The 288,358-nt window shown below is 44.4% G+C and overlaps 3 protein-coding genes across 4 annotated transcripts; 1 reads left to right on the top strand and 2 right to left on the bottom strand.

Annotated features, from left to right (window-relative positions):
- Positions 1 to 68,021: 68,021 nt before the first annotated feature.
- Positions 68,022 to 71,938, bottom strand: AGTR2 (angiotensin II receptor type 2). Its single transcript, XM_043974748.1, has 2 exons — positions 71,844 to 71,938; positions 68,022 to 69,815 (listed from the first exon to the last, which is right to left on the bottom strand). Exon 2 carries the CDS (start codon positions 69,803 to 69,805, stop codon positions 68,654 to 68,656), a length of 1,152 nt encoding a protein of 383 aa, XP_043830683.1. The 5' UTR covers positions 69,806 to 69,815; positions 71,844 to 71,938; the 3' UTR covers positions 68,022 to 68,653.
- Positions 71,939 to 154,903: 82,965 nt separating this feature from the next.
- PLS3 (plastin 3) lies at positions 154,904 to 270,977 on the bottom strand. Of its 2 annotated transcripts, XM_043974260.1 has the most exons (18): positions 270,873 to 270,977; positions 203,345 to 203,404; positions 200,478 to 200,568; positions 184,683 to 184,846; positions 174,424 to 174,553; positions 173,868 to 174,000; positions 169,174 to 169,255; positions 167,971 to 168,136; positions 166,858 to 167,000; positions 165,277 to 165,303; positions 164,832 to 164,927; positions 162,793 to 162,988; positions 160,079 to 160,157; positions 159,599 to 159,713; positions 159,320 to 159,453; positions 158,300 to 158,423; positions 158,080 to 158,204; positions 154,904 to 155,993 (listed from the first exon to the last, which is right to left on the bottom strand). In XM_043974260.1, exons 3-18 carry the CDS (start codon positions 200,545 to 200,547, stop codon positions 155,861 to 155,863), a joined length of 1,917 nt encoding a protein of 638 aa, XP_043830195.1. In that variant the 5' UTR covers positions 200,548 to 200,568; positions 203,345 to 203,404; positions 270,873 to 270,977; the 3' UTR covers positions 154,904 to 155,860. The 2 variants fall into 2 exon arrangements, with proteins under 2 accessions (XP_043830195.1, XP_043830196.1); XM_043974261.1 differs by lacking the exon at positions 165,277 to 165,303.
- On the top strand, positions 228,159 to 228,933 carry LOC122733864 (octapeptide-repeat protein T2-like). Its single transcript, XM_043974592.1, has 2 exons — positions 228,159 to 228,214; positions 228,450 to 228,933. Exons 1-2 carry the CDS (start codon positions 228,159 to 228,161, stop codon positions 228,931 to 228,933), a joined length of 540 nt encoding a protein of 179 aa, XP_043830527.1.
- Positions 270,978 to 288,358: the final 17,381 nt, after the last annotated feature.

Below are 288,358 nucleotides of genomic sequence, written 5' to 3'. Positions count from 1 at the left end.
ATAGAGAGGGGTTGGCCTTGGCAAGGAAAAGGGTCACATCTTCATGTTGGAGGAGATAGTGGCGAAAGGCCTCTGACCAATGAGAGATGGAGAGAAAAGAGAACTCTTGGCGAATGGCCTTAATTTTTCTGTAAAATGTGCTACAAGTTTCTTAGCCAAGAAAGTGGAAGGAGAGGGGCATCTGTGGGAAGTTTGAAGGGGAATGAAGAGGTTTAGAAAATCTGATGTTAGGGGTCAGCTAGGTGGCTCAGTGGATAAAGCACTGGCCCTGGATTCAGGAGGACCCAAGTTCAAATTCGGCCTCAGATACTTGACACTTACTAGCTGTGTGGCCCTGGGCAAGTCACTTAACCCTCATTGCCCTGAAAAAAAAAATCTAATGTTATTCCTGAAAAGATGTGGTGAAACAAGGAGCTGAAATTAGCTGTTCAAATTAGATTCAAGGATCATTTGCTTTCTATTAGAAAACAAATCTTTGGCCCCCTATAACCAAGTTTTGATTTGGTTTGTTGACAATTTAATCTCTCAAAAAAGAGGTGGGGGCAGCTAGGTGGTACAGTGGATAAAGCACCAGCCCTGGATTCAGGAGGACCTGAGTTCAAATCCGGTCTTAGACACTTGACACTTACTAGCTGTGTGACCCTGGGCAAGTCACATAACCCCAACTGCCTCACCAAAAACAAACAAACAAATAATTATCTTACCTGAGGACCTGAGTTCGAATCTGGCCTCAGACACTTGCTGGGCAAGTCCCTTGCTCCCCACAAAACAAAACAAAAAAATTATAGGAAACAATTTGTCATTCTATTATTCAAATCCTTCAATATCTCTCCATTGCTTAATTAATAAAATTTTTTTTTTAAAAAGAGGGGACCTGCTACTTGGGTCCTAATTCTAAGTCAAATACAAAGTGTCTCCAAAGTCTTTATACAATGTTAAATTTTAATAGCTTTTAAAACTTAACACTGCACTGAGGATTTGTAAATATGATGTATAAGCTCATCCATTTGAGGACAGTGGCTGCTTAATTTTTGTCCTTGCCTAGCTAGGACCTAACACAGTCTTTTACAAAGTAGGCACTTAATAAATGTTTGTTAGATTAGACCAAACCAATGAGGAGAAACCAAATGGGAAAATAGAAGTTACTTCAATCTCGGGAAAATGTGATTGTTTCATGTTAGAGTTTGTGACAGTCAAGTTGGATATGGCTGTAGACGTCAAGAAAGCAGAATTCAAAAATCTGGAGAAAAGGGAGTTATGATCTCATAGTTTAAGACTCCCCTTCTTGCTTTTTTACTCTCTTGCTCACTTTTTTTTTTTTTTTACCAATTTATATTTTTCTTGGAAGCTTTGGATGTAGGGGACCTGACTTTGCTATCCTCTTCTGAGGGTGCACCTTGATCTTCCTTGTCGCTAAAGAAACTTTCTATGGTTCTCAACTTTCTCTGCTTGCTCATCTTGCCAGTCTTGTACTTGATTTTTAACTCCCTCTTACAGTGGGCCCTACTTCCAAGCTGCACTGTCCCAAGCTTCAGAGGGTCCCAGGTGTTTCAGTTTAAGGAAGGGCAGGTTCTCTGGTCCGTAGATAACCTCGGGCCAACTTGCTTGCTAACCAGGCAGCAAAACTTTGTGTGCTGTGGTTGTTAGCTTCAACGAGCCTGAACCCTCCCCCACCTGGGCCTCCCACCACTCATTATTTCTTCCTGTTTCCCTGCTGGGGTAAGACTACCGAATTTTTCCTTAGGTCTCACAGACACCCCTGTATCCCCACCCCCAACCATTCAGCACTCTCACCTGAATGTAAGCTTAGTTCCGGAAGACGCTGGCGCTGCAGCTGATTTGTAGGCTCCGGGGTAAGTTTCTCTGGCGCAGCCAACCTGGGGCTGGATCTGTGTCAGTGCAATTTCAGAGTTGGCCTGCAGTCCTAGCCCAACACAAGGGCCCCCTCCTGTTGAGCTTCTAAACTGTCTTTGGCTGGAAAATAATCTCAGCCCGTCTTTTTGTGGGTTCTACTGCTCCAGGGGTTGTCTTATGGGTGTGTTTGGAGCTTTTTGGAGTAATTGTGTCAGGAGCTCTTCTTGCTCACTTCTTGGAGTAAGAAAATCTCATAAGTTTACAGGCTGTCTTCTAGCCAGTGCTTCTCAATGAGAAGGAGATGATTTCAGGAGCTATCCACTGGAGAATACCTTGTGAGCTGTGGACCTGGAAACATTTTAGATATATACAGTTTTGGAGGGGACTTGGAAGTATTTAGGGCTTGAGAAAAAATAAAACCAAGATATCTTGAAGTTCTTCAGAACTGGGCCTTTTTCATTCTCTTAGTACATCCCCCCCCCACCCTTGAAAAAGAGGATTTCTTTATTTTCCCACCCTAGAATTTTTTTAAATGGATTCTATTTGACCTAAATCTTTGAATTAGTTAGTTTAAAGGCAGACAGAGACTAGGAGAAACCCAGTCTCCACAGATTTTTCAGCAATTGTCTTCTGTCACTATAACTTCAGAGCCACTAGCTTTTAATTTCTGTATTTAGGTGGAAAATAATATATTTGATCATAAGAAAATAGAGGAGGGTGTAGCCCTTCCTAGTACAGAGCTCATCTCTAAGCTTTGGCCCTGATCAGCATGGAAATGAATCACCACCATATTTTAACCCAGATATGGATTCCTGACATTACTAAGCTCTGCATAAAATCTGCTGAATGTGTTTAGTAAATAGGCACAACATTTCCTTTTGAAGGCCAAGGAATGACAGCGATCCATGAGAGTTTTCCCAACCAGGCCTGGCTTCAATTTAGAAATCTCAATGTTGGAAGCAAACTTAGAGGTCATTTGGTCTATCCTACATCTGGCCCCATAATCCCTTGTACAAGTGGGCCTCCAGCCTCCACTTGAAGACATCTGCTGACAGGAAATTCGTTAAACTGATTCTCCCTATGATGTAGTCAGTGACATCCTACTTTTGATTCACTTTAAGATTATTTTGGGGGTCAAAATCTACATTTTTTCATTTCCCTTTACATGTCACATGAAGGACACTTGTTTATTAAGAAAGTAATAGAAGGAAAGGTAACATGGTCTTGTCAAAGTGGGAGGATCTCAAGAGTTGTTCCCCAATTATGAAGAGTCAGTGCCAGTTAATGATTGTCATCTCTCTGACTGTTAAGGAAAGAAACTGGCATTTTTCTGGCCTTTTCTATGTTTCTTCTGTTACGGGACTTGCCCAATATTATCAACTTAGGTAAACCTCAAGTGATTGTTACCAGAGCAAATGTGGTGGCCCATCCCTTTTGTGGGAGATATAGCTTTGTCAGTCAGTCTCACACACCCACATTCCATATTGGCTACTTGTTTCCAGGAAGAGCTAGTGTCTTCAGGTTTAAAGCGCACATCCCCATTTGTCCTAATGTCCCCATGTCAACTTGATCCCTGTCTGAGTTGTAGTAATCAGGTCTGGCTAATAATAATAGTAACAGTAAGAATAATAATGGCTGGCATTTCTATAATGCTTTAAGGTTTTCAACGTGTTTACAAATATTTTATTTGATCAATTCTGTGAGGTAAGAGCTTTTATTATCCTCATTTATAGATGAGGAAACTGAGGCAGACGGGTTAAATGACTTGTGCAGGTTCACAAAGCTATTAAGTGGGGGGGCAGCTAGATGGTGCAGTGGATAAAGCACCAGCCCTGGATTCAGGAGGACCCGAGTTTAAATCCGGCCTCAGACACTTGACACTTACTAGCTGTGTGACCCTGGGCAAGTCACTTAACCCCCATTGACCCACTCAAAAATAAAAACAAACAAAAGAAAAAAACAAAAACAAAAAAACAAACCCCAAAGCTATTAAGTGTTTAAAGCAGGATTTGAACTCAGGTTTTTCTGACTTGAGTTCTAATACCCAATTTACTACAACACTTAGTGACCTCTACTATCTGAGCTATTCTGCCTAATATCATTTATATTTAGAAGTAGGCAAGAAAGTAACCCAGACTCAGGGGTTCTAACCTCCAGCTGTCTCCTTGACAAATAAAATATAAGATCCTTGATGGCAAGAATTGTTTTGTTTTTGGCTTTGTACCCCCAATTCTTAATAAATGTTTGCCAAAATGCTTTGAAAGGAGATAGATGCAAGAGATATCGCAGAGATATAATTGACAAGACTAGATTGGATGGCAGTGTGAATGGGGAAGGGGTTGAGCGAGAGAGTCAAGGATGACTCTTAGTTGTCACCTTGCGTGACTAGAAGAATGATGCTTGGGGCAGCTAGGTGGCACAGTGGATGAAGCACTGGCCCTGGATTCAGGAGGACCTGAGTTCAAATCCAGCCTCAGACACTTGACACTTACTAACTGTGTGACCCTGGGCAAGTCACTTATCTTTCATTGCCCCAAAGAAGAAGAAGGAAAAGGAGAAGAAGAATGATACTGCTGTTCTGGAAAGAAATAGGGGAGTTAGGAAGATGGATGTTTTTAGGGGGAGAAATAATAAGCTCTTTTTTTGAACTCCTCTCAAAAGAAAAATGTTACTAGATAAGAGATGAGGAAATGCACATTCTTCCTTTGGTTAGAGAAGCAGGTGACCATGAGTGTAGAATGTCAAATATGGTTGCTGTTGTTAGTTTTAGATTGGCTTTCTGTGTCTAAATGGTTTTCTGTGTCACAAGGGAAGGGAGAGAAGGGAAGAATGGGGGATCAAGGATAGAGGAATGTGACTTTGATATCAAAATGAAAGACATTGATAAACTTTTTTAAAAGAGAGAGTGGGAGGGATCATCAGATTGTTGTTCTATGCTGTGTAATCAAGGTAGATCATTGGTTGAGAGTAGTTTGAGTCACTATGGAGAGAAAAAGGAATATGTCCTGCATGCTGATTTAAGCCACTTGGTAAAAGATGTTCATTTCCTTGGTGTAAGATGCTCTTCCCCTCAGCATGAGATAACCTTTCATCCTTTTTGGTGCCACATGTGGTTCTCAATCAGTCTACAAGCATTTGTTAAGCACTTCATTTGATCCAGGCACAGGGATGAAAAGAAAAGGAAAAAGAGTCCCTGCCCTCAAGAAGCTTACATTCTAACAAGAGAAATAACATGCAAGAATCCAACCTATTTCAGTAGTAACAGTGTGATTAAAAAATACGAGCTAGGGGCAGCTAGATGGCGAAGTGGATAGAGCACCGGCCCTGGAGTCAGGAGTACCTGAGTTCAAATCCGGCCTCAGACACTTAACACTTACTGGCTGTGTGACCCTGGGCAAGTCACTTAACCCCAATTGCCTCACCAAAAAAAAAATACGAGCTAGAATTTTGTTAGTATGGACACTTTGTCCACACAGAAGACCACCCTTCCACACCTTAGCAGATGGTCATCAAAAGAATAAGTAAAGTCATGACCCTGTCATGACCCTTTATGTCTGGACAACAGACATAAAGGCTCTCACCGGGCCATCTTTCTAGTTTGGACCTCTCATAGAATATGCTTGAGCTTTACTGAAATAGCCAATAACAGGGGCCAAGGTCACTTTAATATCACAATAGGGTCTTTCCATCCCCGCCACCTTGCACATGTTAGATGCTTAATAAATGTTTCTATATTACCTGTAGCTCCTATTACTCCTTAGAAAAGACTAAGTGTGCCACTCATACCCTGCTGCCTGCATGATTAGAATTTCAAGGAGTAGCAGAAGGAAGAAGAGACAAGCAACTTGGAATGTGCCAAACTTGTGCCCCTCTATACAATCATGCAGCTTTCTGCCCTTTATAGCTACACCTTCCCTGAGACTCCCAATGAGGAGTGAAGCCCAATATTCCTCTCCTATAGGCCAGACTTGTCAGAAACCACTTTGCCCATCTCTCTATCCAAATCATCACACTGTACCCCCAAGGAAATAGTAAGTTAAAAAGACAAGAAGACAAAGCATAGGTATAGGTTACATGCACTGAATTAAACTAAATAAATTAATAAATTTTAAAATAAGTAGATATTTAGTGGAGATAGACATAATAGATTTCAATAAAATTTTATTGTTATTATCTTTTTATCACCTAAATTTTCCAATGTATTCCTTCCTTTCCTCTTCCCTCCCCCAAAACCCATCCCTTATATCAAAGAATAAAGGAGGAAAAAAACTTCAACAAAACTAACACAAAGAAAAAAGTTTGATATTATATATATATATATATTTATAATTCAATCCTTTAATGAAAAATATAAGCATATGCAAAGATGTATGCATATATTTGTAAACATACCTATATTTATGATTTTCTTTTTTTCTGATGAAAGTATTTTATTATTTTCCAGTTACATGTAGAGATAGTTTTCAACATTTGTTTATATAAGATTTCCAATTTCCAATTTTTCTCCCTCCCTCCCCTCCCTCCCCCCCCAGACAGCAGGTAATCTTACATAGGTTATATATATATATATATGTGTGTGTGTGTGTGTGTGTGTGTGTGTTTATTTTATTTTATTTTTTGCGGGACAATTGGGGTAAGCGACTTGCCCAGGGTCACACAGCTAGTCCTCCTGAACTCAGGTCCTCCTGAATCCAGGGCCAGTGCTCTATCCACTGTGCCACCTAGCTGCCCCTGTATATATAACATTAAACATATTTCTGCATTAGTCATGTTATAAGAGAAGAATTAGAGCAAAAAAGGAAAAACCTCAAAAAAGAAAAATAACAGCACCAAAAACAAAAGAAATCATATGCTTCAATCTGCATCCATATTTCAGTTTTTTTTCTGGATTTGGAGAGCATTTTCCATCTTGAGTCCTTTGGAACTATCTTGTACCGTTGTATTGGTGAGAAGAATCTAGTCTGTTACAGTTGATCAACATATAATGTTGGTGATACTATATATAATGTTCTTCTGGTTCTGCTCATCTCACTCATCATCAGTTCATGCAGGTCCTTCCAGGTCTCTCTGAACTCCTCCTGCTCATCATTTCTTACAGCACAATAGAATTCCATTATATTCATATACCACAACTTGTTCAGCCATTCCCCAATTGATGGGCATCCCCTCAATTTCCAATTCCTTGCCACCACAAAAAGAGCAGCTATAAATATTTTTGTACATGTGGGTCCTTTTCCCTTTTTTTATGATCTCTTTGGAAAAAACCCGTGATATATTTAATGTTATACATCCATAGTCACCCTCCTCTGCAAACAAAGGGATGAGTGGACAAGGCATCTCCTGACTCCAGGCATTCTCACTGGTTGTCTCCCATGCCTAGGATGCTCTCTCCTAATCGCCCCCTCCTGGACCTCCTGGCTTCCCTAGTTTCTTTCAAGTTCCTGCTTAAATTTCCCCTACAGAATGTCTTTCCCAATTTCTCTTAATTCCGGTATCTCCCCTCTGTTATTTCCTATTTATTCTGTATAGAGCTTATTTGCATATATTTGTTTGCTTGTCGTCTCCCCTGTTAGATTGTGAACTCCTTAAAGGAAGGGTCTGACTTTTCCTTCTTTTTGTTTCCTGAGCACTTAACACAGTGCCTGGCACATAGTAGGACCATAGCAAGTTTATTGACTGAATGCCAAGCTTGGTCATTATAATTTCACCCAGTCAATTTTGGTTATTTTGTTCTGGTTGTCTTTTCCATTTACATCACTTTAATTATTGTGTATATTGTTTCTTGGTTAAGCACATCTTTCCATTCTTCCCTGTAATCATTCTTGTTATTTCTTACAGCACAATAATATTCTATTACATTCATGTACTATCATTTTTTTTTAGCAATTCCCCAATTGATGTGCATCTACTTTGTTCCCATTTCTTTGCTACTACAAAAAGTAGTGTTACGAATATTTAGAGATATATGGGCCCTTTCTTTTTTATCATTAACTTCCTTAGGGGTAGCAGCAGGATATCTGAATCACAGAGTATAGACATTTAAGTCACTTCTCTCTACCAATCTAGAATCACACATAGGCAGCAGCAGGCAAAACATCTCTGGGCTACCTGGGTTACAGTGATTTGGAACATTCTTTCACGGAGTTATTTTAATAATTTCCAATTCTTCTTTTGCAAATCATTTGTTCATATCCTTCCACTAATTACCGATTAGGGAATGGCTTTTGGTCATATACATTTTGGTTAGTCTTAGATATAAGATCCTTATCAGAAATATTTGATGCAAAGATTTTTTTCCTAGTCAACCATTTCCCTTCTTATCCTTGTAGTATTGATTTTGTTTGTGCTAAAGCTTTCAATTTCACAATTGAAATCTTTTTTATCTTTTGTGATCACTTCTATCCTTTGGTTAAGGATTTACTCTTTAGTCATAACTGTGTCTGATCTGATTCTTTTCTAATGTTTTTTAATGGAATGATCTTTAACAACCAGGTCATCTATCCATTAGAAGTATTTGGAGAGGGGCAGCTAGGTGGTGCAGTGGATAGAGCACCAGCCCTGGATTCAGAAAGATCTGACTTCACATCTGGCCTCAGACACTTGACACTTACTAGCTGTGTGACCCTGGGCAAGTCACTTAACCTTCATTGCCTCACAAAAAAATTTTTAAAAAGAAGTATTCGGAGAATATGGTCTAAAATATTGGTCTAAAATGGGAGTTCTTCAGTTTTTTGTAGGAAGGACCCCTTTGGCAATCTGGTGAAATCTATGGATCCATTTTCAGAATAAAGTTTTTAAATGCATAAAATAAAACACATGGGATTACAAAGTATGATAGGACCAACGTTTACCAGGGCTTCTCCCTCTAAACGCACGATATGAGTTAGGCTTGATTTTCCCTGAAAAATGACAAAGCCAGGACTTGATTGATTTGAAGGTGGGAAAAGGTCACGTTATACCTTCAGTGATGCAACTTCCTGATAGCTTCTGGTGGTATTTAGGTAGTTTCCTGGTTATCTAAGGGAATTAACAGCCCCACTCTCTGAGTCTTTCAGACTTAATGATGTCTGGAGATCATGAGAATAAGCATATCCTGACTAGAAAGTTCCATATGGAGGCAAGGAAGGCCAGGTCTACCAAAGCTCAAGTGCTGCTAGATACTTGCTCAATATCCTTGCTAAGTTAGGGCTAACAGTTGTTAATGGCCCATGAGTGCCTCATTTTATCCCAACATCAAACCTGAAGTAATGAGGTGCCTGCTTTAGAACTATTCCTAGCATGAAGAAAACCAACACAGCTAACCAAAAAGAAATTTAGATAAGCTCATGGACCTGAGGTTAAGAACTACTGGTCTAAAACAATTTATAAGTTCACCAATAGTGTATTGATGTGCCTGTTTTCCCACAGGCTTTGCAACATTTGTCATTTTTCTTTTTTTGTCAGCTTTGTCAATCTGAGACAGACAAAAGGGTAAAGGCTGACTAAGCTTTGAAAGCTATCACTGTAGGCACCTATCTGGATTTCTTATCATCTACCTTGAAGAAAAATAGTATACACAGAAAAAGCTTCTCAAAGCTATGGCAAGAAAGAGAGACTTTTTCTGCTAGCAATTGTATTTATGTTTGGAAGGAACCTTGGTAGGTAGTCTAATCCATTCTTCAGTCTCTAGGAAGGACCATACCTAAACCATCCTAGACACAGACTAGTTGAACAAGAGGTTGTTTTACTCTGCCCCTGAGGTTCACCCCATTTCACATGAGCCCATTGGGTTAGGGTCAAGAACAATCCAGAGTGGTGCTCTACCCAGAGGACTCTGTTCCCATTGGAAGTGGCTCCTGAGAGTGCAGTTTAGTCATCCACAGACTACATTGGATCTGCCTTCACCATCCATCACAGAACATCCAGGATTCCATCACTTTTCTAGTCTTACCAAGTAGAACCATGAGCTACCCTACTACAACCTCTTGGAACAAAAGTCTAGGGAGCTCTAACCTCTTGAAGACTGGCAAAGGATCTAGAGGCATATTCTATGTTATTGGCCCCTACCAGAAGGAATTAAGCCTTACTAGATGCAGTACAGAGTGAAAAGTGCCCTGAACTAGGAGTCAGGACCTGAATTCTCATCCTCACCCTACCACTGTCTTGCTGTGTGACTTTGGCTAAGTTATTCAGCTACTCAGCGCCTGAATTTCCTTATTGGACAAATTGGATGGATCACAGATCCCTCATTTGAAGAAATCAGCCAATAACCCCTGCCTTGAGAATCCCACAAAGAATCAGTGAGGTAGTGTAAAAAGTGACTTACCACCAAACAAAGAGCTATGCATACAAACTCAAGACATTAAAGTGGGAAATCTGTAGGCAAATGAATCACCAGGATAAGTTCTAGCAATTGCTAGAAAGCCCTAGTTTCTCAGAAGACTATGCAAATCATTTGGAACTATGCCCAAAGGGCTATAAAACTGTGCATACCCTTTGACCCAGCAATACCACTATTAGGTCTTTATCCCAAAGAGATCATAAAAAAGGGAAAAGGACCCACATGTACAAAAATATTTATAGCTCCACTTTTTGTGGTGGCAAAGAATTGGAAATTGAAGGGATGCCCATCAGTTGGGAAATGGATGAACAAGCTGTGGTATATGAATGTCATGGAATACTATTGTGCTGTAAGAAATGATGAGCAGGAGGAGTTCAGAGAAACCTGGAAGGACTTACACGAACTGATGCTGAGTGAAATGAGCAGAACCAGGAGAGCATTGTACACAGTATCAACAACATTCTGTGTTGATCAACTGTGATAGACTTAACTCTTCTCAGCAATACAATGGTCCAAGATAATTCCAAAGGGCTCATGGTGGAAAATGCTCTCCACATCCAGAAAAAAAGAACTGTGGAATCTGAATGCAGATTGAACCATACTGTTTCTACATTTTTTTTGATGTTTTCCCTTTTGTTCTTATTCTTCTTTCACAACATGACTAATACGGGGAAAAAGAAGATTATGCAAATCACATGTCTTTTATCTTTCTGTGAGTAAATACAAAGGTTTAGCAGCTGAGGGCCTAGCTTTGGGGTTTATCAAGATGATTCATATTATATTTCTATCCTAAGATGTGTGTTCCAGAATTTTTTAAAAAACACACTGCAAAGTGAATGCAAAACCAAAGGAATGAAGTAACTCTTCTTGTTTCTCATCAGTTTTTTGACATTATGAATTCCATCCCACCCCATTTTCCACAGGAGAATGATGCCGGGGTAGAAATGTTTCACATTCATTCCCTATACTTTTCTCCATTCATAACTGAAAGCTGCATGGAGGGAGTTACTTAAATAAGGGTCTACTGAGCACCTACTGTGTGTACAGAGTAGCAGACAAAGATATTTGGGAGATGTGAAGAAGCATTATGAAACCTCAAGCCAGAAGAGACTTCCAATATTATCCAAACCAATACCCTTATTCTGGACCAAAATGGATTAAGTGACTTGCCACAAAATGCACTAGGTAGGAAGTGTAAGAAGCAGGATTTGAACCCAACTTCTCTGACTTACTCTTTTTTCAAAAAATAAATTGTGTTATTATCTTTTGCTTTTTTATCACCTTTATTTCCCACTGTATTCCTCCCCAGACCCTGCCATATGGCTATCCTTTATAATAAAGAATGAAGAAAGAAAAAAAGGAGAAAGTTGTACAAAACTAAACAATGCATCACGAAAGTCCAATGTTATATGTAGTATCTCATTTTCATGTTTCTCAATTCCTGCAAAGGAAGTAGGGGAAGGTATCTTTTCATATTTCTCCTTTTGAGCTAAACTTAGTCATTATCTTTCTACAACGTCCTTTCAGTTGTTTTGTTGTTGGTTGGTTTTTACATTGTTATTGTTCTCTTGGCTCTGCTAACTTCACTTTACATCAATTCATGAGTCTTTCCATTTTTCTCCAAATTCATCATGTTTATATTTTTTAGACAGTGATATTCCCATTACCTATACCATTCATATAGCACAAGCTTTAGCCATCTTCCCAAGCGATGACCTTCTACTTTTTCCCCGTTAGCTACTACCATGAAAAGTGCTAGATTTTTGTCACTGAATCTTTCATTTTTTTCTACTATATGAGAATGCTCCCAGTCCTTTCATTTTACAGATGAGAAAACTGAGGCCCATAAAATTAAAATGATTTGTTTAAATTCATGAAGGTACTGTCAGAACCAAATCTGAACCCAAATCTTCCGTCTCTAAATCTGGGATGCTTTTTACTGTACCTTCTTTCCTCCCAGTGGTTTAGGAGAAACAAGGTATGAAACCCACATGAAGCAATTAGCAATGAATGAAGTGCTCCTAGTGAAATGGGAATTCAGGGAAAGGAGTAGGAGTCGAGGGAAGGCTTACTGGAAGAGCTGGGAAGGATGGGTATGGTTTAAATGGGCAAAAGGAAGAAGGCAGAATATTTCAGGTCAGTATAACAAACAGTATGAGCAAAGGCAGTGAAGCAAAAGTGAACGTGGTTTTTGTGAACGTCAGTAAAAATGGCCCGTCTGATGTAGATGTCTTCTGGGAATAGCTGTAAATTAGGTCTGATAGAGAGGGTGGGGCCACATCATAGAGGTTTTGAGTGCTAAGCAGAGGAGTTTGGACTTGATAGTGGCAATCAGTAGAGAGCCATTATAGGGCTTTAGCAGGGGAGTGACAGGAAAATCATGTGTCAGAGACACCAGGATGATAGGATGGACTACAGACAGGGAGACTAGTTAAGAGCCTATTGTAATATTCAAAATTTGAGTTGCCTAGGGCCTGGATTAAGATGGTGGTAGAAGGAATAGAGAGAAACTAGAGATAGTGCAATTCAATTCAATAAACATTTATTAAGTGCCTACTGAGTACCACACTGGAGAAGGAAATGGCAAACCACTTTATTAAGAGAACTCCATGGACTATACTGTCATGAAGAGTCAGACACAACTGTGCCAAGTACTGCGGATCCAAATAAAAAGTATTACTGCGAAGTAAGGACTAAAAAAACTTGTTACAGATTAAGGTAGCAACAAATATTAAGTATCTACTATACACATTAGGCTCAGTTTGGGAACTTGAGGCTGAGTATACATATGGCTAGAATATTGGGAATATTGGGAGAACTGGGAATGGTACTGACTCACCCCAAATTAACCTAGTCTTCCTCACAACACTCTTGGACTCAATTCATATTCTCTTCAGAGCAAGAGAGAGAAATGGGTTCATCAAATGACTTGCAATACATGACATACATCTCTCTATGATATCTACCATTATGACCAGAGATGGATAGTCCTTGGATTTCCTTGATTTCTTGGGTGTGTGGAGTTGAGGACTCAGCTTGGCAACCAATCAGCTCCCCCAGAGTCTCTCAGCTACTCTCAATTTCCTATGTAAATATGATGAGAATGCTGCCAATATTTCTGAAAAGAGGATGATTTTTTACCTGTCATTGTCCACTCCACTGAGAAGGTGTTCAAAATGAGTTCTGGTGAAATTCTTCATCCTTATCAAATACTGCTTTGGAACCAACCCCATGATGCCGACACAAAGCTCGGTGAAAAGCAAACAATTCGGTCGAGCAGAAAAATCCTGTTTTTGCCTGTAGCATGGCAAATGGTCTACTTCTCTCTTTTTCTCCTTTCCACCGAATTGTTGACTAACTTGGCCTTATGTAGACACAACCTAAGGGGATACTGGGGAAGTAATACATTTTCAAAGCCACCAGTAATCCCCACAGCCCTCAGAGCAGCATCTGTGTGCTAGAAGGTGATACATTTGGGCAGCCATCTCACCTAAGTCATGGCTTCCCATGCAGGTTTTCACAGCCCCACAACAGAAAACCTCAATTCACAGGTAGATTTTACAGGCCTAGCCATTTCCTTTTGCTATAATCAATCAACAAGCATTCGTTAAGCTTTTACTATGTACCAAGCAATGTGCTAAAGCCTGGGAATATATAAAAAGCAAAAACAGTCCTTGCCCTCAAAGAATTTACATTCTAATCAGAGAAATAACATACGAGAATCTGAATAAACAAAATCAATGTAGAACAGATGGAAAGTATCCTTAGAAGCGATCACACTAGCAGCTGAGGGGACCGGGAGAGGCCTCCTGGAGGAGATGACAGTAGAGCTGAGTACTGAAGGAAGCCAGAGGTTCCAAGAATTGGAGGTTGGAAGAGAGAACATTCCAGGCAAGGTGAATAGTCATTGCAAAGGGACAAAGATGGGAGATGGTGGATAAGGGCCAGTATGGTTATAATATAGAGTACTGAATGGGAGAGAAGTAAAAGAAAATTAATGAAAAAAGATTGGAAAAGTAGGAAGGGGCTAAATTTGAGGCTTTAGAAAAGACTTTAAATTTGATCCTCAAAGGTCATTGGGAGTCATTGAAGTTTATTGAGTGAGATTTACACTGTAGGAGCTCAGTGGAGGATGTTTAGAATAGGGAGAGATAAAAGCCTAAAAGAGTATAATATCTGTGTGAGTGAAGACAAGTGAAGACAGGTTGTAAAGAAGGGAATTAGAAGATTCAGCAGCTGATTGGATATAGGGTAAACAAGAGAGAGGAGTCAAAGATTACTGCAAGATTTCAAAGCTGATGACTGAAAGGATTGTGAAGGTCTCAGCAGTAATAAGGAAGTTCAGAAGAGGGGAGAGTTGGGGTTAAAATAATGAGGTTTGGTTTTAGTATATTTTGATTGAGATGCCTACAGGACATGGATTTAGAAATGTCTAATAGACATCCTATGGTATTGTAGTGGAACTTAGGAGAGAGATTTGGATTGGATAAATAGCAGAAAAAAAAACATCAGAGATTCGAGTGAAGGAAGAGATAGTGGGGGACAGTGTCAGGATTATCCATCCCTGGGCCTAATGGTAGATATCATGTAAAATAGAAGGAAAGGAAAAGGAACTCTTGGCAAATGGTCCCAATTCTGTCAGTGACATATGAAGGGAGTAATATGAGAGGCTTCAGGAAAGAATAAAAGGCTTGAAAGAGTTGCTGGGGTGAGTGGTACAGGCAATCGGTGAGGAAGAAGATTGCCTTGTAGTGAGGGCCTAGGGAAGACCTAGGCAGCATGGTTTCATGATTTTCTTCAGCTATATTCTGCAGCATAGAAGTAGGAGGGAAGGAAGCAGATGATGAAAATTATCCAGGAATCGGGCTTGGCAAAGTATTGTCAGTAAATGGGACAAGGGAGCAAGGCACTTGAAAATAGAAGATAGTGTAGAGTTTGTGGTTCACCACTTAGGTCAAGATTAGAAAGGGTATTGTGATTGATTCAAAGGTGTTGGCCTGGGATAGTACTATGGTACAGAGGGATTGGGAGGGTCACAGTGAGGACAAAGAGTATATTGTAAAGGAATAAGATATAGGAAAAGAAAGATGTAAAGATATCAAATTATTATCAGATAAAAGAAATTCAGAATTCTTAAACATGATAATAGAAATTTGTGCATGATAGCATGACGGCTTTCTTAGATGATAGTTCTGTATGTGTAGTTGAGATGCAGAATATGTCATTAGAACGGAATCGATTGAGAAACTGGGAAGCTAAAATGTTCAAGGGAGTGTCTATATGTATGTAAAAGTTCTCTAGCATGAAGGTAGGAAATAGGGGGAGAGAGAGTCCATGAGTCCCAAGGTGAATGAATTCCTTGAGGAAGGAGAGAGAATGCCCTGGGAGTTGACAGAAATAATGACCACCAAGATCTGGATTGGGTGATAAATTTACATATTGTAAACCTCAAGGTTGCTGAGTGATGGTGGTATATTTGGAAGTCATAATTGGAAACAAGAATTATTCCAACTCCTCCACCATGACCATCAAGTCGGGAGTATAAGAAAATAGGCAACAAGTGCTGGAAAGAGTAGCCAGAACCGCCAAGTTTTGGTGAATGGTCTTCCCTAGGCCCTCACTACAAGGCAATCTTCTTCCTCACCGATTGCTCGATAACTGTATCCAGAAAGTGACAACTGTCCCTTTCACCAAAACTACAAGGAAAGGATCCTCCTATTGTCATGTAAGCCACAAGGTAGTCATAACTAGCTGGAACTGCACCTAGGGCAAATTTACTTCATGAGGAGAAGAGCAAAAACCAATCCCCACATAAGTGCAGTCACACCTTATCCCCTATAGAGTCTAATGGAGTCTCTGTGAGGAAGAAGTTTGACAGAAGACCTCCTCTGGGGAGGAAGTATGTTTTAGTACCTTGGAACAAAGCCCCATTTGCCCCATACTAGTTTCAGCTCTGCCTTGAGTTTTGCTTTACAACTTACAAAGGTAGAAGCTTCACTGTAGCACCTTTATTCTTTCCAGACTTTCATGTAATAGGCAGAGTGCTTCAGGAAGGGAACCTGAGTCACAAAACACCATCTTTTCAGTTGTGACTTCATATCTTATTTAGGGAAGTACTGGCCTTCTGGTAAGGAGAGACCGAAGGTCAAAGTCGGCTGTTAATAGCTGTATGATAGCCCACTAGTTCTCAGCCTTAGTTTCCTTATCTATAAATTGAGAGTAATCATAACTCTTGGACCTACCTCAGTGGGTTTGTGTCAGGATCAAAAGAGATACTGTATTTGTAAACCCAAAGGCACTACATAAATGCAGTGGGGGAAACAGGTGAGCCTCCCCTCATTTATATGACCTGTGGCACTTGTAGTGGACCATGTGTGTTCTAACTCAGCACTGAAGGCCTTGGGGCTTTTAACTGATGCAGCAAATTCTGATCGTCCCTTGTTTCTCCCCATCCCCTTGGCAACTGAAGGGGAGGGGCGCACTTCATCACTTTAAGTAATAGTACCTAATAATAATAGCTAACATTTACATAGCACCTATTGTGTGTGCCAGGTACCATACTAAGCATTTTGCAAATATCTTATTTAAGATGGTATATATAAATGTAATAATCCTAACACGTATGTGGAGAACAGATTTTATGAGATATTGTCCATAGTAAAAAAAAAAAAAGTTCAGTTATTAAGGATGGTCAAACAGACACAGACTACTGTTCTCAGAATCCCTTTAAACAATGGGAACATCTCTAAAGTGGCTCTTAACTAGTTTCTCTGCATTTCTACATGTTTTAATTTCAGGTTAAATAAGAAACATAAGTAGAATCAGATTTCCCATTAGAGTGACACAAGATAGCCCATAAGTTACTATTATTCAGCAACATAACTGAATGTACTGAAATCCTATTTCTTTTTTGGTAATAAACATTTTTATTTATAGTTTTGGGTTCCAATTTTGATCCCTCTTTCCCTCCCTCCCCATCCCTCTTCCTGAGGTGGCAAACAATCAGATATGGGTTATACATGTATGATTATGTAAAGCATTAGCATATTTGTCATTTTGTACAAGAAAATGATTAAAATAAAAATATGAAAAAAAGTGAAAAATAGCCTGCTTCAGTCTGTTCCATCAATATCAGTTCTTTCTTTGGAGGTGGATAGTATCAGTAGTCCTTTGGGATTGTCTTGGATCATTGTTATTGTTGAGAGTAATTAAGTCATTCACAGTTCTTCATCAAACAGTATTGCTGTCACTGTGCACAACGTTCTCCTGGTTCTGCTCATTTCACTATACATCAGTTCATACAAATCTTTCCAGGCCTTTCTGAAATCATCCTGCTTATCATTTCTTATAGCACAATATTCCATCACCATCATATACCACAGCTTGTTTAAGCCATTCCCCAATTGATGGGAATTCCTTTGATTTCCAATTCTTAGCCACCACAAAAAGAGCTGCTATAAGTATTTTTGTACAAATAGATCTTTTTCTCTTTTTAGGGATGTCTTTGGGATATAAACCTAGCAGTGGTATTGCTGGATCAAAGGGTATGCAAAGTTCTATAGCCCTTTGGGCATAGTTCCAAATTGCTCTCCAGTATGGTTGGATCTTTTGACAACTCCATCAACAGTTGGATTGGCTTCCCAGCTTTTCAAAAGCAAAAGAGGATTATGACTAACCTCACAACAATAATTGATATCTTTGCTTCACAAGGTTGTTTTCTTTTTTTTTTTTGCAAATAGCAAAAATTTTATTTCTTCTTTGCCTGTACTTAAATCTCAACTTCTTTTTCTTCTCTTATTGCTATAGTTAGCATTTCTAGAAGCATAATTTTATTTTATTTTTTATCTTAATTAATTAATTAATTTTAGTTTTCAACATTTGTTTAGATAAGACTTCCAATTTCAAATTTTTCTCCCTCCCTCCCCCCTCCCCTAGACAGCAGGTAATCTGATATAGGTTATATATATATATATATATATATAACATTAGACATATTTCTGCATGTCATGTTATAAGAGAAAAATCAGAGCAAAAAGGAAAAACCTCAAAAAAGAAAAACAGCAGCACCAAAAATAAAAGAAATAGTGTGGTCCACTCAGCATCCATATTCCACATTTCCTTTGTTTTTTCTGGATTTGGAGAGCCTTTTCCACCAAGAGTCCTTTGGAACTTTCTTGTACCATTGGATTGATGAGAAGAATCTAGTCTATCACAGTTGATCAACACATAATGTTGATGATACTATATGTAATGTTCTTCTGCTTCTGCTCATCTCACTCATTATCAGTTCATGCAAGTCCTTCCAGGTTTCTCTGAACTCCTGCTCATCATTTCTTACAGCACAATAGAATTCAATTATATTCATATACCATAACTTGTTCAGCCATTCCCCAATTGATGGGCATCCCCTCAGTTTCCATTTCCTTGCCATCACAAAAAGAGCAGCTATAAATATTTTTGTACATGTGGGTCCTTTTCCCTTTTTTATGATCTCTTTGGGGAAAAGACCCAAAAGTGGTATTGCTGGGTCAAAGGGTATGCACAGCTTTATAGCCCTTTGGGCATAATTCCAAATTGCTCTCCTGAATGGTTGGATCAGTTCACAGCTCCACCAACAATGCATTAGTGTTCCAATTTTCCCACAGCTTCTCCAACATTTATTACTTTACTTTTTTGTCATATTAGCCAATCTGATAGGTGTCAGGTGGTACCTCAGAGTTGTTTTAATTTGCATCTCTCTAATCATTAGAGATTTAGAGCATTTTTTTATATGGCAATAGATAGCTTTTATTTCTTCTTCTCCTCTAAGAATTTGGATGCTATACCACTTGGCACACACATGTTTAATATTGATATTACTTCATTATGTGTAGTACCTTTTAGCAAGATGTAGTTTCCTTCCTTAACTCTTTTAATTAGATCTATTTTTGCCTGCGCTTTGTCTGAGATAAGGATTGCTACCCCTGCTTTTTTTACTTTAGCTGAAGCATAATATATTCTGCTACAGCCCTTTAACTTTAATCTTTGTGTATCTCTCTGCTTCAAATGTGTTTCTTGTAAACAGCATATTGTAGGATTCTGGTTTTTAATCCACTTTGCAATTTGCTTCTGTTTTATGGCAGAGTTCATCCCATTCCCATTCACCGTTATTACTAGCTGTCTATTCTCCATTCTATTTACCCTCTTTGTACTTTCCCCTCCTGTCATCCTATCCCTCCTCACAATCTGCCCTCCCTTTTTATCATCCCCCTCCCTTTTCTTTTTTTTTTTTTGGTGAGTCAATTGGGGTTAAGTGACTTGTCTAGGGTCACACAGCTAGTAAATGTTAAGTGTCTGATGCCAGATTTGAACTCAGGACCTCCTGACTCCAGGGCTGGTGCTCTATCCACTGTGCCATCTAGCTGCCCCTCCCCCTCCCCTTTCTTTACCCTTTACTCCCTTGCCTTTGCCCTCCCCACTGTCAGTCCCCCCCTTTCCCCTTACCCTTTTACTTCCCTAAAGAATAAACTAAATTTCTTTATCCAAATGAACCTATATGTTGTTCACTCTTTGAATCAAATCTAGTGAGAGTAGGGTTGAAAAAATGTTCACCCCTCCCTTGTTTCCCTCTATTGTAATAGGTTTTTTTTCACCTCTTCATATGATTTAATTGACCCCATTCCACCTCCCCTTTCCTCTTCTTCCCATAAACTCCCATTTTAACCTCTTAATTTTCTTGATATCATTACATCACAGGCAGTTTATATTTATATCCTCTGTGTATAATCCTTCTATATGCCCAAATACATATACAGTTCTCAAGAGTTATAAGTATTATCTTCCCATGTAGGGATGTAAATAGTTTAACCTTATTGAGTAACTTTTTCCCCCATGTTTACCTTTTTAAACTTCTCTTGAGTCTTGTATGTTAAGATCGATTTTTCTGTTCAGATCTGGTCTTTTCATCAGGAAACCTTGAAAGTCCCCAATTTCATTGAATGTCCATCTTTTCCCCTGAAAGAGAATGCTCAAATTTGCTGGGTTTCTTCTTGCCTGCAATCCAAGCTCCTTTACCTTCCGGAATATCATATTTCAAGCTTTATGATCCTTTAATGTTGAATCTGCCAGGTCCTGAGCAATCCTGACTGTGGCTCCATGATACTTAAATTACTTCTTTCTAGCTACTTGGAGTATTTTCTCCTTCACCTGATAATTCTGGAATTTGGCTACAATATTCCTTCGAGTTTTCCTTTTGGGCTCTCTTTCAGGAGGTGATCGGTGGATTCTTTCAATAACGATTTTATCCTCAGATTCTATAATATCAGGACAGTTCTCCTTAATAATTTCCTGGAATATGGTGTCTAGACTCTTTTTTTTTTTGGCTGGCAATGAGGGTTAAGTGACTTGCCCAGGGTCACACAGCTAGTAAGTGTTAAGTGTCTGAGGCTGGATTTGAACTCAGGTCCTCCTGAATCCAAGGCCAGTGCTTTATCCACTGCGCCACCTAGCTGCCCCTCTAGACTCTTTTTATGATCATGGCTTTCACGCAGTCCAGTGATTCTCAAATTGTCTCTCCTGGATCTGTTTCCCAGATCAGTTGTCTTTCCAATGAGGTATTTCACATTTTCTTCTATTTTTTAATTCTTTTGATTCTGTTTGACTGATTCCTGGTGTCTCATGGATTCATTATCTTCCAACTGTCCAGTTTTAATTTTAAGGCATTGTTTTCTTCAGTGAGATTATGCACTTTTTTTTTTCCATTTGGCCAGATGGATTTTTTAAGGAATTGTTTTCTTCAGTCAATCTTTGTGCTTCCCTTTCCAAGCTGCCAATACTGTTTTCATAATTTTCTTGTGCTTTCACTTCTCTCCTCATTTCTCTAATTGATTTTTTTTTTTTGCGGGGCAATGGGGGTTAAGTGACTTGCCCAGGGTCACACAGCTAGTAAGTGTCAAGTGTCTGAGGCCGGATTTGAACTCGGGTACTCCTGAATCCAGGGCTGGTGCTTTATCCACTGCGCCACCTAGCCGCCCCTCAATTGATTTTTACAATCTTTTTTGAGTTCTTCCAAGAAGGCTTTTTGTTCTTGAGATCAATTCATCTTCCCTCTTGAGGCTTCACACGTAGGCAGTTTGGGAGTATTGTCTTCATCTGAGTTTGTGTTTGCCTCTTCCCTGTGGATACAGAAGCTCTCAATGGTGAGAGTTCTTTTTTGTTTCTTCCTCATACTGTAGCTTATTATTTTTTTTTAAGTTGAGGTCTGCTCTGGGGGTACCAGGGTCCCTGTTTCAAGCTTCTCGTGCTGGGGTATAGGGGCTGTGTCACTGGCTTTCTACACCGAGGCCTATGGCTTGTGGATTTCTCACTGCCTTGGCCTTGCTGGCTGTGTACTGGGATTGGTAAGCCTGGTCGCGCCTGTCCTATGGGTGGCCATCCAGCTGGCAACCTGAACTCCTGGCTTGTGCAGGTGGGTTTCACCACTGTCCTGCTGCACCACCAGCTTGTTGAGCCAGGATCCAGGACCTCAGTTGGCTTGGCTGTGGCCCACAGCTTCCTGCTCACTTGCCCGACCCCCTCAGCACTGCGCTCCCTTTTGCCCCAGTGAGACCTACCTTTCCTGAAGTCTTCTAAATTATATCTGGTTGGGAGACTGTGCCTCTCTGTCTCGTTGCAGGTTCCATTGTTTCAGAATCCGTCTAGAGGCTTGATTTAATGTCCTTCTTGAGGGAATAGGAGAGCTCCGGCAATTTGCTGGCTAGTCTCCGCCATCTTGGCTCCGCCCACCCCCCCACAAGCTTGTTTTCTTTTGTCTAATTGTACTTATATTATTTTGAAAGAATGAGATACTTCAGGAACCGTATTTTATACATTTGACAAATTCAAGCACCAATTTAGCAATTGCTTAGACCATAGAATGACAGCAAAATCGTATCAAAACAGCAAGATCTTTTCCACTTACCGCTTATTACACTAACTTACATGCTTTCATATTAATTTAGTAAGTAATAGATTCATTATTGCAACAGCAAGCTTTCACTTTATCCTGATACTAGGTGGACAGATATTCTAGTATGGGAATGTCCAGCCTTTCCCAAAGTAACTTCCCTACCTTATTCCCAATGACAGATACGTCAGATATTTACTAGCCCTAGATCTCAGCTATTCCTTCCATTGAGAAGTTGACTCCTGACATCTCTCTTTTTTTGTTTTGTGGGGCAATGAGTGTTAAGTGACTTGCCCAGGGTCACACAGCTAGTAAGTGTCAAGTGTCTGAGGCTGGATTTGAACTCAGGTCCTCCTGAATCCACAGCCAAGTGCTTTATCCACTACAGAGCCCCCTAGCTGCCCCCCCCCCGACATCTCTCTTAAAGAGGACAGTCTAAAGACATGACAAACCTAATATGTGAAACTCATAAAGAACGTTCAGGTTCCCAGAAAAGCTTTCCCCTCAAAAAATAAAGTCTCACTAATCACAGTAGGTTTGGACATAATTGTTATCAACCTAAATTATTGCAATATATTAGCTTGCCAATAAAATTTAGTAGGCCTTCTAAAAATCACAAAAAGATCTTAAACATAAACACAAATTTTTTTCAAAAGATTTGTTAACTTATATGTTTATTCCTAAAAGTATCTTTCTTTAAAAACAGCTTAAAATGTATCCTGATGTTAAAATGAATAACCACTAAGCTTCCATGGTGTAAATTAGTTGGAAACTAGAATGTCATGTATCTTAAACCTTAAAGCAAAAATAAATCTTTAAAATTGAAATTTGTCAAGATTTAGTTGGTATAAAATGTATCAAGTTGGTATAAAGCAGTGGCCCTGGATTCAGTAGGACTTGAGTTCAAATCCAGCCTCAGACACTTGACACTTACTAGCTGTGTGACCCTGGGCAAGTCACTTAACCCTCATTGCCCCAAAACCAAAAGAAATAAGTAACATAAATAAATTCGAAAAGTACTATCACAAAACAAATTCTAAATCCTATCCCCATCTCATCAAAAGGTATTTGCAATGGGGAAGTTTTAGTTTTTCTAAACCCAAAAGGAAAAGTAGCCAATTAAACTAGCCTTATCAAAGTAATAAAGTTTTCCCGGGCCTTTAAAAATTTGCTCAACATCTTTTTCTTTCCTTTGTCGTAAAATATATCACTAAAAATCAAGAAGATAATCGCCTTCTGGAATCCCACATAGATAATCAATCAAAGCCCTAGAAAAACTAAACTGGCCAACTGCTGCAAGCCTCCAGATTCACATACATATACCGCCATTTTGTAAAATTCCTCAGTAGGAATTCTGTAAGCCAGAAAACCCTTGCACAGGGATGATAAGAATTTATGACTACGTGGTTCTAAAAATCCTTGTAGATTTACAAAGGAGGTCTTTTATAATTACCAATTTTCCTTTTTAAAATACCTCCGTAAACAATGGATTAAAACAATAATTCCAAATAGATTAGCTAACAGTCTCATAATTTTCATAAGTGATAACCATATAATTTTAGGTGAGCTTCCTCTTAAATATAGGCAAAACTTGGAAGTTTATAAGTTCTTAATGATGGTACTTCAAGATATTAGCCACATGTGGTCTGCAGGGTTGATAGAATGGCCAAACAGCTTCCTAACCCATTTTCTCTCTGTCTCTTGTCTCTGTCTCTCCCTCAACAGTATAATTCTTAATCTAATAACATCTAGATTATAATGCTTTTCTAAAGGTTAATGTGATTTTCCCAAATGATACACTAGAAGAAAAGTTAGAGATATAGTAATACTCTAAACAATATTATGTATTCAAAACTTGAAACCAAACCAATTAATTGGTGACCTTTATTTACTTGAATATTCTTCCAATTGACCTTAGACAGAAAATCATCAACATTCATATCTAAAAGCCCATAGAAATTTATCAGATATGAAGCAATTATATCTAATTAAATAAATAATAAAAGCAGATATTTACCACTGTGCCAAGCACTTTACAATCATGAGATGCTCACAACAACCCTGGTAAGTAGGCTCTATTATTATCCCCTTACAGAACAGTAAACTGAGGTAAATAGAACTTTCTTGAGGCCATACAGCTAATAAATTTCTTTTTTTGTTTTGGTTTGGTTTGGTTTTTTTGTTGAGGCAGTCGGGGTTAAGTGACTTGCCCAGGGTCACACAGCTACTAAGTGTCAAGTGTCTGAGGTCAGATTTGAACTCAAGTACTCCTGAATCCAAAGCCAGTGCTTTATCCACTGTGCCCTCTAGCCGCCCCTAATAAATTTCTTAATGTCAAATAACAAGCATCTTTTTGTGTTATGTCCTAATTCAACATAATAATCCTGATAGGAGAGCACTCTCTGACCCTGTTTCTCTTTCCTTTAGGACAGTTTGATTTAAATCAAATAGACAGACAAAAACAGACCACAAATAGATGATAGACGGACAGAGAAGCAAAAAAAATGGACAGATGAATGAATGAATGAATAAGTAAATAAATGGATGAATGAATGAATGAATAGATGAATGAATAGATGAATGAATCACTCACTCAATCAAATAAACATCTGTCTCCACCCAAGATTCCTTATGAACTTGAGTTGGGCCTGATCAAGATTAAAGAGATTCAATGTAATCTTATTTTCAGGGAGAACTGAACGTCAGAGTGTTGGGGGGGGATCAGGACTTTGAAATAAGGGGGAACACTGAATCTCCCCAAGATATTGGTTATTAATAATTATTTCTAAGATCTCTAAGATTATACTTGGCTTTGTAGAGTAAATTAATCTTGGGTGTAAGTTAATATCTTTTGCTGACAAATCTCTTATGACCCTGACTGGTTCCTTGGTACTTGAACTCGTTATTTTTGCATGTTTGCAGTATTTTGGGGGATGTGGATTTGGGCTATGGGACTTTTCATTTGGGGGTTTCTTTCAGAATTCTTTCTATCTTCATTTTGCCCTGTGGTTCTAATAGATGTGGGCCGTTGTCATTTATGATTTCCTGAAATATAGTATCCCCACTTTTTTTCTTTGATCATAGTTTTCAAGGAGTCCAGTCATTCTTTTCTGGTGGGGGGGTGTTGGTGAGGCAATTGGGGTTAAGTGACTTGCCCAGGGTCACACAGCTAGTAAGTGTTAAGTGCCTGAGGCTGGATTTGAACTCAGGTCCTACTGATTCCAGGGCTGGGGCTCTATCCACTGCACCACCTAGCTGCCCCATCTAGTGATTCTTAGATTATCTCTCCTTGACTTCTTTTACAGATATTCTATTTCATTTTAATCTCCTAATTTTTTTTTAGGTATTCATGTAAATCTCAAGGAAAACCCATTGCACTTGTTATGAAATTACTCTCTCCTTCCTTGGAGAGACTTCTAGAATTTTATACTGGTCAGAGTCTCCTTTTATTTAATCATCTCTCCAGCTTTGGCTCTTAAACTTTTTTGGGGTGGGGGAAGGGGCAGGTCCAGGTTCTATCCCTTGCTACACTTTTTTTTGATGATCCAATTGGGGTTAAGTGAATTGCCCAGGGCCACACAGCTAGTAAGTGTCAAGTGTCTGAGGCTGGATTTGAACTCAGGTCCTCCTGACTCCAGGGCCTGTGCTCTATCCACTTCACCACCTAGTTGCCCTGCCTTGATGCACTTTTGAATGAGGTAGTTAAGCTTGCTTGTTTTCACCCTGAGTCCCTTAGATCTCCACTTTCCATAGTTAGGCCTCGCTTTATATTTGAGGTTCAGAGTGCTAGATCTTTGAGGCCGTCTGTGACCCCTCCAGACAGATTGCTAGGGACACTGGAGCCTTTCACATCCTGAATTGTCCCAGTCTGAGCAGTCCTATGATGCACTGGTTGCTGCTAATCCGTAATGGATTCTGTGGTCCCTATTATGAGTTTCTATCACTCTAGGGATTTCTTACCACTCTGGGACTTTCTGCACCTGGGTCTTTCTTGGGGAGCTCTCCATTCTTGCTACATCTGGACCCAGAATCTTGTGGACTACATTTGTTTCTGTACCATCTTAGTCATGTTAGGAGAGTGTTAGCTTATCTTCCTACATTGGCACCAGCTTTGCTGTAGGCCCCCTTAACCATTGCTTGTGGGCTTTGTCAAAAACGGAAACACTTCAAAACAAAACTGAAGGAGAGTGAGGTACAGTTCAGCAAGATAAGCACCCATTTTTATTCTTTTTTCCCACGTTTAAATATTTGGATTTTTAAGAAATAAACATTTTTATTTATTTAAAGTTTTGAGTCCCAAATTTTATTCCTCCTTCCCCTGCATGAAGTGGCAAGTAATAAAATACAGGTTATACGTGTGTAATTATGCAAAACGTCACCACATTAGTGATTTCGTACAAGAAAACTTGAATAAAAGAAAAAAATGAAAGGAAGTGAAAAATAGCATGCTTCAGTCTGTTCCATCAATATCAGTTCTTTCTTTGGAGGTGGACAGTATCAGTAGTCCTTTGGCGTTGTCTTGGATCCTTGTTATTGTTGAGGGTAATTAAGTCATTCACAGTTCTTCATCAAACAGTATTGCTGTCACTGTGCACAACGTTCTCCTGGTTCTGCTCACTTCACTATACATCAGTTCATACAAGTCATTCTAGGCCTTTCTGAAGTCATCCTGCTTGTCATTTCTTATAGCACAATAATATTCCATCACCATCATATACCACAGCTTGTTTAGCCATTCCCCAATGGATGGGCATTACTTTGATTTCCAATTCTTTTTTGTGAGGCAATTGGGGTTAAGTGACTTGCCCAGGGTCACACAGCTAATATTAAGTGTCTGAGTCCGGATTTGAACTCAGGTTCTCCTGACTCCAGGGCTGGTGCTCTCTCCACTGTGCCACCTAGCTGCCCATTGATTTCCAATTCTTGGCCACCAGAAAAAGAGGTGCTAGAAATATTTTTGCACAAATAGGGCTTTTTCTCCTTTGGGGGATGCTTTTGGGATATAAACCTAGCAGTGGTATAGCTGAATCAGAGGGTATGCACAGTTCTATAACTTTTTGGGCATAGTCCATTTTTATGATGATCACCAACAGATCACATGGATCGCCTGGAACAAGAGGTTCCACCCAGACATGGGTCAGGAGAGTATTTAATTAGGTGAAAGGGGGCGGGGGTGAAGTCCCTGAACAATTAAGTTTTGTGTCTTTATTGATAGATCAGTTAGGTCCAGATTAACTCCCTATGGTTTGCAACAGGATGCTCTTCACAATGCAAATCAGCCTGATAGCTTACTCCTTGAGCCCAAGTAATGTGAAGCAAGAAGTCCTTGGGAATCTTTGCAGATCAGGAGATCTTGGAAGGTTCATAAAACCCTAAGTGACTCAGGCGTGACAGGGAAGCGAGACAGAAAATGTCCTGGAAGGACCATAAATGTTGTCTCAGGAGGAGCCTGCTTAGTTTGTGCTTTTATTGTGCTCAGGAATTTCTGACTATTTACATATCCAGCCAGGTAGATAACTGTCACCACAAAGGACCTTTGATGTTTTAGGCCAAGGCTTCATACAGGTTCCCTGGAAAAGTAATGCATTTTATACAGCCTCTAGCTGACTTTTTTCAGTTATGGGGTAGGAAAACTTAATGTACTTTCTTATTAGATTTCTTGATTATTATTCAGTCTAGTATGAGTTCTTTGAGTTAGTATGTAGAAGCTAAGCAATCTGCCTCTAGACAGCCATCTTGGCCAAAAGTTACACTTTGAGTAATACTCACCTGGAGTAGTGCCAGCTCTAGCAGCCATGAGTCATAATGATAATAAAAATATAAGCTAACATTTATATAGCACTTACTATGTGCCAGGTGCTTTACAAATATTCTCTCATTTGATTCCCAAAACCACCCTGAGAGGTAGATGCTGCTATGATCCCCAGGTGAGGAAACTGAGACAGAGGTGAAGTGACTTGGTCAGGGTCACATGGCTAGTAATGTCTAAGGCAGAATTTGAACTCTGGCCTTCCTAACCCCAGGTCCAGTGCCCTATCTACTGTGCCACCCTCACCCCTCTTAGGAAGTGCCAGGAAGAATTCTGTGCTACAGATCCCAGAGGAACTTTCAGCGCAGTCAGAAGACATGAGGCCCACAGAAAGAGGCATAGGGTTGAGGTCTCACCTCTTTGCCCTTGTTACAATTATAGTAGCAAAATCCTGTAAGCTTCCTGGGTACAGGGGCTGTGTCATTTTGCTATTTGTATCACTAGAACCTAGCACAGTCTGACACATACCAAGTGCTTTACTAGATGCTCATTGGTTGATGGGCTATGGGATGAAGCATATTCTAGTATAGGAATGACAGAAGAATTGTTAGTATAATGATAAAAAGTTGTTAATGCCAAATGTAATGTTTCTTGCCATGGCCTTAATGATTCCAGTAATTTCAGAATTTCAGTAATGTCCTCACATTCCTACTCTTAGGATATTTACGCTCAGGTTGAGTTGGATCTCAGCTTCTAATGTCTTTGCCCCCTTCCTTTGGGATTCATGGCATAAAGGGCGAAACAGCTGGAATGAAGTAGCTTTCCTTGCTTCAATTTCCAAGGGTGACTGGGGTCTCATGAACAGGCCTCTCTACCTCATCCTGCCTCCTCCCCCTTTCCTCCTAAGAGCATAAGAACATTTTATTGTGAATCTGTTGGTGGACATCCTCCAGGGTGGCAGTTTTGCCAGCCTACTGTCTCAATTAAAGACGATTTATTCCTCAACTTACGATTTTGCTTTATTTCAGGACTTGACAGTACTGACACTACACCTCAGTTTGACTCCTGGCTCCTATGCTTACTAGCTTTGTGACCGGGACCAACAGACTTCATTTCTCTGTTTCCTAATTTACGAAATGTAAATGAGGTCTTCCTTTCCAAGCCAACAAGCATCCAATTCCTTTTGTATTCAAGGCACTGTGCTAGACGCTAACAATACAAAGACAGAACGAAAAAAAGCCAGTCCCTGCTCTCAAGGATCTTCCATTCTCCTACGGGAATATTCCAGGAAGAGAGATGTGGATATGCTTTTGAATTTGAAGAGGACCAAAGAGAGGTCTGTCCGCCTTAGAACAGTATGCCAATGTGAATTGTTCTCATTAGTTATGGTGGATCCTGCTACAAATGCAACCGTTTCCTAGGAAATCATTGCAAAGAATGATTCCTCTGGTCTTCAAGAGAAACACATAACACCCCCCCCAAACACACACACACACAAAATAAGCAGCTCATAGAAGCTCTGAAACAAAGTTCCTTCTGTTGCATCAACCAGGCAATGAATAATGGCAAATTGCCAGAAGGTATCAGAAAAGCCCTAAGACTTACTTACAAACAGGGCTGGTGAGTGGTCCAGAGGCTGGGGAGAAAAAAGGAAGTTCTGCTGGTGATGAGTCGTTCCAGGAAAGTACAAGGAGTAAATGGCAAAGGAAGTCTGAGAACAATTAGCTTATGGTTGATAACAGGAAGATCTTATTAAGAGTTTTCATGGAACTTTGAGCTGAAAAAGTGTAGGAACAAAGCTGTCTGGGTTGACTATTTTCTCTCTCCCAATTGGTCATCCTAAGTCAGGTTGAAAACAGAAACTGAATTTTGCTTATAGGGTTTTTTAGTGAAATATTGGGTTTTTTTTTCAAAATTAATTTAATTGTTAGCATTCTTTTAAGAATTGTGAGTTCCAAGTTCTCCAGCTCCCCTCTGCACGCACACGCATACACCTATTGAGAAGGCAAGCAATATGACACCCATTCTATTTGTGAAGTTAGGCAAAACTTTTTCCATATTGGGCATGTTGTGCACACACACAAAAAAAAAAGCATGAAAAAGAAAGTGGAAAAAGAATGCTTCAATCTTCATTCAGGTTTCATCAATTTTCTCTCTGAATATGGATAGTATAAAATACTGACTTTTAAGTAAATATTTTTTTTTGTTTTTGTTTTTGCAGGGCAATGGGGGTTAAGTGACTTGCCCAGGGTTACACAGCTAGGAAGTGTGAAGTGTCTGAGGCCGGATTTGAACTCAGGTCCTCCTGACTCCAGGGCCAGTGCTTTAGCCACTGAACCACCTAGCTGCCCCCTAAGTAAATATTTAAAATGGAAGGGATAAAAACTATGCTTGATAGGAATGAAATCATTAAACCACGTATGACCATAACCTTAGATTTAAATTGTAGTCTCAGCAACATGGCAGGAGAAGACCTGTCTTGGTATAGTGGTGATGAGAAAGGTGGCTTGGGAGCCAAAGCAGTTTGGTTCCAATCCCAGCTCTGCTACCTCCTACCTGAATGACCTTGGATAAGTCCTTTCTTCTCTCTTTCAGCCTCAGCTTCATTTTTTAAAATGAGGAGCTTGGACTCAGTGATCTCTATCCTTACTTCTAACTCTGTGGCTGATTCTGTGATCTGACGTTTGGAAGGAAATCTGAAATATTAAAAAAAAAAAATCCAAGCTTCTTACAAATGCAAAAAAGTAGAAGCCCTGTGGGGGGGGGGGGCAGGATAGAGGGCATAGTGAGCTGGGAAGGAGCTATTGCCTTCATTTAGGGCCGCTAAGAAGGAAAAAAAAAGAAAGGAAGGAAAACCATTGAAGCATTTTTTTTTTTAATGAACAGGAGGAAGTTCAGAGGGAAATAGACGAGACAGCTTTGAAAGTAACATGTAGGATTGATTATTATTCTGGGGAGGAAAGCAAACTGGACATAAGAGAATCGTGGTTTTCACATATAATCCTCTTTTTCTGTTCTATTTTGCATATGAAAATGTTCTTTTTTGGTGTTCATTAAATTTAGAATTTTAAAAAAATTTAAAGGGTAGGTGTTAAGCAGCATATTTCAAATTTCATCATATATGCTGTAATATTGTACTTCACTATTTTCTCTGCCTTTCTAGGTAGTCTGTTGCTATCTGAGACTTCTAATAATTTCAGAGACGAGAGGCATTTAGAAATCTACTTGGTACATCATGGGACAGAATAAGCTATTAAGAAAAGGTTAGCATACAAGGAAGATGCATAGTATCTGAAATCTGACATACAAAACATACTCCATTTTTATGATTAAGAGAGTGCATTTTTGAACAAGAACAATAAAAACAAATATATTGGTTTTAGATAAGAATCTAAGAATAGTCGTCTTTCCACCACAAATGAGGGGATGAATCACTGTTTTTGCTGTTAAGTTGCCAATAAAAAGAGAAAACTGCTAGGACAATAATGCATATGCCCCTCAGAAATAGTTTGTCTGGGTTTAGTTGAGACTTAGAGCAAGTCATATACATTTGGGCTATAAAATAATGTGACCATTGTGGGATTTTTAAAAACCTTTGTTGAATTAACTTTATAGTAGAAAAAAATACTTATTCATACAAACCTCCATAAAAATTCTACTTTGATGCCTTGTGGTGGTATAGACATGAGCTGGAGTCCTAAAAGGTTACATATGTCTTTGGAACAAAAGCTCTTAAAAATCTGACAATGCTGGGAAAATTGTGTGAATGTGCCCAGAAAGAGACTATATCTGCTTTCTGGGGAACCACCTAAGTACAGAGAGGCTCATCCAAAGTAGGCGAGGAATTCTTTGGCCATGGCAACACTATCCAACCCAACCTAACAGACTTTTGGTAAGCACCTACTATGTGGCCTGACCTATAACATGCTAGGAGCACAGAGACAACATAAAAACCCCTATTCCTTACTAGCTGTGTGACCCTGGGTAAGTCACTTAACCCTGATTGCCTGACCCCCCCCCCAAAAAAACACAACAACCTATTCCCTGCATTCTTCTATTTCTACAGTGATGGTAGCAAGTGATGAAAAAGGCAAATGGTATTAATAACAATGTTTTGAGATCATCTGTAGAAATGCATCTAAATTTTAGATCTCTGTCCAGTAACTGTCCTCTTGAAGGATAGTAACCATGTCAGTATTTATATTCTCCTGAATGAAAGGAAACCAGAAGACCCCAAAAAAGTTCTATAAAAGTTAGTCACCAAGCAGTTAGTAAATGCTTACTTTGTATCAGACACTGTGTTAAGCACTGGAGATTCAGAATAAGGCAAAAAATGTGGTCCCTGCCTTCAAGGAGCACATAGTCTAATTGGGGACACAACATGTAAATAATAAGGTAAATACAAGATATAGACAGAGTAGCTGTGCTTTTTGTTTGCTCATTCTTTCATTCTTTTTTTTTTATTGAACTGGGACTTACTTTAGAGCTAGACCGTGCACTTCTCTATTGAAAGTCTGATCTGAACCTGTTCTATTTCCTTGGGTTATTGAGTATTGTGCTATTTCAGGCTCTCAGACAGAGCTCAAGTTGGAGATGCACAAGCTGTCAGTGCTCCCAAAATAGTCTGATCCAGGGCAGATTCTAATCCCTTTTCCCCTGGTCTGAGCTTTTTAAGTTCCTGACCTGGCTTTGGGTCTGAGCGACAGGATAACATGTCCAGAACTGAACTCAGCCCTATCTTTCAGTTGTAAAGCACTGCTGACTCAGAGTAACATGATGTAGGATTCCCTTTGGTCTGGGATTCCCACCCTAATTATTCCTTTGCAGGCTTCAGATTGGTCTGGAAACTAGAACTGATACCCAACTCTACTCCTGGAATCCAAACAACACATCTACTATTTGCTTCTAAACTTCCTCCTTGCTGAGGACCTTTGACCACTCTACATCCTGGAATGCTATCTCTGGGTAGCCCCTTCTTTATCTATGACCCAGAACTATGGACTGAGCAATAAAACTGCCTGTCGGTAACCCATTTCTATTTGAGGTTGTGGCGACCTATATGCACTTGGGACCTTATCTTAGGCTTGGGCCAAGTCCCTGGGCACTTAAATGATCACCTGATTCTGACCAGACTCCATCCTCAGTATCTACAGACTTCTCTGCTTCCTTATATCAATATAATCTCTAAAAGAAAAAGCTAATGGTTCTCACCCAGATGATGACACATCGCTGAATGGCCAGCGTCCATTGAGATAATCCATCCATATAGATTTGGGATATGAAATACAGATGAGCAATAAACCAGGCCCAGAAGTGAAGAGGGAGGCACTTTGTCATACTTTCAACCATCTCAACGTGCTTCTTGCTACCAAAGACTATCTCTTTTTAATTTGTGTATAGTGGGATTCTCCTTATTTATTATATGTGAAACAGTCTAGCTAGACATGGCTTAGAATATTCCAGCTTTTTTTTCTCTTCCAAAATCCACAAGCTTCATAGTCTGGGTACAGACAGATATAAGTCTTCTCTCCATCCTGCCAGTTCAGTGTGTTGACCTTGGACATAGTGATGTCACATGCCTTCTTTACAGCCTATTTGATTTGATGCTTATTGGCCTTGACACCCATGATGAATCCCAGGATGGTACTGTTCTCAGTCCTCCTCATAATTGACTCAGTGATTAAGGAGAACTTAATGACAGAGTCAACAAGGTGGCTCTTATTCAGGGCATTTTTATTAGGCCATGTGGGCCGCCTGTGAAATCTAAGCATCTTGGGTAGCCTGAAGGTGGCGGGGGGGGGGGGGGGGGGGAGGTGTTCAGATATTCATTTTGTGGCTTCAACACTGCCAAAGACCTACAGATTTTTTAGCCTTTGATTTGGAATCTTCTTTCTTTGTCTTTGATAATATCTTAAGGGAAAAGGTCTCCTATATCAGCTTACACAGACTTATGATTACAATTCTCACTCAAGCCTTGTGAGGCTTTGCTGCCAAAGAGGGCTATGGGATGATGGTAGGGATGAGAAGTGATTGTGATGGTGGACGAAATCTCAAAACCCCAGCTTTTTAACATTAATATTCTCCTATCTGCCAATCGTGGCGTAGCATAATCTTTAAAGATTCAGACTTGAAGATAAACCATTGAGCACTGGTAGGGAGAAATCTTCAAAATATTACCACTGATCATTTGCCTACAAGAAGTGACGTAGGTGGTGCAGTGGATAAAGCACTGGCCCTGGATTCAGGAGGACCTGACTTCCAGTCTGGCCTCAGACAGTTGACACTTACTAGCTGTGTGACTCTGGGCAAGTCACTTAACCCTCACTGCCCCACAAAAAAAAAATAAAAATAACAACAAAACAAAAAAATAAGAAGTGACATGAAAGGTATCATCAAGAGCATATATGACCATAAAAGGTGATTGGCCAATCATGCAAAAAGAGCAAGTACTCAGGGGAAGGCCTAGGGTGTCTCAGATCCTCCAGAACAGATTTATCGAAAGACCTAGACAATGCTTGCACAGGTTATAAAGGCATAAGTAGTGAGCTGCACTGTTAGAAGGAACATCTGTAGCGATGAGATTGGAGATTCATTGGAATGGGAAAGTATTTGTTCGAGAGAACTAGGAAGAGCTGTCCAGTTCACCACTGCACCATTGCATTGTAAAGAAAACGTCCCAACCTTTCTAGTCTAACCCCTTAGTGGCTCTGAGGCCGGCAGTTTCAGACCAATGAGGATGGAAGCTAGACAGGGATCGCCCTTTTGGTGTGCCTGAAATGTCTCCATATGGACAGCCACTGGGTCTAGCATGTTCTGCACATAGGAGTTTGCTGACCCATAGTCAGAGCTGAAGCCATAGCAGGATTGCTGTGTTGGAATATAAAGAAAACCCCTCTGAAAGTTGTTCTCCCCTCCCCCGGTCATTTCCAAGGTCACAAGACTAATGTTAAGCGTAGTCTGAGAACTCAATTCAGTTCAACAAGGCTAGTAAATGTCAGTCATGAGCCAGGCCCTGTGCTAGATCGCTGGAGACAGAAACAAAAGCACAGTGAGAATGTCTACTAGAAGGCTACAACACCGACCCAAAGAAGAAAATACAAAATCATTGGGGAATGTGGAGATGGCACAAAGAGGGCTTTGTGAGAAAGGGGTCATCAGAGCTGAACTTTGAAGGCAGCTATGGTGTCCAACAACAGGTGGGGCAGGCTGGCATTCCAGGCATGGGAGACAGCCTTGTGTAGGGACACCTAGATAGGGCATGGAATGTTGTCTGTGGGTTACAGCAAGTAGGCTCCTTTGGCTAGAGCCCAAGTTAAGTTTGGAGCCAAATTCTGCAGGACTTTTAATGACAGAGAGGTGTGGGATCAATGCCAGGGGCAATAGGAAGAACTTAAAAGGAGTTTTGAGCGAAAATTAGGTATTTTAGAAAGATTCTCCCAGTCACTGTGTGGAGGGTCCATTGGAGAGGGAGGAATAGTGAGGGCGCTTAATGCCCCAGCATTTCCAAAGCAGCAGTTCCCATGTATATCCCCAGATTGGTGCCAGGAACATTTTTGGGTTCTGTCGAATCAGCGGGTTGGGGATGGGGGATGAGGGAAGAAGTTGTGTCCACTCTTTTTTTTTTTTCTCTTCTCTCTTCTCTTCTCTTCTCTTCTCTTCTCTTCTCTTCTCTTCTCTTCTCTTCTCTTCTCTTCTCTTCTCTTCTCTTCTCTTCTCTTCTCTTCTCTTCTCTGAGGCAGTTGGGGTTAAATGACTTGCCCAGGGTCACACAGCTAGTAAGTGTTATTAAGTATCTGAGGCTGGATTTGAACTCAGGTCCTCCTGACTCCAAGGCTGGTGCTCTAGCCACTGCACCATCTAGCTGCCCCTGTGTCCACTCTTCCTGAGTTCCTTATCACTAGATAGCTGAGCTGTCAATCAGTATCATCCTGTTCAGGAATGAACGAGTGAATAGCATTTATTAGTGGTTATTCTGTACCAAGCATGTATGGGCAACTAGATGGCACAGTGGATAGAGTACTGAATCTAGAGTCAGAAAGACCTGAGTTCAAATCTAGCCTCAGACACTAGCTATGTGACCCTGGACAAGTCACTTCACCCTATTTGCCTCAGTTTTCCCATCTGTAAAACTGGAGAAGGAAATGGCAAACTACTCTCGGATCTTTGCCAAGAAAACCCCAAACAGGTCACAAAGAATCAGGCACTACTGAAAAACAACTAAAAAATGTACAGAGTGGGCATCTAGATGGCACAATGGAGAAAGCACCAGCCCTGGATTCAGGAGGACCTGAGCTCAAATCTGGCCTCAGACACTTGACACTTACTAGCTGCGTGACCCTGGGCAAGTCACTTAACCCTCATTGCCCTGCAAAAACCAAAACAAAATGAAAACAAACAAAAACCTGTAGCATTAGGGATGCAAATACAAAAGCAACACACTCCCTACCCTTAAGGAACTTCTGTCTGATGGAGAAGACAGCATAGAGAGAGTAGTAGTGACCAGGGAAGGGTGTTTTGGCCTGAGAAAAAATAGAAATGGTACGTGAAAAATTAGGGCAGTCTACCTACATGTCCTCTCCATAGGAAATGAAAGTATTGGTGAGATTATAATTCTCAGAGAAAGAGGTAAAAAGCAGGTACAGTTCTATAATTAGGGTACCATGGAAAACACGGGTCTGCCAATGAGGGTATGCGGAGCTGCGTGACTCAGCTCCTCCCAGGCATGCTCTCTGGTGGTCCAGTTTGGATATGAAATACTAGAAGAAATGTTAGAAGAACCTCCTAAAATTATTGATGGTTGACCTGCTGCTGACTGAAAACTTGGCTGGTCAGTGATAATGGCCTCACAGCTATTTGGGACAGGCAGCCTTAACATAGATTCTCTGCTGTATGACCCTGTTCATACTATAGGGAATCTATGGCATAGTTATGTACTTTGTAATATAGAAATATAATAGGACCAGAAATTATCCCTCCCTATCAGTTTATTTATTTGTTTGTTTGTTTTCCAGGACAATGAAGGCTAAGTGACTTGCCCAGGGTCACACAGCTACTAAGTGTCAAGTGTCTGAGGCTGGGTTTGAACTCAGATCCTCCTGAATCCAGGGCTGGTGCTTTCTCCACTGTGCCACCTAGCTGCTCCCACAGTTTACTTATAACAAGGAAAATGTTGAGTACCATTCAGCAACAGCACAATGAAATGTTAATGTAGAAATATGTTTCTGACCCTCACTATTTCTTCCCTCACAGAGAAATCGATGTTATCAGAGCATTTCAAAGCTTATCAGAATTCTTTAGAACTATTCACTTCCTGTATTTGAGAGACTAATGAGAGTTTTCTTATTTCATGAGGTCCCATATCCCTGAAAAAGAGTCACTACATAGCTGAAATCACTTGAGGGAAGTGAAATGGTCAGTTAGATTCTCAAAGACATTCCTTTTATCCAGGATTTTGTTCCTTTCAATAGGGGTGGGAGAAAAATTTCACAAAAACAATAGGATCAAACTAAAAACAAAATCCATAGGTAAGACTCACTGATACGCTTTTAAGATTAAATAGTCTCCATCTTATTGGTTCCTTGAGACTAGTAATTGGGAATCTTTTTTAAAAAAACAAACAAAAAAATCTGTAAATAAGGTGGATGAAAAATTGAACTTTTTTCAAGGGTTTAAGGAAAGAATCATGTCCTGGAGAAAATAAGGATTAAAAAGGGTGTGGTCCCGAATAGCATGCTTCAAAGATGTGTGGAGGGGAGTGGAACAGGACATCCCCAATCAATTGACTTCCCTCAGTCTTATTGATAAAATTATGGACAGAGAAGGGTGACAGAGACAATTCTAACCTCTTAAATGAAGGGCAAGAAAGTGTTTCTGTTTTGTCACCCTTTTAAAAGGTATTAAAAGCATTGTGGGTCAAGTAAGAATTGCCTCTGACTATTGAGAGTTGAGCCATGAGCCATGAGCCGTGAGTTAGGGTTAGCTCTGACTATTGAGAATCAAGCACACTCAGGAAGTCTGGCTGACAAATATGCATGCTAGGAGAGATGCTGGGGTTTTTTGTTTGTTTGTTTGTTTGTTTGGGGGGGGTTGTTTGTTTTTGCAGGGCAGTGAGGGTTAAGTGACTTGCCCGGGGTCACACAGCTAGTGTCAAGTGTCTGAGGCTGGATTTGAACTCAGGTCCTCCTGAATCCAGGGCCAGTGCTTTATCCACTGCAGTGCCACCTAGCTGCCCCAAGATGCTGTTTTGTTATTTAATTGTTTCAGTCTTGTCTGACTCTTTGTGATCCCATTTTGGGTTTTCTTAGCAAAGATACTGTAGTGGTTTGCCATTTTCTTCTCCAACTCATTTGACAGATGAGGTAACTGAGGCAAATGGGATGAAGTGACTTGCCCATGGTCACATGACTAGTAAGTGTCTGATCCTGGATTTGAACTCAAGATGAGCAGTCTTTCTGACCCTAGACTCAGTTCTCTATCCACTGCAGCCCCACTTAGCTGCCCCAGAGATGCTGAGACCCCATGGCCTGAGGGTGTGAGCTGCCTTGGCCACATGTGCCTCTCTCCTTATGTGTTCTATGTGTGTGACAGTGCATAGTTGTGGGAGAGTGTACCACAGGTTTGTGGGGGGAATGCTTTATTACTGTTGCTCATGCTGGGCCATCTCAGTCAGTCCCTTTGCTTTGAATGAACTACTTGAGTCTTTTGGCTATTAAAGCACGCCAGTGGGAGCTCGTGAGCTCTAGTTTTAGAGTATTTCACACTTGAGCTAGTCACTTCATGGGGACCCGAGCCATAAGCATGAGTTACATGTGGAAGAGGGATTGTCCCCCCCAGAGGATGGGACCAGGAACATGTGGTGAGGGGAAGTTGCAGATGTCAATTCATCAGGGAAAACTCACCCATGAGAGCTGTCCCAATGGGAGGCAGTAAGGTCTCTCTCACTGAAGGACTTTATGGTGGTTTGTCTTCCATTCTCCAAGAGGACCATGACTTAGTTCTCAAAGAGGACCACAGCATCAGAGTGATGTCATGACTTACCGTGAATTGGATTTAAGTGAGGGAGGGCTGTCCAAGGTCACCAACCTCACTCTCTCCTCCAGAGCCACCTGGGTCCAGTGTCATGATCTACATCAGGACAACTGGAGATGGCTCCAGATGTTAAGGCAATTGGGGTTAAGTGACTTGCCCAGGGTCACACAAGCTAGTAAATGTCTGAGGTGAGATTTGAACTCAAATCCTTCCAACTTCAGGGCCAGTGCTCTAGCCACTGCACCACCTAGCTGCCTTGCTGAAGGGCTTCAAGCAAAGGCCAAATGCCGATTTGATGGTGATGTTGTGGAGGGAATTCTTGGTCAGATAGGGGTTGGACCAGATGGCTTCTGGTATTTTTTTCCTCTTTAGTTTCTGTGATTGCCTAATTATGGCTAGTCGATCAATTCCAAAATATCTGGATGAAAAGCTGGAATTTGAGGCTGTTAGACAGCCTCAATTGTGATAACTATGCAGATTATAGGGGGCAACTAGATGGCACAGTGGATAAAGCACTGGCCCTGGATTCAGGAGTACCTGAGTTCAAATCCAGCCTCAGACACTTGACACTTACTAGCTGTGTGACCCTGGGCCCCCATTGCCTCACAAAAAACAAAAAAACAAAGCAAAACTATGCAGATTATATTTGATAATGAGTTAATTAAATTGTCTGCTATTGGTAACTAAATAAGAGTGTCCTAGGGGCTGATTTGCAAGCATGAGCAGGGGAATGCCAATGGCAGGCTAGACAACAGAGATGTTCCCACATGGTCTTCACATTCAAAAGCCATTGCATTCCACTTCATTCGGATATTATGAATATCGGTTATGGAAACATCTATTTAAAATATGCATCATAGGGGCAGTTAGGTGGCGCAGTGGATAGAGCACTGGCCCTGGATTCAGGAGGACCTGAGTTCAAATCCAGCCCCAAGCACTTGACGCTTAAAGCTGTGTGACCCTGGGCAAGTCACTTAACCCCAATTGCCTCACCAAAAAAAAAAAAAAGAAGAAAATATGCATCGTAAAGAGGTCAGTGTAATAGCCATGCAGTTGTCTACATCACTTCTGTCTGTTATTATGCTCTGATGCCAGTATTTTCTTGTGGTTGTTGCTGCTGTTGCTGCTAGGTGGCTCAGTGTGTAGAGCAGAGGACTTGAAGTCAAAAAGTCCTGAGTTCAGATCTGATCTCAGACATTTGCTAACTGTGGTCCCGGCCAAGTCACACCCCTCTCTGTACTATCTGTAAAATGTTGGATAATAATAGCCTACCTCCCAGGGTTGCTGTAAGGATCAAATGAGATAATATTTGTAAAGTGCTTTGCAAACCTTAAAATGCTATTTAAATGCTAACTGTTACTGTTACTACTTTCAGATTATCAAGTATAGAGTTTTGTATTTGTAGGACATGGACTTGTCATCTGTCAGTTTATGAAAGATAACATGTTTTTGATGCAGAATGCTAGCCACCAGGGCATGTTTTGCTAGATTTCTGGTACATGCTAAATTTTTGCAAATTAGTGTTGCAAATTTCCTACCACTTCCTAGCAAACCTGCATTGATCAATATTTCTAGATTATTTGAGGCCAACCTTTCTATAATATCTGGAGACAGTGGCCTGATCCTGAATTGTTCTAAAATTATCCATTTCTGTAAATAAGTCCATGTGACTCAGCCATTTTGTTTCTTGCTTCTTTGTTGGCATACTCATGGTTGAACTCCTATTTCCCCCAGGTGACCTCGTCTTCTACCTCTTCTTGGTTATTAATTGTTTCATTGGCTTCATTCAGAAGTGAATCACTTTTGGTTATATTCAATAAATATTGTTAGCCTTTGCAATTGCTCGGTGAAGTCACGGCTGCCTTTTGAAGAAGTATTTCTGCAAGTTTTTAGCCTGTTTCTCATGTGCTCTGAGAATATTTATCAGTCTTCCCCCTCCTATTTGATAAAGAAGTGGTCATTTCTATATTATAGCCTTAGGGTTATGGGTCTTGTGTTTTGTTAATATTGTATGAGCTTGGGGCAGCTAGGTGGCACAGTGGATAAAGCACCGGCCCTGGATTCAGGAGGACCTGAGTTCAAATCCAGCCTCAGACACTTGACACTTAGTAGCTGTGTGACCCTGGGCAAGTCACTTAACCCTCATTGCCCCCCGCAAAAAAAAAAAACAACACTGTATCAGATGTGTGTTAATTGTTCTAAACAAGTTTTTCCCATCCAGCTTTGACTTTGGGGTATCAGTATGTTTCTTGACAAATATGGGTACAGATTTTTTAAAAATTAAACTTATACTTTGAATTTAGAAAACATAAACACTTCGATATATAAAGAAGGGGGCAGCTAGGTGGCACAGTGGATAGAGCACTGGCCCTGGATTCAGGAGGACCTGAGTTCAAATCTGGCCTCAGACACTTAACACTTACTAGCTGTGTGACCTTGGGCAAGTCACTTAACCCTCATTGCCTCATAAAAAAAAAATCCACTCAATATATAAGAAAAACATCAAATAGGATTTTCCAGGAAATTAAACTTTATTATGGATAATTTGGGGATTATTTTAAAGTGTTTATTAAATTATCATGATAGGAGCAAAATCACCCTACTTATCTGTTTTGTTCTCTGAACTTCCTTCTGCTATCTTCAGCATATTATTCAATATTTCATTGACACCGATTTCCTTTTTCTTTTTTTGAATTATTATCACTCTTCTCTTCACAACTCTCCTTCTCCCCCAATAGAAACTTTCCATCGTAATTAATATAATTAATATAATTAATTGTAATTAATTGTAATTAACAAATTAATATAATCAGGAGGGAAAAGAAGGACATTGCCCATGACTGAAAAATGTGTGTGTCATTCTGCACCCTAGTTCATCATCACCTCTCTGCCATGGGGGTAGAAGAAATGCTTCATTGATCTTCTAAATTCATTATTTGTTATTGCATTGATCAAAGTTCTTAAATCTTTCATAATTGTTTTCCTTTACATTACTGTACTCATCAGGTTATTTTGCTCACCTCACTCTTCATTTGTTAATACGAGTCTCATTAGATTTCTCTGAATTCATCATATTCATCATTATTAAGGTGTTGAAGCCTGGAGTGAGGAAAACCTGAGTTAAAACATGGCCTTAGACACTTACTAGCTTTATGACCCTAGGTAAGTCACTTAACTTGTTTGTCTCAGTTTTCCTCATCTATAAGAAGAGATAATAATAACAACTACCTCCCAGGGTGTTGTGAGGATCAAATGAAATAATAACTTATTTAACTGTGCTTAGCACAGTGTCTGGCACCTAGTAAGTGCAATATAAATTTTAGCTTTTCTTATTATTAAATATCATACTTTGTTCAACTATTCCCCACATGATGGACACCACCTTTGTTTCCAGTTCTTTGCAAAATTGCTACCGTGGATATTTTTTTACATATTAATCCTTTCCCTCTGTCTTTGACCTTTGGAGTATATATCTAGTCTCAGTATCATTGGATAAAATGGAATGCCTAGTATAATGTTTTTAAGGATAATTCCAAACTGCTTTCCAAAGAGCTTATACCACTTCACAGCTCCATCAACAGCCCAGTAGTATACCTGTTCTCCCACATCCCTTCTAATAATTGCTATTTCCCTTTTTTCATCTTTGCCAATATAACAGATGGTAGGTATGAACTAAGACTTGCTTTCATTTGTATTATTATTAGTAGTAATTTGGAACATTTTTATATACTTATTGATAACTTTCATTTCCTCTTATAACTGCCTACTTATATCCTTTGATGATTTAACTATTGAGGAATGGCTCTTGTTTTCATATATTTGTATCAATTCCCTCTGTATCTGGAATATCAGACCTTTGTCATATAGAGTTGTGGGTTTTTTGGTGTTGTTGTTGTTTGAGGTTTTTTGCGGGGCAATGAGGGTTAAGTGACTTGCCCAGGGTCACACAGCTAGTAAGTGTCAACTTTCTGAGGCCGGATTTGAACTCAGGTCCTCCTGAATCCAGGGCCAGTGTTTTATCCACTGTGCCACCTAGCTGCCCCTGTCATATAGAGTTTTAAAACCGTTTCCCTTCTAAGTCTAGCTGCACTGATTTTGTTTGCACAAATTTTTTTTTTAGTTTTATGTAATCAAAATTGTTTTATTCCCTGTGTTCCTCTCTATCCCTTCTTTCTGTATAGGCAAAAAGTGTCTCCTTCCTTGCTCCTTTCATTTGTTTCCATGATCTTTTACATTTACATCCTGCATCCATTTAGCATTTACAATGTATGGTGTGAAATGTTGATAGAAACTGAACTTCTGCCAGACTGCTTTCGGGTTTTCCCAGAAGTTTTTGTTGAATAATCTGAATATTCCAGTAAATTTTCTTTCTTGTGTTTATCGAACATTATGCTACTATGTTGATAGCTTCTGGATCTTGTGTACCTAATCTGTTCTGCTGATGAAGTTATCTATATTTCGATCATCACCAAATAGTTTTGATAACTACTGCTTTGTAATACAATTTGCAAACTGGTACTCTGGGTCCCCATCTTTTTTCACATTTTTAAACTGAATGTTAAAAATGATTTTTACATATAATTAGAAAAAATAAAATACTATTTATTTTTTAAAAGGCTAGAAGTTGCAGAGAAGAATTGGTAGGAGTTTCCTTATCTGGGAGTTACCTATGTCAATAAAATCACAGGTCTTATCCCTCTCCCTATGGTGTATTATGTTTATAGTTTTCCTAATATTTATTGGTGTATCCTAGATATAAATGCAACATATAATGCATAATTTTAACATGTTGCTGTCATATCTTTGCTACCATATGGCTTCAAGTCCAACCCTCTGATACATACTGATTATGTGACCCCGGCAAAATCACTTATACTCTCAGTGCCCCCAGACAACTGTATATGTCTGTCATTCGAAGAGAAGATGTTGGCTTCCAGTGCTTCCTGGGTGCATCTGCTCTGTCTCCACATCTTTGATTTCCTGAGGACACCCCAATGTCAGAGATCCCTCTGGTTTCAGGACAGCTAGAGGACTCTGATGAGCATACATGTCGCTTTTTCAGTCACCTACCAGGAAATTTGTCCTTCCTCCAGCTTCAGCAGTCCAGGATGAGAACTTGTTGGCCTTAATCCCCATTTAGCAGAGCTTGTAGTAACTGAAACTCCCCAACCCCATCCCCCTGGTCCATCTCCAAGCAAAATACCTAAAGGTTTAGGGTCATCTTTTGGTACAATTCCGGAGTGTATTGACAAGGTTATTGGCATTTCACTTTAGTTTTACTAATAATTGCCTCTAATATCTTTTTTTCATTTCTTCTAGAGAGTTTCTAGTGAAGCTGGGCTCCTGGAGAATTTCTATAAGTTTGCTCACTGAGGAGTTCCCTATGTTAACAAAATCATAGATCTATTCCCTAGCACTAACACTAGCCTCTATAATTGCACAAAATGCTTTCTACTAATTACCATAGTATCTTCTTCATCCTTCAGGATTGATCATTTGTATTTTAGTAATTTGGTTGTGGATTCTTTTTAAAAACCAAACTAGCAGATAAAGCACCATCCCTGGATTTAGGAAGACCTGAGTTCAGATCTGGACTCAGACACTTGACATTTACTAGCTGTGCGACCTTGGGCAAGTCACTTAACCCTCATTGCCCTGCCCCCCCCATAAAATCTAGCTATTAATTCACCTAGTTGGTTAGTATTTTTAAACCTACTACTAAGTAAAATTTCTTATTTTCAATCTGGTTAACATTTTATTTGATTTTTATAATTTCTATATTTGTGTTTGGTTGGGGCTTTTTGTTTTTCTAGTTTTTAGTTTCATATCCCGTTCTTTCTCTCTTTTGTTGATAACAATAGCTAACATTTATATGGTGCTTTAAGGTTTGCAAAGTGTATGTGTGTGTGTGTGTGTGTGTGTGTGTGTGTGTGTGTGTGTGTGTGTGTGTGTGTATATATATATATAAACTTTATTTGATCCTCACATTATCCCAGTTTTACAAATTGGCACACTGAGGTCAAAAGAGATTTAGTGATTTGGCCAGGATGACACAGCCAATAAGGGATTGGAAGGAGTATGGGTTTAAACTCAGGTCTTTAATTCAAGTCCAATACTTTATCTACTACACCATCTAGCAACCTCTAGTGCTTAAATATAACTTTACCACTAATACCTGTTTTGGCTACAGCCCAAAAGCTTTAGTGTATTGTCTTATTGTTGCCATTTTATTTGATGAAATTATCTGTTGTTTTTATAATTTGTTCTTTGATCCACATACTCCTTAACATTATACCATTTAGACTTCATTTAAATTCGAATTCTTTCTCTAAAAGCCCATTATTAACAAGTTTTATTGTAATGTGGTCAGTAACAGATGTATTTAATATTTCTACTTCTCAACATTTGTTTGAGTTTTCATGTCATAGTGCATGATCAACTTTTATAAAGCTGTCATGCAAGGTGTAGAAATTTATATAATACTTTACATTCTCATCCAATACTTGCCAAAAATCTATTATATCTAACTTTAATAAAATTCTATTCAAGTTCTTAACTTCTTTCATGTTGTGTGTGTCTTTTGTTTTGTTTTTTGTTCTTGTTTTTTTGTGGTTTTCGGGTTTTTTTGCAGGGAAATGAGGGTTAAGTGACTTGCCCAGGGTCACACAGCTAGTAAGTGTCAAGTGTCTGAGGCCGGATTTGAACTCAGGTCCTCCTGAATCCAAGGCCAGTGCTTTATCCACTGCACCACCTGGTTGTCCCCGTGTGTGTTTTTTTTTAAAGATTTCTCTACATCTGAAAATGGAACATTGAAGTCCCCACCTATTAGTTTTACTGTATATTTCTCCCTGTTTTTTAAAATATATTTTCATTTAAATATTGAGGTCCTATGCCATTTGGTACATATATTGAGTATTTATATCATTTCATTGTCTTCAATGCCTTTAACATAACTTCCTGCAAATCTCCTCTAACCAGTCATATTTTTATTATTTCCTTGTGTGTAAAATTATGATTCCCTCCTATTTCTTTTCACTCTTAAAACCAACAAAACAAAACAAAACCACACCCATTTCCTTTGTTTGTCTTTGTTACTCTTTGAGGATGATGAGATTCTGAAGAAGGGGAAAGGAGAGGAACAAGCATTTGTATGGTGCCTACTATATGCCAGGTACTTTCCAAAGCATTTTACAAATATTATCTCATTTGATCCTCACAACAACCCTGGGAAGTAGGGACTATTATTATCCCCATTTTACATTTTTGGAAACTGAGGTAAACAAAGATTTACATCTAGTATTTAAGGTCAAATTTGAACTCAGGTCTTCTTGACTCCAAGTTCAACACTCTACTATCCCACCTAGCTAAATGCATATTCTCTATCTCTTTTATCCCCTTCTGAGGATTGAAGGAGGAGACATATTTCTTCTTCTTCTCCTTCTCCTTCTCCTCCTTCTCCTCCTCCTCCTCCTTTTCCTCCTCTTTCTTTTCCTCCTCCTTTTCCTCTTCCTCTTCCTCCTCCCACCTCCCTCCGCCATCCTCCCTTCCCCCTTCTCCCTATGCTCCCCCTCATCCTCAGCAATTAGGCTTAAGTGACTTGCCCAGGGTCAAACAGCTAGTAAGTGTCAAGTGTCTGAAGCTACATTTGAACTCAGGTTCTCCTGAATCCAGGGCTGGTGCTTTATCCACTGTGCCACCTAGCTGCCCCAACATATTTCTTCTCCCTCCATTACAATGCCAGCATTTGATCATTATGTAACCCATTCTAGTTGTTCAAATGTATTTGCTTTTCTCTGTTTCTCTAGTCTCCTGTGTGTGGATTTCAAAGTCTCCAGTCAGCTCTGGCCTTTTATCAGTAATGCTTAAAAGTCCTCTATTCTATTAATGATCTATCTCCCCCTGTAGAATTATATTCAGGGTTTTTTTCAAGGATAAGTTATTCCTGATTGTAACCCTTTTCCTTTTGCCCTTTGAAATATTGTATTCCATGATTTCTGTATCTTTATAGTAGTTGAAACACAGGTTTATATGATCCTGACTGTGGTATTCAAAGTCTTCGCTTTTGTCTTTTTGCAGTATTTATCTTTAATGTAGAAGCTAGTGATTTTGGCTTTGGCATTCCTAAGTGTTTCCAGTTTGGGGGTTCTTCCATGGAATGAGTGGTGGGATTCTTTTTTACTTTCACTTTGCCCTCTGGTTCTAATAGCTCTGAACTGTTTTCTGTTATTATTCTTTAAAATAGGGTGTCCAGACTCTTTGTTTGGTCATGGTTTTTAGGAGGTCTGGTGATTCTTAAAAGTTCTGTCCTGGACCTCTTTTTTAGGCCAAGACTTTTTACATGTTCTTATAATTTTTCACTCTTTTGACTTTGTTCTCATATTTCTTGTTGTCTCATGGAATCATTGAGTTTGTTTTCTTCATTGAACTTTTCAGGAAACACACTATTTGGTTAAAGGTTTGTTTTTTTTTTTTCCTTCTCTTCTAAGGTACTTATTTTCCTTCCTTTTTTTCTGGGTTTACTTATTGGGCTTTTCTTTTTTTTTTCTTTCTTTTTTTTTTTTTGGTGAGGCAATTGGGGTTAAGTGACTTGCCCAGGGTCACACAGCTAGTAAGTGTCAAGTATCTGAGGCCAGATTTGAACTCAGGTACTGCTGACTCCAGGGCCAGTGCTCTATCCACTGCACCACCTAGCTGCCCCTGGGCTTTTCTTAGTCCCATAGTTTTTCTCCATTATATTCCCAGGTTTCTTCTCATGTCTTCAGCCTTGGTTCCTGGATTGGTACTTTATGCCAGGTCCAGGTTCTGCCTTTTCTCTTGGATGGGATAGCTCAGTCCTATTTCCTGTCCCTTCTGCAATTTGGATGCCACTGCTACTGTCCTCCTGAAGTTCTAGTTGGTGTGGCTAATTAAAAGTATCCCTTCCTCCCCTCTTTTTTTAACATGTCCTGGAATTGAGCCTAGGTCTCTTCCTTAACCCCTGGATTCTGCCTTTGTCTCCTGGTAGCTCAATGTGAGTGCTGGTCTTAGCCCTGGCTCCATCTTCTTCTCCTGACACATTCACCCACTGAGTTGGCTTTATCCTCTATTGTGACTTTGATAGGTCTGACCAGATATCACATACTATGCTGTAGGGCTCTATAGTATATAAGTATATGACAGATAATGATAAGTAATAATAATCATAATAAGCACTTTACAGTTATGATCTCATTTAATCTTTATAACAACACTGAACAGAAGGTGTTATTATTTTCCCTATTTTACAGATAAGGAAACTGAGGCAAACAAATGTTAAGTGACTTCCCCAGGGCCACACAACTAGTAAGTATCTGAGGCTAGATTTGAACTCAGGTCTTCCTGACTCCACATGCAGCACTATCCACTGTGCTACCTAGGGGCCAAATGCTATTTTGCCTTTGCCCTATCTCCATCTCCTAGATCCTCTTGTGAGACCACTTCATATCAAAGCTCATGCTAGTTTCAGTCCTCCTTTAGTATTATTGATCATTATTCCATTTGCTGTCCTTTTTTGTCTTTCCTGGGGAGTTCCTATGGGGAGCTAAGCTCATGTGCACTATTTCCTTACAATGAGTTCCCATGAACGTAATACTTATACTGACCTGGAGGAATTTACAACATTTCGTTGTGAATGTCATTCCACTTTACTTTACTTTGATGCTTTGGTCTCATCCTTATAGATACTCCCTCCCACAATGCTCCTTGTAAGCAAGCCACAGTGAGATACTGTGCAGTTCCCATATATGTCCTCCTATAAATTCTCCACACAACATGATAGCAGCCTTCTTCTAGTTCTGCCAGTGGCACTATCCTCGGTTTTACATGAACAGTGCGCCTTCATTTCCAGTTAAACCTTCATACCAGTGCTCTCATGCAATTCATAATCTAGTAAAGAACTGTAGCCTACTCATGCCCAACTTGTGCTTCTCCATTGCCCTTTGGGGGACCATTAATTTTTTTCAGAGCTTGATAATCTCACCAGATTCCTTGCTGCTTAGACCAAAAACCACGCCCCGAGGATTTAACCCTTCCATCCCTCAAACTCTCACTCTACAGTTCTGCTGGTTTTATTAGTGATTCTCTCCTAGAACCCACTATTTCAGACTAGCCCCAGCCATGCTTGCCTTTACTTCCCTACCATCTTCTCCCCAATTCCCTTGCCTCCTGGCCTGACCTGAGCTCTTAGTCCGTTCATCTCTAGAATGTCTGTCCTAGAGCCCCATTGGTCTGATTGGTGAGTGCCCCCAGGAATACGCTATTTCAGATTGGTGTCAACCATGCTTCCTTTTATACCCAGGTCATGTCCTCATTAGTTGCCTTGCTACCATAATACCAATCCCCCCCCCCAACATACACACTTACAAATTATTCTGTACCAATAATCAGATTAGTACTGTCATTACTTATGCTGAGCATACTCTGTTATGGCTCTGCTCACCATCCCCAGAGCTCTCTAAACCTAAATACTCCTACTTGCCCTGTACTCCCACGTATGTGTTGTCTCCCTTAGTCGAATATTTGTACCCTTGACACTTAGCACAGTGCTTTATACAAAATAAGTACTTAACCAGTGCTTTTTTTTCATTCATTTCATGACTCAAAGCCATACAGCATCAAAAAAAAAACTGTTGTTAAATAGATGGGTCTTTGTTTCACAGAGAAGCCTAGGGTCAAAAGAAGGGCTGCAGTGCTCCCCAAATATTTGTAGATTGTTAACAGGCAAATTCGATGGTCGCCGTTTTCCAGACTGAAACATTGCCACAGAAGAGCTATTAAATGAGAAGCCCGAGATCACGTTAAACCAAACCAGAAACAGAAATAATGATATCAAGCCCTAAACTAGGGGTTCATAGCTGCAATGGCAACACCACCATAACTGCGAGAACAGGCAAAACACTTGTGGCTGTGTCCTTGTGATGAACCTTCCCTTGTTGACAGTCAAGCCTTAATACTCTGAAGAGATTGGACTGTCTTAACAGTGCCCCTAAAACGTTGGCTCTCATTGTAACACCTGGAGCAGTCATTCCTTTTGTCAACATTTTTCACTGAAGTGAGCATGAGGGCCTTGCACACGGCCCCACATCGGCTGGTAATGTGAAAAAAAACCAAATGTTTTATTTAGAAAACTCTTGCCAACGTGGATGCAACCACAATCTCTTGTTCTGCCTCTTAGGCCCCACTCCCTCCCTTTTTGACGCCACCGTGTCATGAGTTAGTTAGCAGCAGCCTGGCAATCCTTCCAGATTTGCTTCATTCTCCAGCAGGGCAGGTATATTTATATAACAGCTCTCTGGCATTGGGACAGATTTTCCCCCACTACAAATGCTGGATTCAACAATTGTCTTTCCTGAAGTTGGCCCATGACCGATGTTGAAGGAATCCTCACTGTATCTCCAAGTGCTACAAGTCAGGTTCAGCTCTATCTTTCCTATTATGCCATGGGACGATTGTCTGAAATACTGTCCTTTTTTCCTCCATTCCTGCTTGGCAAGTTTCAAACTGGCTGAGCAATACAAAAATCATAGAACAATACTTAATACTTTTCTTTTACCAATGAAAAGGCTTTTTGCAGGATAGAGAAGAGGCCATGTGGTGAAATTGCCCTTTTTCTGCTGGTGCCCCAAGCACTTCCTTAGCTTATAGGTAGACTTAGAGAGGAGCTGCTGATCTTCAGCCTCCTGGGCTCCATGCTGCTTCCCAAGTAATTGAATTTATAATTAGATGCATGTCCACTGACTCACCCAGATGCCATGCTAATCAAAGTGTTTATAGAGCAGGGACAGTACCCATTTGAGCAACCTAGCCTTGGGAAGTCAGAGCTGGGTGACAATTACAGTAGGTCACACTCATTCCTTTATGGCTTCTTTCTTCTTTCATTTACAAATGGAAAATGTGGCAGCCCCAGATGTCCTGGATAAGATCTCTGCTTAGCCTAAATGTGAAAAACTGAATTGATGAGTATAACATTGGCCAGCATACCATCTGGAACTGCCTGGGGTGTTGACAGAAAGGTCCTCTTCTGAGAGCCAGAGATACTAGTGCAGTGCCAGTCTTGTGGTTCCTGTGAGGTTAGGAGCACATAAGGATGCATTGATCCCCCACAGGTCATAATACTTGGGACGGTAGGCCAACTAGGGCCAAGGCTGTGCCATTCACCATCCATTGCTATCCACCTATATGTGGTAGCCGTGTAGAGATGCATAGATTAGAATGTTAACAAGCCCAACATATAACTACTATTTCTGCCTGCCTCTCTCTCTCTCTCTCTCTCTCTCTCTCTCTCTCTCTCTCTCTCTCCCTCTCCCTCTCCCTCTCCCTCTCCCTCTCCCTCTCCCTCTCCCTCTCCCTCTCCCTCTCCCTCTCCCTCTCCCTCTCCCTCTCCCTCTCCCTCTCTCCCTCTCCCTCTCCCTCTCCCTCTCTCCCTCTCTCCCTCTCTCCCTCTCTCCCTCTCCCTCTCCCTCTCCCTCTCCCTCTCCCTCTCCCTCTCCCTCTCCCTCTCCCTCTCCCTCTCCCTCTCCCTCTCCCTCTCCCTCTCCCTCTCCCTCTCCCTCTCCCTCTCCCTCTCCCTCTCCCTCTCCCTCTCCCTCTCCCTCTCCCTCTCCCTCTCCCTCTCCCTCTCCCTCTCCCTCTCCCTCTCCCTCTCCCTCTCCCTCTCCCTCTCCCTCTCCCTCTCCCTCTCCCTCTCCCTCTCCCTCTCCCTCTCCCTCTCCCTCTCCCTCTCCCCCTCCCCCTCCCCCTCCCCCTCCCCCTCTCCCTCTCCCTCTCCCCCTCTCCCTCTCTCCCTCTCTCTCTCCCCTCCACACACACACACACACACACACACACACACACACACACACACACACACACACACACACACACACACACACTTGGACTGAAGGATTACAACTCCCAGGTCAAGAGGTAACACCATGAACTATAATGAAATGCCCCTATTGCTACCTGTTGAAGTCATGCTCAACTCAAAAGTCTGCCACTCCCCAACACCTCCAGAACACAAACACTCAGGAGACCTGAGTGAAAGGCTGAGCTAGGTGATCATAATAAAGTCACTTCCCCTCTCATCAGTCAAATGAAGTTCACAATACCTACCCTACCTGCCACAGAGCAATGTTGTGAGGAGAGTGAGTGCTCTAGGTATGGGAGCACATTGTGGCATTTACCATGCTATTCTCCTGACTAGATTGTAAGCTACCTGAGAGAATACCCCATGGCCCATTTGTTATTATAGCTCCCCAGCTTGGAACAGGTCTTTGTGTAGAGTAAGCATTTAATGAATGTTGAATTGAATGAGATTTGGGGAGATGGATATTTATGAGTCATAAAGTCACTTTAGTGACACAAGATGAAAGGAAAGAAAGATGGGGTAGGGGAGAGAGAAAACAAGTATTTCCCAGAACAGCAATTGTTCCTAAATGGTGGGAATCAGGTAGCCAGCCCTTTGTTAATGTTCCCATTTCTTATTCCATACTTATTTCACAGTATATGTCCAGAAACCCAGCCCTACCCCCATCCAACCATCAATCCTTCCCTTGTAACAAAAGAAAATATTTAGAAGCAACGAAGAAGCCAAACCTGACATTATGTGTCACATTCTGCACCTGTAGTTCCCCACCTCTCTATCAGAGAAATCTCTTTCACCGTTTTCACTTTGGGACCAAGATTGGTCATTACAATTCATCTAAATTTGGCTGCCTTTTCAGATTGCCTGTGTTTATTTTTTCATAGTAGTAGTCACTGTGTCGATTAATTTCCTGATTCTTCCTGTGTGTTTTCCTTAAAGCCTAAAATGATCCCAAGGTTCCTCCCTTTTCCTTGATAGACATGTGGCCCTCTGAGCAGAGGTAAGTCAGAGAAAGGTGTCTGCCAGAAGCTGGCCTCCCAGCAGCAAGTCTGGGAAGAAGATGCCATCTTCAGTTGAATGTCAGCTAATCTACAGCCTTGTGGTCCTGCCTGTTTCTCAGGTGTCTTGTTTAAGACCAAACTAGGGCAAAGAAATGTTCATGTATGAGGACATCACGTACTAGTATAGCATAGCCCTGGTGACACTCAGAAATGAGCTGGTCCTATTTGTATCACTGCCTGTTTCACTCTACCTACATCTAGCACAAAGATGCTTGTTCCTCCTCCAGGAAGCCACCTCCCTAATACCATAAGCATAATTGAGCTATGGACACAAAAGAAGCTCATTGTTAGCAACTGGCCAGGCCTGGCCACAGGCCAGTATCAGTCATGCCAATTATTAGGTGGAGATAGGAAAGTCAGCCCAAGGAGGAAAGGGAATAGGAGGGAGAGTTAACTCAACATCTGATGTGAGAGAAGATAATGATAATTATTTTGGTTGTTCAGTCATTTTTTCAGTTGGGTCTGACTCTCTGTAATGCCATGTGGGATTTTCTTGGCAAGGACACCAGAGCAGTTTTGCTATTTCCTTCTCCAGCTCATTTTACAGATGAGGAAACTGAGGCAAACAGAGTGAAGTGACTTGTCCAGGGTCACACAGGTAGTTAAGTGTCTGAGGCCAGATTTGAACTCAGGAAGATGAGTCTTCCTGACTTCAATCCCAGCACTCTATGTGCTGTAGTGCCACCTAGCTGCCCAGCTATATAATTCCCTTATTATCTCCTGTGAGCCTCCTGTCCACATAAAGTTCCAAGTATTATTCCCATTTTGAGATGGGGCAACTGAGGCCCAGAGATGCCTTTTCTGCTACCAGGCCAGCATCCTATCCATTATACCTCTCCTTTGTTAGCCCTGAGCACTCTTTCTAACTGAAAACAGCAGATACTCTGCTTGATGGCTCCAGTTGCTGCCTGTGGAGCTGATCTCCTAGCCCTTTCTTGAGTGACAAGTCGAGGAAGCAAGGCTTCCCAAATCTACACCCACATCTACAGCTACCACCCTCACCTCTGGAACTAAAGTAGAAATCAGAATCGAGGTGCCCCTAATAAAAAGCTCTGTGCAATTCAGTCCAACTCAAGAAACACTGATTGAGCACCTACTATGCTCAGACCATTGATTTTGGCTATGCTGAGGGGCATAATCATTCATTTGTTTATTCATTCGATAAATATTTAGACACTTACCAGGGGCTAGCACCAATCTAGGCACCGGGGATAGATGTAAAACACACACACACACACACACACACACACACACACACACACACACACACACACACACACACACACACACCAGGCCCTGCTTTTAGGAACACACATGTTAGTAGGAGATAGAGGCTACAACACGTACACAAATAAAGAATTAGAGCACTTAAAGGTGGGAAGTGGGCCAAGAAGCAGGGAGTCAGACAAAGCCTCCTGCAGGAAGGAATCCAGGGATCTTGAGATTCACTGCTTGGACTGTGATGGCTGCCCCAAGGCTTTGGCTTAAGGAAGGGCCAGGGCCATGGCATCATGACCCCTTGAGATGCTCTTCTCTGACAGGTCTCATTCCTTAAATGTGAGAGCTAATTATGTCTGTGGAATTTTCCTCAAGTCAAATCTTCTCAGAATTTCAGCAGAAGCAAATCTGCTCTGAATACTGCTCAAACTGCAGACAGAGGGGAGGCTAGCATCAATAGAGAGGGGTGGCATCAATGGGGGAAGGTGACATTGATAGGAAAAGTGGCATCAATGGTGGGAGAGGGAGAGGGAAAGGGAGAATGTTGTCCTTAACGTAGCTACTTACTGTAATCATTAAATCTTAGCTAGTCTAAGCGACTCCCAGCACAACAGACCATGTACTAACAGACCATGTACTGACTGGCCCTGCCCTCAATTTCCTGAACATCCTTATATTTGGGGGGAAGAGGACAGAGACATCAGTGTCTTGCTGGATCCGTGAGCTCATTACTCATACTCTTCACTAAAAGAGATCATAACTCATGGATGTCTTCTCAACCCGAGAAACTCTTGTCCGTGTCCTTCCAGAAATCCTCCGTGGAGAATCTGCTTGACACACTGGAGGGCTTCCTCTGGGTCTCCAGCATTATCCCTGTGGATACCCTCTCCAGTGATCCAGGTCACAATCACACCACAACAAAATGTAACGAGTAAGAAAAGGAAAAGACAAAAAAGCAACAACTAAGTTACCATGTCTTTTGCCATGATGTCACAGGGCCAAGGCTGAAGGGAGCCAAAGTTTTTCAAGAGTCACAAACAACTAAAATTGAATCCTTCCTTGAAATAAAGAACATTAGTTAAGCAGAAGTGCTCAATGTACTGACTGCATCTGGCTATGTCCACACCATTTGTTTCCCCGCCTCACTCATAAGAAACAGAAGATCTATTTCATTATCTTGACCGAAATTGTTTTCAATGGGTGAAGTGAGGAAAAATAGCTTAACACTCCCTGAAATTCTGGCAGTTGGAGTATTTAGAGGATGCTAGGCCCTTATCAGCCTAGCCCCCCCTTATCTTCCAGCATGAAAGACTGCACTTGTAGTGAAAAGACCTAGGTTCAAATTTTGGTGCCAGAGCCCAAGCGAGTCAGTTTAACCTCACCAAGACTCAGTTTTCTCATCTGTGAAATGAGGGTGAACTGGATGAATTCCATTTTTTCAGCCTGACTATCCACCCCTCCCTCCCTCCCCCCCCCCCCTCTCTCTCTCTCACACACACACACACACACACACACACACACACACACACACTACTGTCAAATTTTGGGGAGGGTGGCAACATGTAATACAAAAAGACAGAAGCCCGTTATTTTAATTCTGGTTCTGTTTACTGCCTTTGTGATATCAGACAAGTCACTTGACCCCTCTAGCTTTCATTTTTCTCATCTGTGCAATGGGAGCTTGGATCCTATCTAAACCAATAGCCCTCTGATCCTTTACTTGCTATTACCTTCGTCATGGGATATTGTGAGCAAAGTTTTCCAGCACTCTATAAATGTGAGTTATTTTTATGATGGTTACAGATGAATAAACTGAGGCCCAGAAAGTGTCAGAGTCAAGATTCAAACCTGACTGTTCATGAGATTGTAGATTTAGAGCTCCGAGGGATCTGAGACATCATCCAATCCAACCTCCTGAGGCCTTCAGATGAGGACACTGAGGGCCAGAGTAGTTAAGTGACTTACCCAATGTCATACAGGTAGTGATGGACAAATCCAAGATTTACATCCAGGGCTTCTGACTCTAGACTGGTCCACTTTGTCCGGATCATCCCATCCCATTGATTAGAAACTCTGGACAGCCAGAACATTATTATCTTCAGGTAAATTCTAGATAAACCCCATTTCCTGGCATGTGCATTGCTATATTAAACTGGAATTTCTTTCTTTGGATTTTTTTCTCCTGCCCCACTCTTGCTCTGGTAGCGGGAGCTATGCCTGACATCTTGAGGCTCATAATTGTGTCAGAAGCTTTGATATCTGGCCCTGAAGAGCAGCTATTACATTAGCAAGGACTTCAAATGGAGCTTGGAATTATGTTAAGAATAATAAGACCATAAACTACTGCACACAATTAGCTCATTTTGTTCTTTCTCAAAGCCTAGTGTGATGCTGCAATTGAGCTTATCTCTGGGCCCCCAGCAGGATGCCTAATGAAGATTAAAAAATATTTCCTTTCCATCAATGAATGCAGAAATTGATTTTATAATTATCAGTTGAAGGGGGAGCAGTTATGACTCTGAGAGGGATTAACATTTTTTTCTTTTAAAAAATGTCCATTTTACAACATCTTTAGAAGGCATTCCAAAGTTATGTCCCTGTCCTTTCCCCAAAACGCTACTACATATCAAAAAGATTATCTCTCCCCTCAACTTGTGTCTCGAAGTTTGAAACTCCAAGAGCCCTACCAAATGGAGGAGAGAAAAACCTTTTTTGAGCTTCCCATAGTGAGGGTTATTTCATAGACCTCCTTTCCCACAAGCTCGATTCCAGTCAAATTAGCCTGATTCCAGTCAAATTAGCCTGCTAGCTGGGCACTGTGGACAACATTCTATTTACTACCTCCACCCCTTTGCATGCCCATTCACTCTTCAACTCTGCCTTGTAACATCCCTGGCTTACTTGTCCTTCCCTCATCTCCCCAGGTGCCAGTGCATGCATTATCTTGAAATGTCCACTCTACGTGCTTTATATTTTTTCACTTGGGTCTCTCTTGTATCCCCCAGTAGAATGTAAGATCCTTGAAGTCAGGGCTGTTTTTCTATCTCTAGTGTCTAGCATTGTGCTTGGAACGCAGCAGGCACTTAATTGGTGTTCAATTCCATATAATTCAAGTCAGAAAACATTTGGCAAGCAGCCAATATGCAGAAGACACAGCACCGTAAGGACACCACATGGAACTGACTTGACTAAAGCTGTGGTATAGCAAAAAGGCTCCTACTACCATTAGACTATGAGAACCTGGCTCTTCCCTGAGTGACCTTGAACAAGTCTCTCTTTGCCTCAGTTTCTACTTTTATAAAGTGAGGGGGTTGACCTAGATGACCTCCAAATCTATGATCCTATGTCCTTACTTACCAACGGAGAGGGTAAGAGAAAGAAATAGACAAAGTAGTTCCAACTAAACATGGTCAGCCAGACTTTATACCTTTGTAAGCTGAGGTAAAAGAGCAGGGACACTGGGGTTTGAATCATATCTGTTCTTTGTTTCCCTTTCCTTGAGGAAATAGTCACATACTAGACCACGCAAATACACTTTCCATGAGCAAAGCGGAAGCTTGACAGGAATCGTTCTCAGAACAATTCAGATTCCCCCAAATCACTTGAGGACCTAGATTGCTGCTGTGAAGGCCCGTATTGTTCCAAATCATTAGATGATCCCCAAATCTTTTCATTTATTCGCCAAATATTTAGTGAGGGGGCAGCTAGGTGGCGCAGTGGATAGAGTACCGGCCCTGGAGTCAGGAAGACCTGAGTTCAAATCTGACCTCAGACACTTAACACTTACTAGCTGTGTGACCCTGGGCAAGTCACTTAACCCCAATTGCCTCACTTAAAAAAATATTTAGTGAGAAGATATGTGATTAGCATTGTTAGTTATTATAAAGCATGCCCCCCCCAAATTACAAAATCCAGAGGTTTTTATGATGCTTTTATAGTTTATAACTGCGTTGACTTTTGGGGGATGGGGGATGGTCCCTGCTTTGGGGATGTTGTAATTACATTGTAAACTATATTAACTTGATTTGGTAGGCATTGGGGAAGCCATCAAAGGTTTTCGAGCCAAAAATTCACTGGTCCAGAGGGTGGCTGTGGGCATGGTAAGGAGAAAATTACTGGTGTGAAGGTCCAAAGGATGATACCACAGTTTCACACCTACATGGATGTGGTAGAATAGTGGCACCATTAATGGAGGTATAGCAGAGAGGAGGGGACAGAGTTTGGGGAAGAGAAAACGAGTTTGGTTTTGAACATGCCAAATTGAAGGTGCACACAGAGGAAATCTAGGTTGGGATGGCCAGCAGACATATAGAAACGTGGGTCAGCAGCTTAGGGGAAAAGGTGAATAAAGATAGACAGATATAGGGAGCAGCTAGATGGTGCAGTGGATAAAGCACCGGCCTTGGATTCAGGAGGGCCTGAGTTCAAATCCAGCCTCAGACACTTGACACCTACTAGCTGTGTGACCCTGGGCAAGTCACTTAACCCTCATTGCCCTGCCAAAAAAAAAAGATAGATATAGATTTGGGAGTTATAGCCATGGTAATTCAAGCTATGATAATGAATGAAATCACTATGGGACAAAGTGTAAGGAGAATTGAAAAGAATGTCATGACAACCAAGGAAGGAGAGAGATTCAAGAAAAAGGAGGTGGTCCACAGAGTCAATATTTAAAGAGAAGTTAAGGAGGATGAAGCCTGGGGTAAAGGCCATTGGATTTGGTGATTGAGAGATCATTTGATCCTTTGAGAAAGCAGGTATGATAGAAAGCCAGAAAAGGAAGAATAAATGGATGGTGAGGGAATAGAAGTAGAACATGTAGATTACTCTTTCAAAAAGTTTGTCAGTAAAGAGAAGACTTGGAGTCAGGAACATGCATCTTCTTGAATTCAAATCTGGCCTCAGAAATTACTAGCTGTGTGACCCTGGGTGAGTCACTTAATCCTGTTTGCCTCAGTTTCCTCATCTGTAAAAATGAGCTGGAGAAGAAAATGGCCAACCACTCCAATATCTGAGCCCAGAAAACCCCACATGGGGCCATGAAGAGTCAGACATGACTGGAAAAGACTGAACAAGAACTGCTATAAGGGAAGAAGGGGAGGTCAATAGCCCAGGGAAGGTTTGGGGAGACAAGAGATATGTAAATATCATTTGGGATGTCATTGGGACATCTATCGATCCCTGAGGATATGGATGGGTCCTTTTAAAGAGACATTGTAACAAAAAGAAACAATTGTTTGTTATTACATTGCCATTTAACCAAAGCCCCCAGCCCCATTTATTTTTTGTATAAATTCATTTTTCCTTAGTCAATAAACTAAATCAACTTAGTCGATAAACTAATAAATAAACACTTATTAAATGCCCCCAGGGAATACAGAAAAAGACAAAAGATAGTCCCTGCCCTCAAGGAGTTCACAGTCTAATGGGGGAGACAACAAGGAAATGAATATGTACCAAAATTCTCTATACGGGATACATTAGAGATAATAAACAGAGGGAAGGCACTAGAATCAAGAGAGGCTGGGAAAAGCTTCCTGTGTAAATGGAATTTTAATTGTGACCTGAAGGAAGTTAGGAAAGCCAGTAGGCAGAGGTAAGGAAGGACAACTTTCCAGGTGTGGGGGACAACCGGTGAAAATACCCAGAGCTAAGAGATGCAGTCCCTTGTTTGAGCAACAGCAAAGAGACTGGGGAAGGAAGAGGATGTGAAAGGGAGTACAGTGTAAGACCCGGGAGGGGAGGAAGAGAACTAGCTGATGAAAGGACTTCGAAGGCCAAACAGAGAATTTTGTATTTGATCCTGAAGACGAAAGGGAACGGCTGGAGTTTTTTGAGTGAGGAGACGACATGCTTGGACCTTCCCTTTAGAAAAATCACTACGGTGATTGAGTGGTGGATGGATTGGAGTGGGGAGAGATTTGAAGCAGGCACGCACTGCCCCCTGCCCCTCCCCAAGCACCTACTACAATAGTCCAGGTGTGAGGAGACTGTCGCCCCATCTGGGGTTTTCCTTGGCAGAGACACTGGAATGGTTGACCGTTTCCTTCTCCAGCTCATTTTATAGATGAGGAAGCTTGCAAACAGGGTGGAGTGACTTGCCCAGGATCACACAGCTAGGAAGTATCTGAGGCCACATTTGAACTCAGAAAATTGAGTCTTCCTGACTGTAGGCTCAGCACTCTATCCACCGCAATGGAAAGCTGTGCACATATTAAGGAATAGTAGCTATAAAACATTCCCCGAGCTCTCCCACAAATACACACAGCATCCTTGGGAAGAGTGGGTCCAAATTTGGGAATACAATAGTAGTGAGACATATCTCCAGTATTACAGGGCTTTGATGTCCCCCTCTCCTCAGGAAATCCTCATGCTGCTTCTTCATGGAAGCGACTTATCTACTGGGTTCATCTTTTATTTTGTCAGCTTTTCTTTTTCTAACCCTAATGCTAACCCTCTCACTTGTTAGGGGAATCTTCCTCTTTCTCTTTCCCCTCCCTCTACTTTCAAGCCCTCTGAGGCTAGGTTTCTGGGTGGCCTCAGTGTCATCACATAAGGAATATGGGGGTCATCTGGGCCCAGGTTTCTATCCTTTTTATTTTTTTCCAGTCTATCCTTAACCTTTGGCCCCAGATGAATTTCTTATCGCTAGTCACCTTTCTTTATGCGTGAACTTCTGTTGTCTTCTAACCTGAGGCTCTGTGAGTTATTAATGGTGCATCATCTCCCCTTCCCCGAGAATAATACTCCTCTCTCCCTCCTCCTTTCTTTCACATGTCTAGGCAGAACCAGTTTCTGAAGCCCCAAACTCTGCAAGAAACATCAGATACTATTATAGGGAAAGGAGGTTGCTCCAGGTAGACCCTGCATCACAAGCCTATAAGACGGCTCGTTACCCCAGGCATGAGAAATCGATGAGCCTCTAAAGCATTCGATTTCTCCAGTGTTAACTCACAACCTTGTGCAGGAGTCTGGTCTGGAGAAATTGCCTTTTATCTGGCACATAACAGCTTCCTTTTGAAGGCTGCAGGTGGGAGATGTTTTTAGAAAGCAACTATTCAACCATCTTCCTGGCTCCATGATCCATGGTGTGCATATTTTTAGAGAAGGGGAAGAAGCTAGCCAAAAGGGCAAGAGAGAAGATGAAAGAAGGCATCTTGTGTGAGGCGAGCACTTGGAAGATAAAAATAAAAGATGGGGGTAAAGCTCTGTGCGAGGCCTCAGCCTCAAGCAGTAGGAAAGTCAGTTCCTTCTTTGAGAAGGAGGTAAGGAGGAGTGAATGAGTCAAAGGGTAAAGATAAAGAGAAATCTTGCAGATGGAGAGGTTGGAAGCTGGACAGAGCTCCCAGCAGATTCTGAAAGGATTCAAAGTGAGGAGCAACATTACTGAAGTGACCACTTGGGCCTGGTTTAGTTACAGTGTACAGGCACAGCCTTGTATCCCTCCTTCTTGCAAAGGGCTCTTGCTCAACATTCTTTAAGAGTTTGCAAAAGCCTCGATTCATTTACATTGGAAGACAGTTCTTTCCTGGTTGGGAATTCTAGCTGTAGCGTTTATATACTGGGAAATGACTGAGAGTGGGGAGGCCTGTGTACACCATAGCTTCTGTATCTATTTCACACAGACTTTGGAGTAACCAGGAAGGGAGCCCGTGTTTTGGCATTTCCTCAGGATGAGAGATTGTAGTTCTCCAACACTTTAAAATCTAAAAAGGACGTCCCTCCTTCTAGCCCTGTGAGGTAGGTAGCACAAGGATTATATATCCCACTGTACAGATGAGGAAATTGAGGCTGAGGGACTTACCCAGCTAGGAAGCAGGAATTAAATTCTGCTCCCTTGACCCTAAATCTAGAACTCTCCACAATCTCACTTTGCTTCTCTTTATTTGGCCATTAGCCCTACTCCAGGAATTTGCATACCATTATACTATAACTCAATAGCATCCTTGGAAGGATTTTAGAGAGCCATAAATTTATGCTATTCTTGGCAGTCCAAATATTTGATGGCCAGCTTGTATGAATTTGTGTCTAGTTGGAGGAAAAATCTGAAATTCAGTCTGTGCTTTTAATAAAAAAAATAAACACGTGGAAAGCACTTCTGCCCAATGGAACCTGGCTGACGTTGGCATGGCCACATGAATAACTGTTTAGCTGCCATCTTGTGGTAAGCTATAGACATGGCAAGGACCTCAGAAACCCATAGACAGATGGAACCAGAGACTGGAGAGCTCATTAAGCCCAACCTTTTCATTTTACAAAGGGAGAAACTGAGGTCCAGTGAGATGAAGCCAAAGGCCCTACTGTCCAGCACATATTTCATTCCCCAAATTGGGGGGAGTGTCTTTATTTCTTTTTAATTGTTGTGTTTTTCAGTAGTTTTCTCCAGTTTTAAAATGAGGGAGTTGGACTGAAGGATGTACTTTCCTTTCAGGGCTGAAATATTCCCTGTACTTTTCTCTCTTTTACCTTGGGTTGGGTGAGAGGCACAGTGATTTAAACATCTACCCAGAACCATAACTAGGAAAGGGCATCTCAGGCTTTATCCTGGGATGCCAGATATAGAGGAGGCTGAATTTAGAACAGGCCCATAGCACTTTCGGTCTCTGGGCACCATAGAAACAGTAGAGCTTAGCATCTAGTTCGCACAAATAATCAGTTCATATAGGAATCTATCAGATAGATTAGGGTAGGTTCCTCCCCTACTCCACTTTCTTCCTCCTTTCCAGTACATGGCATCCTGAAGGGTGGCATTTTGTCAGATGTCCTGGGGGTCTCAATATCCTCCCAGTAGGACAGTGACCTCCTTATTCTACTTCAATGTCATTAGTGCTAAGAATACACAAAACTGTAAGATGATTCCCATTTCAGAGATTCCCCTCAGTTTCATCCCCTCAGTAAAATGTAAGCTCCTTGAGGGCAGGGATCAGTTCACTGCTGTTTGGTGCCTGGACCATGATAGGCACTTCATAAATGCTGAATTAAACTGGGTTCTGATACTTGCTCAGATTTTGGCTCCTATGGCTGGGCTTCTCAGGACTTGGCCTAGTTCCTTCAGCCCTGTCTCTCACTTGACCATCCAGCTACCAACCTCATCCACCTAGCATCAGATCTTCTGGGGATCTCACCCCTTTGTCTTCACCATGTGTACCCCAAGCCCCAGGGCCCTGCGTCCAGCCCACGCACTCACAGCTTCCTTCCTGTCTGTTTACCTCTGACAGAGTTCAAACCCCAAATTTTGGATGTGAGCTATTTACCTCCATCACTTCACTTCTTCCTTCCTTCCTAGCACCTCTAATAACAGCAGAGAAACAGAAATTAGATTTGAATCTCAGCTCTGACACTTATGAACTCTAAGTCCTTTATCCTCCCACAGACTTCAGATGGCACATCAGTAAAATAGGGCTACTGCACACTCTTGAAGTGAGGTTCAAAGCCAATGAGATCCCAGATGTCAAAGTGTTTTGTGAACTGCCCTATATAACGGTCAAGTATAACAGAGGGATTATTAGAGATCAGAAGACCAGCTCTGGGTCCCTGCTCTGGCATTTACTAATGTGCTTACTTGCCTCAGCCTCAGTTTCCTCCTTTGTAAAATTAAGGGTTTGGCCTGGAAAGACCTACATGAACTGATGCAGAGTGAAATGTACTGTATACAAAACAACAGCAATATTGTAAGATGATCTTCTGTGAATGACCTGGTTATTTTCAGCAATGCAAAGATCTAAGATAACTCTGAAGGACTTAGGAAAATTGCAATCCATCTACAGAGAAAGAACTGATGGTATCTGAAAACAGATTGAAGCATAATTTTTTTTTGATAGTTCCTTAATCTGGAGTTTTGTTTTTGTCTGTTTTCTTTCACAACCTAGCTAATGTGGTTTTGCATGACCACTCGTGTATAACTTATATTGAATTGCTTGAGTTCTTAGGGGAGGAGCTGGGGAGGGAGGGAGGAAGAGGAGTTGGAACACAAAGTTTTTGTTGTTGTTGTTGTTGTTGTTTTTTGGTTTTTTTAGTGAGGCAATTGGGGTTAAGTGACTTGCCCAGGGTCACACAGCTAGTCAAGTGTCTGAGGCCGGATTTGAACTCAGGTACTCCTGACTCCAGGGCCGGTGCTCTATCCACTGTGCCATCTAGCTGCCCCGGAACACAAAGTTTTTAAAAATTGATGTCAAAATTTGTTTTTACATGTAATTTGGAAAAATCAAATTCTAAATAAGCTAAAATTTTTTTTTATTTAATTAAGGGTTTGGGCTAAATAATCTGTATGGTAGTTTCCTGCTCTAAATCTTTGATCCTATGATCTTTTAATTTGGAGGCAAACATCCCTTGTGAGTCAATCAGCAAGCATCTAAATGTTTACCATGTGCCAGTCACTGAGCTGATTGCTGGGGACAAAGAGAAAAGTCAAACATCCCTGTACATCAGTAGCTTCAAAGGATATCAGAGTCTTCAGAAAGTAAATCACTTATGGTCAGTGCATTCTCTTTAAGAAGGCAGGGTGTTTCGTGTTTCTCTACAAGAGTGCTTCATATGAAAGTCTGAGTGCTTCAATGGGTAAGATTCACTTGTGTGGAAGAGTAGATAAATGAGCTATGGATGTATATACTATTTGGAATCGCAGTACTTAAAGCAGGGCAGTATTATGAAAAGCTTCAGCTGCCTTCTCCATGTAGTCCTTTTAGAGTTCTTTTTGGAGGTTTTCCTTATGTCTCCCTTATTGTGCGGCTTTTATTTGTCACTTCTTGCTAGTTCTCGTATAATTGCCTCTAGCAACTCCCCATAATCCCTTTCCCCCCTCCCTCTAATTTCCTGCTTCTGACCTTCTGGAAACAAGATAAGTGACTTGTTAAAACTGTGTGTTGAATAAGAGTAAATGGTCTCTGACCAAAGGCCTAAATGTGCTTTGCATAAAGTACATAGATTTTAGGCTGTAGATGTTATGATGGTGATTTCAGCTCCTCAGAAGCCTTTTAACACTCCTAATTTCTTAGTTCAGTTCTAGATGGGTAAAGTCATAAAAACAATCTGAGCTCTGGATAAGTGGAATGTTATTCCACCATCCTTATTTCAGCAAAAGCTGGGATCAGATGTGTTGGGCCATTTTTCTCTCCTTGAAGCCAATGGTGTATACAATAGAGTAAGCTATCCCACCCCAAGTCTTAGGTGAGAGTCCCCAGGCAAAATTGGAGTGTAGAGCCAAACCCCAGGGAAGACAATGTGACCAGAAATTTCTCCAGGTCTTCTTCTTCAATCCCAGTAGCCAGTTAAGAACACCAATCAGTCACTGGCTTTGTCCAATGGTCGTAATCTGCTTGAGAAGCTCCTAATTAAGCTTTGCCTCTCTGGTACCACCCACCAAGAAGACCAAAATCTTAGGCAGGGATCAACAACTCACCCACCCACCTAAATGTCCTCTAGAGCAATGACAGGTTCAGAATGGGTCTCCTTGGTTTGTACCATCATCTCTGGACTGAAGCCAGAGACTGTTTCCCACAGACACCCCCTTAAACTATAACGGAATCCCAGTTTTACTGGCCTCTTATCATACCTGTTTATAGTTTTTAAAAGTTAAAGTATTCACAGAGACCTTTTCGAAAATAGCCAAGTGTGCCACAATTAACCATCACGTCCTCTTCTTGGAGAACTGGGCAGACGCTGTCGCTCACAAAATCAGGAGACTGGTATCTTATAACCCAAAAAGGGCGTTTGTTTTATTTATTGCTTTCACATAATCACAGGAAAAGGGATATTATAAAAATGCCAGTTGATACAGAGTATCTTTAAAGAAATAGTTATTGAGTACCTTGTATAATAGGCACTCACATGTTTATTATTGGTTACATTATACATTCTACTTTCTACTACTATTACAAGTAATAATCCCTCCACCCCCAAAGAAGAGCCTTTATAGAGTAACCGTGCTGAGTAAATGGCACAACCTAGATGTGGGCACTAAATGGATGTTTCCATTCTAAATATCTTCATAATGACATAGGCAATGTCAGTTTTCACATATGCTTTGGTGCCATCTAAAATATATTTTCTTTACACATATATCTTTTTTCCCTTCTATAAGTTCTATAAGTTCAGTTGAGCTGCTGAGAATTAACATGGTGTTTAAGAGCTGTGAGAGAGACCACTCTGTAACATTCTCTCTACTTCAAAAATAGTAAGAGAAAGACTCATTCAAAAAATCTGAGGTTGCACTTCACCCTCAGAAAATTGTCAAGAATGGCAAAAAATGACAACAGTCAATGTTGGAAGAGTTGTGTAAAGATAAGATGCACTGAGATGCTGTTGGTAGAGCATCAGAACATTCTAGAAAGCAATTTGCAATTAAGATCAAACAAACAAACAAAAACCAGGCAAAGCCCATACCCTTTCAACCAGAGATGTTCCTGAGAGGCATATACCCCCAAGGTGAAATATAAAAATATTCATTGTAGCCCTTTCTGTGGTAGAAAAGAATTGAATACAAAAGGTGCTCATCAATTGAGGAATGATCAAGGGATCGTGGTATATGAATATAATAGAATAGAATATATTGTACTATAAAAATAATGAATATGAAAAATTCAGGAAAACATGCAAATACTGATATGGAGTAAATCCAACAGAACCAGGAAAACAATACACAATGATTCCAACAACATAAATGTAAAGAATGGCAACAACAAAAATAGAACACTGTGTAATTATAATGGCCAAGCTTGGCCTCACAGAGATGAGAAAACATAGCACCCTCCCTTCATAAGAGGTAGGGGACTATGGGTGCGGATCATTGCATATACAGTCAGACTTGGCTGATGCGTTGGCTGGTATTACTGAACTGTTTCTCCCCTTCTTTCATCTCTCCTTTGTTACAAGGAGAGATTCCCTGGGCAGGGAAGAAGGGAAGAAGAGAGAAATGTATTTGGAAATGAAGGTGATATGACAACAAAAGATAATATTTTTAAATGTTTCAAATAAAAAGAATAAAGAATATACCATCAAAAATATCAAAAAGTATAATAAGTTTAAATCAATATAAATCGATATATCTCATCCACACTAATACAAGAGGATGAGCTGAAGAAAAGAAATACATTGATATAGAATAATATTGCATATATTAGAGAAGGCTATGAGAGCCCTAAGCCACCACTACCGATTTGAAGAGACTCTTGTGAGATGGAGTGAACACTGGAAATTGGCATGGTTTGATTCACATACTTCAGTACTTCTTCAATGGCTCATGTTTCTGTTGAGGCAGGCACTGTTTCTGATGGTGCAGACCACCACTCATCCATCTCTCCTCATTCTTTGCGATTCTTATACACATCCTCCTAGAAATCCTCTAAAGAACAGAGATGTCAGTAGGGTGGGGGTGACTGGCTTTGTCCTTTAGGTGACTAACCAGGGGGCACTACAGTACTCACGTTCTTTCAACAAAGAAAAAAAAAACAGAGCTTAACACTGAGTTAGTGAGAGTAAGTAGTTAAAATAGCAAGTTTTGAGATGACAGGCTATGGTAAGCTCCTCCCTGACCCTGGCCTTCTCCCTTCACCCCCCTGCAACGATTTCTGGGCCTTTTAATACCTATTGGGTACCAGCAGAGCATTTGAGCTGCCCCTTGTTCTTGTTACCTGACTACCCCACTTCCTTTTCTAATCATACCTATCTGTCTCATATATTTGCCTCATGAACATAGGCTTTATATGTGACCTTGTATTGAACTGATTGATTTCCCAGCAACTAATGCCTAGTGCTGGAATCTTACCAAACAGGAGACAGGACCAGGGGTTTGGTATGCATTTCAATAGGAGCCTACTTTAAGTGGAGAAATTAAAAAATTAAAATGCTTACTTCAAAGATCTGTGATTTTGTCAGTGTGGAGATTACCTTCCCTAAAACAAATCCCACCCCCTAAAACCCCTACCCTTCCCCACCCATCACCCTCATCCCCCACCCCCCACCCCCCACCCCCACCCCCACCCCACCCCAGACTTAATCAGATGGCCTTTGTGAATTGCTGTGGTTAAAAAAAAAAAAGTGGCCAAATCTGCTGATAGAGTATTTTTAAAGAAGTATTTATTGATTACCTTGTACACAGTAGGTACTCAATAAATACTTGTTGATCGATTCCAAGTTGCCCTTGGAAAATAGACACACAGTCCCTAGCCAAGACTATGTTTAAGACACTTCCAGTTTGGTAGGGCCTGCTGGTGATCTTCACTGGTAGAATCTTCAAGAACCTTGAGTGGGTCTTCGCCACATGATGAGGAAACATCAGTGAGGATGATAGCACCTATGACTCCAGTCCATGGGGTAAAATGTGCTTCTTTAGGAAAGCAGAAGAGCTGGTCTTCCTAGTAGACTGCTCTTCTCAGCCTATTTGCTGTTTGAGAAAACTTCCAAATAGTTTCTAGGTTATGGGTCTGTCTCACCAGGGAAGGCCTCACCCCAGGAGAAGTGGGAGAAACAAGTTGAAATTCCTTGAATGAAGGGAGGTTTCCATTCTTTTCTAGTTTTTGAAGAGTCAGAAAGTCAATTTTTTTTTGGAAGTCAGTTTTGAATAGAAAGATGCTTCTTTTCCCAAAGCCATTAATTCTTATCCACGAAAGCCCGAGTCGTTGCATTAGAACCTTGTATGACTTCATTCCATTAGGGTCTCCACTTCCTTAAGAGAATTCCCTTTTCTGGAAGACATGCTATCTCTATTCTTGCGGAGCTGAGAAACTCTCAGCTTAAAGAGGCGCCGACATCTCTCTTGGAACTGATTGCCAACAAAACAGTAGAGAAAGGGATTGATGCAGCTGTTCGCAAAGCCCATGCAGATGCCAAAAGGCATGGCAGTGTCGATGGCTGAGATCACATCACAGTTAGTGATGACATGCAGCCATGCCAGGGTATCCAAGAAGGTTAGAACGTGGAAGGGGAGCCAGCAGATAACAAAAGCCAGGACAACTGCAGCTGCCATCTTCAGTACCCTGTCTCTCATGAGCTGGTTCTTCCCAAATCCACTTGCCTTCATTAAGTGCTTTCGGATGCCAGCATAGCATGTGGCAATGAACACCAAGGGGATCAGAAAGCCAAGTGCATTCTTCATAAAGGCCATCCCTGCCGACCACTGTGAATACTTCTCAGGAGGGAAGGCCATGATACAGGCATTCACTCCCAAGTGCTCAATAGGCTTGGTGTCTCGGAAATAAAATGTTGGCAGGGAGGACACGCAGGCCAGCCCCCACACAAGGGGCACGATAAATGACATCTGCCATGGGGTTCTTCTCTGGGATTGGAAGGGGTAGACGACAGCTTGGTACCTGTCTATGCTCATGCAGGTGATAAAAAACACACTGGCATACATGTTCAGACACAGGAGGGCACTGGAGATTTTGCACATCACTGAGCCAAAAAACCAGTTGTAGCCATAAGAGTAATAAGTGGCCCAGAGTGGCAGAGTGGCTAGAAACAGCAGGTCTGCCATGGCAAGGTTAAAGATGTAAATACTGGCAACCTTTTTGGGCCCTCGGTGGCAACAGAACAGGGAAACTACCACACTGTTGCCAATTAAACCAAGGACAAAGATAATATAGTAGAGAGCAGGAATGAAGGCTAAGTGATACCCCGAGAGCTTCAGCAAGCATTTAGCTGTCGATGCATTATTGTTGGATGTGTTTATGGGTCCTATGTATGGATCGTTCACCATATTGGCGCTTTTGATGGAAGATGAATAGTTGTTCTTTATATCAAAGGGGGTCAGTGAAATATCAGCCTGAAATCTTTGTGAACTCAAGTCATTGGTCATACTCCTTTGCCTGAAATTGACAAAACAGAAGCATTTAGAATATTCAAATCTTAGAGCGTATTTTTAATTTAATGTTTTACCAAAAATGCTTAATGTTTACTAAAAGGATGAGTAATTTAATATAATAATAAGGCTGAATTCTGCCTTGTGAAAAAAAGCATTATTCTGGTAAACAATTTGGAGTTGAATGAGAAAAATTATTAAACTTTTCATACCCTTGGACCTAGTGATCCCAATGCCAGGTTTATACCTGACAAATACCTATACCCCCAAAGAGGCGATGACCGAAAAAGTCCATATTTACCCAGAACACTGGAAAACAAAGTGGGTTCAAGCCCTGGCTTTTGAATCCTACTTGAATAGGTCTTGAATTCCCACCTTGCCACATGCTACCTCCACTATCCTGCAAATCACTTTACCTGTCTGGCTATCAGTTTCCTCATCTGTCAAATAAGGGAGTTAGATTGGTAAACCTCTAGGGTTCATTCCATCTCTAAGCCAAGGATGCTATGATCCTATTATCCTACGATCAGAAAATGACAATCATGTAATAAACAAAAGGCATTAATAAATGGGGCAGCTATCTGGCACAGTGGAAAGAGTGCTGGGCAAAGAGTGAAGAAAACTTCTTCCCTAGTTCAAATCTGGCCTCAGATACTTAGTAGCTATATGACCTTGGGCAAGTGACTTAACCCTGTTTGCCTCAGTTTCCTCATCTGTAAAATGAGCTGGAGAAGGAAATGGCAAACCACTCCAGGATCTCTGCCAAGAAGACCCCAAATGGGGTCACAGAGCTTCAGACATGACTGAACAACAACATCAATAAACTTTTTTCAAAGAAAAAGAATGGATTCAAATCTCAGCTTTACCACTTACTGCCTGTGTGACCTTGAACAGGTTGCTCTGTTCCCTCATCTAAGGTCCCTTCCAGCCCTGTCTATAAGTCTATAGATTCTGTTTCTCAAGAGTGAGAAGGCAGTATTTTCTCAAACATGGCAATAGAGAAATTGAGTTTCATGAATTGAAAGTTCTACAAGAAAATACCAAGTAAAAGAACATTTTCTTCTCTTTCCTTTTCGCTTTCCTTCCTCTGCCCTGTTCACCATCACCCCCATTCCCTCCCACCCACCCCTCACCACCGCCCTTCATATTTTCCACAGGCTTAAGGAAAAAGACTATTAAGAAGATTAGCTGTAGAAGAAAGTGTAGAAAACAGAAAGGAAACTTAGAAAGAAGCAAAGTTCATGTTTCAAAAAACCTGCTCCACACTTCTTCCTCTCCATACAGTCTCTGCATAACATGAGAAAATCTGCCATCAAAAATTCCTGTAGGCAAATATTTTCCAAACCTCGAAAGAGGTCTGCATGTGAAATGATAGCATTTTACTTGGTCTGTGAGGGCAGAACAAGAAAACAGGCAAAGCTGTTGTGTTGGGATCAGGTAGAAGCAACTCTCCCTGCCAAGGGAAAAACATGATATACAGCATCTCCCATTTTGACAATTGCAGGTTAATTGAGCCATCTTTGTAAAGTAGCAATCAATACCCAAACCACACATTTTCATGATACAAATATATCGATAAATGTTCAGTATGCTGCTGTAGTTTTGGAAGCATGAAAAAGCTAAAGGTAAATGAGTCCGAAGTATTCCTATGAGAAGGATAAAAAGCACCCAGAACACAGTTTGCAAGCTAAAAATACTGTTAGCTGTCAGCCAAGATGTGTCTTGGGAACAAAGAAAGTCATTTGGGTGGCAGTCCTTTGATTGCCCCGACCTCACCAAGGCATCTGAAAACAAGTAAAAAAAGTACCACTTGGAGGTTGACCAGTGGCTTCAGTTGAAAATGTAGTTAAATTATCATCAATCAGCCTCCCTAATTTCCCACTCTTTACAGCTGCAGAACACCAAGTCGATCTTTCAGATATTTGGGGGACACTGTATTAATCTGGATAAAAAGTCATTGCTTACCTTGAAATATTATTCTATAGTTTGCATTATATTCCCCAAAGTTAATTCCTTATAAATATCTCAGACTTACCTTAAAATGTAGACTGAAAAAATATTCCACGACTCTGCTTAGCTCTTCCTCTGGACTTCAGAACATGAAGAACTGCAGATCTCTGGTTTCCTTCTTAATATGTTCGGTTTGTCCACTGGGAGTCTTGAGCCGACATAATTTGCTGGCTGACTTCTGAACACGTGCCAGCTTTCCAGAAATTTTTTTTTTGGCAGTAAAACATCCATCTGAAATTCTGCCTGCCCTGAATCATGAGAGCTCATCCAAATCAATCCCCACACCCCCACCCCCACCCCCATCCCCAAACAAAGCACAGTTTCCACAAGTCCACAAATAATCTTGAAGTCCATAGCTCAATTTAAGGAAGGAATATCCTTTTTGCTTCCATAATTGCCTCCTCCCTTTTCCCTGAAGTTTATACTCTAAAATGAGTTGGGCAGGGGAGGGGGAATTATGCAAACATCTCATGGTTCTGGGCTACCAACGCCCTTGGCAATTTGCATCCTTGAAATTCTCACTCATATCTGATATGATTGGACATTAAGATTGGATCTATCATTTGAGAAACATTAAAAAAAGATGATATTGAAAGTGCAACCTCTGAGTGTGCTCGAATTAATATCTTCCTCTTCTATTAAGCAAACGGGCATCATGCTAGGAGTTACAAAGCCAAAACATACGAGCTAATATGTTACATTGGAAAGGGTGGGGTGGGGGGAAGCCCCAGGACCTGGACTCAAAGCCCACCATTGCCATTTCTCTGTGACCTTGAATGGTTTACCTCCTCATAGGCAAAAATGAGGCAGATGGGATCTACTTTGAACTCCATCATCTACGATTTGCTAAAGTGATTTGCCCAGAGTTCCAAAGGAATCAGTAGCAAATTAATTGTCATTTTGATGTTGTGATGTTTCTCCCTTACTTCAGCAAGTCCTCTCTGCTTGGACCTGAAGAATTTCTTTAGTAAGGCTTAAAGTATATTAGGTGGAGAAGGGAGGGAAATGGGGGAGGGGGGATATACACACACCATATTTCCTCTCAGGTTTCAAGTTTGAGATTTAAGAAAGAGGGAAAGTTCATAACTTTTTTGGGGGGGGAAGAAGTCACCCCCCCCAGCCTCATGGCAAATGTGTTGATTCATTTTGCTTAACAATATTTCTTTGTTATAAGGGAGAGTTGCGCAGGGGGAGTCATTGGGAAGCCATAGCGATATAAAATGCATTTTTTTTTTTTCAGAAAAGGAGGGAAAGAAGCAGCGGAACTTTTCTACTGGACCAGCTCTAAATACTGACTGGGGAGAGGCCTTTGGAAGATGCAGCTGGTGGAGGGAGGAATTGCAAAAAGGGTCAGCAGCACTAGCTAGCTCTCTACCTCAGCCAATGGCAAACATCTGACTCCTCTTAATTTAACTCTGTCTGGGATAGAAAGAACAAAGCTTGGGGTGTTCAGAAAAGCTTCCGTATTCACAGGGAATTTGCTCCTTACAAGGGGAAAAAGTAAAAGGGGAAGACATTTGTGTCCTTGTGTGTTTGGGGCTGGGGGCAGGAGGATCTTCCGTAGGAAAAAGATTTTTCATTTGTTCTCAGTTTCTTTCAAAATGTGTGAAAAGGAAATGTCAAACAGCGCGAGTCAGAAAAGAGGGCATTTGAGCCACCAGCATATATTCTGACAGCCCTTTTAAGTCAGGAGGCATTTTGCCCACATTATTCCATTACAACCCTATGAAAGATGATGTTATTCTGATTTTATAGATGAGGGAACTGAAGCACAGAGAGGTTAAATGACTTAGAATCCCACAGATAATCCATATCTGAGGCAGCATTTGAATGCAGGTCTTCCTGACACCCACAAATCCAAGCATCCCTATTGATCTTAGCCCCCTCTGGAACTGGGCAGACTCTCTCCCTGCCCCATTTATTACCCTCTCTCAAGCCCCTCATAGAGAAACATCGAGGAGATGGGGGAAGAAACTCTAGGGACAGTCTGCAGCTAGTTGCCTCGGGGATACGTGGCTTTACCAGCCCAGAGGAGCAGAGGGACTTTGTGTGCAGTTCTCCAGTCTTCCAGAATGGTGAGTGCTGACGTAAATTGACTTTACAGAACCATCCGCTTCCCAGAAGATGAAAAGAACATTGACTGTCTTTCTTCATTATTTTCAGAAGGAAAAATTTCACAAGTCTGAAAAACATTTCGCAACTATAGGGAGTTACCGAGCAAAGCATATATATGTGTGTGTGTGTGTGTGTGTGTGTGTGTGTGTGTTTATATATACATATGTGCAATGTGTGTACATAGGCATCCATAATAGATACACACGGGTCTGTGTGTGTACATATATAAATGTCTAACATATATTATATAGAGACAGACAGGGACAGCTGAAGCCAAACATCCAGTCTATGCCCATGTTGGGCAAAGTCATTGACAGTTAAGTCAACAACATAAATAGAACGGTATGTAGAGTAAATGCCTCTCCCACTTGTGGAAAAATATATGCTTTTTTTTTTTAAGTAAAAGACAGACTTTGCAAAGTCTAAGCCATTGGATTTAGCATTCCCAGTGTATGCCGCCTTCCAGAAAAAGCACAGCTGGGTTATAGGAATTCAGTCAGAGCCATAACTAAAGAGTCACTGAGGCTTTTCTCGAGGTGACAAATTTAGAAGGTGATGAAATTCTTTCAAGTCCAGCAGCAGCAGAACAGCAGACCTTAGTATCTGGTTAACAAGAAAGCTTATTTCAAGTGGGAAGCTACAATGTGGCAAACTAGGCTGAGCTCCCCCGCCCCAAGCACTCCCTTGCCGTGCCCACCTCAGTGTCTCAGGGTGTCTCGTTCTGCTTCAGGTTAGGGCCCACTTTGTGAAGCTTGCCCCAGCTCAGGGCTTTTGTAGTGCTTGGCACAAGTGCAAGGTTCCCTAGTTACACTTCAGAGTTAAGTCGCAGAGATGGCTTGGCATTCACATTGATTTTCCAGCAAAAATGCTGTTTGACCAGAGCCTCCCTAATGAAGTTTGAGGCCCAGGACATTCTCTAGGGGGGAGAGGAAAGGGAGAGACCCAGGGCAAGGTCTTGCGTGTGCCCTGCACCAGGTGGAGACCCCCCCCACCCCAACATAAATTTGTGTCCAGGTGAAACAAAGTTAAAGTGAGTATCAGGGAGAGACTAGAAGAGCTAATGAGGTGGGGGCAGCACAGAACCCAGGCTTGTCTGAGCTGAGCTTTGTCTCGCGGAAAGTGCTATATGTTTGAATGTGCATTTAATAAGCCTACTATGCGCCACACACTATGGATATGAAGGCAGACAAACAGAACAGCCTGTGCCCTCAAGTTTATATTCTCCTGAGGGAGTCAACCCATACCCAGATAAGTGAATTAAAAATATATACAAAACAAATGCAAATTAATTGGGCGAGGGGGAAGCATCAAGGAGTGAGGTAGGAAATGGAATGTCACGTACACAAAAGAGCAAGAAAGCCAGTTTGGCTCTCTCATAGCCTATGAGAGGGAGAATAGGAAGTCAGGCTGAAAAGAATAAAGGTGGAAAATGCCAGAAAGAAGTTTGTATTTTGACTTAGAGGTGATAGGGAGCCCTTGAAGGCTTTGGAGCAAGGGCAGGGCATGGTCAGGCCTGCTGTTTAGGAATATCTGCATGGCACTTGTATGGAAGATGTATCTGAGAAGAAAGAGAATAATGCCAAGAATTTTTGCAATAGTTTAAATTATTTAAACTGAACTATTTAAACAGTTGAGGCAAGAGGCTATGGTGGCGTGCCCTAGGGTGGTGGCCATGGGAGTAGTGAGGAGACAGATGTGATAGATAGGCCTGAACGTGGATGAGGATTGGGATGCAACCACATGTCAGCATGTATGTGGGCCTCTGGTCTGCTTAGCGCTAGCATTCAAAACTAGCTGGTTGCCACCCAAACCAACCGCTTCCTATAACTTCTAACTTCTTAATTTGGAGTTAAAAGAGATCCCCAGTTCTACCACTTCCCACCTTTGTGAGCTTGGATAAGTCACAGTTTCCACTTCTGTAAAATAAGGGGATCACTCTGACTAGCAAACCCCGGAAACCCCAAGGAGATCAAAGACAAAAGTCCAATAGACACCAAGCTATTTATAGCAGCACTTTTTATGGAAACAGTAAACTTTGAAAAAAAAAGTAAATGTCTGTCTCTTGGGGACTGACAGGACATTCTGAGGACTTCAGAGGAACCTGGGTATCCTTTAAGAACTGATACAGAATAGGGGGCAGCTAGGTGGCACAGTGGATAAAGCACTGGCCCTGGATTCAGGAGGACCTGAGTTCAAATTTGACCTCACACACTTGACACTTCCTAGCTGTGTGATCCTGGGCAAGTCACTTAACCCTCATTGCCCCACAAAAAAAAGAACTGATACAGAATCACATATACAGTGGCTTCCATGATTGAAATAAAAGATCACTAAAGGGAAGCCCAACTTAGAATAACTGACTACCCAATAATGGACTTGTAGAACAAAAGAATGAAGTAAGCACAGAGGTGGGGGACTACAGGGACAAAATGGTAATACTTTATTAAATTTAGGTACAAGATCAGAAGGTTTTGTTCAACTCTTTGTTTCATGGAAGGATTTTATTTGGAATGGGATAGGAAACAAATTCCAGATCCATAAATGACCATGATGTCAAAAAAAGAGGTTATTATAAGACTTATTAAAATAGAATAAAATTAACTGAGGTTAGACTAGATAACCTTCAAAGTTCTCAATCTATGATCTGATTACCTTCCTCTCTCACCTTGGCTAGTCTCCCCATATTATTCTGGCAAGAGCTCTACCTTTGACCTCCATCAACCTAACAAGCACTTATTAAGTGCCTACTATGTGCCAAGGAATGTGCTAGGCCCTGGGGTACAAAAACAAAAAAGAAAACTGGGTCAAGATTGGGTTCTCATGAATCAAGAGAATGAAAAAGAGCCATTTCATGTCCACTCTGTGGTTTCCAATGCCTAGCGAGTGACAGAGGAAAGCAAATTGGAGAGCTGCAAGCCCATGAACACAAGTCTACTAGATTGACTGTTTGGGTAGAATTGACTCCTAAATTCCCTAATTCCACTGATTCAAGTCAGTAAAACAACTCTGGATTTTTTTTTTTTACTGAGTTGTTTTGCCATCAAACCTGAGAACAGTCACAGTTGCCAAACAGCATAGAACCAACAGAGAGTTGAATGAGTGGTTATGTATGAATTTGTGTGTTGTTGGATGTGAGACCATTTGGGTTTTTTGTTTGTTTTGGGGTTTGTTTTTGTTTTTTGGTGAGGCAATTGGGGTTAAGTGACTTGCAGGGTCACACAGCTAATAAGTGTTAAGTGTCTGAGGTCACATTTGAACTCAGGTCCTCCTGACTCCAGAGCCAGTGTTCTATCCACTGAGCCACCTAGCTGCCCCCGACCATTTGGTTTTGACTGAATCTGCAACCAGGAAGTTAAGAGGAAGGATCAGGTCCAATCCTGCCCTGTCCTTGCCCCATGAGGACCTAGAAATTTATTCTTCTGGTTAAACCCAGTCCCACCCAAAAGCTACCCTTGTGTATATACAGAATGTACACAATAGGAAACTGGAACTTTGAATATTCGAATATTCATTTCTTTGAATATACAACACCAGACAATAAATTTGATTATCCCACTCCCACACACAGATACTGAATTGACAGAAAGTCTAACCATATTGTTTGGGCACTTTGAGAGACTGAGACAAGGTGCTCATCAAAGCAGAACTTGAGTCTCAGTCATAAGTAGAAGGAACTGGCAACATTTAGTGTAAAGAAGGGGAGGCATGGGTGGGTGGGGAATAACTCCCTTTAAGCATCTGAGTGGATGTATCCTAAGTGTTTTGTTGTTTTTTTTCATTATGTCATGGGGAGAAATAGGGTAGGGGGTTTGGGAAGGGGTAGGGGTTGGGGTTTGGGGTTTGGGGTCCTTAGGAATTCCTCTTTAAAGAATTACACCCTCTTGCACACAAAAGCAGTTAGAATAAGATGGTAGTTTATTTAGGGGCAAGGGAAGGGAGGGGAAGGGAAGGGAAACCAAGAGAAATCCTTGGACTTCTTATGGGGAGAAAGGCATAGAGCATGGCTCTGAGGTACCAATCTCGAGCAGGAGGCTGGCAGGTACTTTTATAGGAGACTGATTGGGGGGGTGACCATCTGACTGTGGAAAGTTCCTTTAGTGAGGGAGGACCATCCCTCACTGGTGGTGGCTGGAGGGATTGGGTGAGGGGTGGCTGCAGATCTCTTGCACATAAAGGAAGCAGCCACACCTAATCTTATCTCCCCAGGGTTGAGGGAGACTTGAATGAAGGGTAGAGGTCCCCTAGCTAGCTCAGTCTGATCTGGTTCTAGGCATATCTGTCCTCTGGTTTAGTTTTCAAGGAGAAGGTTCTTTGATATGCCCCAGTGAACTTCTGGGGTGCCCTGGGCCTATAACAATTATCATTTATTTTGTTTGTTTTTTTATGGGGCAATGAGGGTTGAGTGACTTGCCCAGGGTCACACAGCTAGTAAGTGTCAAGTGTTTGAGGCCGGATTTGAACTCAGATCCTCCTGAATCCAGGGCCGGTGCTTTATCCACTGTATCACCTAACTGCCCCCTATTATCACTTATTTTGACTGTTGAGACCCACTACCAATGGGTGCATTGCACTACCAATGTCAGAATTTCTTTCTGTGGAAGTGATGCTAAGAAATGAATCAAGCCAGAATTCTTATTGTCATCCTCTCCTTCTCCTCATCTTTTCTGATGGGGTTCACATAGAAATGGCCTAAGTCACTAGCTTTTTCTATTTATTGTTCAGCAGACTATTAAACGGGTGGATAAAATTATTGCCTTCCATTCTTAGGACAACTCTATTGGTAGACAGGACAAGAGATAGAGCATGGGCCATGTCTGGAGCCCACATGGTTTAAATTTCTTCTTCTAGCTCTCTCTTTTGAAAGCTTGTCATCCCCTTCAGTGAAATATTTGTCTATGAGCTTCTTTGTCTGCATATTGTTGGTTAGTTCATGTGGATGGTGCCCAGAGAGCGTTCATTGATTCTTGTCCTGAACTTTAGCTGTTTCATAAATCAACTAACCCAGTGGCAGATCAACCTTTCCTATTGTTTTGTGGAAAGAGCTATTTGTTCCCAAATCATCTCTATACATTTTCTACCTATTTACCTATTTTCTACCCATTTACCACAATCCCCTAGCTTGAATTTCAGAGCTGCCTGCACTTAATGAGCCTGGGTTTCATTAACATTGTATAGATTGTTATTTAAACACCTTCTAGAACCATTACCATCCATTTTATCATACCACAAGTATATGTTAACACTGATGTCGTGGCAGTGTTCATTGCTCTAAATGTGTTCTTGATGTTATTGACTTCAGGATACCAGGCGTTCTCTTAACATAAGCTTTGACTTTCTCCTTGAAAGCCTTATGCTCGACCTACCTTGCTTAGAGAAGACAGAGGTATTTGTATATGTCAACTTCTCTTGGTACAGTTTAACCTCCAGCCTTCAGTCTCTATTTTGCCTTGATAAATCTAGGAAATTTTACACTTAGAGTCCAAATATTACACAGCTTTTGGGTGGCTTGTTCAATAATCACTGAATAGATAATGAGTTTCTCTTTACAGACGTGAGACCTTACCACATGCTTTCTGCTCCTCAGTCATTCTATTTTTGGTGTGTTTGTAGATTTATTGAATGAATGAAGCAAATGACATAAACATATAACTTGTCAATATCTGGAGTGCTCGCTGGTGTCCTTACCAGTAATTTGGTAATGAACATATGATGCCTTCTTTTTTCTGAGGGCAATGAGGGTTAAGTGACTTGCCCAGGGTCACACAGCTAGTGTCAATTGTCTGAGGCTGGATTTGAACTCAGGTCCTCCTGAATCCAGGGCCAGTGCTTTTCCCACTGCGCCACCTAGCTGCCCTATCATGCCTTCTCTTGAGAAATATGGACCCAGGCCCCTCGAGGCAGATTCTTCTAAGCTTCTGCTCATATTTCTCTCCCCACAACCACAGGAAAACAAGGAAATCAGCAAGGAGATGTAAGAGGAAATCGATGCAGGAGCAAACGGCAGAATCCACCAATAGGGAAAAAGCATCCCAAATTCTGCTGCCACTGAGTTTGGGGCTCAAGTCCCCAGTCCTAGAATCTGCTGAAATCTGTAACCCAAATATTCCCCACTAACCCCACCCAAACCTAGCAGACAATTTAGAAGCAAGTAAAAAGGCTACCCACCAGGAAAAATGGGCCAGCCAGCTTATTGTCATCAGCCCTCCTGCTGCCCACTTATTCCTACTTGAAACAATCACTTTCTGACCCTGGGACCTAACTTCAGGAGTCAACAGGGATGTACTCCTATAAGCTAGGTGCTGTGCTAACTATTGGGGGTACAAAGAAAATCCAGGGGGCAGCTAGGTGGCGCAGTGGATAAAGCATCGGCCCTGGATTCAGGAGGACCTGAGTTCAAATCCTCCCTCAGACAGTTGACACTTACTAGCTGTGTGACCCTGGGCAAGTCACTTAACCCTCATTGCCCCGCAAAAAGAAAGAAAGAAAGAAACAAAGAAAGAAACAAACAAAGCAAGAAAGAAAGAAACAAACAAAGAAAGAAACAAAGAAAGAAAGAAAGAAAGAAAGAAAGAAAGAAAACTCAGTTCCCCCTCTCAAGGAGCTCACAATCTAATGGGGAAGACAACATATGTTGTTATGTACAACCAAGGTGTAGATGGGATGGGATGGATGGAAGAGAATCTCAGAAGGAAAGCACTAGCAGTGGGGAGTGAAGGGGTCAGGGAGAGAGACCAAGAAGGACCTTCTGTAGTATAGGGGTATGGAGTAGAAGGCAGTATTAGGGCTGGCTCCTGAAGGAGGCCAGGGGTTCGAGGAGGCAGAGCATTCCAAGTCGCTGCTGTGCACAATCCCATAATGCCAGCTGGAGTTGTTGTTATGGTGGTGGTGGTGGTTATTTTACTGGACCTGTGACTCCATTAGCATAAAGAACTCCCTGTGAGGGAGCAGCTAGGTGGCACAGTGGATAGAGCACGGGCCCTGGAGTCAGGAGGACCTGAGTTCAAAGCCAGCCTCAGACACTTAACACTTAATACCTGTGTGACCTTGGGCAAGTCACTTAACCCCAATTGCCTCACTAAAAAAAAAAAAAAAAAGCACTTTGATGTTAAATCTAGTTAATGTAACCCTATTTCCTTGCCTGTTAACAGGATGTAGCCTCATGTTTGCATGATAAAAAGTTCAATAGGGCATTTTTTTTTCCTTGTAACTTCCCCCCCCCCAAGATAACAGTGCAGTCAAGGCTGTTTTGTGGACATTTATTAGTGTCCTAGATGAGCAAATTGCCCATCCTGAGATAACTGCCACCTCCCAATGTCACTGACTGTACATCATCTTGAGGTTAATTACAAGAACCAGTACACCCCAGGGTCATACACCCCCCCTCAGAAAACAGGCGCCTACATCTAAGGCCCCTGAAAGTTTTGAATATGTGCCAAGGCCAAGTGGCCCCAAGGACAATCATGACTGTGGAAAAGACTGTCCATGGGCTTAGGCGCCTGTCCCCTGGCCAATTAGAGTGTCTTCCAACTCTGAGTTTCTGTGTAAGATCTTTGCCGTCAGTTCACTGAAAACAAATCCCAGCAAACCTGGTCATTCAGCCTTGTATGGACTTCCAGGGGGAAAACACAGCTGAACTAAATCATTCACTTTTCGAAGAGTTGTTATTGTTATGTAGACACACAGCAATAGATCCATGCTATGGACTAGGAGAGGGGAGGGGAGTAGGATGAGAAGGCAAGGGAGGGAGTGACCTCTGGAAGACCTCTTGGGCCTTAGGGCTAAGGAGGTTTCTGAATTCTCTTACTTTGCTGGGAAAGGTTTTTGGTCTTTGGGGTATTTGATTATCATCTCAGAGGTATTGCCTGAGATGTGAAAAGCCTTTCGCTGTGCCCAGTTTTCATTCTACATAGTTTGCATCCCTGAAGCAAACTACCCACATTCAGATGTCTCTGTATTTTTCTCAATGAGACTCTTGCGGAGCAGCTAGGTGGTGCAGTGGATAAAGCACTGGCCCTGGAGTCAGGAGGACCTGAGTTCAAATCCAGCCTCAGACACTTGACACTTACTAGCTGTGTGACCCTGGGCTAGTCACTTGACTCTCATTGTCCTGCCCAAAAAGAGAGAGACAGACAGACAGACAGACTGTTGAAGGGAGTTTCCTGTTGCCCTAGAAATGAGCCATGTGTATTCATAGGGTTTTCTTTTCTCATCTCTGTCTAGCTGTTCCACTGGCACCACAAATTCAACATATCCCAAACCCAGCTCTTTCTCTTTGCTTCCCCTCTCACTTCCTCCTTTATGTCTGTGGTGTCTCCCATTTCTGCAATCTAGGAGTTCTCTTTGACTCTTCTCTCCACCCCCCCCCCCCACCTCTACACATCTCTTACAGTTATCATCTTATTGATTCCATTCCCACAACTTCTGGTATTCAAAGCCCTCCATCACACATAGCCATCCAGCCTCATCTAGAATTGTACCCTTCTTTATACGTTGTGCTTCCTATGCAACTCAATGGTCCGGAACAGGCACTGGGCTCTCCCACCTCTGCACCTGTTTCCTGTGCCTGGGACATGCCCCCTGTCACCCTCCTCACCTGGTAAATTACCCTAATCCTTCAATGCCCAATTTGAAGGGCATCTTTTCCAGGAAGCCTTGCCTAATCTTCCACTTCATCACCTGCCAAACTAGCAATGACCTTGCCTCTCAAACCTCACACGGTGCTTTGTTTTGTAACTCTCTGATCCACTTTTTATGTAATATAAGATCACAGGAGCATACAGAGATTTAGGGAATTCGTCTAGTTATAAAAATGGCTACACTACAGCCAGAACGTTTCAGTGACTTGGCCAACGTCCACAGGTAGTATATTTAGCAAAGCTGGGGTGATCAGAGAAGGGCCTCCGTCACATGTGTCAGTCAGGGCGGCATCTTGTCCCACTCTGAGAGTGTAAGTTCATTGGAGACAGGGACTATTTCTTTTCTAAGTTCTATACATCCCCAGCGTTCTGCACACAGCAAGTGCTTAATCACCGTCTGTTCCTCCTGCTATTCGCTCATATAGATTATTCTCTTTCATCTTAACCATCCAAGTGAGGTCTTCCTTTTGATTTAAACTGATAAATAAAATGGATTCATGTTCTTGTGATTGACAAGAACAGTGGCAGGGAACCAGATAAATCAATAAATGAGTGGAGCAGCTTTCAGGACAACATTTAGTTATTTGTAAGGCATCACTAAAGGGCCTCCCAAAGACTGCAATAAACTAGGCACCCCCATCCTGTAAACAGTGAGAACTGTTCTGCCAGACCCATTGCTCTCTAGGCTGGATGTTTCTCTTAAGGTGTTTGACCTATACATCTAGCAAAAGAGTCTTGGGAGCATGTTCTGTACAAGGGCTCTCCTACTCTTTGGTTTACATAAGTTCCTTGGCTGAATATGATGGGGCTGTGCTCCCAGAAAAGTCTCTGAATAGGATAGACAGGGAGCTGTATGTACCCTCCCTCTCAATGGGAATCTAGGCAGAGGTCTGGGAAGAGGAGTAGCAGGTGTTTAGATGTACCAAGTAAGGGTGCATAATGAATCCATGAATGCAGAGACATAACTAGGGCAAGGTGACTTGAGCTTTGCCCTCAGGTACCAAAATTAAAGGGCACTGACAGCACTTGCAACCTTCAATAGTGCAAAAATAGCATAACTTGTTTAGTTGGTAGTAAGAATAACTAGTTTACTTGTAAGTTTATAAGTTTATAAGTTAGTCTCTAGTTTGTAGGTTTACTTGTTAGTAAGAATAACTAGTTACGCTAGGAAATTACCAGACAGCAGCCTTGGTGAGTTCTTCTTCTCTGGCTTCGTCTGCACCCCTCACAGGACAGTGACTTTGCACCAGGACCCCTGGTTTCTGGCCTCCTCCACCCACAGCTAAAAATTGCTAGTTATGGCTCTGGTTGCCAGTCTACATCACAGTTAAAGGACTTAGGAGCAGAATCACAATTATGTAGCAAAGTTAAATATAAATTGATTCATTAATGACTAATTCTCAAGCTGCAAAACCATCCTTTTCCAATGGCCTCCTCTACTGCCTCCCCATGACATGGAAATGGCCTGACATACTCAGAGGCTCTGCCAGCAGGTTCCACCAAACTGAAAAGGCGTGGAGACTAGACCAAGTGATGGATTACATTTCTCTTATTCAAGGACTAGTGTAACTAAGTCCGGAGAGCTTCCTTACTAGGTTAGCTGAAAGGAGATTAGCAGCAGCAGTACCAGCAGCAGCATGGGGCCCTGGAATGGGAGGTAGCTTTGGAGCCAGATACCTGAAACTTCCTAGCTGTGTGACCTTAGGCAAGTCAATCAACTCTCTGAGCCTCATTTTCCTAGAAGTAGATAACCTTGAAGACTCCCTCCAGCTCTAAATCTAATTCTGATTCTATGATACTAAGACCATCCCTAAAGGTACAGAGAGAGGGGCTGTACTCTACATCGTGGCCAAACTGAGTCTCCTTAAACCTGGGTAACAAGGAGCCTAGATACAGGAAGTCTAGGAGGAAGGATATATTTGATAGGGGGAAAGATGAATTACATTTTATACATGTTCAGGTTGAGATAGCTATGAGATATCCAGGTTCATCAGACAGTTGGAGATGGAGGACTAGAGGTTAGAGGAAATTGTGGGGTTAGATATATAGAAAAGATGGGGCAGCTAGGTGGCGCTGCAGTGGATAAAGCACCAGCCCTGGAGTCAGGAGGATCTGAGTTCAAATCCAGCCTCAGACACTTGACACTTACTAGCTATGTGACCCTGGGCAAGTCACTTAACCCTCATTGCCCTGCCAAAAAAAAAAAAAGAAAGAAAGAAAAGAAAAGAAAAAGAGAGAGAATGAATAAGATTGAAACTTTCCATTGTCTGAACTGTTAAAAAGGCAAATGGTATAAAGGTATCCAAATGGGAAAATAAAATGACTATCAAAAAACTCAATTTCCATTTAAAAAATGTTTATGATTCCCTTCTCCCCAGGAGGACTGCAGCACTCATCTGTGGATATTACACTAACATTATCTATGCCATCTCCTAATGATTCAATTAAATAAACATTTGTTGAGGCAAAGCAACATGTAAGGAATTGAAGATGCAAATATTAATAGGATGGAGACCCTACAGTCATAGTACTTACAATCTAAAGGGGAACAAAGGGTCCAGAGCCCCCAGGGGAACCTGGTTGGTTCAGGGCTGCGTGAAGCTTCCTGAGGAAAAGATACCAAGCTCAGGGGTGATACAACCAGTGATGAGAGCTGAGTCCCAAACCTCAGTGGCTAGAGTACCAATCTGGGTCCCCTGGAGGTCAGTCAGCTTGTCATCCTGCCATGTCTCAATACAAGTTCTCAACCCATTTTTACAGCTTGAGCTTGCTTTAAAAGAATATAATCGGGGCAGCTAGGTGGCACAGTGGATAGAGTACCGGCCCTGGATTCAGGAGAACCTGAGTTCAAATCTGGACTCAGACACTTAACAATTACTAGCTGTGTGACCCTGGGCAAGTCACTTAACCCCAATTGCCTCACCAAAATTTTTTTTAAAAGAATATAATCTTTTAAAAATATATGGTATTGATATATTTTGCTTTTTATATCATCTATATTTTCCACTTTATTTTTCCCTCACCGTTCCTGGAGTGCTACCTCTTATAATAAAGTATGAAGAAAAGAAAAAAGGGAAAAATAAAGTTCTGCTGAACTATGGCCAAAAAAAGGCTAGCATATGCAGTATTCCACACATTCTATGGGCTCGTACTTTTGCAAAAGAGTAGGAGAAAGTATTGATTCAAATCTCTTCTTTGGGGTTAAGCTTAGTCATTACAGGTTATAGAATTTATTTTTAATCGTTTTATTGATGTCGTTTCCATTTCCATAGTTGTAATCACTGTGTAGATTCTATTCCTGGTTCACTTACTTTATTCTGCTGTTCATAGAACTCTTTCCATATTCCTTTGCTACCACAAAAGAAAAAAAAAAACACTCCTATAAATATTTTGGTATATATGCATCCCTTTTTTTGGTCATTGCTGTCCTTGAAGTATATGCTTAGGAAAAATATCTTTGAGTCGAAGGGTATAGACATTTTAATCATTTTATTTGCATAAATCCAACATGTTTTCCAAAATATTCGAACACAGCTCCACCATCGATGCATTAGGGTGCCCACTTTTTACAACCCCTACAATGCCTATTATTCCCATATTTTGGCATCTTTGCCAATTTTCTGGATGTGAGGTGAAAACTCAAGGTTGTTCTGATTTGCATTTCTCTTATTATTAGTGATTTGGAGCGTGTGGCTATTAATAGTTTGCAATTCTTCTTTTGAAAACTGTTCATATCTTTTGGGGAATGGCTTTTGGCCTTGTATATTTCTTCTGGTTGTCTACATATTATGAATATTACACCCTTATCAAAGACATTTAATATGAAAAATTTTTATACAACTGCTTTTCCATTCATATAACCAAAATGTTCTATTTTAACTTTCGTAACTGCCTTTATTCCTTATTTGGTTAAAAAATCCCATTTACCCCCAGCTGTGAATATGATCTACTTCTCTTCAGATTTTTATGGTATCAACTTTAATGTTGCGTTTATATATCCATTTAGAATTTATTGTGGAATATGGTATGCTAGTTTAATTCTGATTTCTGATAGACTTTTTTTGTTTTTATAGTAGTTTTTATAAGATAGGGAATTCTTTCCTAAGTAATTAATGTTTTGGAGTTTATTGAATTCTGCCTCACTGAATTCAGTTGTATCAGATTCTTCCTTATCTAATCTATTCTATTGATATTCTTTTTTGTTTTTTAACCAGTACCAAATGGTTTTGATGACTACTGCTTTATGACATAGTTTGAGGTTTTGGAAGTGCTGTTCTCCTTTCATTCCTACCCCCTTTTCGTTATTTCTTTTGATATTATTGATCCAAAAGAGTTTCATTACAATTTTGTCTAGCTTTGTAAAGTATCCCTCTGGTAGTTTGCTTGATATAGCACTCAATCTGTACATTAATCTTCATATTATTGTCATTCTTATTATGTTAGCATGGTCACTCCATGAGCATTGAGTATTGCTCTAACTATATTGTGCTTTATATCTTTAAGGAACATTTTGTAACTGAATCTATACAGATACTGATATTTTGGTGAGGCAATTGGAGTTAAGTGACTTGCACAGGGTCACACAGCCAGTAAGTGTTAAGTGTCTGAGGCTAGATTTGAACTCAGGTCCTCCTGACTCCAGGGCCAGTGCTTTATCCACTGTGTCATTTAGCTGCCCATGACTTCAAAATATTTTAAGTCTTTTATGGCGTTATTTTGAATAAGACTTCAATTTCTATTATTGCCTCCTGGATTTTGTTATTATTATATAGAAATGCTATTGATTATGTGTTAATTTTGTAGCCTGCAATTTTACTGAAATCATTAGTTGTCTCAATTATTTGCTTTGTTGATTCCTAATGATTTTCTAAGTAAGCCATTAAATAATCAGCAAATTGGGATGGTTTGTACCCTCTTCATATCTATGCCTTAACTTTATTTCTCTGCTCTTGTTACTGTTGATACTAGTTCTAAATCTATGTAAAATAACAGTGGTAAATGAAGAAATCCTTGCTTTATTCTGGCATTTTTGAAGCAAGCTTTTTGTGTTTCTCCATTACATATGATGCTAGATTTTGGTTTTAGATTGAAAATTTAATCATATCACTAAAAGATCCTTTGATCCTTATATGCCTATACTCTGTAGGATATTGCTTTTCAGTTTGGTTTTGGTTTTTACCAAAAATGAATGTTAGGGGCAGCTAGGTGGCGCAGTCGATAGAGCACCGGTCCTGGATTCGGGAGGACCTGAGTTCAAATCTGGCCTCAGACACTTGACACTTACTAGCTGTGTGACCCTGGGCAAGTCACTTAACTCCAATTGCCCCGCAAAAAAAACAAAAAAAAAGAATGTTGTACTTTTTCAAAAGCTTTTTCTATATCTACTAGGAGAATAAAGTAGTTTGGGATGTTTTCATTTTTAATATGATTAATTATACTAATTATGATAGCGTAACTGCGAGTCTGGCTTTTTTTAGACACACCCAATGGATGGTAAATTTTGTTCTGGTCCCTCATTATGATTGTATGTCTCTGCTTTTTATATGTGTTTCTTATAAGCATCAGATTGCAGGGCTTTGTTTTCTCACCCATTCTGTCATTCTCTTTCATTTTATTGGATAGTTTAATGTTTTCACATTTAAGGTTAGGAGAGATGAATTTATCTTTTCCTCCATTTGTATTTCTAGTATTGCTTTAAAAAAACATATTTCTGGGGGCAGCTAGGTGGCACAGTGGATAGAGCACTGGCCCTGGAGTCAGGAGGACCTGAGTTCAAATCCGGCCTCAGACACTTAACACTTAATAGCTGTGTGACCCTGGGCAAGTCACTTAACCCTCATTGCCCTGTAAAAAAAAAAGAAAATGAAAAAAAAACATATTTCCCTTTGTCTTTTAAGTCACTACTTTTGTCCCTATAATTAATGAGCTTTGCTTAAACTACTTTGATTACAGACCTTTTCCTACAATCTTTCTTCTGTCCCCTTACCTTCCTTTCCTATTTGTCAACCCTTTTCCTAGTCTTGGACTTTAACTTCTCTAGCACATGTTCTGGGTGTACTCTTCCAAGCTCTACTCTCACTGACAGGCTGGGTCCCCAGAGCAAAGTTGGCTCTTTTTCCCTTGGGGTTCTAGGAACAACCCTTTAGGGGCTGGAGATGGTTTTTCTAATACTGTAGCTAATGGATCTCTACCAATGTGCTTCCCCCCTCTCCTACTGACAATCAATTGATACCAATTTGTCTACCAGACTTAACTAATTTTTGTGTAGAGCTATTTACTAAGTTAGTAAAGTAAGGACAGTTGGTACAAAATACCGCCCCCCCCCCGCCCAATTCTTTGACATAGTTTTCTCCAAAGTGGGCTCAAACTCAGTAAGTATATGTTATAAAAAAGTAAATCACAGTTCCTAGAAATCCTTTTTCTCCCTTCATGGAGCCCTCAAGAGGTTCTCCTTAGATATGTGCTAGATTTTTTTCTGCATTCCTCGTAGTGTCTTGAACCTGCTTCTCTTCAATGTGTCCAGTTTGATGTTGCCTCCTGATTGCATCAGCTGCTTCTTCCCTCTCTTCCCCTTCCTTGAGTCATTCTATCTCAGGAGTTCTCTCCACTGCTACACGCTCAAATCCTTGGGTTCCCAACTGGATCCCTACTTTCTGCAGGACCCACAGGGCATGAATGAGTTTCCTCAGCCAGTCCTAATATGTCTCCTGTGGAGCGTCACTATTTCATTCAATGACACCTACCCTAATGCCCTGGACTGATACATGTGATCACTGCTGATTGACTCAGTTGAGAAGTCAGGGCCCTCTTTCTTTTCTTGGTTATAATTTGCTTCCCCTCTTTCCTCTCTCAGTTAAGTGATTCATTCACCTCCTTTCTTGCCTCTTTTTTTTTTAGGGTTTTTCCCCCTGAAACTGTTTCTAAGAATTAAACCTTCCCTTTGTACTCCTCTTGAATTGTCTTCTCTTCCTCTCTATACTGACCTTTAATTCTCTTATTTGGTGCCTGGGTCCGTATTTGTTGCTCCTTTAATCAGTTGGTGGAGCTCTCTCTTCTAACCAGTTGCCTTTAAAAATCTCACTCCACTGTCCCTTTTGTTCTCATGCTTTATTAATAGAAGTATTAGGAGGGCAGTTAGGTGGTGCTGCAGTGGATGGGAGTGTCAGCCCTGGAGTTGGGAGGACCTGAGTTCAAATCCAGCCTCTGACACTTGACACTTATAGCTGTGTGACCCTGGGCAAGTCACTTAACCCCAATTGCCTCACCAAAAAAAAAAATAGAAGTATCAGTTCATAAGAGAAGTGATGTGGATAGAAATAACCATGTTTACTGAATCCAGAAGTTCAGTTCTATCCCGCGAGCTCATCATGATCAGTCTCCTTAGCACTAGCCAGGCCATCTCACCTCTTGGTCTATGTCCCTGCCCCCTCATGCTTTTTAGGGTCCAGGTGCTCTAGGATTTGGCATATTCCTGTTCCTGAAGCAAGATGTTGTCCATGGAGGTACCATACTCTCTCAGAGGTCTGCCAGGAAATCAACTTTCCCTTGGCAAAGCCTATCTAAGCCTCCATCTTCTATTACCAGTACGCACCTCCTTCCCAATGGCAATGCAATTCAATGGGATACCCCTCCCAATTAGCTTGAGTCCTCCTCCTTTCATTTCAATCCCTTCCCTTCACCACCATTGCCATTCTCCCACAACCCCTCTTCATGCTAAAAAGCTATATGGATTTCTAGTGCTTTGCTGATCACCCACGGACTAGATGAGAGATCATCACATATTCACCTAGAACTTCCATTTCCCCTCTCCCTTTCCTCTTTCCCCTTCCCATTCGTGCACCTTCCCAGTCCACACTTTTGTCCTACAAAATACATTTATCCACTTGGCGGGCAGGGGAGGGGGCAGTTATTAGATTTAGTCCATCATGCTTCAGTTCTGCTCTTCCACCTTCACTCCTCCCACTTATCCATTATTTATTTATTTGTTTGTTTGTTTGTTTGTTTGTTTATTCTGTCTTTAGTACCTTTTGTACTTTTTCTTTTCTTCATGATTCCTTTTTTTTCAACTCATAGATCAGCTTTTTGTTGCTTAAGTCATTTCTAGACATGGGATAATTTAATTACTTCTTTCTTCAGTAATTGCACTTTTTTGTGTGTTTCTATTGTTTGGGGTGTTGACCCTAAACAACATGGGTCTGGTTTTGTTTTGCTTTGTTTGCAGGAGTACCTCAAAGGCCCCTTTTTATTGCATGTCAAGTATCTTTTCATTAACAATTAGGCTCAAGTTTGCAGGATATGACATTTTGGGCTGCATCCTGAGTGCCTTTGTTCTTGGGAATATATTCATTCCATAGAATCCCCATCACTCACTTTGACTTCTCCACATTTGATGGTGAGTGCACCCCTGGGATCAGACCACAGAGTTTTCTCAGCCTCTTCCCATGTTGGGAGGAGGGCAGTTCATTTCATTAATAGCTCGTAGAGATACCAGACTTTTCCTTCAGCCACTCACATTGGTCCCTTCTCCAGTTCTCTCTCTTCTTTCCTTTCTAAACTGGGATTAGTCATCATTTCATACTCTTTTCAAAGCTGGGACATAATGTTCTCAACAGAGTCCCTGTAGCCTTGGGGCCCCGCAGCTAGAGAGCGGCTCAAATAAAAGGCAATATGCTTCTCCTCCCCCAATATCTATCTACCTTGACAGGTGGGATGTGAACAAGGGGTTGAATGTGCCAGCAACAGGAAGGATAGCAGATGCAAGCTTGTTTATGTGTCCCTGAGAGAAGAATAGAGATTGGTGATGAAGGGGTCCTGAGGGAGCAGCTTAAGAATGAGTGTTCTCTGGTGTTGATTTTTCTTGTGCTGTAGGTTCAGCTGGAATTGGTTTACACCTGGCACAAAACTCCTCTTTTCAAAAGTTTTTGAGAACTAACATGGACCAGAAAAAAAAAATGGCTAGTTTGCCATCTTGTTGGTCACATGACCCAGAAGAGCCAAAGAATAAAATCTTCATGTTGTTGCTTCCTTTTTTCAGTGTTGTAGATGGCTCTGGATTCAAGAGGACCGAAGTTCAAATCCGGCCTCAGACACTTGACACTAGCTAGCTGTGTGACCCTGTGCAAGTCACTTAACCCTCATTGCCCTGCAAAAAAAAAAAAAAAAGAATGCAATTTTCTTGAAAGTAGGCACTATCTTTCTTGCTCATATCTGTATTTGTAGCACAGTGTAGTAAGAGCTTAACAAATGCCTTACGGAGCTCTCTACTTATTTCTCTGTAAATGTTATATCCCTTAAGAGCAGAATCTAAATCTCCTCAGATTTGTTTCTATGGCCCCAGTAGATAACTGACACCTAGTAGGCACTTGTGGAATACTCACTACATACTTCAGAGATCTCATTGTAGTGAGTATGCCCTCCAGCAATTTAGTTCTCAACTCTCCATGGTTGAGAATCCCATGTTACTTGCTCCCTTCCATGTCTTCCCATAGGTCTGCCAGCAGGGGTCCATCCTTGTTGGATAAATGAATGAATAAATGAGCATGGTAGCTTTTAGACATTTTGCTCAGAATAGTTTTCAGAAGGCTGAAACAATCAGTCATTCACACCCATCTCTATAATATATAGAATGACAAATGTACAGCTCACTAAGCATTGGGGGTTGACTTTGCCCTTTTGATTCTATCCAGGGAAATGAAAGAGGGTCTAAGCAATCAACTGAAGGGGAATGAGGAAGAAAACAAATAGCAAACTTCCAAAGACAATTAGGAGAAAGACTGGAAACCCAGAATTCATCACACATTTTCTATTGCATTGGAGTTGGTTTCTACTGGTAAATGAGCCTGGTGGAAATACTCCCACATCAATTAGGTTTGGGTCTCTGCAGGTGTTGTTTTCCAAAGGTTCACCCCAAACATGGCTTATAGAATCTGGCCTTTCTCACAAGATCATTTCTCATTACTTTTTGTTTTTCTTAAGTCACAACTAATGCCATCCTTTTTTTCGTCTCTTGCTAGCTTTAATATTTCATCACTTCAAAATGGTGTTTAAAGCTCTAGTCACGACACACATTCTCTACTTCATTTGACTGAACGAATGAATGAGCTTTGGAGATGGTCTTGTTTGGGCTACAGAAAATTCTTACAGTGTATGTCATGTTGAGTATAATAGTAAACTTTGAAGATGTTCATTATTTAACAGGCAGAGAAAAGAAACAATCAATACCCCGTGTTTTAGCACAGGCCTAGTGGCCAAAACAACTCCTTCTTTCTTTCATTGTTTAAGCTGAGTTTTTTTGTTTCTGTCCTTCTCTCAGACTTAGTTATGCTAGGGAAGTTCACCATTTACAGCTCAGGAAGGAACAGTCTGGATTCTTCTGACTCCAAAGCCCTTCACCAAATAGCCTACCACCACCACCACCGCTCCCTGGCACATCAGGATCCTTACATTTTTTCCCCTATATACTGTCATCATGAGTTGGAGACGGGACTAGAGTGTCCTGGTCACTACATAAAGAACTTGCTGGCTGCCTTCACAGTCTTTTCCAGCATACAGATAAGCTCCCCTTCCCTTCTCTACACTGGCCCCCAATCCTGTGGTACTATGGTCCTGGAGCCTCTGTTTGCTCCCCGAAAGAAACTCCTGGCCAGGAACATTTTAGGGTGCCTTCTATGCCACCTGCCCTAGGTATAGAAGCCCTTAATTATAGTTCTTCTACCACCCATGACTCTTAGCAGTCATAAAACCCGACTTCAAGTTCAAAGGTCTGGAGAATTCTGCTATAAGTTTTAACAGCCTCAGGTCTTTGTTGTTGAGAAATGGGAGGCAATGAGGATGGGAGACCCAGCAAGATGATTGCCTACTTTCTTTGTCAATTCCAAAGGACTCCTTAAGCTTTCGCATAGCATGTTCAATCTATGCTCTAAGGGGAAATTGATCCAGTTACCAGTGTAGGGCTGTTCAGCCAGCAGCTGGCCTGTGGAGAACTCGGGGCAAAACAAGGTGTGGTACAATGATTCAGAGTTAGAGAAGGGGGCTTGGAGCTAAGATTCTGCCACTTACTCCTGGTATGACCTGGAGTGGGCCCAGTCACTTAACCTTTGGAGGCCTCCATTTCCTCCTCTGTAAAATTAGTTGATAGGACCAGATAATTTCTCACATCCATCTCACCTCTAAATCCTATGGATGAAAAAGCATGAAGGGTGTTTTCTTTTTGCTATATTCAATAAGTATTTATTAAGCACCAGGTACTATGTGAGATGCTAGTGACAAAACAAAAGATACATGAGGTGGTCCAGGAAACAGCTCCTTCTCACCTATATCTCAGGCATTATAGTATCTATTATAGTCTTACAGTCTATCAGGAATAACAGAAGTAAATACAATGTAAGTTCAGTGAGAGAGAACACTAATGTTGCAGGGGTAGGGGTGAGGCAGAGGACAGGAAAGGCCTCCTGTAGGAGATGTCATCTGAGCTGAGCTGTGAAGGGAGATAAGAATTCCAAGAGGCAGAGGTGAGGAGAGACAGTATTCAAGGCATGTGGAGCAACCCATGCAAAGGTATGGAGATCAGAGATGGAATGCCAAGTCCCAAGTAATGGCTTTGACTAGAATAGAATATATGAGAGGGGCTACATAACATCAAATGAGTCTAAAAGAATAAAATACAAGATTATGGTGAGGGATTTTAAATGTCAAACAGAAGTTTAGTTTTTATCCTAGAGGCATCAAGAAGCCATTGAAGCTTCTTGAGCTGGGGGAGGGAACGGTCAGATCTGTGCTTGTGGAATAATACTCAGGGACTGTACAGAGGATGGATTGAAGAGGGGAGACCAATGAGGAAGCTATTGCAATAGTCCAGATGAGAAATGTTGGCTGTGTTAGTGGACAGAAAGGGATGGAGAGAAGAGCTCTGGAGTCCAAATCAATGAGACTTGGCTGTGGATTAGATGTGGGGGAAAGAGGGAGAAAGAAAAATCAAAGAGAACTCTGCAGTCATGGACCTGGGTGACTGTGGGAAAGGAGGAGGTGAAGAGGAAGGGGATCGCTTAGGGAGAAAGATGATGAGCTCTGTTTTGGACACGGTGGATTTTAAGCTGCCTATAGGACATCCAGGTGGTGTTGGCCAGTTGATGATTCGGCCGAGAGCCAGAGAAAGATGAGGCTCAGATATGAGTAGGTGGAGGGAGTGAGCACACTCAGGAAGGAAATGAGGGCTCATTCAGAGTAACATTGAATTGATAAGTTTTTGGCTGCTTCTTTAATAAGGATGCTCCACTTTTCCCGGACCACCTCATGTATCTTACAGTCCCAATCCAACGGCTATGGACTCTGGAAGCTCCCTAATTTACAGCTGTGAGGACTTCTGGGAAAACCGCCTTCACTTACTCTTCGTTTATACAGTTCAGACAGCTGCAGTTGGGGCCATTTTAACTTGGTATTCTGAGGAAACCCTCTTGCAAGAAAAAGCGATGATGTGGTTGATGGTCTGGTTATTAATTTGAAGATTTCAGCCTGGTAAAGTGTTGCATTTCTTTTTGTCCCATTTATTTAGAATTTTGTTTTTTCCCAAATTATATGTAAAAACAAATTTTAACATCAACTTTTTAAACTTTGTCTTCCAAATTCCTCCCTCCCTCCCCACCCCCTTAAGAACTCAAGCAAGTCAATATAAGTTATACATGTGTAGTCCTAAGTGCTGCATTTCTTTTAAAAAAAAAAAACAACCAGTATGGATGGGAACAATCAAAAGGCAGTCTAGGGGACTGGAGAGATTTTCATTCCATAAAGGGATTGACCCTCAATTAAACAGAATATTTTGTTACCAAGCGTTCTCTAACTCTACCAGATAAATGAGAGGGAGAGGGATCCCCTGTCTTGAAGTCATGAGCCCTGGATTTGAATTCTAACTGTGTGACCTGGAGCAAGTTAGTTTCCAATGGGGAAACTGAGCCTAGGGTCATATAAGAGGTGGCAGAGTCAGAATTAGAACCTGAGTCCCTTGACTACAGCACTCCTTTTATGGTGCCAGGTTGCTTCCTTTTCTTCATCTCTCTCTGAACCTCATTTTCTTCATTTATAAATAGTACTGTATGTGGCGCAGTAGATAGAGCACCGGCCCTGGAGTCAGGAGTACCTGAGTTCAAATCCGGCCTCAGACAATTAACACTTACTAGCTGTGTGACCCTGGGCAAGTCACTTAACCCCAATTGCCTCACGAAAAAAAAAATAGTACTCTATGATAACAATACAAGGCTATTATGAGGAAAGTATTTTGGCCATCTCAGAGTGTTGTAGAAATGACAGTACTTCTTACTTTCCCTTCTGCTCCAAGGTAACATCCTAGGGTCCATCCACCCCCATGGTCCACGCAATCCAAGATTCTGGCACTTACTGAAGTCCCAAGGGGTATATGAAAGCAGAAAATGGTGACTGTGCTCCGTGACACTACCTTCAGAGAGGAGAATTATGCCCTGAATGTCTCCAGCTTCCTTTTTTTTCTTTTCTTTATTTTTTTTGGTAGGGCAATGGGAGTTAAGTGACTTGCCCAGGGTCACACAGCTAGTAAGTGTTAAGTGTCTGAGGCCAGATTTGAACTCAGGATCTCCTGAATCCAGGGCCGGTGCTTTATCCACTGTGCCATCTAGCTGCCCCCTGACTGATACCATCTTGAGTGGCTTCCCATTGCCTCCAGGATGAACGCGTCCTTCTCAGCTTGGCATTAAAGCACCTGAGGACCTGCCTGCCTCATCCTACCTTGCCCAACTTCTTGCACATTACTTCCCTTTCACTCTGCTTTCTAGCCATACTGGCCCACTGGTCCTTGGAACATGTTGTTCTATCTCCTACTTCCACATCTTTACATGGGCTCAGGTGAGGCACTACCTCCCGTGGAAAGACTTCCCTGGGCCCTAGAGGTAGTAGTACTCCCTCCTGGAGTGGTCTCATACTGACAAATATATGTTCATGTTTTTTTGTTGTAGAAGGATGCAGGTTCTTCAAGGGTAGGGATTGGGTCATTTTCATCTGTATCTCCAGTTTCTTTACCAGTACTAGACACATAGTGTGTAATAAATAATCCCAGGGGCAGCTAGGTGGCACAGTGGATAGAGCACCGGCCCTGGATTCAGGAGGACCTGAGTTCAAATCCGGCCTCAGACACTTTGCACTTACTAGCTGTGTGACCCTAGGCAAGTCACTTAACCCCAATTGCCTCACCAAAAATAAATAAATAAACGAATAATCCCCAGACAGGCTGGCTGTGCCAACTCCATAGTTCTCAATATGCCTGTCTCTAAGGTATTTGCATCAAAGATGCTTTGCCTAAGTGACCCAGGCTACCTCATAAAACAGCCCCATGAGAATATTCAGCTGTGTGTTCCAAGGAAGGAAATCAGAATGTCTCCATGGAAGCCCTTCAAGCAGAAACCGAAAAGGCTCATTAGAGAAGTCCTAGTGTCCAGAGGCAGAGGTGGTGTGATGTCTCTTCCCAATCACAGCTGAGTTAGAGAACTAGGACCAAGACTGTCCAAAGGCTCCCAAAGTTTGGGAGGTAGACAAAGACCTCAGGGAACGCATAGAGGCTGTGATGGTGCCAGACAAACACCTTTCTGGGACCCTTTGGGGGATTCTGGACAACCCTAGTTGTTCCTTGGGCAAGTCTCTCTTCCTGGATGTCCCGTAATCATATCAAACCCACTAAGTCCAAGACAGTATCCTTCCAGTCTCTCAGGTTCTTAACATCAGCATTATCTTCAATTCCTTCTTGTCTTTATTGCTTAACTATGCATATTATTAGGGTTTTTCCCACTCTTTTTGATTGGGGGGGGCAGGACTTAGAGGAAGAGAGCAGGGATAATAATAGTGATGCCAAAAAAGAGGGCTATTGAAACATTTTAATGCATAAGGGAACCTGAGAAGGAAGTACAGACAAGCAAGACAGCTTTGAAAGTCATGTGTAGAATGTATTATATATGTTTTTAAAAAGCAAGTGGTATGAAATGGAGCCTCACAGCTTAATATAAAATCTTCTTGGGGGGAACAGCTTAAGTTCAGTAAAAACAAAATTTAAAAAGAAAAAAAAAGAAATGAATTGAAAGAAAAGTAAATAAATTGCTGCCCCAGTGTGAATGGGGGTCACATTAGGGCAGTGACTGAGCCCCTGTTTTCAACGCCTAGACTTTGGAGTGATTCTGAACAAGAATCCAGATAACCTTGAATAGCTTGCACTTGCACTTGCCCAAGTTTGGGCTATTCCAAACTCTTCAGCATTTCAACATGGCTTGGCAGGCTATTGAACAGTACTTCAGCCTGCCAAGTCCCACGTCCAAGTGTGGGACCCAGCTGCAGGAGGTATTTGAGGGAAGAGTTTGTTTTCTCCCCCATGAGCTAACAAGCAGCCTTAGCAAGTATTCTAGCCCTCTCAGGCCTGCAATATAGGTGTGTAACATTGAGGGGACCAAAGCAATGGTGACCCTTTGCAGGGTATCCAGCATAGACAGGCTCCTATCTTGCAATTACCACTGGTCAGGAATCTATACATTAGGTGTTCTTGGCAAAAAAAGTTTGGGGTTTTTTCTTAAATTCTATGCTCCAGTCCATGATAACAATTTATGGAAGGCAGCATAGAGCCAGGAACCAGGGAAGGCATAAAACCACACGGGACAAGCCCAGAGTGCAGTTCAGGTATACTACCTTTCCATTCCTCTTATACCTTACTCCCCTGCAAGTATTTTGTGGGATCGCTGCTCAGGCATTTTATATTTCACCTTGACTCTCCCCTTTCCAGTACATGTCTGCTGATAAAATGGGCCACGCTTGAGCTAGTCCTCTTGTTGATGGTTATCCTGTCTAATAAAGAAGCTTCCCCTGCTGCCAGCCATGTCTGCCCATTGGAGCCAAAAACCTCCAGACTTCTTGAACTCATAAGGTTGCCTCCAATCCTGAACTCATCCACCTTAAAGCTGATCCAGCAAGTTCAATCACCTAATCAGCAAGGGAATCAAAGCTGAAAAAGGCAGCCAGGGGTCCAGACACAAGCTTACATATTGAATCCATGTTCCACATGGGAGTAGAAGCAATGTGGGTGAAAAGAGCATAGGCCATCCCACTACCCCTTCATGGAAAGGCTAGAGACAGAACACACTACTTGCCACATGGGTAAATTCAAGAAAGTCCAGGGTACAAATTGTCCCTTTAAAAAAATACCCCTCCTTAACTCATTGGCTCCTGTGCTGTAGCAAGCAATGAGGGGATCAGTTCACCATCTCAAAGAGCATGATTTTCAGCAATGAGTCACACATATCTGGAAAGCCCCAAATCTTCCATGTGGTCAACTGGAACCAGGAAGGATACCTCTGAACATGCTCCATGGGATGGCCTTCATTATACATATGTTACACATAACAAGCCATTGTACAGATGAGAAAACTGAGGTATGGTCATATAGCTAGTAAGTATCTGAAGCTGGGTTTGAACCCCATTGTTCCTGACTCCAAGTCCACTATGCCACACTGCCTTTGATAAGACTAGAGGGCTGTGCTCCTTTGGGTCAAAGACACACCACTTGATATCTTAAGGAGAAAGGACATAAAGATATGGAATCATCCTGTTTGAACCTAGTGTTGGTGATTAAGACATACTTGGCAACCAAGGAGTGTTGGGGGAAATGTCTTTGAGGTCCAAGGTTGGCAAAAATAGTGACATAAGTGGTAAGCATCAGTGAAATTGTGTCTCTTGCCAAGGAGGGGCAGCCTTGAGATATTCCCCTTTGCAGTGGTGCCCTTGACAAAGAATTTTCTCTCACCAAGGGGCTAGTATACCTCCCAAAGCTAAGTACCATTTGAGGGAACCTCTGGGAGGCTACAGGGGCAACTACAACAGCAGGATGAACATCTCCTGGGAATTCGAAGAGGTGATGCCAGATAGCTTCTCCGAATTGTAAAAGGAGCTATGATGGGGCAGCTATGTGGCACAGTGGATAGAGCACCCCACCACCCAAGTCAGGAGGACCTGAGTTCAAATCTGGCCTCAGACACTTGACACTTACTAGCTGTGTGACCCTGGGCAAGTCACTTAACCCCAATTGCCTCACAAAAAAGGAGCTATGATGGGTAGTAATGCCACCACCATCTGCTGGAAGCCATACAAGACGATAGGAAGAGCCACCTTTGGCAGCCCTGCTTTAGTTGTGACTGTGATGGAGACTTGCTGCTGATCTTTCGGGAACTGGGCCTGCCCATTGGAGGGTATCGTTATTTTTTATGAGCTCAGTTGGGAGTTCTTTCATTCTCTTTGACTTTTTCATAAGCCTTTGCTTCTGTGAACATTGTGAACTGTGTGCTTGCAAGGGGAGCTGGCGATAACATACAAGATGGGTCAGATTGACAATTTCTCAGGTTTTGTTGGTGGAGACAGTGAGTAAGAAAGGTAAGAAATTCCCTGTAGTGAAGCCTTTATGTCCTGGAAGAGCATTGACTTCTCTACATTTTTGAAGAGATGAGTCAGTAGAGTCACATGTCAGAACTAGCTTAGGTTCATTGGCCCCCTTTAAAAATGAGAAAGGGTGAAGCCCAAAGCCCTAGGCCAGACCTGCAAAACAAGACTGGACCTGTGTGCCTGCTTCAGAACTCCCAAATTGGCAGTTACTTTCCTTGTTTTCTTTCTGCTCAGTAGCCATTCAAGTCCCCGCTCCTTTGCTGACGCTAGGACCACCCAGATTCTAGGTGTTGCCTGCCCCATGTGACATATACTACCTGCCTGATGCCCCCTGAGTTGATTGGCTTCCCTCACCTAGTGTTCTTGCTTATCTCCCTTGTGGTCATGCCTTCCTGACTAATCATGTCATATTGCTTCCTATTTCCCAGCTTGAAACCAATGGAGAAAGAGAAATATATATATTCCATTTTGCCACCTTCCCTCTGAGATGAACATCTTCTATATGCCAGTCAGTTCATTCATCTTTTACTGTTGGCACTTAAACAATGCAAAGGGATAGCCATTAGAATGCTTACTCACCCAAGACTGAAATAAGAGCTTGCCATAATGTCGCCATCAGAGCCTCAAATCAGATGCCACTGAAAGAGCTGAGGTTTAGATTAATAAGGAAGAAAATTTGAAGAGCAAGAGAGGAAATGGAGGAGGAAATGCAGTGAGCTCTCGAACTCACGACACGATCACTCCAAAAAACCTCCAAATGATGCCATAGGACAATGCCTGGAGCAGCAAAACCCACAGAAGAATGTGCTAAAATCATCTTCCAACCAAGCACAGCTTGGAAGGTCTGAAGGAGGGAGCTGCTGGGCTGAGACAGGAGTGGAGCCCAACCCCACAGTCACGTGGACACAGATCCAGTCCCAGGAAGGCCTCGCCATAGAAAGAGACCCCCCCCCACCGCTGAGCCTCTGAATCAGCTGCAGCGCCAGTGTCATCTGGAACTAAGCCCACAGTCTGGTCAGAGGGCTGAGCTGATTACAGGGGTCTCTGCTGGTGCTGAGACAGAACTTGGGGTTTTCACCCCTGCTGGGAACCAGGAGATAGGCTTGAGTAGCAGTGGCCCAGGTTGGGAAGGGACACAGGCTCGTAGGAGCTGAAAACCACAGCACACAAAGATGGTTGATTAGCAAGTTGGTCTGGGGTCATCTATGGACCAGGGAACAAGCCAGGAAAGTGAAGAACCTGTTCCTCCTTAAATCATACCACCTGGGACCTTCTGAAGCTTGGGATACTGCAGCCTGGAAACAGTGCCCCACTTTAAGTAGCTAAAAGTCAAGTAAAAGAAAGGCAAGATGAGCAGACAGAGAAAGGTGAGGACCATAGAAAGTTTCTTCAGTGACAAGGAAGATCAAGGGGCACCCTCAGAGGAAGATGTCAACATCAGGGCCCCTATATCTAAAGCTTCTAAGAAAAATATTAATTGGTCTTAGGCTATAGAGGTGCTCAAAAAGGACTTTGAAGATAAAGTAAGAGAGGTAGAAGAAAATGGAGAGATGAGGGTGATGCAGGAAAGACATGAGAAAAAAATCAACAACATGAAAAGTCAAATTGGCCAAATGGAAAAGGAGGTACAAAAGCTCTCTGATGAAAATAATTGCCTAAGAAATAGGATTGAACAAATGGAAGCTAGTGACTTTATGAGCAACCAAGACACAATAAAGCAAATCCAAATTAATAAAAAAATAGAGGGCAATGTGAAACATCTTGGAAAAACTGCTGACCTGGAAAATAGGTCCAGGAGAGATAATTTGAAAATTATTGGTCTACCTGAAAACCATGATCAAGGAAAGAACTTAGACATCATCTTCCAAGAAATTGTCAGAGAAAATTGCCCTGATATTCTAGAATCAAAAGGTAAAATAGAAATTGAAAGAATCCACCAATCACCTCCTGAAAGAGATCCCAAATGGAAAATTCCTAGGAATATTATAGCCAAATTCCAGAGCTCTCAGGTCAAGGAGAAAATATTGCAAGCTATCAAAAAGAAAGTATTCAAGTACTGTGAATCCCCAGTCAGGCTAGCACAAGATCTCCCCCTTCTACATTACAGGACAGGAGGGCATGGAATATGATATTCCACAGATCAAAGGAATTGGGATTACAACCACGAATCACTTACCCAGAAAAACTGAATATGATCTTTCAGGGGGAAAAAATGGGACTTCATTGAAAAAGAAGACTTGGGGCAGCTAGGTGGTGCAGTGGATAGAGCACTGGCCCTGGATTCAGGAGGACCCGAGTTCAAATCCGACCTCAGACACTTAACACTTACTAGCCGTGTGACCTTAGGCAAGTCACTTAACCCCAATTGCCTCACCAAAAAAAAAAAAAGAAAGAAAAAGAAAAAACAAAAGAAAAAGAAGACTTTCAGGTATTTGTGATGAAAAGACCTAAACTGAATGGAAAATTTGACTTTAAAATACAACACCCTAGAGAACCATAAAAAATTGGAGTTGGGAGACATACCTGGGGTTGTACAGTGGTTGTCTTCTGTCTGAAGCCGGGTTTTGGCTGGGATCCCCCTGGGTCCAGGGTGGATGCTTTGTCCACTGTGTCACCTAGCTGTCCCATGATGACATCTTTAGGGTAAAATTGAGGGGTTAGGGGAATGCACTGGGGGAGGGGGAAGGGCAGAGGTAGCATGGGGTGAAATCCCACATGAAAGAAACAGGAAAGGGCTTATGGAGTGGGGGAAGAGATGGGGGAGGAGCAAGGCAGTAAATGAATTTTACACTCATCAGAATAGGCTCAAAGACCTCAATCTCAGCAGAATTGGCTCAAGGATGAAATAACATACACACTCAATTGGGTGGAGTAATCTATCTAACCCTGCAGGAAAATAGGAGGGGAAGGAGATAAAGAGAGAGAGACAAAAGAAGGGAGGGCAGGTTGGGGGAGGGGACAGACAAAAGCAAATCCCTTTTGAAGAGGGATAGGGTAAAAAAAGATAGATAATAGAGTAAATATCATGGGGAAGGGAATAGGATGGAGGGAAACAGTTAACAACAGTAATTGTGAAAAAGAGAAAAGGGGGAAAATTGTACAAAAAATATTTATAGCAACTCTTTGTGGTGGCTAAGAATTGGGAATCAAGGGAATGTCCATCAATTGAGGAATGACTGAAGAAGCTGTAGTATATGATTGTAGCGGAATGGTATTGTGCTATAGGAAATGACAAACAGGATGATACCAGAAAAACCTGGAAAGACTAATGAACATCGATGTATAGTGAAGTGAGCAGAACTGAGAGAACGTTGTGCATAGTGACCACAGTATTGTTCTATGAGCAATTGTGAATGACTTAACTACTCTCAGCAATGCAATGATCCAAGACAATCCCAAGGGACTGATGATGAAGCATACTATCCACCCCCATAGAAAGAACTGAAAAAAAGAGCACTTGTGGATTGTACATACATAACCTATATCTATATCAGATTAGTTGATGTCTAGTGGAGGGGGGAGGAAAGTGAGGGAGAAAAATTGGGAACTCTAAATCTTATGAAAATGAATGTTGAAAACTACCCTTACATGTAACTTTAAAAAGTAAAATACATGTTTGTTGCACTGAAAAAAAATTTTTTTAAAAAGAAAGAGCTGAAATCCCACCAAATTCATCATGGCACATGTTTTAAGAAATGCCCCACTACCCTCCAGCATCAGCTCTCCTAGCACCAGAGGTGCCCATTTGATGTCGTGTAGACCACTGAAGGAAACAATTATTAGATTCTTCATAACACTCCCTTCATATTATCTCTGAGAATCTCCCTGGATTTGAGTTCAAACCTATTCTTCATAATACTCAACTAGTTGGCATTTAGCAGATTACCTCAAATTGTAAGGAAAACAAAAGTGTAGTTAGAAATAGAAACGGCATTGTGATGTTAAGAGCATACATCTACAGCAGACTCCTAACTCGGAGCAGACCACCTTGCCTCCTCCCACCTCCAGACACTCTCTAGTGAAGCCTTAGATGCTTTGCCTCTTGGGTGGCTTCAGAAAGAGCTGCTTCTGTATGTCTTATGAATCACTGACAGGTCAAGATCACCACTGTGCCCACTGAAGATGGAGTAAGGTCTGCCCTGAGTCTGGAAGCTTGTGACCAAGCTAGGTATGGGGACAAAACTAGCATCTCCCAGAGTAACCTCTACCTTGGTTGTCCAAAGTCCATATCACAAAGAGAAGGTTCCACTCTTGTACTTCTGCAGTCCACATCAAGAAAATATTACTATGGGTACCCCAAAAGCTACAATTTTCCAGTGAGATGGTTAACACCAGCTGTGCCCACTGTGCCTCATACACTTTTTTGGTTTTGCCTGGCCTCTTTTCAGAGCTCTTCCTCAGGCTGGAAATCAACTGGAAGCATTTGCTAAGGAAGCTTCCCCACCCCCAGTCCTGCTTGCTGCACATGAAGCTTACTCGTCTGGGGCTGAGGTCTTTCGGCATTTGAAGCTATTTTACCAGTCTTTAGTCCTGAAACAGTGAATGACAAAACAACCTTTTTGGTCTTTCAGTCACAAACACAATTGTGATATGGATTTCTATCTGTTTCATGGGGAAGTTTGGTTTTTTATTTTCTCTCTCTAAGTAATGTAACACCCTAATGTGGGCTGTTTCTAGAGCCCAAGAGCTTGATGTGCCCTGCCCATAACTTGAGACTGGAAAAGCATAAGCAAGGTGGGCAGCGCCTCCAGTGGGGGCTCAGCCTCATCCTCCACAATGTTTCCACTACAATTTACAATGGCTCCCTTAGACTTGTGAGCACCCCACACATCACATCTGGTTCTTTTCCTTCTCGAAATCAACAGGGTTGCCTGGGGAGAGCCTCCGGGTGCAAAGGAAAGGCCCTCCAACCCAGCTGTGAAGAATGGAACAATCGCACAGGAACAAAGACGTGGGATTTGGAATTGCTTGTTTCTGTCTCTGTAATTGTCTCTTGCAGACACAACTGGCGCTGTTTATGCCTTTGTGTTCTTTTCTATATTCCTCTTGCAGCAGAACTGGCTGCAAGAACTGGAAAGAAAATATGAATTTCTTTCATTCAGCCATTGGCTGGCTGCATGCCATGCCCAGACCACATGCTCCAGGAACATGATGGAGAACAGAAGGGGGATTCGGAAGCAGACGGGGCAGACTCCATCCATCCTTGAGCAGGGAACAGACAAATCCTGCAAGGCAAACAGAAGCTATCTTTGAGACTCAGAAACACATCTGGGGAACTGAGTTAGCCCATACATTGACTGTCCATTCTCCCAAACCCTTCTGCCAGCAAGTTGCATTGTGGGGGGATAGCACACATCGTGAAAGTGCCCCTTCAGATGGGAGGATAGAGGTGCATTTTCCTGATAAAAAGGAAAGGTGTCTGAGGCTGATGGCCTTTGCTCCATTTGATTGGAGGGTTGCCCGTGGTGAGGGTGGAAATGAAAGATGTCACCTAAGAAGTCAACCAGTCCATGCTGAAAGCAGCCGGCTTTCTTTGGCATTTTGGAGGGAGGTTACAGGATTTGACTGGAAAAAACCTCAGGGCTGAGAGACGGGCAACAAAGAAAGGAAAGAGAAGCACCAGCATCTACCACCCCCAGCCTAGAGCAGTAGCTGCCATCTTCAACATGGAAGGGATATGAGCCAGGATTAAGTAGGTCTTTGGGGCATGGCAGGAGAAGAAAGAAGCCCACAGTGGAGGCTGTTCTGTGGACTTGGCACTTTGCTGCACGTCTAGGGTTGGATGGGTGACATCCCTGGGACCATCATCCCTGGGAAGCAGAAGAAGGCGAGGGATTTCTGGGGAGGGCTGGAACCTCCATCTGGCAGGATCTTCCATGGATTTCCCACCTCTGATGTCATAGGTTCCTGACCAAAACGTTTCTAGAAAAGAGAGGGGGACAAAGCATAAGAAGTAATGTGCCAGGCAGCTAGGTGGCACAGTGGATAAAGCAATGGCCCTGGATTCAGGAGGACCTGAGTTCAAATCCGGCCTCAGACACTTGACACTTACTAGCTGTGTGACCCTGACCAAGTCACTTAACCCCCATTGCCCTGCAAAAAAAAGTATATATATATATATATATATATATATATATATATATATATATATATATACATACACATATATAATAATAAAAAAGAAGTAACATGTTTAGGCTACAGACTGTTCATGAGAAAGGCTAGACAATGATATCATTTCAGAGCTGGAAAGCAACCTTAGGGAATATCTAGGCCAATCTTCTCATTTTACCGTAGAGTAAACTGAGGCTCAGACCAGTGAAGTGGCTCACCCAAGGTCAGACACCTCACAAACAGACAAGGTGGAATGCAATCCTGGAGGCTCCAACTCTAAGCCAGGGATTCCAAGTGAAGGAGCAAAAGCAAGGACTTTTTAAAATTTGTTTGGGAAATACCTAGAGTTTGGGTTTTTGTTTTTTGGTTTTTGGTTTTTTTTTAGTGAGGCAATTGGGATTGTGACTTGCCCAGGGTCACACAGCTAGTAAGTGTTAAGTATCTGAGGCCAGATTTGAACTCAGGTCCTCCTGACTCCAGGGCCGGTGCTCTATCCACTGCGCCACCTAGCTGCCCCACCTAAAGTTTTTTTAAAAAGTTTTCCCAAAAAGTTCTTCTAAACAAAGAGTTGAATTTTGCTGGAGTGTGTGTGGATTAAAGTTATGGGGCTGAGGGAAAAATCTGTAGGGCCTCGAATATCAGGAGGAGGAGTTAGTACTAGATTTGCTAGCCAACGCAGAGCCTCTGAAGGGTTTGAAATAAAGAATCACACAAAACAGGGCAGCTAGGTGACACAGTGGATAAAGCACCAGCCCTGGATTCAGGAGGACCTGAGTTCAAATCCAGCCTCAGACACTTGACACTTACTAGCTGTGTGACCCTGGCCAAGTCACTTAACCCTCATTGCCTCACCAAAAAGAAAAAAAAAAAGATGCACACAAAAAATATGAGAGCTAGAAGGGATTCTATAGGCCATCTTGTCCACCCCCTCATTTTATTGTTGGTTTTTTTTGTTTTTGTTTTTGTTTTTTAGTGTAGCAATTGGGGTTAAGTGACTTGCCCAGGGTCACACAGCTAGTAAGTGTTAAGTGTCTGAGGCTGGATTTGAACTCAGGTACTCCTGACTCCAGGGCCAGTGCTCTATCCACTGCACCACCTAGCTGCCCCCCACCCCCTCATTTTATAGAGGAAGTAAACGAGTCCCAGAGGAGAGAAGTGACTCATCCAGGGCCACGTGGCTATTAAGTAGAAAAGTCAGGTCTTAAACCCAAGCCTACTGACTCTAAATTGGGGGCTATTTCTACTAGCCAACATTTAAGGGAATGACATTCTTCATTTATATGTCTCGTCACTTGTATTTTAAAATACGTTTGTTTTTAAAGTACAACCCTATTGCTGATTAATGAGTTGAAACCCTTTCCACAAGGAATCAGGGTGGCCCAGTTACAGGGATATTATTTAGATAGATAAGATCAGGAACACCACATTCCATGTTTCCCAGGGAGCATGTGATTTCCACGTTTGGGTGGAGCAGGAGGCAGGCTGAGGCTGAGTACTCATTCTTCCATCCTCCCAGGGAGCTATTGGGCTAGAATGATCTCTATCTCCCACACATCTGATATTTGTATTCTGGGGGTACAGTGCTCTTTCAAGGGTCCAGGACTTCCCCCATCACTCCAAAGGAGAGGCTAATGGTTAGCTTATTTAACTCAGCCAGCTTCTTTCCCTACCTTCCTCCTACCAATCACTTGTTATGCAAAGGACAATCACAGATAGCAAACAGACGTATTTATTCAAGCAAGCAATAAACCAGAAAAGGGGAAGTTATAAAGATTAGGGTAGATGACAGAATACACAAAAGAAATGGATTCTTTGACTTGGGGGCCAGATAAAATCTCAGCTCAACCAATGAGAGAATTATCTCAATGGGGAAGCCTGTTCTCAGCAGTCTCTGGGGTTGCAAGCACTGAAGGTGCAGGACCATGCTGGAGAGCTGCCTTTTTCTTTATGGCTATAGCTTCAGGGGTTCCCACTGGCCAGTAACAAGTTCGAAGCTGGCCTTTGGCAGCCTGTCTCTCTGGCCCTCCCTTCCCTCTCTCTCTCCAGTGCTTCTGAATTCTTTTTCCCTCATGTCTGCCATATGTATTGGCACAGGCTTTCATCCAATAGGGTCATGCTTTCCTACAAGCACATGGTGTCACAGGGCTTTGCTTCAGGTAAGCATTAAACCCCCCAGGGGCAGGGTGTTACACTAAGGAGACAAATTCTTCATCTGTTCCTTAGAAAAATGGAAGGGGCAGCTAGGTGGCGCTGCAGTGGATAAAGCACTGACCTTGGAGTCAGGAGGACCTGAGTTCAAATCTGGCCTCAGACACTTGACACTTAACTAGCTGTGTGACCCTGGGCAAGTCACTTAACCCTCATTGCCCTGCAAAAAAAAAAAAAAAAAAAAAAGGAAGTGTGTGTGTGGGGGGGGTGTCACTTGGAAACGTGCCCCACTTCATGCCCAGCATCACCAATACAGCAACCATTCAATGGTGACAGGGTCAACAAATGCTAAAATTTGCCATGTTACTGAGTTGGGGGTGGGGGGGTGGGGGAGAGAGTAGAAGGTGGCAGAAGGGAAGGAGTGAGGAATGTGAGCAAGAGCACTGAGGCAGTAAAGTACAGGATGCATAGAGGGGATGTCGAGTCATCCAATTTGGCCAGAAGAGATAGGATGAAGGAATGTAATGCTTCCTGTATAAAAGAAAGAATGGCTCTCCCATATTCCTGGAAGAGGCAAAGAAATGAGTCGGCAGAGTGGGCAACAAGAACTATTCTTTCAGGGGGTGTTACAGTGCCAATGATAGGGACTATCTTAGTGATTTCATTAGCAGAGGGAACTTCAACAAGATGAAATTTCTTCTCCCAATGCAGGTTGGCACCTTCTTTGTGATATAGTCTTGGAAGTTGTCCAGAGGATTGAGAGGTTATGGGACTTAATCGGGGTCAGATAGCCAAGTCAGAAGCAGTAATTGGCCCTTCCTGGTTTTGATGCTGGCACAACATCCCTCCCCCCCCCCCCCCGACCATGCTGTCTCTTGCAAAATGGTCCCCATACGAAGATATGTAGTCAGCAAGTAGTTATTAAGTACCTACTATGTGCAAAGTACTCTGTTAAGCACTTGGGGGCACAAGGAAAGGGAAAAAACAGCCCCTTCCCTCCTCAAAGAGCTGTATTCTAATAAAGAGAACCGGTAAATAACCAGGTATATGCCACTTTATCCAGAAGCACTGAAAGCAATCCAAAGGAACAAAGCCTTACCCACTGGGTAAGCAGAAAGGGAAAGGCCTCTTCCAGATGAAGGAAGCCAGCGAACTAAGGGTGTTCCAAGTATGGGGGAGGCAGTGAGTGCAGAGGCGAGAGATGAGGAACAGCAAAGAAGCCAGAGGAGGGTGATCATAGAGTGAGTGGGAAGCAGGAACGTGCCAGGCAGAGGACTTTAGACTGGAGGTGATGGAGGGCCACTGGAGCCCACTGAGGAGGAGAATGGCATAGGCAAACCTGCCCTTTAAGAAAATACAGGGGGGGCAGCTAGGTGGCGCTGCAGTGGATAAAGCACTGGCCTTGGAGTCAAGAGGACCTGAGTTCAAATCTGGCCTCAGACACTTGACACTTACTAGCTGTGTGACCCTGGGCAAGTCACTTAACCCTCATTGCCCCGGGGAAAAAAAAACAACAAAAAAAAAAAACAGGGGGTAAGCTAGGTGGTGCTGCAGTAGATAAAGCACTGGCCCTGGAGTCAGGAGGACCTGAGTTCAAATCCGGCCTCAGACACTTGACAACTAGCTGTGTGACCCTGGGCAAGTCACTTAACCCTCATTGCCCCGCAAAAAAAAAAAAAAAAAAGAAAAGAAAAGAAAATACAGGGAGACAGGAAACCCCCTACCTCCAAAGAACTCAAAATGTATATCCCACAAAGGTACGTAGTGGATACGACTAGGCCACAATACAAAACCAAAGAAGAATTGGAGTCAATAAAGTCATTAAGGAATTATATGATAGGAAGAAAAGATGCACTGGCATCTAGGTAGCCCAGGGATAGAGGACTGGGCCTGGAATCAGGACCTGAGTTCACTAGCTGTGTGACCCTCAGGCAAGTCACTTCACCTCTGTTTGCCTTACTCCATTGGAGAAGAAAATGGCAAATCACTCCAATATCTTTGCCAAGAAAACCCCACGGACATTATTGGCATGCGATGGTCCGCAGGCTCGCAAAGACTTGGACACGACTGTCAGTGACTGAACAACAACTAAAACTAAAAGAAGTCTTGAAGGAATTATATGATAGGAGGAAAAGATGGGCCGGTCCCATGGCAAGAGGAAGATGACAAGTAGAGAGCCAGAGTGCTTGATTGGTATCCTCCCTATGGCAAGGAAAAGCAAGGAAGGATTCCAGAACATTGGGTGGATCCCCTGTGGTAAACTTTGGGGAAGACATGGACGAGAGTAGGACAGGATGGGCAGGAGAATCAATGAGACCATAGGTCCATTTGGGTATTGAGTACACAAAAGGAAAATTAGCCATAAACATATGTGATTAATGAACAAGTCCCTTCTTAGCCCTGAGCCTTAGCCCTGGACTAAAGGACCTCAAAGATCTCTTAGACTTGGAGTCAGAAAACTAACACAGGTTTGAATCCTCCTTTGCAATTTACAACTTTGGCCAGGCCAATTAGCTTCTTTGACTATATATTTTTTTTCTCTGTAAGATGAGCACTTGGACTAGAATTTTATTTTATTTTATTTTCGTGGGGCAATGAGGGTTAAGTGACTTGCCCAGGGTCACACAGCTAGTAAGTGTCAAGTGTCTGAGGCCAGATTTGAACTCAGGTCCTCCTGAATCCAGAGCCAGTGCTCTATCCACTGCGCCACCTAGCTGCCCCTAGAATTTTAAAAGAATTTAAAAGCTTTGATCAAGTCCCTACTTTGTGCTGAGCACTGTACAGAAACAGCTGGTTCCTGCCCTCCAAGAGCTTCAGGTGAGATGATGCACCCAGGAGGGTCCTGAAAGGTCTCTCGTGTGCAGTGAGGCCTGAGGGAGTAGGCTGGCATGCCCCTCCCAACAACGATGGCAGAGTGGATTTGATCATGGTTTGTGAAGAAGATGACCAGGGAGTAGGGAGAGAAATACAGCCAAGTGAAAGTCACCAGTCAGGATGAGGGGCCCCAGGTGGAAGTTCTGCAGATGAAGGGGCCCCCAACCTTTGGTCCAGAGAAAAGGCAGTGACATAAAGAGGATGACCCCTCTTCAAGCTCTAAACTTCTGAGTCTACAATCCTGTGAGCTCTAAATCCTGTGACAAAAGGAGAGTTAAAAGAGACACAAAAGGAGCAAATGAACCATTATTTATGTTGAGATTCACTTCTTCACATGTAAATAGCTATAAAGTAGATTTAATTGGTTCCCTTGCTATCTAAAGTTAAATTTATAATAAAGCATAAAAAAGACTAAACCATATCTTCCCAGCTGCCTTCTCAGAATGGGAGATTAGGCAAGAAGAAGAAAAGATCGGGGTGGAGGAGCCCCAGCGAGCAGAAGGCTGTGTAACCTTCATTTGCCCCACTGGGACACCAGTGCTGATTTTAACTGATGGCGGAAGGATTCCGTTCCAACTGAAAGGAAGTGAGGATCAATTGCAAGTTTAGCTAACTAGTCAAAGTGCTGTCTGGAGAGTCTCAAATCACCCACGGAAAGTGAAATATCCCAAGAAAGCCATTGCTAGGCAATATCTTCCCTCTCATGTGTTTCTAAGCATTGTGTACTGCCAGTGATTTTCCTAGTGGGATTCGAGATGCTGAGAAAATAGAAATGTTTGGCTACGAACCACTATTCTTCAGGCTTCCTACAACCACAGGACACATTGTTGCTACCCTGAATAGCAGACTCATCTGTCAGAGGTAGCATCCTAAGACCCTATTCCATCCTCAGAATCTTGCCCTAACCATGCCCTGGGAGCCAACCATTCTCACTGAAGTTCCTAACATTCTTTTTGGCTTCTCGTAGGGAAAAGTCAGCCAATCTTCCTTCCCTCCTTCCTTCCTTCCCTCCTTCTTTCCTTCCTTCCTGCCTGCCCACCTTCCTTGTCTTAATCAATTAAATAATACTACATGATCCTCTCTCCTTGAATCCCTTGCCCCCTTATCCTGTTTCTCTTCAAGCTTTCCCAAAAGTCCAAACATGGGTTACCTCCATCAACTGCTCCTGCTCTGTTGGATGCTGCTGGAGAAAGTCACACAGCCTTGATGGCTGGACCCACTGCAAATGGAAATATTCTGTTTTCAGTCAAGCCCTCATTGTGGCATGGTGCTCCTTTGATTTCTTTCTTCTTTAATTTCCTCTCTATCTCACCCCCCACAGAGGCTATTACAGACCTCTGCTTTCTTTAAGCCCCATATGCTGCTCCCTTTATCTTCATTCTCAACAGAGAACCTCATCCCCTTTACTGAGAAAATCAAGGTCATTTGGTATAAGCTCTCATTTCTCCCACTTCCAAACCTCTTGCTTGATCCCACCCCACTTCGCTTTTCTTCTGAAGAATGGCTAGCTCCCCTTCATATCAAGGGCCAAGCCCTCTACTTGAATCCTTTATCCTCTCCCTTCCTGTATATACCAGGAGTCCCCTCCCTATTATTCCTGATATTTCTCTCACCTTCTCTCTGTCCTCCTTGTTCCTTGCTCACTTGATCCTGACATTCCCTACCTAAAGCTATCTATCTTTCTCTATCTCACTTCCCTTTCACATCTAAATTCCTATGATTATTCACATGTATTGCCTCCATTTCCTCCCCTTCTAGTCATTTCTCAACAGTTTCATTAGAGTGGTGGAGTCAGAGCTTTTCAAGGTTACCAATGATGGTTCAGACGATAAATCCAGTGGCCTTTTCTTTGTGCTTATCCAACTCCTAGTCCTATGTCCCCATCATCTTTCTCTCTTTTCCCTTGACTTTTCTGCTCTCTCAGTTCTTCCCTTCCCTGGTTGCCCCTCCTTCCTCCCTCTCCCTCTCATTTAGTGTAGATGCCTCTTAAATGGAACTGTGGCCTTTTGTCTTTATCTTTTCATCTCATTTTATTTTTCAATGAACAAGAATTTCTTTTCCCTCCTTCCCACCCCACCACATTCCTAATTTAAAAGGAAAAAAAGGAAAAAGCAAAATATGGAAAGCCAATCTCTGCGTTGGCTCCATTTCATTCTGCACTTTTTGTGGTCTTTTCTTTCTCTTGGCAGTTTCATCGGTGCACCTGGCTTCAGTGATCATGTCCATGTAGATGACTCAATTCTGCATAACCATTTCTCATCATTCTTCTGAACTACAGTCCTGTATTCCCAACTACATGTTAGACACTGGTCCCCATCGCCATCTCATACTCAACAAATCCAAAGCAGAACTCATCATCTTTTCCCTGAGCACCCCCCCATTTTTCCAGTTCACAACCTCAGAGTCATCCTCACCTCTTTCCTCTCTTTCAGCTCCCTCCCCCATAACCAATAAGGACCCAAGTCTTCTCTCCACTCCCACAGTCCCCACCCCAGCTCAGACCCTCAGCACTGCTTTCCTGGACAATTGTACTAGGCTCCTAACTGGTCTTCCTGCTTCTAGTCTCTTCCCTCTCTAGTCGATTATCCATCCACACAACTGCCAAAATCCTCTTCCTAAGGCTAAAATCTAACCTTATCTCTTCCTCACCTCACAACATTCAGTAACTCCCTGGTGCCTCTGGGCTAAAATGCAAATTCCTCAGCCAGGTGTTTCAAGTCTCTCCAGATCTACTTCACATTACTTCCCATGATGTACTTGATGCTTCAGCCAGACTGGACCTTTGTACAGGCTCTAGCCCCTGTGCAAGATACTCTCACCTTCCTTCTGCTCCTTGGTATCCCAAACTTACTTCATGAAATGGTATATTTGATATGGATAGCTCAGTGCCTCATACAGTGTGTGCTTAATAAATGCTCTATCCATCCATCCATCCATCCACCCATCCATCCATCCACCCATCCACCCATCCATCCATCCATCCATCATCTATCTATCTGTCTACATACCTGTCTGCAGCTCTTCCTGATCAACCCTCCCTCTTCCTCCAATCATCTTTACTTCTCTGCGTGCCTATCACCTCCTCCATAAAATGAAAGGCCTTTAAAAGAAACTGCCTCAGGGCTTTGCCTTTGCACCCAAGGGCCCCACACAGTTCCTGGCACATAGCAAGCACTTAGTAATCCCATGTTGAATTGAATTACACTGAAATCACCCAAAGGCATTCGTCTATTCACCAAGAAAAAAAACACGCAACTACATAGACTCCTTTCGACAGGCATTTTGCAAACATTTGTCCACCTTCGATGTCCAAATTCACTGGTATGAAAACTTCAGATGATTAACTGAAGTTGACCCTATTCAATGAGACAATGCTAGATGTGGAGGGCAGAAAACAAGGATGGGGGGCAGCTGGGTGGCGCAGTGGATAGAGCGCTGGCCCTGGATTTAGGAGGACCTGAGTTCAAATCCAGCCTCAGACACTTGACACTTACTAGCTGTGTGATCCTGGGCAAGTCACTTAACTCTCATTGCCTCACAAAAATTTTTAAAGAGAGAGAGAGAGAGAGAAAACAAGGACGACCCAGCCCTTGTCCTCAGGGAGCCTAAATTCTTCTTGGAAGGAGAAATGTAACACTGAGGCCACAAACGTGCCCAAACGGTGAGAAACGAAAATTCCCAAGGCTTTAAAAGTGATGCCATGCTCTTTGGTCTATCCACTGACCCCTCCTAAAGCCATCACTGTCTTCTTCCAATTTGCAGGTGTTCAAAAAGACCAAACCCTGGTCAGAATTCAACGAAAATGCAGGTGTAGTTGACAAAGTAGACATGACCTGTTTTGGGGGCAGGATCCAATTGCTGACCAAGAACACAGAGTACCCCACCTCCCTTACCAGAATCCTTCTTCTCATAGTCCTTTGGCTTCCTTGCACAACAGTAGGAATCCTTGATGCCACAGAGTTTCCTAACACCACCTGCCCAGAGGAGTAATAACCACGTGTTTTAATGGTAAAGCAGATGTTGCTTTTGCATTAATGCCAATGCTCCTTTATAGCCTTGTAGATGGAATAATTACAACTTTCATCTGCATCCTTAGGCTCTGGGCCATAAATATTACAAAGGCCAGCAGACTGTGTGTTCCAGTACAGGTATTTTTCTATAATAGCAGCTATTCTTAGAGCAAAATGGAGAAGTGATGGACCTAGGGTACAGAAAGAGACATGAATTTTTGGATATGACCGTGGACTGGATGGGTTTTTTGCCTGATTATACTTACTTGTTACAAAGTGTGTGGGGGGGTTTCTGTTTTTATTTGGGGGGGAGGGTGGCAGGGATCAAAGTGACGCCGAAAAAGGCCATTAAAGTATTGTTAAGTGCACAGAAGAGAAGCACAGATGAGCAGGACAGTTTTGAAAGTAGTGTGTGAATTTATTCTGAACCTTTTTTTAAAAACCACGTGGTATGAAATGCAAAGCCATTGTTTCATATGTGGTATTCTTTTGTGTTTTGCTGTGTAGGTGGAAATGCTACGCTTCTATTTTGTCTCTGTGTGTATGTGAGCTCAAATTAAAAAGTAAAAATTTAAAAACCTTTTAGCTAAAATATAGTCAAATGCCAAGTCTTACACTTGCTAACTGGACAGACATGAGCAAATCACATAAGCTCTAGGTATTTTGCTATAGCTCCCTAGTACTGACACAGACAAGTTATGATTGGCCTCAACAGAGGAGATTTTTATCCTAGAAGTCCTCCACCTTGACAGAATCAGAGATAATTCATGAGTGGGTGTGTAGATAGATTTTAGTAAGAATAAGTCCCAAAGGGAATACAGAAGTCACTGTAATAATGTATAGATGGAAAAAGAAATGTAAATAACTTGGAAAAAATATATGTCTATGTAATGGGGAATACTATCCACTCTGCAGCACTGTGTCTCTGTTGATTGACCTGCTTCTGATTTTTAAAGTGAATATTTAAAACTGAAGATATATTACCATGGTTCAAGAGAATACAATTATTAAACCCCTTATGAAAATAAATCAGTATTTTAAATGTGGAATTAGCCATGAAGTGGAAGTACTGGGAAGGGGAGACTCCCTTTTACAGGAAGCCTGAAATCTCAGAGAGTCCAAGTTTCTTAAGATGATCCAGACACAGTAACCAGATGCAAAATGTGTGAGAAGGGTAGGTGTGAAGCAGGATATTTCACATTTCAGCCTAAGTGTGTGAAATGCAGGAGAAAAATACCGTGCTAGTTCATAGATGAATAAAAGCAATGTAAGAGTAACTGGAGAAAGCCATTCACCGGGACTGGTTGTTTCAATTACAATCTATTGGGGAGGGGGAGGGTAACACACTTGGCATAGGACCTCAGTGCCAGTTGACAGGTGTCAGTGATAAAATCATCATTCCTCAAAGGCCCATCATCTTGTCGTCACTGCCTACATGGCCCACAATTAAGGAGAGGGCTGGAATCCAGAATCTGATCATTTCCCTGAACACATCCCCCCCTTCAATTCCAGTTAAGAAACTTCTGGAGCCAAGGCTCATCCTAAACAAGGAGCCCACTGTGGCTCTGTTGCACATTTCCGCTGCTTCCTCCTCACCTTCTGCCCTGGCAGTAGGGATCACCCGGTGATGCTAGTTTGAGGGCTTGCCCTTGGAACAGCTACACAGCATGCTGGGAGCAGGGCCCTACAGAAATCAAAGATTCATTGAGCTTATGCTTTTTTCAGCTTTGGTGGAAAGATGGGCCTTATAGTGACCCATGGGATACAAGCAACTTTTTTCTTTTTTCATTTAAAAAAAATAATAATTTAGGGGGGAGGAAGCTAGGTGGCGCAGTAGATAAAGCACTGGCCCTGGATTCAGGAGGACCTGAGTTCAAGTCCAGCCTCAGACACTTGACACTTACTAGCTGTGTGACCTTGGGCAAGTCACTTAACCCCCATTTCCCTAAAATAATAATAATAATAATAATAATAATTTAAAAAATAATTTATGGGCAGCTAGGTAGCCCAGTGGATAAAGCACTGGCCCTGTATTCAGGAGGGCCTGAGTTCAAATCCAGCCTCAGACACTTGACACTTACTAGCTGTGTGACCTTGGGCAAGTCACTTAACCCTCATTGCCCCGCAAAAAAAAAATTGTCTTGTTTCAAGGGGTTTTTTTTTGGGGGGGGAATTAGTGAGGCAGTTGGGGTTGAGTGATTTGCCCAGGGTCACACAGCTAGTAAGTGTGAAGTGTCTGAGGCTAGATTTGAACTCAGGTCTTCCTGAATCCAGGGCCAGTGCTCTATCCACTGCTCCACCTAGCCGCCCCTTGTTTCAAGTTGTATATGAGCCTCTCCCGTGGGTGGGCCCTTAGGTTCAATCTTCTGCATTCATAAAATGATCATAAATGCCAAACATCTATTTCAGTGCTGCTAATCATTGAATCGAGTATGTGTTGATAAGATAATATATACATGTAATTGATTCTGATTTACTGGGTGGTGTTGACTGGTTATGTGCCAGTTGTTAGTATATTCATCTGGTTAGTATCAATGCCTTCCTATGAGTCTGTGCATATCAATGAGAGGTTATTGCTTTGTTGTTTATTTGCTAAGTGTTGATTGTTTGAATCCTTGCCTCCTAGCACTTCAATATAATCCTGGAGTCCTGTTAGTGCTTTATTAGCAGTATTGGTTTGGGGAACACTTTAGTCATGGAGTAATCAGTGTCTTGACCATTTGGTCAAGCTTTCATTTAAAAGCTGACTTGGTTGAAGCTGTGATGCTTCTTGTGGGTGTCAAGATTCACAGGGACTTCCTGCTCCTTGGGGTGGAGTCAGAGAGTAGAAATAAAGCTATTGTGGGGCAGCTAGGTGGTGCAGTGGATAGAGCACCGGCACTGGAGTCAGGAGTACCTGAGTTCAAATGAGGCCTCAGACACTTGACACTTACTAGCTGTGTGACCTTGGGCAAGTCACTTAACCCCAATTGCCTCACCAACAAAAACAAACAAACAAAAAACCAAAAAGAAATAAAGCTATTCTAAGAACACTGAAAAGAAATATGGAAGAGTTGGGGGACCACAAGGTAACTAATAAAAAGGTGAGATGGGGGGGGGGACCATTCAGGAATGGCCCATGTCATTTGATAATTCAGAAATATTGAAAATATTGACAAAAGAGAGAATACCTGGGGATTAATCCCCAGCACTTTCCTCCCACCCCCAGGAGGCTGGAGATCTTAATGAGGGGAATTTGGAGTGAACTGTGAGGCTTCTTTTAAATCAGTAAGAGAAAGTTCACCTGGGGTCAAAGTCAAAACTAGGTCTACTGGGGCAGAAAGAGAAACCTCAGCTGCAGGCAGGGTTGGGGCTAGAGCAATTCTCCCTGTAGACAGATTTGGGCCTAATTTGGGAATTTCCTCAGCCCAAGACCCTCGTCTTCCTGGGAAGAATCGATAATATGTGGACTCAGTGTGCTTCAGTGCTGTTAAAGAATGGGCAAGTCCCTGAGTTAGAGATCATTCGAGGTTAGCATCCAAGACCCTGCTTTGAAATACGTGTGGTCTCTGAAGACAGAAAACTTACAAAATCAGGTTTGCTTGCAACAACCAAATTGGGTCTATGAGTCTGGCCTAGCTACTGTTGAAGTTCACCAGTGCTACTTGGCACAAAGGGTAGCCATCTTCCCCATCTGTGGGAATGGTGGGGGAAAGAGTGGTACAACCTAAGAAAGTCACATGATCACAATGACCCAGGCCGCAAAAGGACTCCTGATGGAAAGGTTCAAACAATGGGGCCTTCGAAACAGGACCTTCACAAAGGAGCAGCGAATGACTTGTGTGGAGTTACTTTTTAAAAAATCAACTCTCCACCTCTCTCTGGAATGGATTCCTTCTCAAGTTTGGGTCACAGAAGCAAAGAAAGAAAACTCCCCTGACAGGAGCCTACCAGTCACTCTGTCAAGAGATGGAATTGCAGACAAAACTGTGGCTCTTGAAAAAGAGGATGGAGGCCTCTTAGAGCCTGACACAGCCAAGGGAGGAGGACTCGGTGATAATGCCAATAGAATGGGCCCTTGCTGGAGGATCTGCATGATCTGGAACAAACTGTGGAAGACACCAGGAAGACACGGAAGATATTAAGGTAAGACCTGATCACCACCATACTCAGAGTCCTCATACTTCTAGGTCCAAATTGCAACTTAGTCTTCCTTTCATCCTCTCCTACAGTTAATTTAACCATTCCCATGTTGTTTAGCATTTGCGTTTCTTCTAGACTTTGACAATTACAAATAATGCTGTTTTGAAAATGTAAGAACGTATCTCTTTCATGTGGTTTGTGATGAGACTTTCCAGGTCTATTCTCCTCAGTGCAATTATTTGGTCAAAGGATAGGATTATATTTGTAATTTTTACTTCCTGGTGTCAAATGCTCTCCAAAAATATCCTGCAAATTTGCAGTGTTATCAGCAATGAGTGTGTGTGTGTGTGTGTGTGTGTGTGTGTGTGTGTGTGTGTGTACACACAAACCTGCTGGAATGGAGTTGTTTTGCTTTTAATGATTATTTTTGTCAGCTTGAGAGAATTGTGAAGTGGTACCTCAAAGTTGTTTTAATTTGGATTTCTTTGATGATTAATGAGGTTGAGCATTTTTCAAGTCGTTACTAACAATTTGTGATTTCTCTCTGGAAAATTCTGTTCCAATCCTTTGATTATCTCTCTTATGGACTTGAGGGCTGTCACTGTGATCATAGAGTTCAGTATATATTTTTGGAGTCAAGACTTTTGTCTAATATTTTGACAAACAACTTTAGAGAGAATTAATTTTTAAAAATAGTTTCAGTAACGTGGTAGGATGCAACCTAAATTCATGGCCAACTGTACTGTTGCATAAAATATCTTGAAATGAACCTACTAGTGTACATTCAGTATACACCTTTTCAGAAATGCAGGAAGACTTAGAGTTTCATTGTTTATGGTTGGACCTTACCAGCATAATGAAAATGAGGAGTCAACCTTAAAGTAGTAATTAAATGTGAACTCTAAGTGAGGACTAGAGGAGCAGCCAGAGGCTGGGATGCTAAGGGGTTCCACAGTCTGTGGAGGGGCACCCTCCAGACTAGCCAAGGCAAATATCTCGATAGGATTGGGTGGTCAGATTGGAAGGCAGTGGTTATTAGAAGGTTCAGTGAGTCAAATAAGCCAAGATTTGGTAGAGTCAGAAAACATGAGGTTGGGGGTGTCAAAAAGGAGAGATGTATCATAATCTGTAGACTGCCCCTCCTTGGAGTGTCTTTATAACACCTTCAGCTTCATTCCCTCCCCTCAGACCTCCTTCCACTGCTAGTTAGTCTGCTGTGGACACTAGCTGTCTTCAGGGCTTGTCACCATGGAAAGGTGATTAGCCCTGTTCTGCTCTGCTCCAGAGAGCAGAACCAGGAGCAAAGGGGGTGAGGTGGCTTGAAGGAGGGGGGTGGAGACAGTGAGCTGCAAAGAGGTAACTTTAGGTTTGATGTCAGGAACATCTTCTAACAATTAGAACTGCCCCAACATGGATAAGTGGTGAGTTCCTCATCCTTGGAGATCAGGAGATCAGGCTGCACAATCCTTTGGGGGGTATATTGTAGAAGGGATTCCTTAGAACTATAGGTTGGACTAAAGGGCTGCTGAGAAGCCTCAGTTTCCTCATATGAAAAATGGAGCTAATAATAGCAACTATGTAACAGGATTGTGGGGAGCATCAGATGAGATATTTGTAAAGCCTTCTGCAAACCTTAAGGCATTACATAAATGGAAGATATTATTTTTAAACATCATTATTGCTTCTAACTCTCAATTCTGTGATTATGTGGTCTGGGAGCCAGGAGACCTGGACACTCTCACTGATCTGCCACTAACTAGCTGTATGACCTTAGACAAGTCACTCTCTCTATGAGTCTATTTATACATCTGTAACAGGGATCTGGTGATTATGGTATATTATGATAATTATTATGATCCTGGAACATAGTAAGCACCGTAGAAATACAATCAATTTTTATTTCTATGAGTATTGTCATCATTATATGTCTACCTTCTTCTATGGGTGCTGGGAGGAAAGTACTTCATGATATCTATATGTGAGCTATTGTTATGAAAATGGTCTGGTTGGACTAGAGGCCAACATTATCTAATAGATGTTTGTTGAGTTAAAGAGTGATCTCTCCCACCCAGTTCAGATGTTCTACAATTTACAATTTTACTTTCAATCAGAATCAGATCTTGCAAGATCTGACTTCGGCCAGACTCGAAAAACAGAAATACTCTAAAGTAAACAGGCAGTTTAGAGCTTTGGTGGTTGACAAATCAGGTGTTTGTCCTTTTACATATCCACCCAGCTCAAAGAGGGGGGAAAGTCTTCAAAAAGAGGCCAGAAACATTCTTTTTTTTTTTTTTTTTTTTTTTTTTTGGTGAGGCAGTTGGGGTTAAGTGACTTGCCCAGGGTCACATAGCTAGTAAGTGTCAAGTGTCTGAGGTCGGATTTGAACTCAGGTCCTCCTGAATCCTGGGCCAGTGCTCTATCCACTGTTCCACCTAGCTGCCCCCCCCCAGAAACATTCTTAAGTCATGGGCTTCCCAGAACCGAGCAAAAAGAACAAAACCAAACATGTTATTTTGATGTCTGGGCAAAAGTCAGTAATGGCTTCTGCTCCCATAACTGCTGGCTTCCAAATACCCAGCTCTGGACTCCTTAGCCTTTTCTTTCTCTGGCCATTTTTGGGTGGCATTTGACACAGTGATAACAGGAAAGGAGATGTCTAGCAATACTGTTGGGTTTGGGTTTTTTTTAAGTCATGCAAAACACTTCTACCATAGCCATGTTGCCAAAAAAAAAGCAAGAAATATTTTTAAAGTGAAAGAAAATAGACTTCGCTTGATTTCACCAGTTCTCTCTCTCTAGGTGGATGGCATTTTTTCATTATGAGTCCTTTGGAATTGACTTTATTCAGAGAAGCCAAATCTTTCAGTTGATCATTGTTATGATATTGCTATTACTATGTACAATGTTTTCCTGGTTCGACTCTCTGCATCAGTTCATGTAAATCTTCCCAGGTTTTTCTGACACCTTCCTACTTGTCATTTCTTATAGCATAACAGTATTTCATCACAATCACATGCCAGAACTTGTTCAGCCATTGCCCAATTGATGAGCATCCCCTCAGTTTCCAATTCTTAGCTACCACAAAAAGAGCTGCTAGAAATATTTTCGTACATGTGGGTCCTTTTTCTTTGATCTCTTTGGAATATAGACTAGTGGCATTGCTGGGTGTGAAAGGGTACACACAGTCTTATAGCCCTTTGGGCATAGTTCCAAATTGTTCTCTAGAATGGTTGGACCAGTTAGCAATGCTGGATGGGGAATAATAGCAATAATCCCAACTCCCATTCACAGAGCCTTTTGTGAATTTTTTTTTAAGTGAGGCAGTTGGGGTTAAGTGACTTGCCCAGGGTCACACAGCTAGTAAGTGTTAAGTGTCTGAGGCCCGATTTGAATTCAGGTACTCCTGACTCCAGGGCCGGTTCTCTAGCCACTGTGCCACCTAGCTGCCCCACCTTTTGTAAATTTTGAAGTGTTTTTTCCCCAATGTCTCTGGGAGCTAGGCAGGGCCAAACCCCATTTTACAGATGAAGAAACTGAAGCTATGATAGAGCAAAATGAAAGGAGTCTGTATTGCAAACATCCTTAGGATTGATTAAAAACCTCAAGTCTCCACTGAGCTCTGGTGTTCAATGAGAGCTATAAGGTAGAGATGGTGAACTTTTGAGGACAAAAGCAGTCAAGTGACCAAAAGCTTTCCTGCTTCTATCCCAGGTGGTTTGTTTCTATGCTTGTGTTTTTTGATTCCCTATTGACTTGTGTCCAGCTACTTGGCCTGATGACTTCTGAGGCAATTGGGGTTAAGTGACTTGCCCAGGGTCACACAGCCACCTAGCTGCCCCTGGCCTGGTGACTTCTAAAAAATTTCTTTTAGGGGCAGCTGGGGGGGGTGGCAGCTAGGTGGCACTACAGTGGATAAAGCACTAGCCCTGGATTCAGGAGGACCTGAGTTCAAATCTGGCCTCAGACACTTGACACTTACTAGCTGTGTGACCTTGGGCAAGTCACTTAACCCTCATTGTCCCACAAAAAATTTCTTTGTATTATGGACTTAAGCAACAACAGCTATGAGCATTTGTGTATGAAAGGTTATAAACTTATTACATAATTTTAAGTGTGTGTTAAAGTTCACACAGTAGCAACAAAATTGCCCTGCTTTTCTACATCCGCTTCTGAACTTGTTTATGTGTATTTTTTAAACACACTCATTCCTTTTTTTAAAAAATCACTCTTGTTATGTACCACCACTCCTTTGACCCCAGTAGAAATTCCCCCTTGTTACAAATATGTATGGTCAAGCATGCCAGCTCAGCCCATCAAGCAGACTGACCTCCAATACTTCGCTGGCTCCCAGTGGCTGTAAGAGCCCCCCAGAAGCTGGCGTTTGTTATACTTCCATACTCTGGCTCTGACCTCTCCAGTGTGGACATTCCCTTCACTGGTACATGATACAATCCATCCATATGATCTCATCCTGGGTGATTCCATATTATCCCTGGAAGATCAGTACAATGTGCTGTAGACCTTCCTTCCTCTAGGTTTGGTATTTATTGATTGGTTTACCATCCGTGATCATCTGTGAAGTTCTTGGCACTTAGCTTGCTCCTCCTGTCTCTACGGGCCTAGCCCACCTGCTTTTCTGAACAGACATTTGTAGCATAATCTATCTTATAGCATTGAGAACATATAAGTTATTATAGTCAAAATGCTGCAATGTCTTTATGTCCATCTTCTACAGTTGCACCAATTGGTCAATCAACAAGCATTTGTTTGATTTTAAAAGCACCTGCTATGTGCCAGCCATTGTGCTGTGAGTCTATTTCAGGGGGAATCATATACATATAAGTCTCCTTGTCTGTCTGTGTGTCCATCTGCCCGCCCATCTGTCCCCCTGCCCATCCATCCGTTCCTGTGTCTGTTTGTCTGTCTACCTGCTTTTCTGTCTGCGTATATGTCTGTCTCTGTGTGTGTCTGCCTGTCCCAGTATCTGCCTGTCTGTCCCTGTGTCTCTGTCCCCCTGTCTGTCTGGCTATCCCTGTGTCTGTAGATCTGGCTGTCCCTGTGTCTTTCCCCATCTTTGTCTGTCTGGCTGTGTGTCCCCTTGTCTGTCTGTGTGTCCCCATCTGTATGTCTGTCCCCCTGGTCTGTGTGTCTCCATCTGTCCGTGCGTCCCCCTGGTCTGTCCGTGCGTCCCCCTGGTCCGTCCGTGCGTCCCCCTGGTCCGTCCGTGCGTCCCCCTGGTCCCCCCCGGCCTGTCCGTCTGTCCCCCCCGGCCTGTCCGTCTGTCCCCCTCATTTGTCTATTGCCCTCATCAGTCCGTGTGTCCCCCTCGTCTGTCCGTGTGTCCCCCTCGTCTGTCCGTGTGTCCCCCTCTCTCTGTCCGTGTGTCCCCCTCTCTCTGTCCGTGTGTCCCCCTCTCTCTGTCCGTGTGTCCCCCTCTCTCTGTCCGTGTGCCCCCCTCTCTCTGTCCGTGTGCCCCCCTCTCTCTGTCCGTGTGCCCCCCTCTCTCTGTCCGTGTGCCCCCCTCTCTCTCTGTGCCCCCCTCTCTCTCTGTGCCCCCCTCTCTCTCTGTGCCCCCCTCTCTCTCTGTGCCCCCCTCTCTCTCTGTGCCCCCCTCTCTCTGTCCCCCTGGTCAGTCCGTGTGTCCCCCTGGTCAGTCCGTGTGTCCCCCTGGTCAGTCCGTGTGTCCCCCTGGTCAGTCCGTGTGTCCCCCTGGTCAGTCCGTGTGTCCCCCTGGCCTGTCCGTGTGTCCCCCTGGCCTGTCCGTGTGTCCCCCTGGCCTGTCCGTGTGTCCCCCTGGCCTGTCCGTGAGTCCCCCTCTGTCCGTATGTCCCCTTCTTTGTGTCCCCCTGGTCAGTCTGTCTCTCCCCTTCTGTCTGTCCCCCCGTCTGTCCCCCTCGTCTGTCACTGTGTCCCCCTCTGTCGGTCCCTGTGTCCCCCTGTCTGTCCGTGTGGCCCCCTCTCTCTGTCTGTGTGTTCCCCTCAGGCTTTGTGTATCCTCCTCGGCTGTCTGTGTGTCGCCCTGCTCTGTCTGTGTGTATCCACCTCATCTGTCTGTGTGTCCCCCTGGTCAGTCTCTGTGTCCCCCTCTCTCTGTCTGTGTTTCCCCCTCTCTCTGTCTGTGTTTCCCCCTCTCTCTGTCTGTGTTTCCCCCTCTCTCTGTCTGTGTGTCCCCCTCTCTCTGTCTGTGTGTCCCCCTCTCTCTGTCTGTGTGTCCCCCTCTCTCTGTCTGTGTGTCCCCCTCTCTCTGTCTGTGTGTCCCCCTCTCTGTGTGTCCCCCTCTCTGTGTGTCCCCCTCTCTGTGTGTCCCCCTCTCTGTGTGTCCCCCTCTCTGTGTGTCCCCCTCTCTGTGTGTCCCCCTCTCTGTGTGTCCCCCTCTCTGTGTGTCCCCCTCTCTGTGTGTCCCCCTCTGTCTGTGTGTCCCCCTCTGTCTGTGTGTCCCCCTCTGTCTGTGTGTCCCCCTCTGTCTGTGTGTCCCCCTCTGTCTGTGTGTCCCCCTCTGTCTGTGTGTCCCCCCTCGTCTGTGTGTCCCCCCTCGTCTGTGTGTCCCCCTCGTCTGTCCCTGTGTCCCCCTCTTTGTGTCCCCCTGGTCAGTCTGTCCCCTTCATCTGTCTGTCCCCCTCTGTCTGTCTGTGTGTCCCCCTCTATCTGTCCATGTGTCCCCCTCTGTCTGTTCGTCCTCTTCTGTGTGTCCCTATCTGTCCCACTAGGTCTGTCTGTGTGTCCCCCTCTGTCGGTCTCTGTGTCCCCCTGGTCTGTCTGTGTGTCCCCCTGGTCTATCTGTGTCCCCCCGGTCTGTCTGTGTGTCCCCTTCTGTGTTTCCCTATCTTTCTGTCTGCCCCCCCTTGTCTGTCTGTATGTCTCCCTCTGTCTGTGTGTCCCACTCTGGGTGTCTGTGTATCCACCTCGTCTGTCCGTGTGTCGTCCTGGTCTGTCCGTGTGTCGTCCTGGTCTGTCCGTGTGTCGTCCTGGTCTGTCCGTGTGTCCCCCTCTGTCTGTCCGTGTGTCCCCCTCTGTCTGTCCGTGTGTCCCCCTCTGTGTGCCCTCCTCTCTCTGTCCGTGTGTCCCCTTCGTCTGTCTATCGCCCTCATCTGTCCGTGTGTCCCGCTCTGTCTGTGTGTCCCCCTGATCTATCTGTGTGTCCCCCTGGTCAGTCTGTCTCTTCCCCTCGTCTGTCTGTCTGTCCCCTCATCTGTCTGTCCCCTCATCTGTCTGTCCCCTCATCTGTCTGTCCCCCTCATCTGTCTGTCCCCCCCTGTCTGTGTGGCCCCCTGGTCTGTCCGTGTGTCCCACTCTGTCCGTGTGTCCCACTCTGTCCATGTGTCCTGCTCTGTTCGTGTGGCCCCCTCTCTCTGTCTGTGTGTCCCCCTGCTCTGTCTGTGTGGCCCCCTCAGACTTTGTGTATCCTCCTCGGCTGTCTGTGTGTCCCCCTGCTCTGTCTGTGTGTATCCTCCTCATCTGTCTGTGTGTCCCCCTGGTCTGTCGCTGTGTCCCCCTCTCTCTGTTTCCCCCACTGTCTGTGTCCTCCTCTGTCTGTATGTCCCCCTTGTCTGTCCCTGTGTCCCCCTCTTTGTGTCCCCCTGGTCAGTCTGTCTCTCCCTCCCCTTCTTCTGTCTGTCCCCTTCATCTGTCTGTCCCCTTCATCTGTCTGTCCCCTTCATCTGTCTGTCCCCTTCATCTGTCTGTCCCCTTCATCTGTCTGTCCCCCTCTGTCTGTTCATCCTCTTCTGTGTGTCCCTATCTGTCCCACTAGGTCTGTGTGTCCCCCTCTGTCGGTCTCTGTGTCCCCCTGGTCTCTGTGTCCCCCTGGTCTCTGTGTCCCCCTGGTCTCTGTGTCCCCCTGGTCTCTGTGTCCCCCTGGTCTGTCTGTATGTCCCCTTCTGTGTTTCCCTATCTTTCTGTCTGCCCCCCTTGTCTGTCTGTATGTCTCCCTCTGTCTGTGTGTCCTGCTCTGGGTGTCTGCGTGTCCCCCTGTGTCTGTGTATCCACCTCGTCTGTCTGTGTGTCCTCCTGGTCTGTCTGTGTGTCCTCCTGGTCTGTCTGTGTGTCCCCCTCTGTCTGTCTGTGTGTCCCCCTCTGTCTGTCTGTGTGTCCCCCTCTGTCTGTCTGTGTGTCCCCCTCTGTCTGTCTGTGTGTCCCCCTCTGTCTGTCTGTGTGTCCCCCTCTGTCTGTCTGTGTGTCCCCCTCTGTCTGTCTGTGTGTCCCCCTCTGTCTGTCTGTGTGTCCCCCTCTGTCTGTCTGTGTGTCCCCCCGTCTGTGTGTCCCCCCGTCTGTGTGTCCCCCCGTCTGTGTGTCCCCCCGTCTGTGTGTCCCCCCCGTCTGTGTGTCCCCCCCGTCTGTGTGTCCCCCCGTCTGTGTGTCCCCCCGTCTGTGTGTCCCCCCCGTCTGTGTGTCCCCCCCGTCTGTGTGTCCCCCCCGTCTGTGTGTCCCCCCCGTCTGTGTGTCCCCCCCGTCTGTGTGTCCCCCCCCGTCTGTGTGTCCCCCCCCGTCTGTGTGTCCCCCCCGTCTGTGTGTCCCCCCCGTCTGTGTGTCCCCCCCGTCTGTGTGTCCCCCCCGTCTGTGTGTCCCCCCCGTCTGTGTGTCCCCCCCGTCTGTGTGTCCCCCCCGTCTGTGTGTCCCCCCCGTCTGTGTGTCCCCCCCGTCTGTGTGTCCCCCCCGTCTGTGTGTCCCCCCCCGTCTGTGTGTCCCCCCCGTCTGTGTGTCCCCCCCCGTCTGTGTGTCCCCCCCCGTCTGTGTGTCCCCCCCGTCTGTGTGTCCCCCCCGTCTGTGTGTCCCCCCCGTCTGTGTGTCCCCCCGTCTGTGTGTCCCCCCGTCTGTGTGTCCCCCCCGTCTGTGTGTCCCCCCCGTCTGTGTGTCCCCCCCGTCTGTGTGTCCCCCCCCGTCTGTGTGTCCCCCCCGTCTGTGTGTCCCCCCCGTCTGTGTGTCCCCCCCCGTCTGTGTGTCCCCCCCCGTCTGTGTGTCCCCCCCCGTCTGTGTGTCCCCCCCCGTCTGTGTGTCCCCCCCGTCTGTGTGTCCCCCCCCGTCTGTGTGTCCCCCCCCGTCTGTGTGTCCCCCCTCTGTCTGTGTGTCCCCCCTCTGTCTGTGTGTCCCCCCCTCTGTCTGTGTGTCCCCCCCTCTGTCTGTGTGTCCCCCCCCTCTGTCTGTGTGTCCCCCCCTCTGTCTGTGTGTCCCCCCCTCTGTCTGTGTGTCCCCCCCTCTGTCTGTGTGTCCCCCCCTCTGTCTGTGTGTCCCCCCTCTGTCTGTGTGTCCCCCCTCTGTCTGTGTGTCCCCCCTCTGTCTGTGTGTCCCCCCTCTGTCTGTGTGTCCCCCCTCTGTCTGTGTGTCCCCCCTCTGTCTGTGTGTCCCCCCTCTGTCTGTGTGTCCCCCCTCTGTCTGTGTGTCCCCCCTCTGTCTGTGTGTCCCCCCTCTGTCTGTGTGTCCCCCCCTCTGTCTGTGTGTCCCCCCCGTCTGTGTGTCCCCCCCATCTGTGTGTCCCCCCCGTCTGTGTGTCCCCCCCCGTCTGTGTGTCCCCCCCGTCTGTGTGTCCCCCCCGTCTGTGTGTCCCCCCCGTCTGTGTGTCCCCCCCGTCTGTGTGTCCCCCCTCTGTCTGTGTGTCCCCCCTCTGTCTGTGTGTCCCCCCCTCTGTCTGTGTGTCCCCCCCTCTGTCTGTGTGTCCCCCCCCTCTGTCTGTGTGTCCCCCCCTCTGTCTGTGTGTCCCCCCCTCTGTCTGTGTGTCCCCCCCTCTGTCTGTGTGTCCCCCCCTCTGTCTGTGTGTCCCCCCTCTGTCTGTGTGTCCCCCCTCTGTCTGTGTGTCCCCCCCAGTCTGTCTGTGTGTCCCCCCCAGTCTGTCTGTGTGTCCCCCCCAGTCTGTCTGTGTGTCCCCCTCAGTCTGTCTGTGTGTCCCCCTCAGTCTGTCTGTGTGTCCCCCTCAGTCTGTCCGTGTGTCCCCCTCAGTCTGTCCGTGTGTGCCCCTGGTCTGTCCGTGTGTCCCCTTCGTCTGTCTATCGCCCTCATCTGTCCGTGTGTCCCCCTCTGTCCGTGTGTCCCCCTCTGTCTGTCTGTGTGTCCCCCTCTGTCTGTCTGTGTGTCCCCCTCTGTCTGTCTGTGTGTCCCCCTCTGTCTGTCTGTGTGTGCCCTCCTCTCTCTGTCTGTCTGTGTGTGCCCTCCTCTCTCTGTCCGTGTGTTCCCCTGGTCTGTCCGTGTGTCCCCTTCGTCTGTCTATCGCCCTCATCTGTCCGTGTGTCCCCCTCTGTCTGTCCGTGTGTCCCCCTCTGTCTGTCCGTGTGTCCCGCTCTGTCTGTGTGTCCCCCTGGTCTATCTGTGTGTCTCCCTGGTCAGTCTGTCTTTCCCCCTCGTCTGTCTGTGTGTCCCCCGGTCAGTCTGTCTCTCCCCCTCGTCTGTCTGTCCCCTCGTCTGTCCCCCTCTGTGTGGCCCCCTGGTCTGTCCGTGTGTCCCGCTCTGTCCATGTGTCCCGCTCTGTCCGTGTGTCCCGCTCTGTCCGTGTGTCCCGCTCTGTCCGTGTGTCCCGCTCTGTCCGTGTGTCCCGCTCTGTCCGTGTGTCCCGCTCTGTCCGTGTGTCCCGCTCTGTCCGTGTGTCCCGCTCTGTTCATGTGGCCCCCTCTCTCTGTCTGTGTGTCCCCCTCAGACTTTGTGTATCCTCCTCGGCTGTCTGTGTGTCCCCCTGCTCTGTGTGTCCCCCTGGTCTGTCGCTGTGTCCCCCTCTCTCTGTGTTTCCCCCACTGTCTGTGTCCCCCTCTGTCTGTGTGTCCCCCCCTCGTCTGTCCCTGTGTCCCCCTCTTTGTGTCCCCCTGGTCAGTCTGTCCCCTTCATCTGTCTGTCCCCCTCTGTCTGTCTGTGTGTCCCTCTCTATCTGTCCATGTGTCCCCCTCTGTCTGTTCGTCCTCTTCTGTGTGTCCCTATCTGTCCCGCTAGGTCTGTCTCTGTGTCCCCCTGGTCTCTGTGTCCCCCTGGTCTGTGTGTCCCCTTGGTCTATCTGTGTCCCCCGGTCTGTCTGTGTGTCCCCTTCTGTGTTTCCCCATCTTTCTGTCTGCCCCCCTTGTCTGTCTGTATGTCTCCCTCGGTCTGTGTGTCCTGCTCTGGGTGTCTGTGTGTCCCGCTCTGGATGTCTGTGTGTCCCCCTCTGTCTGCCTGTGTTTCGCCCTCGTCTGCCTGTGTGTCCCCCTCTGTCTGTGTGTCCCCCTGGTCTATCTGTGTGTCCCCCTGGTCAGTCTGTCTGTCCCCCTCTGTCCCCCTCTGTCTGTGTGGCCCCCTGGTCTGTCACCGTGTCCCCCTCTGTCCGTGTGGCCCCCTCTGTCCGTGTGGCCCCCTCTGTCCGTGTGGCCCCCTCTCTCTGTCCGTGTGGCCCCCTGCTCTGTCTCTGTGTCCCCCTCTCTTTGTCCGTGTGTTTCCCCCTCTCTGTGTGTCCCCCTGGTCTGTCCGTGTGTCCCCCTGGTCTGTCCGTGTGTCCCCCTGGTCTGTCCGTGTGTCCCCCTGGTCTGTCCGTGTGTCCCCCTGGTCTGTCCGTGTGTCCCCCTGGTCTGTCCGTGTGTCCCCCTGGTCTGTCCGTGTGTCCCCCTGGTCTGTCCGTGTGTCTCCCTGGTCTGTCCGTGTGTCCCCCTCTGTCCGTGTGTCCCCCTCTGTCCGTGTGTCCCCCACTGTCCGTGTGTCCCCCACTGTCCGTGTGTCCCCCACTGTCCGTGTGTCCCCCACTGTCCCTGTGTCCCCCACTGTCCCTGTGTTCCCCACTGTCTGTCCCTGTGTCCCCCACTGTCTGTCCCTGTGTCCCCCACTGTCTGTCCCTGTGTCCCCCACTGTCTGTCCCTGTGTCCCCCTCTTTGTGTCCCCCTAGTCAGTCTGTTTCTCCCCTTCTTCTGTCTCTCCCCTTCTTCTGTCTGTCCCCTCGTCTGTCTGTCCCCTTCATCTGTCTGTCCCCCTCTGTCTGTGTGTCCCCCTCTATCTGTCCATGTGTCCCCCTCTGTCTGTTCGTCCTCTTCTGTGTGTCCCTATCTGTCCCACTAGGTCTGTCTGTGTGTCCCCCTCTGTCGGTCTCTGTGTCCCCCTGGTCTGTCTGTGTGTCTCCCTGGTCTATCTGTGTCCCCCGGTCTGTCTGTGTGTCCCCTTCTGTGTTTCCCCATCTTTCTGTCTGCCCCCCTTGTCTGTCTGTGTGTCCCGCTCTGGGTGTGTGTGTCCCCCTGTGTCTGTGTCCACCTTGTCTGTCTGTGTGTCCTTCTCTGTCTGTGTGTCCCCCTCATTTGTCTATCGCCCTCGTCTGCCTGTGTGTCCACCTCTGTCCGTGTGTCCCGCTCTGTGTGTCCCCCTGGTCTATCTGTGTGTCCCCCTGGTCAGTCTGTCTCTTCCCCTCGTCTGTCTGTGTGCCCCCCTGGTCAGTCTGTCTCTCCCTCTCGTCTGTCTGTCCCCCTCTGTCTGTGTGGCCCCCTGGTCTGTCCGTGTGTCCCCCTGGTCTGTCCGTGTGTCCCCCTGGTCTGTCCGTGTGTCCCCCTGGTCTGTCCGTGTGTCCCCCTGGTCTGTCCGTGTGTCCCCCTGGTCTGTCACCGTGTCCCCCTGGTCTGTCACCGTGTCCCCCTGGTCTGTCCGTGTGTCCCCCTGGTCTGTCCGTGTGTCCCCCTGGTCTGTCCGTGTGTCCCCCTGGTCTGTCCGTGTGTCCCCCTGGTCTGTCCGTGTGGCCCCCTCTCTCTGTCCGTGTGGCCCCCTCTCTCTGTCCGTGTGGCCCCCTCTCTCTGTCCGTGTGGCCCCCTCTCTCTGTCCGTGTGGCCCCCTCTCTCTGTCCGTGTGGCCCCCTGCTCTGTCTGTGTGTCCCCCTCAGGCTTTGTGTATCCTCCTCGGCTGTCTGTGTGTCCCCCTCTGTGTGTATCCTCCTCATCTGTCTGTGTGTCTCTCTGGTCTGTCTCTGTGTCCCCCTCTCTCTGTGTTTCCCCCTCTCTGTGTGTCCCCCTGGTCTGTCTGTGTGTCCCCCTCTGTATGTCCGTGTGTCCCCCTCTGTATGTCCGTGTGTCCCCCTCTGTATGTCCGTGTGTCCCCCTCTGTCTGTCCGTGTGTCCCCCACTGTCTGTCCGTGTGTCCCCCTCTTTCTGTCCGTGTGTCCCCCTCTTTCTGTCCGTGTGTCCCCCTCTTTCTGTCCGTGTGTCCCCCTCTTTCTGTCCGTGTGTCCCCCTCTTTCTGTCCGTGTGTCCCCCTCTGTCTCTCCCTATGTCTCTCTGTGTCCCCCTGGTCAGTCTGTCTCTCCCCTTCTTCTGTCTGTCCCCTCGTCTGTCTGTCCCCTTCATCTGTCTGTCCTTCTCTGTCTGTGTGTCCCCCTCTATCTGTCCATGTGTCCCCCTCTGTCTGTTCGTCCTCTTCTGTGTGTCCCTATCTGTCCCACTAGGTCTGTCTGTGTGTCCCCCTCTGTCGGTCTCTGTGTCCCCCTGGTCTGTCTGTGTGTCCCCCTGGTCTATCTGTGTCCCCCCGGTCTGTCTGTGTGTCCCCTTCTGTGTTTCCCCATCTTTCTGTCTGCCCCCCTTGTCTGTCTGTATGTCCCCCTCTGTCTGTGTGTCCCCCTGGTCTGTCACTGTGTCCCACTCTGTCCGTGTGTCCCCCTCGTCTGTCCGTCCCCCTCGTCTGTCTATCGCCCTTGTCTGCCTGTGTGTTCCCCTCTGTCTGTCCGTGTGTCCCCCTCTGTCCAAGTGTCCCCCTGCTCTGTCCGTGTGTCCCCCTCTGTGGGTCTCTGTGTCCCCCTGTGTCTCTGTGTCCCCCTGTGTCTGCGTGTCCTCCTCTGTCTTTGTTTATCCTCCTCCTCTGTGTGTATGTCCCCCTGGTCTGTCTTTGTGTCCCTCTCTCTCTGTGTGTCCCCCTCGTCTGTCCGTGTGTCCCCCTGGTCTGTCCGTGTGTCCCCCTGGTCTGTCCGTGTGTCCCCCTCATCTGTCCATGTGTCCCCCTCGTCTGTCCGTGTGTCCCCCTCGTCTGTCTGTGTGCCCCCTCTGTCGGTTGCTGTGTCCCCCTTATCTATCTGTGTGTCCCCCTCGTCTGTCTGTGTGTCCCCCTAGTCCGTCTGTGTCCCCCTCGTCTGTCCGTCTGTCCCCCTCGTCTGTCTTTCTGTGTTCCCCCCGTCTGTCTGTCCATGTTTCCACCCTCCCGTCTGTCTGTCCTTGTGTCCCTCTCTGTCCGTCTGTCCCCCTCATCTGCCCGTCTGTCCCCCTCGTCTGTCCCCCTCGTCTGTCCCCCTCGTCTGTCCCCCTCGTCTGTCCCCCCTCTATCTGTCTGTGTCCCCCTCTATCTGTCTGTGTGTCCCCCTCTATCTGTCTGTGTGTCCCCCTCTATCTGTCTGTGTGTCCCCCTCTATCTGTCTGTGTGTCCCCCTCTATCTGTCTGTGTGTCCCCCTCTGTCTGTCTGTGTCTCCCCCTCCGTCCGTGTGTCCCCGTGTCCTTCCGTAGGTCCCCCTTGTCCCTCAGGTCTGTCCGTGTGGCCCCCTGGTCTGTCCGTGTTGCCCCCTCCAGCTATCTGTCTGTACCCCTCCATCTGTCTGTCTCCCTAGTCTGTGTGTCCCCCGTGTCTGTCTGTCTCTGTGTCCCCATGTCTGTGTCTGTGTCCCCCTTGTATGTTTCTGTGTGTCTTCCCTGTCTGTCCATGTCTGTGTCCCCCATGTCCTTCCATGTGTCCCTTGTTCTGTTTTTGTGTCCCCTGGTCTGTCCGTGTGTCCCCCGTGTCTGTGTGTCCCCCAGTCTTTGTGTGTTCCCCTGTGTGTCCCCTTTTGTGTCTCTGAGTGTCCCCCTTTTTGTCTGTGTCTGTGTGTGTGTGTCTGTGTCTCTCTCTGTATGTCTGTCTGCATCTGCGTGTATGTGTGGAGCAGAGAGAAAGCCGGTGTTGACTGGGTGGCAGAGTGGGGAAGGAGGCGTATGGAATGTCCAATGTGGTTGGATGGAGAGGTTGGGGCTGAATTGCGAAGAGGTTTTAAGGTCAAGTGGAGTTTGCTCCTAAGGAGGATCACACAGGGAGCCCCTGGAGTTTGAGGAGGGGAGTGGGATGGTGGGATCTGGGCTTTAGGAAGATCACTTTGGATCAGGGAAATAAAACAATTGGAGGCAGGGAAGCAAGTAGCAATGTGTGTTGTTAGTCATTTTCCATTCTTCATTCACTTGGGTCCCTACTGTGGGACAGACTCGGATCTCATCGAGGAGCCCAGTGGCATTGTCTGTTCTGGGACACTCAGCACCTAGACCAGAGAGATAAAGGTGTTGGTGCAGCCTCCTCCCCTGGTGTTTCTTTTTGGCTTCTGCATGGGCCGTGCCCTCCACGCCTGTGGCATATCTTGAGAAGGGCATATTTATCCCCTGCCCCTGTACTTCTGAGTCAGTTGTTTAGCTTGGAAGAGAGTCTACTATAGACAATATCAATAAAGTCATTTTTTTAAATCCACAAAAAACAAAAAGGTTGACAACCAGGGCAATGTTCAGTCTTTTAGTTGCGTCTGATTGCTCCTGACCCCATTTGGACTTTTCTTGGCAGAGATCCTGCAGGGCTTGGTCATTTCCTTCTCCAGCTCATTTGACAGATGAAGAAGCTGAGGCAAACAGGGTGAAGTGATTTGCCCAGGGTCACACGGCTAGTTAGTGTCTGTGGCCAGATTTGAACTCAAACAGAGGAGTCTTCCAGACTTCAGGCCTGACCCTCTATCTACTGTGACACCTAGCTGACCAAATGTTTTTTATTACCCTATTAAATTGAATACACACCCAAAAAAACTTTCTAAGAAATTTCCAGAGTCAGTCCTCTTTCTCATTCATTCTTTGTAATAATAGCAAATAGGCTTCCCTTTAAATATTGTTTTAAGGTATACAAAGCCCCTTCATATGTTAATTCATTTGAGCCTCAGGATAACACTGAGGTAAGTGCTATTGTAATTACCCCCATTTTATAGAAGAAGAAGCTGAGGCCCACAGAGGTTAAGGGATTTGCCCAGGTTCACACAGCTAGGAAGTGTCTGGGCCTAGATTAGAGCTGCCTCGCTTTCACAGTGTATTGAAATGTTAGTATTTTATTAAGTTCATCATTTTTAAAAGCATACTTTATTCAATGGAAGTTTTATATTGTCTTTGGCCATGTGACTCTAGGGTTCTAGAAACTCTTTTTTTTTTTTGTCTTCTCTCCAGAGAACCACCAGTTTGATGTATCCTATTTAACCACAACATCTTAACATCTGGCCTTGTTTACAGCAGAGGGGTAGTGTGGGTGAGTGGCTAGAGAACTGCCCTCCATCACAGGAAGACCTGGGTTCAAGTCTCATCTCTAACATATTCTGGCTGTGTGACCCTGGGCAAGTCACTTGACCCCTTGGTATTTTAGGCCATTCTTGAAGACTCTAAGTTAGAGAAAAGGTGCTGGTCACCCCAATAAAATCACAGATCCAGGCCCTAAGCCTTCATTTACAGCCATAATACCAGCTTGGCTGTGGTTCATTTCTTTTGAATAGCACACCTAGCCATTGACCAAAGACGACCCATTGAGAGCATTCATGTTGCAAGCTGTCTGAGAAGTACCCTTTGCCCTTCTCTGCCATTCCAATGCTGTTTCCTCAGAAGCAGAAAGGCTGCATAGAATTTTGCATTTTCCTTTGGATCCCAGGTAACTTTGGCCAAAGGCCTCATCCCCCAAGGGCTTAGGTCAGCCTGCTGGTGATAAGCCTCTCCCTGCTCAGTTGGGACATCCCTGCACAAGGAGCCCAACCTGTCACCAGGACTGGTCTAAGAGCTTATGTTACCCCAGCCTGGCAGACACAGCACTCCATGGCCTGTGTACCAAGATGTGGTAAGAAAGCAGGATATGTGGGAGCATGTGGGAGTATGGCTTACCTTTGGAGCTGCCTCAGTTTCTCAGTGACTGAAATCCCCTTTGGGTAGGTCACAACAAGCTGATCTTGGCCAGGCCTCCGCTCCACTTTTTTTGTTTGTTTTGGTTTTTTGCGAGGTTAAGTGAGTTGCCTAGGGTCACCCAGCTGGTAAGTGTCAAGTGTCTGAGGTCCAATTTGAACTTAGGTCCTCCTGAATCCACTTTATCCACTGTACCACCCAGCTGCCCCCCTCTGGCCTTGTCTTGCAGCTGCTTCTGCTGCTCCCTGCCCTGTCCCCAAACCAAGGAAGAGACCTGGGAAGAGCTCAAATCCTGTGCTTCCTCCTTCCCTTTCTGGTCCCTGGGAAGGTGCATTTGTCATTACACTTCCCCACTGTGCCCCAGATGGGGCAATGACCGCCACCAAGCTGCTTGGGGAGCTGGAGAGGCCAGCTTCATTCTGGGGAGCATAAAGCCTTTATAAATTCCTCCAACTGGCCTTCATCATTTCATGCATCACTCTCATGGTCTGGGTATCACAACGAGTTGCTTCAGTAGATGGGGACACCTTGTATGTTTGCAAACTCTTAAGGAACAAGGCAGACTCCACTTATCAATGCTGACTGTCAGACCAGCCTTTGACCAATCCCTGCTCCGAAGAGCTTAGGAAACAGAGTCTGCGGTGAATGGCAAGTGCCTTAGAGCCCCAGTCTGTTTTGTTTTGGTTTTGGTGGGGCAATGAGGGTTAAGTGACTTGCCCAGGGTTACACAGCTAGTAAGTGTCTGAGGTCAGATTTGAACTGGGGTCCTCCTAATTCCAGGACCAGTGCGCCACCTAGCTGCCCCCACCATATATTTCAATGTACAAAGGGAAAAAAGGAGTTTGGACATGGAATTATGAATTTCTGTTATGTTGAGTATATGCGGAATTTTTCTACCTCATATACCCTTTGTATCTATAATCCAATTCAGCGTGGTAGTTCCAACAATGCCCTTGCTCATCTATGTCCCCTTCTGAATTGCTGTTGATTTCATTTGATGATTCATTGACATTCTCTACTTTCTTTAGTATTGCTTTCATTATCCCTTCTCTTTCCCCCTCTCCGCCCCACCCCAAAATAGAGGAGAGGAGAAGAGCAGAGCACATTGTAGCCAGTGGATACATTGTTCTCCTGCCTCTGCTGACCTTGCTCTTCATTGGTTCACACAAGTTGTCCCATGTGTCTCTGACTCAGTCCCTTTGGTCCTTTTATATTGTGGAATAACATTCCATACCATTCCTGTACCACCAGCTGTTAGGCTATTTGCCAATTGTTGCCCTCCCCTTCATTCCCAGTTCTTTGTCGCCTGCTTATAGTTACCTTTTTACAAATTAAGAGTCCTTTCCTTCCGTCTTTGACCTTTTGGTATATCAGCCCTCTGGGTCAAAGGTTATACGTATTTTGAGCAATCCAGAAACAAGCATTCACTGAGCATTGTGGACACCAAGAGAAGCAAAAACAACAACTACCTTCAAGAGTCTATGATGCATTTCATAATGCATCCAAGCTAAAGACAGGGTAAGTAGAAATTAGCCATAGAGGGGAGGGCTCTAATAAGTGGTTTTTGTTGCTTCTGTTGCTGCTACTGCTTGGTCATGTCAAACCAACTTTTCATGGCCTCCTCTGGGGTTTTCTTAGCAAAGATCCAGGAGTAGTTTTGCCATTTCCTTCTCCAGCCCATTTTACAGATGAGGAAACGGAGGCAAACAAGGTGAAGCGACTTGCCCAGGGTCACCCAGCTAGAGAGTGTCTGAGTCTGAGGCTGGATTTTTTTTGTTTTGTTTTCTTTTGTTTTGGTTTTTTGGTGAGGCAATTGGGGTTGAGTGACTTGCCCAGGGTCACACAGCTTGTGTCTGAGGTCAGATTTGAACTCAGGTCCTCCTGAATCCAGGGCCGGTGCTCTATCCACCGTGCCACCTAGCTGCCCCCTGAGGCTGGATCTTAACTAAGGAAGATGAGTCTTCTTTCCTCTAGGTGCAACCCTGCCAACCAGCTGAAACACGTAGGGAGTCATAAGAGGCCTCCTCCAGAAAGTGGTTAAGCTGAGTTTTAAAACTAGGCAGTGATTCTAGAGACAGGGGAAAGAGAATGTGTGTGGGTACAGTCATTGCAAAAGCCAGGAAAGAAGAGTCAAAGTTGTTGATAAGACGGAGCAAGTAGGCCAAGGTGACTATATTGTAGCATGGGGGGAGTGCAGATCAGCAGGGGAAGACTGCCAAGGCAGAAAGCAGCCAGGGCATGACCAGCTAGCTCCCCATGCCAACCAGAAGCTCGTTTGAGCCTAGAGGAGCCACTGGTGCCACGTTCAGCCACAGACCAGGGAAATCACTTTGGCAGCTGGATTCAAAGTGGGTTGGAGTGTGCACAGACTTGTGTTGTTCTAACTTGGAATCTTGTCAGATTTTCACCTGGGCTTGCTCAGTTTCAGGAGCCATGGGTATCAGGGAGGTGAATCCTGCCTTAGAGCTATGGCCCTACGCAAGGCACAGCTCAGATAATTTAGTTTACTCAGCTGAAAAATGGGTTAACAGGGGCAGCTAGGTGGCGCAGTGGATAAAGCACCATCCCTGGATTCAGGAGGACCTGAGTTCAAATCCAGCCTCAGACACTTGACACTTACTACCTGTGTGATCCTGGGCAAGTCACTTAACCCTCATTGCCCCGCCAAAAAAAAAAATGGATTAACAACCATGGTGTCTCTCTTGCAGAGCTCTTAGGAGGCTCAAATGAAATAAATTCTGACACGTGCTGGGCAAACTTTGAGTATTCCATCAGTGTCAGTTCAGAGTCCCTACACTCCTGTCCAGAGATGACATGGAATCAGTGGCTAGAGTTCCCAGCATTGGACTCGGGAAGTCTTGGATTTGAGTCTGGCTTTTGACATTTAACATCTCTGTGAGACCAGGAGCAGGCCACTGAATCTCTTAATGCCTGAGATAACTCTACACTTGTAAGTTAGAGATCGGTGGCTTTCTGTATCAGTAAAGTGAGGTGATATGATCATAGATGTAGAGCCAGAAGCTCAGCTCTTAGGGTTCAGCTAGTTCAACACCCTCACTTAACCCAAATTTTGGTGAAATGACTTACCCAAGGTCATACAGATCCAAGCTCAGAACACACAAACACATCAGCATTTGCACAGCCTGTTACTACACACACACACACACGCACGCACGCACGCACGCACACGCACGTTTATTTTGTTTTCTTAACTTCTTACATATGTGCCCAGGTGGGAGATAGGACTGGTAGAAGGGAGGGAGAGATGGAATGTGCCAACTTGGAGCAGGAAGAACAAATGATCTATTGAAAAGTTAGTTCAGCCTCCCAAAGATGTGGCAAGTGCACCACCTCGTGGCGATGATGAGTTACAGCAGGCAGAATATAGCCTAGTTCTATTGGTTTCAAGACCAGAACAAAATGGTGATAAAGGGAGTTAATGAGAGAGCAACGGCCAGTGCAGGTGCCTGCCTCCTGGCCCTGAAAGTTTTTTGGACAACAGGAAGTCCTAGTAATGGGTGTCCCTGTGGGTTGGTAGCACCTGGTTAGCTTCCACAGAGCCTGGATGTCTCGTGTTGGCTATCTCCCTCTGCTTGCACCCCCCCCCCCCAACACACATATCTACACTCATACATCCACACCCACCATCATCGCTCCCCGACTTGTGTTTGGTTCCCTTCATTGAGTTTTAGGTGAGGACACACACAGATGAGCAAGAAGTGTGCAGGCTATTCTGAGTGGCCCTAACTAGCCACAGAGCCTCCCGTATTGCCTGTGAGCACACATACCCGTGTACATATTCACATTCATGTGTGTGTGTTTGTGTGCAGGTGTGTGGAGGGTGGGTGGAAGTGACAGTCAGCCAGGGCAGTTGACTCTCCACAAGCCTGAACTTCTGCTCCAATGAGGACAGTTGACCCAGGTGAAGGGGATGACTCCATAGGACATCTTGACCAAGGATCTAGTGGAAAGAGTATGGGAGGAGTTTTTACTCCCCTGGGCTCTAGTACTGGGCATGTTCCTAAAGCTGGCTCATCTGCAGCATGGATTGCCATATGGCGGCTCCTAGACTGTAGCCCTGGCCCATTTCTCCTTCTCCGATGCTGACCAGCTGTTTGAAGCTGTCCGTGTTGGGTAATAATGGTTTTTGTCTTTGCCAGGCTGAAACAGGAGAAGGCCTGACTGTTTCCAGGATCAGATTAGGCCCGAAGGGAAGGCATCTGTTTGCCCAATTCATTGGGCTCTGCTATTGTGGTCAGGGGTGGGAGGGACCACAGTGGCCTGCCAACTGTGTAATCACTGCCTCTGCTCGCTGTCTGAGGACCAGCCCAGAATTGTAGTGTGGGGCAACGCGTATTGGGCTGAGAGTCAGAACAGGTTCCAGAGCTACTTCTTCCACTTAGTAACTTGGTAGTCTCCCAAGTCTCTTGACCTCTCTGGGCCTCCATTGTGCTGCACAGGTGCAAAGGATTCAAATTACAGAGTCCTGGCCCTGGCCCCCAGCTGCCCCAGCAACCAGACCTCCCCTCTTCGTGGGGCACTGCTAAATACTGGTGCTGATTTCCCAGCATTCCAGGCACTGGAAGAGCTCTGAGTGATTGGCAGAGAGCTGGATGAAGAGCCAGCTCAGTCTTTTTTTTTTTTTTTTTTTTAGTGAGGCAATTGGAGTTAAGTGACTTGCCCAGGGTCACACAGCTGGTAAGTGTTAAGTGTCTGAGGTCGGATTTGAACTCAGGTCCTCCTGAATCTAGGGCCAGTGCTCTATCCACTGTGCCATCTAGCTGCCCCAAGCCAGCTCAGTCTTAAGGATGGACCCAGCCTAGATGCTAGTCCTGACAAGCAAGGGAGTGACATCCACTGGCTGCCCTATATGCAGAAGGGAACACAATGGTGGGAGAAACTTTCAGTGTGAGCCCACTCTCCTGAGAGCCTGATGTGCTAGAGGTACAGGGTAGCCCCAATTCAGAGAGTATATGTTGAGGGGGGGCACTTTGGTTCTTGCTGTATTGGGGGGTAAATATCCTAATTTTGGTAAAAGCTAATTAATATTAACTGGTTAACTGATATTGGGGTACGAATCCCAGGTGATATTAGGGGGAATACACTAGAACAAGTCTAGAGCCTCTCTCACTATAACATAATCAGTCAATAAACATTGATTCTTTAAGTACCTACTATGTGCTGAGCACTGTGCCAAGCACTGAAGGTGCAAAGCAAGCAATAAATATTTGATTAAATTAATGGATTAGAGGAGACCTCTAAGGCCTCAAAAGAAAGTCCTGGCTATGTTGTTGGCAGCAACTGAACTCCCAACCTTAGATCCCAACCCTTCCCAGGTATAGGACCCTAGACAGCCACTCTCCTAAGCCTCTTGGAGCCTCAGTTTCTCCAATGATAAAATGCTTACCAGGGTCCCATAAGAAGCATCAACATTTTGCCACAGTACCCCCAAGGGAAAACATAAGAGCTATAAAGGCAAACAGGAGATTTTTCATTTCTCAAAGGGTTCTGTGACCTTACAGTATAATAAATACAAGGCCTTTTCTGGGCAACATCTGCCTGCCGACTAAAGTTTTCCAAGAAAACTCCCAAGGTCAACTGAAGCTCAGAAAGGTAAGCATATTTGTCAGCCGGTGACACAGCCAGGTTTCAAACTCAGGTCCCAAGACTCCAAGTTGGATGCTTTCTCCCCATGCCCTGGACTATCTGGGTGAAATGTGGCCCTTGGGTCCCTTGCTCAATGACTTTGAGCAGCCTTCTCCCTCTCTCACTCTTGCTCTCTCGCTCTCTCTGTCTCTCGCTCTGTGTGTGTGTGTGTGTGTGTGTCTGTCTGTCTGTCTGTCTGTCTGTCCGTCTGTCTGTCTGTCTGACTCTGACTCTGCTTCAGTGTTGAGTTGCAAATTGCTTTCAGCAAGGCCTTCCAAGATCATGATGAAATGCAAGATGCCCAGCAGCTGCTTTCCAGCCACTTCCCAGATTTCTCCAGCTCTTAAAATGCATCCCATTCAAAAGGCACATGGAGACTGATGATGACTCCAACTTGCTGAATGGAGAGTTCATGAATGGAGAAATTCGTGGCAAAGTAACTGAAGAAGGAAAGACTAGAAGTTTCTTTGGGCCGGTGCCAGGAGACGAGACTTCTGGGGCACAGAGCTTAAAGCAGCCTCTTCCTGCCTGGACCTGGGTCTTGGGCACATGCTTTAAGCCCTAAGCTATCTGTCTGGAGTAATTGGGCATTTCTGAAGTCCCAATTCTATGCCAGGCACTGTGCTAAACATTTTACAAATGTGATCTCATTTCATCCTTATAACAGCTCTGTGAGATAAGTGCTATTATTATCCCACTTTTACAGATGAGGGAACTGAGACAGGCAGCAGTTAAGTGACTTACATGCCCAGGGTCACATAGCTAGCAAATGTCTGAGGCTAGATTTGAACTCAGATCTCGGCCCAGCACTGCGTCAATATGAAGAAGCACCCTTCCTAGAGTAACAGGCCGGTGAGAAGCCTCTGCCTGCTTTGTCATCTCCAGTCTGGAGCCCACCAGCAGGTGGCAGATTGGGCTCTCCCCATCTCTTGCTATTAGCACCCAGGCTGGTGGTGACCTTGCTGTTCTCTGCCATCCTCACTTCAACTTTCCTTCTTCTTTCCAATCCTTATTTGTCAAGTATTGGTTAATGTTGGGTTTTTTTTGTTTGTTTTTTTGCGGGGCAATGGGGGTTAAGTGACTTGCCCAGGGTCACACAGCTAGTAAGTGTCAAGTGTCTGAGGCCGGATTTGAACTCAGGAACTCCTGAATCCAGAGCCGGTGCTTAGCCACCTAGCTGCCCCTAGTATTGGTTAATGTTTAACGGGGGTCACTCCCTCTGCTCGTCTGTCTCTAGTTTCCATTTTCATGCTGCTGGTTTGATTGGATTCTGTATTCCCTCCCCAGATCCAACCTAAACTATCAGATGAAAGAGCCCACAGATTCAATCTAGTCCAAACTTCTTATTTTAGACCTCAGAAAACTGAGGCCCAGAGAGGAATGACACAAAAATCACAGACTTAGACCTGGGACTTCAGAAGTCCTGACCCTCTCATTCTAAAGATGCAGATACTGAGGCCCAGAGAGGTTAAGCGATCTGCCCAGAGACCCACAGGAAGTAGCAGAACCAGTAAATGAACCCAGGATCTCTAGTGCCAGCTAGGTGGTACAGTGAATAAAGCACCGACCCTGGATTCAGGAGGACCTGAGTTCAAATTCAGAGTCAGACATTTGACACTTACTAGCTGTATGACCTTGGGCAAGTCACTTAACCCTCATTGCCCCACCAAAAAAAAAAAAAATGAAGCTAGTCTTATGAGTCACAGTGTAGGTAGGGCCCCTTCAGTGAGGTTACAGTGCCTTATATCTGTACCCAGGGCTTCTTTCCTGTGCTGCAGTTGGCCATCACCAAGAGCAGCCCAGATGGGTGTACCCCAATCAGATGATCATACAAGTCAAAAATGAAGCTCCCTTCCCCCATGCTGACTCTGGCTCCTTATCATTGCTTCCCTTTTTTAGTAAGTGGTGGTAATTCTCTTAGTCTGTGAGGGCCACAGCATTCCCAGCAAGTGGCCAGCTGGCTCCCTTCCTGAAGATCCCCTGATAACAAGTCCACTTCTTGGTTCTCCTTTAGCAACATCTATCACCTGCTATTTTCCCTATACACAGCTTGCATGTGTATCGTTGTTTGCATGTTGCTTCTATTAGACTGTGAGCTCCTTGAGAACTGGGATTGGTTTTTTTCCTTTCCTTTGCATCTCCAGGGCTTAGCACAGTGCCTGATACAGAGTAGGCACTTCATAAATGTTTCTTAGAGGCAGCTAGGTGGCAAAGTAGATAGAGCACCAGGCCTGGAGTCAGGAAGACCTGAGTTCAAATTCAGACCCAGACACTTCCTACCTTTGTGACCCTGGGCAAATCACTTCACCCTGTTTGCCTCATTTTCCTCATCCGTAAAACAAGCTAGAGAAGGAAGTCGTAGTCCAATCCAGTATCTTTTCCAAGGAAACCCCAAATGGGGTGACAAAGACAAAGATTGAACACAACTGAACAACGAGATATTTCTTGGTGACAGCGATGAGGATGCTGATCTCCCTTATTTCCCCTCCTTGCCATTCACCTCACACATAGACTGATATCTCTCTGCCTCCACCCCTGATGTCGCTCCAACCCCAGGGCTCATTTCCCCTCACGTCTCTTTAGACTGAGCTTTAGCTGGGAAGCCTCCCCGACTGTGTGGCAGCTCTGAATCATGTTCGTCCATTTCCCTTGAAGAACTCTGGTTGGCTGATCAGCTGTGATTTCCATTTTCTAAAAACCATGCAGGCCTGCTCTCGATCAAGGCCCCAGGCTGCCATAGTCAGGAGCCCTTCTAGAACCCTTCATCCCCTTGCAGAGTAGCCATATTGAATGGCATACTGTACAGTTGGCCACCAAGTCCCCATGACTACTGCTTTGGGCCAAGGAGATGTCTCTGGTACCACACTTTCAGCATCGGCTGTTAAACCCAGCTGCTGGCTTGGCCGCCCTGATAGCTGTGCTTCTTCCTCTTGATAGTAGTGAATGGAGCCCTGGCCCTCAATCCCCAAAGAGGACCAAGCCAGGAAGACATCATGATCTAGGAGAATGGGCACTGTAGCTGAAGGCCCAGAGCCTGTATAAATCTGGTAAATCACTTAACTTTTTTTAAACCTCAGTTTCCTCCTCTGTAAAGGGAGGAGGCTGAATTAAATGACCAGGATGTCTCTTGTGGTTGTCAATCAAATCTATAAGCTTAGAGATTATAAAAGATACAGAAGGGGGCAGCTAGGTGGTGCAGTGGGTAGAGCACCAGCCCTGGATTCAGGAGGACCTGAGTTCAAATCCAGCCTCAGACACTTGACACTTACTAGCTATGTGACCCTGGACAAGTCACTTAACCCTCATTGCCCTGGAAAAAAAAAAGCCTTTGTATCTGAGTTGTAGAATGTATAAAGTATGAGAAGTTGTAGAATGTATAAAGACATGAGAAGGGGCCATGATATAGAGAACCTTAAGAGGCAAACAAAGCAGGTTGGTTGGACCAATGACGGTGAATCTATGGGAGGAGAACATGAAGAAGAGTGGGGCGGAAAGGCAGGCATGGACCCATAGCAGCCATCTGCATCTTTGGAAGGGACACATGGGGGATGATGAAATCACGGCTCCCTGAGCGTATCCAAGCATCCTGGCTGAGACACATCCTCGTGCAAAAGTATGGGGATCCTTTGGGGAGCCAAGCTGTGATATCCCCAAAAGAGGAGGGCCAAGCCAATGTTGCATTTTTCCTCCCAGCACGGGAGAGCGCAGCAGCATACATGGAGGGTTCTCTTTGCTTCTTGCTTTGAGGATGCAAATGAGTGGATACAAACTTTGAGATTCATTATCTCAGAGAGCGATAGAATCTCTCAGGCTGCTTGGCCCAACCCATGCTTGACCAATAATCCTTTCCCAACTGTACCAGTCTAGCTGCAGAAATGAGAATCATTTAAATTCCTAGTCTGTGACATGGCAAAAACAACCATTTCCAAGATGTAAGCAATCTCTAGACATTTGTTGTATCACTTGGCTTTCACCCATTATATGTCTGCAAGGGAACTTAAATTAGCAGGGGGCAAGCAAGGCTTCTTCCCCAGGTGGCATGAACTCGTGCCACTTCCTGTGCCTTCCACTTCCCCTGGATGTGCTCTTCTACACCTGCTGCCACTCCCAGATTCTGATAGCCATCTCCCCCTCCCAATCCTACTCAGTTGTTTTTACCCCAAGTGAAACAATTCCAAGGTATAACTCTACCTGTAAATCTCCTTGTTTTCTATCACAATAGAAATAAACGATAGGCTAATAGTAAGGAATTATATCTATTGTTCAGTCATCTCTGACTCTTTGTGACCGCGTGGACCACATCATGCCAATACTGTACGTGGGGTTTTCTTGGCAAAGATACTGGATTGGTTTGCCATTTCTTTCTGCAGTGGATTAAGACAAACAGAGGTGAAGTGACTTGCCCAGGGTCACATAGGTAGTCAGTGTCTGAGGCCAGATTTGAGCTCAGATCTTCCTGACTCTAGATCTGGTGCTTTATTCACTGAACCACCCAGCTACCCCCAAGGACTGGTAACCTTCCTTATTTATGTAGTTTATCTATGTTTCTGTTATTTCATTGTACAAGTGACCTACCTAGTCTCACTGTCTCTCAGACTGAATCATTTATACCAAGGATGGCCTCAAGCTCCCCCGATATCTGGGACTTCCTCTTTCACCTTAAGGAGCTTCAGAAATGGCCGTGTGGTCACAATGCATGAAAATCTCAATTTGAGGGTCCAGTCCATCACTTTTCTCTGAAGTGGTGACTTAGCAATGATAATTAGCAGAGGCACCTTAAAAAGCCTTGCTTGCCAGGGGGAGCAATAGAGAAAATCTTTTCAAAGACAGAAATGACCAGTTAAGGAGGTAGACTACTCATAAAATGGGTAAAGTATTTATTTATCAAGCACCTTTTATGCATCACACACTGTGCTAAACACTGGGGAGGCAAATGTAAGCGATCCAGAAAGTCCCTGCCCTCAGAGAGCTCATATTCTAACGTGGGAAGATGGCACATAAAGGGGAACTGGAAATGGCGGTGCCCAATGGGCATGTTGTGAAGGTCTCATTCTCGGTAAGATAAAGCAAAGTGTCCCAGGAATAGAGTCGAGGGGGGTGGGAGAGGACAGGGAAGATGATTGTTGGCGTGCAGCAGGATGGTGTGGAAATGCCTGGAAAGTGGTCAGAACAAAGGATGAGCCCCCAGACTCAATTGGCATCCCAGTGGTAGCTGGAAAACCAGAAGGTCACCAGTATATTGAGTGGTCACCCTTGTGATGGATTCTTGGGGGAGATGTGGACAAGAAACATAGACAACCTGTGTGCTGTGTTGCTTGGGCGAGATGATCACACATTCACTAGAATACTGAAACACAGAGGTACCATTCTAAAAGATAGTATTCAGGGGCAGCTAGGTGGCGCAGTGGATAAAGCACTGGCCCTGGATTCAGGAGGACCTAAGTTCAAATCCGGCCTCAGACACTTGACACTTACTAGCTGTGTGACCCTGGGCAAGTCACTTAACCCTCATTGCCCCACAAAATAAATAAATAAATGGCTTAAAAAAAAAACTAAAAAAACAACAAACAAAAAAAAAAGGGGGGGGGGACAGCTTGGTGGCACAGTGGATAGAGCACTGGCCCTGGAGGCAGGAGTACCTGAGTTCAAATCCGGCCTCAGACACTTAACACTTACTAGCTGTGTGACCCTGGGCAAGTCACTTAACCCCAATTGCCTCACTAAAAAACAAAACAAAACAAACAAACAAACTAGTTGTGTGACCCTGGGCAAGTCACTTAACCCTCATTGCCCCACAAAAAAAGGGGAAAAAAAGAAAAGCTAGTATTCACTAATCCTTGGTAAATTCACTTCTTTTCATCAAAGATTTCCTTAAAATATCCATTGAGGCTGCTCGCCCTTGCCACAAGATGGTGCCATTGGCCCTCATCTTCTAGATCCCAGCCTTTCCCTTGCTTGAGTCTCCAAGCCAGCCAGGCATGCTCAGAACTTTTCCCCGACTAGCTTCTGAACCCAATCAAGACCTTCCAAATTGAAACCAGGATCTTGGCAACCAGTTCTCTGTTTGCTCGTGTAAACTCGTTCGTGGAAGTCAAGTCTTTGAATGCCATTTTCAGCCCCTGGAATGCTCAGTGTGTTTCATCCTCTGATGTTTTATGAGACCAAAACAGAGCCTGAAGAAGTATTCACCCTGTTTTAGAAGGGAAACTATGTGCAGAAGCAAGATAATGGGAATGGAGGGGGGCCGGGGGGAGGAAGACCTAGCTTTAAATATAATTTAATAGGTGGCTCCCCATTGGGAAATCACTTCATAAGCTCATGATCTTAGATGATCTTAGCTGGGAGGGACCTTAGAGGTCATAAAGCTCAATGCCCTTGTTTTACAAATGAGGAAACTGAGGCTCAGGGTAGTTCCGTGGCTGGATCAAATAAGAACAATTGTAAAGTATTTAGCACAGTGCCTGGCACATAGTGTTATATATACATAATTGTATATAATTATATATAATTATGTTATATATACTGCTATTATTATTATTATTATTTTATTATTATTATTACTGCCCAGGGTCATAAAGCTATTAAGTATCTGAGGTGAGATTCAAAGCCAAGATTTCTGACAAGTCCAGCATTCTATCTATTACACCACTCCCCCTCTCTGAGCCTCTACTTCCCCATCTACAAAATGGGAATAAGAATACTGAGAGCATCCATCTCACAGAGCTGGTGTGAGGATCAAATAAGTACGCAAAGCAGTCTGTCAGTGGTTGGGGGGGGGCGTTGTTTTTGTCTTTATTTTGAAGTATGAGGAGGGCATAGAGCCTGAGGCTTTGTGTGTCATGGGGAGCAAGAAAAGCCCAAGAGGGAAACTGATGCTGAGGAAAAAGGAGAGCCTTGTAGCACAGGGAAATCGGGCCTTCTGTGTCTCCTGGGGGCCATTTCCAGATGTGTCCTCATCTAGTCTGAAGCTGGCCCTAGGAGATGTTTTGTAGTTAGCTTACCAAATACTTCGGAGGGCGACTCAACAGGAAATGTGACCAGGCTCGGAGGAGGGCCAAAGCAAATGAGAGCACAGGACCGCTGCCCGGGAAATGGCAGACGGGAAGAACTTGGGTTGTGTGGCTCAGGGGGCTGCCTGGAGGCAAAGCAGACAAAGACCTTGGGCCCGGCTGGGGAAACCAGAAGCCAGACATATTAAAAACACACATGTGGTGTTTGGAGATGGAAATGCAAACCAAACACTCCTATTTGTTGGGTGCACCAAGAGGCAGCAGACAAAGGCTACAAATGTGATTTACTGCGCTCATACTTTGCTTCAACTGGGCCCATCAAAGGAGCTTCCCCACTGCCCGCAGGCCCGCCCCACCCCCCCTTCAGAGGAGGTCGGCCCCATTAGCCTGAGGGGGGGGGCCCATCTGGATGGGGGTGGGGGTGGGAGGGGGAGGAGCATTCCCTCAGTGCTGCTGACTCTAAAGCCAGGATTCAAAGGAATTTGGAAGCCACTTACAAAACCTGGGGGAAAGAAGCCAGTGATGGATAAATGACAAAAGGTCATGAAGAAAATGCCAAATCATACCTGGGATTGGAGGCCTTAGGGACTCCCAGGAAGGAAGGGACCTTGACCATCAGTGACTCTAAACCGTCTCATTTTACAATGTGGGAAACTGAGACCTGGGGTCACCTAAAATGAGTACTAAAGCAGAATTCCCAACTTTGGCCTGCTGACTCTAGGCAGGTCCAGTCTTTGTTCCTTTTCGGGTTTGCTCTTTATACCTCTTCTTTACTTTTTTTTTGGTGAGGCAATTGGGGTTACTTGCCCAGGGTCACACAGCTAGTAAGTATTAAGTGTCTGAGGGCAGATTTGAACTCGGGTCCTCCTGACTCCAGAGCTGGTGCTTTATCCATTGTGCCACCTAGCTGCCCCTATACCTCTTCTTTTCAATGCAGTCTGGTGACATGGGTTAAGCTTATTATATTTAGCCTGCCCATTTGTACCTCCTGCTGGCAGGGAGCCTAGGTGGAGACAGAAATATAAATCTTGTCGGAATGACAGCCCCTTGAGGTCTGAACTGGCAAAGTCTGTGTCTACAGTGTAACAACAGTGTGTGTATGTGGGGCAGCTGGGTGGTACCGTGGATAAAGCACCAGTTTGGGATTCGGGAGAACCTGAGTACAAATTCAGCCTCAGACACTTGACACTTACTAGCTGTGTGACCCTGGGCAAGTCACTTAACCCTCATTGCCCTGCAAATAATAATAATAATAATAATAATAATAATAAAATAAAGTCAGTGGTTTATAAAAAGCAAAACAAAACAAACATTAAAAAAATAGTGTCACCAGAAAGTGGGGTGGTTTAGTGGAAAGAGGGGCAAATTTGGAGTCAGGGGCCTTGAGTGCAAACTCCAGTCACCTTCTTTGCTTACTTCCCTCCTCTTTAAAATGAGAGTTGGGGGGCAGCTAAGTGGCGCAGTGGATAGAGCACTGACCCTGAAGTCAGGAGTACCTGAGTTCAAATCCGGGCCTCAGATATTTGACACTTACTAGCTGTGTGACCCTGGGCAAGTCACTTAACCCCAATTGCCTCACCAAAAAAAAAAAAAGAGAGAGAGAGTTGGACCAGATACCCTCTGAGGTCCCTTTGTCCTCTCAATCCAAGATGGTAGGATGTGGGTTCAAATCCTGTGTCTGGCACACAGTGGCTTTTGATCCTGGGCAGGTCCCTTCACTGTCTGAGCCTCAGTTTCTTTACCTACAAAAAAATGACACAGACCTGCACTCTCTTCTTGGCAACATATTCAGTAATGCATGTTTATGAGAAGTGCTTCATAAGGCTGAGTTTCAGGAAGATGGTGCACAGTTTAATTCGGTAGTATCCAGCACAGCTCAGTGTGCTCTTAGTAAGGAGAGGCCAAAGGGACTTGGGACTGAATGGCTTGAAAGATCCCTTGCAACCCTGACATTCGAGTTTGAGGTTTTCAGAGTTAGTTAGAAGAGACCTTGGCACCAATGTCGTCCAACCCTTACCTGAAAAGGAATCATCCAAGACAGGGGTCATCTGGCCAAGACCGAAAGACCTCCAATGAGAGGGAACCACATGCCATCCAGTGCCTAGCACAATGCCTGGTGCATAGCAGGAGCTTTAAAAGTACTTGTTGATTGGCCTTGACTTCCAGGGCAGACTATTTTATCTTGTGCCAGTTACAAAGTCAGGGGGACCCCAAAATCTAGGGGCAGAGTCGATCACAAAGGCCCCTATAGTTTGAGTCACCTTTTGTGAGGGAAACTCCTGACATTAATTCACACACAAGGAATGGTGTTAGCCAGTGCTAAGGACCCTTCCCAGAAATCACTCATCCTGTGGTTGAATTTCAAGGAAGTTAGAGATTAAGATTCTTTGGAAGGAAGCAGCTGAGCTAAAAGGAATCTATAAGAAAGTCTGGTATCTTGGTAGCTAGGACAAGTGAGAGGGAATCTGTTGAAATGAAAGGAAATGTGTGAGGAAAATGCAATCAAGGGTGATGGTCTACAGTCTAAGAGAAGTCGAGGAGAGCCTACGAAAGGCCTACCATCAATCTCTCTGTTTACTCTCTCTCCTGGAGATCACACTCACTCTGGTCACTTCAGTGTTTACCCCTGGGCAGATGACTGCCTCCCAAATTTCTGTGCCAGTCCCTGAGCCTCTGGTCCAATTTCTAGCTGTCTATTTGGCATCTTCTCCTAGATATCTCACCAGCACTTCAGAATGTCCAAAATAGAATATCTCAGGCACCCCACCCCCAACTTCTTCCTGTTGGTGACAGCACCATCCTCCTAGTCTCTCAGACTTGATATTTTAGAGGCATCTTGTACTCTTCCCATCCTCCAAATCCAATCTGTTGCCAATTATACCTGCTCGTGTCTTAGGTTTGTCCTCTCCAGCGTGTTCACACTGCCCCAACCTGGGTTCTGTCCCTCATCATCATTCACTTGGACTAGTGGGTTAGCCTGCTAACTGACCTGCCTAGCTAATGCACAAGAAGCACCGTGTCAGTCCCCTGTCTGAAGCTCCAGTGGCTCCCCTATTACCTGGAGGATAAAAGCTAAACTTCTCAATCTAGAATTTAAGGCCCTCCGTAATCTGCTCCTTTCCTATTTCTTCCTTTCTAACCTATTGTACCCAGAGAGAAAAATGGAAATACAGCATTGAATCTTTCTCCCATCTGGACGTATATAATATATATGTCATATGATACATATACACATATATCTACGTATATGTGTATACATATTGTTGTTGTTGTTTAGCCTTCGTTCTTGAAGAGGACCATAACCTCGGGAGGTAATGTCATGACTTGCAGTGAATTGGATTTAAGTGAGGCAGGGCTTTGCAAGGTCAGCAGCCTCACTCTCTCCTCCAGAGCCATCTGGGTCCAGTGGCAAGATATGCATCAGGATGACTAGAGATGGCCCCAGATGTTTAAGGTATTTGGGGTTAGGTGACTTGCCACGGGTTGCACAGCTAGTGTCTGAGGTGAGATTTGAACTCATGTCCTCCTGAATCCAGAGCCTGTGCTTTATCCCACCTCACCACCTAGCTGTCCCCTGCTCCTTGCACTTCTGCCTCCTCATGTATAAAAATGGGATGATGCTTGTCATGAGCACCTCGAAGGGCCTTCACCAACATGGATGCTTGTTAGAGCAGAAATCCCTGGGCTTGGAGGCAAGAGATGTACATTCAGGTCCTGTTGCTGCTTAGCTGCATGACTTTGAGCGAGTTACTTCTCACGGAGCCTGTTTCTCATGGACTTTGTAGAGTGAGACTGGGATTAGATGAGATCTGAGATCCGTTCCAGCTCTGGCATTTGGTGGGCATTGCTATTGTCAAGTGATCTGAACTTTATTTCATCCCATTTGCTTTGTGATGAGTTAATATCATGGCAGTACTTCCCTCTCAGTAGCCCTCTGCCATATTGTAACTGGCCATATTGTAAGTCAGAGGTCAGGCTGGAGCCAAATGCAAAATGAATTCTGTAGCTCTTGTCTTTATTCCCCTGTTAAGGACTAAAATTCTAGCTAAACTGTCTAAAACATCTAATGAGTGGTCACCAATAAATTATAAGCTTTAGCAAGAGTTAGACTTTTAAGCATTTATTAAGGAGAATAAGAATTTGGTAAAGAGAGAGAGAAAGGCCTAGATTCCTATCTATTAAAGGGAGAGCGCATTTCTAGCTCCCTTCTCCACCAGCATCCTCAGGAAAGAGCCCGAGACCGAGCGCCAGTCTCTTCCTTCTTCCTCCCACTATCCAACGTCACTTCCTGATGCCAAAGAAAAGACTCCTGATCTTGCCCTCAAAGACCTTTGCTTCATGGGCGGAACTCTTCTACAGTAAGTCTCCAGCAGGTGGCATCATTCCAATCGTTACACCCCACTAGGGTTGGTTTGCTATTTGGGATCAGAAATGGTTAGGAGATGTTGAGGCTGGAGATTTGTGGATGGAAGGAAGGATTTGGTAGCTGCCATGTGAGAGAGGGGTCAGACAATTCCTCCAAGGAACAGGGATTGTGGGGAGGGGGCAGAGTTGCATGTGTTCTGTGTTCTCCTTTCGGATAGAATGGAGACTCCCTGAGGACCAGCATCTCTCTTTGTATCCCGTGACTACCATATAGTAGGTGCTCTACAGATGTTTGTTGATTGATATCTGATTGAAGCTGTTGAAAGGCAGATGCAGACGGAACTCCCCCTATGTGGAATGGGCTGTGTTGGGCAGTAGGAAGTGCTCCATTGCCTCCGGGAAACTTCCAGAAAAAGCTAATTGAGCATGGTCAGGCTTGGGTCTGGCTACACAGTGAATGAGACAAGGCCCTGGGCCCTTTCGACCCAGGGATTCTTTTACCTGCTCACCATCCTAGCTGGCTTGCTCCCTATTCTGGAGCCTCAGACATGTGTCATCCTGCCTCCAGCCAGGCCTGGACTGCACTTCTTTCTCATCTCTCTACCTACTGAACCCTTTTTCTTCTTTCCAGGCTTAGTCTACGTTTTATTACCTCCACAAAGTCACCTCTGATTATTACTCCCTTCCCTCCCTTGAAAGCGTTTGACATGAGCCCTCTCTTTTGCCTCGTCCTTGTCTCACTGCATATGCAAGGCGAGCCCCCCACCCCCGCCTATATATTAAGTAGGACAGGCTAGCACCCAACCATATTCAGTAAATGGATTTATCGACTTCTTTACCATGCTCAAGAGAGGATACTGAGGTGAATATCTGGTTTTGCAGTTAAATTTCTTATTTTCAGTGATTAAAAGAGCATTGTGTCACAGATCAGCATGGGGCATGGGGCATTTCCCTCAGCTTGATCACACTTGCATGAGCTGACTTGATGCTCAGGTTCTAGGACGCTCAGGTAACTTAGTGAACAGAACACCAAATCTGGAACTGGGAAGACCTGAGTTGAGATCTGGCTTCAGATACCCTCTAGCTGTATAACCCTAGGCAAGTCACTTAACTGTGCCTTAGTTTCCTCATTTATAAAACTGTGATAATAGCATGGACTTCACAGGGTTGTTATGAGGATGAAATGAGTTAAACCTCTCTCAAGTGCTTTGCTAGCTATTCATATAATAAGATTGTTGCTGTCAGCCACACAAGGCTTTAGACCTCAAAGGTACCACTCTGTGGTACCAACTGGATCATCTATTCTCTCATAGGGATGTTCATTTATTGCAGGGATTCCCAAGCCACACGTAGGCCTTTAGGCTCTGATACTGTACAAAGATGGCAGAGCAGTTTGCCCCATCAGGTCAGCTGCTGCTACCACAGGCGGCCATTGTGAGCTCCCAGGGACCACTTGTTCTCTTCAGAAGAGCTTAATGAGAGGAAAAAGGAATAATCATGTTGGTGAGAAAGGCCAGCCCCCAACTTGTTGAGGAGGGACTAGGAAACCAGTAGCAGTCAGAATAAAAAGCAGACAGAAAAAAAGAACCAAACGTCACAAAATCAAACACGTGAAGAGACCAATTTGTACTTAAATGTCTTTTACTTGAACTAATATTTGCCACCAAATTACATCACTTTGAATAGCTTAGAATAACAATATGATCTTGAAAATAGAGCAAACAGCTTGCCAAAGCAAGAGTACATTAAGACATATGGGGACATTTTTCTTCCTTCTTTGGTGATCACTGCTCCTCGGTTTCGGGTGTAAAGACAGTGTATTTATCTTGAGAATCTGCACACTAGCTCTATCCTACAAGGACTTAAGCTGTTCATAGCACTCCCTCCCCTGAAAAAATAGTTTCTATTCAACAGCATTTTCAATTAAAAAAAAGTAAAAGACTTAGATCAAACACATCACAAAATGGATTCATGAAGTTGGTCAGTTTGTGGTAACATCTGCTAGTTGTCTATACTGGAAAAGCAGATGAAGGGTTACTCTCTAAAGGATGTATTCTACTTTGCAGATGCTTTTTGAAAGGGGGAGGGGGAAGGGGGGAAGGGGAGCAGAAACTTCTGCTGTCTTGTTTAGAAAAGAACCCAAACCTTTTGATGTACAAAAAAGCACCATATAGAAAGAATACTGGAAAAGATAATGATCTTAAGAAATAAGAGTCCTATGAAACCTTTTATCACTTTCTCCTGAGCAACTTCAAGTCTACAAAAACAAGCCCCAAGTGTTCCAATCCATACTATGCAAATAGAACAAAACTGTTGGATAAAATGTGAGATTACTATCTAGTAGGATCCGTATATATCAATCAATCAGAACAAACCCAAGAGGTGGAAATCATAAAGGGAAAAATGGAGAAATAACGTAGCCATCGGGAACATCCAGCATGGCATTCTAAGGGGAGAGAGTCAAATGGTTTGGCTATGAATACATTTTGTGTGCACTTGACACTTTGTCACTGTGTATGGGAAAGAGCAGTTCTTTGTATTAAAACTCCTCTCCCTGAGAACTCAGATGATGATCATGACGCTAGTCTTGCAAAGCAAAACTCAAGGTCCCTTAAAGGTCAACAGTTCGTAAGCCAACAGCATTTCATCCTGGAAATAGCTGATCTGGGAATCATGCAGGGACAGGGTAGGGGAAGGAGGCAAGGGTTTCTGTTTGCATTTGAATTGACTTTCTTACACCCTCTTCATCCCTCTGCCCATCAAGCAGGCAAATACTGTCATAACCATCTTAGGCTTCACTTCCACGAGGTCTTCAGGAAGAGCATAGACCCTGGCCCCAATTTTCCTGGCCATAGACACGGCATACCTATGTTGTAAGGGAACAAAAAGAGGTTCTCATCAGTCTTAGTGCATCCACACAGGCCCTGGACCTGAACCCTTCTGCTCTAACTGCCCTCAGCTAGAAGGTAGCTCTCTCCCTTCTGAATCCCACAGTCCTTTGCAGTTCCCTCTTTGTAAATCTACGTTCTTGACTATGCCTCTCCCTGAGGTCAACAAAGAATCCTTTTGTTGAAGCAGAGCCTCTAACAGGTACTCAGCATTTGATAAACTTGCAAGGAGAATTAGTTAAATCTTCATTTGTGATTGATTTTCTCTTCCTGGCTTCTAACACATGGTGGGGGGAGAGTTGAATTGTTGTTTTTCAATAAGTTGGGGAACTTCTACTGGGGCATGAAGTTTTTATCTCAGTCACTTGAATAAAATGAGAGAGCATCATGTATTCCCAGTTTAAAAGACAAAGTCAGATAATTCCCAGTCAGCTTTCCAGTGTGCCAAGATGATATCTTGCTACAGGCCCAGCTGGGGCACCCCTAAGCTAGGGCAGAGGAAGCTCTTGTGTTTATTACATTTTAATGATGCTGCTTGTCTTTATTAAATGAAGCTTTTGTATTTTCTTTTTTTTTTGCAGGGCAACAAGTGACTTGCCCAGGGTCACACAGCTAGCAAGTGTCAGAGGCCGGATTTGAATTCAGGTCCTCCTGAATCCAGGGCTGGTGCTTTATCCACTGTGCCACCTAGCTGCTCCCCACACCTTTATTTTCAATATACAGAATACCTTCTCCCAAGCCAGTGCTCAAGTGGAGTCTGAATCTAAGAAAGGGGGAGACCTTGTTCAGGACAAAGAGCACGGGAGGGGTACCTAGATGCCTGGGCTTCAGTAGAGGCTTTTGTTGTTCAACAGTTATTGCTCACTCTTTGCGACCTCATCTGGCGTTTTCTTGCCAGTGATACTGGAGCGGTTTGCCATTTCCTTCTCCAGCTCATTTAATAGATGAGGAAACTGAGATAAAGAGGATTAAGTGACTTGCCCAGGGTCACACAGCTAGTAAGTGTGTGGAGGCTGGATTTGAACTTAGGAAGAGGAGTCTTCCTGACTGTAGGGCTCTATGGTGCCAACTAGCTGCTTTACCCCTTTGTGAACCTAGATAAATGGCTTTTTCACCTCTCTAGGCCTTAGCTGATGTGTCAAACGTCCCCTTCTCTGCCTAGAATCCAATGAGATCTCAAACTGCTTCTTCAGCCACAACTTCCTTACATAATCAGAAGACTCTCCTCCCCGCCTAGGGTTCTTGGGGGCATGCCACTGCATGGACCCCGATAAATGTGGGTTATGGGAGAGCTCACCCTGATAGAATGACCAGACCTATCAACAGTGTGATGCATTTATGAAGTACCTGGTGTATGAGAGGAAAAGGGGAATTCCCTAGCTATATTTTCAAACCATCTAACCCTAACTCTCACATTTTCTAGGCTCTGGAAACACAAAGTGTTCATGCCTAGAGAAGAGATTGATATAGTTAGGGAGTATATGCCTATGGAAAAAGGCCTAGAGGCTGGAGACAGGATGTTACACAGTGCTGGCATCTGTCTGGCACAAAACAGGGGCTCTTATCCTGAGGCCAGATTTCAGGGAGTCCTTGACCTTTGGGGGATGGCATCAGGGTGGGTGACTCTTTGAACTTTGGACTTAAAGATTTCCAAAAGCTGTCTGTTGAGTATGTATCACCCCCTTTGATTCGCTTTCTGTTTTGTTTTGTTTTTGGTGGGACAATGCTCACACAGCTAGTAAGTGTCAAGTGTCTGAGGCCAGATTTGAACTCAGGTCCTCCTGAATCCAGGGCCGGTTCTCTATCCACTGCACCACCTAGCTGCCCCACCTTTGATTCTCTAAGTGGAGTCTTGATCAGGAAACTGAGACCCAGAGGGAGGCAGTGAATCAGGCAAGTTGTATGTGCCTGGTAGAATTTGAACCCAAGGCTCTCCAGAATTCACATGTAGGGTGCCCTTTCCAGGGCACCGCATTAGCTCTGCAGCTTAGCATTTAGACAGCAAGGGCAGAAAGGAGGACAGGAGAGAAAGAAAAATGAGCCTAGACTGGCGGGGCTGCTCACTTGGCGTTGTTGTGCCTGTCCTCTTCGGTTAGGTTCCCGCTCTTCACTAAGTCATAGTTAACACATCCTGGCTGGATGGCGTCGATTAAATCCACAACCGCCAAACTTGAGCTGATGGTCTTGTCCTGGTACAAACAAACCCAAAAAGTGAGTCAGAAAGGGCCTCCTCAAAGGCCATGTGGAGGGAGGGGGCAGGGCTGGCCACTGGAAGGAGGCTTACTTTAAAGCTCTGGATAGAGGTGGATTTCCCAGCTTCCCCTAGTGTTCTGTTCACCCAGTTCACAATGATGTCATCATTAGCTTTCTGGCCATCGCCAAGATCTTCCAGGACATTCAGTGTGTACCTGTAGGAGAGACAAGCACGTGTGGGCATGGAAGGGCTCAGAGGGAAACCATTACCTTCCATTTCTTTTCTCTTCTGACATTTGGACAGGTTGGGAAGCCCCTCCAGCAACAACCCCTCACGACCTATTGTGTGACCTTGGGGAAGGTGTTTTCCTTCTCTAGGCCTTGGTTTCCCCATCACTAAAAAGGGGGAGGGAGGAGACGGGAGAGAGAACACTGGTCTTCAAGGTCTGGTCTTTTCTAACGGAAGGATGTTGTTCCTAGTAAGGAGATGCTTCGGGGTCATATAGCTAGTAAGGAGCAGAAGTCATCTGTGAACCTAGGTCTCCCTAGTTCGCCCACCACTATCCACAGTGCCACGCTTGCCTAATATGAAGAAGGTGGCAGGTGGGTAGCTTTCAATCCCCTATGAGGAGGAGCTTTGCAGATCTCCTCTTGGAAGCAAAGCAGGGCCTGGGCCAAGGCAGTATCGTTTTAGTTAAATGCCCTCCATTTTCTTTTTCTTTTTTTTTTTTTGGCGAGGCAATTGGGGTTAAGTGACTTGCCCAGGGTCACACAACTAGTAATTGTTAAGTGTCTGAGGCCGGATTTGAACTCAGGTCCTCCTGAATCCAGGGCCGGTGCTCTATCCATTGCGCCACCTAGCTGCCCCTGCCCTCCATTTTCAAATGAGACCATGGTGACCGATAAATCATTTCATTGTCAGCTGACTAGTTTCTGTTATCCTTTGAGCTTTCATGCCATGTTCCTGGTCCAACGTGGAAAAGGAGGAGCTATCCCAATTCTGCCAGGGAGCCAACATGGAGTCACTTAAAACCAACATATGAAATCCCAGGACAGCGGCCATCACTGTGGGCCCTGTTGACTAATCCCAGCCCAACCCGCTGCTACTCACCTTCTCATAAGTTGCCAGACCAGAGCTAGTGTCAGTGTTGGGTTGCCATCATTCAGGTCTTGCCCACCAATGCCAACCAGGGAGAACTTGGCAGGGTGCTTCCCCAAATCCACAGCATAGTTGCAGTTTTCTAGCTGTGTATATACACATGTGCACATGCATACACACACACACATACACACACACACACACACACACACACACACCTTGTAAGTATTTCCAAAAGAAGCACAAGCTCCAATAACCAAAGCCCACAGATATCCCAACCTGGGCAGCTACCTTTTTCATGTTGGCACCAAGCTTGGGGTATGGAGGCTTGTTGACCTTATTCCAGTCAACAGGGACTTTGATCCTTTCATACAACTGTAAGATGACCAGGGCATCCTGCAGGTCACTAAACAGAAGGGGAGAGAACTCAGTCAGTGCTTTCAGAGTCTCCTTGGGCCACTGGGTGCAGGAGTTACTGCCATGCAGAAGATGGGTTGCCATTAAGAAATGCAGCCTGAATATGAATCCCCAGAATTCACTCTGGTCCTGTTTACTAGTGACACTTCTCATTTTAAAAAGGAAACAAACGAGAGAGAGGAAGAGGAGGAGGAAGAGGAGGAAGAAAAGGAGGAAGAAGAGGAAGAAGAAGAAGGAGGAGGAGGAGAAAGAAAGGAAAGAAAGAAAAGGAAAGAAAGAAAGAAAAAAGAAAAGAAAGAAGGAAGAGGAGACAATCAAATACTGAGTTCCCTCTACTTTGCCAGGCAGACTTACCCATACAGGTGGTTTACGTGAGGGTTAACACCAAGAGAATTCATCCAGTTACGAAAAGTTCTTTCTTCTCGGGTTTCTCCTGTTGAAAATTGACTTTATCAATTTCCACGGAGCATACAAATGTACTGCAAGGCAGGGATGGGCAGGGTGACAGCGCACCTATACATTGTTGGGAATCTCAGCACCAGGGAAGTGAGGGAGCCCTTCAATTGTTCTTTATGATACAGAAGCACGTCAAAAAGAATCATGCGATAAGGGACAAGGGAAAGATAGGAACTAAGGGCTTCCTAAGGACACCACCTAAGTGAACTACTCTTTGGGCTGCTTAACATACCCCGAGCATCTGGGGAATTGGGAGAAACGCAGGAAGGCTGTCCTTCCCGAGCTTGTTTACACGGTCCCACAGCAAACTTCTTGCTCTGGCCTTTTTTTTTTTTTAAGGGAGAGAGGAGAACATCAGACAGACCCAACATCCCGGTCTGCTAATCTCTTTGCCTCATTGAAATGAGCTGCCAGTTCATGGGAGAAGCAAACCCAAAATTCTCAACTCCCCCAATCTCAGACTTCTAAGCACCCTCTGGGGAGTGTGAGCAGTTGGGCATTCTGGCTGGGTGGGCTATGAAATGAGGAAGTCTGATGGGGGCCAATGAGGCTTCATAAGACAGAGTTTTCCCTTCTATTCCAAAGGTAATGAAAAGGAAAGAAAAGGAAAGGCAAAGAATGGCACTTGGAGGGCAGTAAGAGGTGGTATAAATGGCCCTGGAGTTTGTCTCAGTACATTTTTTTGAGGCATTTGGGGTTAAGTGACTTTCCCAGGGTCACACAGCTAGTAAGTGTCAAGTGTCTGAGGCCGGATTTCAACTCAGATCCTCCTGACTCCAGAGCCGGTGCTCTATCCACTGCACCACCTAGCTGTCCTGATTTAAATCTCAGCTGTGTGACTGAAGTCAACTTAACTTCTTTTGGCCTTGGTTGGTTGGTTTCTTCCTCTAAAAATTAATAAAGAGATGCCTGGGGTGGGAAGGAGAGGAAGAGTGGAAGGTCTAAGTGATATGAAAACAAGATATCGATAGAAATCTACTTGAAGATAAGACAATTAGATTAAACGAGATATTCTTTGGGATTCCTTTCAGCTCTAAATTGTATGATTTTAGGTTCCAAAGCAGAATATGGTAGATCACAGGTCACTCCCTAAGCAAACAGAAAACCACAGCCTCTAGGGCTTATCCAAATCAAACCCCTCATTTTACAGGGGGAAATTGAAACCCAGAGAGGCAAGAGACTTGTCCAAGGTCACAGGGAAACATCTCAGCATACTAGGGACAAGAACTGGGTGTCTGTCCTGCATCCTAATTTGCTGCTTTCTGGAGGGGGTCCCTTTGTGCTAGGGCAAAGGTCACAGTGACAGAAAGCTCTTGTACTGGGGCTGGCATTTCAGACGGTAGAACCATCTGTCCCCTAACTCCAGAAATCAGTTCACTGCTCCTAACAACTGGTCTTGGGTAGAGTGATTGGTTTAAGGTTAGGAACATATTTGGCTTCTTCACATCCTCAATCAGGAAGACCAGAAGAGGTCAAGAGGAAGGCCTCTAAAAGGTCATGGACCCAATGTTTGTGAGAATCACTCCCTCTCCTTTCCTCCAGGTTAGGCATTTATAGGGCAGGTGTACCTACTGAATTCTGAACACTAACAAAGAGGACTTGACTTCGGTGTGGCTGTGACTGGGGCTAGGTTGTGGAATGAGGATATGGGGCAAGCTGGTGAAAATCTGTGGCCTGCATCAACAACATTGTGTGTTGATCAACTGTGATAGACTATATTCTTCTCACCAATCCAACAGTACAAGATAGTTCCAAAGGACTCGTGATGGAAAAGGCTCTCCAAATCCAGAAAAAAAAACAACTGTGGAATCTGGATGCAGATTAAACCATACTGTTTCTACTTTTTTTGTCCCTTTTTCTCCGATTCTTCTTTCACAGCATGGCTAATGCAGAAATATGTTTAATTTGATTGTACATTTATACCCTATATCAGAGTACTTGCTGTCTTGGGGAGGGGGGGAGGGAGGGAGAAAAATTTGCAACTAGAAATCTTATAAAAACAAATGTTGAAAATTATCTCTAAATGTAACTGGAAAATAATAAAATATCTATATGGGAAAAAAACCTGTGGCCTAAAGATCCCTCCGACTAGGCTCTCAGCCCCCATTCAGTAATTCACAAGGTAGGAAGGGAAGGAAATAAGTATTTATATCACGCTATGTGCCAGGCCCTGCCTAAGTGTTATACAAGTATGATCTATTTGATCCTCACAACAACCCTGGGAGACAGGTGTTGTTATCACACCCCCTTTTACAGTTGGGGAAACTGAGGCAGAGAGGGGCTAAGTGACACCATCCCCTATGGCCCTCCACATGCCTTTCCTTTCCTTTCCTTTTCATTCCCTTTGGAATAGAAGGGAAAACTCTGTCTTATGAAGCCTGAGTGGTCCCCATCAGACTTCCTCATTTCATAGCCCACCCAGCCAGAATCCCCAACTGCTCACACTCCCTAGAGTAAGTCTTCCTGACTTCAGGCCTGGCACTCTGGGTCCTGTGGTGGCCCCAGCTGCCTGTGCTGTGGCCTGGGAAAACAGTGCTCTACTCTAGCATCAGCTTCTCAGTGAGAGAAGGTGATCCTCAATGAGCATAAACACAGTCCCCTCTGGCACAAACCTTCCAGCAGCGTCCAGTCGATGTCCTGGTTCTCGGGCTTGGTGAGTGCTGGGTATTTGTTGAACAGGTTGGCCACAAAAGCCAAGTTGAGCTTGGGATTCCCACTGACCACATCTGCTGGAGTGACAAACTGACGGCAGCCCAGTCTGTCGGCCTGCTGGAGCATGTACTCGGCCCTCTTCAGATCATCCTTTTCCTGAGAAGACAAGCAAAGGCCCCCAAAGGATTGCCCTGAGCACACATCAAAGCCCTGGAACTGGCCAGCAGTAAGGAAACTGGCCACAGAGCTGCCCTCTCAGAACCCCAGCCTAGTACAGGGGCAGGGCACTAGCCCTGCAAGTGGAAAGATCTGGATTTGAATCCTCCCCTGACAGGGCAGGCTCAAAGGAGATAATGAACGTGTGCAGCACCTTGAAAACTTTAGAGCCCAAGAGAAATAGGCACTGTGGCTCTCCCTAAAGAGGGGGAGGAATCAAGGTGTGACCACCTATAATTTCCTAGACCCCTGAAAAATCCCCACCAGCACCTTCTCTACAACTTAGTCTTACCTAGAGCACAAAGGTCCAGTGACTTGCCCAGGGGCACTCTGTCAGCATGTGTCAGAGACAGGACTTGAACACAGGGTCCTGACCCTGAGGCCAGCTCTGTATTGCTCGATACCTGAAGCAATCCCATTAGGTCAATTTGGATCTCAAAACTCTAATGATAAAAGTCCCAGACAGACCCTTAAAATAGAAGTCTCCATGGATAGAGCAGGGGTAGACAAGAATAAAACCAACATGGCTGTTTGCAACAGGGGTGGGGAATGGGGGGGACCACATTCTATGTGCTTGGCACATAGTAGGCACTTACTGACTAGAAGGTAGGAATTTGAAGAGACAGGGGTAAGAAAAGAGTACATAGGTCAAGTTCAGGGGCCAGCAAATAGGACAGGCTGGCTGGAAAGGGGAAATCATATAGAATCAGCATGGAAAAGTTGACTGGTTGTGGTGGACTTTTGGCACCAAAGTGTTTGGTTTTGACCCAAGGGCCATAGGGAGTTTCTGGAGGGTTTTGAGCAGGAGAGAGGGCCATAGACGGGCAGTGTCTTAGGAAGCATGTGAAGAACAGATGGGAGACAGGGAGAGCCAAGAGAAGGCTGCTATAATCATAGGGGTGAAAGGTGATATACTCTTAGCATATAGCACCACGCTAGGCCCCTGGGCAAGCAGACACCAAGTCTTCTTGAGGAACAGAATATCCCCAATCTCCCTTCACAACTGACCCTCAAACATATGAAACTTGAAATGTGGTATCTGTACATCCAGATGACAGAGCTCACTATTCCTTAGGCCATGATGCAGGGAGGCAGGCCCAGGAGAGTGGACACATGGGCAGAGGGATGGGAACAGTCAGGGTCAAGACTCAGAGGAACATGCACTAGGGGACAACAGGGGATCAAGTGATAAGAGGGCAGGTGGTACCGACAACCTTGTTGGGACTTAAAGTCTTTCAATGGTGGGGAGTCACTGAGAGTAACATGGAGAAAATGGTGTTGTAGGAAGAGGAGGCAGTCATGGCTAGGATGGACAAGACTGGTGGCACAGGAAGGGCCAAGGGGCAAACTGCTGCACTATCATGGGGAAAGATGACTTCAACAAGGAAGATGGGAATGGAATCCCCTCTTCCCCACTGTCCTAGGCCATGGGATATTTTTTCCCCTTTATAACCACTGAAATATAAATAGCTCAGTTTTGATGTACTTCTGAACTATTATCAAACCCCATTTAAAGGGTTGTTCCCCTTTGTCTCTCTGGATCAGTGTTGGGTGGCTACGCTACCATTTGGTACCCTTTGAGATAGCTGAATCTGACCAATGAGGAAATGAGCCCCAGCTGGGAGAAGTGATTCACTCAGGGTTACATAGTCAATAAACAGCAAAGCTAGGACAGTGTCTAAGACAGGCTTGGCCTTGTAGCCTCCCCCCTCTTCCTTGATGATAAATAAGGTACAATGGATAGTTCTTTGAACATTTCACATGCTCCCCCCCCAATACTTACATTGAAACCGGCCATACTAATGTCAATCTGGGGCTCCCCTTCTTTCTGGCCTTTTGGAGCAATCTGGTTTAGAAGGTGGAAGTAGGCTCTGGAATCCTGCAAGCAATCAAGAAAGTCAAGAAGAATACAACTCCTAAATCAACAAGCATTGATTAGACACCTACCATGTGAAAAGCACCAAGTATACAAAGAAAACAAAACAAAACAAGAAATGGGCCTCAAGGTAGGGCCAAGATGGGCAAAGCTTCATTTGTATGTGTTCTGAAAAGCATTGAAGTTGAGGTCTGGGAGACTCTGTGGACCAAATCCCAATATCCCATGTGGACATCAATTCCCAGAGACCATCTCTCCTCCTCCCCAATGAACCCTTTGGAACTTTCTGATTATATAAAGAGATGGGTTTCCCATTGCCATATTATAAGTGAACACATGACCAGTTCTGTACCTTTACTGAATTACTGAAGTCAATTAGCTTGGCAGATAAACCAAGCATGGGAACAGAAATCCAGGAAGCATCAGAAAAGGAGGAAAAAAAGAGTCACATTATCCCAAAATGCCACTTGCTAGAATGTGTGCAGAACATGCAAGTTAGAGTCAACAAGCTGAAAACCTCTCTTAAAGAGGCATCACAGCATGCCCAAGAGCAGCAGAATTGGGGCCATTGCAGGAGTATGGTGGAGGCCCAGCCTCATCATCCCTGCCCCAGGCTAGAGGGAAGTGGCCTTCCCCACCCCTGCCCGATCTTTTGGGGGTCCTCATCATCACAACTTCCACCCCCAGGGGCGTGCCCAGAGAACAAATTACCCAGCCATCAGGCCAACTGCCAACCCACTGGAAAGAGAACAGCAGAGGGGAAGAAGACCCCAAGGAGAGCAAGGAGGAGGCTTGAAGAAAGCCTGCCATGAGAAAAGCTGGACTTGCAAAGCTGCACACTTGAGGTGATGCCAAAGGATTCCCCCCTCGCTGCCTCGGGGAGCGCTGAAGTATGACACACTTGCTTTGAGTTCAGAAATCCAGCTGGAAACCCAGCTTTTCAGGAGCAGGGATGCAGAGGCATTCCCAGATGAGCCAGTTGGAGCCCTCCACAGAGGTGGATCAAAGCCCACTTCCCACTGGGCTCCCCTGAAAGGCCCTCAAGGACAGGTGGCACTGGTATCTGGCCCAGCAGCTGAGGATTGGAGTCAGTGCAAGCAAGCAGCTGTTGGAAGGCCCCAGGCATTTGCCACAGGGATTATCTCCTGTCTCCCAGAAGGGTCAAAGGAAACAGGTGGCTAGAGAATGGGATTAATGTGTCTGCTTAGCAGCTTCTCTGCACTGCTCATAGCTACCAGAGCAACGAATGCCAAGCACAACGTGAAATACAAAGGAGCTGAACCAAGGGAGGGTCTGGGGACCACCAACTCATGTCAGCAGGACCAGGAGATATCCTAATGCCTACAAACAGAGGTTGGTGGGAGAGATGTCTACCCTCAGGGCTAGAACTAAAATCCCAGCCCCTTGAGCAGAGTGATCCTGGGGCAAGTCCCTTAACCTCTGAGGGAGGAGGGGGAGTAATAGCATAACAGGGTCAGGAGACAGTCCAAGTGATGAGGAAAGGGATGGCTCGGCCCCTTCTCCCCATCCCTCTGCTGACCCACTACCCTGATACTTCAGCCTCCGCTGAGGCTTTGTGGGTAACAGAAAGATTGTGAGGTGTAGAGCCAGTGACTCTCTCCAGAATGATTAAATAAGCAAAGTCATTTGCCTGAGGTCAACAGCTAAGACAGTACCCAATCACCCCACCCTGGTTACAGCTCTGCAACCCACTGCATGTGGTAGGTAGAAAAGTCATCACCGTTAGCTCACATGTCAATCTTCTCACCATAAAAAAGGACCCAGTGTTTGGCTGCTTTCTTGCTCCCAGCCTAGCTCCTGCCACCCGTCATCAGGCCCCAGAGTCCTGGGCAGTCTTAGCTCATCTGCTGCCCTTTTCTTGGTCAGGCTGAGCAAGGCTGGCTGCCTCCCTGGGGATTTCTATGTGAATTACCTTGATGTCTGAGCTCAGGTTGTTGATTTTGTGCCAGCCTGAGTTTTCCAAATGGAAGTTGGCCCATCGGAGCAGGAGTTCTTCTGGAGATAACTTCATGAGGTCCTCCAAGGTCTCGCCATCTCGGAGCAAGGCCGCTAAGGCTATGAGACAGAGCACCAGCATAGCTGTCAGCATCCCAGTCTAGGCCTTAAGCTGTCCTAGGAGATGGACCACACATGCCCCTACACATGCCCCTGTACCGCCATTGCTGGCCAGCTTCCAAAACTGCTGGTTTCATGGGACTCTTTACTGGCTGAACCAATTCCCCTGGCACCTTTCAATCAAGAGACTATAGATGGTCAAAGAGCATCTAGCTCTTTCTCTGGAATCTTCACCCAAAGAACAAAGATGACTTGGGAGCCATAACCTAAAGAAAGACCCACAGTACTCTTGGGTAAGTTAGAGTTGGAAGGGACTCAAAGTCACCCAGCTCAAAAGCAGCCAAGCTGGTATTCGAACCTAGGCCCTGGGACTCCAAAGTCCATTCTCTTTCCCCTACACTATACCACTCCCTCCCTAAGGGCCCTGGGAGCAAATTCAGGAGAGTAAGTCATTCCTCTCTAGCCTTTGGTTCCCTCAGCTAGAAAATGAAAGGCTCAAATCTCTTTCAGCACTAAGTTAATGCTCCTAGAAAGCCAGGGGGCAGTTTCTGAAGGAAAAATTGTCCCCCTTCTTAGCCCATGTTGGTGGCAAGAGAGCAAGGCCAGCACCAGCAGTAAGCATGATGCCGGCTTGCAGGTAGGTGCCCTGCCTCACTGTGCTATCTCCCTGGCCCCTTAGAGGTCACCTGATCCAACCTGCTCCTAGGCCCAGAGAGAGGTGGAGTAGTGTGCTTTGTTGGAGGTCACAATAGGAAGGAGGTGGTGAGCTGGGATATGAACCCAGCTCCTCTTGATCTGAATACAAATCCAGTGCCCAGAGGCTCGGACATCTAGGGGGGATGATGCAGGTCATTATTAGGGGTCTGTAGATGTTGCCCTCACAGCCAGGGACCTGCTGGAGAGCAGAGTTCTCAGCAATAAGCCCGGCTATTTTCTAAAGCACTCAGTGCACCATTGCTGGGACCATTACCCTCATTTCTGCTGAGCTCGATGTCAGCAAACAATCCAATCTTAATGATCTGCCAAAGCAGCCCCAGGACCAGGTGAGGCTTTCCAGCCCGTAAGTCCTCAGCGCCAATGTTGACCACGTGGCACCCGATGGCAGAGGCCGAATTCAAGGCCAAGTTTAGGTTCTCCTGCAAAAGAAAGAGCCCAAGGGCATTTGGGGATTTCTTTGTGAGCAGCTGCTACTTGTCCAGGCCCTGCAAACAGCTCCCTATGAGCTCGATGGTGGCGCTGATTCACTTCCTGACACCCCCAGAGACCATGACCGGGATCAGCGGCATGCCAACTGAGGGGGGAAAATGAAGGGAGGAAACTACTGACGGATAAAATTAATCTCCACCTTATTGTTACAGCTGCTATTCTGGAACCAAGGAGGTTATTAAAAAGCAGCCCCTGCTCTTGGGATGACGTGAGTACATCTATGAGTCCAAGGAGAAAGTCCTCAGAAAGAACTACAGCTTTGAAAAGCTGTTCTTATCTTGTCCCAACCCCTTCTTGAACTCCCTATGTCATCCCTGACGAGCCGTCTCACTCCCTTGGGACTCTGTTGTCTCTCAGGTCCCTAACGCCAGGGCCTCTGGTTCCTTCCTCCTGCCCTCTTCTACCAATGCATGACCTGAAGAAGCCTTTCTGCCACACTCATTGGTACCATATTGACAGCTTGCTTTTGTGTTTCTTTGCTTTTTTAGCCTCCAGCCGAGATTTGATTCTCACAGTGTGACAGTTCCAACCACTAACACAGATTGACAAGTTAACTAACTACAAACTTGTAGTTTTAGGGAGCCGCCGTGGGGCACTAGCAGCTCAAATGCTATGCTCCCGACTGCTTCGCGCTGAGGTGGGACTGTGACTCTCTGACTTCTAGGCCAAAGAACTCAATTCTCCCACCAGGCTGTAGAGGGGCAAGGGTAGAAGGGCTTGTGGTGGATTTGCAATCAAAGTGTCTGGGTTCCAACCCTAGCTCTGCTTCTTATTACTACCTACATGACCCCAGGCATCAGTGAGCTGTGCTAGGCCCCGGTGCCCACCTTCGGAAAATGAGTGGGGAGATCCCTTCTCGTTTGATGTCACTGGTTCTAAGATCTTACATCAGAGGCAGGACTTGATATTTGAACAATTAATTTAACCTCCCACTGCCTGACCCTGGTGAAGACAATGAAACCTTTACCTGAATGATAAATGGTGTAAGTTTCTTCTTATTGATTGCTCTTTCATCAATCGTGTCTGGAACTGAAAGGTTGATCATTTTACTGAAAAACAAAAAGATAACTGGAATCACCACTGCATTAATAGTTGGCAGGTATTCCCAAATAATATCAGTTGTTGCTTACATAGCCTGAAATATAAAATGTCACTTACTTGATTCAAACCAACATTTCTTTTTTTTTTTTTCAAACCAACATTTCTTTTTTTTTTTCAAACCAACATTTCTTAAATAGCCACGAAGTATGCCAGGCACTAGGGATGCCAACACAAAACCAAAAACCCATTCCTGCCTTTGAGGAGCTAACAAACTGCTGGGATTGATGACTCTAACCACATTGGTTGGAATCAACGTACTCTCCCTACTGGCCCTGGTAAGGCCACAATCAAATAAACTCATCAACAGATACATGGGAAATTTGGGGTGTGGTGGCTTTGTAAAACTAGGAGAATCATTCCCTGACCTGACCCCATTTCCAAGAGAAGATGCTTTCACCCTCCTCGGATTTTCCCAGAGCACCTTGTTGAAACTTCACCTTTGTCCCATCACATGCAGCTCCTCATCTTCCTGTCTCTAATAGAAATGCACACTTTTAGTAATTGTGGAATTTAACTGAATCTGCTTTTCCATACTTATTTTTCAAATTTTGTCAGATTTTGGTCAGTGTCTCTTGGTTTTACATCACATTCATTTCTGAAAACATACCTACCCCAGAGGAAGTTTTCCCTTGGTACTTTGCTATAGAATGAAATCTGTAGGGCAATCTTGGCAGTATTTTTATTATTAATGGCTTGGTTCAGTCATAAACAATAAATAGTCTTCCCAATATTTAAGTTATTCTTTCTTTTTTTTAAGAATATTTTGTAGGGGGTGGCTAGGTGGCACAGTGGATAAAGCACCGGCCCTGGATTCAGGAGTACCTGAGTTCAAATCCGGCCTCAGACATTTGACACTTACTAGCTGTGTGACCCTGGGCAAGTCACTTAACCCCCATTGCCCAGCCCCCAAAAAAAACAAAAAACAAAAGAATATTTTGTAGTTCTACTTATGTCTTGAATGCATATTGGTAGGAGGGCTTACAACTTAGCTGAAGCATTTAAATATTTTATTGGCATTTCCCTGGATGTTATTCCTATAAAGGAAGGTTACCAACTGTCGTGCAATGATTTTATATTGCATTATAGATATCAAGTTATTACTTATTTTGAATTCTTTGCTACCCCTCTGGGAGTCTCTACATAAACTATCATATCAGGTTCATTTTGTCTCCTCTTCACCAAGGTGTACGCCTTTAATTTCTCTCTTGGCATTATCACTAGCATTTCTAGACCTATGCCAAATAATAGTGGGGAGATGGGGCATCTTTGTTTCCATATTTACTGTAAAAGCTTTTCATATCTCTCCCTGAAAAAAATGCTAGCTTAGTTTTAAATAGAAACCTTTTATCTTACATTAAAGATAGAAAGATAAATATAAAATACCTTTACATTGTGCTATTTTAGAAATGGATCTTCTCTGTCGATGCTTTGTAGGATTTTTAGCACAAGTGTTTTGCTTTGTCACAAGTTATATTTGTTTTTCTGGCAGTTACTGATAAGATGATGTGGCTTGAGGTAGTATTTAGTACAAATAATTAGTGGATTGTTTTCCTAATGTAAAAGCCGTTATTGCATTCCTGGTTTAAAAAATATGTAACTTGGTCATGGTAAATGCTTTTGTGGGATGTTTCTGCAATCTTGTTGTTTGGACTTTATTTAAATTTTTTATTTCGATCTTCATTAGAGATATTGGTGGATAGTTCTCTTTGCTTTCTGTTACCCTTGTTGAGGCATTAGGACTATATTTGTCTCACAAGAGTATTTGGTGTTTTCTTTTTCCATTTTTCAAAATAATTCGTATAGCACAGGCAGCACTATTTGCTCTTTAAACATCTGATAGAAAATACCTGGAAATGTCTAATGCAGAGCTTTGTTTCCTTATGGCTCAGTGAGTCTCATTTTCTGGGATTGGGTAGTTCAAGATCTCTATTTCACGCTCTATTAAGTGGGAATTTTATATTTTTGTGTATACTGATTTGTTTTAAAATCTTGGTTGTACTAGCATATATCATTTCAGTAACTTTCTTTTTCTCCGACCTTTTGATCAGGAATGTCGATCTTTAGTCTTTTCAGAGAACCAACTTTTAATTTTTATCTTTCTTTAGTCTCTTTGTGTTCCGTCGGCTGATTTCTCCTCTAATTTTAGATTCTTTGGCGCTTAAACCAAGCTTCTAATTTTCGTACTGCATATTCCCTTCATTAATTCTCTTTTTCTCTCAGTGTACATCTTCAGAGAAGTCATTTTTCTCCCAAAGACTGCTTTCTCTACATCACAAAAATGTTGGCATGCTATCTCATCATTAGCTTTCTTTCACAGAGTGTGTTTCTCTGAACTAACTATTCTTTGACCCACTCATTATTTCCGATGTCATTATATCCTTTCTCTTTTCAGTGAGCACATCGTCCCAAGGATTAGTTTTGCCTATTACACTTCAGAGTTAGTCTATTTCCACACTCCCTTTTCTCCCTTTCTCATTTCTCTGCCTAATCCTATGATCCACAGTTTATATTTTAAAAATTATATGATCTATAATTTATTTACATTGCTCTTTTCTCTTTCCTTCATTTGCCTTTTTCTCCCCCACTTTTGACTTCTCAATTAGCATATAGTATGCAATCTTCTTTCTTACCTCTTCAGTAAGGTCTTTTTTGTTTGTTTGTTTGTTTGCAGGGAAGTTGGGGTTAAGTGATTTGCCCAGGGTCACACAGCTAGTAAGTGTTAAGTCTCTGAGGCCGGATTTGAACTCGGGTCCTCCTGACTCCAGAGCCAGTGCTCTATCCACTGTGCCACCTAGTTGCCCCCTAGTAATGTCTTTAAAAAATTTTTATTTTGGAGTTTCCTTTTTTTGGTGGGGCAACGAGGGTTAAGTGACTTGCCTAGGGTCACACAGCTAGTAAGTGTCAAGTGTCTGAAGCCACATTTGAACTCAGGTCCTCCTGAATCCAGGGCCGGTGCCTTATCCACTGTACCACTTAGCTGCCCCTGGGAGTTTCATTTTAACATTCAATTCTAAATATCCCTTCAAGAAATCATAACAAAAAATACAAAGGAAAGGGAGAAAAATCAATTTAGCAAAAACTACTGAATTCATCAATATAGGAAATGTTACAGCCTCCTCATGTTGAGTGTCTGTCCCGGATCTTTGCCTGGAGTAAACTCTGAAGGAAGAGGCCAAGTCCCCTTGAACAGAAATTTTGTGTCCTCTGCCCTGTGGGCTCTGTCTGTGCTGAGCCTCATGATGCCCATGTTCTCTTTTCCCTGCCATTCCCCTATCTCCCTCTCCTTCCTGTGGCTGGGCTAGCCAGGGAGGAAGCTTCAAGCTGAGTCACTACCTGACAGGCCGATCAGGAATAGATACAAAGCTGGAGCCTGATGCTTTTCAAGTTCTCTGATGTTACTTGATGAGGTTTTTACCCTGAGATGGTGGAAATCCTCTCATCTGATAGAATAGCCTCAGTTTTAGTCACTCTACAGACTGACTCCAGCAGAGGCCTTCACTTTGTCTCCTCTTGCTCTTCTTAACCCCTTACCATTTGTCTTCCAGTTTCATCATTTCACCAAAACCCTTCTCTTCAAAGTGCCTGATGATCTTAGTTGCCAAATCCAGTGGTCTTTTCTCAATCCTCTTTCTCCACGACTTCTCTGCAGCCTTTAACATTGTTGATCCCCCTCTCTCCTTCTTGATACACTCTTCTCTCTAGGTTTTCAGGATACACCCCCTTCCTGGTTCTCCTCCCCCCTCTCTGACCACTCCTTCTCAGTCTCCTTCGCTGGATCCTCCTCCACATCACACTCTAACCACCAGTGTCCATCAGGGCTCTGTCCTGGGCCCTCTGCTCTTCTCTATGTGATCTCATCAGCTCCCATGGATTTAATGGCCATTTCTATGCTGATCATTGTCAAATCAACCTTCACTTCCTCAGACTCTCTGCTGACCTCCAGTTTCTCATCTCCAACTGCCTCTCCAACATCTCACACTGGATCTTACGCTCAATATGTAAAAAACTGAATTCCTTCTCTTTTCTCCCAAGCCCTTCCCAGCCTCCCAACCTCCCAAGCTAGGTAACATTCTCAACTCTTTGCTCTAGTGACGCTGGCTTCCTCGCAGGTCCATGAACAAAACCCTCCATCTCTAGATTCTGGACATTTTCTTTCTCTGTCCTCCATCCATGCCTGGAATGGTCTCCCTCCTCATCTCCCCCTCCTGGTGTCCTTCCAACCCCAGATAAAATCCCACCTACTCCAGGAACACTTTTCTTGCCTCTTGTCATCATTTCCTATGTATCCTGCACATGGCTTGTTTGTACATGTTTATTTGCTTCTTGTCTCCCACCTTACACTAGGAGCTCCTTGAGGGCAGAGCCTGTCTTTTGCCTCTCTTTGTATCCCTGGTTCTTAGCACAGTGCCATCCCGTCAATCACACGGTCTCTAGATTTCAGACTTATTTACAAATTCTCCTGATATATTTCAGTATGCACTAAAAAATTGTTTTCATGAAACAATCTGGAAAATCTCTTTATGGAAATGAGATGAAAATCCAATTAAATGGCCATCTTACCAAAGCACGATTCCATCTCCGACGGCTTTGAAAAGGTCATCTGTGTTTGGGTTCATTGGGATAACATGCCTGCAGTCAGGATCATTCTCCAAGGCTTTGTTTATCCAGTTCACAAAAGCATATTTTTCTTCCTCTAAAATAAGTGAGGCAATAAGGAGTTAGTTGACTTGAGAGTTAACACAAGTAGATAGACTCATTCTACCTGGTGCCATCCTCCTTTGTATCCTCAGAAAGCCCAGGACTACACGTGGCTAGCTTAGATTTATTCATCCCAGGAATCGCACAAACCTCTCCAAGAGGATTCTGGGATGGGCCTCATGTAACTGATACTAAAGCAAAAATCACCATTTAAAGAGAAGTTTCCTATAGGGCTCTCTAGGGACATGGCTTATCCTCACCTCGATTTGGGGATTCAGTGGTTCAAGTTCTATAAGGTACCCCCCTCCAAAAAGAAAGAACGAGGTACCAGCCTTTATGGCTTGCAACAAAGAGATCCGTTCTCTTCCTGGTGGCCATGCCCATTTAACTGTAGTGCCAGTGAGCTGAGACCCATTACCTGAATATGAATGCTGGGTCCCTTCACTGGACAACTCCGATGTCCCACCCAGCGCACAGATGCCTTCTTTCCTGTTGATGGCCTTTCGGAAGGTTTTGGCGATGTCACTACTTTTGACCTCTTGGAAAATCTGTAAGTTCAGACATTTTATTAGCTAGCAAATCTTTTTGATGGGAATGCTTTAGACAGTCGAGAGTTTCGTGGCCTAGCTCTACAACTTCATCCCCAGGTCCCAATGATGGTTACGGAGAATCTGGTCTTTTCAAAATGCCACATTGACAGGGTTACTGTGAAAAGGGGGTGCTGGGCAAGATCAGGGCCACACTGGCCAAAAGCCATGCACCAGATGCCCTCAAAGCTGAAAGGCCCCAAAGCAGGTGACTGTGCCCAGTGGTAACCAAGAGGAAAAGGAACCCAGGCTTTCCTTTTTCTGAGTGCTCCCCCCCCCAAAAAAAAAGATAAGCAAGAAGCTCTAATGGTATAGACCCCAAAAGGTAAGAAACAGCTGTCCATAGCTGGGCAGCAGCATGCCGTTGTGAATAAAGATGCCTCAAATCATGGAGAGGTTTGGCAGGGAGTGTCTGCTCTGTGGTCAGTGTCCACTCCCTGCCCAGCCCCAAAGCCTCTCTGTCTCTTCTCTTTCTCTCTGTCTCTCATCATGACCAGAGAAATAGCAGATGGAAATACTGTCGGCTTGGCTCATTCTTAGCAAGCAGGTTCTAACAAAGACAAATTCCATACTCTGTATGTCATCGACAGAGTCAGTGCAAGCCAGGGACCTGGCTGAGTGGATGGTCTAAAGGAATGTCTCAATTCACTGACCCCTGGCAGGGCCTAGCCCCTAAACTGGCTCCCAGTGCATTCCCCATGCATGAGCTCACTGTGGCATCTGCACTGCTCTTGAGCAATATTAAGAAGGCCTACAAATGGGGTGCCTATCTCTAGAAACATCGGAGCAGCCCATTCAGGGCTAGACCAACCATGAAAACTTGCTGTTCTACTTGGTGAGCACGAGAGGAAAAACTTCCAGATGGTGGTGCTCAGTAACTACAAAATACATTTTCCTATCTTTCTTTACCCAAGAAGCTTTGGAGATAAGATCCTGGGGTCTCTGACCAAGGACTAGATATGATAAAGCAATTGGCCTCCCCTTACCATACAGGACAATTGGTGACTTTCCTCCTTACATTACAAAGACCCCAACTCCTCAGATGCTGTTTCTAGAAAACAGGTATTGTGGCCTTTGCCTTTTTGCCCTTCTGCCTCTTCGGGAAAACTGCCCGTGTTCCCTTTTCTGAAGGGATACTAGAGTATCCCTTCTAGAGTGCCAAGGTCGCGCAAGTAACAAATGCATCGTTTCCCCATTTCCTGCTTATGTGCAAGCACTCTGCAGCTGAGCTCATCTGAGAAATTCTAGGCTACTCCACACTAGTACAGGAGAACACTTGGGGAATAAGCAATCAGAAGAAACTGTCAGGACATGTGCAGCCAAGTGCTGTTCTAAGGCAGCATCAGCATTTGATTTTTCCAAGACTCACTCTTTGGAAGGGCTTGAATGAGCAATTTCCAGGCCCAGATGTATATTCAAGTGGAATGTGATCTAGTTGGCTTATTACCTACCATACAGGGGACATTTCCAATTAAAAAAATAAGAATAGGGGGCAGCTAGGTGGCTCAGTGGTTAAAGCACCGGCCCTGGATTCAGGAGGACCTGAGTTCATATCCGACCTCAGACACTTGACACTTACTAGCTGTGTGGTCCTGGGCAACTCACTTAACCCTCATTGACCCGCCAAAAAACAAAAACAAAAACAAAAACAAAATCAGACTAGGGACATAGGCCTGCTGCCAACAAAGGCCTCATCCTCCCAGTGTCTCTCTACCCAGTGAGTTGCACCTCTTCTAGGAAGCCTATCCTGAGCCATCTCTCCTGTTGGTTTTCTCTCAACTCCTGAGAGCTGACCACACCACAGAACATTTTATCATACACACTTTCCTTGTCTTCCCAATTGGCCCTTGGGCCTATGGTCAGATGGGCTCTGCCGCTATATTCCACACAATGCTATTCACATAAAGACTCATTGCTTGTTGGGTCCAATTATCCATCTGAACTAGGGACTCCAAAGGCCAAAAAGGAAGGGCTCTGATTAAGAGTCAGATAAAACTCCTCTTTCCAGCTTGCTTAGAGAACAGTAATATTTATTTTAAATATTTATTTTAGGGGTAGCTAGGTGGCACAGTAGATAAAGCACTGGCCCTGGATTCAGGAGCACCCAAGTTCAAATCCAACCTTAAACACTTGACACTTACTAGCTGTGTGACCCTGGACAAGTCACTTAACCCTCAGTACCCCCCCCCACACACAAATTATTTATTTTAATATTTCACTGATTGATGTTTTTCAAGTTAGGATTTTTTTCACTGGCTAGAATAGAACCCCATGTGTCCTTCTCCCAAACATTTAGGTGGCCTGCAGCATTTCAGCTAGGCCTGCCTCCTTCATTAGAGGAGGCAAAAAAGATTGGCCTCTCTGCCCGCTGAACAGCTTAGAACACTGGATTTGTAATCAGAGGACCAGAGTTCAAATCCTAGCTCTCCTATGTGAGCCAGGGCAAGTAGCTTCGTTCCTCTAGCTTCTTCCTCTGCCAAATGAGGAGGTTGAGCAAGATGCTCTTCAAGGCCTCTTCCAGCTAAGACCTGGGCTGGGCCTAGCTCATAAGACTTGGTTGTTGTCATTTAGTGGTGTCTGACTTGACCCCCATGGACCATACATGGCATGACAGTACTATCCATGGGGTTTTCTTGGCTAAGCTACTGGAGTGGTCTGCCATTTCCTTTTCCAGTAGATTAAGGAAAACATAGGTTAAGTGACTTGCCCAGGGTCACACAGCTAGTAAGTGTCTGAAACTGGTTTTAACTCAGGTCTTCCTGACTCTAGGTCAAGCACTTTATCCACCGAGCCATACCGCTGCCCGTTTCTCGATATTGACTTGGTAGTAATTCCCAAAAATCTGCTTCATGAGGCAACACAGTAACTAATTCCAGCTGTGCTGCTTGGGGGGCTTAGGGTGCCTGCTCTTGCGTTAGCCACAAAATAACAATCTTGCATTAGCCACAAGGTAACAATCTTGCTTAGCCCAGTGAAAACATACTGACTGTCCTACATCTAAAGTTGGAGAAACTCACTTCCATGCTTTCAGGTTAGTTACCTTCTATCAGAGCAGCAAAGTCCCAAAGCATGGGAATGACTACAATCCAAGGGCACTGTTTACCAGAAAAACACCCAATGCCAGGCGTAGAAAACAAACAGAAGATTGGTTTTGTGCTCGTGTTTCAGGAACCTGGAATTTTGCCATCAAGATCAATAATTCTTGTGAAATTAAGGGATGAGAGCGGTCCCAATCTAGAAGGCAACTGCGTATATGTTTTAGAAAAAATTGGCGCATCTTGAAACGCCAGGAAGTACGGTGTACGGTCCCTATGGAATGACTTTGGAATAAAGACTCCGTGATCTGCCATGCAGGTTTCAACAGATCCCCGCTGTTCAAGAATGGGGAAAAGTGTAGACGTGACATATTTCAAGTCCTTTGCAAAGATAACCTTCTTTATTAGAAATAACAAAGCCACGTATACCACTGGCAGGCTGCAAGTTTGTTTCCAGGTTCCCTTCCTCTGGGCTTTAGGTTAAAAAAAAAAAAGGCGTTAATGATGGGTTTATCACTGAAAATCCTTTGCTCCATTACATTCCAATCTTTTTCTCTAGTTTGTGCACAAATTGCTCGGAAAGATGAGACAGACAGCAGGTTAAAGGTGAGCTTGGTCTACCCAAGTTGTGAAATCAAAGGTGGCCTACTATGCACAGGAAAGACAAGGCCCCCTGCTTACTAAATCTTTGAAAACTGAGCTGGGGATGGAGGGGCCTGGCTCCCTGGCTTTTCCCTCTATGAAGTAGATGGGCTTGCAGCCATGAGCCTCTGTTTCACCTCTGTCTCTAACCAGCAGACTGCGCTGCACCCCCTTCTCCCCAGTCTCCTATCTCACTTTATGAAACAGAGGAGGTTTTCATACTTTTTAAGGTCATCCCCTCTCACTCACAGAAACACAATCAGCCAGACTCAGCCCTCTGACCCCAGAAGCAGTTCAGCTGAGGCCTGAGGCTCATTCCAAATCAATTCAGAAATGGGTGACCCTGAGGGGTCACTAAAAATTGCCAAATACCAGTTGTCTTCTCAGATCTGGAGTTTGTTCCCAAACTATCCCTTTCCCCTCCCTGTTTTCAGTGGCTAAATTGAGGAGACTGGAGCAGAAGATTTGGGGTCCCCTCCAACTCAAAATCTATTATTCTATTAATTACCATTTCCAACCCTGCTTCCCTAAGCCTACTGATTTCACTTTGCTCCTAAGGCCCATGCCTTCTTAACCTTGTTTGTATTGTGGGTCACTTGGCAGGCAGTCTGATGAAGCCCCTGGACCCCTTCTCTGAATCATGTTTTCCAAGACAAAATACATGGGATTACGAAAGAAATCAATTATGCTGAATATAATTATCAAAATATTTCTTTTTTTTAAAACAAGATCATGGGGGGGGGGGGGGCGGCTAGATGGCGCAGTGTTTAAAGCACCGGCCCTGGATTCAGGAGTACCTGAGTTCAAATCCGGCCTCAGACACTTGACACTTACTAGCTGTGTGACCGTGGGCAAGTCACTTAACCTCCATTGCCTAAAAAAAACCCCAAAAAACCCCAAAAAAAACACAAGATCATGAACCCCAAGTAAGGAAACCTAGAGCTGCAAGGGACCTCAGAGGTCCTCTAGTCACCCTTCTTTCTCCTCCCTCACTTTACAGATGAGGGAACCCTGAAGGGCTAAGTCCCCTGGCCAAGATTAGGCAGGTGTCAAAAGTGTCAAAGCCAGGATTTACACCCTGTCCAGATAGACCAAAGGTAGCAAAAGCACACTTCCCACTGTACCAAGATGCCTCTCCACAGATGCGCTAACCAAAAACGCTTAATTCATGGCACCATTGTTAAAATAAGATTCTAAGAGAGTTTGTAAACTCCTACATTTGGGAGTCTGAATTCCCTCCCTTCCCCCACCCACATGTCCTCTTATGCACCACTGAGCCAAACACCAACTTTGTTTTGTAACCTGGTTTATGATTAACATCCCTTAGGCAGCAATTCAAGTTCTCAATAAATTAACACTCTCATCAATGTGTGCATTACCAATTCATGATGTTAATGAACTAGAGGAATAATGGCCTCACTATTCCTCCAGAGGTAAAGTGCCACCTAGAGACAGTGGAGGGTCATGGGACCCACATCCATTGTCTCTCCTCTCCGGTTTGTCCCAAGCTAATGATTCCATTTACTGTGCTCCCTGTTTCAAAGATTTTTTTTGACTACCAGGGAAATAAGGCACTGGATGTGAGGGACAGCATCCCTGGGCTATAGCCAGCTGTATGACCTTGAGCAAGTCATTTATTTTCCAACTCTCTGTTATCAAAGGTCTCTTCTAGGACAAATATTTTAAGATGTAAATCTGAAAATTTCTCATCAGTTGAAAAACCACATGGGAAAAGCCATGGTCAAAAATCACATGCCTCTGCCTACCCCTTATTATTTCTCAAAGGCTTTTGTCCACACCTCCTCATTTAAAGGTAGAAAGAGGTCCATTTTGCAAGAGATGGTTCAAGAATTCCCTGTCACTTGAAGACATTTTCATTATTTTCTCATTAACAAAATGAGCATACCATGAAAATCTTCCTGCTAGAGACGTGTTCTTTTTGCTAGATAAACTTGGGGGTTGGAATGTTTTCTCATTAAAGAACAAAATGCAGTTCTAGCTGGGCAGTGTTCAGAATAGCATTCATTTCCTAATTAAACGTGCAGTTATGAGGGGGATGCGATGTGGGCATCAGACATGCAAGCAAGCACTCCAAACTGTAGCTTGAGTCCAACTTACTCATTGGCACAGAATTCAAAACCAAGGGCTTTGAAAAGAACTGGAGATGAAAATGGTGGCAAATTCAGTATTTCAGTAGAAAATGGCAAGAAATAAACGATCCTAATTAGAACACATGTTGGTATTCCATCAGGAAGGGCAAAGATACTGAGACTGGAATTCCATTCATACCCCCCACCCCCCACCCCCTCCTCCCCAAATTCACCCTGGGACAATGCTCTTTTTACGTTTCCTGATGTGCTGGACGCTGGCAGGGTGCTGAGGCCTAGTGAAGGTGAAATACAAAACTGGGGATGGAGGAAGGCCCAAATTCAGTGGGAAGGGGGAGGGGGAACACTGTTGTCAAACAAAATCTGTAAAGTTTAAAGACCTTAGTGAATAATTAATGACACAACAATACAGGGATTTTTCTCACCTTCTCCTCCCAAGAATAGTTTTGTGAGCAGAAAGCTCCTTTTTGGCAGGGCCCATGTCTGCTCTTGACACTTTGATGTATCCATGATTTCATGGGTGTGGGCATTCTCTCTACCTCTACAGAACCTAACCCATCCACACCTTCTCATCCTGAATTACTCTTGCCTGTGTCATAGGGTAAGTCTCTTGAATTGAGTCCACCCAAAAACATTGAAGGCCACACCTTCTGCTTCATGGGCACTGGTGCAACTCTCGATCTGTCTATCCCATGATCTCTACATCCACCTCCTTCTCTAGTCACATGTCTGTTAGCCCACTTCTTGTACCCAAGTTATTGTGGGGTAATGTAATATGTGTGCTATTTGTGTACTCCTGAGATGTTTGTTTTCCATATCTTAGAATCATATGATAGCATAGGGAGAACAGACAAATACTTATGTTAAAGAGATTGGCTTTCACAGTAGTTTGAGATTAGAGAAGACATTATGCAACTCAGCCTAATCTTCCCCTCCTCTTCTGCCCTGGGCCCAAATTCATTACCCATTGTGAGTGACTGTCAAAAGGGGCAGCTAGGTGATACAGTGGATAAAGGACTGGCCTTGGATTCTGGAGGACCTGAGTTCAAATCCAGCCTCAGATACTTGACACTTACTAGCTGTGTGACTTTGGGCAAGTCACTTAACCCTCATCGCCCAACAAAACAAAACAAAATAATGTACTGATTTCGTGGTAAAATGGGCTGCCCTCCAGGTGCATGCCACAATCAGAGCAATGTGAAGTTTGCATCTACCACCCCCAAGCTGCATGGTTAGGCTGATCTCTTTCACATGAATATGGCTTCCATTGAGGTGGCTGTGCCAGGGCCTGGCATAATGAGTACAATGTCATCTGCCAATGGGAGCTCCTCATCCACACTGTGGGTACTCATAGGATACACCAAGCAGCAGCTTCAATGAGCATATCCTGGTTTTAGCACGGCTGTGATGGTGGCATCTGGTGCAGAACCTTTTCTAGCTTTAGGACACGCATGGGAAACACCTGTTGGGGGCAATGCTGAATTTCATTTTGTGGAGTAAAATGTTTTTGGGTAATCAGCAAACAGACACAGCAGGAAGTTGGAGGCTTCTTAATCACTTGTGTGACTCTGGAGAGGTGGATCAGCTGTAGAAAAGGGTCAGCAAAAGACAGCCTGTCTCCTCCCTACGTTTCTCACCAGCAGATGCATCCTTCATGGCTTTCCCGGTGATGGCAAAGGAGCTATGTGGGCTGATTGTTGCTGAGGGTTGGGGAGGGAGAAGGAAAATGACTGTGTACTTTTATATTCTTTTGGAATCTTTCCCATTTGAAGGTTGTCTTATCCTGAACGCCTTAAAAGTTGTGTTGTTTCCAGAACAGATTCCTTTTGTATGTGATGGTCGTCTTCCACGTCACTGCCATTTGTTTCCTTGGGTTCTGGGGTGCAGAGTCCATTGTGGTGGGCTCTCTCTTGTCATTAATGCAAACAGAGCACGAGAGAAGCAGCCTCAGTGGATCTTCGCCATTTCATGTACTTTGCTGTCCTGACCTATCAGTGTCATGCTCACTAGGGGATCTGCCTCCTCTGAGTCTTCTGCCAAGCTCTGAAGGTCTTTGTGAGGAGGGTTTGGAGGATCCCATCACACTCTTTAGAGAATTCCTGTGCTACTTTATCTTCTGCAATACCTACCGACGTGCAATGAAATGCAATTATGTTCATGAACTTGTGTTGGCTCATGACCATGATGAGTGCAAGGCAAAGTGACTGAGCACTAAATGCACCATGAATTTTCTTTGTTTGGTGACACCAGATCATGTATTTGCTTCTGCAGGGAAAAACCTTTGAACAGTTGTCCTATTTCAAAGCAACCCCGCTTTATCTTCTCATTTCATTTTTAGCAAGTGAGTCTACTTGGATATAAGTTGGGATCCCCTAGTTAAAGATCAACTCGTGGGTCATGAGCAGAGATTCAGAGTATGGGAGAGTTCAAAGAACATTAGAGACATCATCTAAGGACCAAGCACCCTTGGGTCCTTTTCTTCCATTCTTCCAGTGTCCCTGGGGAAGTGCCCAGAGGTTAGGGTCTACCGTTCTGAGTTTTGTGGGACACTGGGTAGCCTCTCCATGTCTAGCTAGGCTGGTCAGACAGTGGCCACAATCTATTGGCAAGTCTGAATCCAAACCTTTCCAATATGGAAGGAGCTGCCAGAGTCTTTTCAAACCCAGGGTCTACTCTTGAACACTTAATTCACACTCCTCCACTGACACTTTTGAATGGCTGCTCCACACATATGACTTAAAGGCTCTTGAGAGAGAGCTGTCTTACATGTAACTAGTGATATAAATAGAAATTCTGGGCTCCCGCATTTCCTAAAGGCACCTTTTGCCCTTTGCAGAACATACCATAAAGAGGAAAGGGGCCTATAGGGCAGTCCACTGCAAAGCAAGCCCATGTAGGCCATGCCCAAAAACTTCAAACCCCCAACCCAGCAGCCATCTTAGATAAATCAATCAAGAAAAAGCAGCAGCCTTTAAGCTCTCCGAGACAAGAATCATCTGTACCTAGAAAATGGTCAGGGGCAGCTAGGTGGTGCTGTGGATAGAGCACCGGCCCTGGATTTAGGAGGACCTGAGTTCAAATCCGGACTCAGACACTTGACACTTACTAGCTGTGTGGCCCTGGGCAAGTCACTTAGCCCCAATTGCCTCACCAAAAAAAAAAAAAAATGATCAGTAAGTCTGCTTTTTATCTAGTCATATAGAAATTAAATGGCAGCTGATAAAACCCTATGGGAAGACTCCCCAAAGAAGGGTCAGACTCCCCAGAATCACCCAAGGCCTAATGGCTGAGCTAACAGTTGGGGGAAATAAAGAAAACAGTGGACTTGGGCCTGGTAATGACTGAGGGCACTTACAAGGTCACTTTAACTAGTCTTGATTTACTTAGACATGCATTTATGAAATGCTCATTGTGTCCAAAATGCCAGGACACTTAGGAGTTGGCTGCAGAGAGGGGGACAGAAAAGGGTGGAGGAGAAGTTTAATAAATATTAGAACTGTAGGGGAGGGGCAGCTGGAAGGGGCAGCTAGGTGGCACAGTGGATAGAGCACTGGCCCTGGATTCAGGAGGACCTGAGTTCAAATCTAGCCTCAGACACTTGACACTTACTAGCTATGTGACCCTGAGTAAGTCAGTTAACCCCAATTGCCTCAAAAGAAAAAAAAAACTGTAAGGGAAATGGTGCTGGTGAGCCGGACTTACTGGTAGGGTCCAGGGGAAAAATACAAAGATGGTATGTGCACAAGGACTTAGATCTCTAATGGAATGCAGAAGTTAAACTAGCTAGCTTTCAGAGCCTACATGAGTCAACATGGATGGTACAGCTTAGGGATGCTCCATTGGCCCCAGCATGCTAACAAAGCACTCACTTCCACTGGGCTGGCTCTACCCTTCAGCATTTTGAAGCAGACCATTTGCAGATGGCCTGGACCTGAAGAGAGGGGGCGTCTGGTGCAGGCCACCCAGTCACTATCAAAGTTGGTAAAGACTTCATGAAAAGTAGGGAGCAGCTAGGTGGCAGTGGATAAAGCACCGGCTCTGGATTCAGGAGGACCTGAGTTCAAATTTGACCTCAGATACTTGACACTTACCAGCTGTGACCCTGGGCAAGTCACTTAACCCTCATTGTCCTGAAAAAACAACAAAACAAACAAGCAAAAAACAAAAAACAAACAAAAAGCAATAAAAAAAACCCCCAAAGACTCCATGAAAGGAATAGGGTAATGTGCATATTAATGTCACCCCTTAGGCAAAGAAGCTAGAAGGATCAGTGTCTAAAAGACAGGCAGCTTTGCAAGGACTTACCAAAACAAATTCGTCAAAACTGATCTTCCCATCTTTATTTTTGTCGCCATCGAGCATGAGTTTTTGGAGAATTTCTCTTACTTTGTAGCCTGGTAAGGGCATGTTTGCTTCTTTGAAAAGCTCGTGCAGTTCATAGTCACAAATGAATCCATTGCTGTTGAGATCTGTATGCAAAATTCAGAGAGAAAATGGGGGGAAACAAGCTTTATAAACAGTAGGAAGTGGGGGCAGCTAGGTGGCGCTGCAGTAAATAAAGCACCGACCCTGGATGCAGGAGGACCTGAGTTCAAATCTGGTCTCAGACACTTGACACTTGCTAGCTGTGTGACCTTGGGAAAGTCACTTAACCCTCATTGCCCTGCAAAACAAACTGCAACAACAACAAAACAAAACAAACAAAAAAAAAAACCACAAACAGTAGGAAGCCTAGGGCATTTCTCTTATTTTGTGACCAGATCTCTGCCAGCTACATTTTCCTTCCTGCTCCTGAGGTAAAGTCATAGTCACTGGAAGGAAAAGTGTGGCAACAGAAAGGAGAACCATCATTTTGGGGGCTTTGTTTTGACTGAAGTTCAAGAGCAATGTGCCCTGAATCTGGAGAGTTTTCTAAGAGCTACTAAAGTTGAAAAAGAAGCACTAGTAGAATGAAGCCCAGGGGTAGTGTAGAAGAGTTACTAATACAGTGTGGTAAGCGAGAGACTGAACGGATGCATTTGGGAAATGAAAGAATCATAGGGTGGTAGAGTAAGAATTGGAAGAGGCGTGAGAGATCAAAAGATCTAGGGCAGGGGCTGCTAGGTAGCGCAGTGAATAAATCACTGGCCCTGGATTCAGGAGGACCTGAGTTCAAATTTGACCTCAGACACTTGACATTGGGCAAGTCACTTAACCCTCATTGCCCTGCAAAAAAAAAGAAGAAGAAAGAAAGAGATCTAGGGCTGTGGCCATCAAGATCCATGCCTCCATTTTACAGATGAGGAAACTATAGCCCTGAGAAGCAATGACTTACCCAAGGTCATGCAGGTAGCAAGTAGATTGGAACCCAGATCTCACTGAATCATGGGTCTAAAGCTGGAAAGGTTGGTAGAGACGATTGAAGGCAACCCCGCCCCCCTCATGGGGTAGGGGGCCGAGAATGGGGGGGGGTCAGACTATGCCTAAGATCATACAGAGGCAGGGTGCCAACCCAGCATTCTCTCTCCCCTCCCCTATTTCTCCTTTTCTACCTAGACCCTCTAGGAGGGTGCATAAACTTATTTGGAAGCAATTCACCCACCCTGGGAGTTCCACAGTCCTTCCTCCAATAAATAGCCAGATGAGTTTCCTGATTAATCAGGGATAGACTTAAGCAAAGGTCCCCTTTGCCTCTGTCAATATTTGTTGATCAGGCAAAGGAAGCTAATTCTAGGCCAAAGAGTAGTGGACAGAACAGCCAAAAGCCCCTGTGCACACTTCACTGGGTTCTTTCCACTTTGGAATATAGCCCCAAAGGGTTATCAAGAACAAAAGGAAAAAGGCCCTGCCTTTCCAGACCGTGGTAGTGCATTCCATCTAACTTACAAACAAAACCAGAGGCCATCTCAAAGTGGAATGCACATCAAACTAATGGGCTGCTCTAAAGCCAATAGGCCCACCAAGTCCAGGAATATAAAGAAACTAGGAAAGGGCTTGCTGAAGCAATATAAAGGTAGGAAAAGCAGATCCAGAAGAATAGAAAGGAAACATAGGGGCCCCATTCCACTTATTGTCTCCTCCTGGCAGCCCAAGGGCCTAAAAGGCAGCTGCCACAGTTTCAGGCCTATCAGTTAAGATTCCTGCAATTTGAGGATGCCATCACTAGAGCTTTTTGAATGGGAGACCAAGACCTTTCCCTCAGGCCATCAGCTTCCCCAGTCACCACACATGGGGACCCAACCACCATGTCTCACCAGCCACTTGAAAGAAAGAACTACATAGCACAGTATTTAGGCACAATCTATTGTTCCTCTTGAAGGACAAGTGTCCAAAATAGATGAGTCTGCCTGCTAAAACCGAAGGCTTCTTCTCCAATTGCAAAACCTTGCTCTCCTTTTAGCAACTTTTGATGAAAACTTTTGTCAAGGGTAGTTAGTATTCCCTGACTTTTTTTTTTTTTTTTTGCTGCGGGGCAGTAGGGGTTGTGACTTGCCCAGGGTCACACAGCTAGTAAGTGTCAAGTGTCTGAGGCCGGATTTGAACTCAGGTACTCCTGAATCCAGGGCCGGTGCTTTATCCACTATGCCACCTAGCCACCCCCCTCCCTGACTTTTTAAAGAGCACAAAAAACCATCATTGCAATAATTTCTTGACTCTAAATTGGGCCTATAGCCGAGTCAATGCTCAAAGACTATCTGTGGGGGGCAGATGTAAATACAACAGGACATAGTGAGAAAAGCTGACTTTGAAACCAGGAAGACCTGAGTTCAAATCTAGCCTCCTACACATACTAGCTGTGTGACCCTGGGCAAGTGACTGAACCCCTTGGTGCTATGCCAAGGCCCCTAATTGTTATGGCGGAATGTGATAGCTAAATCAGGATCACAGGTTTGAGGAGGGGCTTGAATGTAAATGGTGGAGTGCTATGGAGATGTAAACGATAATTTAATTAATTATTAACAAAGCTTTCCCACCCTCATCTCCCCTCCCCCACACCTTAATTTGCTGTTTCTAAATTCTGTGATCTGGGAAACTAGCTAGACAAGTTTGTGAGAAATGCAAGAGTAAATAGGCCTTGAATAAGAAGCTAAGTAGCAGGCCTCCCATCCAGGCCCTTGTTCTTCCTCCTCATCCCAGAATCCCTTAGACATGAGGGGAGGGGCCCCCCAAAGCCCTCAGCGGACTATATTTCTTCTTTGAATGCATTTCCCCCGCTACACCAAAGCCAGAGAGGTTGATGAGGTTGGCACCCTGGGCCCAGTTTGCTCACAGATGTGATTTCTCACCCTCGGTGTCACACACTGGGCATCCCTGAAGCTTCTCAAACTCTAACTCAATATCCTCCCCACCCCCAAGCCTTTACCTGTGCTTAACTTACCGTTGCCCTCTCCATCCTTTCTCCCTCCCCCCACCCCAATGTAACCTTGGACTGGCTCTGACCCCATATTCAAACACCTTCCAAGGCTTGTTATTTCTGTCTCCACAAACACTGGCAGGTAAACATTTCAAGAGCCCTTAACCTTAAACAGCAATCCTATGAGGTAGATGCAATTAGGACCTCCATTAACAGAGGAGGAAACTTAAGGCTGAGAGGGGTTAAGTGACTTGCTGGGTTCACACATCTAAATAAGAGACAGGATTTGAAGTCAGGACTTCCTAACTCCAAGTTTTGGCAGCTAGGTGTCTCAGCGGATAAAGTGCTGGGCTTGGAGTCAAGAAGTTCCAATCTGGCCTCAGCCATTTCCCTAGCTGTGTTGCCCTGAGCAAGTCACTTTACCCTGTTTGCCTCAGTTTCCTCATCTGGGAGATGAGTTGGAGAAGGAAATGGCAAACCACCCCAGTATCTTTGCCGAGAAAACCCCAAATGGGGTCACAGAGTCAGCCACAACTGAAATGACTACACAACAACTCCAAGTTCAGCACTCTGTCTACTGAGTCAATCATCTCTCCCATTTGCCTTTCTCTGTCCTCTTGCCTGGACTGCTTCCTACAATGCACTTTTTTTTTATGTTATAAAATTATGAAAGTATTTTCTTATTTTCCAGTTACATGTAGAGATAGTTTTCAGTATTTGTTTTTATAAGATTTCTAGTTTCAAATTTTTCTCCCTCCCACCTTCCCAAGACAGGAAGTAATCTGATTGATATAGGTTATATATGTACAATCACATTAAACCTATTTCTGCATTAGTCATGCTGTGCAAGAAGAATCAGAGCAAAAAGGGAAAATCTCAAAAAAGAAAAATAAAAATATAGAAATAGTATGGTTCCATCTGCATCTAGATTCCATAGTTCTTTTTTACTGGATTTGGAGAGCATTTTCCATCATGAGTCCTTTGGAACTATCTTGGACCATTGTATTGCTGAGAAGAGTCAAGTCTATCACAGTTGATCAACATACAACATTGTTGATACTGTGTACAATGTTATCCTGGTTCTGCTCATCTCACTCAGCATCAGTTCATGCAAGTCCTTCCAGGTTTCTCTGAAATCTGCCTGCTCGTCATTTCTTACAGCACAATAGTACTCCATTACATTCATATACCACAACTTGTTCAGCCATTCCCCAATTGATGGGCATTCCCTCAATTTCCAATTCCTTGCCACCACAAAAAGAGCAGCTATAAATATTTTTGTACATGGGGGTCCTTTTTCCTTTTTTATGACTTCTTTGGGCAAAAGACCCAAAAGTGGTATTGCTGGGTCAAAGGGTATGCACAGCTTTATCGCCCTTTGGGCATAATTCCAAATTGCTCTCCAGAATGGTTGGATCAGTTCACAGCTCCACCAACAATGCATTAGTGTCCCAATTTTTCCACAGCTTCTCCAACATTTATTATTCTCCTTTTCTGTTATATTAGCCAAACTGATAGGTACCTCAGAGTTGTTTTAATTTGCATTTCTCTCTAATCAATAGTGATTTAGAGCATTTTTTCATATGGCTTTGATTTCTTCACCAGAAAACTGCCTGTTCATATCCTTTGACCATTTCTCAATTGGGGAATGACTTGGATTCTTATAAATTTGATTTCGTTCCTGACATATTTTAGAAATGAGTCCTTTATCAGAAGTACTGGTTATAAAAATTGTTTCCCAGCTTTCTGCCTCCCTTCTAATTTTGGATGCATTGCTTCTGTTCGTACAAAAACTTTTTCGCTTGATGTAATGAAAATCATCCATTTTGCATTTCATAATATTCTCTATCTCATCTGGTCATAAACTGTTCTCCTTTCCAAAGATCTTAGAGGTAAACTATTCCTTCCTCTCCTAGTTTACCTATGGTATCACCTTTTATATCTAAATCATCCTATAATGTACTTCTAATTGTGCCTCTGCCTCTAGGCTTTCTCCTCTCCAATCCATGCTCCATTTAGCTGCCAAAGTCTAACTATATCAACCCCCCCTTGACCCCAAGAAGCTCCCATGACTCACTCTTACTTCTAGAATCAAAACCAGCTAAGTTGGGCAATTAAGGCACTTCTCGCTTGGGTTCCAGCCTACCTTACCCCATCACTCCCTTTTGCTGGTCCGGCCCACCCTCCCACCTGCTTGTGTCTGACCCTTTACATGGGCCATCCCTGAGAGCCGTCCCTGAGAGCTGTGAGGAAAGCTCACTTCGACCCCTTGGAATCCCTGCTTTCCTTCAAAGCTTGGCTCAAGTGGCCCTGACTAGGGGAGCCTTTCCTGGTCCAAATTCCAAATTCCCCAACCCTGAAAACCATGACCTCCTCTTTATTTTGTAGCTATTTAGCTGCATGCCTCTTGTATCTCCCCAAAGACCTGTGGCTTCTTACAGACAAAGGCAGTTTCCCTTTGTGTCTGCATCCTCAGTACAGCTGACATACAGTGGGTTGGGTTGTTCTGGTCTGGTACTTGTGTTAGTTCACTGGGAAATTGGAAATAGTCTATAAGACTAACTAGAGAACTGTGTGTGAACCTAGGGCCTAAATGATAATGGTTATACCAACCTGGGCAGCTGGAAAACAAAGCAGGTGCCCTGGGAGCCTTCAACAAGCAGCCTCAAGGGCTCCAGAAAGGACAACAGGCCAGGAGTGTTTGTCCAGCGTACCTTTGAATGGGCCTTTGAATATACTTGGGGCTGGCTGGGGCTGCTGGGGGAAAGGATTGGTAGCTAGTAGCTAGGTTTCAATTGTGTGTTCTCATGTGCCAGAGCTGGCTGTGAGAGTCTCAGGATGGTAAGGCCATCTAGTTCAGATGGGGAAACTGAGGCCCAGTGAGGGGCTAAGACCGGCCCATGATCACACAGCAGCTAGTGAGTGAATCCAGACTAGAGCCGGGCCTCATGATGGCCATACACACACTCTACCATAGTGGAGGGACCTGCCACCTGAGGGGTTAGGAGAGATGTGTCTGTGGCCTCAGGCACTGCACATGTGACCAGCAGCCTCTGACGGACAGGGAAGGCTGAGAGAACATACCTGCCCTCAGTGAATAAAGATGCTTAAGCAGGGCAGCTGGGGGAGTGAGAGGAGAAGATCCTGAGCAGGGTGAGCCCCCATCAGAGCAGCACCCAGCCTGGGACAATAAGGTACCTAGGAAGGCAGGGGGACAGGAAACCCTGCACCACCCCAAGACAGTCCAAGGCAAGTAAGGAAACTTCTGGTTTTAGGCAAAGAGAGCTTTGGGGTCCTAATGCCATGAAGAGATGGGGAGATGAAGCTCCTTGCAATAAGTTGTAGATTCTTTAGAAGCTGGGGCCAAGGGTCCCATCTGGGAAGGAGGGACTCTACCTGGCCCCCTTAGAAGAACACTGAGCGAGCAAAGGCCACTGGGGAATGTGGAACTAGTCAAGGCCCTTCTGGTCCTTGAATAAGCTTGTGTGTTACTGAGGCAATGACCTGCGTGTTTGTATTAGGACCCTGGGAAATTCCTTTACCCTCTTGGGCTGGTATCAGTTTCCAAGGAGGGACCAACTAGCCCAGGTTGGGAAAAATGGAGGAGGGCAAAGCTCCCATCCTGATCAGCAGTAGGAACAGAGCCAAGAACTTCATGAGCTTCTCTCAAGTCTGACAATCTATGACTTGATAATGGAAGGTTCTCAAAAGCAACAGCACAGAAATCAACACATAACAAGGGGGCTCAGGGTGTGCTAGAATCTTCCAGAAACATGGTCACATAGTCATCTGAAGGAAGCTTCAAGCTAGAAGGGACCTTAGAAGGTTTGGACTGGTCCGCAGCCCTCATTTTAGACAGAAGGCCCAGACGTTAGGTCTCCCTGCAGCAGACTCCCAGTGGGGTCTTCCCACTGCAAGCCAGAATTTCCACAGTCCCGATTCCTTCTCCACTACGGTACCATCTGGCAGCTCTCATTACACAGACGCTCAGAGAAGGCAGATGCCTGACTCAAGGTCCCAACCGTATAAAACATCCTCATGACCTTCCACCTACAGAAGCCTTTTAAGGGATAGCAGAGCTGGGCTCTGGCCCCAAATACAGTGCCCCTTTCCCCAGATTAGGAAAGGTCCCAGGAAGCAAATGGAACTCATATTGGCTGGATGGGAAACTGTCATGTGACTAATGTTGAATGTTGAGGAGCTCGGGGTGGGGAGGGAGGGAGGGAGAGAGAAAAGAGGTGTTTGTTGTCTAGCACTGCTAGGAGTGGGGGGCAGATATTACTCAATCTGTCACTCGATAACAGGAGGGACAGATTACAAATGCATGCCTTGGGGGCAGCTAGGTGGCACAGTGGATAGATCACCGGCCCTGAATTCAGGAGGACCTGAGTTCAAATCCAGCCTCAGACACTTAACACTTACTAGCTGTGTGACCCTGGGCAAGTCACTTAACCCCAATTGCCTCACCAAAAATTTTTTTTTAATTTTTAAAAATTAAAAAAAAACAAAACAAAACCAAGAACAAATGCATGCCTTGTGGCACCCAGCCCAGGACTGGGCTGAGCAAGAGCAGCTTGACACAGTGATGGGGAATTTGAATGACACCACTCTAGATTAGAAGAATATGCCACTGTGCTGACAAGATGTGAAGTTCAGGTTTGGGGAGAGGTCAGACGATGGCTTTCTGGAACCCTCAAGAAAAGAAATAGAGTAGCTGGGAGAGTAAGGCCTAGGAAGCCTCTGAGTTACACTGCGGAGGCAGAGAAACTGGGTTTGACCTCCAACTGACACCAACTAGGTGTGTGACCTTGGAAAAGCTGCTCTTCCTCTCTGAGCCTCAATTTCCTCCTCCATAAACTGGGGATAGATAATACATGTGCTGCCCCTTGGCATGTTTCTTTGAAAAGAGAACTTGTTCGGGGGCAGCTAGGCAGCGCAGTGGATAAAGCACTGGCCCTGGATTCAGGAGGGCCTGAGTTCAAACCCGGCCTCAGACACTTGACACTTACTAGCTGTGTGACCCTGGGCAAGTCACTTAACCCTCATTGCTCACCCCCCCAAAAAGAGCACTTGTTCTATCAAAGAACCTCAAGCCAAGTCCCAGCCTGTGCCCCATACCACCCTCTGGAACTCTGAACAAGCCCATCCTCCTCTCTGAGCCTCAATTTCCCCCTCTGCAAATGGAGACAGTTGGATTAGATGGTCTATAAGTCTCCCGATTCCCCTAGGGTTGCAGGTAAAGCACTTTCTAAACTGCGAAGCACAAGAAAAATGTGACCCCAACCTGAGCACAGCCAATCTTCCTGGACCCAGTTCCCTGCTCCCCCAATGGTTTTTTTTTTTTTGGGTTCCTACCTCTGATTTCTTTGGCAGAGGGAACTCCTGATGTGGAAACCACATCCACTGGTGCAGGTCAGCAACTAGGCTATAATGGTAGAGTGGGTTACTAAAAGGGGAGGATGGGGGGGGTGGGGGTGGCCAGCTGGCTGACCACACTTTTCATTTCTCTGCAGTTCTGAGAGTTCCACGTCATCAAGGGGCCAAAGTAATACTGTGCTCGTGTACACACACACACACACACACACACACACACACACACACACACACACACACACACCCCATTCCCATTTCTATCATGCCCACTATGTGCCAGGCACTGTGCTAAGCACTTTTTATAAGTATGAGCTCATTGGATTCCCACAAACCAATAAGGTCCCCACCCCTTGGGAATGACTGCATTATTTGGTCAAGCAAATGATCGTCAAGGTCTTCGCTGGAATTGGCTACTGGCCACAGGGACTCAGAAAGCTTTACTTCCCGGAGAAGGAGCTGAAGCTTGTGTTTGGCCCCCAGGAAGGGTCTGCTCGATTTCACTATCTAAAGAGTAACCTTTAGGACCCTTTCATCAGGTCATCTCAGCTGCTAGGAGAGGGGAATGGTCTCCCCAAACCCTATCTGACACCACACTTTCCCAGCACTGGCAAGGAAGGCATCCTGGTTCCCATGTCTTTCCTGGGCAGAGCAGAAGGTTCTGAAGGTCTGATCAGGCCAACTATTTGTTCCTTTGGGAATTCAGGAAGGCTTGGCCATTTCCAAGGTGCTGCTACTGGCAGCTGTTCATGTCTGTCACACCCGTCTATGCCTGAAATCCTCTCGCTCTTAATTGGCCTTCCCTAGAGCTCCCAACCATCTATTTTGGGGAGGAAATGGTTTCTATTTCAAAGAAGAGACAGAAGGAGGCTGCGAAATGGCTAACAATGAACTTTTTAAAAAACCCTCCAGCTGACAAAGTACTGGAAAGGTCGGTCTGCCATTATTTTTTCTCAAATGTTGATGCTAGTCTACTTCCTTTCCAGAAACAGCTCCCAGCACCCCCTCCACCCCAGACTGTGGTGAGCAGAGAGGGAAAGGGAGAGAGCCCTAGAAGCTCTGATCATCTGATCACCACAGCCAGGAAGCAAAAGATACGGGCCCATGTCCAGGTTGTGATAGATCCAATGCTACACTAAGGGACCAAACGAATGAGCTCTGAACACTTGGAGTGTGCAAGGGAGACGTCGTGCTGTGGAGGGGAAAGTGGCGGCCCTAAGTCAAGACTCAAGTATGGACTTGGTCACTTACTATGTGTGTGACCTTGGGCAAATCCCTTGAGCTCTTTGGCCTCAGTTTCCTCCTCTGTAAAATAAGAGGAGTGACATTAGCTATTTCAGCTCTGATAGTCCTACATCTCCAAGGTCTCTTTCTACTCTATGATCCGATAAGCCTATGAAATGAAAAAGGGTGAGAAACATTTCATTGACTGGCAAAAGAACATCTAATCACGGTGGCAAGGTTCCTTTTGTCTCTTTAGTACCTTTCTGGTGCTCTCTCCCCCTTCTGCACGATTCTTCTGCTGACACTCTCCAAAGAAGAGGGACCCCTGCTCACTGTAGCGTCAAAACGTCAAGGTAAGGATCTAACCACCTGAGAGGCAGCCTAACATAGGGACAAAAGAATAGGATCTGGAGTCACCCAGCCTGGGTTCAAATGCTGATTGTCACTGACTAGCTCAGTGACAGGCAAGTCACTTCTCCTTTGTCCTCAGATTTCTCCTCGTAAAGTGAAGGCCAGACTAGATGGCCTGTGGAGTCCCTGTCAGTTCTAAAGCTAGGATCCTGCCTAGCGGGATGGAGCCCCCCACCCAGGCACACGGCGAAACAAAGATGGGCCTTATCTGGCACAAAGGTCACTATCTTCAGATAGTCAGGATTTTTTCTCAATCCTCCCAAAAGTAAATGACACACCATCACTCCTTCCCGATTCATTGCTAAGAAGAGACCCCCCCCCCCGCCCCGACCCCCGCACTTCCTTGACCAAGTCCTGCCATCGACAACTCTCCCTTCTGCATTCATCCAGAGGCAGAGCTTTTCTCAACCAGCTCCTCCTTTTTCCTTCCTTTCCCTTTCTCTCCAGAAACAGCTGCATTTTTACATCTGCTTTTTGTTTCAAAGCAAATCTCATTATGCCCTTTATTCAAAGTAATTGTTTAAATGCCAGTTCACTCCCCAACACCCCACAAGCAACTTTCAAGTAAATAAGCTTATTACACAGCCATGTCCTTGCCCGACGATGGTTGAATCGCACCAAAAAATTCGGAGCCTTAAAAGGAAATGTTGTGTTTTTTCCCTCCCTCCCCTCGCATCCTGTTATTTAAGCTATTTTAAGTACTTGTCTGGAGAAAGCAGGGACAGAACTCCAGTGGTTTAGATTGTAGCTGCTACCTGACATTGTTCATGTCCAGGTGGCACAACAGGCCAGGGGATCCCTCTAAGAAAAGGGGGGGCTCAAGGAGGAGAAAAGGGACTGAGTTTGCTTTAGATGCATCTAATGGCAAGAACTAACAGGAATGGGTGGGGAAGTTAGGGGGAGAGGAGCGCCTAAGAACAATGTAATGCATAGGGCAGCTAGGTGGCACAGTGGATAAAGTACCAACCCTGGATTCAGGAGGACCTGAGTTCAAATCCAGCCTCAGACACTTGACACTTACTAGCTGTGTGACCCTGGGCAAGTCACTTAACTCTCATTGCCCCACCAAAAAAAGAACGACGTAACGCAGAAGCACTTCGGGCCTTACGTTAAGTTCAGTCATTCGGTTCTACCAGCATTTCTTCCTCTGTTTTTTTTATGGACCAAACTTGAAAATGCACATAGGGGAGGTGCCAAGATGATGGAACAGCCCCCATGAACACCTGGATTTCCCAGAAGGAGCACCAGGGTCACTGGTTTAAAAGATTTTGCCAAATGATGACTGTGCAGCAGAACAGAGTGTGCCCTCCATATCACCAGTCAGTGCCTTCCTTGGGCACGACGGCTTTGGAAAAGGCAGTGGCTAAATACCTCCAGATGCTTAGCTGGATTCGAGTTTTTGTCTTTTCACAGTCTCTGCCTCTGGTTGAGGGAGCCCACTCCAGAAAACAGAAGTAGCAGCTGAAGACAGACTAGGCCCACTATGGGAGAACCAAGTTCCATGATGGCTCCCCCCAAGCATCTAAAAATCAGGCAAGATCAGATGGCTAAATGCCAGCAGCAAGCATGAAGTTCATACATTCAGAGGGGCTGAGTGTGGGGGAGCCTCCCCTTCCTCACCCAAAGGCAAACACAAAAGCCTAGGAGTTAATGGGAAGGAGGAAGCTGTGAGATAAAACCACCTCCATGCACGGGGCTTCCTAGTTCCCCTCACTTCCCACCAGTCCCCCAAAGGATTTTGTCACCTGACTAAGGAGGCCTATTTCCAATCACCTGGCAAGTGACGGACCTGGACTAATGCAAGAGTCCCAGAATTACATCCCCAGGGTCTGCTGTGGCCTCATCCTTACAGAGTTTTTATCTAATGGGAAGCGTGAAAAGAGATGTTCCTGGGATAAAGACAAAGCAAATAGCCAAAACAGTTCAGTCTTAACCATTTATCTGTAGGGCAGGAACCTATCCCTGAGAAAAGCCACAGCAAGCCATCCCTGGCATGGTCAGATAGCCCAGCGTAACCTTCCCCCATGAGAAAAACCTTCAGGGTTCAGTACGTTGATGTCCCTGCAGCATTTAACAGGTATTTTAAGATGAGAGATTATCAGTCCCAGAAAGTACCTTAGGGACCATCTACTCCCACCCTTTTGCTTTACCTGTTGGGGAAACCGAGGCCTAGGTCTCATTCTATTATACAGGGTTGTCATGGCACAATGGATGAAGCACCAGCCCTGAATTCAGGAGGACCTGAGTTCAAATCTGACCTCAGACACCTGACACTTACTAGCTGTGTAACCTTAGGCAAGTCACTTAACCCTCATTGCCCCACAAAAAAAAAAAAAGTCAAGTAGAAACCGCATCCCATACTGACTTAGAAAACCCCAAATGAACATTTCCCCACTAGGTGTTAGTCTGTGCGCCCACAAGTTTGCTGCCTCTGCATTACGTTGAGCTCACTTCCCTTTTTGTAGGAAGGAGATGAGCATTAAAGTAGAAAGGAGAAGTGAAGAGATGGCATGGTCAAAGTGCTGGCCTCCAAGTCAACAAGCCCTGACTTTCTGTGTGACCCTGGGCAAGTCACTTAACCCTCATTGCCCCGCAAAAAAAAACAAAACAAAACAAAAAACAAGCCCTGACTTTAAGAGGCAGATCTCTAAGAGACCAAGTTGCGGACCAGTTGCCCATCTGCATTGGTAGAGGTACGTTTCTTTACTTACCTAAAGTTTCCTATACCAATGAGATCCCAGGTCCAGTCCAAATAATGAGGAAGCTATCGAAGGACCAAAATGGGACTATTGAGAAAGTGAGCTGCCACTAGCAGGGTGGACAAGGGGAAGGGCTCTTCCAAGCTTTACACAAGGCTCATCAATCCAGTGAAAAGCTTCAACCCCAAGACTCCAATGGTGAGATGGGATAATGGCATGAAGGGCAGGGATGCCATGCGAGTCAGCGGAGAGCGTGTCACAACAATGAAATGACTGACAAAGTGTTAGAACACTTTGCACATTGAAATGAAGCAGAATCGAATGAGAGATAAGAGGGAACTTTAGATGTCATCTGGTACAAGGAAGAAACCAAGGCCCAGCTAAAATGACTACGCTTTACTAAGGGTAGAACAGGACACATTCATATCCAGGCTCTGCTCTTTTCATTACTTCCTAAGCAAATTTAGTTGACTAGATGGATGGATGGATAAAAACATTTAATTTTTTTTAAAGAAACCCACATTGGGTGGGTTAACCACTCCCATCCCATTCTTCCTTCCCCCCCCCCAAAAAAAATCATCCTGTTCAAGCAAAGAAATTGAATTTTGAGCTTTGCGAAGTTTTCACCACATGAAGGTTTTCCATCCCATCTCTGACCTCTGCCTACCTGCTTTGGAGCCACCAAGAAGACAAAGCCCATTCAATCAAAGGCAAATCCACAGACCGAGGAGGTGGGCAAGGCCCAAATCCCTCGAATTGTGCCAAAGGCTTTTAGAGTGCGTTCTTCTACTAGTCAATTTAACAAAGGCCCAGCTGACAGACCTCACCTAGCCTATCCTAGGCTAAGTTCTAAGAACATTTAACTCCCTTAGAGTTAAACCAAATGAAGGTCCCTTATGCACCTCCTCTGGGGCTAGACTTTGAATTAACTAGATTCTGGGTTTGTGAGCAACAATGCAAGATGAGAGGAGACCCAGCCTCTGCTTTCAAAATGATCTGAGGAGTCAAGCCCACAGGCGAGTTGGAAATTGATCCTGAGCTCCCAATAAGTGAGATCTCTGGAAGAAAGTCTAGTGTGAGCCATAACTTAGAGCTTCCCAGGATGTCAAGGGGCCAACTCCATTATCCCAGATTAAGAGCCAGAAAGTCTTAGGAGTCCAAACCCCTCCTGTTTTAATAAGGTCCCAAGAGGTTGACAGGGTCAGGCTGGGACTCGAACCTAGAGCTCCTGGCTCTGACTCACTATCTGGGTTTTTGTTGTTATTGGTGTTTTTGGATTGTTTTGCTTTTTTTAACCAAATCCCACCAAAGATGGGGCACTTGTGGTAGGTTTCACAAGCTCTCAACCAACCTTAGCATCCCAAAGGTTTTCCTTAAGTCCCATTAGCTGGGGTCTCTAAAGGCTGAAGAAGATAGAGAAGGCCCATTTCTGTACTTGAGGCCTCTTTTCCCAGAAAAATGAATATTTCATGCATTTCCTATTTTGGCTCTACCAACTTAGCAGCTATGTGACTTTATCAAAGTCACTTAACCTCTGAATCTTGGTTTTGTCATCTGTAAAAATAGGGATAATATAACAGCCCTGTGAGACAGGGGCTACTCCAATTAGATAGTGTACACAAAGCACTTGGCAGACCTGAAGATGCTATAGAAATAGCCACTGTGATCATTCTTACCCTTCCGGCCAAGGTCTGCTTCCTGTGATACAATGAAAAGGCTCCCTCAGTTCCAGGGGAGGAAGCCCAGATAGATCAGCCTCTAAGGATGCTGGGAGAGGAAGAGGTGAGTAGTCATTCTGATGGGAGAGGTAGGAGAGTGAGGAAAGGATTTTCATCCTTTCACATTGTGCCAGATGACATCTAAAGTTCCCTCTTATCTCTCATTCGATTCTGCTTCATTTCAATGTGCAAAGTCATGCTACTCAGCATTTCTCTACCTTTCCACAGCAATTCAAGATGCGGAGCCTCTTCAGAGGGTAAGCCTTCGGCCAGATGGGGTTTCCTAATCTCTTAGAATGGTGCCTAATGCTAGACTAATCATTTGGCCAAAAAAAAAAAAAAAAAGCCTTAGACTCCACAGAAAGTGGAGAGAGGTGGAGCCTCAGTGGACAATCCAGGGGCAGACTACTACTGGTCTTTCTTTGCGAAGGATGTCACTGTTACCAAAGACTGGAAGCACACAGACCAATGTGTTCATGTTGACTCTAATACCTAGTGGCCCAAAACTATAGGACTTCTAAAAAAAAATACTAGAATTGATGTAATGCTTTACAAATATTATCTCATCTAAAATCCACAGCCAAGAGACAGTTTGCCCACTGCTTCACGTGCACTGAGCTTTGGGAAGACCTGAATTCAATTTCTGCTTCAGACACTTACTAGGTATATATGACCCTGGGCAAATGACTGAACCTGTTTGCCTCAGTTTCCTCATGTGTAAGATGGCAATCCTAATGGAGAACCTCACCTTGCAGGGTTGTTGTGAGAATCAAATGAGATAAGCATAAAGCACTTAGCACAGTTTCTGGTACATAGTAGGCACTTTGTTTCCCTGGTAGAGATATTATTGTGTTCTCTCTGTTATGCTACCTAGCTGCCTAGCTAGGAAAAGGGTCAGACCTGTGCCTTATCACAATTATTTTGGCAGCTATGTGAAAGAAGAATTGGAGAGGGGAGAGAAGGGGCAGGGAGGCTACACAGAAGTCTATTGCAATATCCTAAGAGAGTTGGTGAGATAGTAGATTATATATATATGGGGGGTGAGGGGCAACTGAAGGAAGAGCCAATGCCACCAGACTTGCTTATACAAAACCTCTGCTCCCTCCATTTCCAGTCAAGTTGCTATAAGGAGCAGTGATGGCCCAATTGTGTCTATTTGGGGGGGGGGGGGCAATGAGGGTCAAGCACCTAGTAAGTGTCAAGTATCTGAGGCCTGATTTAAACTCGGGTCCTCCTGAATCCAGGGCCGGTGCTTTATCCACTGTGCCACCTAACTGCCCTGGTTATGTCTATATTGAGACACACAAATGTGAGACGCCGAACCATATTTCCCAGAATGACTCACCAACTTTTGCAAAGGCCTCCTTCAGTTCTTCAAGCTCATCTTTGGAAATCTGTTGTGTGGAACTAGCCATCTCATCAACCAAGAAAAAAATCTGCAGGGAAATCACAAAGTTCCAAAATTAGCCGTTTGTTGGCTTGGTTAGTTTTGGTGTTTTATTGGTTTTTAATTGCCTAAGGCTCCTGTAATAAGCCTGTGATGTCAGTTTTATAAGGGTTATTAATTATCCCAAAAGTCAAGTGAGTTGCCCAGGATCCCAAAGCTGGTAAGGCCAATCTGACCTTTGGGCCTTCTCTCTTTTCCCCTCTCTCTGTCACTCACACGTATACATACACACACAGTCTGAATCTGATGGCAAAATATTAACACCTCCATCAGGATAAAAGGTCCCTGTCTTAACAAGGCCAACAAGGCCAACGGGAGCTGTGTGTGTAAAGGGTCCATGACTGCATTCCACACCTCCCCCAGAAAGCTACTTTCTCCAAAGGGTAAAGCCAGCATTTATTGGCTAAAAGTACTAGATGGCCAGAGGTGCCCAGCAATGCCAGGAAGTAGAGGTAAGCACCAACCCCTAATCCTTGTGCTTAGTTACATGTGCCAGAGTGACTCATGCATTATGATCTCATTTGTTCCATTGGGCCATATTCAATTGTTCACCTTCAAAATATTCCCTTTCTAGTAGCATACTGCCAACTCTCGATGGCTTACTAATGGGGGTGGGGTGGGAAAAGGGGTGACAATAGACAAGTCATTGCTCATTGGCTTTGGAATGCGGTGAGAAGCCTCCCAGGCCCCCTCTTTGACCCCCCCCCCTCACATAACCTACTCAGCTCCTTCCTTTGAGGCCCCACTACCTCCAAATTGGACCCTACTCTTGGCATCCTCCCTGTCTGGAAGACGGGGGGGATAGGGGGTGGGGTCCTGTGATAGAGGTAAGTCTAAAATGGAAACCTGTTCTTTAGACAATTGGGCTAGTTTAAGTCAAGTCAAGGAGGTGAGTGCCTAGGTAGGGGCCAGGCACTGCGCTAACTGCTGGGGGTGTAAAGAGGCAGATAGACAGATAGATACTGGTCCCTCCTTTTAAGGAGTTCCCAGTCTAATGGGGGAGACCGCATACAACCAGCCCTATGCAGACAAGATTTGTCCAACTGAGATGCAAAAGGGGAGGGGAGAGAAAGAACAGGAAGTTAAGTGTCCTGGGAGCTCTGCTGATTACTCCCTGAATGACCCTGGGCAAGTCCCTTTGCCACTTAGGACTCTAGTTTCTGAAGCTGTAAAATTCAAGGGGTTGATGGCCCAGATCAAACACAGGGCCACCAGGGCCAGAAACCAGATGAAAACGTGGCTGGAAAATGCTTGACAAAATAAACAAAACTATAATGCGCAGCCTAGATACTGTGATTTTTTGGTTTCCTAAGTCAGCACCCCCCACCCCCACCCCTTGCACCCCGGGATCCCTTTCAGCTCTGAATCCATGTGCCTATGACCAAAAGGCTCCGAGAAGCCTCCCGGCAGTGGCCAGATGGATGTTCCTAGCATAAGGGAGGCCTGGGTTCTGCCCCTGCCATGTAGCTACATGCCCCAGGCAGCTCTCCAGCTGGAGTCCAGCCCCATGCCCCCTCTCCCAGCAAGCAGACTCTGAGGATGCATCTGAAACCTTCACTACTTTCTCCCCTCTGACGGGTAGAAGGTGCCAGGAGGCCAATATAAACTTGATGGGAGAAAACTGTCCTTGGAGGGGGAGCTCTCTGCAACCCCAGGAGATCCTCAGTGGAAGGCGCTCATGAGGGTGGGGCCGGTGGCCCATCCCTTTCCTTCCACCGATGCTGAGAGCGGACAGAGAGTGCTTTCCTCATTCTGGCTCTTGCCTACATCTGCAAATGGCACCCCAAACACCTTCAGAAGTACGACACCTAGGATACAGGGAAGTTTTCCGGCATGTCACCTAACCTGTCACTTGGCTAAATTTGCATTGAGAGTGAGTCAACACTGAGATAAGTATTTTAAAGGGTTAGGTTGGAGCCTCCTGGGACAATGTCTTCCTTCCACCCTGCCAAATGTTCATCCACCACCGCCCTTGGCTCTGCCCTAGCAAAACATGTGGAATCCCTCTTCCTCGAGACAGGTGGCGCAGCTCACCCCCTGCCATGTCCCCAGCCCACCTTGGGAGAGTCCCTATTTTCACATAATCGCAGTGGTCATCATCACACCATAGACTAGAATTAGACCAAGAGAGGACTGTCCCTGACACCAGAACCACAAAGGGCACCATGCTTCACTCGTTCTCTGCTACTGTGGACAACTTGGCCTGTAACATGCAGCTGGACCTGTAGGAAACACCTGATGGGCGTTATGTGGAATTTGGTGGCCTATAATAGGAACTTACTCCCTTGAGGCCCCATTCTGTGCCGGGCCCACTGGGGCAGTTGGTGCTCCAGTAGGAAGTGCTTACTATCTAGAGGTTGAGTTGTGTACTAAACGCTAGGCTTACAAAGAAAAAGCCAGGAAGGCCCCCACCCACCCAAGGAGCTCGAGGAGGGTCAGAAAAGGGCATTCCCCTTGATGAAGACTTAGAGAAAAGGCAGAGAGGCCACAACCAGAGAGGCCTCACATAAGTAAGATGATGAAACTGTCATTAGTTTCAAGGGAACAGACCACTGGCCTCACAGCCTGCCTCTGATATTAAAAATAAGAAGCGTGTGATCGTGGCCTTCACTGTGCGACCACAGACATCACACACAGCGTCTCTGAGCCTCCATTTGGAAGGACCTCTGATCCCGTGAGACCTGACCTCTCTGAGCCTCGGCCACTAAAATCTAGATAAGAAAGACAACAATACCACGATTCTGACGCTTTGAAAAAGTTCTTACCTTTTTGCTCCAGAAGCAGATGAGCACCAGGGGGGTGAGCCTTCAAGGTAATCCCAGGACCTAAAAATTAAAGAAAGACATCTGCTAAGAGAGGGAGGCTCAAGTTCCCCTATGTCCCACAATATAGCCCCCGAGAAGCCCTTCAACTTCTGGAACCACAGCATCAGCCTCGCTGCTTCTGCTGTTAGTAGTTAGAATTCTTCTCATCAAACTAGGAACCACGATTGTATCTCCCACCCCTAAACGCACCCCAGAATCCCTATGGTGGGAAACACTGGATAAGTTCAATTTTCCCCCAGAAAAATAAAACAAAACAAAAAACCCAAAGGCCTTTCTCTTGCTCTGACACTCAGGATTCAAATTAGACTCCACTGCTGCCAACAAAGTTGAAGGCTTTTACCAGGCCCAAGGAGGGAGAAAGCACCGATGACCACCACAGCCTGAATGGGCATACAGGGCTGCTCTCAGCCGCACTTTACCACTGGGAAAATCAGGGCATTCACTCCAGGTCACATCATATGCCACTGAGTGCTAGTACTGGGATTTGAAACCAGACCTCGCCAGTCCCCAATCCACATTCCTTTTGCTACCAAAATAAGATTCTTAGCTGAGATTGGGGTAGTAGAGTTTACAAACTCAGATTATCTCCCAGTGATTATTATCGCAATTACTTAGGTGAGAAAGGCAAAGAGAGAGTGCAGGCCTCAGAGTCAGGAAGACCTGGCTTCAAAGCCAGCCTCAGACACCTCCAAGCTATGTGGTCCTGGGCAAGAAGGAAAAGGCAACTCTATTATTATCTCCATTTTACAGTTGAGGAAACTGAGGCAGAGATTAAGTGACTTGCCCAGGGTCACACAGCTAGGAAGTGTCTGAGACTGGATTTGAACTCAGATCTTCCTGACTCCAGACCCAGCTCTCTATCCATTGTACCACCTAGCTGCCTCCAGCTAGGTAAGTCATTTAACCTCTGTGGGCCTCAGCTTCTTCATCTGTAAAATAATGGGGTTGGATTTAATGGCTCTAAGAGCCCTTCCAGCTTTCATCTGTGATGCTCTGATCCTATGCCTTGTCCAGCTGTCCCACAATTAGTAAGTGTCTGGGGTAGAATTCAAACCCAAGACTATCCTGATTCCAAGTCTAGCGTTCTTCCCACTTTACCAAGTGATGGTATACACAGCAGAATGCAAACAACACACAAGTGAGTCCCAAGGCCGGGGCCCTGAGAGAGGGATGGGACTTGGCCACAGTCACACAGGCAGTCAAAGGTAGGGTCCAAATTTGAACCCAAGGCCTCTTACTACAAATTCAGCCTTCTCTCCACTGAACTATGTGAAGACTTGCTTTCCAATTCTTCTCCAACCTCTGTGTACCTGGATGTGGACCGTGGCCAAGCCAGAACCTCTCTCCACCTCTGATTCATCCCCCAAAATGGGGATGTGATATTAACAATCCCATCCACCTCCTGGGATGGTCATAGACCGTGAGGGACAAACTACAGGCCGGTCAGCAAGCAGCAACAACAGCTTGGTCAGGAAGAGGTGAAGAAGAAGGCTTCCCCCAGGCCCAGCCCACCCCCCAGGACTGAGAGAGAAGGGAAGGAAGCACCAGGACAGTGCGTGTAGACACAGAGAGGGGGAAGGGCAAATGGCCAGCAGGAGGTAACACCTCTGCCTTTCTGGGCCTCATCTCACAGATGAGAGCAGGGGCTTGTGCTCAAAGGCCTCTGCGATTCTTTCCAGCTATAGGATCCCAGGGATGTGGAAGTCATCAATGATCCTAGGCCCAAAGACAGACCAAGAATTCTGCCACACTTGGAGGGTCGAGCATTCTGATCCCATATAGATGGTTCATCACATTCACACACACACACACACACACACACACACACACACACCACCTTCCTCTTCTCTATGTAAAAAAGCAAGGGGGCAGCTAGGTGGTGCTGCAGTGGACTTGCACAGGCCTTGGATTCAGAAGGACCTGAGTTCAAATCTGGCCTCAGACACTTGACACTTACTAGCTGTGTGACCCTGGGCAAGTCACTTAACCCTCATTGCTCTGCCCTCCCTCCAAAAAAAAGGCAAGGGGGTGGGGGGAGAGAATGGAAAGAAAACAGGGGGAAAATATCTCCTTCCCAGACAACCTACAGACGGGGGAAAGAAAAAGACATTCAAATAAGAGAAGAGTCCCAAAGAAAACAGAAAGTGTTTACTTTTCAGGAAAGGATATGGTGGACAAGTGGGCACAACTTCAGGGCGTCACCCAGGAGGAATGGTTTGGCTATGAAGTCATCCCTAATGACGGGTTTGGTTTGGCTAACAATACAGCAATTAAGAAACCACTGCTAGGCTAGCTAGCCTTCATACATCCTGAGCACAAATTCCTCCTGAGAAATATACACCTTTCTACCCTCTCTGAAACCATAACTCAAATTTCAGAAGACCAGTTTTGGAAAGGTTGGGTTCTTTTCTTTGTGTGTTGATGACTGGGGTGGGGGTGGGGGGCAGGGAAAAGGAAGGAACTGGCCATTATGATGTGCCCAGTGAGTAAAATCACAGATTTTTTGTGTCCTCAGAGGCTGTCTAGTCCTTCAGTTTACATATGAGGAAACTGAGGTTCTAAAAGGGGAAGGAATTTATTTGCCCAAGGTCACACAAATAAAGCAATGACAGAGCCTGAATTTGAAGTCACCTCCTCTGACTCCAAATGCGGCACACTCGAGATGCTCAGAACCTCAGTAAGAGATTCAAAAACTGGAAGAGACCTTGAAAGCCTGTCCAAGCTCTCAACTTTATAGACTGGGAGAATGAGGCCCAGATGTGGGGAAGTGACTTGCCCAAGGTCAAACTTGGAGAATTACAAATTGACTCCAGTTCTTTGTTTCTGCCCTTCTATTTGGGGAAAGGAAGCAGGGACAAGATACAGGGTGTAAATGGACAGCAATGGGAATTCGGTCTAGACCTGGGCTGGTATAGCCCACATCATCAACTGGGCGATAGATCTGCTTGTTTACTGGACACAAGTGAAAATCAAAGTTAGGAAGAGCAAATATCGGGCCTCTCTCTCCAAGATTCTCCTCCCCCCAGAAGTCACTGAGGTGTCTTAAAAGGCTACCAGCCTCTCTGGGGGATGCCCTCATTGTCCACACAGAGCTCTAGAGCATCCTGCCTCACCTATTCCAGGCAGTCAAGAGTAGTATTTGTGAAGGGCGGCTGCTAACCAGGTCAGATAAGGATGCCAAGGGTGAAACTCACATTCCCCCCCCCAACCTCTTGCCCAAGCTCCTTTACGAAATGTCTCTATGTGGACATTCAGCTCACACTCTGGATTTGGAGTTTAGAAGACTTGCAGTCAAATCCCAGGTCATTTTCCCTCTCTGTCCCACTCTGGGAAATAAGCAAGCTGGACTAACTGGCTTCTGAGGTCCTTCAGGCTCTAAATGTATGAGCCAATTTGTGACCTTGGTCTCAGTTTCCCCCTCTGTAACAGGAGGGGGCTGGACTAGGTGGCTGACTGAGAGCCCCTTCTAACTCTCAAGTTTCATGATTTTGTGATTCTATGAAACCACTCCATTCCAAATCCTACTGCTAAAACTACTATGATAGGGGCAGCTAGGTGGCGGAGTGGATAAAGCACTGGCCCTGGATTCAGGAGGACCTGAATTCAAATTTGGCCTCAGACACTTGACACTTAGGAGCTGTGTGACCCTGGGCAAGTCACTTAAACTCTCATTGCCCCCACCAAAAACAAACAAATAAATAAAAATAAAATAAAACTAATGTAATAACTGGCCTCCATGACATCATTCTGTACCTTCTTTAATCTACTTTTCACATAACTGCCCAGGTAATTTTCCTAGATCCTCCCAATCCTTCAATGGCTCCCCATGGCTTTCTGAATAAAGTCTTAACTCTTTTAAAGTTTTTCCCTTTTATTTCTTTTCTTTCTCTTTTCCTTTTTTCTTTCTTGTTTTTTGGTTTTGGGGTTTTTTTGGTGGGGCAATGAGGGTTAAGTGACTTGCCCAGGGTCGCATAGTGAGTGCCAAGTGTCTGAGGCTGGATTTGAACTCAGGTCCTCCTGAATCCAGGGCATGTGCTTTATCCACTGTGCCACCTAGCTGCCCCCAAGTCTTAACTCTTGATCCTGGACTTCAAGATGTTCCACAGGATGGCTCCAATTAATCCAGATTTCATACTTCTCCCCTTCATGTGTTCTACATTCTAGTGAAATGGAGGTAAGTCTCTCTTTCCCATTCTTCTCTTGCTCTTTCCTGTCTCAGTGCCTTTGCTTTTCTTGTCCAACTCAATGACTCTGCTCATGTCATTCCCTAGGTCTGAAATGGGCAATCCACCTACCCACAGACTGCATCTGTCAAAGTCCTTCCTTTCTTTAAAGTCTATTCAGGGGCTCCCTTCTCCATGAAGCCTTCCCTGATTCCCTTGGGCAAATATCAGCTTCCTCACTTGAATTTTCTCATATCATTTGTGCCCCACACCTCAGTAGGTTCCATGTTGTTTCTATTTTGGTATTCCCAGTGCCCAGCACACAGCAGGCACTTAACTAGTGCTTGGTGAAAGCACAGAAACATAAGCTCTGGAAAAGAAAAGTTTCAAGTAGTTTAGATTCATTTAAGTCGTGTTCCAAAGTAACCTTCACTGAAACAACCAAGAGCTCAGAGGCACAAATGAGACTGGGAAAAAGAAGCAAATTCTAGTGAGAAGCAGAGTAATGGGGCAGATGAAGTGGTGGCCTCAGCATCGACTGGACACAAATTCAGATCCTCCCTCTCACATAAGCCATGTTACCCTGGACAGACAGCTTCCTTATCTGCGAAATTATCCACCTACCCTCACAGAATTGTTGTAAGGCTCAAATAAGATAATATCTATAAAGCACTGTGTAAATGTTAAAGCCTATCAGAATGTCAACTATTGTCATGAGCGTCCTCTCCCAAAGTACAGCCTTCCCCATTAATGCCATGATTCACAGGGTGCCTTATGCACCATATTTAGTATTGCTCAATTTCACCTCTTCAACTCCTAAGGACCATGAAGAACCTCTCCCCACCGGATCACTGCTAACAACTGAGAGGAAATGGCAATCTAATCCCTGGGCACTCAAAGAAAGCATCTTTGTGATTCACACTTACTTTGGGGAGGTTTTTCCACACCCACCCCACCAGTGCTGGTTTGGGAGTCATAGGGCGTCCATTCAAACCCCAGTTATGCCACTACCCGTAAGGCCTTGAGTTAGCTCTCCGAGCCTCGGTTTCCTCCTTTCTTAAAATGACATGGTTGGACAAGATGAATGAATGAAAAAGCATTTATTAGGCAGAGGCTCTGTGCCAACTACTGTGCTAAGAAAATTGTTCTTAAGAAGCTCATTCTAACTGGGCTGAGAGAACCTCCACAGTCCCAACACTAAATATGTGAGCTTAGGATTCTTCAAGGAAGAAAAATGGCCTTGACAGGAGTCACATAAGGGCTGGATTATAGACGGCCTTAATGGAATCTTGGAAATGGCTGCTCTTAAAAAGGAGCCTAAAGGAATCCCTCCTGACTTAGTGATTTGTGGGCCTAGAAACCAGAGCAAGAGAACACTAGAACACATAGTGTGCACTATGGGCTTCTTTTTCAAGAAGGTGTCAGCAGAAGAGAAAGCAGAAAAGGGGGTGTAGTGAACCCACCCTACTCCTTCCTCCAAACTCTTCAGGATCCAAGATGGTGTGGAGCCTTCCCTGGACCAGGAATTATCTCTAGGGTCTGACAGCATACAGTCTACCAAGGGACAGCACCTGACTCAGTGGCTGTTTTTTCATTGATGGCTTCTGTATAACTGTATTGCCTACAATAGGCTGATGCTACCCTTTACCCCATGCTCTTTTCCCCTTTATTCCCGCTTACTTGGAAAGTGACACCAGGTTGAAGAAAGTTTGAGAAGAGATCCAAACGAAGTAAAGTCATTGCATGGATATTGAGGACAAAAATGGAAGGAAAATAAATGGAGCAAAAAAAAAAAGGAAAAGCTGTGTAAATGGCACTCTAACAAACTGCTTTCACCATCAAAGCTAGTGGAACCACCACATTTAACCGTAACATGACCCCAAAGAGAACAAATGGGAAAAACAGCTGGAGTGGACTAAATGTACATAGAGGAGATCCAAGCTGGAGGAGAGGAGATGGTGAGATCAGTGAGGGATCAATAGGCAAGGTATCTGAATAAAGGAATGAAACCAACATCATATTGTTGTTGTTGTTGTTGAGTCATTTTTCACTTGTGACCCACTCTTCACGACCTCATTTGGGGTTTTCTTGGCAGAGAAACCAGAGTGGTTTGCTATTTCCTTCTCCAGCTCATTTTACAGATGGGGAAACTGAGGCAAACAGAGTGAATTACTTACTAGGGTCACCCACCAGATTTGAACTCAGGAAGACGTCTTCCTGACTCCAGGCTCAGCACTCTATCCACCAATGCCACTAGGTGCACTTAAAAAGGGGAAATGTGAAAATATCTAATGTCAGCTCCCCAAACTCTTTATTCAAGTCATCTTCTACATGAACCAAGGGCATCCTCAATGAGGTGAGAATATTAGTAGGGACCAAGCAGGCATCTGAAAGCACTATATGCAATGGATCACATTGTTACCCATTTGTGCTTCTGGCTTATTGATTGCTAAAAAGCAAAAGTCTTTGATTCACTAGAATCAAATGCTGCCTTCCAGGTTCTTTTTACAACACAGTGAGGTGTTTCCCATCCACAAATCAAAGTCATCCAAGATTCCTTCAAATACTTAATAGAAATAACCTCCTTCAAGGACCTTGTGGCCACAAACAAAAGGCAGGAGATGCTTCTTGAAGGATGGTGAAGTTCTCCAGATGCTACCATATATGTGGATATATATGGATAATCTATCCAAATGCAAATGACATTGTACTCCATACAGAGATCTGGAACCACTCAAGAGATTGACTTAATGACTGAACAGACATTTGGCCTGACCATTCTGGATACATAAAAGTAGAAGAAAAATGTTCACTGTCCAGATTAAACATCCATTTGGATAGACACCCCATAGAATCTATTGGAACAGAGAGGACCAATAGAAAATGAGTGCGCCCAGAGTAGAACAGGAGAGTAGAGCAGGCTGGGAAATTGCAAAGCTCTCTTACTGACCCCAAGGTCCCAGAAAAAAAGAACAGGCCCATCTTTTCAAAAGTAACCTTCTACCAATGTTGTTATCTGGCAACAAGACATAGAAGACAGTATCTCGTAAGAATTCAAAATGATTATCACAGAGAGGGCAAAGGAGAGGCACACAGTGGGTGTGTGCAGACTGCAGCATGTGATCAATGAAGAGCTATGAAGAACAGGAGTGGAGGGTGTTATCAAGTATATGAAAGGAAGAGAACATGGTGGGATATGACGAATGGACAGCCAGAGGTCAGGAGAAATTGAGTAAGGCCTCCAGCACACCATGAAGGATGAGGAGAGAATGTCCAAATCTATAATACCACCATCTATTTGAGTATGTGCTATGTGATCCTGGCTTACAGATTCTGATTTGGAAAGGGCCTCAGATGTGCAGAGGATCACACTTACTGTGTATTGCAAAGGCAATACACAGAAATCAATGCTTGGGATGCATCTGATTTGGAAAGGGCCTCAGATGTACAGAGGATGACACCGAGGTTCAGAGTAGTTATATGACTTGTCCAAAGATCAGACAAGTAGCAAGTATGAGATAGAGGAAGGACCACAACGTAGGTCCTGTGACTGTGTATTCAGTAATCTATCCACTACACCAAGATTCTTCCCTACACAGGTACCTATGTAATACTCTTACCTGAGTAAGAGTCTCCCCTATAACAGGCCTGAAAAGTGGTCATCTAGCCTTTGCTTGAACTCCTATACTGAAGGGAAAGCCACCATCTCCTATGGAAGCCCATTCTACTTTTGGACAGCTCTCATTGTAAGGAAGTTGTTTTTCCTGTCTTTATCAAGCTTAAACCTGTAAGTTCTGCCCATTGCTTCTGACCCTGTTCTCTAGGACTGAGAAGGCAACTAGGTGGCACAGTGGATAGAACACTAGCCCTGGAGTCAGGAGGACCTGAGCTCAAATCTCACCTCAGACACTTACTAGTTGTGACCCTGAACAAGTCACTTAACCCCAGTTGCCATCTGGGGCTATCTCCAGTTATCCTGATACATATCTTGCCACTGCACCCAGGTGGCGCTGGAGGAGGGAGTGAATCTGGTAACCTTACACAGCCCTCCCTCCCTTAGATCCAGTTCAGTGCAAGTCATGACATCACCCCAATGTCATGGTCCTCTTCAATAATGAAGGACAAACAACAATCCTAGGGCCGAGCACTGCCACTGGTTCACCATATGGCCTCGGTCATGACACCTCCATCTTTTGGCTGAACTAGATCTCTAGGGAAGCAAAGGCTCTGGACTGGAGTCAAGAAGCCCTGACTTCAAATCCAGCCATGGATATTACTGGCCATGTGGCCCTGAGCAAGTCATTTCACCTCTGTCTGCCTCAATTTTCTCATATGCAAAATGGGGATAATAGTACCTCCTTCATAGGATTGTTGTGAGGATAAAATGAGATAAATGTAAAGCTCTTTGCAAATCTTAAAGTGCTGCATAATGCCAGCAATTAATATGATTACTAGCTCCTTGGTCCTTGTTATGGGTGGGTCCACTTCCCAACTAACCAGGTATGTATGGGTTCAGCAGCCCCACAAGACAGGTATAGCATTTCTTGAGGTTACCATCTGCAAAGAGGCTCTTTAAGGGATCCCAATTCCACCCTCATTAACCAATCAGCAAACAGTGCGGTGCCTGCTATGTGCCAGACACTGGGCGTACAAACAAGCCTTCTCACAGGGAGTTTAGCTTACGCTCTAGTAGGGAAAGAGAAAGGACATATATAGAAGTATGTAGAGAAGAAATCTGAAGCAAATACGTACCAATATGTATGTAGTGGTACTTGGGGATGAAGCAAGAGGACTAGCTGCTGGCAGGGAGCAGAGGAGAGTCAGCAAAGGCAATACACAGAAAGCAATGCTTGGGATGCATCTTGAAAGGAAGATGCATTCCAGGCATGGGGTGCAAAGGCATGGAGGTGGGAGATGGGAGATGAAGGAACAAAAAAGCCAGTTAAGCTAGACTGCAGTATAGGACAGGGAGTAATGTTCAATAGGACTGACAAGAGAAATTAGGGCCAAGTCATGAAGGACTTGAAAAGCTAAACAGAGATGTTAAATATAAATTCTAGAGGTAATAGGGGGCCATTAGATTTGATTAGGAGAGTCAAACTGTCAGACCTGTGAGGAAAATTCCTTTGGCAGATTATGGAGAATGGGCTGGCATAAGGAGAACAAATAGGAGGCTGCTGCAGTGATTTAGGCTAGAGGTGATGAGAACCTCGGCTAAGGTGAGAACTGTGTGAGAGGACAGAAGTTGACACAGAGCTTTGGAGGAAGCAAAGGGTGTCAACCTGAGAGCGGATGAAGAAATAGGGAAAAATGGGGGGGGGGAGGGGGGAGAGCAGGAGAGAAGTTTGGGGAATGAGGCATTTTTGAGACGTTTCTGGGACATCCAGTTTGAAATGACTAATGGAAAGATTGGGCATGTGGGACAAAGGCTTAAAGGAGAGACTGGGGCTGGAACAGAGTTTCTCATGAACCCACGGTACTTGATGAGGTCACCAGGAGAGTGAAGAGGGCCCAGGACAGAGCCTTGGGGCACACCCACATTACTGGGTGGGACCTGGATGAAGATCCAGCAAAGGCACCTGAGAAGTGGTCAGACAGGTAGGAAGAGAACCAGGAGAGCCATGAAATCCCAGAGAAGAGAGATCTTTGGAGAGTGATGAGATCAGAGGGCTGAGGAGGAAATGGGAGAAAAGGAAGTGAAGGCAGCACCTACTTTAGATGTCCTTCCCAAGGAATTTAACCACAAAAGGGAGGAGACACATGGGACTGTTCAGCACTGAGAGAGAGCAATGATTGCCCTACTGCACTTAAATTGGACACCATGACTTTGGAGTGGACTTGGTCTGTGTGGCCCAGAAGAGGAGCTCAGGATAAAACAGGTGTGAGCTGATACTGTTGAGTCTTACATATCAGAGGTTGTCAAACATGGGGCCCCAACCAGATTTAGATGTAACTGGGACATATTTACCAAAAGAAATGAAAATTCAACAGAACATGGATAATGTTAACATATGTATGGGTTAGTGATCCTGTTCTATTTGCTCCACATCATTCAGCCACCACCTAACACCTCACCTGAACTTTCTTTGAATACCCTTTTCACTCTGTGATCATAAATCTGTGTCCACTGGCAATTCTCTGAGGTGTCATAGCATTAGATCATAGCATTGGAGCTAGAACAGACCTTAGAGACCACTGAATCCAACCAACAGATCAGGAAACTGAGGTCCAAGGAGGTGAAGTGACTGGGCCCATCTGCATTTCTGCAGTTTCTATACACTGCCCCCTCTTTTCCCAAAAACATTTGCCAATGGATCTACCAACGAAAACCAATCATTAAAAAGCATGCTCAGCGGGGCGGCTAGGTGGCGCAGTGGATAAAGCACCGGCCCTGGATTCAGGAGTTCCTGAGTTCAAATCCGGACTCAGACACTTGACACTTACTACCTGTGTGACCCTGGGCAAGTCACTTAACCCCCATAGCCCTGCAAAAACAAACAAACAAAAAAAAAGCATGCTCAGAATGGAAAGAACTGGGAACAAGCCAGAACTCTTAGTTAATTAATTAAAATTTAATTAGATAATTAATTAGAATTAAGGTCAGAACTAGGGTCCCACATTCCTCACTTAGAAAAGGACTGGAAGAATCTACTCTGCATAGCTACACTTGCTACAGACTTGCAAGATATTTAAATGCTTTTAAAGCTCTTTGCAGCCTGTCCTAGGAGCTCAGGTCAAAGTCAAATAAAATCCATTGTTTCTACCTAAACCTGGACCTGGATAGATAAACGGATGGATAGATGAGTGGACAGACAGATGGATAGATAGATGGATTAATAAATTCTCCCAACCTCCTAAGATTTGCAAAAGGCTTAATAGACATTCCCTCATGTAAACTTCATGACATGAGGTAGGTACCTATTTCATGCATGAGCAAACTGAGGTTCAGAGGGGTCAAGTGATTTACCCAGGATCATTCCAGTCAGTAAGTCAGGGGTGGGATCAGATTCAAGGCCACGCCCTCCAAACTCACAACACCATGCTCTTCTGAGTTACCCAAAACCATTAGCTCACACACTTGACACTCCTATTTCATCTCCCTTTCTCTCCTTGCCAGCAAAAGCCAGGATTTGCCTTATTCCTGTAGCAGCTCTTTGAATCCTCTACTTTAAGGGAAAGTTCCCCAGCCTTTCTTTTACTAAACACAAAACAAAGATGGCAAGATTGATGACTGTGGTTGGCATTTAGAAAACACCTTTCAGGGGCAGCTAGGTGGCACAGTGGATAAAGCTCTGGGCCTGGATTCAGGATAACCTGAGTTCAAATCCAGTCTTAGACACTTGACTAGTTGTATGACCCTGGGCAAGTCACTAAACTCTCATTGCCTTACCAAAAAAGAAAGAAAAAGAAAACACCTTTCCAAAGAGTGTTAAAAACATCTGAGGGGCAGCTAGGTGGCGCAGTGGATAAAGCACCGGCCCTGGATTCAGGAGGACCTGAGTTCAAATCCAGCCTCAGACACTTAACACTTACTAGCTGTGTGACCCTGGGCAAGTCACTTAACCCCAATTGCCTTACTGAAAAACAAAACAAAACAAAGACATCTGAGTTGGGGGCACCTGGGTGGCACAGTGGATGAAGGGTAAGGAAGACCTGAGTTCAAATTTGGCCTCAGACACTTGACACTTTCTAGCTGTATGACCCTGGGCAAGGCACTTAATCCTCCTTGCCCTATCAAAAACAAAAACAAACAAACAAACAAAAAAACTGAGTCAGGAGGAAGAAATCGTTAAATTATCAGACAAGAGTTTCCTAGCTGTTTCCTGGGAGGCTTCCAGAGCAATGGTTTTACATTTCTCTATCAGAACCAATTCAATTCCACAGTATCCTCTTTCTAATCCTTTGCCTACTAGCAATTATATCTTGTCAAAGTGCAATTCTGAATCACTTCCACCATCCACTTCCTTCACATCTCTTTATGGGGTCCTGAAATCCCAATTTCCAAAGTTACCGGTGATCTCGTAATGGGAAAGTCTGATGGCCCTTTGTCAAACCCTGTCCTCCTTGACCTCTCTGCCACAGCCTTTGACACTTGGCCACCTTTTCCTCCTTCATTCTTTCTCTCCTGGTTCTGTCTGACCACTCCTTCTAAGTCTACTGTGCTGTTGCTTCATCCATGATGACATGTGGGTGTCCCTCAAATCCCTGTCTTGGGCCAAAGACTGCCCTTTCAACTGAGTACTTTCTTCATGATCTCATCTGCTCCCGTGGCTTTTACATCCAGCCCTAATCTTTTTCCTGACCTCACCTAAAATACATATATTTTAAAGATCTTAAATGCATTCTGTCCAGAACTGAAATCACCCCCCCCCCCCAAAATGCTGGCTCTTTTCCTACTTTCCCAGTTACCATCCTCTCAGTCACCCAGGGTCCCAACCCAGGTATTATCCTGGACTCCCAGATAATTTGTTTTTTGTTTGTTTTGGTTTTTGCTTGGTTTTTCTGGTGGGGACAATGAGGGTTAAGTGACTTGCCCAGGGTCACACAGCAAGTAAGGACTTGAACTCAGGTCCTCCTGAATCCAAGGCCGGTGCTTTATCCACTGCGCCACCTAGCTGCTCCCATCCATGTTTTCTTAATGCCTATACCCAGGGGCTTGGCTGCTTTCTGGGATCATCCTTGTAGAGGAATCGAGAAGGGAGGGGATACAGCTGGGATGCTAATTCAAAAGTGCCTCATGCCTAAACAAGTTGTATGAATAATACAAAAAAGAAAATATGAAAGAGGATCTCAGAGGAGAGAGAGCATTTCCCCTTAACCCTGTGGAACACTGACTGCTACAGTCAAGTTGACAACAGTGTTGGATTGGAAGTCAGCAGTACTGAGGGCCAATTCCAGCTCTGCCATCTCTAACCCTAATTCTCACAGCCCCCATCTCCCCACTCAGCTGCCAAATCATGCTATTTCTGCCTTCCCTCCAGCACTATCACACAACTACCACCTTAGCTCATTGAGGCCCTACTTAAAATATTGTAATAGCCTCCTAATTGGCCTCCCTGCCTCCAGTCTCTCCCCACTCCAATTCATCCTCCACACAGCTGCCAAAGTTACTATCCCAAAAGTACAGGGCTAGGACCCTCCCACCCCCACCCCACCCCCACCCTGACTCTCTCCAGAGCCTCCCTCTTGACCTGCGGGACCAAATATAAAGTTCTTTCTTTACTGGCATTGAAATATACTGGAGTGAGGACAGCTAGGCAGTGCAGTGGATAGAGCACTGGCCCTGGATTCAGGAGGACCTGAGTTCAAATCCGGCCTCAGACACTTGATACTTACTAGCTGTGTGACCCTGGGCAAGTCACTTAACCCTCATTGCCCTGAAAAAAAAAGAAATATACTGGAGTGGTTTGACATTGCCTTCTCCAGCTCATTTGACAGATGATGAAACTGAGGCAAACAGGGTGAAGTGACTTGGCCAGGGTCACACAGATAGGAAGTGTCTGAGTTCAGATTTGAACTCGGGTTTTCCTGACTCGAGGCCCAGCACTCTAGCCCCTGCAGCGACACCTAGCTGGCTCCACCTCTGCTCTTAAGCTCTACCATAGCCCAAATCCTACCTTCTTTGGGAGACCTGTCCTAGTCATGCCCCTACCTTCCCCTCTGAGGCAAACTCCCATCTATTCTGTTTAGAGGTTATATGTTTAGACAGGCCTAGTTATTTATATGTTGCATCTCCCCCTCTCCCCCAACCCAATTAGGATAGGAATTCCTTGAAGGCAGGGCCGATTTGCCTTACTGGATATCCCCAGCAGTCATCCAAAAGCCTGCCTGGCCCACTGTAAACAGCTAATCTGTGCTGCTGGATTCATTGATTATAGATAGGGAGCTACATTCATGGGAATTGCTCATTTCAGGGTAGCAGGACCACAGAGGCCATCAGCTTTGAGGGGGCTGAAAGGGCGAGGTTGGGCCAATTTACCAAGGCCCCCCAGGTAGCATCAAGCTTAGTTCTCTACCTCCAAGTCCAACAGTCTCCCTTCATCCATAGGAACCATACTGCCCCTAGCTGGGGGAGGGGTTTTGTCTGTGTCTTATTGAAAACTCCGAACTGAATACTATAGTAATCCACTGGACTAAATCAAATCCCTGGACAATATCAAATCCCTATTTCCCAGTCCCTCATTTGTAACTCCCAGTCAATTAGTCTTAAATACTTTCCACATTTGCTAAGTAAACTTTGAACTCCCTTCTAAAATAAGCTCTGAATGGTAATTGGAGGGAAAAAAATCTAGAGCTAATGTAATGAAATGAGTTCACCTTTACACCTCAGGGTGTTTCCATTCTCCTCCTCCAACAAATTATCATAGTAAGGGCTGAATGAAGCCAAGAACCAGCAGCAGCCCAGAGACTGCCAGGCCCGGCAAGATCGGACTGGTTAGCCTACTACCAAGCAAGACAAAGGCAAGGTCACCGTCGGGGGCACACGCTACCAAAGGGACAGGGCAGGTTCAGTGGTACATCCAGGGCACTCATGCTCCCCAAGGCCAGTGCTCTCTGGGCTTGTCTTCCAGTTCCTTGGCCATTCTGTAATGAACCTGGAAGCTGGAGGGCCTAGGTTCATGTGCCACTCACTAATGGTGTGACCCCTGCCTGGGCAAAAGGAGTCTTCGTTTTCTCACCTGTAAATGGGGATACCCCCTATAGATGCTGACAGGGTTCTTGCAAGGATTCAAATGAGATAAAACTGTGTATGGAAAGTGTTTTGTAGAGGGCCGCTAGGTGGCGCAGTGGATAAAGCACCAGCCCTGGATTCAGGAGTTCCTGAGTTCAAATCCGGCCCCAGACACTTGACACTTACTGGCTGCGTGACCCTGGGCAAGTCACTTAACCCCCATTGCCCCGCAAAAAAAAAAAAAAAGTGTTTTGTAAACTGTAAATTAAGAGATAAATGCAAATTGGATTTCTAGCAGCTCTTTTTGTGGTGTCTAAGAATTGGAAATCAAAGGAATGCCCATCCATTGGGGAATGGCTAAACAAGCTGTGGTATAGGATAGTGATGGAATATCATTGTGCTATAAGAAATGACAAGCAGGATGACTTCCGAAAGGCCTGGAAAGACTTGTACGAACTGATGCAGAGTGAAGTGAGCAGAACCAAGAGAACGTCGTGCACAATGACAGCAGTATTGTTTTATGAAGAACTGTGAATGACTTAACTATTGTCAACAATACAGTGGTCCGAGACAATCCCAAAAAACTATTGATGAAACATACTATTCACCTCCAAAGAAAGAACTGATATTGATGGAACAGACTGAAGCCTGCTAGTTTTCATTTTCATTTTTTCTTTTATTCAAGTTTTCTTGTACAAAATGACAAATATGGTAACGTTTTTACATAATTGTACAGGTATAACCTGTATCTGATTGCTTACCACCTCAGGGAGGGGGGAGGGGAGGGAGTGAAGGAGGGATAAAAATTAGAACCCAAAACTATAAATAAAAATGTTTATTACTCTAAAAAAAATAAATAAATGCAAATTAGACAGCTAGGTGGCTTGGTGAGCACTGGATTGGGAGTCAAGAAGAGTTCAAATCTGGCTGCAGACACTAGCTGAGTGACCCTGCTAAGTCATCTGCTTGCCTCGGTTTCCTCACCTACAAAATAAGCTAGAAATAGCAAACTATTCCAGTATCTTTGCCAAGAAAACCTGAAATGGAGTCACGAAGAGTCTTACACAACTGAACGACTGAACAACATTAATGTAAATTATTTTTATACCTGTATTCTATTCTCACGACACAAGAATGTAGAAGAATACACAACCACTTCCTTAACACATTGAGAGGCCCTCTCTTTCTCCTGCTATAAAACTCAGTCTCAACCTCACCCCAACTCCTACCAGTAATCCAGGGCCCGTGTGGGGTAATGGAATCGAAAGCCGTAGGGTTCCAAAGCACAGCTCTTCCCCCTCATTACAGGAAAATGAAGTCTGGTGGGCTACATGTTTTTGCATCAATAGAGTACTGGGCCTGAAGTCAGGAAGACATGTGTACAAATGTGCCCTCAGATACTTTTAACTCTGTATATATACATATATATACACTTTGTAACTCTGGACAGCTTCACCTCTATCTGCCCTGTAAGATGGGGATGATAATAGTACTTACCTCCCAGAGTGGTTAAGGGGTAGAAAAAGAGATAAGATTTGTAGCCTGCTTAGCACATAGTAGGTGCTTGTTCCCTTCTCTTTCTAGCTCTAAACCTTTGATCTTCTTCCATCATTGATGGATATTATGGAAGGTCTCCCAAATGCTTAATATGCCAAAATGTTAGGGATTGCTGGCTATTTGAGCTTTTTTTTAAGTGGAAGGAGGCCCTTAGTAAGGCTGGAGACACCAGAAATCCCCCCCCAATCTAACATTTACACAACTGCATTCATCAGTATTCATTCCCAGTGGGTTCTAAGGAATTTTGTAGCCTGCATTAGTCATTTTATGGGAAAGTTGCAATGCCGAACAAGGCCTTTACTGCAGATGCTAAGCCAGTCTTTTCCTAATGCAATAAAAACCTTTTTTAACAAAGGGACCCAGCATAGGCCACTGCACTGCTCCTCGGTGGGCAGCAAAGTGACATTATCCAGTGGAAGAAAGCACTTGAATGTTAGAGTAATTATACTATTATTATTTAAAAGGAGCCTTCCCTGACAAAACTGACTCATCGAGGGCAAAGAAAAACAAGCACCGCAAAAGCTTAAATTGCCAAAATAATTTCAAATGAAAAGCCAATCCCACAAGGAAGAGGAGGGAAGGAAGAACTATGCACTCACAGAACCTTCTGCCCCACACCCAGAAAGCTAAGCGGTCACATTCTTCTTCTACTTGCCATTTGAGATAGCAAGCCCCAACACTCCCTGCTGGAAAAGGACACCACCAGTTCTCAAGGTTACAACCCGAAGGAGCCCTTCTGACCAGGCTATTCCCCCAAGCTACTCTTGCCAGCTGTGACAGGGCCTTCAAAGGGCCACTGGGGATTGCCAATACAAGCAAAAAAAAAAAAATCCCTACTCGCCCATCAAAGAGGCAGTGAGGTACAGTAGAAAGATCCCTGGCTCTGGAGTCAGAAAGCCTGGGTTCCAATTCTACCTTGGATACTCATTACCTGTGGGATTTTGGCCAAGCCACAAACTTCAACTCTAAAATTAAGGGGTTGGACAAAATGCCTCCTGTTGTCCCAAGCTCTGAAGCCATTGGTCTGGGATCCTCAAGGAGTTGTTAAATTCAACTCCAGCTACAGTGTACAATTTATTTGGGGGGGGGGGCAATGAAGGTTAAGTGACTTGCCCAGGGTCACACAGCTAGTAAGTGTCAAGTGTCTAAAGCTGGATTTGAACTCAGGTCCTCCTGAATCCAGGACTGGTGCTTTATCCACTGCGCCATCTAGCGGCCCCCTACAGTGTACAATTTAAATATATGCCTAATAGTTATTTCTTCTCTGGACTAAGTAAGTCCCTTGCAACCTATCTCTTCTAGTAAGAACCAACATTTATGTTCTTTACATATCATCTCCTTTGATTCTAGCAACACCCTAGTGCCATAGGTGCTATTATAGTCCTTGTTTGACACAAGGGGGAACTGAGGTTCACAGGGTCCAGGGTCACATAGCTAGTCGATGATGGAGGCAGATTTTGAACTCGGGTCCTTCCGAGGAGGGAGTAGCAAGTTGAACATATAAGATCTCTTTTGTGTCCCTTAACAGGGATCTAGCCCCAGCTCCTTTGGTTTTCAGGACGGGGAGAGAGAACTAAGGTCCAGAACTAAGGTCCGTTGTTAAGGTCCAACGAGGAGTTAAATGGCAAAGTCAGGGTTCAAACCCACTTCTTAGACTCTTTCGCTACTATATCATGCTTTCTTCCTGGATTCCTATGATCTCAGTTTGAATCCCCTTTTGGCCTGTGTTACCATGTGCTGCTGCGCCTCAGGTAAATTCTCTGTAAAATAAGGGAGTTGGACCAGATGACCTCCATGACCCTAAGTTTGGATTATCATACACCAAAAATTGGGTTATTTTGTTTTGGTTTTTTGGTGAGGCAATTGGGTTTAAGTGACTTGCCCAGGGTCACACAGCTAGTAAGTGTCAAGTGTCTGAGGCTGGATTTGAACTTGGGTCCTCCTGACTCCAGGGCTGATGCTCTATCCACTGCACCACCTAGCTGCCCCCTGAATGTCTTCTTAAGAGAAGGCAGTGTGAGGGGCAGCTAGGTGGTGCAGTGGATAGAGCATCAGCCCTGGATTCAGGAGGCCCTGAGTTCAAATCCGGGCTCAGACATTTGACATTGACTAGCTGTGTGACCCTGGGCAAGTCACTTAACCCTCATTACCTTGCAAAAAGAGAGAGAGAAGCCTGCATGGCAGAGTGCAGCGAGTGGGGGACTCAGAATCAGGAATCGGAATTGGCTTCTCTTCATCCATAAAATGAGGCTATGAATACCTGTCTTCCCTACTTCCCAGGGCTGTTGTGGTGGTGCAGCTAGAAGGGACCTTAAAGGTATTGGCATCCAACCTCCTTACTGAGGGGTCACCCAGGTTGAGGACTGGAACCCAGGTCCCCTTGCCTTCAAATACACATTTCTTCATCATTATCATCTTAATAATAATAGTATATTATATAATATAGCATATTATGGTTAAGAAGTATTTTGCAAAATACTTTTATATTTTGCATTTTGTCATCCCAATAACCCTGGGAAGATAGATGTTATTTTTAAAAATAAAACATTTTTACTGGGGCAGCTAGGTGGCACAGTGGATAAAGCACCGGCCCTGGATTCAGGAGTACCTGAATTCAAGTCCAGCCTCGGACACTTGACACTTACTAGCTGTTTGACCCTGGGTAAGTCACTTAACCCCCATTGCCCCGCCAAAAAAAAAAAAAGAAGAAGAAGAAGAAGAAAGAAAAAGAAATTTATTTAAAGTTTTGAGTTCCAAATTCCATCCCTCCCTTCCCTCACACCTCCCTGAGGCAGTAAGAAATCAGATACAGGTTATACATGTGCAATTATGTAAAACATTGTCATTAGTCCTTTTGTATAAGAAGACTCGAATAAAAGAAAAAAAAATGAAAGAAAGTGAAAAATAGCATACTTTAGTCTGTGTTCAATATCAATTCTTTCTTTGGGGGTAGATGGTATGTTTCATCATTAGTCCTTTGGGATTGTCTTGGATCATTGTATTGCTAAGAATACCTAAGTCATTTACAGTCGATCATCAAACAATATTGCATTCAATATATACAACATTCACTTGGTTCTGCTCACTTCACTCAGCATTAGTTCATGTAAGTCTTTCCAGGTTTTTCTGAAATCTGCCTGTTCATCATTTCTTATAGCATAATAGTATCCCATAGCATTCATATACCACAACTTGTTCAGCCATTCCCCAATTGATGAGCATCTCTTTGATTTCTAATTCTTAGCCACCACAAAAACAGCAGCTATAAATATTTTTGTACAAATAGGTCCTTTTCCCTTTTTTTTGGATGTCTTTAGGATATAGACCTAGCAGTGGCATTGCTAGATCAAAGGGTATGCACAGTTTTTGCTCTCCAGAATAATTGGATCAGTTCACAACTCCACCAGCCGTGGATTAGTGTCCCAGTTTTCCCACATCCCCTTCAACATCCAACATATCCCCCCTTTTTGCTTTAATTTGCATTTCTCTGATTAATAGTGATTTAGAACATTTTTTTCATATGACTTTGATTTCTGAAAACTTCCTGTTCATATCCTTTGACCATTTCTCAATAGGCAAATGACTTATATTTTTATATATTTGAGAAATTAGGCCTTTATCAGAAATACTTGTTGCAAAGATTCTTTCCCAGTTTTCTGCTTTCCTTAAATTTTGGTTGCATTGGTTCTGTTTGTGCAAAAGCTTTTTCATTTTTAAATTTATATATTATATAATTTATATAATCAAATTTATCTATTTCATATTTTGTATTGCTCTCTATATCTTCTTTGGTCCTAAATTCTTCCCCTGTCCATAAATCTGACAGATAAATTGCTTTCTTAATTTGCTTATGGTATTACCCATTATGGGTATGCACCCATTTTAACCTCATTTTAGTATAGGGTGTGAGATGTTGGTCTATACCTGCTTTCTATCATACCTCTCTATTTCTTAGCCAGATTATTTTGGTCATTACCACTTTATAATACAGATCTGGTACTGCCAGACCATCTTCTTTCACATTTTTTTATTGATTCCTTTGATATCCTTGAGAGCTTTTGTTCTTCCAGATGAATTGTTTTCATTTTTCTAGATCTATAAAATAATTTGATAGTTTGGTATGGCACTAAATAGATACATCAGTTTAGGTAAGATTGTCATTTTTATCTTATTGGCTTGGCCTACGGGTGAGCAATGAATATTTTTCCAATTGTTTAGATCTGGCTTTATTTGTGTGAGAAGTGTTTTATTGTTGTGTTCATAGAATTCCTGGGTTTGTCTTGGCAAGTAGATTCCCAAGTATTTTATATTGTCTTCAGTTATTTTAAATGGAATTTCTCTTTGAAAGATGCTATTGTTACCCCTATTTTCCAGAAAGTACTACACAAGCTGCCATTTGGCAAACTCTCAAGCCCTCTGTGAGGGTCTGTTTATTATCCAGGGAAGTTCTGTGGGCAAAGTCAAATTTAAGTATGAACCCTCCTTAAAACCTTTTCACTTAAGACTTTGGAACTCTGATGAACACAGTGGCCAGTCAGACTTCCCCAAAACTCCCAGGACAGAGTAAAGCCAATTTTCTTCTCTTTTTTTGGAATATGTTTTGCATGACTATACATATTTGTAACAGGCTTTGTTTTTCTTGTCTTCTCAGAGGGTGGGGGAGGGAAAGAATTTGGAACTGAAAATAAAATTGAACTTTAAACAAAACAAAACAAACCCTCTTCATTTGAGCTTTGAATGAATCCATTTGGGGACCAGAAACAAGACTATGACTATGAGAGCATCACCAAAATACTGTGTTGGGGGAAACAATCTATTGGCTTTAACTGCTCCATTACCAGGGATATCAAAGCTTTGAGGATTTTTGTTTGGTTTTTGTTTTGTTTTGTTTTGTTTTTTAGGCAATTGGGGTTAAGTGACTTGCCAGGGTCACACAGCTAGTAAGTGTTAAGTGTCTGAGGCCGGATTTGAACTCAGGTACTCCTGACTCCAGGGCTGGTGCTCTATCCACTGAACCACCTAGCTGCCCCCAGCTTTGTGGATTTTTACAAGCAAAAGCACTTCTACTTTTCTGAGTGACTTAAGAACAGGATGACAGGTGCTGTTCCCCTAGGCTCAAGGAGATGGATAGCAGGCTCTATGGGCAGCTAAAGGGAAATCCAGTAAGCAAATCAATACTCTAGAGCACAGGGCCTCCCACAGAGATGGGGATTAAGAAATGATTCTTGAATTGAAATGCTGAAGTAGCGTGTTGACTGTCTCTCTTGCCCTTCCCAGGTCTCAGTTTCCTGCTCTAGAAAATGACAGGGATAGACTAGCTAAATAAAAGATCTTTCTGTTATAGGAAAAACCTAGAAATTGCATCCATGAACTAGGGAATGCCTAAACAAATTATGGCAGATGCATGTAGTTTCTTAGTACTTATTAAGAAATAATCAATGGGTAGGGGGGGGGCAGCCAGGTGGCACAGTGGATAGAGCACGAGCCCTGGATTCAGGAGAACCTGAGTTCAAATCCCACCTCAGACACTTGACACTTTCTAGCTGTGTGACCCTGGGCAAGTCACTTAACCCCAGTTGCCCCGCCAAGAAAAGAAATAATCAATGGGACAATTTCAGAGAAACCTGGAGATATCCTATAATACATTACAGCATGAAGTAGACAGACCCAGGAGAACATTTTTCAACACAGGCAATACGGGAATTTGTCTTGCTTGACTACCTGTATTTGACGCAAGGGCTTTGTCTTTCTTTCCGAATGGGGAGGGGGAAGTTGGAAAGGAGAAGGTAGCTAAGGATAGGATTGTTTCCCCCAAAAAAGAAAAAGAGTCACTGAAGTATTTTTAAATGCAAAGAAAACAGAAGGAATTAGAGACAAATAGGATAGCTTTAAAAGTGACTTGTTGAATTAAAATTTTTTTAATGGGGGGGGGCAGGGCAGTGAGGGTTAAGTGACTTTCCCAGGGTCACACAGCTCTCGTAAGTGTCAAGTGTCTGAGGCCGGATTTGAACTCTGGTCCTCCTGAATCCAGAGCCCGTGCTTTATCCACTGCTCCACCTAGCTGCCCCCTAAATATTCTTTTTAAAACAAGCTGTTCAGGGGGACAGCTAAGTGGCATGGTGGATAAAGCCCGGGCCCTGGATTCAGGAGGACCTGAGTTCAAACCCGGCCTCAGACACTTGACACTTACGAGCTGTGTGACCCTGGGAAAGTCACTTAACCCTCATTGCCCTGCAAAAAAAAAAAAAAAAAAAGCAAGCTGTTCATGACAAAGATTCTCATGTATAACCCTCTCCTATTCCACAATGTATATAGAAGCACTCTGATGTTTATCTGATGTTTGTTGAGGTCAGAAGTTTTTAAAAGGAACACAAATAAATGAGAGGGTGGGATTACATCAGGTGTCAAGACTCCCAGGGAAGAAGAGGATTCAAATGTTAATGGAAAATGTTTACCAAATAAAATCCAATCCACACAGAGAAAGTTAATGTGTGGTTGGCAGAAATCCATTTCTATTTGAGTTCGGTGGGACTGGACTAGATGACTGGGAGTGGATTCCCTCCAACTGGAAATCCATGATGTTCATGCCACAAGAGGGATTTGGAGTAATTGTGCATCACAAAACCTGATCCTTTGCATTCAGTCCTAGGCCTAGGGTCCTTTTGACCCCAGCCCCCCAGGACATGTCTTTGGAATTGGTTTCCCAGTAATGGTGAGGAGATATGAAGACAGTTCCCTGTGATGAACTGGTTTCCCTTGACACCCATGGCCAAATTAAGCAAGTATCAAAGTGGGGATCAAGTCATTTTTCCCTTCTCTCCTTTGTGCACCCTCCTCCACTTCCTTACTGTCTCCTTCCCAAAGTACAGTAGAGCAAAGTAGGCCCAACCAAACCCTTTCAACAGGAGACACACCCAACTTAGGCACAGCCCAGAGCCTGAGTCCTCATGAGAAAAGTTGTCACATAATATCTGCCAAGCCGAAATTAAAGATCACCAATCTTGAGGTGAAAATGGTATTGGGGTGGGGGTGAGGGAGCCAGGATTCATTTGGGCAGAGTGTAGAGGAAGGAGACACAATTATAGACAGCTTTCAAAATGACTTTATGAATCATAACACACCCTTCTTGAGTACAGAAACCCTTAGAAAATATCAAATCTGTTTTGTGTTCTTATTATCTGAACAAAAGCAAGTGCGCTCGAAACTAAACCAAAATTATGAGGACACACCCTGACTGGTGATTACAGCCGGAGCACAAAAGTCTAACATCTTAGCCGTCTACCCTGTATTTTAATATACCAGAGCCTCTGGTTTGTTTTTTTAAGCTTATGCTAATGAGTCACTCCATAGAGTTTTTTAGTGTCCAAAAATAAAACATTATATTTTAAGTGTCCTCAAAAAAATGTGATGTTGGCAAGAGTCAAGGGGCAACAAGGCCCTGATGTGGTAGAAAGAATTTGGAAGTCAGAAGGATGGGGTTAGACTTCTGAACCTGCAGCTAACTAGCTAGATGACCCCTCTCTGGGCCTCAGCTACTACCTGTATAAAATACTGGGGCTGTCCCTTCCGGCTCTGACCCTCTCATTCTCTGTTCCTAAGAGATCTGGGCTTCAAGTGGTTGCACTGACTATTATTACCTGTGTAACTGTAGTTGTCATTCCCCCCACCCCCATCCCTGCCTTAGTTTCTTCCTCTGTATAATAAGGGAGTTAAACTAGATGAGCTCTAAGGTTCAGCCATGGATGGAATACTGTGACCCTATGAGACAAGGCTTCACATGTCCTAGACCTGGGCTAAGTCACTAATTTCTCTGCAAAATTAAGGGGCTGATCTCTAGATTATAAATGCGATCCCATGTGACCTGGGTTCAAGGATTATACTGACAGGTATTGGCTGTATGACCTTAGCCAAGTTATTTCCCCATCTTAATATCGTTTTCCCATGTGTCAAATGAGGGAATTGGGTGATTCCTAAGGTCTTTTCTACCTCTAAAGCTGTGATTCCATGATCACATGTGGGAGGAACCTTCATCACTTTGATATATGAGAAAAATCTGATGAACATGAATAAGGTCGTCACCAACTAGACATTTCTGGGTACTCAAATCTAGGCAAAAGCCTCATCCCACTTTTTTCCCCTCTACCTAAAAGTTAACAGAAGAATGGAAAAAAAGAGAATGCAGGGATCTCTGTGTATGGAAGGAGGCAGCCCCTTGTGGGAGGGCAGGCTGGCACAGCGGGGTGCCACACAACAGAGCTGAGGCCAGCACAGCAGGGTGCCACACAGGTAGAGGGGTTGCTGCAACTGCGCCAGAACGAGACCAAGAACCTCATTCTCGCGAGAACGAGACTTCCTCGAGCCAATGAGACCTCGCGCCAACGAGCCCTCACGCCACACCAAGAGCAAACTCCGGACGAGGTGGAGGTCTAAGGCGATCTTTACCTCAGGAGTTTATCTCAGGGCCCCAACTCTCCCCAGGGCCTCAGAATCCACACCTACTGTGAGAGCCCGGGGAGTAGAGCCCAAAGTCACCTCAGAGGCTTGGCTGGCCTAAGGGCCTCCAGCCTCTGAGGGTGGCCTTCCAGCCAGTGCGGGTGGACTCTGCGGCCTGCAAGTGAGAACTCGGCTTCGGTGAGCGCATTCCCTGTCCGAGGGAGTGGGAACCCTGTGCGAGAGAGCGGGGAGGACTGTGCGAGAGAGGGGGGAGGCCTGAGCCAGAGAGCGGGAAGCCTGTGAGAGAGCGAGCGCGTGAGCGGGAGGCCTATACAAGAGAGAGCGTGAAGCCTGCGCGTGAGCCAGGGCGAGGCCTGCTAGAGGTCACGAGATCTCACGAGAAACCGGGAGATCCAAAGAGCGGGAGGCCTGTGCGGGCGGTCGAAGCCTACGTGCAAGCCAGGGCGCGGCCTGCTAGAGGCCACGAGATCTCGCGAGAAGCCGAGAGATCCAAAGAGCGGGAGGCCTGTGAGAGAGAACGCGCGTGCGGGCGGTCGAAGCCTACGTGCAAGCCAGGGCGCGGCCTGCTAGAGGCCACAAGATCTCGCGAGAAGCCGAGAGATCCAAAGAGCGGGAGGCCTGTGAGAGAGAACGTGCGGGCGGGCGGTCGAAGCCTACGTGCAAGCCAGGGCGTGGCCTGCTAGAGGCCACGAGATCTCGCGAGAAGCAGTGAGATCCAAAGAGCGGGAGGGCTGTGAGAGAGCGGGAGGCCTGCTAGAGGCCACGAGATCTCGCGAGAAGCCGGGAGATTCAAAGAGCGGGAGGCCTGTGAGAGAGAACACGTGTGCGGGCAGTCGAAGCCTACGTGCAAGCCAGGGTGCGGCCTGCTAGAGGCCACAAGATCTCGCGAGATCCAAAGAGAGGGAGGCCTGTAAGAGAGAGCGCGAATCCTGCGAGTGAGCCAGGGCGCGGCCATCACGTGAGAGTGAGGCCTATGTGAGAGCAGCCCCCGCCATGGCAGAATTCGAGGATATTTCTGATGACAGCCACAGTGATAATGACAACCTGCCACGTACACCACCCCCCAGAATATACCCAGCAGCTTTTCCTGCATGGGCCTCGGCCTCAGGTGACCCAACATTCTTTTTGGGGTCAATGGAAGTCAGCTCTGAGGACACTAGCAATGTGAGTCAAGATTTCATCTGCGCCACCGAGCCAAGTACCCCTACTGTAAAAGTCCCTGCTAGTCTCAGAAAAACTCTGCTGACGCAGAAGCCAGAAAGAAAGATTATGGTTAACATAGAAATGGAGGGGGAAGGGCCACCACCACCTAAGAAACTAGGCTTTGATTCTCCTCCTTCCAGCATTTCTTCCTTCTCCCGTCAGAAAATCCGGGAGACACCAGTCTCCAAATCTCTCTCTCCAACAAGAAATAAGCCATTCTTTGAGTTTTCTCCTCCAAGGCTAACTTCCTGCAGGTCTCTTGATTGCCTGTCTGAGTACAAGTCAGCCTTGGGATCTTCTCATTCACGGGTCCACAAGACAGTTCTCCCTGAACCTCCTGGCCTGTTGGGAAAGAAGCCAAGTCAGCAATTTTCTTCTCCAACAGAATCGCCACACAGTAAGTCTCTGGGTTTCCTGTTTGAGGACCAGTCGCCCTGCATGTCTTCTAGCCAGGTCCAAGGGTCGCTCCTCTCTAAACCCCCTTCCCAATTGAGAAAGAAGCCAGTTTGTGACTTTGCTCCCATTACACAGACATCATACCACCCATCTCTCGATTTCCCGTCTGAGGACAAGTCAGCTTCTGAGTCTTCTAGCCAGGTACAGGAGCTAGCACTCCATAAAGCCCCTTCCAAGCTGAGGAAGAAGCCAGTTTGTGACTTTGCTCCCATAGCAGTGACATCATATCACCCACCTCTAGATGTCCTGTTTGATGACAAGTTAGCTGCTGAGTCTTGTAGCCAAGGCCAAGAGACAGTACCCTTTAAATCCCCATCCAAGTTGAGGAAGAAGCCAGTTTATGGCTTTGCTCCCATTACACAGACATCATACCACCCATCTCTCGATTTCTTGTTTGAGGCCAAGTCAGCTGCTGAGTCTTCTTCTAGCCAAGGCCAAGGAACAGTGTCCACTGACTCTTCTCTGTTGAGAAATAAACCAAGCGCTGCATTTTCTCCCACAGTGCAAACACCACACTACAAGTCTCCTGAATGCATGTTTGATGAAGACTCAGCTAATGAGTTTTCGTCTAGCCTATACCAAGGGCGAGTAGTCTCTGAGTCTTCTTCTAGAATGGAAAAGAAATCAGGCTTTGTGTTTTCTCCTACAGCATCACACTGCCAGTCTTTTGATATCATGTTTGATGACGACTCAGTTAGTGAATCTTCTTCGAACCTTGCACAAGGGACCCAACTCTCTGAGATTCCTCTGTTGGGAAAAAAGCCAGGCTCAATTGCATTATCTCATTCTCATTCTCCTACAGTAAAAATATCACATGTCAGGTCTCTGGATTTGCAGTTTGAAGACCAGTCACCCTGCACTTCTAGCCAGGCACAAGGGTCACTACTCCCTGGATCCCCTTCCGTATTGAAAAAGAAGTTAGGCTCTGCATTGTCTCATTCTCATTCTCCTACAGCAAAAACACCACACAGGAAGTCTCTGGCTTTGCAGTTCGAAGACCAGTCACCCTGCACTTCTAGCCAGGCACAAGGGTCACTACTCCCTGGATCCCCTTCCGTATTGAAAAAGAAGCTAGGCTCTGCATTGTCTCATTCTCATTCTCCTACAGCAAAAACACCACACAGGAAGTCTCTGGCTTTGCAGTTCGAAGACCAGTCACCCTGCACTTCTAGCCAGGCACAAGGGTCACTACTCCCTGGATCCCCTTCCGTATTGAAAAAGAAGCTAGGCTCTGCATTGTCTCATTCTCATTCTCCTACAGCAAAAACACCACATGGCAAGTCTCTGGCTTTGCAGTTCGAAGACCAGTCACCCTGCATTTCTAGCCAGGCACAAGGGTCACTACTCCCTGGATCCCCTTCCGTATTGAAAAAGAAGCTAGGCTCTGCATTGCCTCATTCTCCTACAGCAAAAACACCACATGGCAAGTCTCTGGCTTTGCAGTTCGAAGACCAGTCACCCTGCACTTCTAGCCAGGCACAAGGGTCACTACTCCCTGGATCCCCTTCCGTATTGAAAAAGAAGCTAGGCTCTGCATTGTCTCATTCTCATTCTCCTACAGCAAAAACACCACATGGCAAGTCTCTGGCTTTGCAGCTTGATGACCAGTCACCCTGCACTTCTAGCCAGGCACAAGGGTCACTACTCCCTGGATCCCCTTCCGTATTGAAAAAGAAGCTAGGCTCTGCATTGTCTCATTCTCATTCTCCTACAGCAAAAACACCACATGGCAAGTCTCTGGCTTTGCAGTTCGAAGACCAGTCACCCTGCACTTCTAGCCAGGCACAAGGGTCACTACTCCCTGGATCCCCTTCCGTATTGAAAAAGAAGCTAGGCTCTGCATTGTCTCATTCTCATTCTCCTACAGCAAAAACACCACATGGCAAGTCTCTGGCTTTGCAGTTCGAAGACCAGTCACCCTGCACTTCTAGCCAGGCACAAGGGTCACTACTCCCTGGATCCCCTTCCGTATTGAAAAAGAAGCTAGGCTCTGCATTGTCTCATTCTCATTCTCCTACAGCAAAAACACCACATGGCAAGTCTCTGGCTTTGCAGTTCGAAGACCAGTCACCCTGCACTTCTAGCCAGGCACAAGGGTCACTACTCCCTGGATCCCCTTCCGTATTGAAAAAGAAGCTAGGCTCTGCATTGTCTCATTCTCATTCTCCTACAGCAAAAACACCACATGGCAAGTCTCTGGCTTTGCAGTTCGAAGACCAGTCACCCTGCACTTCTAGCCAGGCACAAGGGTCACTACTCCCTGGATCCCCTTCCGTATTGAAAAAGAAGCTAGGCTCTGCATTGTCTCATTCTCATTCTCCTACAGCAAAAACACCACATGGCAAGTCTCTGGCTTTGCAGTTCGAAGACCAGTCACCCTGCACTTCTAGCCAGGCACAAGGGTCACTACTCCCTGGATCCCCTTCCGTATTGAAAAAGAAGCTAGGCTCTGCATTGTCTCATTCTCATTCTCCTACAGCAAAAACACCACATGGCAAGTCTCTGGCTTTGCAGTTCGAAGACCAGTCACCCTGCACTTCTAGCCAGGCACAAGGGTCACTACTCCCTGGATCCCCTTCCGTATTGAAAAAGAAGCTAGGCTCTGCATTGCCTCATTCTCCTACAGCAAAAACACCACATGGCAAGTCTCTGGCTTTGCAGTTCGAAGACCAGTCACCCTGCACTTCTAGCCAGGCACAAGGGTCACTACTCCCTGGATCCCCTTCCATATTGAAAAAGAAGCTAGGCTCTGCATTGTCTCATTCTCATTCTCCTACAGCAAAAACACCACATGGCAAGTCTCTGGCTTTGCAGCTTGATGACCAGTCACCCTGCACTTCTAGCCAGGCACAAGGGTCACTACTCCCTGGATCCCCTTCCGTATTGAAAAAGAAGTTAGGCTCTGCATTGTCTCATTCTCATTCTCCTACAGCAAAAACACCACATGGCAAGTCTCTGGCTTTGCAGCTTGATGACCAGTCACCCTGCACTTCTAGCCAGGCACAAGGGTCACTACTCCCTGGATCCCCTTCCGTATTGAAAAAGAAGCCAGGCTCTGCATTGTCTCATTCTCATTCTCATTCTCCTACAGCAGAAACACCACATGGCAAGTCTCTGGCTTTGCAGCTTGATGACCAGTCACCCTGCACTTCTAGCCAGGCACAAGGGTCACTACTCCCTGGATCCCCTTCCGTATTGAAAAAGAAGCCAGGCTCTGCATTGTCTCATTCTCATTCTCATTCTCCTACAGCAGAAACACCACATGGCAAGTCTCTGGCTTTGCAGCTTGATGACCAGTCACCCTGCACTTCTAGCCAAGCACAAGGGTCACTACTCCCTGGACCCCCTTCCATATTGAAAAAGAAGCCAGTTTACGCAGCACAGAAATCACAGGACCCACCTCTTAATTTCCTATTTGAGGACAAGTCAACCAGGGAACCTTCTTCACCAGTCCACAAACCGCTAGTACCTTGTACTCCTTCTCCAATGGGAAAGAGGCCAGCCTCTGAACTTTCTTTTTACCGTCCATCCAAGATGCCATGTCACAAGTCTTTGTTTGAGGACAGTTCAGCCTGTGAGCCTTCCACTTCAAGGGCCCACAAGGCAGTGTACTCTGAATCTTCTCTAGTGGGAAAGATGCCAGTTGATGAATTTTCTTCCAAAGAGCAGGTGCCACCACCTAGCAAGTCTCATGATATCCCGTTTGAAGACCAGTCCGCCTCTACCTCTTCTCTTTTACCAAGACACAAGGTACTAATTCCAGTGATAAAGAGGGAAGTCTATGAGTTTTCTCATTATCAGGTACAGACAGTTAGATCTCAGAAGTCTCTTGATTTCCTGGATGAAGAGAAGTCAACCCGTGAGTCCTCTTTTGAAGCCTATGAGATTCTTCCATCCCAAGAAGCAACAGTAGCACCCCACAAATCTCTTGATTCCCCATTTGAAGACAAGTCAGCCGGTGAGTCTTCTTCCCAGATCCACAAAACAGCAGTCCCTGGCTCTCCTCCAATAGTAAAGAAGCCATTGTCATCCCCCAAATCTTATGAGTTCCTGTTCGAATCTTCTTCTGACTCTTCTTCAGTGGGAAAGAAGCCATTTCCAGAGTTTTCTCCTTTCCTGGGACAGACATTGTCAGAACCTTCATCTCCTGGTTTCCTAATAGAGGATGAGGAAACCCGTGATTATACTTCATTGCTATACAACAGGTCAGAAGTCTCTGAATCTCCTTCTCCAGTGGGACAAAAGCCCTTGTTTGCAGTTTCTGCTACTACTTCTACTCTGGACACATCCCCATACCAGAAGTCTCTCGATTTCCTGTTTGATGATGAATCAGCTGGTGAGTCTTCTAGCCAAATCCCAGAGACACTACCCCGTGACACTCATCTGATAAAGGATGACTACAAGCCAAGTGATGAATACAAGCCAAGTGATGAATACAAGGCCTTTGATGACCTGTTTGGGGAAGACTCAAGCCCAGGGTCCTCTTCACTGTTCCACGATATACTAGATGCTACCACCCCTCTAGTGGGAGAGCTAGGCTCTGAGTTTGCTTCTTCCCCTGTGCAAAAGATCCCACGATACAGGTCTTTCCGTTTCCTGTCCGAGGACAGTTCGGCCTGTGAATCCTTTCCTTCATCAATCCACGGGGTGGTATTCCCTCAGACTTCTACTCCAGTGGGGTCTTCTCAGTCCCAGACACAGATTTCAACACCTCCCAAATCTCTTGATCTTCTGCTTGAAAGCCAGTCAACAGGCGAGACTTCAGCAGGTCTTAAGATGCCTTCACCAGTGGAGGAAAAGACAGGTCCAAGTTCTTCCCAGGACCAGAAGCCAATCGCTGAATCTCTTTCCGTCCAAAAGAAGGGATTTTGTGAATCTCCTCTTTCCCAGGATCAGAAGAAGCTAGTCCCTGAAACCTCTTTCCCAGTGGAAAAACCAGTTGCTGAGTCTTTTATTTCCCAGGTCCATCATCCTTCTATGGAACAGAGGATGCCAAGGGGGGAGTCTCTTCCCTCCCAGGTTGCAGAGAAGCAAGCATTGGAGTTTTCATCATCCCAGATGCCAATGAAACCACTTACTGAAACTATTCCTCCCCAGGAGACAGATGGTAAGTAACCCCAGCTCCCCCTCACCCCACCCCTTGTCCTGAGAGAAGCTAGTCCTTTCTTAAAATTAATTTTATTATGTTTCTAATTAACAAGTATTTCTTGTTCTATTTCCCACCCCCAAGTGAACAAAAAGAAAAAGAAAACCCTCAAAAATATCCATAGTCAAGTGAAGCAAATTCCATCACATGCTATGCCCAAAACAGAGAAGTCTCATTCTGCATTCTTAATCCATCCCTTTGCTTTGCATTGATCTTTGGTCCCTAGATAAGCTAGTCTTTGTGATTCCCTCCCCAATCTTAAATGAGCCATTCTCAGAATTTTTTTCCTTCCCAGATGAGAGTGATGATGATGACAGCGATGGCAACTACAGTGATGATGGTGACGACGACAGTGACAGTGGTGATGACAGCGGCGGTGGTGACAACAGCGACGACGGTGACGATGGCGAAGGTGGTGGTGATGGAGGCGGTGACGGCGGCGGCGGCGACGATGGCGGTGGTGGTGACGACAGTAGCGACAGCGACAGCAGTGGCAGCGGAGAAGAACAAGAAGAAGAGGAAGAAGACGAAGAGGAGGAAGAAGAAGAACAAGCAGAAGCAGCTAATCTGTAAATCCTCCTGAGGGGAAAGAAGCTAGTCTAAATTGTCTCGTTTCTAGCTGCCGAAGAAGCAAGTTTATGAATCTCTTCCCTCCCTGCAACTTAGCTTAAAGTAATTAATTTCAGCATGTAAAATGTAACTCTTAAAGTAGCCTAAATTTCTGTGAGGATTGTTTGTTCCTCCTAATGTACTTGTGTATTTTTCTCCTTAGAAATATAGTTAGTCTAGGGGGCAGCTAGGTGCCACAGTGGATAAGAAGCACCAGCCTTGGATTCAGGACATCCTGAGTTCAAATCCGGCCTCAAACACTTGACACTAGCTGTGTGACCTTGGGCAAGTCACTTAACCCTCATTACCCACCCAAAAAAAACCACAAAAACACACAAAAACACACACAAAAAAAACAAAAAACAAAAAAACCAAACAAAATTCTTTGTAGTTCTCATACTTGTTCTTAATTGCATTGTAGTATCAAATGAACATGCCACAATTTATTCATCCATTCCCCTCTTCCATTGGAAATTTCAGTTCCATTTTTTTTTTTTTTTTTGTGGAGGAGTACTGGGGTTTTTTGGGTTTTTTTTGTTTTGGGTTTTGTTGGCAGTCCAGTAATGCATCCCTGAAAATCTTTGAACACATGGCTCTTTTTTTGTTTTAAAAAACCTTTTCAGGGTTTATGTCCCAATGATACAATTATCTGGTCTTAAAAAAGCATAGAGTAGGGGGATGGTGGTAGATAAAATGTTAAATTTCAGTAAGGATTCTTTGTGCATTTTTCCCCTTTTAGAGTTGTAACTAGTCTTTACTATCTTCTGCTTTGTTCACTGTAGCCTATTTCGTATTTTTTCATATTTCTTTATAGTTCTCGTACTTATTCTTAATTGCATAGTAGTATCAAATGAATATTGCACAATTTATTCACCCATTCCCTTTCTCCATTGGAAACTGAAGTTGCTTACAAGCTTGCTTTTCTTTTTTAATTTTGTTTTTTTGTTGTTGTTTTGTAGTCCAAATAATGCAGCTCTGAAAATGTTTGAACACAATGACTCTCTTTTGTTCATTTAAAAAAATCTTTTCATGTTATATTCATTTGGTCCAAAGGCATGAGGGGGGAGGAGGGAAGGGTAATATTTTTTTCCACGTGTTGCTATGTTGCTCTCCCAAAAATGGGTCCACACGTTTATAATTTGGCCAGCAATGACTGTCAGTGTTTTCTCCATAATCCTGCTTGCCAGGAATGAATTTCATTGCTTCTATTTGATTTTGCCAGTGTGGTGCCTGTAAGATTGTACTCAGTTTTTATTTGTATATCTTTAAATTTGAGTTTCAAAGTGATAACTAATAATTCACGTTTCCTCTTTTGAGAGCTGTCTCTTCATCTTTACTTTTGTAAACATTTATTTATTATGTGGCATGTTTTTTCATTAAATATATTTACAATATCTTATTTCTCTTTGCATCTTCTCTTACTTCTTACACCACTTTTAATAGGAAAGTTCGAGCCTTATAGATGGCTTGCGTTCCAGCTCATTGTGGGAATTGGTTTATTCAAGATTTTTAACTTAATTTGTACAAGTGATCACATGTCCCATTGTTTTGTTCTTCTTGACCCCACCCAGGAATAAAGATGAAGGCTGCCAGAGGGTGGGGGTCCCCCACAACATAAAAGGTACAAGTAGAGGGGCTAGACACAGAAGTCAAGGTCCAAATCAGAGAACCAGAGAATCATTGTCAGAGGGACAAGTGAAAAGAGACGTTACAGGCAGGTCAAAGATTCAGATAGCAGGAAAATAAAGAGTTCAAATTCTAGAGTACAAGATCATTTGCAGCACTCAGGATTCTGAGTGTTGCCCAGATGTGAGGTGCTGTAACTGCCTTCTGAATTCACCTAAATGAGCTTCAGCTGGACAGCTCCCGAGGGCCACCAGTAACATCTCAAACTGAGAGTAACAGGTTAGGAAGAAGTCCTAAGTCTTCACAAACTTTTGTAATGGTTTTATATCCCTTCCCACTCCACCTCACTACCCTCCCCCATTATAAAATGCATTTATTTAATCTAAAGCACTTGCTTATCTAAGATCCAGGGCATATTTTCCTCCCCAAATGTACTCCTTTCTCAAGTAATAGCATTTTATAGGAACAATGAAGTACAAGTCAGAGGTGTATAGCAAGAGGATGAAAGGAAAAACTCAAGTCTTGGGGGTGTATTCCAAGATTGGCCAAAGAAATGTGATCTATACACTCACAGAAGATGGTGCGACAATTGTTCATGCTTTAAAAATGTAACCATAAGGTAAGGCTATGCAAAAGAAAAAAAGTGACAAAACCTGGAGAGCGAGGAAGGAGAGAGACAAAAATCCACGAGGCTCTCATATGAAGTATGCCATACATGCATAGTACTTTCAAAGTCTGTTTCAACTGTCAGGTATGTGTATGACACAATCTCTACTACCCTGCCCTGTATGTTCTTCCAAGAAGTGAGGCATATAGCAGAGGCCGCCCCCCATCATATCATATCACATCATATCACACTAGGATAATTTAGATCCTCCTCCTCCTATTGCAGAAGAGAACTTGTATTGTGGCATTTCTGACATCATGTGACAGTATTTTTTTTTTAAAAAGAGCCACGTGAAACCAAAGAAATTTGGAATGACAGAAGGAACTCCGGAACATTTAGAATTCTTGTTTCCTGTTGCACTCAGTTCTTTTCCTAGTTGTGTCAATTATAAGGAGCCAAACTGATCCAGGGAATCATGTCCAGACTCAGGCAGGGAAAAGTATTTGAATTCCCATATTCCATCCCCCATGAACACTCCCTCCTGCATCCCAACTGCCTTCTTTCTGATAATATTGTCATACCTGGGAATCCAAGAATGGCAATAGGAGGCAAGGAGTTCAGAATAAGTGTTCTCCAAGTCTTCTGATTGACCTTAAATGATATAGGGGACATGGAAACTATTTAAGGGTCCCCCATGGCAAGTGCTTATCATCTATCAAAATGATTACAAAGGTATAATTCATTGACTAGCCTGCCAGAGAACAGCACTTAGAAAGCATGTGATGTCAGAGGCACAAAACACTGGGCAATAGATATATTGTATATATACTGATATTGTCATTTATATAATATATACATATAACATACTGACTTGTCATTTAAACCAAAGAGAAGGGCTCATCTAAGAGGAGAAGAATTCCCTGAATGGCTTATTTCCATTTGGGTCTAAGCTCAAACTCCAGTCACAGAGCAAAGAAATCTCAAATTTCACAAACTTCTATTTTGAGGAAATTTTTGTCCTTTGTCTAATTCATCTGACCTAGAGTGGCAGGAGACCTTTAAAATCACCTTACAGACAAGGCAGTCAAGGCTCAGAGAGTCATCCAAGGTCACTCAGAACCACTTACAGGACAGAAATTAATCCCAATCAAACTTGTTCTCTTCCCACCATGCCTCATAATGTGGTCAAAATCTGAGCATTAAACTTAAAATCAATGAGACTTGCACCCAAACTGATGTCTGCCAATTCCTAGCTGTGTGACCCTGATATCAAGTACCCACATCCCTGAGCCTCAATTTCCTGAATATGAATGGTCGCAAGGAGTTTAGCCAAAAGAGGGAGAAGGAAGAATGAGCATTTTCTGAGGATGGGGGATGCAGTAGAGAAGCACCTAGTAGACAGGGAGAGACTGAGGTAAATGTCTTAGCAGAGAGGGTGGTCGAAGGGAGGAGCCACAAGAGGAGGATTTATTGTTGTTCAGTCATTTTCATTTGTGTCTGAATCTCCATGACCCCTTTTGGGGTTTTCTTGGCAAAGATAGTGGAGTCGTTTGCTATTTCCTTCTCCAGTTCATTTTACAGATAAGGAAACTGAGGTAAGCAGGGTGAATTGACTTGCCCAGGGTCACACAACTAGTAAGTGTCAGAGATACACCTTACCCTCTCCTGACAGGGAGGTAACAGCCTCAGGGTGCAGAACAACACATTTTAGACACCACAAATGCAGGAGTTTGTTTTGTTGTATTTGACCTTGCCTGTCTGTTACAAAGGTTATTTTTCTTTATTTCTGAATTGGAGGAAGGGAAAGAAAAGAATTTTTTTAAAAGAATAGGTGGGGGGGGCAGCTAGGTGGCACAGTGGCCCTGGATTCAGGAGGACCCGAGTTCAAGTCCAGCCTCAGACACTTGATACTTATAGCCATGTGACCCTGGGCAAGTCACTTAACCCTCATTGCCCCGTAAAAAAAAAGAAAGAATAGGTAGGATTCAGGTAAGCAAAAGATAGGTATAATAACAATAATAATGAGAAGGAAGGATGTTAACAGTAATAACATCATTATAATTATAACCCGGGTTTGGGCTCTTGATAAATCCATTGCTATTTAAGTCAGTTAAAAATACAATCAGGACAGCTAGGTGGTGCAGTGGATAGAGCACCAGTCAGGAGGACCCGAGTTCAAATCTGGCCTCAGACACTTGACATTTACTATCTGTATGACCCGGGGTACATCACTTAACCCCAACTGCCTCACCAAAAAAAATACAATCAACTTTTTTAAAAAGTATTTTACATCTAAAAGTATTTCTCAGATATTCAGTAATTTTTTTCTTTTCTAATGAATTTTTGGAGAAATGTCCTATTTCCATATGATAATGGGACTTTTAGTAACAATGTGAGATGCAGGGAAAAGAGTATATTCTTTAGAGATTCAAATACTGCTTTTGTCATTGCCTGTGTGAAGTTGGGAAAGTCAACTTATTTCTCTGAGCCTCAGTTTACTCCTTGGTAAAATGATGTTGGACTAGATCTACGAGGTCCCTTCTAGGTATATATATATATATATGTGTGTGTGTGTGTGTGTGTGTGTGTGTGTGTGTGTGTGTGTGTGTGTCACTATGATCTTTTTATTTTACCTTCTGCTTCTAGAACATCAGGGCAATTTTCCCTTATGATGATGTCTAGGCTCTTATTTTGGTCGTGGTTTTCAGGTACTCCAATGATTTTCAAATTATCTCTCCTGGATTTATTTTCCAGGTCAGCTGTTTTTCCAAGGAGATAATTCACGTTGCCCTCTATTTTTTTCATTCACTTGGATTTGCTTTACTGTGTCTTGGTTTCTCATAAAGTCACTATCTTCCATTTGTTCAATCCTAATTCTTAGGCAATTATTTTCTTCAGAAAGCTTTTTTATCTCCTTTTCCATTTGTCTTTTCAAGCTGTTGACTTTTTTCTCATGACTTTCCTGCATTACTCTCATTTCTTTTTCCATTCTTTCCTCCCTCTCTCTAAATCTTCCTTCTCTCTCTCCTACTTTCTCTTCAAAGTCCCTTTTGAGAACTTCCATGGCCTGAGACCAATTCATATTTTTCTTGGAAGCTTTGGATTAGGGTTAGGCCCTTTGGATTAGGCCCTGAGGTTGTTATCCTCTTCTGAGGGTGCACCTTGATCTTCCTTGTTGCTGAAGAAATTTTCTGTAATTCTTAACTTTCTTTGTTTGCTCATGTTGCAGTCTTTTACTTGACTTTTAATTCCCCACTGGGGTTACACTGTCCCAAGCTTCAGAGGGTCCCAGGTGTTTTGGTTTAAGGGAAGGCAAGTTTTTCTCTTGCCTGGCCTGTTCTCTGGTCCGAAGATAACCTCAAGCCAACTTACTAATTAACCAACCAGCAAAGCTTTGTGCTATGGTTTTTAGCTTTGAGGAGCCTGTGCCCATCCCCCACCTGGGCCTCCTGTCGATCAGGATTTCTTCCTGGTTCCCCGCTGGGGTGGGACAGCCAAATTCCTCCCTAGGTCCCGCTGACACCCCTGTACTTCCCCCCCCACCCCAGCCAGCCGTTTAGCCCTCTCACCTGACTGCAAGCTCAGTTCCAGAAGACACTGGTGCTGCCAGCTGATTCAGAGACTGGGGGTAAATTCCTCTGGTGCTGAGTGCCTAGGGTCTCTGTTGGCAAGATCATGGGGTTGGACTTTACCAGCAGCCCAGCACGGCCCCCTTTAATCTGTCTATGGCTGGAAAATAATCTCAATCCATATTTTTGTGGGTTTTTCTGCTCCAGGGATTATTTTATTGCTATTTTGGGGGTAATTGTATCAGGATCTCTGTGCATTTAATGTCTTTCCTCTGCCATCTTGGCCCCACCCCCAATCTCCTTTTTCAAAATGTGAAAATTAATATATTTTCCAAGATAACAATGGCATTTTGGGGCTACTGATTTGAAAATTCATTCATGGTGGCAGCTAGGTGACAAAGTGGATAAAACACCGGCCCTGGATTCAGGAGGACCTGAGTTCAAATCCGGCCTCAGACACTTGACACTTACTAGCTGTGTGACCCTGGGAAAGTCACTTAACCCTTACTGCCCCCACCAAAAGAAAAAAAAAGGAAAAAGAAAATTCATTCATTCAATAAGCCATGCCCTATATGTCAGGCAGGGCATCGTTGGGAAATACAAAGATATTTAAGACAAGATCCTGCCCTCCAAGAGCTTACAGCCTCCAGATATATTTACACACACACACACACACACAGCTCCCAGGGGTATTTATGCAGCAAAACAGAGCTTGGCAAGTTGCCAATCATTCTAGTGACCCTTTGTAAGGCAGAAGGAAGGAAAGCAGGAAGAGGCAGGAGACAATGGGCATTTCACAGGCCTTAAAGAAGTGAACGCTCAAGTGTCTCCTCTATAAAAGGCAAAAAGCAAATTACAAGGGCATATATGGGCATGACCTCACATCCTCTTCCAACTATGCCCCATCCTGTTCCATGACAGGAACCATCATGTCACCTCCTTTGAGTCAGAGTTTATTCCAATGAGTAGAACTAAGAACTAAGGCATTTCTCTCCGACAAGGACAATATACTGTGTGTTCTACATTCATGCAAATTCCAGAGGAGGAAAAAGCCTTCACAACCTTCCAACAATCTGCTGATCCCAGAAGCAATCCAACTTCACACACACAGAGCATGGTAAACCACAATGCTTAACAACTGCAAAGGAATGAAAAATGGATCAACTAGAAACTGAGAGAAAAGTGATTGGGGGGGGGGACCTGGCAGAGGAAGGAAAAAGGAAAACTTCAGGCAATGCAAAGAGACTTGACTTTGGCCATTTTTCCCATCTCCTTCCTCCAAACACAAGGCAGCAAAGGTCATTTGCAAGCCACAATGGATTTTGACAGTGTCACAGTAAATAGAGTGTTGACCTTGAAATGAAAAAGCCCTAAGTTCAAAACCTGCCTCTGATGACTTATTAATCACCTAATCTCTAAGCGTGTTCTATACATAGTGGAAAGTGCTAGACCTGTAGCCAGATTAAATTTAACTTTAAATCCCACCCCTGGTACCTAATAACTATAAGCCCTTGGGCTCCAAGAGTTGTAGAATGATTTCTCAGACTCAGTTTCCCACATCTGCAAAATGGGAATGATGCCTGTAGTACATACCCACAGGGATGTTATGAAGTTCAACTGAGACAATAAGCGTAAAAGTACTTTGTCATCTTCAGAGCACTTAACCTAAATGCAATTTTTTTATTATTATCAATTCAAGTGTCATTTTTGGTTCTTGTTCAATCATTTCGGTTGTGTCTTTGAGAGCCCCTTTCGGGTTTTCTGGGCTAGGATACTAGAGTGGTTTGTCATTTCCTTCTCCAGCTCATTTTACAGGTGAGGAAACTAAGGCAAACAGGGTGAAGTGGCTTGCACAGGGTCACATAGTTATTAAGTGTCTGAGGTAGAATTTGAACTCAGGAAGAGGGGTCTTTCTAACTCTAGGCCTGGCTTTCTATCCACTGCTGGGCCACCAAGCTGCCTCACAAGTGTCATTAACTTTGCCTAATTAACTTCAGGTTGACTCTGAATCTTACTCTTGATTCTGTTAACTAGCAGAACAAAGATGGCAGAAGGGCGGAGAGAGAAAGCTAAATGACCAGATAATGGGAATACTGAATATAACCAACCCCCTGAGTAACTGCAAGTTGCTGACAATCTAATGCAGAGGATAATGTAAAAGAGAAAAAACTCCAAACTGTGGGGAACCTGCTAAAAAAAAAAAGAACAAAGTTTGTTCATTGAGAAGCAAATTTGAGATTAGTCACATTCCATTCTAAAGTGATTATTAGTCCATCCTGGCTAATTCTCTATCGGGGACTTCAGTTTCAAAATTGTCAGGGCCCCCTGGGCAAGTCACTTAACCCTCATTGCCCCACTAATAATAATAATAATAATAATAATAATAATAATAATAATAGGGCAGCTAGGTGGCACAGTGGATAAAGCACTGGCCCTGAATTCAGGAGGACCTGAGTTCAAATCCAGCTTCAGATACTTGACACTTACTAGCTGTGTGACCCTGAGCAAGTCACTTAACCCTCATTGCCCCACAAAAAAAATAATAATAACAAAATTGTCAGGGGAGTCAATGTCATTTCTCATGCAGTTGTTTTAAAAAGTGCATTCAGAAATAGAATGGCAGTTTATTGTCCACAAAAGTAATCAGCCTACCCCACCCCAGTGACTGGCAACCATCCCCACTCCCCATACATTCTCCAAGAACCGAAAAACACCAAGTTCTTTTTATCTCCCCCCCCCAAAAAAAATCAATGAACAAAGAACAGCAAATTCAACTTATGTAGTGAATGGTATCATGGAGAAAACTTTGGACTTTGAGCCATGAAAGATATGAATTGGAATATTGGAATCCTGGTTCCAACCCTTCACTTTCCTGAGCTAGAGCCCATTCTAGCAACCTCTGGGCTGGGAAAGGAAAGGCTCATTATGTTATGAGGTAAAGAAACTTGGCGCCCAAATGCTAGTTGTCAAAATCCAGGAAGATGGGTAGTTGGAATGATTTACTCATTCCCAAACTTAAATAAAGGAGCACATTTAGAAGAAAGGAAAACAGTGGTAAGAGCAAAGGAATGTCAAGAGATAGTGAGTCGTAAATGATGTTAACGGGTTTGCCTTGAATAGGCCAAGAAATCTGAGGCAAATCCCTTTTTCTCTTGGCCTTTGCTACTATTGACCTCCCAAGTAATGATGAGTTCTACAAGAGAAAGCCTCACAGCTCCTTCCTTGGGACCTAAGAGATGTTCTGTCTATTTGGTGGGACAATATAGTAACCTCCCCCTTGAAACGCAGCTATTCTGAGCAAGTGGTAACATGAAACGGGTTGTCAATATGTTGTCCCTTTCTCCTTATTTGAGGCTATCTGTATTTTCTGCTTTACAGCCTCTCCTGGAAAGTTCATTAAATCGTAGGATTTAAAGCTTAAAGATCTCGTCTAACTCCCTCCCATTCTATAGAGGGATAAAAATCAGGCTCAAAAAGATTAAGTGGGTTGCCCAAGGTCACATGAGTCACAAGTGATAGCTAAGATTTGAAAACAGATCTTATGACCAAATCCAATGTTGCCTCTCCATCACACCATGTTGTGATTTAGAGTATATCTAGAATCCTCTTTTCACACAGATTTTGGGAATATGCTCCCACCATCATCCAAAGAAAATTCTACCCCCTACCACCATAAATGAATGTCCCTCTTGCAAACAGTGTTGGGGAAAGATCACAAGATGAGGATTATAGGTAATAATAACTGCAGTAATGCCACTATAGAAAAGTGACAAATATTAAATCACTTGTTCCTCACAACCACCCTGAGGTAGGTGCTATTGTGACGAAACAGAGGCTCAAGTCAAGAGACTACAGCTAGTAACTGCAACAAGGTAGAATCGGATGCCTAGTGTTTCTGACTCTGCTACCACACACTGCCTCTCTTAAACAACAACAACATTTTTGTTTTGGTTTGTTTTTGTTTTTTGGCAGGCAATGGGGGTTAAGTGACTTGCCCAGGGTCACACAGCTAGTAAGTGTCAAGTGTCTGAGGCCGGATTTGAACTCAGGTCCTCCTGAATCCAGGGCCGGTGCTTTAACCACTGTGCCATCTAGCTGCCCCAACAACATTTTTATAGTGCTTACTATGTGCTTAAGTGCTTTACAATTATTATCTCATTTGAGCCTCACAATAACACTGGGAAGTAGGTGTTATTATCATTCCTCATTTTACAGATGAGGAAACTGAGGCTGCCTGTGACTATCCAGGGTCAGCCAGCCAGTATCTGAGGTTAAATTTGAACTCCCAGGAGCAGCTAGGTGGCGCAGTGGATGGAGCACCGGCCCTGGAGTCAGGAGGACCTGAGTTCAAATCCGGCCTCAGACACTTAACACTTACTAGCTGTGTGACCCTGGGTGAGTCACTTAACCCCCATTGCCTTACTAAAAAAAAATTGAACTCACAACTTCCTGATTTCAGGCAGGGCATTTTATCCACTGCCCTGCCACCTAGTGCTGTGGCATTGAGGTCTTGGGAGCCTATTTTATAACTTAAGTTCAACATTGATTCATTCTTTATAACAACCCTGGTGAGGTAGTAGTACAAATAGCATTCCTCTCATGGGACAGGTGAGAAAACTGAGGCACATATGTGATTCACACCAAGGTCACCAAGCTAGTAAATGGCTAACTCAAACCCAGGTCAGTGGGTTTACTATATTTACATTTGGTGTGCTTCCCACTATGCCTCAATGCCTCCTTAAGGACTTTTCAACTAAGGACTCCTTAAGGTTTCTTTCAATTTAATTCATAGGACCTGGGATCACCCCCAAATGATCTATCACCCAGCTTCCAAAAGAAACCTTTAAGGGGCAGCTAGATGGCGCAGTGGTTAAAGCACTGGCCCTGGATTCAGGAGTACCTGAGTTCAAATCCGGCCTCAGACACTTGACACTTACTAGCTGTGTGACCGTGGGCAAGTCACTTAACCCCAATTGCCTCACTAAAAAAAAAAAAGAAAAAGAAACCTTCAAAAGCCCAGGTCAGACCATATGATAACTTGCTCAAAAAGTTTTGGTGACTATTGCCTCTGAGAACTCTGGGAAAAATACAAGCTCCTCCATTCAGCAATCTACCTCTATCCGATTTTTCTAGCCTTACCTTCACAATACTCCCAATTTGGGCACTCTATATTCCAGCCAAACTCGATGACTTGCTGTTCCCCAAACTCAATATGCCATCTCCTACCACTGAGCATTTGTACAGGCAGCCTACCATTCCAGAAATACACTCTCATTCTCATCTCCTTTCACAATCTTCATCTTCCTTTAAGACTCAGCTTTTCCATATAACCATCCCTGATATCCCTCAGTCCTTCCTGGGTACCCTTTCAATTGCTTAGATTCAAAATCACCAAGTCATCCTCAAATCCATTCTCTCTCACTTACCTCCAAATCGGTTGCTGAGTCTTGTTTTGTAGCTATTCCCTTCCCTCCACTAAGACATGACCCTACAAGACCTCATCACCTAAATAGTTAAAGGATATAAACAGGCAGTTTTCAGACAAAGAAAGCTATCTATAATCAGAGATCACTATTGATCAGAGAAATGCAAATTTGAGGTATCACCTCATACCTATTAGGGTGGCAAATATAACAAAAAGGGAAAATATCGGAAGTTGGAGGGGATGTGGGAAAGCGGGGATGCTAAGCCACTTGGTTGAGTTGTGAAAAGATCCAACCATTCTGGAGAGCAATTTGGAACTATGCCCAAAGGGTGATAGAACTGTGCATTCCCTTTGATCCAGCAATACCACTGCTAGGTTTATATCCCAATGACATCCCTAAAAATATAAAAAGACTTATTTGTACAAAAATATTTATTGCTGCTCTTTTTCTGGTGGCTAAGAATTGGAAATCAAAGGAATGCCCATCCATTGGGAAATGACTAAACAAGCTGTGGTATATGATGGTGATGGAATAGTATTGTGCTATAAGAAATGACAAGCGGGATGATTTCAAAAGAGCCTGGAAAGATATATATGAACGGATGTATAGTGAAGCGAGCAGAACCAGAAGAACGTGTGCATAGTGACAGCAATATCATTAGATGAAGAACTGTGAATGACTTAAGTATTTCTTAGCAATTCAATGATCCAAGATAATCCCAAAAGACTAATGATGAAGCATACTATCCACCTTCAAAGAAAGAACTGATATTGATTGAACTGAAGCATGCTATTTTTTCATTTTCTTTCATTTTTTCCTTTTATTCAAGTTTTCTTTTACAAAATGACTAATATGGTAATGTTTTACATAATTGCACATGTATAACCTATATCTGATTGCCTACCACACCTCGGGGGTAGAGGGAGGGAGGGAAAGAGGGATAAAATTTGGAACTCAAAACTTTAAATAAAAATGATTATTATTTTTAAAAAGCTATTACATGGATAGAGCACCAGCCCTGGAGTCAGGAGTACCTGAGTTCAAATCTGGCCTCAGACATTTGACACTTACTAGCTATGTTACCTTGGGCAAGTCACTCAACCCCAATTGCCTCACCAAAAAAAAAAAAAGCTATTACAATAGTTCAGGCAAGAAATGCTGCAGACCTGAGCTAGGATAGTGGCTATGTAAATGGAGAGAAAGACAAGTATGAGAAATGTAGTGAATGAAGGTGAGTGGCAGAGGTTGGGCCAGGGGGAAATGGGTATTAATGCACTGTTGGTAGAGCTACGACTTGACCCAGGCATTCTGGAAAGTGATTTGGAACTATGCTCCCAAAAGTTACTGAACAAAAAACCACTATTAGGCCTACACCCCAAAGAGATCAAAGAAAGAGAAAGGCTTCATACATATATAAATATTTATAGCAGCTCTGTGTTGGCAAAGAACTGGAAACTAAGGAGGTGCCCATCAAATGGGAAATGACTGAACAAGTGGTGACTCCTTATGGTTGTGAAGTACTATTATGCTATGAGAAATGACAAGGGCAATGGTTTTAGAGAAACCTGGGAAAATGTGTGTGAACTGATGCAGAGTAAAGAGAACAGAATCAGCAGAACAATTGATACCATAAGGCTGCAACGCAAAACAACTTTGAAAGACTTAAGAACTCTGATTTATGTCATGACCAGCCGTGACTTTAAAGGACCTGACAGAGGGGAGGAGCTCAAGGTGCAGAATGAGATACAGTTTTAGACATGGTCAATGTAGTAATTTGTTGTTTGATTCTGCTTCTTTGTTTAAAAGATTGTTTTTCTTTTTTTTTCCAATAAGGAGTTAGGGGAGGTGAAAAAGAGAGGGGGCAGGAAGAAGGTGGTTCTCCTTCCTTGAGACAGAGAGAGAGAGAGAGAGAGAGAGAGAGAGAGAGAAACAGAAGACCAGAGGTAATCACAAATAAACAGGACAGGTTTGAAAGCTACATGTTGAATCTGTTATATCCTTTTTTTTTTTTGCGGGGCAATGAGGTTTAAGTGATTTGCCCAGGGTCACACAGCTGGTAAGTGTCAAGTGTCTGAGGTCGGATTTGAACTCAGGTCCTCCTGAATCCAAGGCTGGTGCTTGATCCACTGCTCCACCCAGCTGCCCCCTGTTATATACTTTGAAAAAAATGCTGCATAACAGAAATGTATACCTTTGTATCCTATCATTTCCTTTTGTTTTATAAGATATACAGAAATGCTCATTTAATTTGGAGTCTGAAAAGGTGAGAATTTTTGTTAAAAAGGGAAAAGAGAAAATGGGGTTGCTAATAATCATGGCTAGCATTTATATTGTGCCTATGTAGCAGGCACCATGCTAAGAGCTTTGCAAATATTGCCTCATTTGATCCTCATAGCAACCCTGAGAGCTAGGTGTTATTATTATCATTCCCATTGTCGAGGAAACTAAGACAGACAGAAGTTAAGTGACTTGCCCATGATCACACAGCTAGCATGTAATCACACAGTATTTGAACTCAGGTATTCCTAACTAGGCCCCATTACTGCACCAGGACTGTCAAACTCAACTAGAAAAGGATCACTATGGGCAGCACACTGACTTGGAAAACCAGGAATGAACAATATCAATGTTGTGTTGTATTTCAATTTATTTTGATAAGTATTTCCCAACCATATTTGAGGAGGGGGTAGGGAAAGCCAAGCCAACATGAACATGGTAGTGTCTTATACTGATAAGAAAAATTGAGATCTCTTCTCTGTTACTCCTCCCCCTTCTCTTTCCGGAAATTTCCCAATATTTTTTTATAATAGATACTTCTTAATTGAAGTGGGCTTCAATTAAGAAGGCTCCCATCCCCACTCCACAAGTAGATTCCTGAATGCCACTCATCCAACCTACAGAAAAGAATGGTTCCAACAGCACCGGCACACTTCTTCCCACACCCACCCCCAACCATTCCTCACAGACAAGAGGTCGTGCTCAAACTTTGCCAGTCCAAAGCAACCGGTTCTGCCCAACTGCAATTGGATTCTGGTTCCATTTGGTCTTTTGCATTTTGGAGTGGCCACTGTTTCCAGGCCCGTAGCCAGAGAGGCCTTCTGCCCTTTCTTCCCTGTACTACCTTCCCAAACACCTGGCTCCTCCACACTCAGCCCACTCCCATTGGCAGGCACTATGCTTGTACACGTCTCTCTCCTTACCCAACTGAAGTTTCAGAGAAAATAGACAGTGTCCAAGGACACAAAAACTGAGCTCAGAGGGATTCTCCCAGCACTTTTGCCCAACAGTTATCTGTTGCTCAGGCTGACTCACCTTTGCCATGCCCTACACTGATGGAAACAGTCAGCCCTTCCCTAAACAAGAATGCTCACAGCCAGGTTTAATGTGATCACAGCTCTAGTGGACAGAGTGCTGGGCCTAAAGTCAGGAAGACTCCTCTTCCCGAGGTCAAATCTGGTCACAGACACTTCCTTAGCTGAATGACGGTGTTTGCCTCAGTTTCCTCATCTATAAAATGAGTTGGAGAAGGAAATGGCAAACCCATTCCAGCATCTTTGCCAAGAAAACCCCAGATGGGGGTCATAAAGAATCACACAACTGAAAAACAACAAAAGTACAACCCCTTTATTTTGTAACTAAGGAAACTGCAGCTTTGGGAGGGAAATGACTTATCCAAGGTCACACAGACAATAAGTATCAAAGTCAGAATTCCACCCTAAGACTTCTAACTCCAAATCCAGTGTTCTCATTGTAAGCATTGTGAGGCAGTATGGCCTCAACTTAATGCTACAATACTGGCAAGTGAGCCTTGATGGATATATGTTTCAAACTGAAAGAGTATGGCTAGATATTGTATACCCTTATAATCACAACTGAAAAACAGGGGCCACGTACTGGCCGATTCACCACCACATATGTTAGAGTAGTTCTGACAACGCTTCTCCTACCTCAAATATACAGCCTTTGGCCTCCACTTCAGTAAAATGCCATATTATCATTGTCACCATCTTCCTCAACACCACCATCAACATATTCTCTCTCTCAAAAAGACCTGGGCCTCAGTTTCCTCCCCTATAAAATCAGTGTAATCTGATATCTCAGTCTAAGACTCTATGAACGTGGCCACATTCACAAATCTGGCAGAGCCCAACAGAGACAGAGCCGCTAGCAGCAGCCCTGCCTGCCTGCTGTCTTTCCAACTGTCAGTCTCCCTTTGGAGAAATCCAGGGAAGCCAAGAGGTAGATGATGTGAGAGAGAGAGAGAGAGAGAAAGAGAGAGAGAGAGAGAGAGAGAGAGAGAGAGAGAGAGAGAGAGAGAGTGTCCCACAGGCACAGTATTCTAAGAGCATGAAGAAGGCCAGTGTCACCAGGTCGCATACCATATGGAGGAGAGTAAGATCTAAGAAGACTAGAAAGCAGAAGGCAGTCACTAGAGTTGATGGGGCTCTGGGGGAATGACAAAGCAGACCTAGACTTTAGGAAAATCACTTTGGCAGATGAGATGAGGTTGGGTGGTAATGGGGAGATACTTGGACCAATCAGAAAGCAATTATGATAATCCAGCCAAGAGCAAAGACCCGGCAGGAGCCAGGGTAGTGGCTGTGTGAGTGGAGAGGAGACATAATGAAAATGTTGTGAAGGCAGGAACAAGACTTGGCAACAGATTGGTATGAGGAGTGAGAAAGGGTGAAGTCAAGGATGCCACTGAGATAGTGAGCCCAGGTGACATGAAGAGGGCAGTGCCCTCAATGGTAATAGGAAGCTGGGAAGAGGAGGGTGGGAGGTGGAAGGGAAGATCATGAGTTGTAGTCTGGACCCATTGAGTTTAAGATGTTCTACAGGCAGGTTGTGACATGAGACTGGAAGTAAAGAGAGAGGTTAGGGCTGGATAAATATATCAGGAAATGATTTGAATAGAGATGTTCAAGCTGATGGTCCCCAAATTGTTTCCACTTCCCCCATTGGAAAATTCAGTGTATTTAACTGAGTGTCATGTGTCTGTGAACTGTGACACAAGAACCAGGAAATCCCATTTATTCCCTGCTCTTGGAAAGACTTAGAGCAAGGTCAGCCTTCTAGATAGGTCTTGGCATTCTATCTAGTTCCCGAGCTACTCTCTTTTAGTAAGATTTCAACACGTGTGATCTCCTAAGAAAATGGGATTCAGCAGACAATGGCTTCCATTTTTCCCATGCAGAATGTGCAATTGTTTCTGTTTGGTCCAACACAGAAGCCAGCACACAATGCACATCTTTGCTAAAGACTAAGAATGCTTACAGAAACACTGTGATTCCCATGTCCCCTTAAAGATCTAATTAGGAATAAAAAAGGAAAGAAAATCAAATCAGGACCAGCAGGTGTGTATGCTGAGATCTTATAGACTTTTATTTCTTTGAAGTTGGATCTGGAATTTTCTTTTATTCCACCCACCAATATCCCTCCTCTCTGCTTTAGCTTCCTAGAAATGAAAAATTGAAATGGGTAGTGTGGGGTAGCAGTGAAAAGTGCTTTGCATTCAAAAGACCTGGGTCTGGGGGGCAGCTAGGTGGCACAGTAGATAAAGCACCAGCCCTGGATTCAGGAGGACCTGAGTTCAAATATGAGCTCAGACACTTGACACTTACTAGCTGCGCGACCCTGGGCAAGTCACTTAACCTTCATTGCCCCACCCCCCAAAAAAGACCTGGATTTGAAATCTTTGCTCAGTCCGTTGTTTCCTAGATGCCTTGGACAAGTCAGTTCACTTCCACGTGAACTACCACTTTTTCATCTAGAAAATCAGGGAAACAGCCTCTGAACTGTTCACATTTACATAATGTTTTCCAGTCACCAAGTTATTTCCCACACATTATCTCATCCAAGACTCTCCTAATAGCACTGCGAAGTAAGTAGTTCAATTATTCTAAATCCCAATTTTACAGATAAAAAAACTGAGACAAAAGGAGGTAAAGCAACTTGCTCAAGATCCCTTAACTAGTCAGGGGTGGAACAAGGAACAAAACTCAAACCTTCAGACTATGTTCTGCAGGTCACTGCTTTTAATGTATAAGGAGTTACTTGGCCTGGATTTCATTTGACAGGATCCTTACCCAATACAACTCTAATTTGATTGTAATCACCTCTAGCAGGGGTCAAAAATGCTTTTGTGATCATTGTTGCTGTTGTTACTGGCTAGAGAAATTTTTTTCCAACCAGTGATCCCCCTATAGCTCAGAGATCCATTTGGCAGATAGATCTCTGTTTCTGTCAGTGTCTATCTCTATTTCTCTCAACTGTATCCCTTAGCTTTCAAGCACAAAAAGGGTCAGAAGCCTTGAGCAGGTCTCTTTTGTGTGGATTAGACTGCTCCAAGATATGTTCGGTAATTCTAAAAATCGCCTAGGTGTATCAAAAATTCAAGCATCATGGAAAAAGAAATGGAAAACTGTTGGCGGGCCTGGCTTTTCACACAACTGCCCCTCTGTGGACACAAGACACACGGGCTGAGAGGGCACAGATTGAAGGGAAGACCCATATGCAAGAGATCAGAGACCCACAGAAGTAGCCAAGAAGTTTTTCTCTGTGGTCTGCCTGCCATGGGCCAGCTTTCAGTTCCATGACTAACTAAAGGCACTAATAAGGACTGATCAAGACTTGGAGGGAGAGAGGGGCAGCTAGGTGGGGCAGTGGATAAAGCACCAGCCCTGGATTCAGGAGGACCTGAGTTCAAATTCAGCCTCAGACACTTACTAGTTGTGACCTTGGGCAAGTCACTTAACTCTTATTGCCCCTGCAAAACAACAACAAAAGACTTGGAGGGAGAAAGTAGTCCTGGAGCCCAGTTGTTCTTTGTGTCAATGAATTCGGTTAAGAACCCTGGGGCATCAACAGGGTAAAATTGATATATTTTGGTCATAGTGAACTATGGACTTGAGCTGCACCTGCACTACTGCTTCCATTTCCAACCCCTGCTCCCCAGACTTGAGAACAGATACTCCTATGAACTGGATACCCAATACTCCTTTTACCTTGATCTGAGCATCCTCCCAGCCCTGGGTAAACTTGAACATTACAGCACAGATATTCTCTGGGCTACTAACAGTCACACCCCAAAGTCTGGGGTTCCAGCAACATTGGAAATGGAAATGGAAGGTCCTTAAAGCATAAAGTACTAAGTGGGAGAGACTAAACTTCCAGGAAGAAGAGAAGCAGGGACTGCTCTTTGCCCAGGTTTTCCCACCACAGAAGCAGACAGATGTGGCATCTTATCTTCCATCCTAATAGCCTAGACTTTGAGCGGAAAAGACATATATGGCATGGGACAAATCAACTGGCAAAGCCTCCTCTTAGCTTGCTGGGACCACTGGCTTCCTTTGGGGATTTTTTGAGCTTGCCTCCTTTTCCGTAGAACAACATGAATGAGGATAGGCAAAAGGCTAGAGTTGGGGGGGGGGGGAGAAACCCTTTTTCCCTTTCTTGTATTGGGCGGGGGCAATGAGGGTTAAGTGACTTGCCCAGGTCACACAGCTAGTAAGTGTCAAGTGTCTGAGGCCGGATTTGAACTCAGGTCCTCCTGAATCCAGGGCCAGTGCTTTATCCACTATACCACCTAGCTGCCCCCAAAACCCCCCTTTTTTAATCCACTCCACGAATGACATCAGAAACCCACCCCCAACAGCCAACTCTGCTCCTTTGGAGCCTATATTTTAGACCACATCCATCAGTTCACTTGCTATTGTGGGAAAATTTCCCTTAATTAAAAGGTTCAATAAGGCTTTCCCTTAAAATGGCAAGGACAGGTTTAAAGCTTGAAACTGAAACCCAGTGGAAATTCATTTTGAAAGGCAGCCTTAATGAAAAGGAGTTTTTCAAAATTGCAAAGAATTATTAATTTTTCAGTCACCTTGGGGGAAAAAAACATTTCTTTAATGCAACTACCAGGATAGAATCAGTGATCAAGCAGAATGGTGGTAGATTTTATTATTTCAGGAAGAAAATAGAGGAGGCTGAAGTATGCCTTGGATAATGACACCAAAACATGTGCTAAAATCAAACCCAGAATTAAATGAAAGCTGGATTCTCCTGACACAGGAAAAGGAGACTGCCAATATTGGAAAATTAATATCTTAATTACACCTGCGATTTACAAAGTACTTCTGGAAGATGAAGGAAAGGGTTATCCTCCAGTTCAGTAATGTCCAAATCTTTGTGACCCCATTTGGGGTTCTCTTGGCAAAGACACTAGAGTAATTTGCCACTTCATTATCCAGATCATTTTACAGAGGAAGAAACTGAGGCAAACAGGGTTAAGTGACTTGCCTAGGGTCACATGGCTATTGTGTCTGAAGCCAGACTTGAACTCTATCCACTGCACCACCTAACTGTTCTTATAGCCTACCAGTTATTGACTGGTATAAATATATGGATCATAAATTTAGGACTAGACTACCATGACTTAGTTTAATCTTCTCATTTTAGAGATGAGGAAACTGAGGCACAAAGTGAAGTGATTTTCCCAAGTCCACTACTAAGTAAGTAAGTAAGTAAGTAAGTAGCAAAGCCAAGCTGGGATTCTGAGACACCAGTCCAAAGTACATTAGGAAAGGAGAAAATCAGAAATACTGAAGATCCTATGGCTTTCGAAGCTGAACCCTGGGCATAGAAAGGCCCAATCGTGGCTCTCAGAGAAAGCTCCGAGACTGCTGGGCAAAGAGCCATGTAACTGGGACTCCACCAGGGGCACCCCCTTCCAAGAGCAGAGTTAAAAGAGTATTGAAAAGCTACAATGCTAAGAAAGTCCCAGCTATCACAAAAGCTTCTGCTAGCCCAGTAAATTCAGATCTCTCTCCATCCAGTCACTACTTCACTCTCTGACATGCAGATGACATTGCCTTTCTCCTTGTCCATCCTTGCCCTGCTTGGCCATTATCCACCTGGGGGTGAAAGAACTACTCTTAGCCCTTGATAAGTTCCTGCTCACCCCATCGCAGGTTTTGATCAGATGGGGTCATGACCCTCCTCCAATTCCCAGGGTCCAAGGCAGGAAGTTGGGGTTTTTGGTTGTTGTTGTTGTTTTTTTTAAAATAGCAAAGGACTCGGGGCAGCTAGGTGGTGCAGTGGATAGAGCACCAGCCCTGGATTCAGGAGGACCTGAGTTCAAATCCGGCCTCAGACACTTAACACTTACTAGCTGTGTGACCCTGGGCAAGTCACTTAACTCCAATTGCCTCGCTAAAAAAAAAAATAGCAAAGGACTCTTTCCAAAAGGCATGAGAGCCAACTCTGCCATGCCGTGCCTACATGCCCAGGGGAAACAGGGCTGTGGCAACATGCAATTCAACTTCTCCTGACCTTTTAAGGCCAGAATGACAGTGTTAGCCATACCTGCAGTTACTTGCCATTTCCCGTATGAATCAGTTCTCACTGAGCAGAACATCTGACTCAATGCAGCCTCGAAACCAGGAGGGCCTCATCCATGATCCAGCGTTAGCTGGGTCATATAGACGAGCTATGTCACAGCTGCTAACCCAACTGCTGGAGAAGGACATGGCGTGCACACCATCCACAATGGGGTAGGGCTGGAAAGAATTGTATTTTTGTCAAAACTAAGTGGGGTGTGGTTCCTTTCCTCACCAAAAGGCTATTTCCTTCCAAGGCCCTGGTGGTGTCTGCTGACCTCCATTTAAAGGCTGAGCAACAGGCTATTTAAGTACAATTAGGTCATTCTTTGCCTCTTTTTTCAAAGATGCAATCATTATTGCTAAGAAATAACGACGTTTAAATTTGAGTTCCTCTTACTTTGGATTTAAGTTATACATAAGAGTATGCCCTACCTCCTTTATGAGCTGTAAGGATCTTGATGTTAAGTAAAAGGCAGTTGACCCTGGGCAAGTCACTTAACCCTCATTGCCCCGCAAAAAAAAAAAAAAAAAAAGATATATTTCCCATCTTAATACAGTGCTTGGTGCTTTGGATGTACAAGAGCAATCCTTGGGGGTCCTTGCAGTTCTGTTTGTGAAGTTTTCTATGCCCAGTATACCTGACTTCAAAACATTGTTCAGCTTTTTATCAGCACTTGTAATGGAGAACATATTAGATATGCAACAGACACTTTTGCTGGTCTTTGCCACCAGTTAACAAATGCTCTCGAGGAAAGAACTGTCCATCACTAGCTGTGTGACTAGACAAGTTCCTGCTCCTCTATCACCTCTATCACCCCTTCCATCTCCAGCATACTCTGAACTGAAAACACTTCCCTAGGCCTCCTTTTTTTATTTGAAAAAATGGGGGAATTGGCCGAGCTGATATCTAAGGTCTCAACTACTACTACTAGGTTGGTTGGCCTTGCCGATGGCCAAGGTCCCATCCAGCACTGGGATGTTTTGGCTCTAAGTCACTTCTCCTACTTTAAAAAAACCAAATAGATAGATAGATAGATAGATAGATAGATAGATAGATAGATAGATAGATAGATAGATAGAAAAACTAATATGGTGATGATTTACATAATTGCACATGTATAACCTATATCTGATTGCTTACCACCTCAGGGAGGGGGAAGGGGAGAGAGGGAGGGAATGAGAGAGGGATGGAATTTGGAACTCAAAACTGTAAATAAATAAATAAGTCACTTAGGATTTGGCTTCCCCAGCTGTCAAACAAGGGGCCAGACCCAGCTGATTTCTCAGGGCCCTCCCAGATCTAAAACTGGGGTGCTAAAACTGCAGTAAGGGAAGTTCTCCCCATGCTACCATCTTTTTCCCCTCACTGAGTTTGCATTACTCCAATGTAACCATGCTCCCAAACAACAACACAGCAGATAGAACAATGGACCTGGACTCAAGAGGACCCCATTTCAAATCAGGCTCCCAGCCCTCACTAGCCGTGTGATCCTGAGCAAGTCACTTCACCTCTGTCTGCCTCCATTCCTACCATCCCTTCTTTTCTCACTAGGCTGTACTCCTCCAGATTTCTCCATCATACCTCTGTTATCATTTCTCATCTTTTCCCTTCATCTCTCTCTCTCTCTCTCTCTCTCTCTCTCTCTCTCTCTCTCTCTCTCTCTCTCACTCCCCTTTCCAGCTTCCTTTTATGTGCTGTTTTCTCCATTCGAATGTAAGCTCCTTAAGGGCAGGGACTCTCTTTTTGGTGATATTTGTATCCCCAGTGACTGGCCCAGAATAAGTGCCCAATGATGCTTATTGACTTTGGATAATAACAGCACCTAGCTACCTCCTCCTGGGACTGTGGTGAGGAACAAATGAGATACTATTTGTAAAGTGCTTAGCAAACCTTAAGGCATTATAGAAAAGCACACTAGTCATCTTAGTGTTGTCTATCTATGTTGCACCCATTTTTATCACAGAAGCTGATATATTAAGGCCAGCTAAGTTGATGGGGGAAGGGGGAAAAATGGGGGCCTTTTTTTTTTTTGGTTTTGGTTGTTCATTTTGGTTTTTTAGGTTTTGATTTTGGGTTTGGGGTTTTTTGTTTTGGTTTTTTGTTTCTTTGGGGTTTTTTTTGTGGGGCAATGAGAGGTAAGTGACTTGCCCAGGGTCACACAGCTAGTAAGTGTCAAGTGTCTGAGGCCAGATTTGAACTCAGGTCCTCCTGAATCCAGGGCAGGTGCTTTATCCACTCCACCACCTAGCTACCCCAATGCATATAAGGCATTTTGCAAACCTAACTGTGTGACTAGCAAGCCACTTTACCCTTTTTGCCTCAGTTTCCTCATCTGTCAAATGAGTTGGGGAAGGAAATGGCAAAGCACTCCAGTATCTCTGCCAAGAAAACCCCAAATAGGGTCACAAGGAGTCAGACACAATTGAAATATGACCGTACCAAACAACAATGGTGGCCCAGCCAGAGGGAGTCACTAGCCCAAGGCCTTCAATCTGGGGCTCCTTCCTCCTTACTGTGCTCTCTCCTAGCTGGAATGTTCTCACTTAAGGACACGGTTCAAAAACTTGGAGGTCGACTGATAATTTTACACATGCTAATCTTTCAATGTTACTAATGTATTATCTACAATTCTGAAGGAATTTGAAATTAGACTGTTAGAGAGCAGGAATGAACCAGGAAACAGTATGGCCTGGCTAGCGGCCCAGATTTGGAAGTGGGCCGAGGGTGGAAGTCCGCTATTTACTGCCTGGGGGACACTGGACAAGTCACTGTTCCTCTTCTTTGAACGTGAAAGCTTTGAATTAGATGATGCTTTATGTTCCTTCTAGCTTTCCACCAGATGCTGGGGAAGATGCTACGGGTGCTATCTCCTCTTGGCTCTGGGCCAGCAATGTCTGGGAGAACTGTCTGGTTTGGACTAGTCCCTTCCACCTCTGAGGGTCTGTCACCTTCTGACTGTAAAAAAGCATCAGCGTTCACTGCCCTTAATTTAGAGCTAAGGAAACTGAGGCCCAAAGAGAAGTGACTTCCCAAAGAGCACAGGTTTTGAAAACACCAGGATACAAATTTTACCTGTGTTTAAAATCACCTGCAAAATGAGTGGCCAATTTGGGGCCCACGAGGGGCTAAACATGATCACTCCTAGAAGATGCTAAATAAAGCCCTCAGTCTTTCTTCTGGGAGGCTGGAGCTTTGTTTTTTACTTTTTCAAAGCATGTGGTTATGGGCTAGGCCTGACTTGGGTGGCTCCGGTGGTTCCCAGACACAGCCGACCATGAAACAATCACACTGTGACCTCCAGCTACTACTGTCTGGGAAGAAGGCTCCAGACTTTGTCAGAAAGAGACTGCTCTGTCCTCAGATTACCCACCTGTTTCTCCAGCTCCCTGATCCCCACCCACTGCACGCGCCTTCAAGCCCCAAATTCCCATTGCAAGGTAGAAAGGAGAAAACACTGAAAAAGGAGACCAAGTTCAAAGCCCAACTCTACCTGTGTGACCTTGGATAAATCACCTCACCTCTCTGAAAAATGAAAGGGTTCCTCAGACGTCCTCTAAAGCCCCTTCTGGCTTTAAATCTATAAAAACCTTCAAAGTCTTTAAAAGGTCAAGCAGCAACTTTATTCTCTCAGCCTGACAGGCTGAAAAGTAGTTGGTAAAAATGGAAGCTCGCCCATCCACTTTGTAGTGAGACAGCATGAGTCTCCAACTTACCTGTGGCTTATGTCCCCAAAGTTCACAGCACAGTCAGTTCTTAGGAACAAGAATGACAGAGTCCCTTTACAATGATCCATCCTTGATAGAGGCTGGCCCCCAGCTAGCCTCCAAATGTCCGGTGGGCCCTGAGTGGGGCAGTTGTCAAGAACCAACTAAACTACAAAAAAGGAGGGGAAAGGGGGGGCGGAAGAGAAAGGAAGAAAAGGGAGAGAAAGAAGAACAAGGTTTCTCAAGGTAATTGGGCCAGAGTGGGGGCCTATGCATGGGAAGGATTGCTCGAGGTGAAACAAACTAAAGATCAAAAGCATGAGAGAGAAAGATTAAGGGTCTGACTGGGCTCAGTCATCAGTGGTGTATAAAGATACCAGGAAGGGGAGTAGAAAGAGCCCTGGATGTAGAAGAAATCAGGACTCCGAGCCTGGCTTTGACTTTTCACCCAAAAAGGGACTCAGTTTCCTTCTCTGTGAAATGAGTGGATTGGATCAGGTGAGCATCATTGCAAAGGTCCCTCTTAGCATTAAATCCTATGATCCTCAGAGATGTTCAATTAAATGGCTCCCAGATCTAGCCAGAAGATGGTAATATAAGCCAAAGGCAGCCAAAGCGCCAGTAAATGGCCTCGACCAGTGTTGGTACAGGGAGGGGGAGGTGTTTCACCTAGAAGGCTAAAGCTTTGGTGTGCCATATCCTAAGCCTGATTTAAGAGGGGCTTCCTAAGTATATGAGGTATGTAGTATCATAATTTCCCTGCCCCACTCCCACTACTAATGGTCTTCTTTAATTATATTACCTGACTAACTTAATATATTACCTGAATAATTTCAGCAATGTCATTGAATGGCTTCAACAAGAATGAAAACGGCATCGAGGTCAACTACCACACTGACGGTATATTATTTAACTTGAAAAGGCTACAAGCCAAGACTAAAGTGGAGGGAGAATTGGTGCCCAACTTTTTGTTTGCAGATGATTATGCATTCAGTGCAGCCTCTGAGGCTGAGATGAAACAGTATAGATCCATTCTCTGCCATTTGTGCCTAATGATTAACACCAAGAAAACAAAGGCTCTCCACCAACCAGCAGCACAGCATACATATGTTGAACTTGTATTGTTTAAAATCTAAATTGGGGGTTCTAGTCTGCCCCACCCAGTTTTAGAGGGGAAGCTGGCTAAAATCACTGATAAATTCAGCAAGAGTTTAGGCTTTTAAGGATTTATTAAAATATATATTATAAGTTAGTGAAGAGAGAGAGAGAGAGAGATTGAGTTGAGAACAGATTCCTTATATCATGGAAATCCTAGCTTGGATCTATTCAGTATAGCAAGAGAGAAAGAAACCTTTTCTTTCCTAGCAGCCCATGTGAAATCCCTTACCACGCCAAAAGTCCTGGATGACCAGGGGGACCCTCCTTTTTCTCCCGTCTGCCACCACACCAGTTCCTCAATGAAAAAGAGCAAAAGGGGGCAGCTAGGTGGCGCAGTGGATAGAGTACCGGCCCTGGAGTCAGGAGGACCTGAGTTCAAATCCGGCTTCAGACACTTAACACTTACTAGCTGTGTGACCCTGGGCAAGTCACTTAACCCCAATTGCCTCACTTAAAAAAAAAAAAAAGAGCAAGAGGCAGTGCCCTAACCTCTACTTCCTAGTTCCTCTCTCCATCCCCGAAAGGGGAGGTCCTTCAAGCTGATTGGTTGAGAGTGGTCTCTTGCCTCTGAAAAATAACACATCACTCAGGGTCAGTCAAGTGTGGTCTCCATCCAATCACCCTTAAGTAGGTACTTAGCTTCTCAGTCTCACCCAATTCAAGCAATACTAAATCAGTCCTCAGGTGGGACCCCTGGGGGGGTCTGCCAAATCCCATTCTTTTATCACAAACTATCAGTTACAACAAATGGAGAAATTTTGAATACTGTGGATAAGTTCACTTACCTTGGGAGTATATTTCCACATAGATGATGAGGTTGACGTATGTATTGCCAGAGCTAGCTCAGTGTTTGGAAGGCTCCAAAGGAGAGTGTGGGAGAGAAGAGGTATTAGACTGCCTAGGTCTACAGAGCCCTGGTGCTGACCTCATTGTTGTATGCCTGTGCAACCTGGGCAGTATACCAGTGCCATGCCAGGAAACTGAATCGCTTCCATTAGAGTTGTCTTAGGAAGATTCTGAAGATCACCTGGCAAGAGAAGGGCCACTGAGGTCTGCTCTCAAGCTAAACCATCAGGTATTCAAACTCTATTGCAGGGAACACAACTCCACAACGTTCGATGCTCAAATGTAGACCCATCATCTCCACTCCAAATGTTCACATGGACTACTTGTGCCTGAGCTGTGACAGAGCCCTCTGAGCTCGTGTTGGTCAGATCAGCCACAGTCGGACACAGTGTACCTTGACCCCAACACAGTGATGTCACTTTGGCCCTCTTTAACCACGAAGGGCAACAACCACCCAACATGAATAAAATACTCTAAAGCCTTCAACTTAACTGCAGAATATGGAATAAGGTCAAAATCACTTAAAAGCTTGGCATCAGGAGATCCAAGCCATTAGCCACACATGCCTACCCAGGTCATCTCTTCCATGATCAAGAGGGGTTTTTTTAGACTACATGAAAGCTTTATGGGCGCAAACCAGCCCAACATATTTCAGCTTAAATTCCAGCACTCTGAAAGCTAAAGACCATAAAAAAAAATGCACACTACCTTTCTCCTCCTCCCCCCCCCCAAGCTGACTGTGAATAGTATTTCCTACGATTGTATGCCCCAATTGTACGCCCTGTAAGATTCTACTCCATCCTGTGCTTCCCCACCTGCTAACTAAATCCAAGGCAAGCAAACGATTTCCGGCATGCTAACTTTTCCAAAAGCCATTTTAATTTAGTAAGAGTAGAGAAAGCTCCACTCTCTTCTTTAAGGGAGATATTTCTGGAGTATTAGTCATTCATTTGGGGTCATCATGAGGAGTAGCAGCATCTACTTTAAACACTGCCATGCTCTTGCATAACATCAAAGGCAATAAATACAGCTTTCCCCAAACCCAGTGGGCACTGCTGAATAAACTTTCCCCCAGGTTAACTTATTGTTTAGGGAAGCTATGGTGCCACTGAAATATTTTAAAGAATTCAAGTCAACAAGGATTTAGTTATTTATTAAACACCTACTATGTGCCAGGACCCTGGACTAGATGCTAGGAATCCAAAGAACAATGGGGGCAGCTAGGTGGCACAGTGGATAAAGCACCGGCCCTGGATTCAGGAGGACCTGAGTTCAAATCTGGACCCAGACACTTACTAGCTGTGTGACCCTGGGCAAGTCATTTAACCCTCATTGCCCCAGAAGGAGGAGGAGCAAGAGGAGGAGGAGGAGAAGGAGAAGGAGGAGGAGAAGGAGAAGAAGAAGAAGAAGAAGAAGAAGAAGAAGAAGAAGAAGAAGAAGAAGGAGAAGAAGAAGAAGAAGAAGAAGAAGAAGAAGAAGAAGAAGAAGAAGAAGGAGAAGGAGGAGGAGGAGGAGGAGGAGGAGGAGGAGGTCTACACAGAATATGACTATCTGATATATGAATCCAAAGAACATACCCTGCCCTCCAAGAGTTGACACTTTAAAAAGAGTGGAGTAAACATACACACAGAAAAGTAAACAGAAAACATGAACACTATATAAAATTGGGGGGGGGGGGGCAAGGGTTAAGCCTAATATCTGGATGACTCAAGCAAGACTTTTTTTTTTTTAGTGAAGCAAATGGGGTTAAGTGACTTGCCCAGGGTCACACAGCTAGTAAGTGCTAAGTGTCCGAGGCCAGATTTGAACTTAGGTACTCCTAACTCCAGGGCCGGTGCTCTATCCACTGCACCACCTAGCTGCCCCTCAAGCAAGACTTCTTAAGTCAGTGAGCTTCAGGTGCTGGACATGTGCCAGGCACAATTGTAAAAGGAGGGACTCCTGGGCTGAGCTCTGAAAGGAGACAGCGAGGGAGGCATTCCAGCCTGCAGAGCAGATGTGAAAGCCAGAGATAGGTAGAACATCGCATGAACCAGGTTGACTGGAAAGTAGACTTTATGAAAGAGAATCCCATGAGATCTGACTAGAAAGGTTGGGAAGGGCTTTCAAAGCCAAACATTTTCTCTGAGAGGCACAGACACTTCTTGAGCAGAAGGGACTCAGTTGGCCAAGTGCTCTGGTAACCATGGACGACTGCTCAGGAGAGGCTGGAAGCAGGAAGCCAACTTGGAGGCTACTGTAGTCACCAAGGGAAGCTAGGTTTTGGAGACAGACCACCTCCCATTCTTGCCTTTCTCTGGCATTTCCTGGCTATTGACAGCAAAGCTAGTAAACTCAACTGAACTCAGTTTCTTCAACTGTAAAATGAGAACACCAATTGTGTGACTTACCTTACCAAGGAGCTATGATGCCCCAAGGCAATAATGTATGTGGCAGCATTTTGTAAACCACCAAGTGCCCTGTGGCTTGAATAGTATGACAAAAGCATTAGCCAGCGGCATGTCTGAGTACCCAACAAAACCCTTGTCACGTGTGTGACTTCAATCCTGTAAAGGTATTTATTATTAGCTTCATTTTGTGGATGCAAAAACTGAGGCTTTGAGAGATTGAATTACTTGGTCCATGATCACACAGCTAGTAAAGGCAGGATACAGGATCTGAAGCCAGGTCTCTCTGCCTTCCAGGCCAGTGTTTGTTGTTTGGGTTTTGGGTTTTTTTTTTGTTTTTTTGCGGGGCAATGAGGGTTAAGTGACTTGCCCAGGGTCACACAGCTAGTAAGTGTCAAGTGTCTGAGTCTGGATTTGAACTCAGGTCCTCCTGAATCCAAGGCCTGTACTTTATCCACTGCTCCACCTAGCTGCCCCAAGGCCAGTGTTTTTTCCACTACATTGTACTGCCTCTCTAACATGGTTGGTTAAGGAATAACAATATGTCGACATTGCGAAGACATGAAAAAAGTCCAAATGAATTGCAGTTCCCTAAAAAATCAAGGACGCTTGGAAATCAGCCAATCTAAAAGTGTTTCCTTTGGGTTTTCACCTGCAGTTCTGCCTTCTTGACAGCACACGGCTCCTTCTATGTTTATTTGTCCTTCCTGTAACCATGTGTCGGCTCAGACTTACACTCAGACTTACACTCACGTCCAATCCACAGAACACTTCATACAGGGGCTAGCGTAAATCACTAGGTGTGACAAAGGACTACCAGAGTCTCTAAGTGTCTATCAGGAGTCATGGGTTAAATTTAAGAAAATAGTTCAATATTTAAATAAATAAACAGATAGATAAATGAATGAATGAATGAATTTAAGAAAATATTAAAGGATATATAGAGTCTAGAATATGAGACGTGACTGGCAAAGGAAGCTGGAGGCAGGATCAGAGAAGACCTCGAATACCAGAATCTTACTTGCTAGATAGTAGTGAGCTGCTGCTGCTTTCTGAGCAGAGAAGTGACAGGAAGAGATCTAGACATATGACAAATGAATAGAAAGAAGGCAAATTCTGGCCAGTCCTTCAGAAACCTTGGATGGATGCCAACAGTAGCCTGTGATAGATACTTTGGATTCACTGGACTTTGGATTCCTACAGCACCTGTCTGCTGAGGAGCTAAGCCGTGCATAGATCTCATTTAGCCTTTCAACATGTGTGTAAGAGAGATAGAAAACAGATGGCATGCTCTCCAAAATGTCAAATCCAGATGGCAACACGGGCAGCCTCAGTGGTCTCCTTCAGAAGAGCAGCTGGTTCACAGCGCAGAGGGCTTGAAAATACATCTCTTCTGACTTTGCATGCACTGCTTTTTCCAATAGATGGCACTACCTTCAGGTCACAAAGAAAACTTCCTAATGTTATCAAAGGAGATTCTGTTATTACATAATGTCAAGAGATGTACTAGGCCACAGGATATGTACTGAAGTACCTATGATGTTTCAATAAGTCGAGGATCCTCCATTCTTTTAATAGCATGGATACTCCCTCTGCTGACAGACTGAAATCCCTGAACAACTCAGTCCACACATCTCTTCTGCTGGTATGGCCAAAAACAGCCTGGGAATGAGCCTCTCTGAACCCTAGTCTGGCTCTCTGAAGTCCATTGTCCATAACTAAATGTAACAAAATTCAGTGTTGGCTCGTCTATGAGGAAACAGGTACGTTCAATCATGGATGAAAGAATTGCAAACCTGTAGAATCTTTGGAGAGAATAATCCAGCAGTCCATGGGGAATGTAATTAAGGCTTCAGTAGAATGATAGGTACCTCAATCATTTCTAGTTACAAAATCGTTAAAGCAACTAAATGAGCTGAATAATCGGTTCATTATTTCAGGGAATGTCCATACCTTTTCCCCTTTACCCTTATTGCTGTGGTTCAGTGTGTCCACTCTTCTGTGACCCCATTTGGGGTGTTCTTTGGCAGAGATACTACAGTGGTTTGCCATTTCCTCCTCCAGGTAATTTTACAGATGAGGAAACTGAGGCAAACAGGGTTAAGCAACTTGGCCAAGGTCACACAGATAATAATAATAGTAATAATAATAATAATAGTAGTAGTCTGAGGCCCGATGTGAACTCAGGAAGTTGAATCTCCTGACTCCAGGCCAGGTGCTCTTACCCACCATACCACCTAGATGCTGCTTTAGCCTTATTACTGTAAGTTAAAATAGGAAAAACAATAAATTTCTTCCCCAAGATCTCCTAGATCACAAAGGACTGTAGCACCCTAACTCCTACAAGGCTGAGAAATCCAACTGGGCATGTGGGGTGCCCCAAGTCTCTGTAAACTCTCTTTTCATTCAAAGTTAGTAAAAAGTGAAGGCAAAAGGTTCCTGTAAGCAAAGCAGGTTGAGAGGAGGCCAAGGAAAAAGGGAAAAGCAAGCTTGGTTCTTACAAATGATTTCCAAATACAGTCTGCACCGATCGCTTGACCTGGAGGGAGAGCCTTTCTTCCCAAATCCCTTTCACTAGGAGCCAGCCACAGACTAAGGAAAGTCAACAGCGAAGAAACTTCGCTGCTCGTCCCTGTTGTTTTCCGAAGCCACGCTTCCCAGGCGGGAAGCACAACTCACCCACCTGCAGGTTGGAGCAGAGCACTTCCCAACATACACCAGCACTGGAAATCAGGCAGTTGCTTTTTCTGATAGTTGCAACAATCTCAAAGACTTTGCAGGCAGCACGCCTCCCCCACCCCCCGCCCCCTGCCCCGCCCCCGCTCCCCCACCCCCCACCACCCCCCACCAGACACCATAAGCCAGGCCCACACTTTCCTTTTCTGGATTCCCTCCCATCCAGAGAAAGCTCTTCATTAGGGAAAGTGACAAAAGTTTCTAATCTTCCCTTCTGTAGGCTACCTTTCTCTCCCGCCCCACCCCCAAACATTGGATGCAGACATTCATTCAGAAACCTTCTGGATACAATCAAACTTTGGCTTCTGTATCAGATAATGGCAAGAGCAAACAGCTTTGTAACCAGATTTATATATGCTGTTACAATGGTGGAGTTCAATCACATAGGCACAGAAGCACGTTCTATCAGCAACTTCCTGGACCAGTTAAGAAAGAGCAAGGGCAGAGACAGGCTACAGGATGATGACTCTCTCTACAGCGAAGTCAACAAAAAGTGTGTCTTTAGCACTCAGGCCTCATCGCCGACCCCATCTTCTTTTTGGTAACTGAGCATAGGAGGTAAGGTCCGGGGGCCTTGGAGCAAAATGAAACTCTCAGGTTTCTGACAGGGCACTAGCTAATGAGGTTATAGCACTGGAAACATTCTGTACAATCTAAAACCTTCCTAGAAAAGCATGAATGTATGACCTAGCACCTTTGTCCCTGTTGGTCACTGTACCCAATATGGCCCCAGTATAGGCATCATAGAACTCTAGCCCAGGTCTCTATTCCCAGCTAGGAATTCCAATTCCCATCTCTCCATTCAAATTCATTGAGGGGCAGCTAGGTGGCGCAGTGGATAGAGCACCAGCCCTGGATTCAGGAGGACCTGAGTTCAAATCCGGCCTCAGACACTTAACACTTACTAGCTGTTGTGACCCTGGGCAAGTCACTTAACCCCAATTGCCATACTAAAAAAAAAAAAAATTCAATGATGGCAGCTGACTAAAGACTGAAGTCTTCAGTTTCCGTTGTCTAATATAGTCAGGGAAGTATCTGGTTGTCTGTGCCAATTTTAGAGATGGGAAAACTAAGGCACAAAGGAGAGAACTCCCCCTAGCTCTTTAGGTAGCCCTTGCAGGTATCGTGGGTTAGAACTGTGGTACTTGAACATATGGCCTTCTGAGGGGGGCTCCCTGTGGACTTTCCTAAATCTGGTCATTATTTATGTGATTTTGGCCTCTCCTGCCTCTGGTCCACAGCAAGTCGCTAACCCACCTGATCCTCAGTTTTGACCTCTTTATAATATAGAGTTAATACAGAGCTGCTATGAGACTCAGTTCTGAAAAAGTCGGACTAGGAAGAGCTCTGCGAACTTCAAAATGCTCTAGAACTTTGAGCTATCGCCAGAAATGAACCAAGTTCGAGGATTAGCCTCTATATTCTTCATCTGTAAACTGAGGCAGGTGGGCAAGATGACCTCTAAGTCCCCTGCACAGCTCAATCTTGGAAGGACTCTCAAGTGGAGGAAGTTGGTTCCTGAAGTCACACCACTTACTTGGGAGTGGTCCAGTCGGAGACTTTAATTCATTTGACCCAATGAGGTGGTTCCCTACCAGTAGCCTGAGAAAGCTCTAGCCCCTGGTGGTGACTCTTTTGGACACAATTTCCTGCTTTCTTCCCTCTTTAAGCCTCCCACTTTCTCACTCCCCCCAGCTTTCTGACCTGTTGGTAACAAGACTTTTCTCAGGTGAGGCACAGTATCTAGAAACATTTGAAAGGTCATTTCCACAAGAGGGCCCTACAGTGCTGTCAACTTCCAGTTACCCAGGTAAGGGTTAATCCTTTTTGTCCCCTTTCTATGACATGTGACCATTAGCCCAGGTCTGGTGCACAGCTAGTCAGGGAGATGGGGAAACACAAAATTTCTTGACCAAAGCATTCTAAAGTAAACCCTTACCTTCCAAAGGTACCCAGGGCAGTTACTGAAAGCACGTCCTGCCCCTGTACCTCTCTTGTTTAGAGCTTTGCCCATACAACATTTGACAATAAAGGGATGTGCTTAGGCCTTAAGTCTCCTTTTCTTTTTTAATTCTCCTGCCCACGTCTAAACCCACCACAAGAGAATTTGAAAGAAATCCCCAGGTTGCATCGAAATTGAAAATACCCAGGTAACCTTGGCAAGATCTCTTAAATATAGTCCCTCTTCATCTGAGCTAGTCCAGGTGATCGGGCAGATGCACCGCCTTCCCCTTGGGGGTTTGGGGGATTGTTTTTAGGGTGTTGTTTCTGCTTTGTGATTCAGATTAACTCCTAGAACAGAAAACTGACCATTTTGAGACCCCAAACTCCGCTCCCCCCCCCCCAACCCCATATCAATCAGGGTATATAAACCAAAAAGAAGAGCTCCCATTCTCTTTCTTACTTTTACCTTTGGGCAACTAATTCCAATCTAGGAGTTAAGGAAGAGATAAAAACAGCCTAATTAAAAGGAGAAGAGGCTCCCAAAAAAAGTAAGGATGGCCAGGACGGGGAAAAAACCCAGCAACGAAGGACAATGACAAGCTGAGCCGACCTGAAGAGTAGAGAGAGGCTGGCAGTGCTGAGGCATGGATGGCCACCACCCCAGTTCAATCTCGGCCTCATTTCTAATCATGTTAAGCTTTTATTTGGAAGAGGGTCTGGGTCCCCAAAAGGAATTGGAAGTAAATACCCTGAATCACAACTTAAAAGGAACAGAGTGGCCATAGAATATCCCGGCCGAAGGGGGCCGTGGAAGGCATCTGGACGGACCTGGTCATTTTACAGAAGAGGAAACTGAGGCCCAGAGAGGTCTAAAGGCTTTGCAAAGGGCACTCTAGTAAGTATTAGATCTGGGCGTTAAGCCCAATCCTCTCATAAAAAGGCGGAGTTAAGTTTCTCAGACTTGAGAGTATTTGATTGGCGTGAGAGAGAAGTAAATTTTGGTTAGAAGTCAATCCGGGCTCCGACCATTACCCAAGTCCCGGCACAGCTTCCCCTTGACCCAAGGCCGGGCTCCCCAATGCCTCCTGTGCCCGCGTAACTAGATAAGAGCAAGTTTGTCAATGCCCCCCACGGCGCCTCCAGCTCCTGGATCCAGCTGTGGCTGCCGGTGAGGATGCAGAAGCACCACCCGCTGGCCTTGGGGCGGGGAACTGTACTGGGGGAGTCTGGGCTGCGGTGGGGGGTGGGGGAGCGCCGCATTGGGCTAACCCGAGGGGTCCGCGCTTGTTGTGGGGGGGAGGGGGCTCTGCGCCGGGGGAACCCCCGACCCCTCCGCCGCCCCCCACTCTCGGCCACTGGGGGGGGGGGGCCGGAGCGGGAAAGGAGGGTAGGCTGCCCCCTCCGGGGAACGGCGGGGAGCCGGGCCGGAGGGAAAGGAGGCGCCCGCCACCGTCCGCCACAAAAGTGCTTACTCAGAGGCGGCGGGCGGCGGCTGCAGCCCCGGAGCCGGCCTCCGAGCCCAGCCCAGCCCAGCGCCCAGAGAGCCGCCGCCCGCCGCCCGCCGCCCCCACGGCCCGGCCCGGCCCAACCCGGCCAGGGGGAGCCCGGGGCAGCCCAGATGCGACAGCGGCTCCAGCTGCTGCGCTGCTGCTTCCCTCCCTCCCGCGCCTTCTCCAGCCACCGCCAAGCAGTCCGTCCCTGCGGCAGCCTCGGCGCCCACTCGAGTACCCGCTCCGCACTCCAGACGTCCGGCCGGGCGCCCGCCCCGAAGCGGCTCCCGAGCGGGGCCCAGGCCAGCCGCGCACTCGACACAGGACAACTTACCGTGCCGGTGCCGTCGCCCGTGCCGCCGCCTGTGTCTCCACCCGCTGCCGCGCTGCCGCTTCCAGCCACCGCGCTGGCTCCAGCCCGGCCCCTGCCCGGCTCCTGCTCCTCCCCGCCCCGCCCCGCCCCGGCCCCCTCCGCCCCTCCTCGGTCACCACCATTGGCTCCGAGGGGGACAGGAGCCCGGCTGGGAACCGGGACCAGAGATGGGATTGGGCCACGGAGTTGTCACATCAAACGGCCGGGGGCGGGAGAGGGGGGGACAGGGGTGGAGAGTAGAGTCACTGGTTGGGGGTGGGGGGCCTGGGAGGGGGAGGCGGGATCGGTCCCGGCTGCGGGCCCTGGGGAGAGTCTGGAACCCCGCACTGCTCTCCACTCTTCCTCCTCGGCCCAGGAAAATACGAGAAGCCCGGGACCGGCTCAGGAACCCGGGAGTCCGAGCTGGGGCCGAGGAGTTAGCGACTCCCAAGTCTATGGGCACCTGAGGGGGAGAAGAGCTGTCCGCTCCCTGCCCGCCAGACAGTGCCCTCGTCTTCGGCCTTGAGTTCAGAAAGAGAGCCCAAGGACCACCCATGGGTCCTGCTCCATTCACGTCCAGTGAAAGTGACCAAAACGGCCCTTATTCAACAATAGATTGGCTCCAGCCAGCGTTTCAGGGGCCCCTCGGCGCCTGGCACTGTGCTGGTTGCTGGGGATTCCAAAGCCAACCGCCCGTAGCCTCCGTCCACCTTGTACCACTGCGGACCTGGGAAAGACAAGGCAGACAAATCTACTACCGGGGGCAGGGAGGGAGGGGGCCGAGGGCAAGATCCCTCCCGTGCCCTCAGAAAGCCATCGGACCGAGGGGGACAAGTCCTACACGTGTCTGGCCCCATTACAGGAGCTTCGTCCCCTTAGCCTTTAGGAGGAGGAGCCCACCTTAACCTGAGGAGGAGCCCACCACCCAGGGCGCCCTCCCCGCCCTCCCTCCCGGCAACATCTCCCCAGGGCTCGCCCCTCCCAGGCCAGCCCCAGCTCCCCAAGCCACTCAACTCTTTTCCCAGGGGTCCGGACGAGGGTTTGACAAAGCACCCTTAGTGGGCTTAAACTAGAAAGTAGCGATTGTCATGCTCGCACTAGCACCTCGGGGCAGGGCGGCCTGTTTGAGCGGCCTTTCTCCTTCGGCACTCAATCAATCAACAAGCATTTATCAAGAGTTTACCTAGTCTCAATCACTGAGGATATTAAAGGGGGGGGGGGGAATTATCCCTGCCCTCAAGAAGCTCACACTCCAATGGGAGAGATCATGCAACTATATCTATACAAACTACATACAGCGTAAATGAGAGCTAAGCCCAAAGGAAAGACACGGGGGTGGGGGAGGGGGCGCGGGGAGGAGGGAAGAAGGGGGAAAAGCCCTTCTGCAGGAAGCCAAGGGGCAGAGGAGATTAGGGAAAGGATTCCAGACGTGGGTAACGGGACAAAGGAACAGAAAACGGGGAATGGAGTGCCCTGTGTGAGGCACGGCTAACGGGGCAGTGTGCCTGGAACTAAGTAAGATGGGGAGAGGGAGGTGTCAGAAGGCTGGAAAAGGACCTGCAAACGGTGGGGCCTCTGTGAGTGGAGAAATGGGGACATATACAATATACATACTCGAGATGCTGTGAAGGTAACAATGACAGAATCAGACAACTACTTGGATCTGGAGGGGTGGGGTCAGAGTGAGAGGAGTTGAGGCTGATCTCTAGACTGTGAGTGAACCTGGGTGACTGTGAGGGTCCGTGGTTCCCTCAACAGTAATAGGAAGTTAGAAAAAAAAGAAAAGAATGGATTGGGGCAGGGGAGAGATGAAGAGTTCTGATCTGGACATGTTGGAAATGTCTCCTGCATATCCAATTCATGTCCAATAGGCAGTTGGAGATCCAAGCCCAGAGGTCTGCAGAGAGGTTAGATCTGAGAATTGTCGGCCTAGAGATGATCATTGAGTTCTTGGGAGCTGTGAAAGAGAATAGAGGTAGAAAGAGAATAGGAACCAGGACAGGGCCTTGGGGAACAGTCTGGTGGGACCCGGATAAAGATCTAGCAAAGGAGACTGAAGAGGAGCAATCAGACAGGAAGAGAGGAGATCAGCATCACAAAAATCTACAGGGAAAAAAGTGTGCAGAGAGGTGGAGAAGATGAAGTCTGAGACATGGCCATCAGTGTGGAAGATCTCTGGTAACTTTGAAGAGAGCAGGAAGCCACTCTATAGAGAGAGAAAGTGAGAATGAGAGGAAAGGAAATGGAAGCCGCTGTTTAGAGATGACCTTCTCAAGGAGTTCAGCCACAGAAGGGAGGAGAGATGTAGGACCATAAGTGCTGTTATTGCTGTTTTTATCATTGTTCATTCATTTCAGTTGTGTCTGCCTCTTCGTGTCCCCATTTGGGGTTTTCTTAGCCAAGATAATGGAGTGATGTGCCATTTCTTTCTCCAGCTCATTTGATAGATGAGGCAAAGAGGGTGAAGTGATTTGCCCAGGGTCAGCAGGCTAAGAAGTGTCTGAGACCACATGGCATTGTGCTAAATGCCAGTGTTACAAAGAAAGACAAATGCAGTCACTGCTCTTCCGGGGTAATAGTCTCATGGGGGAGACAATGTACAAACAACTACATGGAAACAAGATAATAGACTAAACTGGAGATCATCTCCAGGAAGGTGCTAACTTTAAGGGGACCTGGAAAAAGGTTTTTGAAGAAGGTGGAAGAAAACCAGGGAAGCCAGGAAGCAGAGATGAGGAGGGAGAACATTCATGGCATGGGGGACAGTCAGTAGAAAATGCCCAGAAGTGGGTGATAGAATGGGGCTGAGGAAGGGACAATATGCTAGGCAAAGGCAGGCAGGGATGGAATAAAGAATGCATGGGGGGGGGGGGCAGCTAGGTGGTGCAGTGGATAAAGCACCAGCCTTGGATTCAGGAGGACCTGAGTTCAAATCCAGCCTCAGACACTTACTAGCTGTGTGACCCTGGGCAAGTCACTTAACCCTCATTGCCCTACCAAAAAAGGGGGGGGGCAGCTAGGTGGCGCAGTGGATAGAGCACTGGCCCTGGAGTCAGGAGGGCCTGAGTTCAAATTCAGCCTCAGACACTTAACACTTGCTAGCTGTGTGACCCTGGGCAAGTCACTTAACCCTCATTGCCCTGAAAAAAAAGAATGCATGGGGACAAGTTTGCCTTGGCAAAGAGGAGCTCCACCTCTTGGTAAGAGACACAAGTGGAAGAGATGGTGGGGAAGACATCTGAGGGATGTGAGATAAGAAGGGGAGCAAAAAAGGAAGTCTCAATGAATGGTCTCAGTTTTTTCTGTGAAGTATGAGACAAGATCATCAGTGGGGAAATGGGGGAAGGTATGCCCTAGGAGGCTTGAGGAGGGATGAAAGCATTGGGACTAGCCAATGTGATGAGAACGAATTACTCTTCTTAGGGAGATGTAAAAAAATTGTGCCTTACTGCAGGGAGGCCCCAGTTAAGATTATGTAACATAAGTTTGTAGTGGGTCCACTCACCACAGTGCTGCTATTTTCTCCACCTCTGTTAAGCAGCACACAACTAGGAGTCAAGGTGGGAATAATCCAAGGCTGGGGTTCAGCATGGCATGATGGTCAAAAGGCCAAGAGGCCAAGGGATTCAACAGTAGAGGACAGTGTGAAGTTGGTGTCAAGATGGAAAAGGGAGGAGAATATAACCAGTGCAGAGGGGATGGCCCGGAAAAGAACGGAGGGGTGGAAGAAGAGTGGAGGTCAAAGAACAGGGTCGGGGTCACAAGACTCAAGGAAAGATGACAGAAGTTTGTGATCAGATAAAGGAATTTCAGCATTTGTGAACATGCAAGGGGACCACTATGACCATCTCTGTGTATCATTGAGGTGGAGTGTAAGAGAAGATCATATGGAAATGAGTAAGTTGAACTACAAAGTGGAACATCAATATGTGTGTAGACACCTCCTAATATAAGGGCAAGAGCTGAGGAGAAGAGAATGACTGTGAGGCAGGCATTGAACTCCATGAAGAAGGAAAGAAATGGGTCCCAAGTAATTTTCTAATGTGTTATTCCACATATGTGGAGTTATTCACCTTAGCCATTTCAAAGTCAACAGAGTTAATTGGAGCCCACCATCCATCCATCCATCCATCCATCCATACCCAACAATCCTCCAAACTTTCCTACTTCTGTTGACCCCGCCATTGTCCCTCCTGTTATCTCAGTTGACAATCTGGAAGTCATCCTCAATCTTTCCCTCCCCTGTCCCCTCCTCATCCCATCCAATCAGCTGGCAAGCCTTCCCTCGATAAGATCTCTCACATCCATCCCTTCCTCACTACTCACAGAAACAATGGGCTAGATTCAACCTCCTTGCCCTCACCTCACCTCCTCTCCAATCCAGCTACCTTTCCAGATGTATTACTCCCACTTCCTGGTATTCCTAGATCAATCACAACAGAATCTTTCTGTTCCCTATTCTCAAGACTCCATCTCTCACCTCTATGCCTTTCTCCACACCTGGAATGCTTCTGAGAATCTTGACCTTACTTCAAGCACTGACTTAAGAGCCACCTCCTCCAGGAAACCTTTCCCCTAGTTCTGAGTGCTCATTTCAAATTATTTCAAATTATCTGATATTTACTCAGCTTTCTACATGCTGGAACCTTCCAAGAAAAAATAAGATTCTTAAGGTCAGGAACTGGTTTCTGAGTTTTGAGATAAACACAGACAAAGACACACACACACACTATAGACACACATGGAGTACTTTATACATAGTAGATGTTTAATAAATGTTCACTGAGGGTCAGTTAGGTGGCACAGTGGATAAAGCACCAGCCCTGGATTCAGGAGGACCTGAATTCACATCTGGCCTCAGACGCTTGACACTTGCTAGCTGTGTGACCTTGGGCAAGTCACTTAACCCTCATTGCCCAGTGGAAAAGAAAAGAAAAAAAGGTCACTGAATTCACTTCCAAGTCTGGTTGTAAAACTTGGGATTTGAAGGCATTGTTCACTTCCCTAACCTGCAATTTTCTAGCTGTGTGACTTTGGGCAAGTCATTTCATCCCTTTAAGGCCTCAGTTTCCCCAGCTCTAAAATGTGGGATTTAAAAGAGCTGGCCTCTAAGTTACTTTCCAACTGTAGATTTTTGCCTTGGTTTCCCTGTATGTAAAATGACTAGGTGTACCTAGTTGGTCTCTAAGGACCCTTTTAGCCCTAAATCCTATGAAATCATAATTTGGTAAACTGAGTCCTACTGTGTCTTAGGAAAAGATGCTACATAGGTAAATTATTTTTGTAAAGCAGAGACTTCTTTTGTAATTACCCTCTCATACCTATCAGAAATTGAATATAATACTAACAAAGGAGATTTCCAAAAGAGTCACTCCTTTTGCCTGTTCTGCATGTTTATTCCAGATGTCATGTTCTTTGGGGGGGTGGGGCGGGGCAATGAGGGTTAAGTGACTTGCCCAGGGTCACACAGCTAATAAGTATCAAGTGTCTGAGGTCAAATTTGAACTCAAGTCCTCCTGAATCCAGGGCTGGTACTTTACCTACTGCACCACCTAGCTGCCCTAGGAATACTTCCTGCAACTTTTAATTTTTATAAAAAAAAAAACCAGTGAATCCATATCCCCTGTGGCTTCTTTAGCTACCTTGCCAAGCCTCATGGGTAATGTGAGAAAGGTGGCCAAAATCATACTAAAAATGTCACTTGCATTTGGATGGAATTGTGAGGATAAGGTAGGGCAAATTTTTCAAAAGCATCATTTGGGAGCTCTAGAATGATTTTCTAGCTCTGAAGAAAGGGCAGAAGTATGGTACTGTGGAAAGAGGCCTGGACTTGGAGTCAGAAAACCCAGATGCAAATCCAACCCCTGATGCTTACTGCCCATGTGACTTTAAAAGAGTTATTTTTGCTTCTCAGGCTACACTTTCTTCATCTGTAAAATGAAAGGAGTTAGACTAGACGATTTCTGTGGTGGCTTCCAACTCCTATGATCTATTTTATAAATTTGAATTTCCTTCTAACAGATTTTGTGCAACCCCACTTCACCCTGCCCCTGCCCCAAACTCATTAAGCACCATTGCCCCCTAGCGGTCCAAAATAATTTAAGGTCTTCAAGCCAGTCTCACTCTGTGACCCCTTGGACCATAGCATATCAATACTGTCCATGGGGTTTTCTTGCCAAAAATGCTGGAATGGTTTGCCATTTCCTTCTCACAACAATCCTAGCTATCAGCTAATGACTTGGCACTAGGAAAAGATTAGTTCATTAAATATGTACTGTTATTCCCAGCTAGAAAGACTCCTGGGAAAGGCACATGAGGACTGAGAGGAGCAAACAACAAGGTTCCTGATCGGGTCAGGCTTGGCTTACCCCCCGCCCAATCATATTCCAACATCTCCCCACTACGTTTACACATGCGAAGAAGGAAGGCATGAGGATTATGGGCTCATTTTAGATGACCAGCTTGGGTTATGAAAAATTCCCAGTGTGGTTTCTGGAATTCCTGATGTATAAATTCTTTTTTTTAAGTGAGGCAATTGGGGTTAAGTGACTTGCCCAGGGTCACACAGCTAGTAAGTGTTAAGTGTCTGAGGCCGGATTTGAACTCAGGTACTCCTGACTCCAGGGCTGGAGCTCTATCCACTGCGCCATCTAGCTGCCCCGTGATGTATAAATTCTTGATGCCCTGAATGGGGCCACTGTAATTATCTCTCTTTTTTCATGCCTGTCCACCAGACAGCTCAGAGGTATACTGTCTGCTTTAAAGTTGATTACAGATTTACCCAAGGCAGAAAGTTTCTCTAGAATCTAAGATTTTAGGCATGAATTGATTTAACCCTCTTATTTAAGGCTATCCTCTATTTCTTTTTTTCTTTATTGGCCGGGTAATGAGAGTTAAGTGACTTGCCCAGGGTCACACACAGCTAGTAAGTGTCAAGTGTCTGAGGTAGGATTTGAACTCAGGTCCTCCTGAATCCAGGGCTGGTGCTTTATCCACTGCACCCCCCCCCCAACCATCCTCTACTTCTATTCTTTATAAATGACCCAGAAATTTGAAATAAGTAAAATTTTAATGTGTGTATATATGTATATGTATATGTATGTATACACACATATAGGTGTATATACACACACATGCACATATATAGACAATGTATAGTATACATTGTCTAATTGTTCTGTTTGTTTCTTAGGTTGAAATAGCTTGTTTAGAGATTTTACTTGAAAGGAGTCCTTTGTTGTCACTGATATTTCTGTTAAATAACAATATATTAACATTCCTTAAGGCAGTTAGAGTAAAGAGGGCTGGACTTGAAATCAGGAAGACATGGGTTCAAATCTTGCCTGTAATTGGGCCTCTGGGCCTCATTTTCCTCATCTGTAAGATGGAGATTATAATAATACTTAAAATGTATACCTCCCAGTGTAATTGTGAGACTTAAAATGAAACAATGTTTCAAATAGTACTTCAAAGCACCATAGAAATATCAGCTATTTATTAACCTAAGTTCAGATATCACCTTTGCAACTTTTGATCTGCACGACTTTGGATAATTCACTGAATCTCTGTGGGCCTCAGTTTCTTCATCTATTAAAATAAGGAGACTGAGCACAGTGGATAAAGCACTGGCCCTGGATTCAGGAGGACCTGCATTCAAATACAGCCTCAGACACTTTCATCATCATCATCATCATCATCATCATCATCATCATCATCATCATTATTATTATTATTATTATTTAATGCCCCACAAAAATAATAATAATAACAATAATGAGACTGAACTAGAGTCTGATCTTCTGCTTATTGCCTAATACCTAATATAATAATATAATAATAATGCCTAATAGCGTCATAAGCAGAGACTGGCCAGCTACCAGAACATGTGTGGAGCCCTGGAGAACTTGCTTCTGGAAATATGTGATGATGTATAATGGAAGAGCCCTGCTCTCCACTCCAGAGCATGTTCAGCTGTGGCTCTGCCAGCCACATGGTAAAGAAACTGCCCTTTAATTGGCTAGTGAGATTGACCAAAAGATTCCCTGAGGGGCAACTCTGCCATTTTTCCTTCCCAGGAAGGAAAGGTGTCCAGGGAGGAGGCTGAACTTTGTAGGCCTCAGGTTGGAGAAGAGGCATCAGGCCCTCTCGCACCCTGTGCCAGCAGCATGGCCCTATTGTCTGTTGCTACTAAGCTAGCACCACCGATGGCTCACTTGGCCCAATAGTGGCCATAAGAAATGAGCCTGTGGGGGCAGCTAGGTGGCACAGTGGATAGAGCACCGGCCCTGGAGTCCAGAGGACCTGAGTTCAAATCCAGCCTCAGACACTTAAAACTTACTAGCTGTGTGACCTTAGGCAAGTCACTTAACCCCAGTTGCCTCACTAAAAAAAAAGAAAGAAAGAAAGAAATGAGCCTGTGGCTCTGCTGTTGCTTCTATCCCTGTTGTGCCCGTTCTTTCCTGGTATCGGTGAAGGAGTACTGGGGATGGAATGGACTAGATTGCAGCCTTGTGAGCTTTGGGAGGCTGGGAGAGCCAGGACAGGGGATGGGTCCCTGGGTCATGGAGTAGCGAGGTGACCAAACCAGTCATCCAGTGGGCATGCATCTGCTGAACACAGCACTTGATTCCAGGTCTTCTTGACTAGGAGGCCAGTCCTTTCTCTGGGATCTCTGTTCCCCATCACATACAGGATCACAGAAGCGACCTTAGAGAATATCTAGTCTAGTGGTTCTTTTTTTTTTTTTTTTTTTTTTGCAGGGCAATGAGGGTTAAGTGACTTGCCCAGGGTCACACAGCTAGTAAGTGTCAAGTGTCTGAGGCCACATTTGAACTCAGGTCCTCCTGAATCCAGGGCTGGTGCTTTATCCACTGCACCACCTAGCTGCCCCCTAATCTAGTGGTTCTTAAAGTCTAGTCTGGGAACCTTCAAGAGTACCCAAGCCGGGGCAGCTAGGTGGCGTAGTGGATAGAGCACCGGCCCTGGAGTCAGGAGTACCTGAGTTCAAATCCAGCCTCAGACACTTAACACTTATTAGCTGTGTGACACTGGGCAAGTCACTTAACCCCAATTGCCTCACTAAAAAAAACAAACAAACAAAAAAGAGTACCCAAGCCCCCTTCAGGGAATCTGTGAAGTCAAAACTCTTCTCATAATAGTACTAAGACATTATTTGCCTCTTCCACTCACATTGTCTCTTGAGTGTACGTACAGTGGAGTTTTCCGGAGGCAACATGACCCATGAATTCAAGATTTAACTGCAAATGTGAAGACCATGTTAGTATCTCACCTGCGGCTCACAGACAGACAAATCTACAGAGATGGCTAGACTCACTGCTTTGCTTGTATCGGTCTGGTAGCAGCACCAACTAATCCTCAAAGATCTTCTTTGATGTGAATGCTTGTCAACAAACACAAGTGTTGCTGAAATATTCAAAGGGCTGAATAACTTCTTTGAACCTCATGGTTCATTCTGAAACAAAAATAGTAGTGGGTAAAACTGCTGGTGCTTTAGTTCAAATCAAGGGCATGGTGCCAAACTGTTCTAGGAGATACTATATTCCTTACTGCCATGCCCTCACAGTTTTTTTAAAAAATGCCAGTTTTACCTACAAATGTCCTTGATGAAGCAATAAAACTTTTTTAATATTATGCCCATTGGGGGCAGCTAGGTGGCACAGTGGATAGAGCACCGGCCCTGGAATCAGGAGTACCTGAGTTCAAATCCGGCCTCAGACACTTAACACTTACTAGCTGTGTGACCTTGGACAAGTCACTTAACCCCAATTGCCTCACTAAAAAAAAAAAAAAATTTATGCCCATTGAATGGACATCTTTTTCATATTCCGTGTGACGAAATGGGAAGTATGATAGAGCCAATCTGCTACATGCCCAATACAACAGTTGTCCTGAAGACTCCAGGCAGAACATTATTCTCTATGGTGGTGCCCCATGCTGGGAACACTCTCCCTCCTCATCTCTGCCTATTAACAACCCTGGCTTCTTTTCAGTCCCAGTTTAATCTCATCTCCTACAGGAAGCCTTCCCCAACCCCCCTTCATGCCAGTTCTTTCCCTTTGTGAATTATTTCCTATTTATCCTCAGTATAGCTTGTTTTGTATAAATGGATTTGAATGTTGTCTCCCCCATTAGATTGTTTTTTGTTTTTTGTTTTTTTTCGGTAAGGCAATTGGGGTTAAGTGACTTGCCCAGGGTCACACAGCTAGTAAGTGTTAAGTGTCTGAGGTCGGATTTGAACTCAGGTACTCCTGACTCCAGGGCCGGTGCTTTATCCACTGCGCCACCTAGCTGCCCCTCCCCCATTAGATTGTGAGTTCCTCGAAGGCAAAGATCGCCTTTTGGCCTTTCTTTGTAGTGCCAGCACTTAAACCAGAGTTGGGCACCTAGTAGGTGCTTAATAAATGCTCATTGACTGATTGAAAAGAGGCTTTTGTGCGATAACTTGAGTTGAAAGCTGAGCTAGCCACTTTTTTTTCATGGAACACCATTTTTCCTTGAAAGAATGACTGAGAGACAAACAATGGCTCTCCTGATTCAGGTATCTGATAGACATTTTCTTGAAAATGAGCACAATTAACCTGTCATTTCATAGAAAACAACCACAGGATTTGTTACCAATGACAGAATTCTAACTTTGTTTTTTGGAGGGGAAATGAGGGTTAAGTGACTTGCCCAGGGTCACACAGGTAGTAAGTATCTGAGATCAGATTTGAACTAAGGTCCTTCTGAATCCAGGGCCAGTGCTTTATCCATTGTGCCACCTAGCTGCCCCCAGAATTCTAATTTTCAAGTGAAAATTCAGGTTTTAGAAAACTTGTATCCTCTGCCATGAGATTGACTGGTCCTTAAGCAAGTCACTTAATTTATGTTTGTCTCAGTTTCCTCAACCATAAAATGGGGATATTATTAGCATCTACTTTTCAGGGTCGTTGTGAGGATCAAATGACAGAATATTTGTAAAGCACTTAACATAGTGCCTGGCACATAGTAGGTGCTATAGAAATGCTAATTTTCTGCCCCTTCAAAAATTACAAAAGTATCCTCTCAGAATCTAGGCAGCTAGGGGGTGCCCTATATAAGTACTGAACTTGGAGTCAGGAAGACCTAAGGTCAAATCCTGCCTCAGACACTTACTGGCTATGTGACCCTGGGCAAGTCACTTAACCTCTAAACAGAGTTTTTTTAATGCTATAATATGTATTTAAATAATACTTTTGAGGGATCGGGGCAATGAGAGTTAAGTGACTTGCCTAGGTCACACAACTAGTAAGTGTCAAGTGTCTGAGGCCGCATTTGAACTCAGGTCCTCCTGAATCCAGAGCCAGTGCTTTATCCACTTCACTACCTAGCTGCCTCTTTAAGTAACACTTTAAAATTTTTCTGATGAGATTGTTGGTGATATTAATGAGTGTGATATTGTATAATGAGATGGTCAACATTTGAAAGATTTATGTAGCCCAGAGAACCAATTTTTTTTTCAAATGACCCATGCATGATGTTCCAAAATTGCACATAGGTAAAAGGTCCATTCATATTGCAAGATATACAAATGGATTTTAATGTAACAGAATCATTGTTGTTCAATCACATCCAAATCATCAGGACCCTATTTGGGGTTGTCTTGGTAAAGATATTGGAGTGGTTTGCCATTTCCTTCTCCAGATCATTTTACAAATGAGAAAACTGAAGCAAACTGGATTAAGTGACTTGCCCAGAGTCACACAGCTAGTAAGTGTCTGAGGCCAGATTTGAATTCAGGTCTTCCTGACTCTATGCACTCTATCCATGGTGCCACCTAGCTGCCCAAGGCCAAGTAGAAGATTCTAATAAATCAAAATAATTAAAAATGCTTTCACCGCTGTTTCTTTCTGAGAAAAGACCTACATTCGTATGTTGAATTAGTAACACATTCTTAGGCAGAGCATTCAGTTTGTGATTTTTATTAAATGCAGCATCTTTTGGCTTACTTGACTTAAGTCTTCACTCTGAGATTCCTGCTTTCTAGTACCAGTCTTTAAGTTTTCCAGAGCTCTTATGGTGTGTTTGATTAATTTTTTAAGCTTTCTGAATACAATGCAGTTGAAAGTAATGAAAAATTTTCAAGAATGTCAATCATTGTAGAAAGTTCTTACAAGAAATTAATGTTAGCTAATCTCTTCATAAAAACAGAATAAGGAGAATGAGCTACATGCATGATATGTGCACCATATATCAGTAGCAGTTCACCAACTACATGCTGTGTATCTCCATCCCAGTAACTGACCAATTTTAATTACTTCAATTTTAGGTTCTTTACCTAGATTCTAGCTGTCTGATTTTAATTAAATTGGTGACAAAAGAATACATTTTATGCAGTAATATTTTTAAATGATTAATTTGTTTTATTTAAGATATTGAATCAAGTGGTAATTGCAATTGATTTAAGTGGTACCAAATGAGTATTTTAGGAAAATGTTCTAACAATTTTACAGCTACTAGTGACTTTCTTCCCAGCATTGTCAGGACACCATAGCACCATCAGGACAAAATGCAATTAAATTCATTTTCAAATATTCATTATTAGTGCTGGCCCTGGAGTCAGGAGGACCTGAGTTCAAATTTGACCTCAGATGCTTGACACTTACTAACTGTGTGACCCTGGGCCAGTCACTTAACCCTCATTGCCTCACCAAAAAAAATTATTATTAAAGCCATAATCATTTCAAGTAGAAAATGATGTATTGAAAATACACTCTGATGTAGCTGACACCAATTCTGAAGCAACAGATAGCTTTACTGGTGCAGGAGCTGAATGCACTATGAATTGGATGTGTTTAACAACCAACTCACAAAAATTCCTAATAATTTAACAATTGACTCCAAGAGCTGGTCCAAGTTGGCTCTGCTCTGCTTCCTGCTAGACGCGTCTCGACTGTGCCTCAAACTCTCTTCAAGTCTTAAACCGTCTTTATAAGCTTTGCTTTATTAAGGCCTCCACAGACATGGCCAAGCTTTTCCTAGCCATTGTGGAATTCCAATTCAATCAAAGATTTTCTTCATACATACCTTTGCTTTCATAGCAATTCTCTAGAAGAAACTGGCCATTTTCTTTTTAAAATTCAGTCATCTTGGGCCCCAGACAAATTCTATAAGAATGGAATTTTCCCATGCAAATATTATGCTTGTTTGGCATGTCTACTACTTACTCATCATCATGCTAAAATGTATTTTTATTAATCTAATTATTTTCTCACTTACTAGCTATTTGGTAAACTGAGTCCCACTTTACATCTACCAGACAAACTGCTACTTAATTTGGAATAAGGGTATGGGTGATCTCTAACAGCTATTTTGCCTCTTTGGCCCTCAGTTTCCTCACCTGTAACATGAATGGGTTGGTCTACCTGACCCCTAATCCTCCTCTTGCTCTACACCTATGAGCTACTTTACAAAACTGGATTTCCTATTTGTAGATTTTCTTATAATGTTCTTTTAAGTAAAAGGCTTCTGGGGCAGCTAGATGGCGCAGTGGATAGAGCACCGGCCCTGGAGTCAGGAGGACCTGAGTTCAAATTCGGACTCAGACACTTAACGCTTACTAGCTGTGTGACCCTAGGCAAGTCACTTAACCCCAATTGCCTCACTAAAAAAAAAAAAAAAAAGCTTCCCATCATCTTGGTTAATTTGCCACAACAAATCCAATGATATTTTATTATAGTTTAATATTTTGTTGATTTTATTTTCATACAAACATCAATCCCTTGCCTTCATATTCTGGTCTATTTTCAATTAAATATTATATATGTGGCCACATACCACATATAGGTATTATTCAGATTATAGCAGATACAGACATATGAAAAACATGTCTAAGTTAACCATATGTCTTAAAAGGGCTCTTTATTCCCTTCAGTCACTCATCTTGGGGTCATCTTGGCAGAACTGGAAAATTCTTAGGAATATTTTCTCTCCAGAGGGTGAAATTATGAACAAAAATTCCCCTTGTTGACCAAGTGAAGGGCCTTTTTCATGTATCCTACTCTAAAGATGTGCTCATGGACAATATAGAAATGTCAGTTTCCTTGAATGGACATTTGTCCAATGTCCTGGGGCTCCAGGGTTATTGGGAATTGGCATGCCTGTCTGCTGTGGCAGGCCAATTATCTAAGAAGCAGATTTTCAGAAAGCCCTAAGGTAGTTAGGATTCTTACTTGTAAAAAGAAAAATCACTCCCCGATACAGTGCCCTTCATCCACACCCCACTTCTCACTGGTCAAATGAATAGCTTTCAAGAGCTCTGAGACATGCAATCAGAAACAGTTTCTGCACAGTCTCAATTTCCTCATCATCAAAATGAGAATAATAGTATTTCCCCCCATCTAACTTAAAGGATTGTTGTGAGGAAAGGGCTTTGTAAACCTTAAGTTCTAATATCTATGTGTTATTATTCTGGTTTTGGTTTTGGTTTTGTCCTTTTTTTTGCATAGGACAATGACGGTTAAGTGACTTGCCCAGGGTCACACAGCTAGTAAGTGTCAAGTGTCTGAGGCTGGATTTGAACTCAGGTCCTCCTGAATCCAGAGCCGGTGCTTTATCCACTGCGCCACCTGGCTGCCCCCAATGTGTTATTATTCTTAACAGAGAGGGTGAGTTCAGATAATTGGGGCCTTGGAAACCAGGAAAAGGAATTTGAGTTTCCTATGGTAGGAAGTTATAGTTTTTCCTTCGTTTTTTTCAAAGAGAACCAATGACATCACAGGGTGGTCTTGACACATGTGTGGATTGGATTAGAGTGAGGCAGAATCGCACAAAGTCATCAGCCTCGCTCTCTCTTTGGAGTCATCAAAGCCCAGTGGCAAGACAGAAGTTGTGATGACTGGTTATAGCCTGGGATGCAATAGACGACCTTGGCATCTTTGATGCCTCTCCAAGCTGTAAGAATTCCACAGGGCCTGCTCCAGCCACCTTCATGGCCATTGGAATAGGGGAAAGTCTTCACATGCTTGGGACAGACACCCCCCCCCCAACTCACCAACGGGTTTGAGGCCTGTCAGTTGCCCTCAACCCGGTTTAACTCATCTGCTCAGAGTGTAGCTTTCAAACACACTAAAGCTTCTTAGAGACACAGGTGAGAGCTGAATGATGGGTAGACACCAAAGGTAGATGGACAGCTCTGAAAAGGGGTTGGCAAGCCCTCACCTCGGAGGTACTAGTGCTCCCTAAATACCCCACACACCCCGATAGGAATTAGAGTACCACTGAAGACTTTTAAGTAACACAGTAGCTGTGTTTAAGAAAGATTAGTATAGGGGGCAGCTAGATGACACAGTGGATAAAGCACTGGCCCTGGATTCAGGAGGACCTGAGTTCAAATCTGACCTCAGACACTTGACACTTACTAGCTGTGCGACCCTGGGCAAGTCACTTAACCCTCATCGCCCACAAAAAAAAGAAAGAAAGAAAGATTAGGATAGCAGCGGTAGGCCTGATGGCCTGGAGGAGGCCACCGGTTCGAGGGAAGTCAACTAGAAGGTTATTACAGTAACCAAGGCATGATGCAGGGCCCAGACTTGATTGGTGGCAGTGGCAATAGAGAAGAAAACTTGGAAAGGAAAGGAAATTGAAGGAAAAATAGGAAGGATCTGGGAGGTTCATGTGACACAATGGAATCAGAGGGCCTGTTTGAACACTCCTGATGCTTACCATCTTAGCCCTAGCTTCCTCCTCTAAAGTGAGGGCGTTGGACTACATAGACCCGGCCATGAGCCTGCAGTCCTAGTGGCCCAGTGGCCATGGAAGAATGTGGCAAAGTTGGGGTGCCTGGGAAAATGGGAAGTTGGAAGGGGAAGCTAATTTGGAGGAAAAGATAAGGTCAGTTATCAGATACTCATAAGAGCATCAATTGCAAACTAAAAGGAACTGTAGAGGCTGTCCAGCCCCAACCTCTCATTTTACATGAGGGTAAACTGGGGCCAAAGGTAGTCAAGTGACTTTGGCAAGGTCACCCAGACAGTAAGTAGCAGAGGAGGGATTTGAACTCAACTTGTTGGGCTCCAAAGCCAGGATGCCTTCTGCAGTATTATATAGTGGATAGTGTGCTGGTCTTGGAGGCAGGAAGATCTGGGTTCCACTTCTGCCCCTGATGCTCATTTCCTTCTTTGACCAAGGGAAAGTCAGTTCACTTCTCTGGGCTTGTTGTGAGGCTCACTCCACACACATTTATTAAGCACAGTGCCAGTTATGGGGAGACGGAGATAAAAACAAAACAGCCTCTGCTCCCAGCTTACATCATATCAGGGGAAAACATCTGTATAAATCAGCATATACAATATACGTTAGAGGTTCAAAAAGTAGGAAGAGGGGAGTTGGGAGGTCCAAGCTTCGAAAGGAATGTCAGGAAAGGCTTCATGTGGACCAAAGTTTTGAATAAAATGGGAATTCCAAGAGGAGGGGGAGTGCATTCCAGGCATGTGCAAGGCCAGTAGAAAGGTGTGGAGAGGGGAGATGGAGCTCCAAAGAACAGCAAGGCCAGTTTGGTTGGAAAATTTGATTTCTGTTTCAGGTGGTGTCATGACAACCTGGTGGAAAGCCTAGTAGATAATGAGAAGAAAGTTTAAGTATAAAGGGTTTTGTTGAAGTTAACACAGGAAACAAAATGAAAACTATAGAAAACTTATTTCCTAATGTCACATCAAATTGTTGATACCAAAATTCAGATAATTTCATTTTTCTTGGGGAAGGTCAAACTAACATTCCGTAAGGTTTAAGACATATATTCTAATCTAGTGCATTTAAGGCTTTATTGCATCCAGAATTATAACTTTGAATTTTTTCACCTGGGGCAAAAATAGGGGCCCAGGAGGGAGCCTGTGGCAGTGACAGCAGTAATTCAGAAAACAGTCCAAACACAAATATAGTCACTCCTGGAGAAAGGATAGGCTATACTCTTTTAGAGTTGGAGGGGAAGATGGGCAGCCTGGGGCCAGATGAGGGAGCAGGGTCACACTTTGATACCTCTGTCATTGAAACTTGCTGTAAAACATTTTTCCCATTTTACTGTTTTCCTTCTAATGTTGGCTATGTTAATTTTCCTTGCACAAAACCTTTTTAATTTCATGTAATCAAAATTATCCATTTTATTTTCCATGATCCTCTCTATCTCGTTGGGTCATAAACTCTTCCCTTATCCACAGATCTGACAGGTATATTTTCCCATGCTCTCCTAATTTACTGCTATCACTACCCTTTATATCTGAGTCATTTATCTGTTTTGACCTTATCTTGGTATATAGCGTACGATGTTGATCTGTGACTAGTTTCTGCCAAACGACTTTCCAGTTTTCCCAGCAGTTTCTGTCAAATGGTGAGTTTTTACCCCAAAAGATTTTATCATTGGGTTTATCAAACACTGGATTAGTACGATCATTTACTATAGTGTATTGCCTACCTAATCTTTTCCACTGATCTAT

The sequence above is a fragment of the Dromiciops gliroides genome, chromosome X (assembly GCF_019393635.1).
Source record: "Dromiciops gliroides isolate mDroGli1 chromosome X, mDroGli1.pri, whole genome shotgun sequence".
Classification (NCBI taxonomy): domain Eukaryota; kingdom Metazoa; phylum Chordata; class Mammalia; order Microbiotheria; family Microbiotheriidae; genus Dromiciops; species Dromiciops gliroides.
Note: the sequence above shows the minus strand (reverse complement) of the source record. Positions and strands in the feature narration are given on the sequence as shown.

Coding starts and splice junctions, on each gene's coding strand:
- AGTR2 (XM_043974748.1), bottom strand. CDS start 69,805: ATGACCAATGACTTGAGTTCACAAAGATTTCAGGCTGATATTTCACTG.
- PLS3 (XM_043974260.1), bottom strand. CDS start 200,547: ATGGCTAGTTCCACACAACAGATTTCCAAAGATGAGCTTGAAGAACTG. Junction 167,001..167,970: donor CGAGCTCAGCAGAAATGAGG/GTAATGGTCCCA, acceptor TCTGTCTCATAG/CCTTAGCGGCCTTGCTCCGA. Junction 160,158..162,792: donor CGACTGGACGCTGCTGGAAG/GTTTGTGCCAGA, acceptor AATTTTCAACAG/GAGAAACCCGAGAAGAAAGA.
- LOC122733864 (XM_043974592.1), top strand. CDS start 228,159: ATGAGACCTCGCGCCAACGAGCCCTCACGCCACACCAAGAGCAAACTC. Junction 228,215..228,449: donor AAGAGCAAACTCCGGACGAG/GTGGAGGTCTAA, acceptor TCCCTGTCCGAG/GGAGTGGGAACCCTGTGCGA.